This window comes from Mytilus galloprovincialis, chromosome 7 (genome assembly GCF_965363235.1).
Source record: "Mytilus galloprovincialis chromosome 7, xbMytGall1.hap1.1, whole genome shotgun sequence".
NCBI classification, from domain to species: domain Eukaryota; kingdom Metazoa; phylum Mollusca; class Bivalvia; order Mytilida; family Mytilidae; genus Mytilus; species Mytilus galloprovincialis.
Genome location: NC_134844.1, coordinates 11,392,440 through 11,616,714, shown reverse-complemented (window position 1 = coordinate 11,616,714; position 224,275 = coordinate 11,392,440). Strand labels below are relative to the sequence as shown.

At 33.2% G+C, this 224,275-nt stretch overlaps 4 protein-coding genes across 12 annotated transcripts; 2 read left to right on the top strand and 2 right to left on the bottom strand.

Moving 5' to 3' along the window:
* Positions 1-11,607: 11,607 nt before the first annotated feature.
* On the bottom strand, positions 11,608-71,022 carry LOC143082307 (low-density lipoprotein receptor-related protein 4-like). The gene is made up of 40 exons (XM_076257938.1): positions 70,805-71,022; positions 58,595-58,741; positions 48,407-48,520; positions 46,926-47,042; positions 46,164-46,280; positions 44,690-44,815; positions 43,998-44,123; positions 43,551-43,667; positions 42,884-43,012; positions 41,283-41,480; positions 40,102-40,294; positions 39,427-39,677; positions 38,513-38,665; positions 38,089-38,211; positions 37,445-37,696; positions 36,604-36,834; positions 36,011-36,167; positions 35,224-35,441; positions 33,478-33,654; positions 32,218-32,552; positions 31,752-31,939; positions 31,110-31,311; positions 30,499-30,688; positions 29,468-29,593; positions 28,734-28,871; positions 27,976-28,234; positions 27,079-27,464; positions 26,418-26,555; positions 24,783-24,960; positions 24,141-24,253; positions 23,693-23,798; positions 23,242-23,336; positions 22,699-22,847; positions 21,995-22,139; positions 21,703-21,816; positions 21,401-21,464; positions 20,310-20,371; positions 19,612-19,714; positions 12,727-12,883; positions 11,608-12,025 (listed from the first exon to the last, which is right to left on the bottom strand). Exons 1-40 carry the CDS (start codon positions 70,848-70,850, stop codon positions 11,822-11,824), a joined length of 6,444 nt encoding a protein of 2,147 aa, XP_076114053.1. The 5' UTR covers positions 70,851-71,022; the 3' UTR covers positions 11,608-11,821.
* Positions 71,023-71,354: 332 nt separating this feature from the next.
* Positions 71,355-78,998, top strand: LOC143082308 (soma ferritin-like). The gene is made up of 4 exons (XM_076257940.1): positions 71,355-71,515; positions 74,481-74,627; positions 75,643-75,768; positions 76,633-78,998. The coding sequence occupies exons 1-4, from the start codon at positions 71,411-71,413 to the stop codon at positions 76,768-76,770; spliced, it is 516 nt and encodes a 171-aa protein (XP_076114055.1). The 5' UTR covers positions 71,355-71,410; the 3' UTR covers positions 76,771-78,998.
* A 2,032-nt stretch (positions 78,999-81,030) lies between these two features.
* On the bottom strand, positions 81,031-166,449 carry LOC143082305 (uncharacterized). Of its 8 annotated transcripts, none has more exons than XM_076257932.1 (19): positions 166,363-166,449; positions 139,034-139,326; positions 138,481-138,595; positions 137,653-137,803; positions 134,927-135,141; positions 120,655-120,843; positions 119,670-119,788; positions 116,075-116,192; positions 106,355-106,366; positions 104,120-104,216; positions 102,223-102,343; positions 99,879-100,185; positions 99,302-99,432; positions 98,320-98,551; positions 97,695-97,827; positions 95,174-95,374; positions 91,352-92,584; positions 90,178-90,262; positions 81,031-84,682 (listed from the first exon to the last, which is right to left on the bottom strand). In XM_076257932.1, the coding sequence occupies exons 2-19, from the start codon at positions 139,266-139,268 to the stop codon at positions 84,420-84,422; spliced, it is 3,957 nt and encodes a 1,318-aa protein (XP_076114047.1). In that variant the 5' UTR covers positions 139,269-139,326; positions 166,363-166,449; the 3' UTR covers positions 81,031-84,419. The 8 variants fall into 8 exon arrangements, with proteins under 8 accessions (XP_076114047.1, XP_076114044.1, XP_076114042.1 ...); XM_076257929.1 differs by lacking the exon at positions 166,363-166,449 and adding an exon at positions 161,459-161,712; XM_076257927.1 differs by lacking the exon at positions 166,363-166,449 and adding an exon at positions 143,704-143,778.
* LOC143082306 (archaemetzincin-2-like) lies at positions 143,953-148,743 on the top strand. Of its 2 annotated transcripts, none has more exons than XM_076257936.1 (3): positions 143,953-144,012; positions 146,908-147,695; positions 148,435-148,743. In XM_076257936.1, the coding sequence occupies exons 2-3, from the start codon at positions 146,931-146,933 to the stop codon at positions 148,729-148,731; spliced, it is 1,062 nt and encodes a 353-aa protein (XP_076114051.1). In that variant the 5' UTR covers positions 143,953-144,012; positions 146,908-146,930; the 3' UTR covers positions 148,732-148,743. The 2 variants fall into 2 exon arrangements, with proteins under 2 accessions (XP_076114051.1, XP_076114052.1); XM_076257937.1 differs by having other exon boundaries at positions 143,970-144,071.
* Positions 166,450-224,275: the final 57,826 nt, after the last annotated feature.

Sequence of the window (224,275 nt, the reverse complement as noted above, 5' to 3'; positions counted from 1 at the left end):
ATTGTATCATACAGAGGTGACAATTGTTGGGCTGATATCAATGTTATCACATGCAATACCTACCTTTGATTGTATCATACAGAGGTGACAAGCGTTGGCCTGATATCAATGTTATCACATGCAATACCTACCTTTGATTGTATCATACAGAGGTGACACATGTTGGGCTCATAAGTAGTAAAGGATAGAGGGTCTGTCCAAGCTGCAGTATGAATTGAAATCCATATGACTCCTTAATCTTTAACAAAACTTCTGGTATTATTGAACAGGAAGGCTGCAGCATAAATTGAAATCCATATGACTCCTTAATCTTTAACAAGACTTCTGGTATTATTGAACAGGAAGGCTGCAGCATAAATTGAAATCCATATGACTCCTTAATCTTTAACAAAACTTCTGGTATTATTGAACAGGAAGGCTGCAGCATAAATTGAAATCCATATGACTCTTTAATCTTTAACAAGACTTCTGGTATTATTGAACAGGAAGGCTGCAGCATAAATTGAAATCCATATGACTCCTTAATCTTTAACAAGACTTCTGGTATTATTGAACAGGAAGGCTGCAGCATAAATTGAAATCCATATGACTCCTTAATCTTTAAAAAGACTTCTAGTATTATTGAACAGCAAGGCTGCAGTATGAATTGAAATCCATATGACTCCTTAATCTTTAACAAGATTTCTGGTATTATTGAACAGCAAGGCTGCAGCATAAATTGAAATCCATATGACTCCTTAATCTTTAACAAAACTTCTAGTATTATTGAACAGCAAGGCTGCAGCATAAATTGAAATCCATATGACTCCTTAATCTTTAACAAAACTTCTAGTATTATTGAACAGCAAGGCTGCAGCATAAATTGAAATCCATATGACTCCTTAATCTTTAACAAAACTTCTAGTATTATTGAACAGCAAGGCTGCAGCATAAATTGAAATCCATATGACTCCTTAATCTTTAACAAAACTTCTAGTATTATTGAACAGCAAGGCTGCAGCATAAATTGAAATCCATATGACTCCTTAATCTTTAACAAGACTTCTGGTATTATTGAACAGGAAGGCTGCAGCATAAATTGAAATCCATATGACTCCTTAATCTTTAACAAGACTTCTGGTATTATTGAACAGGAAGGCTGCAGCATAAATTGAAATCCATATGACTCCTTAATCTTTAACAAAACTTCTGGTATTATTGAACAGGAAGGCTGCAGCATAAATTGAAATCCATATGACTCTTTAATCTTTAACAAGACTTCTGGTATTATTGAACAGGAAGGCTGCAGCATAAATTGAAATCCATATGATTCCTTAATCTTTAACAAGACTTCTGGTATTATTGAACAGGAAGGCTGCAGCATAAATTGAAATCCATATGACTCCTTAATCTTTAAAAAGACTTCTAGTATTATTGAACAGCAAGGCTGCAGTATGAATTGAAATCCATATGACTCCTTAATCTTTAACAAGATTTCTGGTATTATTGAACAGCAAGGCTGCAGCATAAATTGAAATCCATATGACTCCTTAATCTTTAACAAAACTTCTGGTATTATTGAACAGGAAGGCTGCAGCATAAATTGAAATCCATATGACTCTTTAATCTTTAACAAGACTTCTGGTATTATTGAACAGGAAGGCTGCAGCATAAATTGAAATCCATATGACTCCTTAATCTTTAACAAGACTTCTGGTATTATTGAACAGGAAGGCTGCAGCATAAATTGAAATCCATATGACTCCTTAATCTTTAACAAAACTTCTGGTATTATTGAACAGGAAGGCTGCAGCATAAATTGAAATCCATATGACTCTTTAATCTTTAACAAGACTTCTGGTATTATTGAACAGGAAGGCTGCAGCATAAATTGAAATCCATATGACTCCTTAATCTTTAACAAGACTTCTGGTATTATTGAACAGGAAGGCTGCAGCATAAATTGAAATCCATATGACTCCTTAATCTTTAAAAAGACTTCTAGTATTATTGAACAGCAAGGCTGCAGCATAAATTGAAATCCATATGACTCCTTAATCTTTAACAAGACTTCTGGTATTATTGAACAGGAAGGCTGCAGCATAAATTGAAATCCATATGACTCCTTAATCTTTAAAAAGACTTCTAGTATTATTGAACAGCAAGGCTGCAGTATGAATTGAAATCCATATGACTCCTTAATCTTTAACAAAACTTCTAGTATTATTGAACAGGAAGGCTGCAGCATAAATTGAAATCCATATGACTCCTTAATCTTTAACAAAACTTCTAGTATTATTGAACAGCAAGGCTGCAGCATAAATTGAAATCCATATGACTCCTTAATCTTTAACAAAACTTCTAGTATTATTGAACAGCAAGGCTGCAGCATAAATTGAAATCCATATGACTCCTTAATCTTTAACAAAACTTCTAGTATTATTGAACAGCAAGGCTGCAGTATGAATTGAAATCCATATGACTCCTTAATCTTTAACAAAACTTCTAGTATTATTGAACAGCAAGGCTGCAGCATAAATTGAAATCCATATGACTCCTTAATCTTTAAAAAGACTTCTAGTATTATTGAACAGCAAGGCTGCAGCATAAATTGAAATCCATATGACTCCTTAATCTTTAACAAAACTTCTAGTATTATTGAACAGCAAGGCTGCAGCATAAATTGAAATCCATATGACTCCTTAATCTTTAACAAAACTTCTGGTATTATTGAACAGCAAGGCTGCAGCATAAATTGAAATCCATATGACTCCTTAATCTTTAACAAAACTTCTAGTATTATTGAACAGGAAGGCTGCAGCATAAATTGAAATCCATATGACTCCTTAATCTTTAACAAAACTTCTAGTATTATTGAACAGCAAGGCTGCAGCATAAATTGAAATCCATATGACTCCTTAATCTTTAACAAAACTTCTGGTATTATTGAACAGGAAGGCTGCAGCATAAATTGAAATCCATATGACTCCTTAATCTTTAACAAAACTTCTAGTATTATTGAACAGGAAGGCTGCAGCATAAATTGAAATCCATATGACTCCTTAATCTTTAACAGACTTCTGGTATTATAGGACAGCTAGTCAGATACAGTTCAGATCAGTATTTTATATAATCTTTCACAACAAATTTCATGGCATATTATGAGGGTTATAGAAATATATTTTAATTATACTTTATAGTTTTTATTTTTGTATTTAAATCAACAGTTCACTAGCATGCTACTTTATATAGATATCTGGTTATAAGAATCTCAGAGGCATTATTAAAACTGCTACAAACCATTAACAAATATTTGTTTGATATATTGTTCAGTAGCTTACTTGATTCTTAAGAGTATTAAACCTATCATAATATCAAAGGTACTATTAAACATTAGACATGGGAATGATATACATGTAAATGGTTTGCAGTATTTTTTTTCCATGCCTGTTGAACATTAGGGTAGCTTTTAATTGGTAGACATTTTTACCAAAAATAAGCAGGCCTTTTCCACTAGTCAATGTTTATAATTTTTTTTAGTCTATATCTGTCATAAAGTATTAATTATACATTGTTAACTTTTTTTATTTATCCAATACATTCCTCCGTCCTAATATTTATTTTATCCTTCCGTCCTTGGTATGGATATTGTTGATTTATGCCATATCACTTTGTTGTTAATTTGTATGTGTCCGTCCATGGATCTGTTTTTTTAATCATATATATATATATATATTTATTCTTGTTATAACTCTTGTTGAAGTGTGTGATATCTATACAATGAATGTTATTTAAAATATTTAATGACTGTTCCAGATTAGAATTGAATGGGGGTTGGAAGGCACATCCATGAAAAATTTGGTTATTTTTAGGAAGAAAGCCTGAACAATTGTAGGAAACAATCAATAAAATTTTATTCATGGCGGGTAAAATAATAAGGGTCTTTCAGCCCCCATTTATTTCTCAAACAGCCATAAAAATAAAACCAAATTGGTTAATATTTTTCATTGTCAAAGTTTTTTGTTAAAGCATAATTTAGATTATAAGCAAATGTATTGTGTGAATAATGTATTGTGTGAGGTTTTCTGTCAAAAATCATGAATTTCTATCATTAATAACAAATTTTGATCTGAGAAGAATCACACAAATTTGAAGGAAAAAACATTTGGTGATTTTATTATTTAAATTTTACCTAAAACTTAAAACTCTGATTTTGATCAGCAATTGAACCACAAAAACTAATTATATATCTGACTTGTGTCTCACAGACTTGATATGTAATGCTTACTTAAGATTTAAAGACAATTCTAAAACTATTGAAATATTGTTGACAAAATGCTATAAATTCTTTATATATGTGTGATATATTCTTGATAGTAATTGAAACGTTCATTATTTTTTTTTAACTTTGCTTCATTTCTAACAATCATTTCACTTTCCACGAACATTTGCCACTTTTGCCAATTAAGCATAATACATTTAAAGTTAAAAAATAAAACAAATGAACTTGCAATAATTGATCAGTTAAACCTTGTAGTACAGATAAAAAATGTGATAATTTTGGTCTTTAGATGTATTAGTTACTAAATATTATAAGGGACGACATCAAAAGATCGATGTAGGATAAAAAACTTAAATCAAATAGTTTGGGGGTGGTGGGGTCAACATTGCTGCACTTTTGTTAATACAAAATCGATTTTACATATATCCACATAGGTAAATCAATTTTTCCCAAATTAAGTGAAGAGGGTGCGGGGGGTGGAGGGGGGGGGGGGGTGGGGGGGTCAGTGAAAAAACTATGTGAATTAAGTTTTTTATCCTACATTGAACTTTTGATGTCGTCTCTAAATGTGATGGACAATAACTTGGTTAAACTGTAAATTTTTATGATATCATTAATAGGGAATATTTGAGACACTGTTTAACTTGATTTAACTGTAAGGTTTTACAACGTCAATAGTAGGGGATTATTGGGAGACACTGTTTTGTAAACAGGATGTATTTTTCTGTGATAGGATTGTCGGACAATCTACTGTAACTGTACTATTGTTGATCAATAAATCACAATTGTTGTTTTATACAAGTCTTTGTTTTATTTATTCCTGTGAATATAGTAACTGAATAAGATTAAGTCTAAGATTTAAAATTCTCTTAGTGGTGACATATGTCCATTGTTCTTGACCTCATTTTAAGGGTTCAGAGACTATTTTAAATAAAGTTAAGATTTTTAGTATTCTTGATGATTAATAGGATAACTATTTTGTATGTGCCTACCTTGCATTATCCTCATTCCTGTCAAACAGTTTTAACTTGACCTCATTTCATGGATCAGTGAATAAGAATAAGTTTTCGTAGTCAAGTCCATATCTCCGATACTATAAGCAATAGGTATACTATATTTGGTGTATGGAATGATTGTAAGGTGTACATGTACGACTGGCAAGTGTCATCTTACCTTGACCTCATTCTCATGGTACTGTGGTTAAAGTAAGTTTTTGTGTTTTGGTCTGTTTTTCTAATACATGTATAAGTAATAGTTCAACTATATTTGGTGTATGGAATGATTTTAAGGTGTATATGTCTGTCTGGAAATTATCATCTGTCCTCAATTTTATTTTCATGGTTCATATGTCAATCTTAAGTTTCCTTGGTTAAGTTTGTCTTAGATACAAGTGCAATTGGTCAACTATAATTTAAAGCATATTTGGGGTATGATATTACTGTATTTCCAGTTTGGTTTATCTGACCTTGACCTCATTCTCTTGGATCATGTTAAGTGAGACAGTTTAGCATGTCACGATGTGCACTCTTGTTTTAAATAACACACCACCAGTCATTTATGTCTATCATTGTTTTTCCTTATAAATGAAAAATTGCTGTTTCATCCACTTGTTAAAAATGGAAAATTGTGATGATGAAAGCAACTGGATGCAACTATTGTGAACACCAGTCCAACTAATTATCACTTTCTATGGTGGGCCAAAGCGATGTGACAAACTGCTGCCTTGAGCCATGGAGCCAAGGTTTGCTGAAAGTGATGTTAACACCAACAAATCTACAAATCTACAATTCATTAGGAAATCAACCAGTGTAAATAAATGTAACAAAAACAGTGTTAGAATATCGTTTTATTTTTCAATGACATAAGTCCATGCAATAAATGGAAAATGAGTCATATATCTATATTTAAATATTTATAATATCAATTTGGTGAAAATGATGATTTTATCATAATAAACAATGACAATGACCCCCTCTTATATCAAAATTATATTGAATTCATTGTTTTCCCCTATTTATATAAAATGCCATGATACAGATGAATAGTCTGTAATTTACAAAATTGATTTATGCAAGAAAATTTAATTATAAATTAAAAAAAAAATCAAAACGTTCTTAAATTTTCATTTACGGGAAAAGGTTTAATCATAGTTATTGTTCTTTTTACGCTGATTACAGAACAGGTTTAGTCATAGTCATTGTTTATACAGTCAGTATGATTCCACAACACATGAAGTTTACATATACATTTTACCCTGTGTATGGAACATTTATAAAAAAAAAAAACTCAATCATCACAGAAACCATTCACGTTAAACCAACTTTTTTCATGAAACCGGTCAATTCAATTTCTATTCTATAAAGAGCTAATTAAAAGTATTCTGCCTTAGTGATTTTGGTACATTTGTTATAAACACCTGCATATTTTTTTTGATAATTCTTGATAAAATTAAATAGAATTTCCAACTTGCTAATCGTGTACCAACATGAATGGTTTCTGGTGTAAAGTATAAAATCATTAAAGTAAAAATAATGGTAGGATGGTAACTTTATTAGTTCAGATTGAAAATAATACTTAAGTTGGACATGATTAGGTAGAATTAAGGTAAGTGATGAATATAAATCAAAAAGTAATTAATTACCCGTACAAATCAATGGCAGTGGTCTAAGAGTATATAACTAAATCATGTAAAGAAATGTAATGTAATGAAGTTTAGTAGAGGGGGAACAGTATGAGGAGACCAGTAAAGTACTCTGAATTAGACGGGGATACAGTTACAAATATATCCATAGAAAATCTTGAATAGAAAAATGATTTAGATTCAAAATAAAATACTGACAATCAAGCACAAAAGAAAATTGTGACTCAATCAATTCAAATGAATGTATACAAAATCATTAACTCTGGTGAAAAAATCCTTGACTAAAAAAAGCCATAAAAACTTATATTTTGCCAAATTAAATCCCTTGCGGTCAGTCATGTTGGTTGTCTACATTATCAATATTTGTTGTAATTTAGAACCTTCACATTCTAAAGAAAATTCTGTTGGTAATTTGGTATCAATAAGCTTAGTAGTTATAATGCAAACTTTGTGTGTGGGAAAACTTGCACACTGACAGGTGATGAATGACAAATGAAGCCTCTTCTGACAAGGTTAACATTAAAGATTTTGCTTTGTAGTTTATTGGCTAACTAACTGTGACACAAATGTAAGATAAAATCTAATGGAAAGTAAAAAGGAGGTTTCTATACAACTGTCATTTTTACTATAACTACATGGTGCTGAATTTTATGATAAATTAATAAAGGTCATTATTTGGGACTACAAGGTAAATTTAAATTAATAATTTCATATGATAATTATATGGTGAATACATTATTACTCAAACAGTTTCAAATGGCTCAAATAGAAGATACTAGCTTTTAATGTGCGCCTCTTCTAAAAATGTGTCTGTTAACAAAAATACTGTTCCACTTTTTAAAATCTCATTTCTAAATATAGAATTAAACTTAACAGTTACTAAGCTTTTGACTCTTCACAACACAAACCATATGTTGTACTGTTTAATCAGTTGAAAGTGTTTGAGTGATAAGTTTCTTAAAATTGAATGACATTTTTTCAATTCAAATTTTTGAGGTAGATATTATAAGTTACATTATGACTAAAACTGAAAAGCTGATTAATTGATGTGTATAATTTGTTGGCATTAACTCATACATTGTCTAAATTCTGAACTTACCATCAATGGCATATAAATATATTACAATTTGGAAATTTATCAAATAAAAAAAAACATGAAGTTATAGCTGATGATAAATATTACTAACTTTTACGAAAAGCAAGCTAAAAGTGTTAATTCTAAACAACAATGTAAAATAATTACCAATAACATCAGTTCTAAAAAAGTATGACATGTAAAACAAGTTTTGATTGGCTGACATCAATCATCAATTCCTTATTGTGGCAGTCGACACTATTTTTATAATAAAAATAAACAAACTGTCATGAACTCTTTTGTCAAGAAATTGCCTGCTTTATTAATTTTATTAAAATCTTGTGAATTTAGGGGACATGTTTCAATTCATATGATTATTGGTTAGCACTAAAACGACACATTTATTTAAATTGCATCATGACGTCCAGATAAAAAAGTAAGAAAATAACAATATCTATATACAAAACACAACCTGACTTCAATGTACTGAATCAACAATCATTTTGTGAAAAGCAAAAAATACAGGAGCACCATCTTGTTACACTATAAAGCAAAATAAAAAAAATGCATAAAATGTACAATGCATAAAAAATGTGCACCAAAAAAATATTTTCCAAAAATTTGAAAAAGGTTTAAAGAAAGCATCATTCATAACTTCCACATCTAAACAATAAAATGGTCACAAGAACAGTTCAGACTGTCATATAACAGTATAATAGTAGAATTACCAATATTGTGAAGATGATTTGAAAAAGGGGAACATATTCAAAATGTAGCTTTTCAACAAACAAACAAAAAAAATCTCTATTTTATACATTAATAATCTGAAGTCAAATATATTTTGAAGGAAATCTAGAAGAATATTATGTTTTAACAATCTTTTTAACTTAAACTGATACCCAAAGTTAAGATAATTTTGAATCCAATCATATAAATATTTCCTACTGACACACCCTTGTGTTACATGTATTTAGATACGGTTCACTTTCAAACTCATCTAACCCAACATCCATGTGACTACGTTTCTATATTACAAAGTGAGGTATCATATCGGAAACATTTCACATACAAAGATGGAAATTTCTCTTGTCTACACCAATATCTACATATATATATATATATATATATATACATGTACCTACAAAATTGTTTTAAAACTGATCATAAAATGTTAATCAATAATCTGCAGGAAATTTAAACACAAGAAAATGTTTCCTCACCCAAAAAGTTGAAAAAATAAAGTCAAGTTATGTTTAAACTAGGTCAATTATTATTTGCAAGTATCTTATTTCATTATTTAAAAATAAAAAATATAAATGAAGGATTCACATAAAAATCTTACTGGCATTTTAGTAGTTCATCTGAGAAGTTGACAAAAATATAAGCACCAAAATAATTATCACATGTAACGAAACCATGTAAAAATATAAATAATCATGACTTCTAAATGAAAAAACTGATTCTACCTACATCAGATCTATTAAGATTGGTACATAATATGTAACATAAAAGTATCAAATACATACACAACATAGGTCACTGTTTCATTATTACGGTACTTCCTTATCTATATAGCAGCTGAGGTATTTTTATAATAGTTTAACTCCAATAAGTCTATAACAACATTCATAAAAGTAGTATTCTTCTATTAAAAGCAATGCATCTCAAATATCTAAAGCTTGAAATCCATAACAAAAATCAATAGTGCTGAATGGGCTATTAAATGGTTGGCTAAACACATTCTGTTTAAAAAAAAATAGAATTCTACTCATTTCCAGACTATGCGAATGAATTTTATTTTTACAGGACATTCGGTCTGGTAAGCATCCTAGCTTTACCAGACCGAATGAAATTTTACCAGACCAATTTTTTTTTACATCTAATTGTATATTATCCGACAAAAAACAACAAACATATGTATGACTTTGTTGTGCCCTACTCCTCCCCGAAATGCAAAAATTAAAACAAAATGATGTAACAAGAGGGGATATTGTTATGAAAGTTGTGCACAATTGCTTGAATGCATTTCAGTGAAGAGTAATGTCCCATTTTATTGGATTTTGACAATGTTTGTGAACTAAACATAATTTAGAGTTTCTGTATAAAATATTATTTCCTGTTTCTTCTTTCTTTTTCATATATCTTTTGGTTTTCAATTCTTGTGGTTATATTTCATAGCTAAATTTTGTGATCTGCTTGGATTTTTATTCATTTATTGTATTTAAATCGGCAAACCCGGAATTATCCTTATCCGTTCCCAGAATCTGATCCGGTTTTATTTACATTTCCGGTTGTGCCAATGATGGCATCCATTGTTGTTTTTGACAGTCAGATATGTTTTTACCCGGATTTACACATTACTGGTTGTCGATGTTCGGCATAAAGCTAGCGGTTGAACAAAACAAACATCGCTGTGGTGAATAATAAAGATGAAAATGAATTTGAGATCGTTTGGCAATTTTGCTAGAATGTTCCATAAAAAAAAACACCGGACATTCGGACCGGAATTCAACAAAATTTTACCAGACCGATCCATTATTCACCGGATTTGTCCGACGGTCCGACGTATTTCGCATAGTCTGCATTTCTTAGTGATATTCATGTAAGTTTCATGTTTTATCAACAATTGGGACATATTTTTTTATAATAGTGTCATATTATAGGAAAGTTCAGAAATAGCTGTAGTTGAGAGGTTAGAAATGTGGTATTGGGTGACAATTGTTTATGAATCAAATTAAAATTCTACACAGGCAAATTCCACTTGAAAAATTTGACCACATTTTCACTATTTTGACACCCTCACCCACATCCTGATTGAAATCTACCGCAACAGCAACCATAAATTGACAATTTTATACTGATGATGTTGTATTGATTCCAACATTTACAAATATTTCTGACTTTATCACATGATTTATACGTGCAAAATGGGACACAGGATTAGGTATTTTCTCTTTCAGATACAGAAATATGGCTGCCTCAAGAATATGATAATATTTTTACAGTACATGTATTATAAATCATATTTACATTTAAAAAAATATTTGTGACCATAAAAAATGACATCAAAATATAACATTGTATAAATAAAATGACTTATGGATTATTACACTGAAATAATGCTGGCAAGTGAAGGCCTCAATATTTACATTAATGAAAATGTTTTTATTTACAATGATATTTTCTTGCTATTAAAACTGAAAGATATAGTTTGGTTCTGGAAAATGGCTTTTGAGCAAAGTTAAATATAATATCACTATTCAAATAACAGATTAAAAAAAAATCAAAGTGTGAATAAATCAAAGTAAAACTACAACTGTACCGGACAGGTAAAAAAATTAAGTAAGCATAATAAATATTTACAAGCTGTCTGATTTGATGTTTGCATATACTGATTCAACTTAAAAAAAATTAATTAATTCTGTTTAAAAAGTTACCAATTCATTGCATAAGTTAAATAAAAAACAAATTACAAAAAATTGTCACCTAGCAACAAAGAACATGAAAATCCTTTAAAAGGGACATAAAATACAACAAAGATTTCAATGAATACATAAATAAGATGAGATTGCCAACCAACATGATTTATAGTCAGTTACTACAAATAACCAAATTTACTACAAAAAACAGGAACAGATCAGATCTTATACAAGGGAGATAATTGGAAAAAAAATATGACTTAATAATATCAAATTTAATTTAAAAGTTTTCTATAATTGTTTACTTGTGAAATATTAACAAAATATTTTCACAAAATTTGTCTTTCAAATACTCTGCAAATCACAAATTGGCACATAACATCAAACTTTCATAAAAAATAGGTACAAAAATATTTATAATAATGTCATGTTTTAACAGGCTTGTAAGGAACTTTAGAGATAACATCTTTCTCCTTATTAGAAGTTCTGTCTTTAAATAATTTACTCTGTCTCTCTCGACTCGGCAGTGAAGGAGACACAGCACCAGAGTCCATTTGTTGTACTAAGGCAGCACGCTCAGAACCCCTCGTCTTTGCCTCTCTTGAAGGTTTTAAAATTGAAACTTGTTGCTGTAAAATAATAGGCATTATTTAAGAAGCTGAATAAAGACAAAATGGTACATCCTTTTCCCCCCACATTGAAATTGTTGTGAGCATAAACTGATATATTAAAAAGGCATCTAATTGAAAATTCATAAAAGGGCTTTGTAGAAAAACTTACATAACAATATACTTGGGCAAATAAATATTGATTAAAACGTGACTTTTAAAAGTCTAATAACTCTGGAAATACAAACCCTATAAAATTTTCAAATTGAAAAAACGAGTCTTCTATCACTAACCCAAGTCTCACTATCAAGTTTTATATGCTGTCCTTACATGGTTGTTGACTTATCAAATAATGAAATGTTTATATTTTTGTTAGTGTTGAATACAACATTATGTAATAAGCATGACTTCATGGCATTTAACTGTACTAATGGAAAGACAACTGTTTTTTAAAACTTATGTATTACAAAAGTTGTTCCTTTACCAAGTCAGGCTATCTTGACCATTTGTTGTTTTACACAGGTCTATTTTCTTTGAGGGAAGATAAGAGCGGTTTGTTGTACTGTCCAATAGTTATTGGTAAATCCTGATATCCTTTGTTTGTACTGTTCCAATCTTTTGTTTTATTATCACAAATCTTTTAAAACTTTTTTAAATGTTTGTTTTTAACTGCTGTTAATTGTTAGGTTGCTGACTTAATTCATAAGATCTGATATACTTACATCTTTTTTACTATATCTAAATATTTTCCATTCTTGAGAATCAGCAGATGAAGACCTATCTAGGTTAATGGTTTCTGTACTTGTTTTCTGGTAATTAGGATTGGAAAATGTCAGACGTACAAACTCATCTGATTCAGTTAGGAATGCTTGTCTTCTTCTACAACATATACATGTATCATAAACAAATGTGTTGTATGTGAATAATTAATGTGATTTCCATTCTCAATTTTAATAGTACAATTATGTCACAGAGTACATATTTTAAATATTTGTGGTTCACTGAATTCCCTAAATTTACTTAATGTGTTCTCACAATGTATCTTTAATTTGTTTTGTTAATCAATTTACTTTTAATGTTAATTGGTACACAGTGCACTTTCATACTGTGTACCTTTGCAAAATAGAAAAATACTATTATCTTACTACTATGGGGGAGATAAACAACCTTGACTACCCATGAGTGTCTCAAACGGTCAGTAACTATTATCCTGCTACTATGGGGGAGATAAACAACCTTGACTACCCATGAGTGTCTCAAACGGTCAGTAACTATTATCCTGCTACTATGGGGGAGATAAACAACCTTGACTACCCATGAGTGTCTCAAACGGTCAGTAACTATTATCCTGCTACTATGGGGGAGATAAACAACCTTGACTACCCATGAGTGTCTAAATCAGTCAGTAACTATTATCCTGCTACTATGGGGGGGAGATAAAAGACCTTGACTACCCATGAGTGTCTCAAACGGTCAGTAACTATTATCCTGCTACTATGGGGGAGATAAACAACCTTGACTACCCATGAGTGTCTCAAGCGGTCAGTAACTATTATCCTACTACTATCGGGGAGATAAACAACCTTGACTACCCATGAGTGTCTCAAACAGTCAGTAACTATTATCCTGCTACTATCGGGGAGATAAAAGACCTTGACTACCCATGAGTGTCTCAAACAATCAGTTACTATTATCCTGCTACTATGGGGGAGATAAACAACCTTGACTACCCATGAGTGTCTCAAACAGTCACTAACTATTATCCTGCTACTATCGGGGAGATAAACAACCTTGACTACCCATGAGTGTCTCAAACGGTCAGTAACTATTATCCTGCTACTATGGGGGAGATAAAATACCTTGACTACCCATGAGTGTCTCAAACAGTCAGTAACTATTATCCTGCTACTATCGGGGAGATAAAAGACCTTGACTACCCATGAGTGTCTCAAACAATCAGTTACTATTATCCTGCTACTATGGGGGAGATAAACAACCTTGACTACCCATGAGTGTCTCAAACAGTCACTAACTATTATCCTGCTACTATCGGGGAGATAAACAACCTTGACTACCCATGAGTGTCTCAAACGGTCAGTAACTATTATCCTGCTACTATGGGGGAGATAAAATACCTTGACTACCCATGAGTGTCTCAAACAGTCAGTAACTATTATCCTGCTACTATGGGGGAGATAAAAGACCTCGACTATCCATGAGTGTCTCAAACAGTCAGTAACTATTATCCTGCTACTATGGGAGAGATAAAAGACCTTGACTGACCATGAGTGTCTCAAACAATCAGTAACTATTATCCTACTACTATGGGGGAGATAAACAACCTTGACTACCCATGAGTGTCTCAAACGGTCAGTAACTATTATCCTGCTACTATGGGGGAGATAAACAACCTTGACTATCCATGAGTGTCTCAAACGGTCGGTAACTATTATCCTGCTACTATCGGGGAGATAAAAGACCTTGACTACCCATGAGTGTCTCAAACAATCAGTTACTATTATCCTGCTACTATGGGGGAGATAAACAACCTTGACTACCCATGAGTGTCTCAAACAGTCACTAACTATTATCCTGCTACTATCGGGGAGATAAACAACCTTGACTACCCATGAGTGTCTCAAACGGTCAGTAACTATTATCCTACTACTATCGGGGAGATAAACAACCTTGACTACCCATGAGTGTCTCAAACAGTCAGTAACTATTATCCTGCTACTATGGGGGAGATAAAAGACCTCGACTATCCATGAGTGTCTCAAACAGTCAGTAACTATTATCCTGCTACTATGGGAGAGATAAAAGACCTTGACTGACCATGAGTGTCTCAAACAATCAGTAACTATTATCCTACTACTATGGGGGAGATAAACAACCTTGACTACCCATGAGTGTCTCAAACGGTCAGTAACTATTATCCTGCTACTATGGGGGAGATAAACAACCTTGACTATCCATGAGTGTCTCAAACGGTCGGTAACTATTATCCTGCTACTATGGGGGAGATAAACAACCTTGACTATCCATGAGTGTCTCAAACGGTCAGTAACTATTATCCTACTACTATGGGGGAAATAAAAGACCTTGACTATCCATGAGTGTCTCAAACGGTCAGTAACTATTATCCTACTACTATAGGGGAGATAAACAACCTTGACTACCCATGAGTGTCTCAAACGGTCAGTAACTATTATCCTACTACTATGGGGGAGATAAACAACCTTGACTGACCATGAGTGTCTCAAACGGTCGGTAACTATTATCCTGCTACTATGGGGGAGATAAACAACCTTGACTATCCATGAGTGTCTCAAACAATCAGTAACTATTATCCTACTACTATGGGGGAGATAAAAGACCTTGACTATCCATGAGTGTCTCAAACGGTCAGTAACTATTATCCTACTACTATGGGGGAGATAAAAGACCTTGACTATCCATGAGTGTCTCAAACGGTCAGTAACTATTATCCTGCTACTATGGGGGAGATAAAAGACCTTGACTATCCATGAGTGTCTCAAACAATCAGTAACTGTTATCCTGCTACTATGGGGGAGATAAACAACCTTGACTACCCATGAGTGTCTCAAACGGTCAGTAACTATTATCCTACTACTATGGGGGAGATAAACAACCTTGACTGACCATGAGTGTCTCAAACGGTCGGTAACTATTATCCTGCTACTATGGGGGAGATAAACAACCTTGACTATCCATGAGTGTCTCAAACAATCAGTAATTATTATCCTGCTACTATGGGGAAGATAAAAGACCTTGACTATCCATGAGTGTCTCAAACGGTCAGTAACTATTATCCTGCTACTATGGGGAGATAAACAACCTTGACTATCCATGAGTGTCTCAAACAGTCAGTAACTATTATCCTACTACTATGGGGGAGATAAACAACCTTGACTATCCATGAGTGTCTCAAACAATCAGTAACTATTATCCTGCTACTATGGGGGAGATAAAAGACCTTGACTGACCATGAGTGTCTCAAACAATCAGTAACTATTATCCTGCTACTATGGGGAGATAAACAACCTTGACTACCCATGAGTGTCTCAAACGGTCAATAACTATTATCCTGCTACTATGGGGGAGATAAACAACCTTGACTACCCATGAGTGTCTCAAACAATCAGTAACTATTATCCTGCTACTATGGGGAGATAAACAACCTTGACAATCCATGAGTGTCTCAAACAATCAGTAACTATTATCCTGCTACTATGGGGGAGATAAAAGACCTTGACTACCCATGAGTGTCTCAAACAATCAGTAACTATTATCCTGCTACTATGGGGGAGATAAACAACCTTGACTATCCATGAGTGTCTCAAACAGTCAGTAACTATTATCCTACTACTATGGGGGAGATAAACAACCTTGACTATCCATGAGTGTCTCAAACGGTCAGTAACTATTATCCTGCTACTATGGGGGAGATAAACAACCTTGACTATCCATGAGTGTCTCAAACAATCAGTAACTATTATCCTGCTACTATGGGGGAGATAAACAACCTTGACTATCCATGAGTGTCTCAAACGGTCAGTAACTATTATCCTGCTACTATGGGGGAGATAAACAACCTTGACTATTCATGAGTGTCTCAAACAATCAGTAACTATTATCCTGCTACTATTGGGGAGATAAACAACCTTGACTATCCATGAGTGTCTCAAACAATCAGTAACTATTATCCTGCTACTATGGGGGAGATAAAAGACCTTGACTACCCATGAGTGTCTCAAACAATCAGTTACTATTATCCTACTACTATGGGGGAGATAAAAGACCTTGACTATCTATGAGTGTCTCAAACAATCAGTAACTATTATCCTACTACTATGGGGGAGATAAAAGACCTTGACTATCCATGAGTGTCTCAAACGGTCAGTAACTATTATCCTACTACTATGGGGGAGATGAAAGACCTTGACTATCCATGAGTGTCTCAAACAATCAGTAACTGTTATCCTGCTACTATGGGGGAGATAAACAACCTTGACTACCCATGAGTGTCTCAAACGGTCAGTAACTATTATTTTACTACTATGGGGGAGATAAAAGACCTTGACTATCCATGAGTGTCTCAAACAATCAGTAACTATTATCCTGCTACTATGGGGGAGATAAACAACCTTGACTATCCATGAGTGTCTCAAACAATCAGTAATTATTATCCTGCTACTATGGGGAAGATAAAAGACCTTGACTATCCATGAGTGTCTCAAACGGTCAGTAACTATTATCCTGCTACTATGGGGAGATAAACAACCTTGACTATCCATGAGTGTCTCAAACAGTCAGTAACTATTATCCTACTACTATGGGGGAGATAAACTACCTTGACTATCCATGAGTGTCTCAAACAATCAGTAACTATTATCCTGCTACTATGGGGGAGATAAAAGACCTTGACTGACCATGAGTGTCTCAAACAATCAGTAACTATTATCCTGCTACTATGGGGAGATAAACAACCTTGACTATCCATGAGTGTCTCAAACGGTCAGTAACTATTATCCTACTACTATGGGGGAGATAAAAGACCTTGACTATCCATGAGTGTCTCAAACGGTCAGTAACTATTATCCTACTACTATGGGGGAGATAAACAACCTTGACTATCCATGAGTGTCTCAAACGGTCAGTAACTATTATCCTATTACTATGGGGGAGATAAAAGACCTTGACTATCCATGAGTGTCTCAAACGGTCAGTAACTATTATCCTGCTACTATGGGGGAGATAAAAGACCTTGACTACCCATGAGTGTCTCAAACGGTCAGTAACTATTATCCTGCTACTATGGGGAGATAAACAACCTTGACTATCCATGAGTGTCTCAAACAATCAGTAACTATTATCCTGCTACTATGGGGGAGATAAAAGACCTTGACTGACCATGAGTGTCTCAAACAATCAGTAACTATTATCCTACTACTATGGGGGAGATAAAAGACCTTGACTATCCATGAGTGTCTCAAACGGTCAGTAACTATTATCCTACTACTATGGGGGAGATAAAAGACCTTGACTGACCATGAGTGTCTCAAACAGTCAGTAACTATTATCCTGCTACTATGGGGGAGATAAAAGACCTTGACTGACCATGAGTGTCTCAAACGGTCAGTAACTATTATCCTGCTACTATGGGGGAGATAAACAACCTTGACTATCCATGAGTGTCTCAAACGGTCAGTAACTATTATCTTACTACTATGGGGGAGATAAAAGACCTTGACTATCCATGAGTGTCTCAAACAATCAGTAACTATTATCCTGCTACTATGGGGGAGATAAAAGACCTTGATTACCCATGAGTGTCTCAAACGGTCAGTAACTATTATCCTACTACTATGGGGGAGATAAACAACCTTGACTATCCATGAGTGTCTCAAAGGGTCAGTAACTATTATCTTACTACTATGGGGGAGATAAAAGACCTTGATTACCCATGAGTGTCTCAAACAATCAGTAACTATTATCCTGCTACTATGGGAGAGATAAAAGACCTTGACTGACCATGAGTGTCTCAAACAGTCAGTAACTATTATCCTGCTACTATGGGGGAGATAAAAGACCTTGACTGACCATGAGTGTCTCAAACAATCAGTAACTATTATCCTGCTACTATGGGGGAGATAAACAACCTTGACTATCCATGAGTGTCTCAAACAATCAGTAACTATTATCCTGCTACTATGGGGGAGATAAAAGACCTTGACTACCCATGAGTGTCTCAAACAATCAGTAACTATTATCCTGCTACTATGGGGGGATAAAAGACCTTGACTATCCATGAGTGTCTCAAACAGTCAGTAACTATTATCCTGCTACTATGGGGGAGATAAAAGACCTCAACTACCCATGAGTGTCTCAAACAGTCGGTAACTATTATCCTGCTACTATGGGGGAGATAAAAGACCTTAACTACCCATGAGTGTCTCAAACTGTCAGTAACTATTATCTTACTACTATGGGGGAGATAAACAACCTTGACTACCCATGAGTGTCTCAAACAGTCAGTAACTATTATCCTGCTACTATGGGGGAGATAAAAGACCTTGACTACCCATGAGTGTCTCAAACAGTCAGTAACTATTATCCTGTATGACATCATATATCTTGTTCCAGCATCAAACTTTAACATCAAACACACTAAAACTTTTTGAACATTTCAGAAATCAGAATGTGATAAAATTTGAAGAAAATATTTTCAGGTGAAAAGTGTATATTTTAGAAGAAATTACAAATTGAGGAAATGTTCATGGTCTGAACCTTTAATGACCTTACAAATAGCGAATGAAACTGTCGCAATATCATTCATGATGCTGAATAAGCCTGTGTTTTTCCTGCATCTTAGAATCAAGATATGATATCATGAACAACTGATGGGGAAGACTAATTTGATGAAGTATTTCAACATAAAATAGAACTTCTAACCACAAAAACAGTAATGGCTGGCAGATCTGCATAACATAGTATGTGTGTTTTACAACATAACCACTTTTATTTGATTCTTATACTTTAACTTGTTTTTTTTTTAATCAAAGGCAAAAAGTTTTTGACCATACCTCTTTTTAACTCTCCAAACAACAAACACTAGTAAGGATACAATAACTACAATTCCAACAGACAAAGCTATCATGGCAGTTTCTTTTCCTCCTAAAGAAGTTGCTGTAAAAAATAAATATATATGTAGTTATTTTTATTGTCTGTTACTTGCTGAACATCCAGCGGTGAGTATTTCAAGACAAATTTATAAATAGATGTTTAAAAAGCATTATTCACTACATTTTATGTGATTTCATGGTCATTCAGCTTCTATAGTTTGCCACTGGTGACATCACTACTGGATCACACCAAGGTGTAATTAATTCCATTTGATGCCACTGCTGACATCACTACTGGATAACACCAAGGTGTAATTAATTCCATTTGATGCCACTGGTAACATCACTACTGGATCACACCAAGGTATAATTAATTCCATTTGATGCCACTAGTGACATCACTACTGGATCACACCAAGGTGTAATTAATTCCATTTGATGCCACTAGTGACATCACTACTGGATCACACCAAGGTGTAATTAATTCCATTTGATGCCATCTGTTTTTCCATCATTTATTCTTACCCAGAATAAATGTTATGCTTTCTATCAAATGTTAGTAAAATTTGTAGATTTCACTGTATCACTAAATCAAGTTAAAGACATTTAGATAAGAATTTTGAAAAAAATCTTCCTACCGACATAAAACTGATATTTACCTGCTTGTGGAACACTCTTCGGTTTCTCACAAATTCCATCTTTCTCGTCTTCATCTGTACACCTATAATAACCACATCATGTTTAATATCAAATATTCTTAATGCTTTTATTTTTAATATCCATAATTTGGAATTGATAACAATAATCATTTTTAATAGGTTTTATCAGTTGATGTTACATAAGGTTGTTAGTTTTCTCGTTTGAATTGTTTGCATTGTCATATCTGGGCCTTTTATAGCTGACTATGCAGTATGGGATTTGCTCATTGTTGAAGGCTGTACGGTGACCTATAGTTGTTAATGTCTGTGTCATTTTGGTCTCTTGTGGACATTTTTCTCATTGGCAATCATACCACATCTTCTTTGTTTATATTAGATACATGATTTTTCTATAAGATGTATTTTGCTTTGAACTAGAGTACTCTCAGCTCTGTATCAAGTTGTTTGTTTTCTCGTTTGAATTGTTTTACATTTGTTTATTGGGGCATTTTAAAGCTGACTATGCAGTATGAGTTTGTCATTGACTTCTATGTCATTTGGTCTCTGGTTGAGAGTTGTCTCATTGGCAGTCATACCTCATCCTATCAATCTCTTTATTTCCATAATTAAAACAGGAAGGATATATACAAACAATTTACAATTATGGTCCGTTGAAAAGGTGAATATTTAAAATTGTCAACACAAAGAAGTTATTTCAATGAGGGTGCAGCTTTTAACTTTTAAGAGTTGACAATTTTGGATATTCATTGATTCTAAGGGGCCACAATTGTTTTATTATACCGAACTAACAGTGGAAGGTCCTTTTGAACACTGACTATAATTTTTTTATGGCTGTCAGTGTAACGTAAACGCTGCCGTTTAGTTTATTTAATTTTCATGGGAGATAACTCAAGTGCAAATCTAGACACTCAAATGTTATTTGTTGGTGAATTATTATAATAGGGTTATTCACCCCTGGTGTAAATTTTAAGGGTTATTCGTCCTCCCTTGCAATTAAATGGAAAATTATCTGAATTATTCCATGTCACGTGATTAGGTGTAATCCAATAGAATTGTTTGTAATATATGTAAGGTATAATAAAATAACTTACTCATCAGCATCAGCAGCATTATATCCAGGAATTTGGTTCTCCATTCCTGAGTCTGTTACTGGATCTACAATATGAATATAAAGTCTAAGACATGTGGTAAATAACCATTACGGAATCAAACAAACAGGATAAAACACAATATATATTTATGAGCAGAAATTTGATTCTTCTTTTAATTTCAATTAATAAATCCTCATTGCACAATGAAATTGATCAAACTTCCTTTAAAACCAAAATAAATAAAACATTTTAAGTGAGACATGTATAATTAATTTCATAAGAGTTTCTATCCAAAAACTTACATGTATGACAAGGTTCTTGTGTAGTTTTATCAGGACAGGCACATGATCTTCCCCTGGGTCTAGCAAGACATAGATGACTACAACCACCATTTCCTATACTGCACCAGTTTGTTCCTGTCAAAATTGATCAAATAAATTGTTTCACAAATTCAAGAAATGGATGACACTTAAATACCAAAAATTAAGTTGATAGAGAAAAGATAACGTAGTATGAATAGATTATATGTACAATTAGATTTAAATATCATGCATATGCAATCTCCTTTAAATGTATGAAATAAATATCACTGACCACTCTGTCTATCTTTAGCCACCACTACGATGTCCATCAGTCCCTCTAAATGTCTCTGTATGACGGCACGATCTTTTCCTGTAGTTTTATCAGCTCTTTCTATTTTCTCTGACTGCCAATCAGTCCAGTAAATATGAGGTCCATACTGTAATATAGCAAATATTTATTTTCAAAATATATTGAAAGCAAAATCTTGGAACATAATATCAACATGTACAATGCAGCTAATATCTGAATATACAGTTTTACATACATGTGTTTAATTCAAGCTTTATTTTCCTTAATGAAAACATAAACTTGAGAAAACATTTTCAATTCCTTGCTCTTACTGTTAAACTACAAATCAAAATGTGCATCAGAAAAATGTGCATTGATATTTGTAATCAATATTGTCACAACCAAGGTATAATGTCGGAAATCACTGAAATATTTCTAACAGTAAGCAATAGACTATTGTGGGACATTACAGTACTTGGTACAACATACAACATTTCTGTCTAATCAGTCACGTACTTTGAAATAATGAGTTTCATAATTAATCAGTGTTTAATGAGATCAAATTGAGTTGGGACGTAATTTATCAACATGGCAGGATTTTGTGCAACTGAACTTGACTTTTAAGGGCCTTAAATGCCAATCGACATGAAGAGGATAGGTGAGGTGAGGTGTACTGGTTGTTTCTATCTTATCTAATATCTACTCACCACTGTCAGACCAAATGGATGAGGGACATGATTAATTAATGTAACACGATTCTGTCCCATCAGATCAGAAGTTTCTATCTTATCAAGTCTGGCATCAACCCAGTATAATCTTTTTGCCTTAAAATCTACTGATAATCCATTGGGAAAACCTGAAGGAAATAAATAGCAGTATTTTGAAAATATCTGCCTAAACTAAACTTGGTATATCAAATACATATCAAGTGTATTGTTTATCAATGAAATGTGAAAAAAAATTAATGAAGATTACATGACATTAACAAATATTCCAATTGTTTTGTTGAGCATCTCTTTATGAGTTGGTGTTTTAAACTATCCCTGAGCTCTTATTTTTACTTTTAGGAAGAACAAATAAGATTCGAAAATTCTACTAAATTATTTTTTTTCCAATTCAACCATCAGCATGGGATATCAAGACTAACACATTAAAATACAGCTATATTAGGCAAATTAAGTTTCTGGAAATTTTGAAGTGTTTTTTTTTTTTAATGACATTGCATGTTTTTGACAGTAGAGAAGACCTACCTAGATCTGTTTTGATAATAATTTTCCTGTTGCTACCATCCATATATGCTTTCTCTATTTTAGGTGGTGATCCCCAGTCTGTCCAGTAAAGCAATCTGAAATTCAATAGGACTGTTATCATAAAAAAAGAATGGATTCTGTGATAGAATGATAACAATCCATTTCATATTTCGTATATATTGTAAAAAGGTTGTTAAGGGTTACATGAAAAAATTAAAAAAAAACAGTTCTATATCAATAACACTAAAATTCCTTTTTGGCCTAGTTTTTGGAGCTGCTATTAACAATCCTATAATTTTTATTACTACATTCTCCATCTGGTAAAGTTTTTGTTAACTTTACTAAACTTTCAACACTAAACCCCTTTCTAACATATATCACAGTAAAGTCTATTGAAGATGTATCTCTTGATCCGTCCAATCAACTTTGTAATATTAATGATAGTACTAACCCTTTCTGAGGATACAAGGCTATAGCTCTTGGTTCATCTAAATCTTCTGTGATCAGAGATTTTCTGTTTGTTCCATCAGTGGATGATACTTCTATGACATCACGACCTGAAGATAACAAAAACATGTCCATAATACAACAATGGTAGTAATTACAACCTGCAAACTGTCAATCTCAAAGCCTGGGCAATGACCTACATGTTCCTGCGTCTTTTGGCCATCACTGAAGACCTCTCATAGCTCTTAGGTATCATTTTCATTTACCCTTTACATGTATCTTATTTCATTAAAGATATAGGAAGATGTGGCATAAGTGCCAATGAGATAAGTTTATTTGAGCAACATTTTTTAAAATGGTTAATAACTTTACTTACAATAAATTGACATAACACTATTTCATGTACAACACTAGTCTTATTGCAATAACTATTGTAATCATTTGGGATATACCTGTATCTGTCCAGAACAAATTATTAGCAATCCAGTCTACAGCCAGTCCATCGGTTGTCTCTAGATTCTCGGATACAACAGACTGTAAACCTGTACCATCTAAATTAGCTCTTCTGTAACAAAGAAACATTCAAATTAACCCCTATCCTTAACTTATCAATAATTTCTTTAAAAATCTCTTAAAGTACAGCTATCTAAATTAATATCTAAAATAAAATGTCAAAATAAAACAAAAATTTTCCGTTGATTTTTTGTGTGTTTTTTGCAGTGCATGCAATGATTTTGTGTCATGGAAGGATAACCCTGGTCCCCTTTCCTTTGTTTATTCTATTATAACCATATCCATTAGAATGTTAAAATCAACTTTTGTCATGTAATTTATTTTATCCTCAACACATGAAAATCAGACTAATGTAAAACTCTGAGAAAGGATACATAATTGTCAATTCTTTTAAACCAAATATAATTCAAACCATTATTTAGAAGACAAGACAATTCTGGAATAAAAAATCAAAAACATTTTTCACTTGATACAACTTTCCAAAATTTCTTAAAATATTTGTTATAATAACATTTCAATACCTTATTGCAGATTAAATATAACTAATGGAAAGAGTGTGGTAACAAAAGGGAGATAACTACCTGACAACATCCAGATGAACATCAGTAAAGTACATCTTCTGTTTCTGGTAGTCATAGTCTAGTGATATAACATTATGGAGATCAGACATAGGAAGAAATGTATCTGTAAAATCAGGAGTATCCAATGATATTCTCCGTAAACTCCCTCTACTGGCAAACAACAGGTACTTGCTGGGCACTGAAACAGATAAACAAGATATATCACAGGATTCAGGCAGGATCAAGTCATTTATCCTGATTTAGCATAAGTTCTCGTAATTTGATTGGCTGACTTTGTCCTAATAAATTTCAATACAATTTTTTATTATGTTCATTGGAATTATCTCCCTTATACCATTGACCTGATAACAAAAATTGAGTTGCTATATAGTCCAAATACTTTTCATATTTTAGTTTGAGATTAAATATCTAAATATAATTGGTTGATATTGTCCTAATAATTGAATTTGAATATAACAAGTTGTAATATAACATAAACTGTTATCACAGAGATATGTCTCGCCTTTTTGTAATTTTGATTATTCAAATGTTGAAATCAAAATAGCAATACTTTAACATCTTACACAAGTTATGTAAATATTCCAAGTCAATGAACCATGACTGAGTTACATGGCTAAACAATCTCCATGTAAATGAGATGTGCCAATGCTAATACAACTGCATACCAAATACCATTGACTTATTATAAGTTGTTCCCAAACCTAAATACAAACATTAACTTGAAAACTATGTAAAAGTTTCAAAGTCAATGAACCATGAAGAGAGGGTGGGGCTATATAATCTCCATGGAAGCAATACTTGCAAATGCCAATAAATTTGCATAACCAAAAAACATTGACTTAACATTAGCAGTTCATCTTAAACTGATATATTCACAAACTAATACATGTAAACTAAGATAAGTTTCAAAGTCATTAGACTGTGACTGAGAGGCGAGGGCAAATATTCTCCATGGAAATGAGATGTGCCAATACTTATACAACTGCATACCAAATATGATTGACCTACCACTAGTGGTTCACCTCAAACTAATCACATACTAATACATTGTTGACGCCGTCGCCACCGCCGGAAACAGCATACCTATGTCTCACTATTTGACTCCGTCAAGGCGAGACAAAAATCAGTATAAATTCTATACACAGTGTGCAATTGTACTAATACGGAACTTATAGGGTCAATAAAATTCATATCAGATTTGTCTTCGCCTCACCCTATTTGAATGTTATTGACCCAATCAATTCTCATTATAGGACAATACCACACTGTGTAACCAATAGACTGTGGTTATAAAAACATTGAAATTTCTTAAATTGCTTGGTATTCTTTTAGACTAACCTAGGCATAAATTAACAAAAGAAATTCTATTTGATAAAAAATAAATATTTAACAAGCTTATAAATGATCAGTGATTTGTCAATTTTAAGTCCAATTTTAAATATAAAGAAACAACTTTTATTGTCATTAAGTATAAAACAGTTATACAAGATATGTTCATTGTAGAATTAGGTTGTGCAAATAGAGGTTGCCAAAACAAAGTGAATGACTTAATAGAAAGAAAGTTTTGCCATCATCTATTAACATGTCAACCAGGAAGACAACTGGGGAACCATTCATGACTGGTACTCTACTTACATGTTAAGCAAGTTTTTCCATTGTGTTTGAGTTGTAACCCAGTTGGACAAGAACATGTGATTCCACTATGATTGGGTAAACAGAGATGACTACAGCCTCCATTATTCTTACATTTGTTCTCTAATTTGTGTAGGTCATCTGTATGAAATAAATAATTGTTAAGATTGATGCGACAAATTGGTTTTATGGATTTTAGTGATATTGAATATTTACCATTTTTTCTTATTTCATGATAATGGTGTATGAGAAAATAAAAACTTGTATAATTTTGCACTTAATCAAATATATTTCCAAGAGTCTTAAATATTCAGAATCAAACCATTAAGAACTGTATACTTTGATAATATATGACAGAATTTGTTTTAAATAATTCCTTTATATAGGCTTTATGGAAATATTAAACTATGCAAGAGCTAAATTGTGCCCTAAAATTTAGAGCATTGCATTAAAATGTTGTGCTTTAACTTATATCCTGAAAATCTAGCAAGAACTCAGTTAACATACAAAAAGTCCCATTTTATGTCTTAAATATGAAGTCAATAACTAAAAGCCACCATAACGAAGACAAAATGCCAGATATAAATGACTCTGACTCATGATTGTCTTTCTAGATCTGTCACATCTTTGCATGTCAATTGAATTGTAATAACAATTGACTTACCATCTGGTGACCTGATTACTGCTTGTAGATCCATCAGACCTGGTAATGTTCGTCTTATGACTAATAAATTACTTCCTGTATCCTTGTCGGCTTTAAATATGGCCATTTTCTGCCAGTCTGTCCAGTAGATATGTCTCTCAGTAATGGTCAGTCCATAGGGATGATTGACGTTAGAGATGATGACACGACGATTACCGCCATTTAAATCTGACGATTCTATCACTTCCATTTTAGCATCAGCCCATACAATTCTCTGTGATTGTTTGTCAATGACAATACCATTAGGCCAGCCTAGATTTTTATCTACTAATACTGTCCTATTACTACCATCCATATCAGCCCTCTGAATCTTAGGAAGTTTACCCCAGTCTGTCCAGTACATATACCTGTTAAAATAATTATAGAAGTTTTCAAACATTGATGTCATGACTTGAATCATCTTTAAAGTATAAATTATTATTTGTGTCCTAAACCTCATTAAATTTAATAAATCCAAAGTTTTAAAATATTCAACTTATATCTTATATGTCAATGTTTTACAAAGAAAAGTTTTATAATCTATCAAGAAACTTACTTGCAAAACATGGGATTAAAGATATCATTTAAATTTTACATCATTCTTTATTTTATATTTGGGTTCAGGTCAAATGTTGATGCTTCATGATCACTTGACATTTATTAAACTTAGCATAGTTTAATATAAAATAGTCTACTGTTTTGGAAATAATGAAAATCTAAAAGGATTAATAATAACACTTTATCTATATCTCCATATTCAGGGAAGAAAAGTAAAAAAATCATTCAAGCAATGGTAACACATATGTTTAAATTTCTTGTTTAAAGTGTCTTCCTTTTGAGCTACATATATCTTAATAAAAGTCAAAAAACTTTTCTTACCCCTTTTCGTAATACAAAGTCAAATCTCTAGGTTTATCTAAGTTATCCCATATCAACACTTTTCTCATCCCAGTAACCAAGTCGGCTACTTCAATCCGGTTTAATCCAGTATCTGTCCAGTAAATCTTTCGACCAATCTCATCTACAGCCAGTCCATCCGGTGTGTCAAGTCCATGTTTTATAAACTGCTCCACCTGAGATCCATCTAAATTAGCTTTCATTATCACATCTAGAATTGTATCTGTCCAATATAGCTTCCCTAAATCAAAAATAAATCATTAGCATGAAGTTTAATTAACTGAATTTGGTAACCAATATATTCAACTGACGCTTACTGTACAGGTTAACTTTTGTTCTTAGACCCGCTTGGAAAAAAATATAAACTGTCATGTCATAAGTTACCCATAACTAGCACAAAAAGATGTTTTTAAAATTTGTGAATCTTTAAAATAAACTGTTGACACAGAGATATATCTCACCTGTATGTAATTTTGATAGTACAGTATAATGCAAATGTTGAAATTACATGGCAACACTTTAACATTTGAATAATGCAGAACATCTGAAGTCTTTGGATTAGACTATGGATCATATTTAATGTTACCAAATCTATAATTGACATTTTATTATTCAATTTCAAGAAATGAGCACCAATTAAGCAGCCATTATTTTTTTAATTTTTGAAGGAAGATTGACTGATGTCAAATATTTACAACTAGGGCACAGATCCATCAGAAAGTAGAAAAGACAAGATTTACCTGCAACTCTATCTACACCTATAGCAATAGCATTTCTGATTTCACCAAGAGGTATCACTACATCAGCTACATAATTAACATCTAATGATATCTTTCTGATATCTGTTCTCCTGGCAAACACAATAAAATTACTCATATCTGTAAATAGAAATGTTGATTAACATCATTATCAATCTAGGTTTAACATGGAACTTCTTCAACAATAGAAACATGCAAATGCAGTATATTTTAAAACAAATGGAAGGATGACATGACTTTTTTTCTTATGTCTTTTTTCTCTTTTTTTAAATTTGAGTTTGATGTCAGATTTTTGTTGTCTATTTTGAATCATCCTAAGCTGTCTACACTGAAGGCCATTTGTAGCTGGACGATGTTGAATTTGTATGGACTTTTGAGTTTTTGCATTGTTGTCTCATTTTACCCTATATCTCATTTCTCTATGTTTTGAATAACTATTTCAACACCTGCTTATTACATTCTTTCTTTGTCAAACTGAATATTTAATATATTGAGTTGGCATCCAACAATTTTTGCCAATTTTACAATTTCAGCTTTTTTTCCTTAATGTTAACAGCACACATATTAATGATGAATGAGAGCATTCTACTTCTATATTACCTCCCCTTTTCCTACTACTGGTTATGTCTGCTTTTTCCTTAAAAAACAAAGCAAAATGCAGAATGACAGCTTTTGAACTCCCAAAAAACCATAAAGACAATAACACCCATACCTACCTTTATTACAAGACCTTCCATCTGGTGACATAAGTATCCCTGTAGGACAGACACATGTATACCCTGTTGTTGATATCAAACATAAATGACTGCATCCACCATTGTCATTAGCACATGGATTCTTTCCTGAAATAAGGATGTTAAAATTCCATTTCCAAATATAGTTTTATAACCTCATTTTTTTAATGTGTTTATTGATAAAGATAAATAATGTAAGACAAGTTGCTGAAGTAATTGACCTTTGATTACCCAGCATTCCCTGTGATGCCTGAAGTAATTGATCTTTGATTACCCAGCATTTCCTGTGATGCTCAAACATCTAAAAACAGTTCTTTAATTGAAGAGTAGCCGCAGTTAATTGGCGATTTGATAGTAACAAATACAGTAAAACGTTTATTTGCTACCATCAAATCTAAATCAATGCCAACAAATTTTCAACTACAGTACTGTTACCCAAATTCTAATGCATTACAAAAAGAAATAATGAGTAATTACATGAAAAATAAATTTTGAAATAAAATCAAATTCCGAAACTTCATGAACACAATTGGTGCATTACATCATGACCAAAGGTGATATGTATGAAAATTACCAAACTGAAGGTTAGGGCTGTTTCTTTGAATATACATGGTACCCAGGGAAGGCACTTTAAAAATGGGGTAACCTACTATTATAGAGGGGAAATAAAATTTCAAATACATGTCCACTATGTAAAAACATAGGAAGACACCCATCCCTAGTTGAGATTTGGAAGTGTCTTCCGTGGGTCCCATGTATGTGTTTATGGAACAGCCCTTATCACATTACTTTATATTTTGATTAAATCACATTGAATTATTTTGATTAACAAACATTTGATTGCTACAATATCATCAAAAATTAAAATCCACTTAAAAGATATATTTGATGATATTGTAGCAATCAAACGTTTGTTAATCAAAATAATTCAATATGTAGGCTCACTCATTAGGTTCAATATGTCAACTGCACATTTGAAAGTAAATTTTAATGAAAAATTTGATTATATTTACCTCTAGGCTGTGGTTTATAAAACATTTTGATGTCCATCACATTATCAAGCTGTGAGGCGATTACTTCACGTCCTGATCCATTATACTTGTTTGCAGAGTAAACTCCCTTGTTTAACTTGTCTGTCCAGTAGATGGTGTCTTCAAACAAAGCAATGCCAAATGGTCGTGGAACATTTACAGATATAATTATCTGAAAGAGATAGTATATATATTTGTAGTTTCAAGGACTTAAGCCACATAAATGTGGTAAAACTGTAGGCATCTTACTTAATTAAAAAACAGAATGTTAGGATATTTTCTAAATGTGTCATTGGTGTGTATAATAGGAACTTTTCTTAACTTCAATCTGTTCAACAGAAACAGATTTGTTCATGTGATTTTACTAAAAAATATGATTCTTACTAAACAGTTTGTAAGCATGACATGGTAAATTTGACAAATTCTATTACACAATCCCTCAATCTTTTTGACTTGATCAGTCTGCTGTGTTGCCAGCTTAGATGTCTTTCTGTATTGTACAACTTGATAAGTTCTAGCTCCTACATCTTTCCAATACAGATGCTGTTCAGCCTGTGAGCATATGATGTTACAATGAGATGTAACCTATTTACCTGTCTGTCTGTACCGTCTAACTTGACAGATTCTATTACACTCCTTCCTCCGTCTGTCCAATAAAGACGTTTAAGTTTCTTGTCCAGTGCTAGACCATTGGGCCATGTGATATTGTTACTGATCAGAACCTGTCTTCTATTCCCATCCATTCCTGCTCTCTCAATCTTAGGTCTACTTCCCCAATCACTCCAGTACATAAACCTACAGAAAAATAATACATTAATAAATGGAGAAAGTGTCAGATGATGCTTGTTTGCATATGTTATAAACGGACATAACTCAAAACTATAAAAGTGATGTCACCCAAATTTAATTTAATCAGTGTATTGCTGTAATAAGCATTGCATGTTAGAGAATGGAAACAAACTTCAGGACGTACGTAAAAATAGACAGAGGGATGAACATGGGGACAAGGATATCACTAAATGCCACCTCCTCTGTAGAGGGGGGGGGGGGGGGGGAATATGAAATTGTGAAATTAAAAACAAAAATCTCATAATTATCAAAATAAGCCTAAAAATACAACAGTGATGAACTTGTTAAAAACCTCAAAAGTCTATATATAATTTAGTAATAATAGGTAAATATAAATTATGTACAACCAAATGTGGGAATCAATTATCTTATAAAAGACTTATTACCCTTCCAAAGGATCTACAATGATGTCTCTAGGTTTATCCAGACTTGTAGAGATCAAAATACTCCTCATACTACCATTCAGGTTGGCTACTTCTATAAAGTCTGTATCCTGGTCTGTCCAGTAGATCTTACGACTAATCCAGTCTATAGCCACACCTACTGGAGACTCCACCTGGTTTCCAATGACAACCTGTCAAATATAATTACAATTAAATATAACAATGACCATAAAATATATGCATATGATAAATGATACTGTGAATTTAGAAGTTTTAGCGATGTTTAAAAACTTTTTATTATAGCAAAATTTGTGAGGCAAAATAAATTTTTTATTTTAGATTTTGATAGCATTATTTGAATGAAGAACTTCCTCTAGTCATAACCGTCAATCTCTTATTTTTCCTATTGTTAAAAAAGAGCAATAATAAATGTACTAAACAATTTATTAATTTACAGTAATGCTTTTACCTTCTCATGACTGCCATTCCAATGTGCTCTTTTGATGACATTGAGGTCTGTATCAGTCCAATATATCATGTCATTCTTAGCATCAAAATCAATCCCCACGGCACTCAGTACTTTATTGAGGGGGAGAACTACATCTGTTCTGTCAGGCGTGTCTACGCTGATACGTCTCAGGTCAGACATGGTGGAAAACACCACAAAACGATTCATACTCTCAACACATGTTCTGTTATCCTTCTTCAGATGTTGTCCTGTTAGACAAGCACAGCTGTAACCATGCCAATTTGGCAAACAAAAATGGCTGCATCCTCCATTGTTTTTACCGCAGACATTCTTCACTGAAATAGAATTATACTTTACTTATGTGTTCTATATCCATTTGCATTACAACATGACAGTCATATATCTAATACTTACATTTTCATCTTTTATGAAATCAAGAAATGTAAAAGTTCATGTTGAAACCACTGTCTTATATATATCACAATCTTGTCTAAAATCAATTTTCTAACATGACGTTCTTCAAACGCTTTCAAACTGTGGTAAAATATAAATAAAATGTTTGTGCTGTTCTGAAAACAACTCCCATGTTAAATGCATTTTTATGAATGAGCTATGATGTAAGAATATAAGCATTTTACAGGAAAGTACACGCTTGTGAAACCGAAAATCATCACAACAAGGAAACCCAAACAAACCATGCTAAAATCTGCTATAAGTCTTTTTTTTTTATATAAGTAAAATAATCATTTAAATTCATCCAAACCTATCTAAATATGTTATTGTAAATAGTTTATTTACTGTTTAAGCATGTCACTTATTCAGTTTGCTGCGTTGTTTTATGTCAATGTAATATATAGTGCGCTTATTTACTGGAATAGCAAATATCTGCCTTCACTTAGAGCACTTTGATTCAAAAGAATAGCCATACTTGTCCTATTAGAATTGAAATACTTCATGGGGGCTTGAATTTATGCTGATTTTACCACGAGTTTGCCCTTTAAGCTGACTTTACCCCTCGCTGTCACTTGTGGTATGATATTTAGCATAAAAGCCCAACCCGTGGTAAAATCAGTATAAATTCAAGCCCTCATGAATTATTTCTTTATCATTACTGAAGAATCATGAGTAGATTTATAACGCTACAACTTGTAAAACCTGAAACAATAATTAACTCTGTGACCATTAAATCCTAAGTATGACCTTAAGTATCCCTTCCCTTTCAGTTTATTAACTTTCCCCAGGCTACAATAGTGTACTTACTTGTTGGCTGCCTCTGAGGATGGAATGTATGTATATCCATGGGATAATGAAGTCTGTTATGTACAGTTTCTACATCGTTCCCAGTGAACTTGTTAGCTTTGTTTATACTTTTTGTATTCCAGTCCGTCCAATAAAGTTCATCTTCAAATAAGGTCAAGGCAAAAGGATGTGGCAATCCTGAAAATAAGATAATTAAAAAATAAATAACAAACAATACACCTTGAATTAATTGTTGTTGCTAGCAAATGTCTAGTTGCTATTATCAGAACAGGACACTTTTAAAAATTAACACAATAGCCTGGATTGGACAACATGGCAGAACAGTGCAAAATAGGATTGTTACAGGAAAACTGGTATGATGGAAAGGGACAAAAATTTTGCCTCATAACAGATTTTCCCAGACCTACAAAGAGTTGTTGCATCATGCAGAGAGTATGTTTTTCTCATATATAGCTTTTATATAGCGAGTCTTGTAGTTATCAGTGTATTCTTACTTCTATGATATCTTAAAATTGATAATGGAAATGGGAATTGTGTCAAAAAGACAGCAACATGAACAAAGATCTGAAACAGCTGAAAGGCCACCAATGGGTCTTCAACGCCTTACCTTTACCAAGTACAGTCCTCTTGTTCTCTATAAATTCTTACCTTTATAAAGTAGAGCCCCCTTGTTATCTATAAATTCTTACCTTTATAAAGTAGAGCCCCTTGGTATTTATAAATTCTAACCTTTATGAAGTAGAGCCCCCTTGGTATCTATAAATTCTAACCTTTATAAAGTAGAGTCCCCTTGGTATTTATAAATTCTAACCTTTATAAAGTAGAGCCCCTTTGATTTCTATAAATTCTTACCTTTATAAAGTAGAGCCCCCTTGGTATCTATAAATTCTAACCGTTATAAAGTAGAGCCCTCTTGGTATTTATAAACTCTTACCTTTATAAAGTAGAGCCCCCTTGGTATCTATAAACTCTAACCGTTATAAAGTAGAGCCCCTTGGTATCTATAAACTCTTACCTTTATAAAGTAGAGCCCCTTGGTATCTATAAACTCTTACCTTTATAAAGTAGAGCCCCTTGGTATCTATAAATTCTTACCTTTATAAAGTAGAGCCCCTTGGTATCTATAAACTCTTACCTTTATAAAGTAGAGCCCCTTGGTATCTATAAACTCGTACCTTTATAAAGTTGAGCCCCCTTGGTATCTATAAATTCTAACCGTTATAAAGTAGAGCCCCCTTGGTATCTATAAATTCTTACCTTTATAAACTAGAGCCCCCTTGGTATCTATAAACTCTTACCTTTATAAAGTAGAGCCCCCTTGGTATCTATAAATTCTAACCTTTATAAAGTAGAGCCCCCTTGGTATCTATAAATTCTAACCTTTATAAAGTAAAGCCTCCTTGGTATCTATAAATTCTAACCTTTATAAAGTAAAGCCCCCTTGGTATCTATAAACTCTTACCTTTATAAAGTAGAGCCCTCTTGGTATCTATAAATTCTTACCTTTATAAAGTAGAGCCCCTTGGTATCTATAAACTCTTACCTTTATAAAGTAGAGCCCCCTTGGTATCTATAAACTCTTACCTTTATAAAGTAGAGCCCTCTTGGTATCTATAAATTCTTACCTTTATAAAGTAGAGCCCCTTGGTATCTATAAACTCTTACCTTTATAAAGTAGAGCCTCCTTGGTATCTATAAATTCTTACCTTTATAAAGTAGAGCCCCTTGGTATCTATAAATTCTCACCTTTATTAAGCACAGTTCTCCTGTTAGAACCATCTAAATCAGCACATTCTATAACATGATGTTTAGCATCAGCCCAGTAAAGTTTGTCCGTGGTATAATCTATAGTTAGACCATTAGGCCAGAACAGTGATGTGTTAGCAATAACATTCCTATAACTACCATCCATACAGCTACTCTCTATCTTAGGTGTACCTCCCCAATCTGTCCAAAATATGGATCTGAAAATATAACAATAATTATTGATAATTTGATCAGTTTACTTAATGATTATGCAGTATAAAATGTATGTCCCGTATAGCATTGTGAGAGGTGCCATGACAGGTTCTCTCTTGTGCACAAGTAAAAGTATTACAACATGCGTGAGATGCTATTTTGTATGCCATTATATTGTAATATTAACAATTAGACAATACTACCAGTAGTCTAGTACTACTTATCTAACATTGTTTCATATCCTGTACAGGCTGCTTGTGAGGTCTTTCAATTTTTTTTTATTTGATATGTCAATATGTATGATATTAAGCAAGTAACACTCAATCAATCAAAAACTGTGGATTCATTTATTTTTGTGGGTATCAATTTACGTAGATTAAGGAAAATCAACTTGTTCAATGATATTTAATTCGTGGTTTTGACGAAGTTTGCATACAAGCCTATGGAAAATTTGTTATACATTGAACATTTAATTTTTTGGTTCAACTGCACCCACGAAATCCATGAAAATTGGTATCCAACGAATAATAATGAATCCACAGTATATCCTGTCAAATTTTATACATTTACTGACCTATTTCCAGGATGAGCTACAAGTGCCCTGGGTTTCTCTAAGTTCTCCCATATCAACACTTTACGATAGACTCCATCTAAATCTGTCACTTCTATTGTAGATGTTCCAGCATCAGTCCAAAACAACAGATCGTGGACCCAATCTACAGCTAGACCACCTAGAAATAAAAATAAATCATACAAGTTCCAGCATCAGTCCAAAACAACAGATTATGGACCCTATCTACAGCTAGGCCACCTAGAAATAAAAATAAATCATACAAGTTCCAACATCAGTCCAAAACAACAGATCATGGACCCAATCTACAGCTAGGCCTCCTATTAACAAAAGATTATATAAATTTTTAAACCCAATCACTTCCATTTTCTCTTAATTGTCTGTCTCAAGAAAGCATGCTTACATCCACTTCATTTGAACTTTGGTTGATCGTTGTCGCATTGGCAATCATTTCACATCCCCTTATTTTTATATGGGGTATCCTGTTCTATTACAAGCTGACTATGAGGTAAATGAACACTGTTTGGTTACACATTCTCAATCTTAAAATTTTTAAACAAATTAAATGCTTCCCCTTTTCTATGATTATAACTTACCAGGACTTTCTAAGCCATACTGTACAACTTCTTTAATCTCACTACCATTAATATAAGCTCTCTTAATCTTATCTAGAGCCACATCAGACCAGAACACATAGTTCTTATCTATATGAAAGTCTAAAGCAATGGCGTTCTGTAAACCTTGAAGTATAGAATCGTACTCTGACTTATCTGGTAGGACTCGTCTGATGTCAACACGGTTGGCAAAGATCAAATACGCTTTCCCACCTGAAATATACATTTTAAGTTTTTATTAATTCCAAAAAATAACATAAGCTGCAATTGAATTCATAAGTTTAACTTTCATAATGTTGCTATTCTTTGTTTTATTTAATACTGGCAATTCAAAGAGTTTCAGATAAGGAAACATTGCACCCATTTGTCCAAATGAAAGAAAGATAATTGCAGTTTGACTCATATTTAATTCTGGGATTTTTGACAGCAAAGATTCTGTAGTCTTCTCATATCAGAATACTTTTTTGAACAAGAAATGTTACCATTTTTTCTACTTTCTTAAGTTTTTTTCCAACCAAATAAAACCTGTACAGACAGGCTGTACTGGGCTTCAACAAACACATTATTTATTTTCTCACTGCATTGAAGACCCATTGGTGGCCTTCTATTGTTGTCTGCTCTTTGTACGGGTTGTCATCTTTTTGACAAATGTCCCATTTCCCCTCTCAATGTTACATTAGTTTACCTGACAGAAGCTTTACAATACATATTTAATTGTACCCTGATCTCACCAGATACAGCTGTTAGAAATTTGCACAAGATTTTAACTGGTATCCTGGTATACCTACATGTATCTAAAAAGTAACCACCCTAGTCTACCTACCATCAGCTTTACAGCCTCTGCCGTCTGGCTTTAATGTGTAACCGTCAACACAATAACATTTATATGTTCCCGGCACATTTGTACACTTTTGACTACATGTGCCTTCAAAGTTACATTCATTTATATCTTTACAGTTCCTCATGTCTGATTGTAGATAATAGCCCGGGAAACAGTCACATCTTGCCTGCTGGCCAAATATACGACACGTCTGCTGACAACCTCCATTATCTTTGTCACAAGTGGCTGGTAAATCTATTAATAGAAAAGACAGAATTTGTTGGTTTTGCTGAGTTCAATGTATTGTTTTTTCATCAATTATTATATATGAGGCTGAAAAGTTAATACTATATAAAGGGTACTATTGAACAATAATTTAGGTTGTTCAGCATTTGTACTTCTGTATTTAATTACAAAATCTGTTGATTCATTATCATTTGTAATATACTGGCTTTTCATGGATTTAGTGTGCATATATTCCTGTTTCATCCAACTTTTTTGGGTGGCATATATAATATAACTGCTTTTTCTTAATTTGTTTTAAAAAATAAATAATTTGAACATTACTGGTACAAGTTGTTTCCTTGATATATTTTTATTAGTCTAATACTTGTAAGAGACTAGATTTCCCTCTTTTATATTCTTACCACAGTCTTTCTCGTCAGAATTATCTCCACAATCATTCTTGCCATTACATCGTTTCTTGTTCCCAATACAAAGATCATTCTCACAATGGAACTCATCAAATCCACAGTATTTATTTCTGTCTCCTGGAATTCAAAGAAAAACAAAATACTCAAATATCTAAAGACAATACATTCCTGAACTATTAAGGAAATTTGACAGCTCCATTCTATGATATCTGTTTTATAATGGCAGTCTGATGCTGATAATTGACAACCCTGAATTTGTCACAATTATGGGAAATTTGACATGAATAATTCTATAAACCAATGAATATGCTCAGTTTCATGAAGTGACAGGTATTTAGGCAATTTGACATTAATTGTTTCCATTTATTTCCACAGCCAAACATTTCCCATGTCCAGATATGAATATGTTTGACCTTACCTTTTATAAGTTTGACCTTGATAGCTTTGACATCCATGAACATGCCTAGATTCCTGCTATGATGTTTCAGTATGGTGACTTTGTTCTTTCCCGTCCTTTTATCACATCTATTTAAAGATGTATCTTTCCAGTCTGACCAGTAAATATGGTTACCTAAATACACAAAAAAACAAGTATAAAGTGTGTGTATGGTTTGGTGTCATAAATTCAACTGTTAAAGTATTTTTATATCTGGATTTTATTTGATTCTTTCATTGAATCTGAATCTCTTTTTTTTTTCTCTAATTTTTGCGCTTTTTTTTTACATTTCTTGATTGGTGTGAGAAGAATATTTTTGTATACTAGGGGTAATGAAAAATCTGTTCTCAGCAACTGATTGATTGAAATTTAACTGTGACATTAAATTTTCTTGGCTTCTTCTGAATAAGCCTATTGTGACATCATAAAAACAGGTGACCATGCCTGATGACATCACATAAAAAGAACACAACTTTCTTCAAATCTTTGAAAAGGAAGGATAAAATTCATTAGAGAAACAGATTTCACCACTATAACTCGTGTATTATGATATTTCTCCTCTCTCGCCAGTTGAATTTTAATTATCTAAACAGCTCAGCAAGCCTTTAAATATTAAAATTAAACTGTCTCGAGTGGAGAAATATCGTAACACACACAGATGTGGAATCTATATTTATTTATTGGCCTTTGAATTTATGGATTCATTAATACCTGACAAATCAAAAATCAAAAGAAACTCCTCCCTTATCAGTAAGCTTATCTGAAAAATGTTGGGAATTTAAAAGGCTCGAGACTGTTCGCTCCAAGCCAACATTTGGCACAATTTTGTTTCTATTCTGTTTTGTTGTGATCGAGTTAACGAAGGTATGAAAAAAGGAATATACTACAGAACTTACCAAGCAAACTCAGCCCAAACAAATGAGGTATATCAGTTGATATTACAACCTCTCTGTTTGAACCATCCAAATTAGCTCTTTCTATTCTTTGTTTCTTAGCATCTCCCCAGTAAAGCTTCCTGTCTGCCAAGTCTAATGCTAGTCCATTAGGCCATTGAATCTCACTGTCAATAAGGATTTGTCTGTCTGTTCCATTATATCTTGACCTCTCTAGTTTAGGTTGTTGACCCCAGTCAGACCAATATACAAATCTGAAATTTAACACAATTCAATAGTCAGTCTTAAACTACAAGACAACAGGTTATATAAGCAAAAGTTTCTTCCTTCTAAAATTCGAAGATGCTACAAATCAGTTTCCCTTTTAAAATGCTTTGGGGTGAACATTCTACTTCTTAAACTTTTTAAATTCAAACATATCGTAGTTTCATAAAATTAACTTTTCCTTGTAGATTATAATAGTACAAGTACTTTTGGGTACTATCATATATAGATAACGCCTACATCAATGTGCTTGAACTTATTTTCTCTCTCGTTCTACTGTATTATTCCTTAAATATTTCAGTCATCTATACAGGAGAGTATTCTGCTATACTCACATTTCTAATCAGCCCAATGAAATATCCCTAAATAAGCACAGCTTAGAAATGTTATACATCAGTTCCATGTTAAACTCACTTTTCTACTGGGTCCACTGCAATATCCCTTGGTTCGTCAAGATCTTTAGACAGGATAGTAATCTGTTTGGTACCATCTAGATTTGCCTGTTCTATCTTATCAGAGCCTGTATCTGTCCAGAATAAAACTTGGTTGATCCAATCTACTGCTATACCATCAGATGACTTCACTTTGCTTGATATTATTTTCTGACCTTTGATAAGAAAAGATTTGTCCTAATATTATACAAATAGGTCCGAGACGACAATTGTCGTCCCTTGATTTTCGTTGTCCACAAATATAGTCACTAGTGTTGACAGTGGGTTACTTGCCAATATTGATATATCACCTGAGTTACATATACTTTTACTAAAAAAAACTTTTTTTTAAGTATGTGGGACATCTGTTATTTTCAAAAAACAAATGACCCTGGTTTTGATAACAATATAACTTCTTAAACTCGACTATAACTTACTCTTACATATATGGCTAAATAGTAGAAGAGATATTTGAAACCATAGAAATTCTATCATCTGACTTGATTTAAAATGTGGAAGAAGTCAAATGTTTTCATGGCCAGAAATACTGGCTACCATTTTTCAACAAAAAGTCATTAAATCATAATCTTTCAGTCAATTTAATTGAAGTCTGGAGCTGGCATGTCAGTTAACTGCTAGTAGTCTGTTGTTATTTATGTATTATTGTCATTTTGTTTATTTTCTTTGGTTACATCTTCTGACATCAGACTCGGACTTCTCTTGAACTGAATTTTAATGTGCGTATTGTTATGCGTTTACTTTTCTACATTGGTTAGAGGTATAGGGGGAGGGTTGAGATCTCACAAACATGTTTAACCACGCCGCATTTTTGCGCCTGTCCCAAGTCAGGAGCCTCTGGCCTTTGTTAGTCTTGTATTATTCTAATTTTAGTTTCTTGTGTACAATTTGGAAATTAGTATGGCGTTCATTATCACTGGACTAGTATATATTTGTTTAGGGGCCAGCTGAAGGACGCCTCCGGGTGCGGGAATTTCTCGCTACATTGAAGACCTGTTGGTGACCCTCTGCTGTTGTTTTTTATTTGGTCGGGTTGTTGTCTCTTTGACACATTCCCCATTTCCATTCTCAATTTTATTATTGTCATTTTTGTTCACAGTGTAAGAAAAGATGAGTATTAGCAAGAAGGGGAGTTAACTATTGTACCTGAACCATCCAGATAAGCTGCACTAATAGTGTTGAGATCCTGGTCACTCCAGTAAATCATGTTACTTATAGGGTTGTAATCAATGGCTATGATCTTCTTCACACCTTTCAGTGGTATCTTAACATCGGGATAGTTAGGCATGCTCAGTGCTATCTTCCTTAAGTATTGTCCCTGGGCATAAATCAGAACCTCCTCACCTGAAATAAGTTAAATATGTCAATCATTTGATTTGATATAAACACCAGTCTCATCTAAGACAAGCATATTGAATTGTTTTACATTTGACATTTCGGGGCCTTGCTGACTATGTAGTGTGGACTTTGCTCATGGTTGAAGGCCATATAATGACCTATGGTTGTTAATTTCTGTGTCATTTGGTCTCTTGTGGAGAGTTGTCTCATTGGCAAGCATCCCACATCATCTTTTTTTTATGATGAATGAAGGACCTGAATATATGTCTTTTAAAAATTTGTGCACTGTGGAATCATCATTTTTGCAGTATACAAATTTTTGTGGATTATGTGGTTTATTTTATATACTTATATATGTTAACTTGTCAATTTCCCAAAATCTAATATCCACAAAAAAAACACATTTTCTTCTTTAACCACAAAAATAAATTATTCCACAGTAAATGTATTGCTGTCTACTTGACATTTAACCTAACCTACTAGTTCCACAAATCACCATTTCTTCATATGAAAATGTATAAGATTCTGTTTCATTCAACAACTACTCAATTATTTCTTAATAACAGTGTTCAATCCATAAATTTCTCATAACATCCTGGCACAAAGGAACATTTTAAATAAGATCATGATGCTAAAAATGACACAACTATTTGTCTTTTTTGTTTGCTTTAAAGAACTAGAACATGAAAGAAGGTAAAATTTGTATTGAAATCAACACCTTTGATAAAAAAAAGAATTATTGTGTAATCTTTAAAAAAAACTATTCAACACATTTGACTGTAGCCTATTTTCTTTGATAAATAATTATGTAATAGTATGGTAATTCTATCATCAGTCTGTCATCTTGTGTTTCATGTTCTGTCATCAACATCACAAGTCTTCTCTCAACATACACAGATTAAACTGTCTGTATTGTATAATACTTAATCTTTATAAATCAGTACAGAAACAAAAATATCATCAACAAGACATCCTCAATGAAAGCTTATAACAGATGATTCATTATAATTTATAATTTACCATTTTTTTCTACTTCTTAAGTGTATTATAACTCGGGCAAAAGAAATATCTTATATCCTCAAAAGATTCAGTTTTTGGCAAATAAACCTTACAAAAATATGATTCAAATGAGGGATTCTACCATACTGTCAATACAGAAATGATATAGTTTTGTGTCATATACAGCTACTGTTTAAATCAAGAAAATAACCAAAAGGGACATGATGGAGGTAATAAATGCATTGCAAATCCCTTTGGATTAGTGAACCCAACCCATGCATTATGTCTTCATACAAGAATTTTATTTACCAAACATAAAATCCATAACTTGCACAATGTACGATACCATGAAATGTTACCCTCGATGTTACCATGACAAATTACTAAGTTCTTGTTACCATGACACTTACCACAGTTCAGTTCATCAGAAGAATCCCCGCAGTCATCAAATGTATTGCATTTCTTGTCCAAGGAAATACATTTCTCATTGCCACAACTAAACTGTCCTGGAATGCACTGTATCTCTCCATTTAGGGTTTCTAGGTAATGAAAAATATAGGAATATTACAAAAAATAGTTATAATAATAATAGTTGTCGTTTTTTTCAAAATAATATAAGTATAAATGGCTAGGTTCATTTTTTAGTATGAGAAACTTCATAAATATTTAAGATAAAAAATCAAATAGAATGTGCACACTTCATGTTCTATAATAACCAATGCAACTTCGGTTGAAGCTGTCTTACCATTTTTTTGCAGATTAACAAACTTTCATGAGCGTTATAGTTAGTACAAATATCATTCTGACATGACCCATTTGATTCAACAAAACTATTTATCATATAATAATAAAATTTATTATACAGTTGCCACATTAAACAGATCAGTGCATAGAGCACCAAACAATTACAATCAACCCATAAACCCACAAAGAAAATAAACTAAGATTTATTTTAGTTTGCTGTCCAAATATAACTTACAAACTTCCCTACCATCAATTGTTTACACATTCTTATTGAATAAATTCAGTAAGTGGGAGGGATAAAGTATTTATTAGTGGGATGTTCTATCAACTTACCACACCCCTTTTCATCACTGTCATCGGAACAGTCATCAACTCCATCACATCTTTTAGATCTACTGATACAATGACCATTGTCACATCTGAACTGGTTAGGATTACAAGACAAAAAAGCTAAAAGATAGGCAAACTATTAATTGTCTACATAAACAATGGCCACTATCTTCACACTAACTAGAAAAATCTTGGTCTTTCAATTTGGTTGGTTAACATGATTGTCTGGCAAAATCTGAATTTAAAATATACGAGGAATAATTTAATCGAAGTTTGGTTACAATTGCTTGTTTGATTTCAACAAACTGAGGTTCTGACTACACTTCAGTTAAACTATTTTATTGGCAAATTTAGGCCAAAAAGAATTGCACATGATTTTTTATCTAAAGTACAATCCTTATGAATATACAGAAAGTAGGCAACAGAGTGGAATTGGGTGGGGTAACTTACTACAATTCTGTTCATCCATTAGGTTGGCACAGTCAGTTACTCCATCACAGACCCAGTCCATAGCTATGCAGGATCCATCACCACATACATACTCATCTGATGAACAGTCAGATTTATCTGACACTTCTGTGAACAAAAGTGAAAAAGAATGATACACCAAGATAACTCTTCACCTAAAACTCCATTTTCAGTCCTGGATATTTTGTGTAACAGTTTTTCCCACATTTTTTTCTGTTGATATTACTTTAAAAAAAATCCATAACAATAACTCCTAACATCAACGACAATAACAGAATTAGAGAGCTATTTCAGGATTTTGTAGTATTGAATGTGACTGAAACAAATTATCTTCCCCAAACACTCATTTGTGTTCACTGTTGTAGACTATTTGAGTAGGGAATTTATTGCTATAGAGTAGTAAAAATATACCATGATTAGAACATATATCTTACTTCAATTCCTCCAAACAATGTTTAGGATGTGACCAGCCTCATAACTACCAATTGAATTCTACTGATGATAAGTATTGCATAAAGGATAGTAATTTTCTAGAAGACCTTATTTCTCTAAACAACAAAAAGCATTTTTAAGAGGGGTAGGTTGGAATTTTTCTATAGTTTTTGAATTGTTAAAGTTTCAAATGAGTATCTATTCCATGTTTTTATAACAGAGGAAACTAACAACAAACTTACCACAAAGTAATTCATCTTCCCCAGACTTACAATCATTTTTACCATCACATCTCATCTTTAATGGAACGCATGTAGAAGTTTGTAGACAGGTGAATTCATGTTTACTGCAGAAGGCTTGTTGCTCATCTACAATATCCATTTATAAGTGACAGTGATAATCTAAATCTGTACTAATTATGAGTTTAACTCAAAAGGAAATCTTTCTTTAAAACTAACAAGATAAATTCACTGCAGTAAAATTTTATGTGACTGTCATACAAGCATACAAGTTTACCTAGATATAAGACCAGGTTTAAACCACTATTTTCTACATAACGTAATGCCTGTGCCAAGTGAGGAATATGACAGTTGTTTCCCATTTGATTGATGTGTTTGAGCTTTAGATTTTGCCTTGTGATACGGAACTTTCCATTAGTTTGATGTGTTTGAGCTTTAGATTTTGCCATGTGATAAGGAACTTTCCATTTGTGTGATGTGTTTGAGCTTTAGATTTTGCCATGTGATAAGGAACTTTCCATTTGTGTGATGTGTTTGAGCTTTAGATTTTGCCATGTGATAAGGAACTTTCCATGTGTTTGATGTGTTTGAGCTTTAGATTTTGCCATGTGATAAGGAACTTTCCATTTGTGTGATGTATTTGAGCTTTAGATTTTGCCATGTGATAAGGAACTTTCCATTTGTTTGATGTGTTTGAGCTTTAGATTTTGCCATGTGATAAGGAACTTTCCATTTGTTTGATGTGTTTGAGCTTTAGATTTTGCCATGTGATAAGGAACTTTCCATGTGTTTGATGTGTTTGAGCTTTAGATTTTGCCATGTGATAAGGAACTTTCCATGTGTTTGATGTGTTTGAGCTTTAGATTTTGCCATGTGATAAGGAACTTTCCATGTGTTTGATGTGTTTGAGCTTTAGATTTTGCCATGTGATAAGGAACTTTCTGATTGGAATGTTTCTTGGAGTTGGGTATTTTTGTTACTGTAAATTCAGAAATTATTGCATGCATTTATTATGGCAATTTTTCACGAATGGACAACATTGAGAGTTTAGTTATTGCGTTTACAAAAAAATCTGCATAAAGATCTATGTTTCTGTTATCAAAATACAAGTTCTAATTATTGCGATACTCACTCAGTCGCATTTTTCGCATTAATAAAAACCTCACAAATATTTCCAAATTTACAATATTTTATTTTTTAGAAATACAAAACAAGGTCATTGTTTCCAGGTTTTCAGATGGAACAGTAATTAACTACCAAATATATAATATCATAGTTGTATTACACATGTACTATCTTCATTATCTGGAAAAGTAACTCATCATATTATTAATTGCTTTTACAACCAGCCAAGTAGGTTGGAAAAGCAACAATCTACAAGGGAAGAATAACATCTCTGTTTTTACCAGCTTTGCTAGCAGGAACATTGACCAACTACCAATAATTATCAGTTATGTTAGCTGGAACATTAACTTACTACAGTTATCTTCATCACTACCATCCGAGCAGTCCAGTATAGAGTTACACCTCCATTCTTTAGGTATACAGCTAGACTTGTCTTGACATTTAAACTGGTGTTCATTACATGTCACAGCTGAAATATTTAAATATAGGGTTATTTTTTTAACAGCTTTATTTTCTTTTCATTTTACTTTGGCCAGAACTATAGAGAACTGGAGAAAGATACTTTAATTACAATGATTACAGAATATGCTGTAAATCCACAAGAACTTCTCGTTACTTTGTCATTCACATTTCTCAAGAGATGTAGACCATACAAATTAACTAACTAATAAAAAGTCTATCCAAAAAACTATGTGTATTTAATGCTACCAAGGTATGTGTGATATCATAACAATAATTATTATGATAATATCAATGTAATTCATGTACACTAGAAATTAATTACAGTATGGCAGTTATTGATGAAAATCATCAAAAATTGACTGATATCCAAAATTCATTAAATCTCTTAACTGAACAATTCATGATCAAAATAAACATGTGAATTTTAATTATTTCACTCTGCACCAAGTTGCATTTTGTTTCCCAACTTATCAAAACATCATTGGTATCAATTACTGAATGAATTCTATAATATGAATTATGAGAGGTTATTGTCAAAATACATCATAAACAGAATGGATCTGAGTTGTCTATACATGCTACAACCTAAACATGACATGTAAGTAAATAACTATTATATATCAAAGGGATAATATATCTTATTGTTACCTACCACAGTTTCTTTCATCTTCTCTGTGAGTACAGTCAGGGTCATGGTCACATTTCCAATGTTTGGGTATACAACTTCCATCACTACAGGGGAACTGGTCAGTACTACAATTCTTTGAGGCTGAAATAAACACAAAATCTTTTCATAGTACAAAAAATGTACTTTAACTGATTAGAATTGATAATTAAAAGCTGAAATATGCATGAAGAATCTTCATAAGAAAGAAATGTGATTGTACTAGCAGTGCATGATATCAATATGGACACATATGCTTGCTAAGTCTTGATCTCAGTTTTGCTTAGTTACTGTTGATGTTTCTTCTGCATATACAAGATTCTTTTCAACAACTCTTTTTATTTTACAGCTTTTTATCATTTTGTTGTACAATCGAAAATAAAAGATTGAATAAAAAAAAGTGTACAAGTATTAAAACATGGTTAGCTGTCCGTATCAATGAGTGAGGCGCCACAGCACATTGAAGTTACTTCTGACAAATGAGAAGTAACTTTTGACATTCAGTTCATCACTATAGTAACAGTTACTTAAGACAACTGAGCAATTGCAACTGAGTTCATCACTATAGTAACAGTAACTTATATATAAGACAACTAAGTTCATCACCATAGTAACAGTAGCTTACGACAACTGAGTTCATCACTATAGTAACAGCAACTTACAACAACTGAGTTCATCACTATAGTAACAGTAACTTACAACAACTGAGTTCATCACTATAGTAATAGTAACTTACAACAACTGAGTTCATCACTATAGTAACAGTAACTTTCAACAACTGAGTTCATCACTATAGTAACAGTAACTTACAACAACTGAGTTCATCACTATAGTAACAGTAACTTACATCAACTGAGTAACTTACAACAACTGAGTTCATCACTTTAGAAACAGTAACTTACATCAACTGAGTAACTTACAACAACTAAGTGCATCACTATAGTAATAGTAACTTACAACAACGGAGTTTATCACTATAGTAACAGCAACTTACAACAACACAGTTCATCACTATAGTAACAGTAACTTACAACAACTGAGTTCATCACTATAGTAACAGTAACTTACAACAACTGAGTGCATCACTATAGTAACAGTAACTTACAACAACTGAGTTCATTACTATAGTAACAGTAACTTACAACAACTGAGTTCATCACTATAGTAACAGTAACTTACATCAACTGAGTTCATCACTATAGTAACAGTAACTTACAACAACTGAGTGCATCACTATAGTAACAGTAACTTACAACAACTGAGTTCATCACTATAGTAACAGTAACTTACAACAACTAACTTCATCCCTATAGTTATAGTAACTTAAGACAACTGAGTTCATCACTATAGTAACAGTAACTTACAACAACTGAGTTCATCACTATAGTAACAGTAACTTACAACAACTGAGTTCATCACTATAGTAACAGTAACTTACAACAGAGTTCACTATGGTAACAGTAACTTACGACAACTGAGTTCATCACTGTCATCCCCACAATCATTATCTCCATCACAAAGCCATTCTATTTTTACACATCGCTGGTTATTACATGTGAAGTGGTTTGGAAGGCATGTTTGATCTGGAAAAGATAACAAAAAATAGAGGTCATGGTGCTGTTAAAATAAAAACATAAGACAACAGGTTATAGTACTTAATTGGTCTCATTCATTTCACAAGAAAAGAATCTTACTTTAAGTTTTTGGCAAAAACCATCTGTAATATTAGGTTCTTATGATCAATGATCTTTAACTTTGTACTTTACATTTTTTACTTTTTGTGATTCCAGTGTCACTGATGGCAATGATGTGTCTTTTGAAGGTAAAATGCCTGTATAGAGTAGGGCATACAAAATTCCAAGCCTGGTATCTTCACATTGTATAAGCATTTGATCACATAAATAATTCAGACAAATGCAAGATAATCTGTATAATACAAATACTTTATGTCCATTCATACAGAAATTTTCAATTTAACCTTCAGCAGAGGTCATTATTTTATTGGCTGTATCAAATTTTGTTACTGAAAACTGGCAATGAAACAGAAGAACCTAAATGTTTAATGCAGACAAAAGTTTTGCACCTGAATTTAAAGTGCACAGCATGCATGTAAAGGTATAATCTATTATAAATACATGTGTTTGCAAATAAATTTAAATAGACACAAAATTTCATAGCATGCAATGCATATTTCTAATTCAAAGAAGACGTTATTTATTTACTAATTGTATATGTCAATATATTCTGATGATCTATAATCAGATGTATGAACATGTAGGTAACATGTAGGTATTATATAGGTAAGATGGTCAGACTACAGGTGATAACAGGTGTGTAATACATCAAAGTGAACACCTGTGTCAATTGAAAGGCTACCTGAAACCTAATAAAACATGGACACAAACCTAACCACCTGGGTGTGTTTGTCAATCATATCTTAGCTTTTAATTATGTAGAAATATTTAGAAACTCTGAAATTTAATAATCCAGAGTAGTTGAGTAGAAGAATGATTGAATTGTTGAGAAAAAAAGTAGTTTTACAGTATTTGTGAAATCAATAGGCTTTAACTGGTAGCAAGTCAAAAAGAGTTCACTCCGATAACGTATTCTCTTCTTTGGGAATTATTTCTCTACTTTAATTATTTAATTGGATTTGTAAAATTTTTATATTAGTAAAAATGAATTAAATTTTGTTGTGCATGTTATTATTTATATACAAAAAATAAATTGCCTGTAATTCCTATATGCATGCATATATTGGACGCCTTTAAACATAATTGTAACTTATTTGTATTTCTTGTATTATGTAGATGATGAGTGTTTTATCATATAAACTGTAATATCTCCATCGTCTTGAATAGCACAATATTATATGAAAAGTAAAACAAATGTTTCATCATACAATTTCCTATTATAAGTGTCATATGGTAGTATTTGTACAATGGTGTAAAAGATATTTTGTTCTTAAACTGTTTATTTTTATACAGAAGAATTTAATGCAAGCACAATCTGTAATACATGTAATAGAGGGATTATCATTAAATTTATTTACATGTGTAGTAAATTGCGAGAAACATTTGGAAGTCATTATTTTTCTTTGCTGCAAAAAAAAATTTGAGAATTCTGCAGTAATTTTAACAAGCTGGTTCAATGGGTAAATATTATGCAGTGAACAGTATCTGTCAAACCTGGTCATTAAAATTACTAAATAACACTTTTCAAATATCATTTTACTAGAAAAATAACATATCTATTACCTTTTTGTATCAGTATAAAAATAAGGAGCTTTTTGGTTAGTTTTAATTGCAATATAGGAGAATCATATGACTTAAAATATCAACTTGTACCGATATAGGCTGTAAAACAAAGGGAATTAAAGTAATGGTCAGCAGACTTGTTTGTTGGTCAACAGAAATATCAAAGATGTGACACTAAACACTCTATTTTTGTGATCCAAATTATGCCACTGGTTTAAGAAAGATTATTTTTATAATTGACTGAGGACATATGAGGACAAGGGTTGAAAGGAGCTTAGTCGCTTGAATTTTGGACACTGTCAAGATAATTGGTAATATGATTGACCCCAAACCTCTCGATTATAATATATGTATACTATTTTGGGCTGAACACAGACTGTCACAAGGTCTGGATCAAAGACCATTCAAACATAAACACTAGACCTGTAGACTAGTACTACTTAACTTAGCAGACATCATATTATGTCAGTTATGAAAAAACAATATGTCTTTTTTTATCTATATGATAAATATAAACATTTTCTTTGATACAAATTCCACTAATAGATGGCAAGCATCAATTTCCTGGCTTACACAGACACTTGTATCCACTTACATGAATTATAACAATGATCACCAGTACTTGTAATGTTAATGAGAGACAATGGATGCTAAGGAGGTAATGATTAAACTCAGATGTCTGCAGGTACTTGTCAAGAATAATTCACCCAGATTTTCCCATAATTTGGATAATCTTCATAGTAATTGCCATTTATGGCCAGTTAATAAATATTATTTTTCTACTTGATATTTACACCAAATAAGTTGTAGTTTCATTAAAGTTAACTTTCTGGATAATATTTAATTAAGTTTTGATATTCTTTTCTTAATATTCTGGTTAAATCATTGCTATTGATTTAACAATATATCTATTTCAGTTGATAAAACCACATTTGAATAATAAATTTTCATATATTTTTAAGGTGATGTGCAAATATTTCACAATCACAAAAATCTACAAAAGTTTACACAATTCCTGATACAAGTCAGATGGTAGTTTAAATGTTTATTTTAGATTTTAAAAAGATTATTTTAGCTATTTGATAAATATAAATTGGTTTTGCTTTAAGACTAGAATATGTGACCCTTGACCTTGTAATCTATCATTTGCACCCCTGCATTCATTCTTCAAAAGACTCAGGTGTCTTGGGTGATCTTTCAAAAACTCAACAGTGGTAACATGCTTAAATAGTCTCTTGTATCATTTTTTTTCCAATTTTATAAGCTCACGGTGGGGCTAGGGCCCTAGCCAATTTTTATAGATTTACTTCAGTTTAGTTATTTAAATGTGTGAAGTAATCAAGAAAGGGTAAAACACAAAATAAAGAATACATGCGAACAAAGTTTACAGTAGTCATAAGGATGGAACAGAAAGAAGACCTCAAAGTGGATAAGTCATAAGGATGGATCAGAAAGGAGACCTCAAAGTGGATAAGTTATAAGGAAGGAACAGAAAGGAGACCTCAAAGTGGATAAGTCATAAGGATGGATCAGAAAGGAAACCTCAAAGTGGATAAGTCATAAGGAAGGAACAGAAAGGAGACCTCAAAGTGGATAAGTTATAAGGAAGGAACAGAAAGGAGACCTCAAAGTGGATAAGTCATAAGGATGGATCAGAAAGGAGACCTCAAAGTGGATAAGTCATAAGAATGAATCAGAAAGGAGACATCAAAATAGATTAGTCATAAAGAAAGCAGAGAGAGGGGACCTCAAAGTGGAATAGTCATAAGAGGACCTCAAAGTGGAATAGTCATCAAGATAAAACAGAAAGTAGACCTCAAAGTGGATTAGTCACAATGATGGGGCACAGAAAGGGGACATCAAAATAAAATAGATAAGTCATAAGGATGAAACAGAAAGTCAGGACTTTAAACTGGATTAGTCATAAGAGATGAACAGAAAGGAGACATCAAAGTGGATCGGTCATAAGGATGGCACTGAAAGGGGACCTAAAATAAACAGATTACCAGTAGTCATGAGGAGGGAACAAGAAGGAGACCTCAAAATAGACTAGATATCATTGAGATGGGAGCCATCTCTGTGGGCCCCGCTGTGAATAATGTGCATTAAAAAATTGTATCTTTACCATAGGACATGGGTTTGTCAACTGAAATCAAAGTTTTTGACCTTGACCTTTGACCTAGGAAGTTGTAAATAAATTATGACACACCCTTTGGTGTTGGTTTATAAACATGTCAAGTATAAACTTTGAAATGATAACGGTTCTCAAGATATAGAGCGGACACGATCTTTACCATAGGACATGGGGTTGTCAACTGAAATCAAAGTTTTTGACCTTGACCTTTGACCTAGGAAGTTGCACATAAATTATGACACACCCTTTGGTGTTGGTTTATATACATGTCAAGTATAAACTTTGAAATGATAACGGTTCTCAAGATATAGAGCGGACACAATCTTTACCATAGGACATGGAGTTGTCAACTGAAACCAAAGTTTTTGACCTTGAACTTTGCCCTAGGCAGTCGTTCATAAATTATGACACACCCTCTGGTGTTGGTTCATATACATGTCAAGTATAAACTTTGAAATCATAACGGTTCTCAAGATATAGAGCGGACACGATCTTCACCACAGGACACAGGGTTGTCAACTGAAACCAAAGTTTTTTGACCTTGACCTTTGACCTAGGAAGTTGTACATACATCATGACACGCCCTCTGGTGGTGGTTAATAAACATGTACAGTATAAAGTATGAAATCAATGGTTCTCTAGATATGGAGCGGACACAAAGTGTTACGGACGGACGGACGGACAGACTGATCACTGTAGGGCGGGGCCCTAATTAGTCATATTAGGAGGGAACAACCAGGTGCTCCGCAGGGCGCAGCTTTATACGACCGCAGAGGTCAAACCCTGAACAGTTGGGGCAAGTATGGACAAAACATTCAAGCGTGATACAGCTCTGAATTTGGATTGTTATCAAATTTTTGACATTATATGGGTTTTTTACACAAAACAAATGTCAAGATTTTACAAATCAATTAAAGATTTCTTCTTCAAACTTATTTAAATCTAAAATTAAATAGTTGACACAGCATAGGTTTCTGACACAGAATGAATGTGGTCTAATGAACCTTGTGTTAAAATTTCATAGATTTCTATTTACTTAAACTAAAGTTATAGTGCGAAAACCAAGAAAATGCTTATTTGGGCCCTTTTTGGCCCCTAATTCCTAAAATATTGGGACCAAAACTCCCAAAATCAATCCCAACCTTCCTTTTGTGATCATAAACCTTGTGTTAAAATTTCATAGATTTCTATTCACTTTTACTAAAATTAGAGTGTGGAAACTAAAAGTATTCGGACGACGACGCAGACGACGACGCCAACATCATACCAATATACGACCAAAAAATTTTCAATTTTTGCGGTCTTATAAAAAGGGGACCTCAAAGTGGGCTAGTCATAAGGATCAAGATTTGTATTTACATTCTCCTGAAAGCAGACAGAGATTTTGCCAAAAGAATAATAGTTTTCGTTTGATTTACTAACTTTTTTCTTCATCCTGATACACATAAAGTAGATATTTTTTTTCTTGTATAATATGAATATGATTTGTAATAATTGGCAACATATGACCGTCTGTTAATTACACTTGGTTTTTATGTAAAAGATAGCAGTAATAATATTATAAATCATATGAACATGAATGTAGAAATGACTGTTTTAGTAGAACACTCTAAAAATGATTTACAAAGTCATTATTTTCTCCATATCAATATATAAATTCTAAGAAAACTTAATGAAACTTCAATCCATACACAGAAACAACCAAGCTAAAATGACCCAAAATACCGTAGCCACGATTTGTGACTTACAGTCTTACACAAGAAATGCAATACCCCTTGAAACTCAATATCTTGGTAAAATTTACATTTTGCAAACTATTTGACAAGTTGGTTATGAATTTTAATCTATGTGATAGACTTACCTAGAGACATGGGTAAGCAAAAAATGCATTACAACTTTCAACTCACCAATTCAGTTCTTAATACCTAACATTTCAAATTGTTCTAATGTACAGATACCTAGCATGCAAAAATCAAATGTAAAAGAAATAGGGAAAACAGAAAGGTAACCTCCTGAGTGTCTTCTCACTCCTTCAGTGGTAATTTAATCTGCTGGAATACAAGTCGAAGGATTATTAACTGAATGTATGTCTCTAAGTTGCATCTAACATGTGTAATGAATAAAAATATATATATTGTTTGCACCTAGCTGTCCTAAGTCAGGAATCTGATGTTCAAAAGTTGTTGTTTGTTGAAGTGGTTCATGAGTTATTCTCGTTTCTTGCTTTTTTAAAATAGATTAGACCAGACCATTGGTTTTCCAATTTGAATGGTTTTACACCAGTAATTATTTTGGGGCCCTTTATACTTGCTGTTCAGTGTGAGTCAAGGCTCTGTGTTGAAGACCATACCTTGACCTATAATGGTTTACGTTTATAAATTGTGACTTGGATTGAGAGTTGTCTCATTTGCACTCATATCACATCTTCCTATATCTACTTATGAATGAAAATTTATACAGAAACGGACATTGACCATTTAATATTAACCATCTTACTATTACAGTAGTTTTAATATCACAGACATTTGCAATACATTATTGTAATTTTCACTGACAATGAAAGATTAGATAGTTTTGTATATTTTGTTGATTTTAAGAGACCTAATACATTTGTATAGAAACTGAATATGTAACATACCATAATTCAATAAAATATAAAATAATTATAAAGTCAAATTTTCATAAAAGTATGGATATACATTTTAATGACAAGTTTTTATAAGTAAGATATCGACTATCGTTACCTAGTCTGTAATTTTGACAGTTTAAACAATATCTTATGAAATAAAACCTTTAGATAAAAGACTGAATAATGCAATGTAAACAAAATATTTAGTAATATTATCTAAAATATGCAGCAAAAAATGCACATGCTAATAATGTGATATCTGGATTGATATTGACTTGTATAATTTTTGTATTTTTTACACCTGATAACACCTGATTAATATGACATCAAAAGATCATGTCAACCTACAGGTGAAGTATATATTATCTCTGTGCCACTAAATATCACATTATTCAATGATAAGAAAAAGTATGAATGACAATTCTTTTGAATGATTGACACCTGACCGACTCTGTCGGAAGACTTTAAGTCTACCACTACCAATATTTGGCTTTCAGAAAGCCATGTGACTTTATTTACAACATGATTAAGCAATTCAGTCGATTTTTTCATAGTGTTCGTAATTATAAACAGATTATTTGTCAAACTATATGTTTTGAAATTTGTTTTGAGCTTGGTACAGTAGTCATACTGACTGAGAGTTAATCCCCCACAGAAAGCTCATCAAAAAGTTTTATATGATATAGTGTTAACCTAACTAATCTGATGTATCGAAGTTAAAGACAAGTCAATGCAATTAAACTCTCATGCAGAGTTAAGTTATGTACACTATAGTATTCTATAGCAGAATGTATGTAAATATATACAACATAAAACTAGTGGGGGTCCACAGACCAATGGTCCCTTGCCAATCTATGGGCTACTAAAAGATTTCCAAGGTTCACCTTGTTAAGTGGTATGAATTTGATGATGTTTAATTGAACTGTTTTCTCTTTTGTTATATAGTAAGTAAACATATAATAAAATCTGTAATAGAAAGTAGCAAGAATTGAATAAACTAAATTCATTTTTGAAACAAAGTATGGTTATTTCTAAATATTTCATCTTAGAACTTATCATACTTATTATAATGCCAGTATTACATCTGCAGGAAGTGTATACCTTGTTGTATGCAGTATCTGAATCAAAGAAAAGTTCTGACAAACACTCTTTTCTGCACTAACATTTTCCTTTCAACAGATATGTGTCTTTTATTGATGCTGATTAAGTGGTGGTATAATCAAGAATCTTTTAACAAGAAAACTTTACACAAAATTAATGAATAGCTACTTCATCTTGAAAGCAATAAATTTGTTGACAGTTTATTTACAGGACTGAGTGCTGATGTTTAGCAGACTATTATAACAGCAGACAAACTGATGCAAATATTTCCCAAGGAAAAGGGTAGATCAAAGATAGACACTTCAGTATTCTGTTAGATATTACTTTGACATAGGTCAATAGTAAGTCTGGGAAATTCTCCAAAGGATCTGCCTGAAAACCATGCCAAATTCTAAAAGGTATTTATAAAAGGAACTTAGTTCTAAAGTGTTTGACATCACAAAGGACCTTGATCCTGGTATCAAAAAAGTTGGAGCAGAAAAAGTCAAAAATGTTGATAAAGAACCTTCATTTTAACACAGATGTTTGATTGACAATGTAAAACTCTTTGACAGTACATGTAGATTTATATCCTTTAGCTCTGTCCAGAATATACATGATTTCTCAGGTTCCTAATCACAGTTCTCTTGTTGAGATTGATTGGTCCCTTGCCATGCATGATGGTGTAGAGCTTAACTTTTTACTAGGTGCCAGTTATATTTGATTAATGGGTTTGATAGATACAGCTATTCATTTTTTTTTATGAGACACCTAAATTATCCTACATTTATTGCATACAATTTTAATCTAAATTTGCTCAACATTTGATGTAAAATAACATTAATCATAACCAAAGATTTTAGCAGAAATTTTAATCTTTGAAAAAATTAAAAAGTTTTATAGTGTCTGGGTCTTCAGATCAGTAATTTTACATCTAAAATATCCTGTTTATCCCTTTTTTCTTGAAACTTTAATGTCAAATGGCAATAAATTATAATCCTTTTTTGCATGTATATTTAACCTGAATATTTACAGAATTTTATACAAATGTATCATGCTTACAAGGGGTACTTGCCAAAAATACTGATTGAAAGGTTAACAAATTTCCAAAGCCGTTAGTAAATTCCCTGGCACATAGAATTCCCTAATGACAATAACCATGAATACACTGCCAGAAAAATGAAAATCTCAATATGCAGAAAATTGGTGAAAATACCATTTCTCTCATCCAAACATTACAGCATTATATCATGTTATATGACATAAATATTCCGCCTAAATAGAAAAATATCAAGAAGCTAGGTCATTGTTTCTCCACCATAGTACCAAATTTCTTATAAAGGGTACATTCCCTTTTTGTTATCTAATGGCACATTGTTTAACAAGAATCCTCACTAAATTTTCTACTACTGTTACAGAGAAAAATATATTGGCAACCCTCATAGATCCTCAGAAAACTGACCCATTTTACAAATAGTTATTCTAAAATCATTTCTACACTGACAGAAAATATATGTTATCAATTATTATTTAATCATAATTTAAAATGTCACTATGCCATGGGAAGCTTTTCTTTCAGTTATAATAAATGTATTATGTACAATACCTATACACAGAAACTATTTTTGTTTAAGTCCCGAATATATACATGTATCATATATATGTCAATGTCCCCACACTACTACTTTTAATAAATATATTCCACTTTTTATTACTTTCAAAAAACATATTTCTGCCACTGTATTCTTTATTCCTGCAGCGCAATTTCTCAATGAAAAATACTGAAAAATTTCAGATATGTATTTATACAATTCAAGATATGAAAAGGCAGAATACTGCACATTAGTGTTGCATACAGCAATCTTCATTTTTGCACCTTTACGAAATTAATGTAGACTCAAAATTGGGAAGATAAAGTAGATTATCCTTGATCATTATAACGAGATTTTTAACACTTGAGCTGGTACAGCAATTGAGTCGAGATGACCTATGATAATCTGCTTATTGCTATTTTACCTATGACAATGTTATTTATTTCATTGACAACAGCATATGCACCCTTAGTTTCTAGCTATAATTTTTCATATCACTCTTGTTCAGCTGTGCTGAGAAATGAAATTATTCGTCAATGAATGGAAAATTTCTTAATATAGCAATAATAGCTCTGTCTTCTGTCAAAATGCAGACGACCGTTATGATGACACTATAAGACATTAAAACATTCAATAATTGATTTACCCGATTGTCAATCTTGAGTGTTTATATAAATATAATAATTATCTAATGCAACTTTTCTAAATAATATATAAAGAATTTAAAAGGAAAATGTTAATTTGTAATGCATTAGGAATTTAAACTTAATATTACCTGCAAAGATAAACTTTTATTTTCGGAATTTCTTTTTTGAGGAAAAGCAAAATTTTGTGGCTATATATTTTTCTTCCACCTTTTTACCATTTCCATCATGGTAGCTGGCAGACTAGCTATCATAAAAGCAACTGAAAAGATCACGGTCAACATCACCTTGACAGCTATTAAAGTAACCATGGAAACTTACCACAATGTTTTTCATCCTGATTATTGGAGCAATCATTGTCTCCGTCACAGACCCATTTCTTAGGAATACATATACAATTCCCACAGGAAAAGAAATGATCAGGACACGTACAGGAGCTTTTGGTTTCTGGTTCAGGAATCTTTAGTCCTGAAAACAAAAATTCAATGTCTATAGTTCATTTTTACACATCTGGTTTTAGTTACTACATTTGCCATAGATTGTTAAATTTCCGAAAAAGACAAGTGAAATCTCCTTGGATATGTGCTATGCGTAGAACAAACTCATTTTTTTTAAACCTATTTCAACATAACAAGCAGGCTTTGTAATATGATTATATGCAAGTCTCACAAAAGCAAAACAAAGAAATTATAATAACATGCTTTACCCACTTATGTCAAATCATTTGATAGTAACAATAATATGCATATACTATATTACTTTAAATCTTCAATATTTACAGATTTGATTGAGCACAAAATTTTTTTTTGGAAACAAGATAATTTGGCAGGATTCAAATCTCTAACAGTAAATTGTACTGAACTTAACAAGTTGTAACTTCATAAATTATTGCAATGCTTTTATTATTGAGAAAAATGTGACAGGCTAACATTTTTTGTAAATCGCAATAATTTAAACTTTCATTTTGATATTCTAATGTGAATTTAACAGGATTTTTTCTTAATACATGTATTGCAAAAATTAAATTCACAATAAAAAATGCACGCATTCATTTCTAAATTTACAGTAATAAAATATTGCTTTGTAATTTTTTCATGCAGTTTTACACAAAGATGCTGAAGTTAAATGGTTTAGCTGTAAAACAACTTGAACTACAATCATGTAAAATTGAAAAAAACTATCTAAGTGGAAAGTTTAATCAAAGTTTAATCAACAGAAGCTTTTCTTAGTTAACAGATTTTTTGACCCCATACATGTACTTCAATTCTAAAAGCTTAAGGGTAATCATACTAGTACAATTGTACTTTTAAACGCTATATTTTGAACAACACAGCATCTTTACTCTATATCAAATATTTTCTACGTAACTTAACTTGTCTGCTCAACGAATGCCACAATTCAGTGTCAAAGTTAGTAATAAGCATGACTTACAAGCTATATTGTGAAGCTTGTGATGAAGAATTGGTTGATTGATTAATTGATTGGTGTGTAACACCACTTTCAACACTATGGGCTAATTTGAGGTGGTCATTTTTTTTTTAGTGAAGGAAGCTTTAGTGCTCCAAGAAAATCACCAATCTTGGCAGGAAAGCTGACAATCCTTTGTCAATTCAATTTACCTTGGAGTCAAGTGCACCTAGTGCCACTAGACAGGTTCAAACACACAACATCAGAGTTGACAGACTTAATTTATGTGCCATTTTGGTCTTTTGTTGAGAGTTGTCTCATTGGCAATCATACCACATCTTCTTTTTTATAGTAATACAGTAGTGGAATACATAATTATAAGTTGCTGTTACACATTATTTTTGTGGAATATGGTCATTGTGTGTGCTCTCTCTCTCTTTTTTTTTTTAATCATTTAATGCATAAATCACCTTCTTGAAAAATTGTAGATCCTTTATTTGCCATTACAAGTCTTGGAGAAATTATCATAAACCAAATCCATATAGTATAGTAATTAAATGGACAAATTGTATGTACAGTGTCAGTAGCAGAGACAGGATAGGGCATACAAAAATATAGTAATTGTAAAGACTTTAATTTCCTTACATTTTTAACATCGGTAGGAACTCCTTACTTTTATATAGGTATTTACAACTACTACTGTACAACCTAATGGACCATTAATTCTGTTTACATAAGGGGGTAAACCTTTGACAAACATGACAACAAACTAAAAATCACATACATTCTAACGTAGATTACATTTGGCAGAAATATAATACTGATTGACCTTTAAGATCAACAAGGTCATCTCTGTCAATCTGGCGGTCAATCTGAGATTGATCCTTCTAGGATACAAAGGAATTATAAAACCAACGGGGTTAAAAGGGCTTAGTAAGAACATCTTACGATTGTTGGTTGCAGAACAACATGTCATTCAAATTATGTTTAATGGCTTGTGTCAATCCAGTGACATTTTCTACGTTTAAAATCCACCACAAAAGTTTGATTTAGACTTGATACCAGGTTACGATCACAGTGTTCAAGGATAAAATCACAAATCTGCATTTATCACACAAAAAAAAAAAAACATACATTGATTCTTACAACAAATTGAACTCAAATTGAAATTTAAATAAAATTTATGTCAGTGTAGCTTAATGAGTTTTTAAAGTCCAGCAAGGTTTGCATTTACAAGTATTAACCCTGATTTCACTTTCTACTAAGTACTGTGTTAGAGCAAACTACGTTTCTGTAATCTTAATGTTAATGGTTGTGTCACAAATACTTCAACGATAGCATTCACTTCACTGTCACCGCAAAATAAATATTTTTCTACTTAAAAAGCTTGTATAATGCCTTCTAAACTTTTAAGTCAATGACTTCAATTTACAAATGTAAACATTGAACTTCTAATTACATAACTTTTTACTTTGATGGTCGGCTTTAGCAACATCTTTTAAATTGCAGTCAACATAAGTCAAAAGCTAAATACAGAAATATGAAGAGAAAACTTAATTTGATTGATGTATACATTTTATCTATGAAATAATAAGTCTTAAGATCTTATTAAGAACAAGTCTGTGCTAAGTCTATGAACATGTAGTTATATTGTAATCATGTGCTGGTTGGCTTCAATCATACATGTAAACATTTTATTTGCATGAAGAGGTTAGCCCCATCTGGGACTATTATACTAGTCAATATATTATGTCCCAGGTCTAATTTACACCATATTGTTAATGCAAAGTGAGAGCATTTAATACTTTAAGAGGAGTTGTTGCATTAATTTAAGAGTAGTTGTTTCAATAATTTAGGAGAGATTCTTTCAGCAACCCAACCTAATCTTGTGATAAATCACAACAAATGCCGAAATCCAATTACATTTCATGGTGTAAGTTACATGGTTATATGTAGGTTTAACTTAATTTTGAATGGAAAAGGTCAGAATGAGAAATTCCTTGATTTCATTATTTGTTCCTGTGCTTAGAATTGCTACCCAACATGATGTAGTCACAATGCAAGCGTAACACAAATCTACCCAACATGATGTAGTCACAATGCAAGCGTAACACAAATCTACCCAACATGATGTAGTCACAATGCAAGCGTAACACAAATCTACCCAACATGATGTGGTCACAATGAAAGCGTAACAAATCTACCCAACATGATGTGGTCACAATGCAAGCGTAACACAAATCTACCCAACATGATGTGGTCACAATGCAAGGGTAACACAAATCAACCCACCATGATGTGGTCACAATGCAAGCGTTACACAAATCTACCCAACATGATGTGGTCACAATGCAAGGGTAACACAAATCAACCCACCATGATGTGGTCACAATGCAAGGGTAACACAAATCTACCCAACATGATGTGGTCACAATGCAAGCGTAACACAAATCTACCCAACATGATGTGGTCACAATGCAAGGGTAACACAAATCTACCCAACATGATGTGGTCACAATGCAAGCGTAACACAAATCTACCCACCATGATGTGGTCACAATGCAAGCATAACACAAATCTACCCACCATGATGTGGTCACAATGCAAGCGTAACACAAATCTACCCACCATGATGTGGTCACAATGCAAGCGTAACACAAATCTACCCAACATGATGTGGTCACAATGCAAGCGTAACACAAATCTACCCAACATGATGTGGTCACAATGCAAGGGTAACACAAATCTACCCAACATGATGTGGTCACAATGCAAGGGTAACACAAATCTACCCAACATGATGTGGTCACAATGCAAGCGTAACACAAATCTACCCAACATGATGTGGTCACAATGCAAGGGTAACACAAATCTATCCAACATGATGTGGTCACAATGCAAGGGTAACACAAATCTACCCAACATGATGTGGTCACAATGCAAGCGTAACACAAATCTACCCAACATGATGTGGTCACAATGCAAGGGTAACACAAATCTACCCAACATGATGTGGTCACAATGCAAGGGTAACACAAATCTACCCAACATGATGTGGTCACAATGCAAGGGTAACACAAATCAACCCACCATGATGTGGTCACAATGCAAGCGTTACACAAATCTACCCAACATGATGTGGTCACAATGCAAGGGTAACACAAATCAACCCACCATGATGTGGTCACAATGCAAGGGTAACACAAATCTACCAAACATGATGTGGTCACAATGCAAGGGTAACACAAATCAACCCACCATGATGTGGTCACAATGCAAGGGTAACACAAATCAACCCACCATGATGTGGTCACAATGCAAGCGTAACACAAATCTACCCACCATGATGTGGTCACAATGCAACACAAATCAACCCACCATGATGTGGTCACAATGCAACACAAATCAACCCACCATATTTTCTTATGTTTTTTTCTACTTAAAAAAAAAGTATTATCATACGGTCTAAAATATTTTTGACACAAGTTTATGGTACTATAAAATTTGTTAGGAATATATATACGAGGAAATTTGATACACTGTATATACATATATTTTAAAATTTTGCATGCATTTAATATTATTGTGATTGATGAAGAATGGACAAAATGAGAGAATAGCTAATGGTATTTCAGGAAATGCTACATAAAAATTTAAAGATGTGGTATTATTATCAATGAGATCCATCTACACAAGTGACCAAATGACACAGAAATTTACAACTAAAAATCACCTTCAACAATGAGTAAAACTGCATACAATCAAAATTATATGCATGTCCCTATATCCTGTTGCAATTTCCAATGATAAAACGTTGTTAAAATTTTGGATTTTCAGTATCGTATTTCAGATAATCATTTGAAGCCATTTTTATAATAAGGCATAGCAGTTAAAAAAGTACAGTATTTAAACAATTAAAAAAAACCATTCCAATACAAAAAAACAAACTACATGTAGAATACAATGGTACAACTGATGAAAACTCATAAAAAATGTCCTTTTAAAGTAACAATTCATGCAGATGAACAAGATCACATGAAAATTAATGAACCGTGGCTATTTAAAAGGTTCATACTCAACATCAGAGAAAAAAGTGGTCTTAATTAACCCCTAATAAAAGGGCTATGCTTCATAAAGTCCTTTCAAGTGGGTTATAATTATCATATGGACTGACAATAAACTTGTACTAACCCAGGTAACATTTGACAACCTGTTGTTAGAATCATATTGGTGAATGTGACTTGCAATTTCTAACTTTTGTTGACCATGAAATGTCATGAAAGAAGAACTCCTTTCACAAACCTGCAGTACTGTGACTTTGATGATTGCTTTTAATTATTAGGACTAACAATAAATGTCACATGTTCATTAGAATTAATTTATCAGTAATTTATTGAATATTCTAATATGACGTGCTTCTTTCGCTTTGTAAACAACACCGTGATAAAATTCTCGATATATCTATACTTAGCGCAGACTCCAAGATGTACACAAATGGCTGTTTAAATATGCCTCCCACGTAAATCCACATATGTATCGTAACCTATGTGTAAACGGTTGTGGATTTCGCTGTGTTAACAATTACAATTGAATAAAACCCTACAGAACATTTATTCTGATTCTGATGCATAACAAAAAGAATTTACACATTAGAGAACGGAAAAATGGACAAAAACAAAATAAATTAAAATTCCGCGAAATCCCATCAATGATTTTTGCGCATTAACGTCATTTCAAAACATGACGTCATACGAATGAAAACGTCAAAGCTGAAGGTTTTTCTATTGCTTTTACCTTCTAAACTCGGATACAATTGCATTAGAATAAAATATTGAGGTAGGTGTTGCTTGTTTTCTGTTCTATTGCATTATTCGCACATATACTGACTTCAGCAAGTCAACATGGCGGCTCCTTGGTTACAACATGTCAACAGTGAATTTGACGGTAGCTTACGATAAAAAATGTAAATTTAAAATTGCAAATGTTGGGTTTACTGAGAAGTAAAAAAAGTAATCACATTTTTTGTCTAGCGGTTAGTTAAGAAATCATTCATGCAGGTTTATTAGATTTGTTTTACATTTGTCGAACAGTGGGTAAAATAGAACAGCCACACACACGGTATACCCATCATCGCTTCAGTTTTTTAATGATCGTATTTGTCCTATTAGAATCGAAATAATTCATGGAAGCCATAGATTTGTTGGAAATTTACACTCAGGATAAAATTCGAATATCACGGCCCAGGCCATGTGTAAATTTCCAACAAATCTATGGCTTCCATGAATTATTTCTTAATTCTCCAATAAAAAAGTTAATGTGATAACATGTCAAAGGAAATGTTTTATTTCATTATTTATTTGAATGACAAAGATGGCAGGGACATAAAAACATGACCATGAGTAGTTGCAAAAATTCATTTTTAAGCTTTGAACTCTCAACCATATTAGCCTTATAACAAGAATGTGTCCATAATACACGGATGCCCCACTTGCACTATCATTTTACATGTTCAACTTCAGTGGACTGTGAAATTGGGGTCAATACTTTAATTTGGTATTAAAATTAGAAAGATCATATTATAGGGAACATGTGTACTAAGTTTCAAGTTGATTGTATTTCAACTTCATCAAAAACTACCTTGACCAAAAACTTTAACCTGAAGCGGGACGAATGAACGCATGGACGGACGAACAAACGGTACGACGAACGAATGGACAGCCGAAAGAACAGAGGAACAGACCAGAAAACATAATGCCCCTCTACTATCGTAGGTGGGGCATAAAAATTTGAAGAAATCTAAACTTGACCATAATAGTCTGTGACCTATTATCGATGCATGATCTGATAATAAGTCTTAAAAAAGATTTTTAAGGTTGATCTGTACACCAGTATAAATAGTTCATGTTATTACAGAAGATAGAATCTTTTTAGGTACAGGATCATTAATAATAATAATACAATCTTGGTTTTATCAGGTTCATAAGCCAGACCTACTGGTTTTCAATCTGTCTTTCAGTAAAGAGGCAAAATAAAAAACCTGTCAATCACATGTGGCAGGGTTATTGTAAAGGTAAAGGTTCCATTGCTATCTCTTTTCTACTAAAAAACTTTTAATTTTAAAATTAAATAGCATTAAGATGTGGGAATAGATTAAAATTGAATCACAAAGTTGTATGGTTAATGTAACTCTGGGTGTTTTTATAAGCTTCAATTTCTTCTAGAGATTTAAAGAGTTTAACCTTTGCTTTCTCCCTATATATATAACATATTAAGGAGATGTAATACATTCTGATTGTAAAACAACATCCCATTGATAACCGCATCACATTGAATTGAATAATGTTACTTTTCTAGATATTTTAATCTCAAGTACAGGAAAGTTATCGGGGACAGCAGTTCAAAAAGTTTGGTGATAAATTTGATAAAAATTGAAAATTTTATCATTGCCAGTTCACATTTAAAGATTGTCTAATTTAACTCATTTATATATGTATATAAACAGATTCATATTATACACTTACAAATTGAGTCAAACTTCGATTACTGATTCATAAAAACTTTTGACACATTTTTATAATGCAATAACCTTCTATCTTTTTTTCACAGAAATTTTTACACACATACACCAATACCAACCAAGAAGACATTTGAGAACACACATACATTTTGAAGGCTATTCCCTCTCAAATAACACTACTTAAATATGTCTTTCTTGTGCCAAACATGTCAATATCTTCCAGAATTTAATTAGTGTCAAATACACTTCATTTGTGTAGAATTTATCAAATAATATTACAAATATTCATTATCTGGATATGTCAAAATCTGGTTATGCTACAGGTGTTTAAGTTACCAGAAATAAAATTGTCTATTTAGTTTTTTGGCTAAAATGTATATTTGGGGAACAATGATACTGGAAAAACAATTAGATGTACTGTTGTAAGGGCAACGTTTCCTTTAACATGTCTGTACCAGTACTCCAGGTGTCATTGGTACTTGGCAGTTTGTTTATTTATTTCACACCTTCTTTTATTGATACAACATCTGTACAAATATATCTTCATGTCATGTTATCTTAAAGATTATAAAGGTCAAACTTGTTAGGCAGTGAATGACCCAGGCGGTATCCATTACAAATATATATATTCATGATATCAAATTTATTAAAAATGTTTGAATTCAGGTGAAACATGCCTACAAAATCTCTTCTGAAAGATTCTAGTGAAAAGAGGCAAGTAGGTATACACAGTGGAGGATCCAGGGGAGGGTTACAGTGGTTGAAACCTCCCTTTTTTGTTGACAATCAATGCATTTGAATGGGGACATATGGTTGGAAACCTACTTTATCCTGGGTTGGGAACCCCTTTTGAAAATGTCTGGATCCCCCTGTATACAACCCTGTACACAAAGCAGGTATTTCTTCTCACAAGTCCTAGCAATTTTTACTTGCAAGTTCTAATAGTTGAAAACCAAAAGGACCCTTATAAACATTATAAAGATGTTATTTCGTTCTCAATTTGCTATGCTATGCACCTAAGTACTTGTTTAGTTATATAACCTGCCATCTTTCAATTATACATAATTACATTTTGACCTAAAAAAAATCACTTGTTGTAGACAAGAAATATTTTGACATCAGAAACAAGTAGAATTGCACATGTTGTATATTGGACAAGATCCACAGAACACAATAAAGATATGTTTACAGAGAGTAAGATTGACAGGAGAGCAACAATGCAACAAACAGATATTTAAAGCATGTACGGCAGTTATCTTAATAATCATATTCCAGTCAACATATCATTCCTCAAGGAAATCAAGTATGTTTACAGATTACGGTACCAATACACAATAGACTAATATACAGATTTACATAGACATATTATCATTTATCAGGTAAAGATGCAGGACTTGGATCATTAATTACTCTGCAATAGTCATGATTTTATGAGCAGCAGTTCTTCCATACAGTTAACAATGATATCATATCAGTTCTGATGACAAAAATAACAGTGGAGATTTTCTCTTAATACTGTTCAAGGTCAAATATGTTTATGAGCCAACAAAGACTTAAAAGTAATAATGAAAGTGAAATTGTCTGATAATGTCAAAGAATAAGGTGTACAATAAACAAATCAGTAAATGTACAGCATCAACATCAAAAGAACATCAAAATAACTAGAAATGCAACTTAAAATTACATGTTATATTACCTCTACATGTATCACTATTATCAGGGGCTAATATAAAATTAACTTTGAAAGGGGACATAATTAAGTGAAAGTTAGGTAATATTTTTAGAAGATATTTTTGCTAAAGAAATACATATCTTCCAATCAAAGGGGGAGGGACATACACCCCCTAAATCCGCCACTGATTATACTTACATACACTGTATGTGATACATGTATCAAACAACATTCATTAAAACTCAGACAAGATAGAAAAGGGGGTCCTTCAAAGAAAGGGGAAAGAAACAAGTGAAAATGAAACCTTTTCTCAAAAATTAATATTGTAACTCCCTAAGAATACATGAATGCCATGAAATAACAGAACATGTTTAATTTGTCCAAACATCCTAATCTTTAAACTGCAACATTCTTTTTTGTACAGATTATTATATTACTGGTGTTTATTTTCAGTGACAGATGGAGAAAATGTTTCCCTTTTGATGTTGAAATTTGACATCTGCAGAAACACAAGAGGTGCATTTATTACATAACCACTGCAATCTGCCATCGATTGACAAAAAACACAACACTCTAATGTAAAAACTTACTGGCATATATCCCAAACAGTAGTTATTTAAATTATCATTATTGTTGAACTTATCTAAAAAAAGATAAAAACTTTTATTCAATTAAATTACATTAAATTTTATGATATTTATGAGCTTCAAGTGTTTTAAACTGTGTTTGTAAAAAGGTAGTTGAAGTTACAATATATATATATACAATGTATATGGTTTGAAACTACCACTTGAATTTTTTTAAGATTTCAAGGAAAAGTTTGTTGTTTTACAACATCATGAACAAGTACAAGTAAAAGTCAAGTAGATTTACTTATAAAAAAATTTAATGATATTATTATTACATGTAAGTATGGATTTTCCAAAAAAGTGATGCTCAATGTATACCAAACAAACCTTTTATGCTTAATAATGTAGTAAACATATTGCTTATACAAGTTATAGTACATGGAGTTAAAACAGACAAAATCACTGAACAATGAACCATGAAAATGAGGTCAATGTCAAATAAAACCTGTCTGACTGATATATGTCATTCCATGCACTAATACAGCTGTCTGCCAGGTTGCTTTAGTATTCGAGACAGACTTGACCACACTTTTAACCTTGATCACTGATCCATGAAATGGGGTCAATACTAGGTGAATCTTGGATCCCATTTTATTACACATTATAAGTTGGAAATTCATGCGACATAAAAACTAGTGTATATTTTTTAGGCACTCATGATCATTTAACAGTGTGATAATGAAGTCAAGAATAATGAACAATTTTTATGACAGATGGAAACTTCTACATAAGGCATCTGAATTGAAGGCAACGATTCCCTTTGCCCTTAGATGTTGAGACAGAGTCAATCAGTGTGGATATTCAACTTTCCACAACTTCTTTCTGAGAGCTCTACAGGTATGGTACTATACAATATATGACAAATGATTTTTCATGAACATACATGTAAGGTACCAGAAGAACCTGACATTAAAATAAAATTGTGTAAAACTCAAACATTTTACTTTCAAAAATCATTATATTATTTGGAATATACATTTTTTTTATCTAATCTGTAATGGAACTTAAAATTCACTGTTAACCTGAAAGTAATGTATGAAACGCATTACATGTTAGTAGACATACGAAAATAACTTGTAAAGTAAAAAGAGTTCTGAAAGAACCATTAATTTAAACAAGAAGTCCTTGACTCACATGAAATAAATGGTAATTGAACCTTTATTCTTTCACTTATTTAAAATTATTTTTGTATTTTTATTAAATTAAAATTTCTAAAATATTTCAAATTGTTTTTGGTTTATTTAATGAGTTCTTGCTCCTGTATTAATACCATCCTACGATAAAAAAAAAAAGTATGAATAAAAGAAGGAACACAATAATTAAATGAAAATAAGTAGAGATTAAAACAAATTTTGTTTCTAAAATAGTTATACTACTTTTTAAAATTAGGACCATGCATGTAACAATTCTGTACATGCTGTATTGATTTGTGTTTGAAGAAGAAGCTGTGTGTTCCTGCGAAGAAAGAACATTTTAAAAATACCTATAATACATGTATAATAATTTGGTCTAAATTTTCTTATTGCATGTCCAGCCAGTATTCAATTTACAAAAGAAAAAGCTTGCAAAGTTTTTTTAATTTCAATGCATTTCATATAAATTAATTCTGGACATTACACCATGTACTTTACTCAAATAAAATATCAATTTATATATGAAAAAAAACATAGACATTTTAAGGCAGTTGGGATATTGGACACTCGTTAATGGTAAAAGTTGTGTTAGTATGAGTTTGCATCAGTTTGACTTTACAAGGGTAGGGGTTGAAAATGGTAATAGCAAATTTTGGTATTAATTGACAGAAATTTAATATTTTCCACAATATATAATATATATCTGAATTTTTTCCCTGATTTGTTGACACAATATTGTTTCTACCCATCATCCTATTTTAAATTGTTTGGAGAAATCAATACCACAACTTCTTTAACAAGTTTCAGCCTCGTTTCACTACTGTACTGCAGTCTACAGTCTAAAGTTCTATAAATCTTACTAGATTTAGATATATATATCTGTATTCTACCAAGGATTTGTATAGTACTATACAAATCCTTGATTCTACTAAAACTAATTTGTAGACTAAAAATTTATATTAAATTTCATGTACTGTACATGTCCAATGTATAGGCATAATCTACATAACATGATAATTTACAATTTGAAACTTGACTATATTTTTTATCATTACAATCTACAAGCTCATGCATATGATTGTGAACTGTTCATATAACTTTGTTCGTAGAATAGGGTTTTGGGTTTACTTTTGTAACAACATGAACAACTTCGTATTAAAATGCATAACTTACCCAATATTAAAGTCCAAATCAATGGGAAAGCACTGAATGCCTTCATTTTTTAAAAACATAGACACGCATGTTTATGATATATCCATTTTTAATCCGTGTAAACAACAATATCTGAACTCTAAGATTGTTTACAACATCCCTGCAATCGGTTTACAATGTGTATTCACTCAACCATGAAACCTCAATAAACGAAATATACAAAATGCGGATTGACCTCAATTATAAGTAAACAAAACGAAAGTAACCACAATTAACCGCTGAACATCGGTTTTAACGGTAAAACACTGTCTTGATGTTTTAACGCAGAAAGACTTGAACGCAAACTAAATTTCCAATATTAATAAAACGGGAAAATTTACTATTACAAAAAATTTTCCACTTCACTCTTTGTTCTAACTTCTAGCTGTTGGTGTTAATCTGAGGTGCTCCAGAAAGGGGAGGAATTTCCTACAAGGACCGCAAAAAGAAACTTGGAGGTTGATTATTACTACTACTCCTTTGGAGGTTGTCCTGAAGGACGGAAGAAGATTCAGCGGTAAGGTAAGCTAATTTCCTTCCGGCCATTTGTCTTTCAGGGAAATCACGTAGCTGTAAACAGTCCCCAAAATGTCTCAGACACAACCTAGGCAAAACTTTCATGCTGAAACTGAGGCGGGAATTAACAAGCAGATAAATGTCGAACTGCATGCGTCCTATATTTATCAGTCAATGGTACAGTTTTTTTGTATTGACTATTGTTATAACTTATGAGGTTGGACTTGTGGACGAAAAAAGTGGATAAGTGAATTAATTAAAAAAGAGATATCATTTATAAACATTCTTAAAAAATGCAGAAAGTATATCAAAACTGGATCACGGAACGACCTTGTCCATGGCCACTAGAATTTTTTTTGCTGTTGCTAAATACTCCTTGACGTACAGAGTCATACTTATTTTATGTTATGAAGAATTGTTTGTCAGTTTACACTAGGTAAAGGGAAAACGGTACTATTTATTCTGCCATAGGCGACAATGTTAACATTTTCTAAATTTACCACTTTTTAAGATAAAAACCTGAATAAAACAGTTATATGTTGTGTTAGTACTTTATTATTGTGTTTTAAAAATTAAAGCCAAATAGTATCATGACCAACTTCCAACGGAGCTTGTTTATGTTATCCATGCCCACCGTCATTTTGCACCAAATTTATGAAATTTTGCAAGTCTTCGAATAATTCTCTAGAAAATATTTCAATAAGTTTCAAAATTTATATTGTAAATATACACACTGCAGTTATTCATAGATAAATAAAAAATATATTGTACCCTTACATCCAATCACAGCGCTCTTAAGTTGACTTCCTACGCCCTGTCTTGGGTACACAAAAGGCCAACCTAATGCTGGGAAAATTAAATACTACCGTTTTCCCTATACTGTGACATAAAGATATAAAGAATTTAGGACATTATTAATGCAATACTGGGCTATTGTGAAAACCTTGGCTATAATAAATACTTGTATGTCCCCAGTACTTAAAGAAACATACATCATTTTATGTCCCCACCCCTACATGCTGGTTTACCTCATTCTCTACTTCTTTCAGAAAAGCCTTAATAAACAACCTGTATCCAATCATATCTTATCTTATTTAAAAGGAATGATAAATAGTTTCATTTAAACAGATAAAATGGACAGTTCCATTCAATTTATCAAAGATTTAGAACAAATGCACAAATTCAAGATTTTTCATACTAATCTCCATTCCATGCTTTAGTATATGCCATATTGTGGTTAAAAATTTCAGAGCTTGTTATAAAATCTATTATTGTGTCTTGAGATGATGAAAACAAAGATATTAGACACTTTAAACATTAAATATGCAAAATACTCAGCTGTAAAGTTGCCTTTGTTGCCTGTATTAATCAATTAAAAAGCTGAATTATGTCCCTTGGGAGTATTAATTTCCAACAAAAGTCCTTTCAAACAGTAGGAAATGAAAAATTATTTATGTCTGATATAATAAAAGAAAGAAACTACAAAATGAAGCACTTTTGAAATATTTGCTGCTTGAATTATCAAGAATGTGAACAATTCTTTACATAGGAAAGTATAAATTCTATGTAAATTTAGCCTCAAGTGGGCCTCTTTTTTCTTAGATGAACAATTCTAACACTGAAAATGCTTCCAATGTGACCAAATATTGCCTAATTCTATAAACAGTACAAACTAAACCAGACAGTTTCCCATTTTAATAGATTATGTTTACAGAAATACCCAAATGATACAATTAGTGAATTACGCAGCAAAAAAGGCAAACATTTCAGTAAAAAATATTTGTTGCGACTTGAATTCTGATGTTTCCAATTGAAAAAATCATTGCGAAAGGTGAAATCAAATACAAAAGAACTACAATATGGTGCATTTTACACAATATAGTTAATATTGACATTCTAGAATAAAATTTTATATCATTACCAATCAATTTGACCTAATATGATGACTCAGCACTTTTCTCAACACAGTATTGTTCTCAGTGAAAAATTTCTATTCTTTGTGATAAAAATCAAATGTACTAATCAAAAGCTTCAAAATAGTATAACAGAATTCAAGTCTGAGTGACTTTGATTTCCCTTGCTATCTTCAGTATAGGGAAAACGGTACTATTTATTCTGCCATAGGCGACAATGTTAACATTTTCTAAATTTACCACTTTTTAAGATAAAAACCTGAATAAAACAGTTATATGTTGTGTTAGTACTTTATTATTGTGTTTTAAAAATTAAAGCCAAATAGTATCATGACCAACTTCCAACGGAGCTTGTTTATGTTATCCATGCCCACCGTCATTTTGCACCAAATTTATGAAATTTTGCAAGTCTTTTCGAATAATTCTCTAGAAAATATTTCAATAAGTTTCAAAATTTATATTGTAAATATACACACTGCAGTTATTCATAGATAAATAAAAAATATATTGTACCCTTACATCCAATCACAGCGCTCTTAAGTTGACTTCCTACGCCCTGTCTTGAGTACACAAAAGGCCAACCTAATGCTGGGAAAATTAAATACTACCGTTTTCCCTAAATTGTTAGTAATGATCATTGACTTTTACATTTAATAATATCAGCACTGACATTTGAAAATACATTAATTTACTGGGGAAATATATGAATTTGAACGTAGGACCAAATAAATGTGACTTCTTGGAATGCATTGATTAAATTTTGCTTTGGCATATTCCTGCATCCAGTTTTGAAAATTTCTAACATGATAATTCTATTTTACATAAAAAAAAATAATGAAAATCTATAATTCTGACTTTAAATGAGATTGCGAGTCAGATTCATTAGTGGCAAGGCTTCGATAGTATATATATATATATATAAGTTCCTGTGTAAACCAAAAGCAAGGACGTATAACTAACATAATATACGTCCTTGCCAAACGGAAAAAAATATTTCAAAATTCAGTTCTGTTTAAATTCTTGAGTTCCAAATATTAAAACACAAAACAAAAATCCAGTTTTCATTTTTATTAACAAACATAACCAAGGGATTAACAGACTAGACTGTATATTTTATGTCTGATTTTATTTGTCTATGATGATGTATACAGTTGACATTTTCAGAATTCTGTTTTTTCCAAAACATATTTCAATACATCATTTACATTAATGATTATGAGTATTTTCAGGCATATTACTTTGACAGAGATGATGTAGCACTTCCAGGTTTCCATGGTTTTTTTGCTAAACAGTCCAAACAGAAGAGATGTGAGGCAGAAAAGTTGATGGATTATCAAAATAAACGAGGAGGAAGAATTGTTCTGCAGGATGTTCAGGTATGACCAAAATTAAAGGGGAATTAGAATGTTAGTGCAGAATGGGGGGTAACACCATATCAATCAATGGGGTATTATTATTCTGCTGAATATGTAAGCCGTACCTAACGAAATGGGGAGGAATAATTGCTGTGTTAAGGTAGCACAAAATTAAAAGAGAAGTGAATAAAATAGGAAGTAAATGAAATGAGCGGCTTAGCCATACTCAAAACTTTCACTTTTACCTAGTTACATGCATAGGAAGGAAATATTGTATGACAGAATTGTCAGGTAACAAATGTACTAGCAAGAATGTGCCCCCTGTACACGGATGCCCCATCCGCACTATCATTTTCTATGTTCAGTGGACTGTGAAAATGGGGGAAAATCTCTTAATTTGGAATTAAAATTAGAAAGATCATATCATACATTTTTTTTTGTCATAGGGAACATGTGTACTAAGTTTCAAGTTGATTGGACTTGAACTTCATCAAAAAACTACCTCGACCACAAACTTTAAACTGAAGCGGGACAGACAGACGAACGAACGAACAGACAGAGCCACAGACCAGAAAACATAATGCCCATAAATGGGGCATAAAAATATATATCAACTTGTATATATTTAACGAAATTGGGAGACAATTTGTACAGCAAAATGTGTAGGTAATACAGAAAATGTTTGTATGGTTTGCGGTGGCTGAGTGGTTTAAGTAGTTACTACTGTAATCACTAGCCAGTCAACACTGAGGTTGTGAATTTGAACCTAGCTCATGTCAGTACTCTCAACACTAATCTTTATTGACTAGGATTGCCAGCTGTTTTCTCTGGGCTCTCTGGCTCCCTCCACCAAAAAAACTTGCCGCCACAAAATAGCCCAAAAAATAGGTGCTTAAAAGTGGCATTAAAACACCAAAAATCAAATCAAATCTATATGTTCTTGCCTATGAGAGAATGCATGATATTTATTGTTTATGAATGAGCAATTTTAACCCTGTAGCAATTAATATGATTAACTTTTTATTGTATTTTGTAGAAACCAGAGAAAGATGAATGGAAAACTGGTTTGGATGCAGTGCAGACATCGATAAGTCTGGAGAAAAAGGTCAATGAGGCCATTCTGGCTCTGCACAAGATTTCCTGTACACAGGGTGATGCACATGTATGTATGCTAAATTGCAAATGCTGTGGTTAATATATAGGTGTTACTGTTATTGATTTCTTTAGAGGTGCCAACATACATGTGTAATCAGAGAGCATTATTCTTCTTACAAATCGTCTTTGACTCCACCTTGACTTGAACCAGGGACCTCTGTGTTACAAAGCAGCCTGTATACTGACTGAGCTACAGAAGTACTTCTTAAGCCCAGCAGTTTATGGCTGTCTTAGTATCTACCACATTTACTAAGGGAAGCAATCCTCACACACATGTAAAACATGTTGAGCTTAAAACCAATAGTACCACAACAGCCTTAAATGGGCATTTATAGCTATGAGATTTAAAGAAAAAGAAAATAGTTTTTTTTTTGTTCAATAATGAATGAAAGTGAAAAAGTGAAGTAATAATTCATTTTTAACAGCATATTTGGTTCAATTTTGTCAAGAACCATCATCATCTCTCTGAGAGAAACTTTATATGTATTCTAACTCCACTTATCAATTTACAGTGGAAAGTGTTACTCTTTGAGCAAAATCCAAATACCTGATAAATACTGTAAAAGTGTAACTACTACAAAACATAGGAATATAATTCATTTGTATATCCTCTGAGCAACTAACATGGCTTTAGTTGTTCCTAAAAAAAATTGACAACAAAAGATTCATTTAAAATACTGTTGCCTTTTTAAAACTAAAAATGGAAATATTTACAAAAAATGGAAAGAAGATCTTGTGACACATGTAATACAAAAATTAAAATAGACTTAATAGGCTATATATTGAATTTTGTTGTCCATTCTGTTAAGTTGGAGAATTCTTTAAATGTGTTTTTGAGTTACTAATTATTTAGTTAAATTTTTATTTTTAGTTTGAAGATTTCCTTGAAGACCACTTCCTTAGTCAACAAGTGGAAATACTGAAGATATTGTCAGATTATGCGACCAGACTAAAGAATGTCGGCCCAGGACTGGGAGAGTACATGTTTGACAAAGATCTGTCCGACTAAATCATACAGGGAATAAAAAAATCCATTCCAGGAACAGCCAACAGAAAAGATGTTCTATATTCAGTGCAATCTATAACAATGTCGTGCTTTCAAATGTATTTGTAGTCTTTTATATTCCTTTGTATCTGTCAACTTTAATTGAAAGTCCATTGTTTCAAGACACAATAAGGCCACATCATTTTGAGAGTCTATTATTTCAGGATGTACAAATCAAAAGTTTATATTTTTAAGTTAGATTATCATTTTAGTTGATTCAAGTCACACCAAATTGTCTGTTTATCTCTTTACAAATAGCAGAACATTTGTGATATATTTAATTGGTAATTTCTTATCCTATGTATTCTTCTAGATGTAGGTAAAAATTAATGAATCATTAAAGGTTCATTATTCTTTACTTTACATGTAGAGGTATAACTTAAAACCTAAAGATTCTTAGCAATCAGAATTATTGAAGATTGGACTTGTCTATTTTATCACATGTTAGTCAAAAGAATATGTATCCCTTTTTTCTTAAAAGTTCAATAGATTTTAATAAAGCATTTAGAGTCTTTGGTGTTAATGTGAATATTTCACAATATTAAAGAAGAGATAAAGAATTAATGTATAGGTGTCTTGAATAATAGAAAATAAAATAACTAACAGGTTCTCGGGGAGATAGATATCCTTTGGAATTGCATTTCTGTATCTTGACAGAAGTTGAAAAGGATATAAATGAAACTGTTTTGAATCTCCCGGCAAAATTTATATGTCTTTCATTGTAATACTCAATTGTATTTTGATATATATTTCCATTTAAATATTTTACATCACTCAGTGAATGTGTATTTACATTTTTATCATATGATAAATATATTTCGGGTGCTAAACAATAGTCAATACATTAATTGTTTATGGGAAATTTTTTTGCCCAAACTTTATTTCTTTACATATTTAAAGAAAGTACTTTTAACAATACAATACAATATTTTTTTATTTTTCCAAATTAAAGGGCCCATAAAGAGCATAACATTTATAACAACATGACATTAACATTACAGAGTGATTAAAGAAACATAGAATAATAGTTCAAATGCATGAGGAAAGGGTCAGTAGTCAAGGGGAGATCATTTTGCTATCTATCAGGGTATATAATTAATTTTCTGATTTCTAAGTTGCAGGCCTTTATCAAGGTATGCACATCAAATTTTTGAAATGGCTAACAGAAAAATACTTCGATAAGAACATTTATATAAGATATTACGGGTAGCATTTTAAAAATTATTTTTTTTTTGAGATTTGAAAGCCTTGTCGAATTCCATAGTTGTATTTAAATAACTGTTTCATATAAAGATAGATAGTGTAAGATACATTTTTGTGCATTTTCCCAAACTTTTAAATCTACTGTATTATTTTCACTACACAGTAGCTGCAAGTATACACTTCGAGATTGTGTATCACTTTACCCAGCTATAACATGGAAAGTACTACAATCCAATACAATATGACTATCTTAAATAGCACCAACTGAAGGAAAAATAATATTTTTAAAATGACTACCAGAGGAGCTTATATTTTATTGTTTCCGCCTTAAAAACTACTTACATGTACCTCCTTTTGATATTGTATACAAATAGAGTCATTTACATTTTTATACACCTTAGGACACAAGTTATTATACCAATGTCTGTCCGTCCTCCTGCCAACACTTTGTACAATAACTCAAACCTCACTAATCTAACCTACTTCTTTGCTTTAAATAATTCTCACGAAAGATTAACAAAGCAAAGAAAGCCCCCTGACGATGTTGCTCTAAAATTAAAGGACATCAACTGTTTGAATTAAGTCAATTTTCATATATTTTGCAGTAATGCCAGTATGGTTGATGGATGTACTTGTTTGATTAACAAAATTTTCTGATTTGTCATACCAGTCTTACCAGAGATATGGGTCTTGTAATAGTCTTAATTGACACTAGACTTGTATGCCTAGGGTTTTCTCGTGCATGTTTTTCTATCGAGCTATTGTATTTGCTTCTGATAAAATTTTTCTATATATCCTATTTTCTTTTTGTAGCATTTCCAATATACACAATAAGGGGGTATCATGCACTCTCTGTGCAGCTGTTTATTGAGCACTATATGTCAAAACTGTGATAGAGATTGATCTCATACAATCATTAATCAGGAAATTATTGTTATGTCATACATGCTTGTTGTAATGTATTAATTAAAAAGTAAAGATAACTTTTCTATCTGTTTTTTTTTCTTTTTAACATGGAACACCTGAAGTCGGGGGAGTCAGACAAATCCCCCTCGAGAAGCAAAAAATTCAGATTGAATATAAACAAGGTGTGGTATGATTGCAAAAGAGACAACTCTCCACAAAAGACAAAATGACACAGAAATTAACAACAGGTTACCGTATGGCTTTCAACAATGAGCAAAGCCCAAATTGCGCTGTCAGTTTGTCTTAAAGTCACAGCATTGTGACCCCAAATAGCCGTTCTCATTGGTTTTCAGGCTAAGGGCAGAAATAGTGTTTATATATGCCTACCAAACATTAAACTGGTACTGAATTCTTTTCTTGTGATATTGAAATATAGGATGAATATATCAGCATTGTTGTCAACACATAAAGTAGAGGTTCTGGATTTTGGTTCATTTTATGGAACATGAGTGATATTTTGTGTAGAATTGCATAAGTATCCTGTGCTTCCTGCAGTCTCGGTCTAGTGATTCAAAATTCTGCTTTATTTATATCAATTGATATACTGTAGACCTTTGCATTACCACAGTAGAATCAACTTCAATAATTAAATTTGGGCCTTTTTGGGAGGAGAATGAACCATGCTTCAACGACTTTGTACATTGATAGAATTATTCAGCGTCATTGATTATATAAAGAAGTATTTGCAATATATGGTTGATGATATTGAATTAGTTTCTATGCACTTCATTTTTGGATTTTTTTACTGTTCAAATATTCATCAGAGTTTCGATGTTTTTATGTTTATATACGGTAGTATGTTTTCTGACGAAGCATTGGATTAAGCCAAAGTTAAGGCTCTTCCTCTTTTTTTCTCTTGGAAATTTTTAAGTTGACATGTTTTCATTAATAGTTATATTTGCAATTTTGCAAGGATAGTGTAACACCTATATATGTTCACATAGCCTAACAGACCACTAGAATATGGACTATGTCTTATTACAGTCTTTCTCGTTGGTCTTCTGTCAAACTAATTAGAAAATGCTGAACCAATATGGACCAAACTTTGCTCAAATTATAAATAAAATTGAGAATGGAAATGGGGAATGCGTCAAAGAGACAACAACCCGACCAAACAGTAGACAACAGCAGAGGGCCACCAATGGGTCTTCAATGCAGCAAGAAACTCCCACACCTGGAGGCGTTTTTCAGCTGGCCCCTAAACATAAATGTATACTAGTTCGGTGATAATGGACGTCATACTAAACTTTAATCATATTTAAAAGTATGATTGCTTCCACATATATTCCATTGAATCAGCAATCTGTTATTATTGATGGATGGCCTTTTAAGAATGCATTTCATTTTATTCTGATCTGGCTAAAAAGATAACGCTACCAGGGTTAGTTATCGATCCCAATTGGTTGAGTGACCTAGGAAGAATGCATATTTTGGATGACAACATTTTAATGTCATATAATTATAACACACTTTGTACTAGACCAACATATTGAAATGGATTTTAAGTGGGTGACCATTGTTTTTTATACATGTAATGATGTTCATATTCATGTAATTTCAATCAGCAGAGTATGTGCATATGTTTCTTTTTGTTTGTTTTTTTAAATGAAGTTTAGCTTTCAATATATTCTGTTAATTGTTTCAACACTTTTCTGTCTATTTCGATTTGAATGTTATTTTAAAATGCACGTCAAGTTTTGTTTGGTAATGAGTTCCAAATATAAATGGCCTCCAATGGTAAAAGGTTCATCTGCAGTGATTACTTATCATTACTAGCCTGATAATACTGAGGTCGCAAGTTTGAACCTAGATTGTGGCGAATTCTGTTTTACTCTGATCTTAATAAGAACCATTTTTCCTGCAGAAGGTTGGTGGTCTACTCCAAATTTCTCAATCTTTAAAAAATTGCTTTCATGAAAAAGCTGAAAGTTGCATTAAATACAAACAGTCTATCAATTACTCCGATTTATAAATATGACTGATTAATGTCTTTTATATCCTTAAATCTCCACATATTAGGTATATTAAGGCAACAACATGGAAAAAAATTTGAAATAAACAATGATATAAAATTTATTTAAGTACAAGACACTGAAGCACATTTGTGCTGCCATAAATAAATAAATTGTAATAACTAACAAACAGAGTCAACAAGTCTATAAACATCACAGAGATTTACATATAGTCATGGTCATAAGACACTATAATATCACTGATATAAATATTGTCAATTATCACAAAAACTGTGACATCATCAATATTAAAATTGTCACATGACTCTATAATATCACTGATATATATATATATATATGGTAGTCATTAGCACAAGAACCAGTGACATCATCGATATTAGAATTGTCATGGTTACAAGATGCACTAACACTGGTAATACTAACAAAGTCATTGTCAGTAATTTTCATACTGCTGCAAAGAAAATACAATTACAAGTCAAATATCATTCTGATGTTTTTTGTAGTAACAATAAAAACATTGGGAAATCATAAGGACAGTGCATGGTACTATCAAATCAAAATAAATACATTATTTAAATTGTTACATCTAAGAAATTGAACAAATGAACTTAAAGGACAAGGTTCACTTATGGCCCAAAATGGGCTTAAAAATTAACTACTGTCAAAGTACTTTTATTCGTGGGGAACCAATTTTCGTGGTTTTCGTGGACGACTTTATCCAGGAATTTAAATGTCCATCGAAGTATAACAATAGTGTTCCAAATCAAGACATGGGATCCCCATGTAGGTTTGACTACCAATATGATATATAATACATTGAATATCGGCAAATCTGAGATGACTATAATAGTAGTCTCAGGGCAAATGCTATATGAACTACAAACTGCAGGCAGTACTATACCCATTTAATCTTTCAACACCTAAAATGTACAACTTTTGATCTTTAAATTCTCATAAACAAGAATGTGTCCATAGTACACAGATGCCCTCACTCGCACTATCATTTTCTATGTTGAGTGGACCGTAAAATTGGGGTAATAACTCTAATTTGGCATTAAAATTAGAAAGATCATATCATAGGAAACATATATACTAAGTTTAAAGTTGATTGGACTTCAACTTCATCAAAAATACCTTGACCAAAAACTTTAACCAAAAACTTTAACCTGAAACTTGCACTATCATTTTCTGTGTTCGATTGACCATGAAATTGGGGTAAATACTCTAATTTGGCATTAAAATTAGAAAGATCATGTCATAGGGAACATGTGTACTAAGTTTCAAGTTGATTGCACTTCAACTTCATCAAAAACTTCCTCGACCAAAAACTTTAACCTGAAGCGGGACGAACGGACGGACGAATGAACGAACGAACAGACGTACAGACCAGAAAACATAATGCCCCTCTACTATCATAGGTGGGGCATAAAAATACCCCAATTAACCTAAAATACTAATAATGTACATTAATGGGGTCGTCATAGGTTCAAAAAATATATATGAAGGTTGCAAAAAAGTATTTTTAGTCTTACTAGTATTATCACAAGTATTTCTTTATGAAATTTGTAAATTTTTGGCCCGATTTAAAAAAAAACATTAAAAATTTAGGGCCAATCTTAACCCTTCGTGAACCTTCTCCTTTCCTTTGACAATGGTCAACATAAGAGTAGACACCAGTCTTCTTTTACATGTTTGACACAGGAAAATGCATTCTGGAGGTAATTGTATTACTAACACCTCAACACAAAATCAACATTAAATGTTATCCAAATCTTGATCTGTACATAAGATATGGCAAGGACAAAATTTTATATTTTGTTTTTACAATAAATATAAATGCAATAAATATAAATGTATCTCAAAATCAACTTCTAAAAAATTTAAATCTAAAAAATCTGTCATAAAAAAAAATGGAATGTTAAAAATCAATATCACAATAAAAAAATATTGGCGGTGAACTCATTTTGAACGGAAAATTATAAATAAAACTAACAAAAATAATTTGTATTTATTTTTTTCAAATTGTTGTTGTATTTTTTCTTCATGGTATTAAACAATGATATTCATTAACATTAGTAAACACTGGAAATTCTCTACTAAATAGGCTTGGTAAAAACTATTACAGTCTGTAAACTCATAAACCATACATTTACATTACTGAAATCTGATTGTGTTAAAGCCATTTATGATTCAATTGAATATTAGGCAAAATACATATATTCACAAAACTTGCATAACAAAGTCACAATTTGCAATACTGAGTTTCATTCCCTCAACATAGACAAATTAAGGTGTACATTCGTAAATTTTATGTTCCCTTCAATATCTAGCCTTACTAGAAATATGATATAAAATTACAAAAATCACAAGGAACAGAATATGACAGATGGCTAGTTTTCTAAATATCAGGACATAAATATGAAAGGCACAGAGAAAATCAATGGTCAATGATGATGTGCGTACATGTATGTGTTAAGATATTCAAATTTAGCACATTTTTGGTGGAATGAATAAACAAGTGATATCACAGAGACAATTAAACAACACACTCTGAAGATGTGTGTACATGTATGTAACATCAGGAAATTGGTGAAGGAGTAAAATAATTGCACTAAGTTTTACACAAATTCTGCCAAATGAGGGTATGGTATAGTTAATTGTATACAGAAACATCTTTTAACAACTGTGTAAAGAATTTTTTTTAAAGGAAATTCACCTAATCAGATCAGTTATTATTATTATGTTAAAAAGCAGTTTGGACACATCAAATATAACTAAAATTGGAAAATAAGTAATACACCTACAATGAGAATCAACATCATTTAAGTTCATGAGCAGTTTTCTTTTACAAAAACATGCTATGCATAAATCATCAAGTTTAAATGAATCTTAGTTGTTTACAAATGTTTTTTAGTTGATACATGTTCTGACTTGTATAATTTAATGAAATTATGGTGTAAAAACTGCCAGAGGTGAGCAGATGTTAGACATTAGAATTTTGTGAAAAATAAGAACAGAGGGAGCTAGACAATAGACATCATATATAAACTACTGTTATTGTAATATTGTATGGAATAGAACAAGAAAACATTAAATAAATTACAATATTCAAACATATTTACTTAAAAAAATTAAACACAATAAAATTATATTAGAAAAAAGGGCATCAAATCCCCAAGTGCCAGTGAATTTTCCCTGAAGTTAAAAAAAGTGTTAAGATATTCAAATTTAGCACATTTTTGGTGGAATGAATAAACAAGTGATATCACAGAGACTATTAAACAAAACATTCTGACTAGCATTCTATCAATATAGGAAATACTAAAAATATCAAATGCATAACTATTCACTATTCAGGATTTTCAACAATATGAATCCTTATAATGCTTAAATGCAAATTTTGCCATAAATTAAAAATAATATCACAAAATTATCTAAAATACCCTTATATTTAACAGTCTATTTTTGATTTTAATATCGTCTCTTTTTGTTTTTCTTTTTGATATAGTTTCTCCATGCTCGTTGTATTAGTTCTGCCGATCTCCTGGCTTTCCTGATTTTGGCGACCCGTTCTTTATGAGATTGTACTTTAGACTGGAAGGCATTCTCCACCTCGTTAGCAGGTTCTACTGGTGCAGACTGAGGTTTGCTGGACTGAGTATAGTGATTAGCTTTCTTAGGAACATACTCCATTTTCATGTTATGACCAACTACCATATCATCAAAACTTTTATCTAAAATGTGAGACATAAGCTATAAATTTTTCCTCAAAGGTGCAAAGATTTTTAAAAATGCAACCACAAAAACCAGATGCTCCGCAGGGTGCAGCTTTATACGACCGCAGAGGTTGAACCCTGAACGGTTGGGGCAAGTATGGACACAACATTCAAGCTGGATTCAGCTCTAAATTTGGATTGTGATTAAATAGTTGACACAGCATAGGTTTCTGACACAGAATGAATGTGGTCTAATGAACTCAATATATTTTTTTTTGCCTTTGAGCAATTCACTATGCTGTTGAATATTAATCCTCTCAAAAAAAATGTTTGAAGAAATTTTCTTTCTATTGATGAAATCTGATATGAGAAAAATTTACCCCCCCCCCCCCCCGCACCCCATTTTTTTTTACATCCCCCTTTACCTTTTTCCAAAACTGATCTCAATTCAAATTTCTAATTGGGTTTGCAACAATAACTACTCATTAAAATACATCATAAAATATTAAAATGTAAAATAAAGTGCTTGTTATCACTGAATGGTAAAGATTGTTTTAATTTATCAGTTGGTAGTAAAAGTGAATATACATTGTATATTGTATAAAACAATGATTTAAGTTGATTCAACTACTATTCTGGACAAAGAAAGATAACTCCAATTGAAAATTTCTTGCTATTGCACAATATTGTGCAATTAGTTATTTCTTGCTATTGCACAATACTGTGCAATTGAAAATATTTGCTATTGCACAATACTGTTCAATTGAAGATTTTCTGCTATTGCACAATACTGTGCAATTGAAGATTTTTTGCTATTGCGCAATACTGTGCAATTCAAAATTTCTTGCTATTGCACAATACTGTGCAATTGAAGATTTCTTGCTATTGCTGAATACTGTGCAATTGAAAATTTCTTGCTATTGCACAATACTTAATATAATAATTTTCGATCCTGATTTGAACCAACTGGAAAACTGGGAGCATAATCAAAAATCTAAGTACATGTTTAGATTCAGCATATCAAAAAAAAAATTCAAATTTTGTTAAAATCAAACTTAGTTTAATTTTGGACCCTTTGGACTTTAAAGTAGACCAATTTGAAAACGGGACCAAAAATTAAGAATCTACATACACAGTTAGATTTGGCATATCAAAGAACCCCAATTATTCAATTTTTGATGAAATCAAACAAAGTTTAATTTTGGACCCCGATTTGGACCAACTTGAAAACTGGGCCAATAATCAACAAGAGTGCACACGCTGAAATGTCTCGCCTTCTATACTAATCATTGATATTATGTTGATAGTCCTAAGTATAAAGCTTAGTTTTATTACAACTGTCTCATAAACTTAACATTAACCAAGATAACTAAACAAAGACCAATGAACCTTGAAAATGAGGTCAAGGTCAGATGAACCATGCCAGGCAGACATGTACAGCTAACAATGCTTCTATACAACATATATAGTTGACCCATTACTTACAGTTTAAGAAAAATAGACCAAAACACAAAAACTTAACACTGTGCAATGAACCCTGAAAATGAGGTCACCGTCAAATAAAACCTGTGCGACTGACATAAAGATCATAAAATATTTCCATACACCAAATATAGTTGACCTATGGCATACAGTATTAGATAAAAAGACCAAAACTCAAAAACTTAACTTTGACCACTGAACCATGAAAATGAGGTCAAGGTCAGATGACATCTGCCCGCTAGACATGAACACCTTACCATCATTCCATACAACAAATATAGTAGACCTATTGCATATAGTATGAGAAAAACAGACCAAAACACAAAAATTTAACTATAACCACTGAACCATGAAAATGAGGTCAAGGTCAGATGACACCTGCCAGTTGGACATGTACACCTTACAGTCCGTCCATACACCGAATATACTAGACCTATTGCTTATAGTATCTGAGATATGGACTTGACCACCAAAACTTAACCTTGATCACTGATCCATGAAATGAGGTCGAGGTCAAGTGAAAACTGTCTGACAGACATGAGGACCTTGCAAGGTACGCACATACCAAATATAGTTATCCTATTACTTATAATAAGAGAGAATTCAACATTACAAAAAATTTGAACTTTTTTTTCAAGTGGTCACTGAACCATGAAAATGAGGTCAAGGACATTGGACATGTGACTGACGGAAACTTCATAACATGAAGCATCTATATACAAAGTATGAAGCATCCAGGTCTTCCACCTTCTGAAATATAAAGCTTTTAAGAAGTGAGCTAACACCGCCGCCGGATCACTATCCCTATGTCGAGCTTTCTGCAACAAAAGTTGCAGGCTCGACAAAAATCTATGTACATTTTTAGATTCAGCATATCAAAGAACCCCAAGGATTCATTTTTTGTTAAAATTAAACTAAGTTTAATTTTGGACCCTTTGGACCTTAATGTAGACCAATTTGAAAACGGGACCAAAAATTCAGAATCTACTTACACAGTTAGATTCGGCATATCAAAGAACCCCAATTATTCAATTTTTGATGAAATTAAACAAAGTTCAATTTTGGACCCTTTTGGCCCCTTATTCCTAAACTGTTGGGACTTCAACTCCAAAAATCAATCCCAACCTTCCTTTTGTGGTCATAAACCTTGTGTTTAAATTTCATTGATTTCTATTTACTTATACTAAAGTTATTGTGCGAAAATCAAGAATAATGCTTATTTGGGCCCTTTTTTGGCCCCTAATTCCTAAATTGTTTGAACCAAACTCCCAAAATCAATCCCAACCTTCCTTTTGTGGTCATAAACCTTGAGTTAAAATTTCATAGATTTCTATTTACTTAAACGAAAGTTATAGTGCGAAAAACCAAGAAAATGCTTATTTGGGCCCTTTTTGGCCCCTAATTCAAAAAACGTTGGAACCAAAACTCCCAAAATCAATCCCAACCTGCCTTTTGTGGTCATAAACCTTGTGTTAAAATTTCATAGATTTCTATTCACATTTACTAAAGTTAGAGTGCGAAAACTAAAAGTATTCAGACGACGACGACGACGCCAACGTGATACCAATATACGACCAAAAAATTTTCAATTTTTGCGGTCGTATAATAACAAATATTATTCATAAGTCAAATATGAAGGGCTTGTAAACAACAGTGTGATCAATTTTGTTATATCTAAACTTAGTGAAAACTCAAGTCATGTACGTATAAATGACTGTTACAAATTATCTCCCTTGTATTGTAAATCCACATGTATTGTAAGTACAAACAGTATGAATATTTCGCTGTGTTTAAAAATTCAATAAGGTTATTTTATTGACCTTTATATTTCTGATAGTCTTCACATCCTATTCACATATTTTGAAGCTTGAAAAGGTGATCTATTTCAGAAGCATGTCCCATCACCTTGTATATAGGCTAGCACATTACCACAATGAAACCATTGGGACAGATCATGGTATTTAATAGATATATTTCTCCCTTACTGTTGGTCCAAGAAATTGCTTCTTATTGATTTTGAAATTATCATTAGAAATAAAAATAGAGAGGAATTGTGATTATAAATCACATCACATTCCCATATGGCAGTTCTTACAAGCAAAACAAAAATACAAGAACATGCATGTGTCCGAAGGACAGACACCATGTCCCCTCCCACTTTCACATTTCCATAAATAGTGAAGTACAAAAACTTTGTCAAAAAAATATTTTGGCATATAAATTAAACAGGTTCTTTCATAAAGAACATGTGGCTTAGTTTCAAGTTGGTGTGTATGCAAACTACCTTAAACCAAAACATTATCTGGATAAGAGACAGATGGACCTACAGATAGATGGACAATTAGAAAACATGATGCCATCTACTGTTGTAGGCAGGACATATAAAATAGGCCACTCAAAACTTCTATAAAAATAATAAATATTCTATTTTTAACTATGTGCTCATAACAAAGCTTGACAATCTATATTGTCTTAAATTACTGCAAAAAAAAAACCCAACTCAAACTGAAAATAAACAAATGAAACAAATTTTCACTCTAATTATTTGACACTACTTTGGGGCTACTACTGTGAATCATACGCACACATTACCTGATACTGATTTATTATTCTGACTTAGCAGCTGATAACAAAATATTGCAGTACAATTAAATAATCGACAGGCAAATTATACATTTTTCAGCATAATGAACTGTTTAAACAATAAAACATAAATCCAGGTATTACACAAAAAAGAATTTTGCATTTTGATAAGAAAGATAATTGCAATAATTTTATGTTGTTGTTATCACTTAACAGATTCATAAGAAATAAACAGCTGCGCCATGAGCGCATGATACGCCCGACATCTTATGTGGAAGTCTTATGCAATAATCATAAATAGTTTATGAGAAAGTTTTAAGCAATAACCATATATTGTTTTAGAGACACGGCGGGACATGTGAAACCCCCCACCCTGTTGTTTTTCACAAAAACTAAATATTACCAAAATAAAATTTTGAATCAAAACCTAAAAGTATACAGATCTTTAGATTAATATATTAAAGAAGTGTGTAAAGTTTTAAGCAATAATCATAACTTATTTTTGAGATACGGCGCGACATGTAAAAAACCCTCCCCTGTTTTACAAAATACTCAATAACTCAAAAATAAAATTTTGAATAATCACCTAAAAGTATACAGATTTTTAGATTTATAGAACAAAGAAGTGTGTAAAGTTTTAAGCAATAATCATAAATTGTTTTTGAGATACGGCACATGTAAAAAAAAAACTCCCCCTTTTTTTACAAAATACTAATAACTCAAAAATGAAATTTTGAATCATCACCAAAAAGTATTTAGATATTGAGATTAATATAACAAAGACATTTGTAAAGTTTTAAGCAATAATCATAAATAGTTTTTGAGATATGGAGCGACATGTAAAAAAACCCTCCCCCTTTTTTACAAAATACTCAATAACTCAAAAATGAAATTTTGAATCATCACCAAAAAGTATACAGATATTGAGATTAATATAACTAAGAAGTGTTTAAAGTTTTAAGTCATAATCAAGAATCGTTTTTGAGATACAGTGCGACATGTGAAAAAAACACACCCCTGTTTTAGTTATAAAGTGCCGTAACTCAAAAAGTTTAAATCTTATTTTCACCAAAAAGTATACAGATCATTTGACCATCATAAGAAACAACTATATTAAGTTTCATGAAATTTGGATAAGTCGTTCTCAAGTTACGGTGCGACATGTTTACGCCGGACAGACGGACAGACGGACAGACGGACGGACAGACAGACAGACAGACGGACGGACGGACACCGGACATTTGTATACCATAATATGTCCCGTCAAAATTTTGACGGGCGTATCAAAATTTGATGTCATAATCAAGCCTATGTATACCTAGTTAAGTATCGAGGAATTACTGCTGTGACAATCTTAAACTAAGTAACCAATTTTTCCTTTTAATATCTGGAAAAATTTAATAAATAAACCATGTAATAACATAATAACCCGATTTATTATCACTTACCTTCTTTAGATTTTGATGGTGTTCTTGTCTTCTTTTCTGGAGTTTTGATGGATGTAGAAGCCAATCTGTCTAAAATGGACGTCTCCTGTAAAAATATGTTATGTCAAAATAAGATTTACTATGGTGAAAATGTTAGTTACATTTTTAATGCTTTAGGGTGTGTTTAGAACAACAGAACTTTCATAATTTTTTAAAATAAAGTATTTAAATGTTATTTTCAAAATTCAAAATAAGAATTCACAGATCCAGAAATGACCAATCCCGATATCCCTAGCTTAAAAACACCCGATCCTGACATCCCGAAAAAGATCCTGCCCCCTGATATGTGTATTCAATAGAACTGATATGGGGACGAAGTCCCCAATTACGGTAGAAAAATCAATGAAAAAAAAAAAAAAAAAAAAAATCTGGGAAAATTTCCCGAATTTTTCATTGTACTAATGAACTCAAAATCGTTAACGTTTTTTTTCAGATCTAGTTCCTGTTCCGGTTTTCCCGCATTTGCGCAGAAATCTGTCTTGTTTGCATGAGACTTTGATTTTTTTTTTATATTTATCAGTCTAGTAAAACATAAGATTGGATCTCAATACAAATTCAATTTTAATAATTGTTTGATATGAAAAAAAACCGTTACGTTCCCTGATGAAAGCGTTTCTTTTGTTTACATCGAATATGACGTCATAACTTAAAGAACGTCACAGCTAATTCCCTAACAACAGAACCAAAATCGGGAACGTTACGTACGGTATTTCGGTTTCTTTTATCAACATGATTGAATTAAGAAAATAATACATACAGACTTCGTCCCCATTCACAGGTTATGCCTGCCTCATATTAAGTAATAAGTAATATATGCAAGAGGAAACAATATTTTGGGTATATCAATTTATGGATGTTGACTATTCAATAGAACTGATAAGTAATAAGTAATATATGCAAGAGGAAACAATATTTTGGGTATATCAATTTATGGATGTTGACTAAAAGTTGCAATCTTGTAATTGCTATAAGACATCTAAAAACTACTGAGAAAATGCCAACTGAGTCAGTTCTGTATTGTTTCTGTCTGTTTGTTATAAATGCCATTGGCATTTTGTTTTATCCCAACAATTAAAATAGCTTTCTTCTTTAACTTTGAACTTTCTTGTTTGTTTAAGAAATTCACTGTACTCACTCTAGCCATAGGTCCCCAGTTTCTGTACTTTATATTTGGAGTTTTAGGTTTTGGCTTTTTCTGTTCTGCATCACTATAATCACTATCCATTGACTTATCCCTCCATCTGTCTCGGCTCTTCGTCTTACGGTCACGACTGGTGCTCTTTCTCTCCCGACTATGACTACTCTGTCTTAACCAGGAATCTCTAGAACTCTGTCGGTCTCTACTCCTACCCTGTCTAACACCATAAGCTGCCTGTATCTGATCTGACCTCTGTCGTGATGTACCCCGACTTTTACGATTTGGCACTTCACCAAAAAAGCTAGGATTAGTATTCCTAGCATAATCATTATAATCCTCATGATCATAATAAACGTTCGATTCACTTTTGTCCAACATTGATGCTAAAGCAGAATCAAAGGTATTTGAGGCAAGACCCATTTTTCTTGCATCAAATTTATCTCCTCTGTTCATTCCATACACATAATTACTTGGCAACATTGTTTCTTCGGGTTCAGATTCAAAACCATTTTCCTGATCACTGCTAATTTCACGTCTTCGTTCAGATTTTCTAGAAGAAGACTTATAATCATCCGTCATATATTCTGGAGATAAAAACTGAACCTCTTTTTCAGCATTTCTCTTTAACTCGCTGTGAAAATCAGCCACAGAGGCCTGTCTGCTCGCTGCAGATGACGGAGGCCGTGAAAATGCTGATTCCCATCTTACAGTTGGATCCTTTTCTTGTTTTCTTTTGGCATAAAAATCTGAATCTGGAATGCTACTTTGAAATGATCTCAGACTAGCCCTTGAAGGAGGACGATCAAAATTTGATTTGGCTGTGAAAAATGTAGCACCAGAAACTCTAGTAACAGCAGATTTAGGATACTCTTCCTGATCATCTTCGTCCCTATCAAAGTCACTCTTGGCTGTTACAAAAGTGTCATCCGATGCCCTGGTCTGTGCAGACCTGGGATAATTCTCCTCCTTCTGTTCTACAATTTGAACAGGTTTTGATGCATGTCGCGATGCATGCCGAGACGGTTCACGATGCATAAACATGCCTTTGGCAGGAGCTGTATTCATGTTACGATCACCGTTATGTAATACAAGCCCATCAGGGTATCCTGCAGATTTAGACATGCGTAACATTTCTTTAAATTCTTGTAATTTTTGTCTTGTGGCTTCTTCTTTCATCTCTAACTGTCGACTTAGTACCATGTATTTTTCTCTATCTAGATCAGTCTGAGCCTGTAATTAGTAGGACATGTAAATTAGATTGTAAATTACTCTTCAGTTAGTCTAGGACTGTACAGTAAAAAATGATAGTCATGAAATTGTATTAATGTATGGGAACTGTAATGTATGATACATGAAAAAAATCTGAAAAATTAGATTTCAAATCTAGTACTTTTCAATATATAACTCATATGATAATAACTTTAAGATGATTTTGTTTAACTGAAACAAACTTTTACAAGTTATACTGTATATTTATATCAGTTCTAAGTAAAAGTGTGTTAATGAGACCGATAACCAACAACACAAGTCCATCTAAGACAGATAACCAACAACACAAGTCCATCCAAGACAGATAACCAACAACACAAGTCCATCCAAGACAGATAACCAACAACACAAGTCCATCCAAGACAGATAACCAACAACACAAATCCATCTAAGACAGATAACCAACAACACAAGTCCATCTAAGACAGATAACCAACAACACAAGTCCATCTAAGACAGATAACCAACAACACAAGTCCATCTAAGACAGATAACCAACAACACAAGTCCATCTAAGACAGATAACCAACAACACAAGTCCATCCAAGACAGATAACCAACAACACAAGTCCATCCAAGACAGATAACCAACAACACAAGTCCATCCAAGACAGATAACCAACAACACAAGTCCATCCAAGACAGATAACCAACAACACAAGTCCATCTAAGACAGATAACCAACAACACAAGTCCATCTAAGACAGATAACCAACAACACAAGTCCATCTAAGACAGATAACCAACAACACAAGTCCATCCAAGACAGATAACCAACAACACAAGTCCATCCAAGACAGATAACCAACAACACAAGTCCATCCAAGACAGATAACCAACAACACAAGTCCATCCAAGACAGATAACCAACAACACAAGTCCATCTAAGACAGATAACCGATAACCAACAACACAAGTCCATCTAAGACAGATAACCAACAACACAAGTCCATCTAAGACAGATAACCAACAATACAAGTCCATCTAAGACAGATAACCAACAACACAAATCCATCTAAGACAGATAACCAACAACACAAGTCCATCTAAGACAGATAACCAACAACACAAGTCCATCTAAGACAATTTACAGGTTACATACTGAAGATAAGCTTCAACTTTTAGGTATGTGATTTGTGCATATTAAAAAGATATTTTCTACAAACAAAAATTTCAATTCAGGAACTGTAGATGGTCTCATATGTATATTAAGGTTCCTCTAAACTTTTCTGTTTCTGCTGTTTAATGAATAAAATGTCACATTTCTGATAATATATTGTGAACCTTGATTACAGAAGAATCAGTAGAATTAATGAAAGAAGTTATAACAACATAACAGTGGTGTATAAATGTAATCAGGCAACCTCAAACATTGATGGAAAATTCTGGAAGAGACTTTTGGAATTCGTAATTTGTCTAAGTTGTATGTAAAAGTTAGTGTTGTCAACGGTTAACCGTTCGAACGACCGAATACCAAATACCAAAAACGCTAACCGGTTAACCGGACTTATTTTTCAGTTTTAATAGATTTGATCTAAATCTGTATTGAAAGTATTAAATAGTTGTGTTTTCTTTAAAAATTGTCGTCGTGTTAATTAATTTGACGGATCAATTGTTCAGTATATCGATTGGTATTGTTAATCCAAAAATATAAAATTAATTAGAACTTGTCTCTCAGCTTGGGGCAAGATCTTAAGGAAACATAATTAGTTTAATGTTTTTTTAACAGTAATTTTTAATCAGTAATACGATTTACGATTTACTTCACTATTTCATTTTTGATCTTATTTTGTTTTAGATCTACATCTGAATGTGCAATCTCCGTCTTACAATTAATACTTTAAACTAAAGGCTAACTCAAAAACTGTAAAAAGCAAACCAACGTGAATGAAATCAATGTATACTTGATGGTACGTATGTCAGGATTAATCAGTTTTATTTGAAACACCTCACATTATTTTCGGACACAACAAGACAAAATGGAAGAATCATCGGTTTCAGACATATTCAATTCATCGAGATCAAGACGTTTTTTTTAATTTTCAATTAAAGTTAGTACAAACGCCATATTTGATACCGTGTATTTGATTATTAAAAGTCAAACTTCGACAGGAATCTTAACAGACAAGCCTTATAAAACCAAAGGCCAAACTTCAATGCATCGTATTATAAAAACGTATATGTCTAACTTGGATGGAATGTAGTCAAATTGACACTCATACCACATCTTCTTATATCGATGTGTAGGGTACTATTGATAAGGCCTTCAAACATTAACTTAAACTACTGGTTAACCGGTTAATCGGTCGAACGATTATACGAGTAACCGGTTAGGCAAAAGTGTTCGATTTGACAACACTAGTAAAAGTACATATTGACTAGTCTTCTAGGCTTGATTTTTGAAACCTTTTTTTCTGTCAGAGTATATCTTTACAAACATTTTCAGGAATTTAAATATAAGGGAATTTTTTGTCTACATGTGTTAATGGCTAATAATGTTGAATAACATTTGGTAGAGTTATGTTTTGCTGATATGTGTTAATGGTTTACCCTTTCATGTTTCTTCTCCTCGTTCCTCAACAAATCATAGACCTGTCGTGTATTCAATGTTCCATCATGTTTCCTGAATTTTCCAAACTTATCCACGATAGTTGGTTTAGCACTACCAATCTCAGCCATAATATGTTCTGACTGTTCATTTAACTGTTGGCGTTTCTCATCTATAAATTCCAACTTTTTATCAAACTTTGCCTGTAATATAAAAAACAAGAATGTGTCCATAGTACACGGATGCCCCACTCGCATTATCATTTTCTATGTTCAGTAGACCGTGAAATTGGGGTCAAAACTCTAATTTGGCAATTAAATTAGAAAGATCATATCATAGGGAACATGTGTACTAAGTTTGAAGTTGATTGGACTACAACTTCATCAACAAGAGTGCACACACTGAAATGTCTCGCCTTCTTTACTAATCATTGATATTATGTTGATAGTCCTAAGTATAAAGCCTTATTACAACTGTCACATAAACTTAACATTAAACAAGATAGTTAAACAAAGACCAATGAACCATGAAAATGAGGTCAAGGTCAGATGAACCATGCCAGGCAGACATGTACAGCTAACAATGCTTCCATACAACAAATATAGTTGACCTATTACTTATAGTTTAAGAAAAATAGACCAAAACACAAAAACTTAACACTGTTCAATGAACCGTGCAATTGAGGTCATGGTCAAATAAAACCTGCGGGACTGACATATAGATCATAATATATATTTCCATACACCAAATATAGTTGACCTTTGGCATATAATATTAGATAAAAAGATCAAAACTTAAAAACTTAACTTTGACCACTGAACCATGAAAATGAGGTCAAGGTCAGATGACATCTGCCCGCTAGACATGTACACCTTACAATCATTCCATACAACAAATATAGTAGACCTATTGCATAAAGTATGAGAAAAACAGACCAAAACACAAAAACTTAACTATAACCACTGAACCATGAAAATGAGGTCAAGGTCAGATGACACCTGCCAGTTGGACATGTACACCTTCCAGTCCTTCCATACACCAAATATACTAGCCCTATTGCTTATAGTATCTGAGATATGGACTTGACCACCAAAACTTAACCTTGTTCACTGATCCATGAAATGAGGTCGAGGTCAAGTGAAAACTGTCTGACAGGCATGAGGACCTTGCAAGGTACGCACATACCAAATATAGTTATCCTATTACTTATAATAAGAGAGAATTCAACGTTACAAAAATTCTGAACTTTTTTTTCAAGTGGTCACTGAACCATGAAAATGAGGTCAAGGACATTGGACATGTGACTGACGGAAACTTCGTAACATGAGGCATCTATATACAAAATATGAAGCATCCAGGTCTTCCACCTTCTAAAATATATAGCTTTTAAGAAGTGAGCTAACACCGCCGCCGCCGGATCACTATCCCTATGTCAAGCTTTCTGCAACAAAAGTTGCAGGCTCGACACAAAACTACCTTGACCAAAAACTTTAACCTGAAACTTGCACTATTATTTTCTATGTTCAGTGGACCGTGAAATTGGGGTCAAAAGTCTAATTTGACAATTAAATTAGAAAGATCATATCATATGGAACATGTGTACTAAGTTTGAAGTTGATTGGACTTCAACTTCATCAAAAACTACCTTGACCAAAAACTTTAACCTGAACGAACGGACGGAAGGACGGACGGACGGACGCACAGACCAGAAAACATAATGCCCCTCTACTATCGTAGGTGGGGCATAAAAAGGTCTCTAAAGCTGCCTATGTAAGAAAATGTATCTTGTGACTAAAATCTATTGGTGCACTTCATTCTGTTTAAGTTTCCAGAACATGGCTGACAAATATTCACTTTAAAAAAAATAAAACCAAACCTTATATTATCCAACTCTATATTGGACAAATGAAATGTTCTCTAACTATATAAAAACTTGTTTAAATCCCCTTTTTCTAAATCAAATTCCAAAATGATTTTTCCAAAGTTTTGTGGTGTTAGTTGAAGTCAGGATGTGTCTGTTGCATACAATATCTGGGTCTTTATTGACTTGGGTCAGTTACGATATTGATACCTTAGTATGACATCTCTTGGTTATGGAAAGTAAAGCCCAAGGATTCTATCCAAGAAAAAAATATACATAACCTCGTAATGTTATTGATAGGGAAAAATATTCTTAAGTAAAAACCATATCTACAGACAATCCGTCTCTGATCTAATTTACAAGTTACACTGTTTCCCACATGCATAAAGAACCCCATTTATGAAGATTTACTAAATACTTCTTAAAAAGTAAAAACTTTTTTTCTCACTGGACCAAATATAATTTGTAAAGTTGTATCCTTGAGTCTGTTTCGCAAAAACAGTTATGACTAAGGTTGATTGTAAATATACTGAATTGTTCATGACTTAAGATCAATCTTAGTCATAATTACTTTTGAAGTTATTATATATAAGTGTTTCAGTCTAACACAGAATAATATAATTAAACATTTTTACATTTCTCTGTCCTTTGTATAAACACACCTGTCGTTTCCTGAGTTGTTTTTCCACCAGTTTTTCTTGTTCCACCAGATTTGGATCTGCCTCAGTGGATCTGAGTTGTTGTACATAGGCATGCTGATCTGTTACTTGGTCTTTTGTTACATCTAAATTTGTTCTGAAATAAACAAACAAAAATTATCTAATAGTTGGTGAGTTGCTTCCCTTAGACTGTAAAAAAAAAATGTACATTTTTAAAGTTCAATCTAACTTTGTTGTTTCACCCATCACATGTCCATATCAAATTCTAAAGTGAAAGCATAATCTTGTATACTGACTATAACATAAACAAGGCTACTTCTATGTCACATCTTGTTATTTTTAAAATTAAAGCTTAAGCTGGGTGATTGATGGAACAGCAAAACAAATGATTCGAAGGGTAAAACTTTAATGAAATGTTAATATTATTTAGAATGGAGCTTATCTAAGGATATAGAATGTTCTAGAAGTGACTGAACAGTACTAAATTTTTTAGGGTTTGTTTTTTGCATTTACATTCAGTATTTGCCCATGAATGCTTTCAGTGTTTCAAATATAAAAGTTCTTTTATGTACAATGATATAAATACAGAAAAAAATCATTTCTTAAATAAATATACAGATGAACCTACTTGATCTCCTGTTCCATCATATCTAATTCCTGAGTGGCCAGATTTAATTTCATTTCAATGATTTCTTCTTCTTTCTCTAATTTCTCCTGCTGCATCTGATGAACTTTAGAATTTAATGTTTTTATCTCCTTCACTCTTTTCTTTTCAAATGGTGTTTGGTATTTTCTGCTCCTCCTTTTGTGGGCCTCCAGTAGTGAAGTCAATCGACTGACTGGATCTTGTGGTTTGTTATCTGTTCACAAAAATACATGATGTACATTTTATTTATAATTTACAAAAGGCAATTGCTATAAGCCATCTGGAATAGTAACATTTATTCAGTAGGCTGTATTTGACTTCATAAGTTGAAAGAAAAGTACTTCACATTATAAATGGACTGAAACAATTTGTAGTTTATCTAATATCTGATTACCTCTCTTTCAATAACTGACAGAAGAACAAGGAATTACCCCAAAATCGATGTCCCACCAGTTTTTGGGGAAATTTTAACAAAAAATCCTCATAGGAACAATTGGGATGTATTGTCATTGTCTTGACTAAAGTACAGCCACATTGGAAGAAATGTTGAACCAGGTTTTATAGCCTAGAAAAAGTTCCCACTTGTATGACAATTAGTTCAGTGCAAAGTATGCTATATATGACTACATTTAGTACTTTAAAGAGAAAAGACTATGTATTATTATATCTTGTACACCTAAAAAAAATGTGACTGTATATTCATACATGCCACTCAGTCAACTGACACCCCTCAAAAAGAGTAAGCACAAAGGCTCTTGTTAATCAAGATAGCCTCTCAGACATGTATTTAATCAACATCCCCAAACAGCTCAAAAAAACATTTGTTCCACAAAACTGTACAGATGCTACCAATTCTTACAATTACAATTCACAGTTTAGAAGCACATGATATAAAGATCCCTTTTTTTAAAGATTGACAAATAATTCTTAAACATCACTGTCAATTTTTATACCCCATTTTTACCTTCTCTATTTTCCTCATCAGACAGTGTAGATTCTCTGACAGGTTGCCGTGGTTTCCTCCTGACAGGTTTTTGGGCTGCTTCCCTGGTGTCAGCAGTCCAAGCATTTGTTATAGGGATCTCTACTTCTTTTCTATAAAAAAGTTCAAAATAAAGTTAAAACTACTGTTAATTTTGAATCCGTTACCTGCGATCTTTATTACTGGATGTTATTTCATAGGTCAGTTGGAAAAATAATTCAATTGATATATTTTCATGATGTTTTATACTGTGGATTCATTTTTTTTTCGGTACCATTTTTTTATGATTTTAAGAAAGATTGTTATTTCATTGATACTGATTTTGTTGTTTTGCCAAAGTCTGCAAACAAGCTCAAGTAAAAAACCAAACATAATGAAAATGCTCATAGTACTATAAGCAGTCACTGAACCATTAGAGTTAGGGGAAAGACACCAAACATATGCAGTCTCTAAAAACACTGCAAAGGACTTATATAGTAAGTAGCAACATAATTATATCATAAACAAAACAAAAAAAGTTACCAATAAAACTATATTGTTTCTGAACTAAATATCTTACCTGGCTTGATTTTGCTGTATACGAGTATCAGGGTGGACTCTCAACACATCCACTTCTGGATCTTCATTTGATGTCAGAACTTTCTTCTCTTCAAAGGCTCTCCTCCTTGTCTGTGATTGGTTATGTGTAATGGAACGAATATTCTTCTTGTTTAAATGATTGTCAGTTGATCTCCAATTTTGATCATTTTTGTGATATTCGATACTTTTGTTATTGTTAGAAAATTCTAGATTTAAGTCTTGTCCTTCTCTTATCATACCTCTAAGTAACTTCATACATTCTCTGAACTTCTGGGGATTTGTTATTCCTGGAAATTTAAGAAATGGGTAAACTATTAGATAGTTATATTTTATTTTTTTCACCTATATTAGTTGTGTATTTTTATTCTTTCAAAAGTAATTTCAGATCAATTCTGTGCTTAATATAAATAGAATAAAAAAACAGAACTCTGTAATGTTACATCAAAAGAATTGAAACGCAGCTTGCTTTTATATGACTTAACATTGTGTACTAATATTATAAAGCTTCTCTTATTGAAGACATTCTTGAACAAATGGACAGGTTTTGGATATCAATTAAAAAATAAAATTTATGTAAGATATGCATAGGAAGAAGGCGAATGGACAAACATAGGTCTACAATTAGGAGATAACTGTATTGTATTTTAAGCTCCAACGGCATCTATTGGGGATTTGATGGTCGCAAATTAAGTTTACTGGCGACGCGTTAGAGGAGACAGTAAACGGGTATTTGCGACCATCAAATCCCCAATTGATGGTGTCTGAGCTTAAAATACAATATTGTTATCTTCATTCTAATGAAACTGACAAAAAACAACGTTAAAACATGTATTTAAAATCTATCATATGCCGTCTGCACTTGCGCGTACGTCCCATAGCACCAATTGTCAATTGATGTCATGTAAATAAGTGACGTTATCCAATCAAAATGAACGTTACAAACATTGTTGCATTAGAATACGACGTTCATCATTTATGGGGGTATAAAATTCATTGCAATGTTAGAATTATGGCTTAACACATGTTTACATATAAAAATGTTCTAAAATATTTCACCACTATATTTCTATTTCACCAACTGGAATAGGCTTAGGGATGATAAGGTACACACAAATATATTTAACCCTGCTTCATTCCATATGTGCCTGTCCCTAGCCCAAGCCTGTAATTAAGTATTTTTGTTTGTTGCTGTGTGTAATATCTATTTTTTGTTTATTGCTTTGTACATAAATTAAGCCAATTGGTTTTTTTTACATTTGACATGGCTGGCTCTGTTATACAGATTCTGTTCTATGCAGTATGGGATTTGCTACTTGTTTACTGGGGATGCAGTAGAATGTGTTCTCTTTCTTGTAGTGCATGCTCTTTCATCTTACAGCAATGGATTTTTTGCTTGTGAAACTTAGGCAATTAGTATTCTCATTTAATTGTTTCTCATTTTTCCAGTTTGGGTCTTTTTTTAACTGACTATACAGTATGTTTTTTTTTCTCTGACTACCGGTATACAGTATGTTTTTTTTCTCATTATTGAAGGTCATTCTGTGATCTATAATTAATTGTTATTAAAACTCTGGTGGACATTTGTCTTATTGGCATTTATACCACACCTTAACTTTATATTAACGTGAGGGAAGGGAGTATCATACCTGCAGTGATGGGGTCAGGTACTTTTGCTCCCAGATAACCTTGAATGATTTCAGCACACCTAACTTTATATAAACCTGAGGGTTGGGTGTAACATACCTGCAGTGATGGGGTCAGGTACTTTTGCTCCCAGATAACCTTGAATGATTTCAGCACACCTAACTTTATATAAACCTGAGGGTTGGGTGTAACATACCTGCTGTGATGGGGTCAGGTACTTTTGCTCCCAGATAAACTTGAATGATTTCAGCACACCTAACTTTATATAAACCTGAGGGTTGGGTGTAACATACCTGCTGTGATGGGGTCAGGTACTTTTCCTCCTAGATAACCTTGGATGATTTCAGCACACCTAACTTTATATAATCCTGAGGGCTGGGTGTAACATACCTGCTGTGATGGGGTCAGGTACTTTTCCTCCTAGATAACCTTGAATGATTTCAGCACACCTAACTTTATATAAACCTGAGGGTAGGGTGTAACATACCTGCTGTGATGGGGTCAGGTACTTTTCCTCCTAGATAACCTTGAATGATTTCAGCACACCTAACTTTATATAAACCTGAGGGTAGGGTGTATCATACCTGCTGTGATGGGGTCAGGTACTTTTCCTCCTAGATAACTTGGATGATTTCAGCACACCTAGCTGTATATAAACCTGAGGGTGGGGTATAACATACCTGCAGTGATGGGGTCAGGTACTTTTCCTCCTAGATAACCTTGGATGATTTCAGCACACATGATTTTATCCTCGTCTGTTAATTTTGTATTCATACCATCTAAAGCTGCATTACCAACCTCCTTAAATAACAAAGTAATTATTAACTTTATCTTACTGCAAATTAGGAAATAATTAAAACTATGCATTCACAATAATTCATAATGCATAATTTTTTATGTATTATGTGGATATTAGTAAACTATGAATTTCAAATGTTCAACACAGTATAAATTTTCTGTAAACGTGTATGCACTTTGGAATAACCACAAAATCAAATATCCATTATAAATAACATTCATTCCACAAAATTTAGTACCTATGAAAAATAAATGAATCCACAATAACCTAGGATGAAACACACTTGTAACCAGATGCTCTGCAGTTCGCAGCTTGATCCAACTGCAGAGGTCAAACCATGATTAGTTGGGTCAAGTATGGGCACAACATTCAAGCTTGATACAGCACTAAATTTGAATTGTGATTTTAAAAATAGTTGACACAGAATGAATGTGGTCTAAGAACTTAAAAAAATTAAATTGAACACTTACCTATTATGGTCCAATATCCAAAATCTAAATACATGGTTAGATTAAGCATATCAAAGAACCCCAAGAATTCAATTTTTTTATGAAATAAAAAAAAAATCAATTTTGGACCTTTAAGAACTCAATTTGGACCCATTGGATAAAGGTGCCCTAATATCAAAAATCTAAATACATGGTTAGATTCAGTATATCAAAGAACCCCATGTATTCAATTTTTGTTGTAATCAAACAAAGTTTAATTTTGGACGCAGATTTGGACTAACTTGAAAACTGGGCCAATAATCAAAAATCTAAGTTCAAAGAACCCCAAGAATTCAATTTTTGTTAAAAATCAAACTAAGTTTAATTTTGGACCCTTTGGACCTTGATGTAGACCAATTTGAAATCAGGACCAACGCAGACGACAACGTGATACCAATATATAAAAATATAAATAGTTTCAGTGAATAACATTACAAAGTAGTGTTCAAAACAATTATTTGGATACTGGAAAGTATATTGTATAAAAAAGTAAATAATAATAAAAAATAAAAAAATAAACGCGTTTTCTGAAAGTTTCAAACATAATTTAGAAAGTTTCTTTAAAAAAAGTTAACTTTTCCAAACAGTGTTCATTATGTATATTGTTGAATTATTTATTTTGTCGATTCGTCCATATTAAAATATTTTTCTTCTCTGTTGAAGCTTATGATAGAAAGATTTCATATCGAATGTGCTAAATCGGGGGTCCCATGTCAGTGAACTTTTCAATCTTTGAACTTCTATTTTGGAACCACTTAAAAGGATCATTTTAATGAATCTGTTATGTTTCTCCATTGTTGAAGCATATGATAAAAAGATCATAACATGTCAACTTTCATATCACATACATTATCAACCCTCGGTCAATATCAGCCCTCGAGCCATGCGGCTTTTGGGCTGGTATTGAACCTAGGGCTGATAATACATGCAATATGAAAAATGACATGTAATAATCTGACATTATCATATGGTAAAAATGTCTTTTGTTATACTATAACTTGAGATCAGTGCTGTATCATGAACACGTCATCAGCTGTATGTGAAAAACAGAATTAATTTAAACCTATCAGGTTTCTTCAGATGAACTTTGCATGAGTTATCTCCCATTATAGCAGGCATTTTCTTACATTGTTAGTATGGCAATTTTTATAATTTAAAAAAAAGTTCTTGATCTTTACCATTGAAAGAATATTTCTCTCAGAAGCAGTTGTCACAAGTTTTATTTTATAATGAGGTTGATTTAACTGTATATTACAAAGATAATGTCTGACAAAATTTCTCAGCGATTACCTTGGCAAGTCTGAGACAGGATAATTCTGTTTCTAATTCAGCTACTTTTTTCTTCAACTTCTTGATCAAAGATTTTTCATCTAACTGTTCATTTCTCCTGTAATAATAATAAAAAAAGAAATGTGTGAAAATTTAAAAGTATTTGTTTTATACAAGTAATAATATAACATATAGCACCATGAAAACAAAGAAGTGGCAAACATACCAAAAACACAAGAATTTGATGACTTGTTTAGTAGACAGAAAAAGTCACCTGATAAACTACTAAAACTAAAGTCAGATATCATTATCATTATAAAAAAATAAATAATATTCATTACAAATTTATATATATATATTTTTTAAAGTTCTAAATATTCTTATTATAATAATATTTAAGAAACAAATTTATTGTTATATTTTCATAAGAAAAGATATAAAAAAAAAAAAAAAAAGAAGCTTATAATACTACAAGCTTTTTCCAAACTTAAAAAAAATATATAAATTTTGAGAATAGTTAAGAAAAAATTAGATAGTTATATGAAATTAGATAAAGTTATATGAAGAATCAAGATATATAGTACAATATAAAACACCTTGTTTGGTTTATATTTTGATTATTATTACTTCCATATGAAAGAACACAAAAATATAAAGACTATTAGGTTAATAAAGTAAATATAAGTATGGAAAGACTACCATGAAAAAGTACAAATACATAATAAACCAACTTCCGAGTACTCTTAAACAGTATTTTTTTTCTTTTTTTTCCCAGTTTTGACAGCATCCTTGTTCATTTAATTGAAGAAAAAGAAATGAAATATAGTTCAAATAGTTTTTACTTTTAAATATCAAAAATATTTCTAATTGTTAAAAGAGCAGCAAATGTATTCTTTTAAAATTGAAGTTGTAATATATCTAATGTGAATTTTACATATGAAGGCTAAACTTATAAGCAAATAACAAAAATTAAAACAAACATTATTACCTCATTATCCAAGACCTATACTTTCAAAAATTTTTCTGGTACAGTTAAGATTTCCAAATGAGTAAATAGTTCTAAAAGATATAGTTTCAGAAAATTTTCTGTTACAGTTAAGATTTCCAAATGAGTAAATAGTTCTAAAAGATATAGTTTCAGAAAATTTTCTGTTACAGTTAAGATTTCCAAATGAGTAAATAGTTCTTAAAGATATAGTTTCAGAAAATTTTCTGTTACAGTTGAGATTTCGAAATGAGTTTAGATTTCGAAATGAGTAAATAGTTCTTAAAGATAAGTCACAACATCAACACAACAATGTTTATGAATTATGCAGAGAACATTATAGCTTTACTTAATATTATAAATAGAGGACAGGAAACAGTAGAATCTCATCTGCATATTTCATTGCCTCATCTCCATCCTTGTACTCATACCAATCTTCATAAATGATACTCATGTTGATTTTACTCATAGTTTCATTTTAAGTAAACCCATACTATATCTTAAAAAATCCAAATCACTTCAAGCCTTCACTAAAGTTTTGTGCCCCTAATAATATAACCTTTTTTTGTTAATTACCATACACATCTTCTTAAACAAACCATGCACAAATTATAAAACAAATGACAGTAAACAGTATTAATGCCGTCAAACCTCAGTAGATATATTGAAGCAGAATAAGTCAAAATACTTAGTTAAAACATATTGAAGTTTGACTGCACAATTTTTAAGAAGACCATACACCATAGAAAGATGTCAGAAAATAATACATGCATAGCAAATTATTTATGAAATGTAATTGTGTAGTTTGATGAAAGATATACTCTATGTCAATCTGAGATACATGTAAAACAGTTTGACCATTGAAAATTGTCACCAAGGTCACAGACATGACTACATAAATTTTGATAAGGTGAAGAATGAAAACATAAAAAGTAAATTGAAAACAAGATGCAAAAAACATAAGTTTGATAAGATTTAAAGGCACTTATAATGTTTTCAAAAATATAAACGTATTGCCTTCTCTACTGATCTTTAAAATAAAAAAATAAAGGTTTCCAAGTAATCAGAATGCTCAATAAAGACCTGCTCAAGACTATTAGCATAAAAACAGTCTAAGAAATTTCCTAATGTCCTATTTATTAATTAGGAATCAAAGTTTACACATAAATATTGTTCATCAAATCTACACAATATTTCTACTCCAGTAATTAAAGCAAGCTACATTCTTTACAAGCTACATGCTAATTAAGCTATAACATTGCGTGTCTTACCATATTCTGCCACTGTAAAGCCAATCATAGTAAAAGTTTAGTTATATACCTGATGTGTAACATGCTTTTATTGTGGACATTATCATTTATGACATGCTTATAATGTGGACACCACTCACTATATCATGCAGTGTTCTCCCCAGGATTTTTTGATAGCGCTGTGGTAAGCGCGCGATGATCGATTCATTCACCATTTTTACATAATGTTACATTTATATACAACTACCATGTTGTTTATATTATATTTAATATTCAAAAACCTGCATTTTGTATCTAGTCATATGCTTTCACTAAAATGGAAAAAAGTTACATTTTAAATACTATGTTTTAAAAATTAAAATGACTAGATAATTTATATGATTTGATTTCATTACCATCCTTCCAATTGTTTTATGTGAGAGTAAGTATGCACTTTTAGTTGTTTGACTTATAAACTAGTTATACATCCTTTACAACTTAATAAATTTACTGAAGTTTTCAATGACCATGATGACAAGACTAGTATTTTTTCATTAACTTTTATTAACATTTCTAGCAAATTACAACTTTTCAATAAAAATGAGTATAGTATTTAAAAGAAAGAAATGAAATTGCCCTTTCAATAATATTCAAATGTTATCAAATACTTGCTTAAAAAAGGCTAACATATTCCAAAATGAATATGAAAGAAATCCTATATAATATTTTTTTATTTTTATCTTATTTTAACATTGAATTACCAATCAAATAAATTATGTTTGCCAATTGAAACAACTACCACATTTAGAGGTTGTGTTTGAGATCATTTTATAAACATTTGAAGACTTGCCACCAGGTAAGTTTGTCAAGATTTGACAATACTTCTTTTAGGACTTTCCCTCCCAAATTATCTCCCTTACTGGCTAACATAACTTCCTGTTTACATTTGTGGCTTATTTAGCATGAAATGCCATTCCTTATCCAAGCCATCCTATGTTTATATTAAATTTAAAACATATAAATCTAAATGATATATATTGATGATTGGTTGACAAATATCGATATTTTCTATATATTTACACAAATTTTTCGTTTCGTTTTTTTAAAGCAATTGCTTTTATGCCGTCGGGTATGGCCATCTTTGTGACCCAGATCAGAGACTCCGCCCAGATCAAGCCATAGTATTTTGTTAAACAGGCTCCTGGTCAGTCATTCTTTAACACCTATGTATGTTTTCTAATGCAATACATAGCTTGAAACTTTAAAAAAAAGTTAGTGGATTTAAGAAGTTTCAGAATATGTTCTTGTAGATGTATTTTTGTATTTAAAGGGTCAACCGTTTAACTATCAAATAACATAGAAGTCCGAGTGAAAAAAAGTACATTTTTATAAATGCGATTCCGTTTTCCGCCGTTCGTACGATGTTTCAACAAAATATGGATTCATTTCAGTTGTTGATTTAGTATTGAAAATTTAACTGAATTATCTCCTAATAAATACGGTTTTTTATGTTTAATTTGTGTTTCTTTAAGAGGTCAGGTGCTCTTGTTCATTCATAAAATTATCGTTCATTCATACATTTATCGTAAAATCAAAATCACTACACAGGTTAATGCGTAGTGTCAAATTATTACCTGTAATCTAAAAATAGACAAACTTTATTTGCGCAAATAATTTAGCGGAACGAAACCCTTGTTGAACTTGCTAAAGTTATCTCGTACCCACATGCACTTGCTAAAGATATCCGCAATCTCGGTGTGTAAATTAAATTGCTCATCCGATAAGTGGAGTGCTCCGATTAAACGGAGGTGAATACCTGTACAGAACAGAAACACATAACAATAAGTTCGTTTTCCTTTTCTGTCAAAACTCCGTAATATTTATCGATCACCTTACTCATGAAATGGACCCGTCCAAACGTAGTAGATGCCAAGTTGGTCCAGATGAAGAGATATTTACAATTTGGAATTTTCTAGTTTATTAATACATAGATTGAAAAAAGTACGTCTTTTTAAATATCATGATCAAAACTGGGTTTGCATAACAAATGTCAGATGAAACCATTATCCTCGTCTTTTCAGTGAACAAGTCTACTACGTTTGTTGACACTCGACGGTCCACTGTGTTAGCAATTTTATTTCACATGTTTTCGAAATATTGAAGATCATTTTTCGCAATGTTTCCTGAAAATTGATAAATATCAAAGCAACGTAGAGCTGTTTGTTCTTGTTCGTATAATAAAATTGAGAATGGAAATGGGGAATTTGTCAAAGAGACAACAACCCGACCATAGAAAAACATACAACAGCAGAATTAAGGTCACCAACAGGTCTTCAATGCAGCGAAAAATTCCCGCACCCGGAGGCGTCCTTCAGCTGGCCCCTATACAATATATATACTAGTTCAGTGATAACGATTTAATGTCATGTTTGTCTGTGATGAATTATAGTTGTCCCGTACCATTGTAAACTCGTACCAACGTCAACTCATACCACTAAAAAAAAAACTCGTACCAATGCAAACTCGTACCACTGCTAACTCGAACCAACTTATTTAAATGCATTTAAATGGTGTTAAATAATGAATATATACTTTACTTTTACTCAATACCTCTTGAGTCTGTAAAATATATATAATTTGAAAGTACAATGACCAATTTGTAGCTAATGTTCCTTGTCTATTGGTCCTGGATAGAAAATACTTGGGACTGTTTTTTTAATTACTTATATTTGTAATATTATTAAAGTTTCACCCCAATAAAATATTTATTTTTCATGAATAAATCTTAGCAGTTAAAACGGTTTATCAAAATGATTTCCAAAATGAAATTCTTACTGTCTATAAATAACAATGAAATGTAACTGTTTCCTGTTAAGGGGTTTCCCGAATTTTCCCGCCAAAAAGCACATGGCTTCCAACAATTGTAAACATAGCATTCGATTTGTGATAATGGATTACAGCTTTAATTAATTTAATTGGATATAGATATTCAACTTAAGGTACAGTTAAAGCAATGATTTTTTTACTTTCTTCTGGATTAAAACTAGTTTGAAAGATCAGTTTAAAAAATAAAGCTTATAAAAACATTCGTATTTTTGTCTAAGCTTTCCTTAAAATCCAGTATAAAATTCAAGTAATTCAACTTTATTTTTATTAAGTTCACAAAAAAAAACAACATAAAACATTCATGTTTTTTAATATATTTTTAATGGTACGACTTCCCAGTGGTACGAGTTTACGTTGGTACGAGTTAACTTTTTTGGTACGAGTTAACGTGGTACGAGTTTTCCGTGGTACGAGTTAACTTGCTTCCGTCTGTGATGACCCCCCTTTTAGGGATTGCATGAGAATTGTAGTTATCTCGTACCCACATGCACTTGTTTCTATCCATAGGAAGGTCGACTATCCATATAAAACTATTTATATGGATAATCGACCTTCCTATGGATAGAAACAAGTGCCTGTGCTCGTACGGCATCAGAAGGACACATATCAACTGAGCAATAATGTTTGGAACTTAGTTTTAAAAATGATGACAAAGTAACATTATGAAAATATTTTTATTAAGCTGAAATATACATTTATTCTTTACATGTTTATGTCTTGTAAGATATTTTATTTCTTTCCCGTTTTTTAACATTTGCGTCTGGAAAGTTGAAATGTTTTAACTTAATCATTTGTGTTAATGGTTAAATATAAATTAATAATGAAAATTGTTAAAATTAAATCAATAAAGGAAATTATTGCCAAGGAAGTTACAAACACTACCAGGGGATAATCCATGATGATTTCTTTTTGAGTTATATGTTTCAGCACATGTATATTTGACCCCAACTTTAGCCTGGTAAACGTGCTGTCTCCTTGTGAAATATAAAACATATTAAAAATGACTTTCTGCTAAAGTCTTTTATTTATATAAAGTTAAAACCTTCTTACTTTTAACTAGACAACACTCATGTCAGGTTTAATTCTTGTATATATGTGGATGAAAAATAAAAGTCCCCAAACATTAACATGGCAGCAATTGCTTTTACAGCCTTTAAGGCTTTGATTCTCTAATCCATTTGGCAAAGAGTGATGGATGGACAACTTATCGTAAAATACGGGCTTGTAATGAATCCCTTGATAACATGAATGCTTCCTTGAAGCAATACAGGTACAACAGCGGTTGTAAACGTAAAAAATAATGAAATAATCGTAGATGGTTCACAAAAAATGGTCGAGACCACGTTTTACAGAAGGGGTAGGACTTCCCTCATTTAATTTAGAAATGAACTTTTCAGCACCAGGGACATGTTTTATATGTCTCTGTTAGCACTGTTCATTACTTTTATGAAGTTTCTGCATCTTTTTAAAGCGAAAACTCGAGGAAGGAAATGTTTATTTGGCAGTAAAAGTTTTGCAAATGGCGCCATTTTGTTCATTTATTGAACTGGCCCCTCCGATATTTGACTACGTTGGGTGAATTAACGATCTCTCGGTTATTTCAACCAGTCGATCACGTGATCATGTGTACAAAATAATACCGGAAGTTTGAAAATTCAAAAACAATAGCGCTGATTTTTGATTGGATAGCGCTGCAGTCTGCCCAAATACCACAGCGGTAAATTAGGATAGCGCTGAACATCGCGGTGCTAAAACGGCCTGGGGAGAACACTGTCATGGAAGTAATATTGGAAGGAATAACATCGTCGTCACTTCAAAGGTTTCATCTGCGTTACCGCCCATCTTTCAATAACTCGTTAATTGGTTCAATATCTGGCATGGAAGTTTATTCTCCGCATGTGATCGATCAAATCACTGACACTTATCGGTCATTTTCGTGTTCACGGAGAACTACGAACAGACAAGTTTTTGTCAAATATACTAACTCGAATAATTCAGCGCCCTCTATCCACTACTTTTCTCGTTAATGGAGTGATCGAAGTGATCGTAATATAACGACTGGATTATTCAGGTTACAAATATACATGCGAAGTAACCCGAATAGTCCATTCGTTACATTCCGTTGATGTACGCTGCCGAAAAGAGTCATTCGTTCAATTTTTATTTTAGTCCAATTTTTCCCTATTTTTGGTTAGTTTGAACTTAATAGTTAAAACCGACAGCTATCACATACGAAATTGGAGAACAAAGTTGTATCATTTCAATTTTAAAATTTACAGACAATTAAAAAACCATTTCCGTATAAAGTTAAGAAGATGACTGTACAAAAAATACGTTTGGACACCCTTTATTAAATACGAAAAATCTAAATCCCTCGTGTATTTATAGTCAATTAAATTATTAACAATTCTAAACGGTTCTATCCTTTAATTTAAGTTCTTGATACATAAACTAATTTGTGTAAAAATGAATTTACCGTAAGACAGATAGATGCAAGCCCATTTCGTCGGTTTGTTATATTTTTTGCTGTATAGCTTATTATATTAATACAAGCATTCCACAATAAACACTTTTTAAATATATATTTACGAAAATATTATCCCCGTTTTAGTTGTCCAGTTTCAATAATGCAATCAATGACATTTATGACATATACATAAATTTAGAATACTTGAAAGTAAATATTATTTCATTCAATCTCGATAAACTTTGCACATTTCAACAGTAAAAAAATCTATGCCTACATTTGCCTACATTATTTTGTTAAACATCATGTGAAACCTGATCGATTCATCGGTATTTAACTGTTTAACTCGGGATCCGCTTTTAACCGGAAAATACTTTTAGAACAGTTTAAAACAAACGGTAAAAAGCAAAAATATGCTAAATTAAATACAATTTTCCATGTTAAACTGCTGTAGTTTGAACAATTCTCGTCCGTTTTTCAAGTTTTTTTCACCATTCGATTTCTTTCTAAAGGTAGATATTCTATGTGATACATCGCTACCTTGTTATTAATAAACTAGGGATTTCCCACAGGTGCGCTATAATTACCGGACTCGATAAAACCACGTGACTGATAAGAAATTCCAGATGCCTTTTACAACCGCGGTAACGCAGATAGTAACCAAAGGCGTCTTACCGCTGAGACTATAATTGGATGAAATCGTATGACTTTAGTACAGAGCTCAGCATGCTATAAATACATGCTAATTAGTCGTTGTAATTCCTTCTAAATATTACTTCCATGACTATATTAAATCATACTGTACTGTAAGTTAATACACATACTAAGAAATATTAAACATGCTCATGATACTGTGAACACCAAGGTCTAGAAATAGTTATATAACAGAAATACGTTTTAATTCATTATTCAATTGCTTTTATTTAGTTTTTCATTGCATTTTAGATGGTTTAAATAGTTATTGACAATGGATAATGACTTGAAGATTTAAATATATATATTTCACATTTAGTTTGCTGGTTTTAAGAAGACAGTTGTTTCATACCACAAAGTATGCCTTGCAAGGTTGGCAAAAAAGCGGTCAATACTAGTATTGACCATGCCAGTGGTAAATACCGGTATTTACCGGGAAATACTGGCAAATACTGGGAAATACCGGCAAATACTGGTCGATTGAAATTTTTAGTGGTCATTACTATAAAAACCACTATCTACTTGGTCAATTATAATTGCAATTAATAATTAATTTATATAGAAAGTGTTCAAATCATTTTTAATGCTTTCATTTCTAATTCTATTGTAAATTCAAACAGGGATCTACATTGATTAATGTGTAAATAATATTATAGTTAAAGATAAAAACTTTTTGTCCCTGCTTCAAATTTTCATTTCCAGCATGAAGAAGGTTTTTTTTTATCTCACAGGTAAATAGCTATAGACAGGAAATAATTTATTGTTTAAGGGAGTCTTCATATATCAATTTTATTACTTTCAACCCATGTACTGTCAACTTTTATTGGAGGCTGTTGTTTTATTAATTAAATTTTCACACCTAGCAATGCCAGGTGATAGGTAAAAAGACCCATGTAACTTCATTTACCTGTAATTTTATTTACCTTTAATTTTAATTACCTGTAAAATCATACATTTTGAATAAAAATATATTGATTTAAACATGTTGAAATAAAATATAAATTTGTATATATATCAAATGTATATATATATCTTAAGTACCCCGGTATGCAATATCATAATTCATATTAAAAAACTAAATTTTAAATCAGTAAGAATAAGTGTTATAAATGAATAAAACATATCAAATTCATTAATTTTATAAGCTGACACATTATATTTGACTTTTTATCAAGATTTTACTTCAATTAATAGTAGAATCAACCATGAAAATTTCAATTGACCAGTATTTGCCAGTATTGACCACTTGGAGAGTATTGTCCGGGGCGGTAAATACCGGTAAATACCACTGGTAAATACCGGGGGTGGTATTTACCGCCCAACCTTGATGCCTTGAGGAAAAAACTTTTCTATATGCTTGCCTCAATGGTCAATATGATTGACAACCTATCACTGACAGAATTTAGAGCATTATTGTAAATTAATAAAGCAAAACAATATTGAAACATTATTTTTTATCAATAAAGATAGTGTGCATTGAAACATTATTTTTTATCAATAAAGATAGTGTGCATATGTAAATAATACATATTTTTTACTTTTGTTTTAAAACAATACTTGCTTGACAAACCAGTCATGAGGCTACTAGATATGTTAAAATAGCAAACAAAAAATCTAATATTGACACTACTTTTTGTCAAGAAAAAGTGCAAATTGTCTGAGCTACTTTAAACAAATTAATAAAATGTTGTGATATATACAAAAACCTAGTTGATAGTTTTACATTTATTGATAAAAGTGACTAGTTTTTCTACTTGTATAGCAAACAAGTTTAGAGTTATCTCTCCTTGACAGATCTCATCTTAAGGTGGAATTGGCATTGCTTAGCCACAAACTGCAACAAAAGGAATGTGATAAATTTTCTCTTTCAGTCATATATTAAAACTTGTTACTTTATCATATATCTCTGAATAATTCTTATATGATTTGCATATCTATAAATACTTGAATTGGATTGGTCAATTAGAATTTTTCTCTAAGTTTACACTTCGATAAACCATGATTCCGAAACTACTTTTGTAATCTATTCATGCGCGATACACAATCTTGCAGTGATCCCGGGATTTTCAGCAAATTGAGATTAAAAAACAATTGCATAACAGTTGTGACTATTCTAGTGCATATTATATATAACCAAAAAATAAATAAATTTATTGCACTAAAGCTTCGAAAGTGTACAAAAATTAAATTTAATAAAATTCCGCGAAATTTCATGTAGGATTTGGCGAATTTACGTCATGGCAAAACACGACGTCATACGAATGGAAATTTTTAAGGGAAAGATTATTTCGTTAGGTGCACGCTTCAAATTCGGATAAAATTTAATTAAAATGAAGTTTTTGAGGTAGGTGCTATTTCATTTAAGATTTCGTTGTATTTATCGGACATTTATGGTTTTTAGAAAGTCAAGATGGCGGCGTACTCCTTAGTTACGACTTGCCATTGTGCTTTTGATTGGTAAATATATATAGTAGCCATCAACAAAAAAAATGTTTGGCTGAAAAATTATAAGGATTAAACACATTTTTTCTAGAGGTTATTGATGTGTAAACCGGGGCGATTAACTCACAAACTGAATAAAAGTCCGAAGGAATTTTTATGTGCAATTTGGTCCATCAGCATTTTGAATGCCATAAATTTGAAATTAATATCAAACAAAGTATTAAGATAACTTTATTATCATATCATGTTCAATGGTCTTTTGGACAATGTTGTCAACATCAGTATGGCATAAAAAATTCCTACTGGCAATACATAGAACCAGTAAAATCATTTATTTATTAACAAATCTTAATCTTTGAAAGGTTTTGATGGCCTAAAGTGTAAATACTCAATGTTACAGGATTCTAGGTATTAATTGGGCTGTAGACTTGTGACATTGCCCTATTTTAATTTTTTATTGCTCAATTTTTTAAAACCAGGATAAAATTCTTCATCTTCAGTAAGAATAAATATAGATCCCATTTATCAACAAACTTTTAGATCTAAGTAAGGTATAAAACTGGAAGAAGGTATTTAAGGTATCTGCTTTTTTATATTTAAGTTTATAGTTAGAAAGTTTATGTCAATCAGACAGCAGTGTTTATTTTATTTATAAACAAGATGGCATCTTCCTATTTTCATCTTTTATTTTTGTTTTTACAAAATTATGCAACATGAAGTTGAACTTTCTTTACTGGAATTCCTACACACAAAATGAAACATTTATAAAATCCAACAGAGAAGTAATGAGTTTTTTTCTGTCAATATTTGAATGAATCTTTTAAAGCACTTGAGCCCTATTGAAATGTTTTTAAATTGGAGATAACTCTAAAATCATAAAAACAGATATAAAATTCTATATCCTACTATGTCCATACCTGTTTCCAAATTCATCGCTGCAGTCAGTTAAAAAACTGATGAAAATCATCATTTGTTATCATATGAATAACCAATACTTTTTTAAAGATTATAATGTACATGTATAGAATTTTGTGTACCCAAGTTAATGTTTTGAACTATAGTAAATGATTTTGTAGTTTATCTCTTACAGTGTTTCACAAGTTCTTCCTACAAATGTTCATATAGACAATACTAATCATTTCAATTCTTCTAGTAATTGATTTAATTATCTGTGAAAGTTTTAATCATGCATATACTGTGGGCATCACATTTTGTTAGTATTTCGACAAATGAATGACTATTTGTATTAACTGTATCTCTACAATTATACTTACGATACACTATTAGCTATACATGCAACACGGCCAGCAAATCGACAGGTAGAAATGGATTCACCAAGATTATTATATTCTAATGAAATGGTAGCTATCATAGATGTCATACAATTTCCACCTGAAATCATAGAATTCTGATTATAACAAAACTATTTTGTAAAAAATACTTCAATAGAATTCCTTACAACAAAATCACTTTATTCATAGTTGGCTGTAAAAATTATTCTATTAATAATGTTTCTGGTTTCTCATTTTTTATAGACTGTTAGTTTCCTGCTGGAATTGTTTTACACTTCTACAAACTGTGACTTGGCTAGAGTGTTGTCTCATACCACATCTTCTAACTTATCTATATAATTACTTGTAAACTAGATGTGTCAGAACGACACTTACAGCCCCACTCACAAAAAAAAACAAGAGTGCACACGCTGAAATGTCTCGCCTTCTATACTAATCATTGATATTATGTTAATAGTCCTAAGTATATAAAGCTAAGCTTTAATACAACTGTCACATAAACTTAACATTAACCAAGATAACTAAACAAAGACCAATGAACCTTGAAAATGAGGTCAAGGTCAGATGAACCATGCCAGGCAGACATGTACAGCTAACAAGGCTTCTATACAACATATATAGTTGACCTATTACTTATAGTTTAAGAAAAATAGACCAAAACACAAAAACTTAACACTGTGCAATGAACCGTGAAAATGAGGTCACGGTCAAATAAAACCTGCGCGACTGACATAAAGATCATAAAATATTTCCATACAACAAATATAGATGACCTATGGCATATAGTATTAGATAAAAAGACCAAAACTCAAAAACTTAACTTTGACCACTGAACCATGAAAATGAGGTCAAGGTCACATGACATCTGCCCGCTAGATAGGTACACCTTACAATCATTCCATACAACAAATATAGCAGACCTATTGCATATAGTATGAGAAAAACAGACCAAAACAAAAAAATTTAACTATAACCACTGAACCATGAAAATGAGGTCAAGGTCAGATGACACCTGCCAGTTGGACATGTACACCTTACAGTCCTTCCATACACCGAATATACTAGCCCTATTGCTTGTAGTATCTGAGATATGGACTTGACCACAAAAACTTAACCTTGTTCACTGATCCATGAAATGAGGTCGAGGTCAAGTGAAAACTGTCTGACAGACATGAGGACCTTTCAAGGTACGCACATATCAAATATAGTTATCCTATTACTTATAATAAGAGAGAATTCAACATTACAAAAAATCTGAACTTTTTTTTCAAGTGGTCACTGAACCATGAAAATGAGGTCAAGGACATTGGACATGTGACTGACGGAAACTTCGTAACATGAGGCATCTATATACAAAGAATGAAGCATCCAGGTCTTCCACCTTCTAAAATATAAAGCTTTTAAAAAGTTAGCTAACACCGCCGCCGCCCCCGCCATAGCCGCCGCCGCCGGATCACTATCCCTATGTCGAGCTTTCTGCAACAAAAGTTGCAGGCTCGACAAAAACCCCAAATAAGGCAATTTATAAGAAACCATGTTATTTCCGCAAAAATCAGCTGTCTGAGAGTGGAACCAAACATAAACTTGATCATAGTTAACTAACATACTAAAATTCATTATTTCATATCGGTTGAGAATAAGATTTTCTTATTGGATAAAAAGGGGTCACATGACATTCATTAATCTTCAGTAATAAATTCCATCGGTCATTAACAGAACAAAACGGACCAGAAAACCGGTCGTTAATGAACTTTTACATGATATGGACCGGTGGGGCGTGGTTTACGTCTGATAATGACCGTTGGGGCGTGGTTTCCGTTTGATATTGACTGTTGGGGCGTGGTTTCTCTGTTAATGACCGATGGGGCGTGGTTTCTCTGATTAGAAAGATGTACCTTTTATAAAACATGTTACTGTTTTTAATATAACATTTAAGTTGTTGAATTGTTAATTATATTTTTTCGTTAATTGTAAAATTAAAGAGAACTTAATTAAGAATTTATATACTGAAAAATCGCACTAAAATGAATGGCAGTATTACTACGACTGGTCTTCACTCTTTACTATAGAAATCGTACAACTACTCGAGTTCGCTTTAGGCGTTTTGAATTTATGAGAATTTTCCAAAACATGGTTTCTCAATGAAATAAACATAATAGTTCTTGAAAAACTGGTCATTATCGTGATACATGGACTGCCCGTAGGACAGTGGTATTGACTGCGACAGCAATAATGACCTCGCCTTCGGCTCAGTCATTATCACTATCTTAGTCAATACCACTGTCCTGTGGGCAGTCCATATATCACGATAATGACCAGTTTTTCAAGAACTATTATATAAGTTTAACATGCATAGGTGTGTAGAAAAAAGTCTGTATAACTGTTATTTTCAAAGTCAAAAGCCTGTTATTCAGCATAAGTCAGCAGAGCTGTACCAAACATGAACACGATCAGTAACTCATAATAGTAGACTCACATACTAAATTAAACTCAAAATGTGAAAAGGCATTTAAGTAAATGTCTATACTGTGGATTCATTTATTTTCGTGGGTACAAATTTTAGAAGTTTGATGATAGCTTGAATATTTGTGGATATTTAATTTCGTGGATTTACCATGCTGTATACATTCCTGAGTTAAATATGAAATACATTGAACATTGAATCCACAGTCACAGTTTGCTGCGGAGTGATGAATCCGACCTAAGTCAGCAGAGCCATAAAAATAATTATAAATTCAAAAATGAATGAAAAATTAAAAAAAAAACATGTTTAATAATTTCATGCGTCCCCAGCGCTTTTCTACATTTACCTTCATCAGGAACATGCTCAAAGACAAATATTTGAAAGCCAAGGATGTTAAAGTACCGAAACAGTGAAGAGCTTTTATGACAAAAAATACCTAAAAAAACCTAATCCATCTAAGGTCAACTCTGTCTGAAGAAGTTAAACCTTTATTATGTTTCTTTATAATTTCAAAATTTATCAACGGGCAATTAATCAGAAATGAATTAAGGGTGTCCTAGGGGTTCACCTGTCCCCTTATGGAGCTTCATGTACGGTTTATGTATAGACTTTGTACATGATAGGTAAAAATATTTTGGTAAACTCTTATTTCAAACATATTTATTTATCGCAATTTATATTAACCCCTTTCCACTTTGCAAGTGCCAGTAGGCTAATGCCTTGTAGCTGCATTACTCTACTCTTTTTCTACAAGGGTGTTTTTTTTAGAGCAAGATAAATGGCTCTCTCTTAACACGGGTCAGCCATTAATCGTCCCCTTTAGACAGACTATCATCGTTTCTTAACACCAAACTGGCAAATGGTGTCAAGGGAGAGCAGAAAATTCAGTCCCTGGAGCGGGGATTGAACCAGGAACCTTTGTGTTAGTAGTCTGATGCGCTAACCATTACACCACGGCTCTTAGCCTTGATAAAAAGCTGCGGTTCAATGTATAGTTAATACAACCCTCTCTTTTGTATGAATGATGGAAACCTACCCAGACTGTCCCTAATGACCATAGTAAGAAGAGAATTCCTGTATGGGTCATGTTTACTGATATTTCTAGATACCTACCCAAACTGTCCCTAAGGACCATAGTAAGAAGAGAATTCCTGTATGGGACATGTTTACTGATATTTCCAACTCTTGTTCCCTCTGCTGTTGCTGGTCGGTTCGGTAAATTGTATCTAGATCTGAAATAAAAAGAAAAATATGAATTGGCATAGGAATGTTTAGGGTTCTTGTCTTTAAGAGTGTTTAAAGAATGCCAACTGAGATTTCATACTATGTCAGTGTTTTCTCTAGTGATTTCATACTATGTCAGTGTTTTCTCTAGTGATTTCATACTATGTCAGTGTTTTCTCTAGTGATATCATACTATGTCATGTATGTCAGTGTTTTCTCTAGTGTTTTTCTTATTTACATTTTCCTTGGAATTCGTTTTTTTATTGATATTTCACTTTTCCAAATTCTGATTGTTTGACAATATAGTTGCAAGCGATTTCAAAAACAGTCACATTAAATCAACTGCAATTCAATTACATGTATGAATCGGTCACTAAAAAAACAATAAACTGGCTACTTCACTTTCTACATGTCCACCTATTGAACTTCATCTCTTATAAAACACTGATATTTTAAGTGTATTATGATAGAACATACAGATTATCATTTATGTGAGAATGTATAGTGTTAATTAGTGTACAGTGTATTTGTGTAATATTCTAACATCCTCATAGTGCTCTTTTTGATTAAATATTGATTGATTGATTTATTGATTGGTTTTAAAACACCACATTCAACACTATTGTGCAATTTCATGGCAGTCAGTCTTTATTGGTGGAGGGAGTGTCCTAAAAGAAAACAAGCAACTTTCGGTCAGAAAACTGACAGTCCTTATCAATTAAGATAAGAGTCAAGTGCACCCACACTAGCAGGGTTCAAACTCACAACCTCAGCAATGACCATTAAGTATTGAATTGCTACTTTCTTCTTCTTAACTCCTCCACTACCCGACCTTTTTCTACTAGGCAAGGCATCCCTATTCCCATAGACTTACTTTTTTACTCCTCCACTACCAGGCCTTTGTCTACTGGGCGGGGCACTTTCCCCCTGTAGTGCTATAATAACAGTCTCTAGGTAATGAAGAGAGAGGTTGATACATTTAGCTTCATTCAATTGATGACCTTGAACTCCAGTTTTAGAGACTCTCTCTGAACCAGCCAAATCTACCAGATGAAGTTTAGATCTGAAATGATAATGCACAAATTATTTACTACAAACTTTGAAAGAACAAAAGATTATATATCTAATGGCATTTGTCATCTTTTTGACAAAATTATATTGAAGTCAGTAAACCTGAGTCTTATAACACCAACTGATGGTTATATTGGCCATTTATGTTACTTAGCCCCTTTGCCTAAAACTCCTGTTAATACTACCAAAAAACCCCAGAAAACTTACAAAATGAGATCAGTGCAATCTTGAACTGACAAAAACGTGCCTATTAAAAAATACTAAAAAGCATACCTATTAAAAATAACAAAACTACCAAAATCCTATCCCATTCTAAAAAAATAATAATAACTTAATAGATATCAAACTTAACAATATTTTTCACTTACATTATACAATATACATCTTCTGTAACAACTTTAATAGAGAGTGAACCGGTGACATCAAAGAGTGATTTGTGTAACTTTATGTAAACAAAGATGTATGTTTTTCTGTCTAATGACTTTATAAATGACAGGTTAGTCAAATAATCCCTAGGTTTATTTAACTTTTGTTGTTTATCTTAGATGTTGGAGAATTTTAATGAACACTGTGTTTTCAAATTTTGTAATTTATTATTTTATCATAATATTAAATATTGATTTCGTTTGTCAGCTAGTTTGCACAAAAATGCATAGGCTATTAATGAAGATAAATTTGTCCTTATACAGTAGCAACAAAATAGAAATGCAGTCCTATGTTGCAATCTGTAATGGGTTTAAAGTGAATTATAATCCTACATGATAAATATTGACTAAAAAGTCAAGTATATTTATACAGAAAAAAGTTCAAGTAGTTTTTGCGTTAATAACTGGTACTTTGACAGAAGGTTTGTTTGAAGTCTGCAACACTAACTTGGCTTCCATGTATTGAAATGCCTTTATAAAAGACAATATTTCATTAAAGTAATAAAAAAATTGATTCTGGTCAAATCTTATAACAAGAGGCTGTCACAATGACAGCAAACCGGATTTATTAATAGTTATTTGTGTCCTGGCAATATCACAATAACCATTACTGATGAATGGTGAAAGTGAAAATTGTCAATATAAAATTTGACCACCATTCTGTCATCAGTATCAACATATTAAAATTTGAAAAGCTTAGATTGAATGGTTCATGAGAAAATTCACAGACACGACTGGAAACACCATTTTTCAATCTTTCAAGAACCATAACTCCTAAACGGTAAAAGTCAAAATCGTCATTATTGAACTTGACCTTCATTTAGTTGTCAGTAACAACATATTAAAATTTTAAAAGCTTTGGTTGAACGGTTCATGAGTTAATGCACGGACAACATTTGATTGCCGCCCGACCGACCGCCCGACGTACATCCCCAAATCAATAACCGACATTTTTGTCACAAAAATCCGGTTAAAAATAAGGTGACATTTTTTATGTGCAACCCAGGTGTTGGAACAAGATGAATCCCCTAGCCAGTAGTCATTATGCTAAAAAGTGAGTCAACCGAAACAATTCCTTAACTGGCTTTGTAAGTCATCATTTCATTTTAAGTATTATCTATAACTGAAACAATAGATTAGAAAATTCTCAAAAGTAGTAAAATCATAATAATGCTCTAAACAGCAGGCACTCTTCTCTAATATTGAACAGTATCAAATTTGGAACTTGTCCTAGACATTGTATGGCATGGGAGACAATAGGCATAGCACAGGCACTTGTCCTACACATTGCATAGCATGGGAGACAATAGGCATAGCACAGGCACTTGTCCTAGACATTGCATAGCATGGGTGACAATAGGCATAGCACAGGCACTATCAAAATATGTGATTAGTATGCCCCATAGTCAACCAACAGACATGGTCATGTATTTTTTGTTGTTGCAGAACTACACATATATTCTCGAGCACAAGTCATTGCCCATTGAGGATACTCTTATGGAAATAAATGATATTCTATTCTATTCTATGCGGATGAATAAGATCAGATAAATATTTTTCCAGAATATAGACTATAGAATTCAACCCCACTCTCTAAAAATATGAAAAAAATCATCCTAAAATGTGAAAAAGGATATTGCAATTAGACTAATCAGCTGAAAAATATGTAATAATAATAAGATATTAGACAACCTTTATAGGAACTATATCAGCATAAGAAAACTCACCTATATATATACATTTAGGACTGCAATACTTGATTTGAAAGGGAATAAGTTAAGACCTTTTATCTTGTACCAAGACAATAAACTGCACTGTTATTGTAAAAGATCTTATATTTTCAATTCATTTAGAAGATAAGGCACATATATGCTATTTCAATTTCAACATTTGATTTAAATATTTTATCACTATTTGTTTAAACTTGTGTTTAAAGTAATTCCCTGAGATAACCTGCAGAATATTTGTCAAAACTGTTATTTATTAAAGCCTTTACTTGGTTAATGATCCTATTCCCAGCGAGGACCGATATATTCTTAACTCCTTGCCCGAGAACTAAAATACAAAATGAAACTCAGTTTTTAGTCCTGACCCAAGAGTTGACGGACAAATTTTTGAATTCTGAAAAATCCAGTCAAAAAATGGAATAAGGTTTAATCATGGTCCTCGACGGGATATAAATTTGTATGTGTATCCTTGTTCCTTTATAGAGGTATGATTTAATCTGCCTCCCAAGAGTAATATACAACAAATGGAAGTTTGTAACGACCTTGCCTGGCTATACAGCCCTTGCACGGTCGGTAGAGTAATATATCAATTTGTATTGTGAATCAAATGGTCTTGTGGATTTATATCCAGGATTTTGATAGCATAGGCGGATCCTGGGGGCCCTGGCCCCCTCTTTCGTGGGAAAAATTTGGTTGATTATATAGGGAATCATTGAAGCATGACTGGAGCCCCCCCCCCCCCCCCCCCCTTAGGTCAGTCAGCGGGCCCCCCCTTAGGTCAGTCAGCGAGCCCCCCCTTAGGAAAAGTTCTGGATCCGCCACTGACTATCGTATGAAATACTTATTATTTTTAACCTTAGGAGGGGGGCACTTTTCTATTTCTCCTAGCGTAATCAGGAAGGAAAACAAACGGGTATCATTTGTTGAAGAAGAAAAAATAAAGTGAATTTTTTATTTTCTTTGATTTTTTTAAATAAAGTTATGCTGCACAGAATTTGTCAGTTATATTTATCACATTTTTGCAACATTCCCTTTAAACACCATTTTAAACAAGAAGTAATTGTAACAGGATGCTGTTACGAAGTCTCCCAAACAAAGCTCCGATAACTCCCCATTCATATGGTCCCATGTTCATTTGATTTGATTTTTTGTCCCATACAAGAATATATATGGCTTACGAGTAGGGATCTCAACCATTTACAAGTTTTCAAACAGAAGGGGGTGGTGGTGACCCCCAGGGACTTTACCTACATTTCATTTGATTTGTTTTATTGTCCCCTACAAAATAATATATGGTTTAGGGGTGGGGATCTGGACCGTATACAAGATAAAAGTACATTCTCAAATTGAACAGGGTGGGGGTGACCCCCAGGAACTTCCATCTAATTTCATGTGATTTGTTTTATTGTCCCATACAAGAATATATATGGTTTAGGGGTGGGGATCTGGACCGTTTTCAAGTTTTCAAACAAGAGGGGGTGGGGTGACCCCCTATGGACTTCCCTTTTATTTCATTTGATTTGTTTTATTGTCCCCTACAAGAATATATATGGTTTAGGGGTGGGGATCTGGACCGTTTACAAGTTTTCAACCTAGAGGGGGTGGGGTGACCCCCTATGGACTTCCCTTTTATTTCATTTGATTTGTTTTATTGTCCCCTACAAGAATATATATGGTTTAGGGGTGGGGATCTGGACCGTTTACAAGTTGTCAACCTAGAGGGGGTGGGGTGACCCCCTAGGGACTTCCCTTTTATTTCATTTGATTTGTTTTATTGTCCCCTGCAAGAATATATATGGTTTAGGGGTGGGGATCTGGACTGTTTACAAGATAATAGTACATTCTCAAATTGAACGGGGTAGGGGTGACCCCCAGGAACTTCCATCTAATTACATGTGATTTGTTTCATTGTCCCCTACAAGAATATATATGGTTTAGGGGTGGGGATCTGGACCGTTTACAAGTTTTCAAACAAGAAGGGGTGGGGTGACCCCCTAGGGACTTCCTTTTTATTTCATTTGATTTGTCTTATTGTCTCCTACAAGAATATATATGGTTTAGGGGTGGGGATCTGGACCGTTTAAAAGTTTTCCAACAAGAGGGGGTGGGGTGACCCCCCAGGGACTTCTTTTTTATTTCATTTGATTTGTTTTATTGTCCCCCACAAGAATATATATGGTTTAGGGGTGGGGATCTGGACTTTTTACAAGATAATAGCACATTCTCAAATTGAAGGGGGTGGGGATGACCCCCCAGGGCATCCCCCTATATTTCATGTGAATTATTTTATTGTCCTATTATCATTTCTGAAGACTGTATGTATCTATCACTTATAGTTTTCAAGTTATATTCATTTAAAAAATTTTGAAAATAAAATCCCATAGGGTTCTATAGTAAAACCCTCCCTGCTTTCTACTCCCCAAAATACCCCTTAATAGACCCCAATGCACAAACGAAAGATTGATGGCTCACCTAGACATATTAGTCTACCATTTTATGAAACCCTAAGTAAATCTGACAAGTGGTTTTGGAGAAACGCTGCGGACAAGTTGATTTTTTAAAGTGGCGGAAGAAAAAGAAAAAGAAGAAGAATAACTAGATTTGTAATTGCTAGCAATAACGGATGGCACCCTCATCCCCCCATTGCCAGGCGAGCGGCAGCCGTTTTGAAAATTTCAAAGTCAAAGAGTGCATCTACACATGCAAGTCATCATTTTTGTAAAATTTCATTAAGTTTGGAGCATTTTGAAATTTTGGACAATTTTGCTGTTTCCATGGTTACGGCAGCCATTTTGGAAATTCCAACTTCAAAATGCAACTCCGCACATGTCAGTCACTATTTCTGTAAAGTTTCATCTAGTTTGCAGCATTTTGATTTTTTGGGGAAATTTTGAACATTTGTCCTGCAACCATGGTTACAGTAGATAATTCCAAAATTCTAAAAGCAGACATCTTATTGCCACATGTCATGTTATATATCAATGGAGTTTCATTTACTTTGTTGCAATACTCTCTGAGAAAATGCAGATTTTATGCATTTTTCCATAGGGTCAATGCAAAACTTGGCCCCAGTTTCCATGACAACGGCGGCCATTTTGGATTATCAAAATATTGTTTTGACATCTTAGCGTACCGGGTAACATTTTTATAAAGTTTCATCCAGCTGAGTGTTATAACGAAAGAGTTACAATTTTTGATATTTTAGCTGTTTCCATGGTAACGACAGCCATTTTGAAAATTCCAAAGTCAAATTTGAAATCAGCATATGTCAGTTACCATTCCTGTGGAGTTTCTTCCAGTTTGGAACACTTTGATTTTTTTTGCATTTTTGCTGTTTCCATGGAAACGGCGGCCATCTTTTACCATTCCATACCAAGGTGCACAACTTTACATGGGGGTACTCATTATAGTGAAGTTCCATCAACATTGGTCCATAGGATTCCGAGAAACACGACGGACAAAATGTGTGGAAGAAGAATAAGAAAAATAAGAAAAAAAAGAAACGTAGAATAACAATATGTCACCCCAACTCCGTTGAGGGTGCCATAATAAAAATAATAAGAACTGAGCAAAAACAATAAGTCTCCAAACTTTGTTTGGGAGACTTAATTAAAACATGGTCATTTAATATAATGTCTTGTTGTACTGATCAAATCACTGACTATTACTATTTGAAACCTCCTGGTATTATTAAAATTACATGCAGCATTAGAACCCCAACTCAGGTTAGCTGTCCTTGATTATTAAAATTACTGATATCCAACATTTTTTTCACTGTGTTTGAAATTGTAGTAAGAATGTAATGAAAATGGCTTAAAGTACAATACTTTAATTGTTCTGAATGTTTAATAAACATTTGTAACAAATCACTGTTACACATGATAGAATAGTATTTGATTACTAGGATTTAACCATAATGTAATTAATATAAATACTTTCTCAAATAGACCAAATAAACCCTTTATTATTAGTTTAAAAAAAAATCCCTTTATTACAGTTTTAAAATTAAAATAAAATTTTATGAAAAAAAAAAAAATCTGTTTGGTTTTTATATACAACATTGGAAAAATATAAAAAAATACACACAAAAAGATTGAGCACTTATAGACACAATAAATGTTAAAAAAATATTTCAGACTTTCTTCAAGCTATAAATGAGCTACTGTCAGCAATTCACACATTTTGCATTAAAGATTTTCTTTGATGAACATGCTTTATAAAAGCATTATAGAATTGTACAAGTTCATGATGACCTCAACTGCAGACTGTATTGCATGTAAGTCTCTATATGTGTTCTCTTCTGGAACTAAACTGCAAGCTTTTACAACAAACATGACCTACCTTATTCTTGCATCGACCCCTACGTACCATACAGATATGTTGATATCAAGGTATACACTAAGACATGGTATTGTCTTTGTAAAACATTTAAATATGTAATCTAATCATAGTATTAGAGGGCTAACAGATTTAATGATATGCCACAGTGAGTACTAAAGGAAAGCTAATCAACTATTCACACTACATGTACTATAAACTTGTTTATAGCAGGAGGACAGATAGTGCTTCTTTTAAAATAGAAGGAGAACATGTCCAAGAACACAAATGCTCTCATTTCAGCTTTTCAATTTTAAAAAGGGGCATAAATCTACCAAAATTGACTCACTGCCCAAATTTGAAATGGTTCTTAGCATTGTGTATGAGTTTCCAAAAATTTGATGAGGAAAACTGAAGTATGAGTGTGGAAACGGAAAAAAGGATGGATGAATGGTCAAGGGTTTAAAACACTTAATGTCACCATTCCTACAGCAAGTATAACAAGATTAGTTAAAGAAATAAGGGATACCAACAATTATTCATAAGTTTATCAGAAAAGTCTTAAATCTGGTTTCAGTCCTCTATTTATTAAATTATTATCAACCTGAAAACAAAGGAACAGGGGAAAAAACTAAAGAACCAGGAGAGCATGCTTAAATGATATGGTAACAATAAGGATAGAGAGTCTTCATGGATCCCAGCCATGGGTGAATTGGTCATTTTAGTGAAATATTATTGTATTAAATGTGTAATCAAGTTTTAGAAACTAAAGGAACTGTAGACCAAATACACAAACTAATAAATGCTGTCAAATAGATGTACACACAATCTAGGAAATCCATCTCTTCTCAAATTTACCAATAAAATACACAATCTCCTTTTTTTGTGGTTAAAGTAAATAAAAGTTTTATTGTTTGTTTTCATTTCTCTTTTGGTAAAAAAGGATAAGATTCTATGAGGGCAAAACAATGTTTTAATTGTGAAGTTCTCATTTTGTTTGATTCCTCTTTATTTGCAAAACATTTGAACAAATTTTCAATATGATATTAATCAGCCTTCTGAAACTCCTTAGAGTTAGAGTTTCAGAATCTGCTGGACATTTGGATATAATAACTTAAGTCAAGACAAGCCTTCTCTAACTTTTCTAAAACAAGAATGTGTCCTAATTACACGGATAACCCATCCCCACTATCATTTTCTATGTTCAGTGGACTGTGAAAATGGGGTTGAATCTCTAATTTGGCATTAAAATCAGAAAGATTATATCATAAGGAACATGTGTCCTCTAAGTTTCAAGTTGATTGGACTTCAACTTCATCAAAAACTACCTTGTCCAAAAACTTTTACCTACCTCAAACCAAAAACTTTAACCTGAAGAGTGACGAACGGACAGACGAACAAACAAACAGATGGATGCACAGACCAGAAAACATTAATGCCCATAAATCAGGCATAAAAAATATCATAAGTCAACGAAGGTCCCATTGTCCACTTTACCCTTTCTGTGTAGCAACACTATAGCTTACTGAGAAAAGTGTGATGAAAATATTTGTTGGATGAAAAGACAGACGAATGAACAAGCTGATTGCAATAAATGCCCCACTTTAAGAGTGGGATGCCCCACTTTAAGAGTGGGCATAGAAAAATGTGATTAAGGAGAACTTTGGAAGAGTTTTTAGTTTATGGAACTGTTTTTAAAAAGATCTTTATAGAGTAGATACATACCAGTTTGCATTTAATTCTTAATCCATGTTGAACAATCATCTTAGTAGATGCTGTGAAGAATAGGGAATATTAAAAGCACACTAAAATTAAATTTCATTCTTGAAGAAATCAATGTTGATATACGGTTAGTTTTTGAATTTAAGTTAGACAAATTTGGAATAGTATCACCGTCATAGTCTTGTTTTAGTAACAGATCCTTAACAATCCAAACATTTTGTGAAAATATCTGAGTGTATCTGAGTATTTGAATATTTTCAAAATAAATCAAATTTCAGTATCTAGAAAAACACATGCATAGAAAATATATAAAATGTATAATTTTTGATGTAAAATTGTATAGTTTTTTGGACAGAAAAACATGTGCTTTTGAAATCTTTGAATACATTAGTACACATATCTATTAATCATAAGTAAAACTAAATACAAAAGTAATGCATACCACAGATTTGTAATAAAATACTCCAAATGATTAACTGAGTCTGAATTTTTAATATACCTTGTATAACATTGTAACAATGTTTCATTCTGTTCTTTTAAATCTTAAACATATCCATCACTAAATTTCTGAGGTACCAAAAAGGGGGAATGTTTGCATTTAATTTATAAATCATTAATTTAATTAAATTTTGCAGTAATAAAATAATTTTATGAATAATGTTAATGTTTTATTCAGCTGAATGTTTTATTTTAAGAAAAACTGAAGAAATTTATCAAAAAATATCTGAAAGATGTGCCTCTTTATCATATCAATACAAATATTTATCAATTACCTCTTATACAAAATCTAAGGACAAAAACTGTTGATTTAAAGTTGTACAATTGAACACATCTTGACAAAGGCTATTTAAAGTGCTAATTCGTTAACTGGTTAATGGGTTCTAATCCCTGTATTTTATTTAAACCAAACGACTGTTGACGGTAACACTTATATCTATCAAACCTATACAAATAAAGTATTGGTTTATTTAAAGGCTAATGGGTTAGAGATTATTTAAAGTCAATAGAAAGATAAAATACTTGCTGACTGGTTTTGAAAAGTCACAATTGATAAACAACAGATGTCTTCAAATGATAAATTATTTACCATCTTCAGGACATTGTTTGTCTTCATGTAAGCCAATACACAAGTGACTAATACAAACAGATTAACACACCCCAGAAAATAGTGCCCCCTGTACTATCATAGGCAGGGCATAAAAGTGGTCTAGTCAGAAACTTATAAAATACTCCCAAAAAAAACATACGAAATTTGAAAAAAATGAATAAGTTTGCATTGTACTTTAGTGAAAAAGTTTGAACTAGCAGGTATAAGCATTCATTTCAGCGTGTAAGTCTAGAACAAAGCAGGGTTAATTTTCATATTACATTGATGATATGCTTTTCAATAATAATATGCTCCTGAATATTAGACTACCAGTGTGATCTAAATACACAGGTTATAGTGTCAAGTTGACACTCACTAAAGACTATAAAGACTAAAGTATTTTTGTATGTGGAAAAAGAAAGGATCAACATTGATCTAGATTGTTAATACTGTTACATTACTGTAAATTCAGAAATTACCGTATTGCAATGTTTATATAAATGGAAAATGCGACAGGGTTGTAATCACAATAATTTAAACTCGTATTTTGAAATTTTTTATATGAATAAAACAGGATTTTTTCCAATATCGCAAAACTTAAAATCGCAGTCTAAAAGGACTAAATTGCAATAATAAATGCACGCAATAATTTCTGAATTTACAGTAATTGATCAAGTTATTTTCTTGCTCAATATCAATTTTATTTAATTTACTACATTTAGGTGGGTTGACAGATTTGTAAAATGTAAACATTTTATTTACATTATAATTGTTTAAATTTGTTCTTATTTTCTGACCACAGAGAAGATTTGCTAGATCGTAGCTAACTGTGAAAGCCTTTTCAAATACATTATTTACTTATTTTCTTATGTTTATAGTTTAGCATGCCAAATGTGTTTGTAATATTTGTTTTGACTTGTAAAAGAAAACATCATAAAAACCACAAACCAAAACATTTTAAATATCAAATCAAAGGAACGGAACATTTTTTTTTTATCAAATGATACCATATATTTAACTAAGGTCATAATAAATACTCTAGAACTGACTAGTTAATAAAAACTTTTCATATGTTCCTTATCTGGGCCTTTTATAGTGGAATATACGTTATGAATATTTCTCATTGCTGAAGGCTGTACAGTATCCCATTATTGTTATGCTGCGAGTGAGGCATTTAAAAGTACAAAATAGTGGCTGACAGTCTTATTTGCTTAATCTCCTCTTCCTATTGAGTAACAAACCATGATAATAAATTGATGATTAATGTCCAGTGACATGTATTACATGTAGGTCAGGATGAGAACATTTTAATGTGACATGTATATGAACCCTGCATTATACGAGACTGACAGAATGATGCCAAAGCTGACAATTCTGTCATAGGCAGATCCAAGGTTGGGGGGGAGGGGGGGGCCTGGGGGGCCCAGGCCCCCCCTTTCGTGGGAAAAATTAGGTTGATTATATAGGGAATCATTGAAGCATGACTGGAGTGGCCCATTTAGGTCAGTCAGCGGGCCCCCCCTTAGGAAAAGTTCTGGATCCGCCACTGTCTGTGTGCTACAGGGACAACCAGAAAATACCAATTTTAAGTTCTGTGTTGCCTCAACCTTGGATCGAACCAGCAACCTTCCATACTCTAAGTCTCTTGGTAAGCATGTTACAACTAGACTACTGTGGAAGAAGCAGCTATATAGGATTTCAGACTAGGTTGATAAGAAAAATGACAAAGCTTATAAACACTGCATAACTACTCATACCATTCATTGTAAAAAAATAATTTATAAATATTTTGTCATTCTCAAAAAGGAAGAAATGCCAATGCAATACTTACTTTCTTAAAAATCTAAATTTGTAATAGTCTATCTGACCAGTTGATGGAAAATCACATTACACCTGTACAACATTTGGTCTAATATATAGAATAAAATTCCAATAATATAATTTAATAATGGATTTTCTTGTAGTAGATTTTTCACTGTTGGTTACAGTATTGGTTGATAGTCAGATATAAAAAACTGGAAAATCAAATGTCAAACTAGATTTTGGCAAGGCTTTGTAGTTTACAATCTTCCAAGCTTAAGTATAATGTGTATCTATGCATAGTCCTATTGCATTCATTTCCTCTCTGTATTTCTTTTTCTTTTAGCCAGTTTAATAAATTACTAATTAGTTTTTGTGCATTGAATTTCTGATTGGTTTTAGTTAAATGTCCAGTAGCAAGTATTTCATGCATATTTAAGACAATCCACTTGTTCCTAAATCAAATAATAAAATACATATGCATGATATATTTCACCTCCCAGATTATAATATCATTCACAGAAATGGTAAAGTCCTTGTTTGTGTATAGGATATGATAGCCAATTATTGTTTGGATCATAAAATTAGAATAATAGGTGCACATCTTTATGTTTTGACAAAGATTGTGTTGAAGTACAATGCAAGTAGGTCAAGTCATTTTAATAGTTAGTTTAACAAAATGATGTAAGCAGAAATGTCTAAGTCCAACTTTTGATATATGGAACCCCCAAAATTGCTCAGATTAATATTTCTAATAGATAAGAGGTGCACAGCTGTTCTGAAGAAGAATTCGCACATTTTGTTAAACCCTGTCCAGTAAATATACAGGAGATATTGATGACCAAAAGTGTGACATGGATGAGGACAAAGACACAAGGAGAAAGAAGTGATTCTTATGTTTCACTACAGCTAAAGCTAAAGAACAAAAATACATCAATATAATTAAATTTTAACTTCTTCAGTTTGTTACATAAACTAAACTGCCCCTACCGTTAATGATCAGATTACACTAAAACTTCACCCTTACATAGAGGAAAAACCAAAACACAAAGTATAGATAACTTTAAAAAGCAATATATATAATAAACTTTAGAAGACTTGTTTTAATCCTTGAGAAATACCACATTCAATTTTTATCAGCTGAGAAATTTTGGTTTACTTCAAATTCTTTAAGTTGCATTTTTACCATTTCTATGTTTTTTATACAATAAAAGGATTTACATGGTATATATGTATAATTATGATCTCTTCTTAGATTCTTAAGTGTTAATAGTCAAGTAAATGGTTTTTATTTTTAAATGTATTCCATAACAGTGTACAAAAGTTATGTATTTTCTTTACAATTGCTTTGTAAAAATTTAACAGTTATCTCCCCCTTGACCATAACTTTTTTCTCTCTCTTAGTAAACTTGCAAAAATATGTTAAATCACAATAATTTCACTATTTAAAAAAATTTCAAAGTATATTTTTTAATGAACAATTCAATATTGATTAGGGAATTATCATGTCTTTGTATGCTTGCTATCTTATTATGATGTCATGTCCTACAATGATTTTCTAGGAAAAATTCAAATCATAATAACAACTTTTCCAAAAATGCTCAAGATTGCACTTTCTCATACAAGGATAGTACTCTTTTCTATCTCAAATATCAGTCTTTAAACTAAATACCATTACCAGTATTTTATAATGACTTTTCAGGAAACTTCTTTACATCAAAACTTCTTTAAAATATTATATTGAAACAGTTACCACTATTCATTTCTAGGAAAATATAACAAAATGATCTTGTAACAAACCTCATTTTCAAATAATTAGTTTATTTGAAGGAACTCTGTTTTGGAACCAATATTTCTTTTTGTTTTTCATATCAAAGACATAAGGCCATAAAAAAGAATAGGTTTATTTTCCCTAACCCTACCTACCAAGAAACATGAATGTGTCCATAGTACACGGATGCCCCACTCCCACTATCATTTTCTATGTTCAGTGGACCGTGAAATTGGGGTCAAAACTTTAATTTGGAATTAAAATTAGAAAGATCATATCATAGGGAAGATGTGTACTAAGTTTCAAGTTGATGTAACTTTAACTTCATCAAAAACTACCTTGACCAAAAACTTTAACCTGAACTTTGCACTATCATTTTCTATGTTCAGTGGACCATGAAATTGGGGTCAAAACTATAATTTAGCATTAAAATTAGAAAGATCATATCATGGGGAACATGTGTATTAAGTTTCAAGTTGATTGGACTTCAGCTTCATCAAAAACTACCTCGACCAAAAACTTTAACCGGACGGACGAACGGAGGCACAGACCAGAAAACATAATGCCCCTCTACTATCGTAGGTGGGGCATAAAAAAGCTGCCTACTCAAAATCTTTTATTGTCCTGATTTGAAGAAGTTTTTTTTTTATTCAGATAAGCATGTAGACTAATAAACATCTGATACTGAAATTTCTTTTTGTGAAAAAAAAAACAAAATGCCTACCTACCTACCCACTGTCTTAACCTTTGGGTAGGGTTTGGGCAAACCAAAATATTTTTAAGTGTGGCCTAATCTTAGCCAAATGACTTGTCCTTTTAGTGTGAGGCAGCAATTCTAAAGAACATTTTAATATCAGAATTGAGTACAGGAACTTGTGTATAATCTATAATCCTTATACAATCCTTATTTTAAATCAACCATCAACCTGAAGTATTGAGACCCAAGAGGACATGTTGGCAAATATTCTGCAAATACATTAACTGACCTTAGTAGAGTATCTGAGCCTGGTTTCTTTGATGCCATTTGTATAATAAACACAGCATGTGACTGTGACGATCTATCATGTACACTGGTAGCAGCTACTTTACGATGAAGCTGACCTTACCTTAGAAGAGTATCGGAGCCTGGTTTCTTTGATGTCATTTATATAGTAAACACAGCATGTGACCGTGATGATCTATCGTGTACACTGGTAGCAGCTACTTTATGATTAAGCTGACCTTACCTTAGTAGAGTATCGGAGCCTGGTTTCTTTGACGTCATTTGTATAGTAAACACAGCATGTGAACGTGATGATCTATCGTGTACACTGGTAGCAGCTACTTTACGATTAAGCTGACCTTGTTGTAATAGTTGTTGGGCTATCTCCTCAGTAGGAGCTTTATGAACTGACAGGTTTCTGACAACCCAGACTCCACCTGTGCCTTCTAACACATGGACCTAGCAAAACAAAAAAACACAGTAATAATATTTAAATTACTAAGCAAAATTTAAATATCTAGTCATTTAAACATTTATCAATATATTCTTTTTGCCAAATTGTTCAGTTTAAAATGAAAACTTCAAATCCCTTTCTGTTTTTTCATGGGCAAAACTAAAGCCATAAGCAATAATTTTCAAAATTCATAAGGTTTTTTACTTCAAATTACACTGTCAGTAAAGGTATGAATTTTGATATCTTCAGTTTGTTACATATTCAAACTAAACCGCCCCTACCTTCAATGATCAGATTAAACTAAAACTTCACCCCCACATAGAAGAAAAAAATATAAAGTAAAGATAGCTTTTAAAAGCAATTTATATCATAAATTATAGTACGTGGATCATTTCAATCCATGAGGAATATCACATTCACTTTCTGTCAACTGAGAAATTTTGTTTTACTTCAAATTGTATTTTTAACATTTCTCTATCTATACAATAATAATAATATTTACATGGTAAATGTGTATAACTATGATCTCTTCTTACATTCTCAAGTGTTATTTGCCAATTAAATATAATGGTTTGTATTTTTGAATGTATTCCTAATAGTGAACAAAAGTAATATATTTTTTCTTTCAATTGCTTCGTAAAAATTTAAGAGTTATCTCCCCCTTGACCATATTTTTTTTCTTTCAGTATTAAACTGGCAAAAATGTTAAATCACAACCAAAAAAACTAAAATTTCATATTCATTATTTAATAAATTTCAAGTATGTCAAATATAATAAAAATATTTGTTTTAAGATTGATTATGGAAATAACATGTCTTTAAATAGTTGCTGTTAAAATAGTTAAAAGATTGAGTCAAATTGTGAATAGTTTGATCCTTGAAAGAAGTGCTTCTTAGCTTTAATTCAGATTACCGGGTAGTTCATCAGACCAATGTGTGTATTTCAAAATTAGTTTGTCATATATCCAATACTAATAGCCTAATAATGACCAATCTTGAAGAACTTATTATGCAAATCATTTCTATTTTCATTTTATTAATCAATGTTTTGGGGTTAGCCCTGATGATATTTCCTCTGAGGTCTTTTTTCTGATATGAATGTTAGTTAATAAATACTTACAAAAGATATAGGTGTAAAAGAAAGAAACTATACTGATTTTTGTTATTCAAAAATAAACTTGGCCAATTATATGCTAATATGAAAATTACATTTGTCTTATTTTTTTCCAGGGGCTTTTGTCTACTCTTGTAATTTTGTAATGTTTTTTCATGCTGATTTGTTAGTTTGAATTATAAGAAATTGACACCTGACATATTTTCAAGTAATTCCAACATGATCAATACTTTTAAGCACTTTATAAATTTCACTTTGTTGAGATAGAAGAGAAGAAGAAAAACATACTGAACAACAACGGATAATAGGAAACAAGAAGTATACATCAATATGCAATTTAAGTTTATATGTCATTAGTCCGACTCATTACCCTAGGAAAGGGTGTGTTAGGATTGATGGATAATAGGAAACAAGAAGTATACATCAATATGCAATTTAAGTTTATATGTCATTAGTCCGACTCATTACCCTAGGAAATGGTGTGTTTGGATTGATGGATAATAGGAAACAAGAAGTATACATCAATATGTAATTTAAGTTTGCCTGTCATTACCCTAGGAAATGGTGTGTTTGGATTGATGGATAATAGGAAAATAGGAAACAAGAAGTATACATCAATATGTAATTTAAGTTTGCCTGTCATTACCCTAGGAAATGGTGTGTTTGGATTGATGGATAATAGGAAACAAGAAGTATACATCAATATGTAATTTAAGTTTGCCTGTCATTACCCTAGGAAATGGTGTGTTTGGATTGATGGATAATAGGAAACAAGAAGTATACATCAATATGTAATTTAAGTTTGCCTGTCATTACCCTAGGAAATGGTGTGTTTGGATTGATGGATAATAGGAAACAAGAAGTATACATCAATATGTAACCTAAGTTTGCCTGTCATTACCCTAGGAAATGGTGTGTTTGGATTGATGGATAATAGGAAACAAGAAGTATACATCAATATGTAATTTAAGTTTGCCTGTCATTACCCTAGGGAATGGTGTGTTTGGATTGATGGATAATAGGAAACAAGAAGTATACATCAATATGTAATTTAAGTTTGCCTGTCATTACCCTAGGGAATGGTGTGTTTGGATTGATGGATAATAGGAAACAAGAAGTATACATCAATATGTAATTTAAGTTTGCCTGTCATTACCCTAGGGAATGGTGTGTTTGGATTGATGGATAATAGGAAACAAGAAGTATACATCAATATGTAATTTAAGTTTGCCTGTCATTACCCTAGGGAATGGTGTGTTTGGATTGATGGATAATAGGAAACAAGAAGTATACATCAGTATGTAATTTAAGTTTGCCTGTCATTACCCTAGGGAATGGTGTGTTAGGATTCTGTTGTTTGTAGTTAGGGTTCAGTATGTAATTTAAGTTTGTATGTCATTACCCTAGGGAATGGTGTGTTAGGATTCTGTTGTTTGTAGTTAGGGTTCAGTAGATCATATCCAACTTCTTGATATATTTCCATATAAGATATGTGCACATCAATTTCTTCATCTGTACGTTTCTCCAAAGCTTTATATATCATGGATAGAGATCTAAAAACATACAATATTTATTCAATATAATTTTATAATTCAACCATAATTTACAAAAAATGTTGTGGTATACTCAGGGAGTCAAAAGTTTACACCATTAAGCCATTTACCTCTACTGAAATCACCTACGTTTTGGTCTTACAAGTTATTTCTTTCCAAAATGCAATGCTTGAAAGTTTATAAGGCATTTTTCATTTCAACACAAAATAAAATATAAGTTGTTTTCTCTGTGTGTGTGTGTGTGTGTATGTGTTAGTTAAAGAAGTTTCTCATTCATAGTTGGCTTTGAGTCAGTACAAAGGAGAATTACAACCAGTTTTGCAACAATATAAATTACAATAAATCAGTTCATTTTTCAATTAATCCAACCCTGCAAGGGCTGTAAAAACAGTTAAGGTTGTTAAAATCTCCGTCATCAAGTTCTTCCATTTTGCAAAATGAGCATGATAAATTCCTCAATGTCCTTTTATTCTTCCTGTTTGATTTACTATACATACGTATATGTAGATATAACAAGATATGGTATGAGTGCCAATGAAACAACTCTCCATTCAAGTACAAATAATAGGTTGTTCTATATATATATATTACGTGTGTGTGTCATCTTCTACTTTACCTAAATATATTTTAACTTAACAGACTGTTTCCTGTGTAAAATTCAACATGACATAGCTTACCTGGGTTCTAAACCCCTCATTTCATACTGTTTGCCGTAACCTTCAACAGTAAATGTTTTACCAGTACCAGTCTGACCATAAGCAAAGATTGTACCATTGAAACCATCCAAAAATCCTACAAATAATGGAATGAACAGATGTTTTCTATAAACAAATTGATATTGTACAATTTTTCATTTAAAAATGTTTAAGTTTGGCCATGGTAATTCCTAGGGCACCTGCAAAAGAAAATGTTGTCTGTATCTAATAAAAGGTGATAATTTGCAGTGTTGTTCCTCGAAGGCTGGCTTATTTGTTGTTGTTTTTTAAAGCTGTATATAGAATATGTCAAATATATTTTTTTCTTGGTTGGGGAAGAGGTGTTCATGAGTAGTTTGTACTCATCAGAAACTTTTAATAACATATATAAGTTCTACAGAACCCATTTTGAACTGTCAATGCAAGGATCCGAGTTACTGTGATTTTTTTTTTATAGTTTTCACTTTGTTCAGTTTATGTATTTTTCCCTGAAGTTATAAGTATATTTTTTTCTCGTGACTCTAAAAAACCATACCTGCTACAATATCTTTAGCAGCAACATCAAACACTTCTTCCTGAGTAGCCACATTCTTAAATATGTAGTTAAAGTGGAACTCATGGTGTACCGTAGTTCTATTGTTAGCCTTTGGATTGTTGTAGTCCCTCAACAGCTCTGGTACCCGTAAACTGAGGGTGTCATGTGACACTTCAAACTCTGGATAGTAATCCCCTGTTGGCTTGATACGACAGAAGGTCCGTATCTGAGGCATTTCTGCTATAATCTTAGTCTGTTTTTAACTATCCTGGTTTCATTTTTCCTTCATCTACCTAGAAATGTAAAAAAATATTAATGATAGAATGAAAATGTAACTAGATTTATTAATAAAACTAAAAGAAAGTACTAAGTTGATTATAACTATTATTCAGTATAGAACATCAAAGTTGAATTCTGACAATTCACTGCTTTATTTGGAGAGTACATCATGAGGAATCTTTCTGTTGACTTTAATCAAGCTGAACTAAGATTCAGAAATTTTCCCCATGTTTTTGTTCAATATCTTGTACATAAATTAGGCTGCAAGTTTTCTAGTTTGAATTATTTTACATTTGTCATTTCATAGATATAGGAAGATGTGGTGTGAGTGCCAACGAGACAACTCTCCATCCAAATAACAATGGCCTTTTATAGCTGACTACATGTATGAAGTATGGGCTTTGTTCATTGCTGAAGGTCATATATTATAGTAACCTATAGCTGTTAAATTCTGTGTTATTTTGTCTCTTCTAAAGAGTTGTCTCATTGTCAATCATTTTCATTAGCACATATTTAATCTTAGAAGTGCTAATCCTATTCTGTTGATCATTTTATCAATATTTGATTTGGTTACATGTTTCATAACCTTCTAGAACAAGAAATTTTAATGCTCTGAAGAAATAAACTAAAATGGAGACAAACAATTTAACACAAGACAGGAAAGAAAATGTTATTATGTTTTCCGACCTCTCAGGCCATGGATAGCACATTTAGTTTACTTGGTCAGTATATAGAAACCTTATCTTAAATAAACTTACCAAAATCAAACATTTGAAAGAATCCATGAAAAGCTATCAATATTTGTTATACAATGGTCACTTGTTAAAAGTGAAAAATTTATACAAAATATGAAAGGGTATAAAAGGTCTTTAAGCATGCGTGTAAAATATGACTGTTTGAAATGTGGTCAAATAATCAAAATGTCAAATAAACTTATTTTATCATAAGTCAAAATATCATCACATTTTTTCTCAAATTGACAAATATTTACTAAAACCAAATGAGACCTTAAGATACCTCATAAAAAAGAAAATGAAATAGAGAAACAGCAAACCTTTGTTAAAAATTCTTTCATACAAATTCACAGAGGGTGAGTGTTTAAATTCCCATCAGCCTCAACAAACAATTGTGTATGGAAATAATTCAAACTTTTCACTCCTAGTACAGTAACAATAAAGCCTTTCTATAACATGTATAAAGCATGTCAACAAACAATAAATTATTTAACATCAAATTAAATCAACAACAACGTCTTTGTTTTGGGATTTAAAATGTAATCATGAAATTTTAACACACAGAATTGTGACTTAAAATCCAACATGATTAAAAACTAATAAAATTTTCTATTTATTTTTATGCAATATACTGTTAAAAGAAATTCTCCATTAAAATACTGAATTTGTCTTGGTCTTTATTTTTTTATAATTTTCATATTATTGTTTACAGGTATACCATATAAATAAAAAATGTTCTCAAAGAAAATATCATCATCCCATTAATTCTAAAATTTCAGTAAAAATGACATACATACACACTTACATTATGGAGAAAGGGTCAAATTTCTTGTAGACAATTTAATTTAGCCCTATCATGACCATGATGACAGGTTGATAAGTGTACATTTTATCAAGCATTATTTTGTACAACTAACTATTTTCATTTAGTTTTAATCTTTTCTGTTTAAATTCTTTAGTGTTATAATCTTGACTAGTCAGATTAATCCTTTTATATGAATACTGTTACAGTAGTTTATAAAATGACAATCATGTCACGTCGTATAGAGAACTGATAATACACATGTACTGAAATTATTTGCTAAGAAACTTGTCCTCATTCTTTTTCTTTCATTATTTGCTATTTGATGAATCTCTGTCAAACCTTTATATAAAGAACTGGGAAATAAATGTTGGTAAAAGAAGCAGAGGTAGCACACAGTGTCATGATAGAGTGAGAAATACAATATTGGACTGGTGAAAGGAGGAGATAGAGAGGGTAGGAGACTGTCACAACACTCTTGCAAAGCTTACAAGCAGTAAATACAAAAATCGTTTTTCAATATTACTATTTATATACAGAGAATCACTAAGCATGCCTCAGCCAGGAGAGGGGCACCCTCTAATGTAGTCAGTGGGCCCCCACTTATGAAAATTTCAGGATCCTCCCCTGTCCAATACTGGTGAATACTCAACAGTGTGTGAAAAGCCGAAAAGGATGGACACTTCAGATAAAATTAATGATGAACTTTCTAAATATAATGAGATAACTCTGAAATAAAAGAACAGAATTTTTATGTTTCCATCTGATGCACATATTGAATCTATCCCAGGGAATCTCAAATAAATATTATGTGGTTCTTTGAAAAGACTTGGTCAGCACTGCTTTTCAAAATGGATCAATATATTACTTATATAAATTTCATAAAAAATCTGACAAGAAATGTTCATTCCTTCGTTCTAACAATGCAATTTTCAAATTACATTTAAACCATTATGTTCTGAATGCCTGATACTTCTTTCTATATTTCCTGCTCCAGGTTGAACAGGGCACAATAAAAAGATTGACATTATAAACATGTAATTTACAACTATAAAGAGGGAACAACACTGCTTCACATCCCCATATAACTGATTGTTCTAAGTTCTCCACAATCTATCATCAGGACATTATAATATGTATATAATATATGTACCTAACATGTGGAACTAAGTCTTGCAAGCATGTTTTTATATTTATTACATGCCTATAACTTATTATTGACAAAATATTTCATTGAGTGGTTCTTCCAACAAAAATTAGCTCACCAGTTTGTTGCTGAAGTTTATCACATATAGTGATATTGATATCCAATATCTATAAATACATGAACATGAAGATTTAGATAATTATAAAGGATTTTATTTAAAAAAAAAAGGCTCATGTTCACTTCTTTTAGAGTAAAACTTAGCTAATTTCAAGTATATAAAACATCTTATACTTTTTTTTTTATTTTGAAGTTTAACATACATGTATATAAGACTTTAAATAGAACAGGGGTCAAATACTAAAATTAAAGACTTTTATTCAATTAGGAAAAATGGTAAAACAGTTGATAATAGCCACCGGCTCCCTTACTTCCATGTGTTACAATTACCATGATTACCAATTCCTTTTATTTTTTACCTCTTTTTTAACTTTTTGTCAGTGACTCAATATGAATAGGTATCTGAGGTTCTGGTATACTTGTGCAGCTATAAATGGAGAGAATGATAATGAATATAGGCTCCCAAAGGGATCAGTAAAGTAGATGGTTGACTAGGGTACCGTTCCTATACATTGGCGATGAAACTTTCAGTCATATTGTTTGAAAACATATTGCTCTTAAATAAAACATGCTAAGCTATAATATCAAAATAATTTGTGAGACTGGTAAACTTGGGTTGAATTGAAAGTAAAGCACTTTCAAGGTGTCACATTAAATTTGGGACTGACAAGTTTAATCATAGATTTGGAAGAAAAATATATCTTTATAAGTTTATTTGAGAGCTTCTCATGTTATTTTTGTATCACACAATATCAACTCAAAATGAAGGTCTTGATCATAGATACAATGTACACAATGTTCTCTATTCAAGGCAGCTGTTGGACGTCAACAAATAGTCAAAAATATCATAAGGACATTAGAGCTACAGTTCCGCAGCTTAAGGTCCTTGTAATACATTTGTATTTTTTATTTGACAATTTGCAGTCTCTATGACACAAGTTCAATAATCTGAAATTCTAAAATAATACCTGTGGGCACATTTGAAATTACACATTCAGGTTCATTCTGTATTCTTTGATTTACAAAATTACAATACACATTATCGCTTTTTGTCCGCTATTACTGGACATCACACAGGTTTCCATAAATTTTTTATATCATAATACAAAATATCTGACGCCACAATGGAAAAGTTATTATTGCATGACCTATTAGTTCTAGTGGGTTAGATTCTCAGGTCAGCCGGGAACACATGTAGACGTATTTACACTTGTATGAAAATTTGTCCGCCATTACGTAAAATTACACAGGTTCCCGTAAACTTTGACATCATAATTTAAAATATTTGACGTCACAATTTTTACTGTCCACAACTGTACAAAAAATTACTGATTTTTTGTACGAGTGTGGATAGTTAACCCCACATTGACAGAAACAAGTAAGTCCTTTACAAGCTTTTTCAAAGACTTCCATAATTTGGTATAAATGTTTCAACACTGACTCAGTTAAACACAACAATTGAGAAAAATAACAATGTGCATTTTGATTAGAATAGATTACTTTGCTTCAAATAAGTAAATAGATTTGAAAAACAGTATGAATGAATTATTATGTATCAATTCAAAGTGTCAATTGAATTCTTCTAACTTACTGTTAATGTAAAATCATTTTTCTGCATGTGTGTTATTCCCATATAATAACAAATCCAATTTTCTTACAAAACGAAACGACTTATTATGTCTCATTGTTATGAAATTTACCATATTTTAGCTCCCCAAAACTAGTAAAATGATGTAGACATATTCTTATTGTCTTTATTAATTAACATGATAGCTCAAATATTTGATGAACTGGTATCAATATGAGTTTATCATACGTTTCGTTTTGCTCAAGAATTTGAATTTTATATTCACTATACGGAAGTTTACATGTTGCCAAGTGGCCTGTAAAGAAGATCTGGGTAAAATTTAAAGCTTCTAAATGATAATAATTGATTAAAATCGTCATTACACTAAGCAGGTGACTTGCCTAGCTTCATTTCTCACACATAATTTTGATTCAGCAGAAACATAGCTTTAATTCCTTGATGATTTGACCATACCGCAATCTAACTACAATCCCAACAAAAACGTCAACATTGTGTTCCATATAAATACTAAAAAATGTAAGGGTAGAGGAAGAGGCAGAGGGAGATCTGAAAGTTAGGAATCATGATCAAGTAGATATATGTCTGACCAGCCAATCCAGTCTCCCGACTAGGATCATGCTATGTTTAATATGGTACAGCAGCATTTGCGATCTTACCTCAACCTTACTGCGCTCTCACCATGCTTCTATAATACAACCTGATTGCGCCATGACAATATATTTTTTATATTCTAAAACCATCACCCTTTTTTCAGATCTTAGTGCGATCATGGCCAAGTGGGACTGAAGTATAACTGGACATGACAAAGGTTCCTGTAAAATTTTGATGTCAGAGCCTACTCATAATACACCTTATCACTATTTGTCCGACATTACTAGACATAAAATTTTGACATCATAATACAAATTTTTTGACACAACAAATTATGGGAAAGTGATTGTTGTAAAATGTGAACAGTTCAAGAGGCGTAGATAATCGAGTCAAGTGATGCAGAGTTCCAAAAAGTGATAAGGTCTATCATGTCTATTCTCATAAACTCACTTACAAATTACAGTCTAAATTTTATGCTAAAACAGGCTAACTACCTACACTTGCACCAGCAACAGTTTGCCCCAAAACATATTTGCTGACCCCCATTTGTGTTTTTAATACAAAGCTTTTTTCTATATATATTTTTATCATGAAAATATCACCAAAGCCAAATATTAAATATTTAGGAACTCACATTCTACATGAATGAAGTTACATGTATGTAAGGGTCTGGATAGGTGGTCTGTTATTCTGTAAAAATTTAATTTTCACCCTTTTTTTTCTCTAATCTTCAAAAAATTAGACCACACATTTCTCTAATCTTCATTATTTTTGCCTGTTATTCTCTAATCTTTATTTTTTTAAGGGCATTATTCTTTAATCATTTAACCCCATCCAAACCCTCATATGTAGAATAGCGAAAATGCTGTAAGGACAGTTGTCTCAGTGAGTTGCAACCTCATATAAATCACAATTACATTATTATTTTATTAGAAACTTACATACAAAATTTATCATCTAAGTAAAGCTAAAATTGGGGCAATTATTTATTAAATATAGAAAGACAGTAATCAAAGTGTTAAAGATTAACTGTGCATGCATTTCTAAATTACAATTGCATTCATTCTTTTCATACATACTAGAACACACCCGTGATATCGCGGGTCCGTGACTGAATTAAAGTATATAACTATGCGCAAGCCTTATCTTAGTATTAGTACTGTCATCTGATAAAGTCATGCCAATTATAAGATACACAATTTTCTCTGCTTTCAAATCTTTCTGTTTGAACCCGTCGAACTGCATGGAACTTATCAATTATTGGTAATATTAATTATTTGGAAAACAAAAGGTCCTGGAATGGAGTATTTTTTAATCAACAGCATTGTCCTATATTAGTTATAAATAAAGTTGAATTCTTTGATTCGCTGTTTTACGTCAAGCCCGCTAACAAATTGAAACTTATTTTTAGTCCAGATTTTTAGTATTCGTATTGTTATCTTAGAAAGTCTTACGGATTAAAATACTACAATAGGTAACAATTTGACAATTTAGTAGTGTCAACCCTGTGATTATGACCCGTGTATATAGCATATCAATCCTGAATACACCGTTTGGTGGTGCGCCTGTCAGATGCGGAACGTACAGATAAGGTAATAGGTAACAGGTGATTATACTATTGGTATCGGTATCGTACTCGACCCGGAACTTCCTAATTATTGGCAATATTAATTATGTGGAAAACAAAAGGGCCTGGAGTGGTGTAATTTTTAATCTACACCTTTGTACTATATTAGTTGTATATAAAGTTGAATTCTTTGATTCATCGTTTTTACGTGATGACGGCTGACAAATTGGACCTCGTAATTTTAGTATTATAGATATTCATCTGAATATCACAAACACTAGCCAAATTAAAAAACAATATAAATGTTTGTTTAGATACATTATCATAATTCAAATGTTCTGAGACTTTTCTTTTATCCTTGAGGCACCTTCCCCTGGTATCAACTGCATTCAAGTTAATACCTATGAAGCTTCCTTGTTTATTTTTTGGATACAGGTAGGAAGGAATAAGATATACATTTTACATGCCTATGGTCACAAGGTATCAAACCCAGGTGTAAGCTGCCTTGAGGAAACCATAATACTTTCCTATTTGCTGTTGACACAGGATGAGTCATAGACGTGCTTAACTTTTATTTACTTTTGACTAGTTAAATATGTGTTATTGATCCAACTTATTTGGTACTATGACTGTGTACTATACATACACTCATTGGACAACTAAAATCAAAAAATTATTACCAAGAAACTATGAGCGATTTTTATAAAAAAAAAAAAGATACCAAAAGATAAAGTAATGTCTGAAGTTTTGTTGTTCATTTGGCCATAATTTTCGTAAATTTCATTTTCATTATCTGATGGGTTGAACACAAATGCAAATTTTTATGATCTTAATCTGGTCAAGAATACATAGCAAACTTTTCAAGATTTTTTTTATCTCATTGTTTGTATTGTATTATGAAAATTATTGATGTTGTAATGTTAATGACCTTCAACGAAACGCTTTTTTTTGTCATCTAGGAATTTAATCAGGATATGTATGCACTTTGAATTAGTGAAATGTTACTAATATCTGAATTATCTTGAAATAATTTTAAAATTAAATTTCAGAAACGTCAGACAGATGAAATGCAATGGGTAGTTGGTTTTCCACACAGAGTTCAGAATCAATTTTCCTAATCGGCAAATTAAATGGGAAACCCGCTGATGAAAGGCATTTCTTTAACCTCAGTCAAATATACTTAGATCAAGCTGATGGAAGTGGAGATAACTCTAATATTGATACAGACAAGAACTGTAAAACAATAGACAGTGATTCACTAATATTCAAACCATTACCAAAGAAAAAGAAACTATTTTGCCATCAAACATATGTTCAGTGGAGATCCAGTTTGGATTTAGAATTTTTAAAACATTTATTTGTATCACCAAAAAGAGTTATATATTTAGTGCAGATAAACGACTTCCCAGATTTCGTCAAGAATTTCAGAATAAATTTGCAGTCAAGTTCATACACATTATTTCAATTCATTGAGGAATTTTTAAAGATTTATTACATGGGAATGGATGTGCAATGGTTGGATAAAATCAACTTAGAAAACACGGATTGGAATATTAAAGAAAGGTGCAATAAAGTAACAGAACAGCTTCAGTATTTAGTGACAGATTTCTTTGCTCCTCTACAAAATGTCAACCCCTCTGATGGCTATTGCATTATGGGTATGACATGGACCGATTTATATCCTGAAGAGAAGTATAACTTTGCTTTAGGAGAAGCTTCCTGTAAACATAAGTCAGGTGTATTTAGTTTTGGAAGGTGTCCACCATCAACATTTGACCCTAAAAATCCTAAAGATATAACTGATATCACCTCTGAAATATTGTGGAAATTATTGAAGGTAAGTTTTCATAATACATGTACATATTAATACAGTTTTTTACACAAAAATAGTGCATATATCGCAGGAGATTAAATGCATCCAGTGGAACCAAAAAAACTTTACATTAAAATAAAAAATAAAATATTCTGAAATTCTAAATCAACATAAAAAAGAAGATGTGTTATGATTACCAATGAGACAACTCTCCACAAGAACCCATTGAAATGACACAGAAATAAACAACTATAAGTCACTGTACGGCCTTCAACAAAAAGCAAAGCCCATACCGCATAGTCATCTATAAAGCCCAGAAATGACATATATTAAACAATTCAAATGAGAAAACTAAGGGCCTAATTTATGTACAAAAAATGATTAAAAAACAAAGCAACAAACCATAACCACTGAACTACAGGCTCCTGACTTGGGACAGGCACATACATACTGAATGCAAGTCTCATTGTTTTGTTAAAAAAAATAATTCGGACAAATTTTTGTGATAACAAAGGGAAATAAGGGTATAAGATCATTATACACATTACACATGTGTCTCTTGTTGAAGTCTGCATGCTTAACAATACTTAATTCCCAAGTTGTTGGAAAATTGATGAATTACATAGAAATCACACTTTCTGGAGAAAAAAAACACACAAGAAATGAATGCTTAGGTAAGACACTTTTGTTTGAAAGAAACTATTCTTTAAAATCGGAGTATTCTTAAAACTTTTCATGATGCTCTCATTTTGAAATTTTTCAGGTTTCTAGCCATGAAATAGGACATCTGTTTGGACTTGAACATTGTGAGTTCTTTCTGTGTCACATGAACGAAAGTTTGTCAATGGACGATGCAATGAACCAACCATTGTTTTACTGTCCAGTCTGTTTACACAAAATTCAACATGTATGTCAGTTCAGTGTAGCTGAGAGATACCAGAAGTTAGAAACATTTATATCAGATATACATCAACAATTTCCATCAGAGAAGTGGTCACAGAGTCTCAAATTTCTTAAGAAGTGTAGAGAATTTTTATCAAAAGAAGAAATTGTTCAATAAATGTAAATAAGAGATCCAACTTATTTTCAATTGTTTGTCAAAGGAGGGTTAACAATAATACAAAAATTGTTGACATCCTACAAAATTACTTACCGGTATATGAAGAAAGAAAAAAAGAGTTTAAGGTAGCACTACAGTCAAAATTTTCTGACTCCAACCAACAGTCTTTAGAGATGAATTTCTCCAAAACTGCTCAATGGATTTTTAAAATCTTTAAATCATTATAAAGCTGAAATATTAATTCTTCTTAATCTGTAGATAAATTTATTTTTGGTATGATTAATCTCAAATTATAGCTCCTTAATTGCCAAAAAAGTGGTCTTCCAACTTGGATGAAAATGGCAAATTCAGGTCAAATGGTAGTAAAAATTTGTTTTCATCACTTTAATCAACCATATCCTATTTACAAAACTGTGTCTCAGATTTTTTATATATGCCTCCAGTAAGAAGATATATTGATTTAACTGCTGGACGTGCCAAACCTCATTTTACCTTTCATATTTGGACACCTATAAATTCATTTAGAAACAAAATGTCCAAAAACTGGGACACGATATTGTAGAAAATACTCCCTTTAATCACATATATCAAAGTCAAACCAAAAGGGGTACCCATGAAGTTTCTATTTTCTTTTTTTGCCAACAATAATCATGAAAAATTGTTCTGAGAAATGACCTAAAAACTGATTTTCCCCCTTAGAACCCCTATAAATGCATCATTAATACAAAAGTTCTGACACCATTATTTTATCAATATAACCACACACTTTGTGTCTTTGATGCTCTAATACTGTAAATTTTGAATTATATGTGCACTGACCAACACTAACTTGGCATTTGGCGGGAGTTTGACGTCACAGATTTAACCAACACCTGTGATGTAGTAATTAAATATAGACAAAGTTCGCCTCTATCCAGACAGTCTAAGATAAGAGAATAACTGGAATGACCAGCTGCATACAATCAATATTTAACTTCACTATTATCACTATCAAGAATGATTTTCATTTTTATTTTAAAAACTAAAACAACAAGTCCAACAAGAACAGAGACGTGCCTATTGTACATACATAGAAAAAATGATCCTTGACCTTCCAATAAATGATCCGGACCTAAGTAACAGCAACCAATCAAAACCAAAGAAACTCTTTTCTTATATTAAATCAATCAGAACTGACAATAGTGGAGTTGCTACCCTAAAAAAAGAGGGCCAATTAACAACTGATACAAAACAAAAAGCCAACATTTTAAATGAGCAGTTTCAATCAGTCTTTACAACCGAAACAGCAAATAATATGCCTGATAAAGGGCCAAGTCCCTATCCAGTCATACCATCACTCACAATTACCACACCTGGCATAGAAAAAACTTATACGACCTTCAGCATGGCTTCAGACACTCTAGATCATGTGAAACTCAACTTCTATATTTCATACAAGAACTAGCTTCAAATTCAGACAATAACACCCAAACAGACCTTGTAATTATGGACTTTGCCAAAGCCTTTGACAAAGTCCCACATCAAAGACTCTTATATAAACTACATTTCTACGGTATTCAAAATGTAACACTTAATTGGATCTCTGCATTTTTATCAAACCACACACAAACAGTTGTCCTGGATGGAGAGTCATCAGACATTGCTCCAGTTACTTCTGGTGTCTCACAGGGAACAGTTCTGGGTCCAGTTCTATTCCTGGTATATATTAACGACCTACCAGAATATTTGAAATCCAGTAAACTCAGACTGTTCGCAGACAACAGCATCATATACAAAAGCATCAAATCTAAAGAAGATTGTGATAGCCTTCAGGAAGATCTTGATGCTGCTGCAAAGTGGGAAGAAGACTGGCTGATGGCTTTCCATCCAGACAAATGTACAGCTCTCACTGCCTCAAACAAGAAAAATACCATCACACACGACTACATCCTTCACGGCCACACTCTAGAATCTGTCTCCTCCGCAAAATATCTTGGAGTAACACTGCAATCAGACTTAAAATGGACACAGCATACAAACAACATCATTGGCAGTGCTAATAAAAGCCTAGGCTTTCTAAAAAGAAATCTGAAAACATCCATTACAGACATTAAGTTTCAGGCATATCTAGACCTTGTCCAACCTAAACTAGAATATGCTTGTTCAGTTTGGAATCCTCATACTGCTGAACAATGCAATAAACTTGAGATGGTTCAACGTTGGGCTGCTGGATATGCCTGTAATCGTTATCACAACACCAGTAGCGTTACAGACATGCTCAATACATTAAATTGGCCTACCTTACAACAACGCAGACTTAAAACTAGACTTATAATGTTTTATAAAATTGTTCACCATATTGTCGCTGTACCATCAACATTACTCATACCAACAGACAATAGAACCTGACAATTTCATCCACAAACTTACAGACACCTGGCCCGAGAACACAGTTATTTCGTAGTGCATTTCTTTTAGACAATAAATTCAAATTAAAAAAATCGCACCTGCTCTTTCTCAAAAAGATCTTTACAGTGTAGTGTAGTGTACTACCAGTGAGACAAATAATATCAAAATTATAGAAACTTCTACCAGCTCTAACTCAAAATATTGACAATTCTGTGTTAAGGGGGTGTAAAATTCAGTTAGACAGCTTCAGACGTGATAAAATTTGACCTTTTTGAACTGGACCAAATCACTACTTAACATTAAGATTCAGCACCCAATTTTTTTTAACATGTAATTACATTCCCCTATTATTTTTAATATTAATATTTCATGCATTTAATATCAAGAAATAAATTGTGAAAATGTATCAAATAAAACATGCAAGTTATACACTGTTTACACTAGGGACTATCAACGAAAACCAAAGTAAGATAACTGTGTCCTTGGACCACCTACTTACATTTGTTACAAATATACATTTTTTCCGTATACTTTTACACAATGGAATGTTCTACCTCCAAAGGTAGTACTTTCTCCCACTCTAAATATTTTTGAGAACAGTTGACACCCACTGTTCTCTACAATATAGAACAGTAAACCTAGAAGTTATGTAAATAGTTTTAACCACATATGTCATGTTAGTATTTGTTTATTTTTTGGCACTTTAATTTGTAAATATTTATTAATTATTATCCTACGCATGTGCAGCAGTTAGTTATAATCATCAAAATTCTGATGGATAACTGGATACCATAAGAAGAAGAAGAAAAAAAAGAAATATACTATGAAATTAGCTAGAACATTATAATTATGTAATAAAAGACACAGGGGCGGATGCAGGAATTTTCGAAAGGGGGGGTGCTAACCCAGGGCAAAGGGGGGTGCAGGGGGGGTGCAAAACATATGTCCCGATACAAATGCATTGATCGGCAAAAATAAAGGGGGGGTGCGCACCCCCGGAACCCCCCCCCCCCCTGGATCCGCCACTGAGACATGTTCCAAAAAAAATCAAAAAGACCATCTCTTCCTGAAAATAGACTGTCCCACATGTTTTTGAGTTTTATGAAATTGAAAAATTTCACATAAACTTAAAATTGGTAAAAGTGCCTAAAACTCCTAACAGTAGACAGATTCAGAGACATGTTCTTCTTGTTTGTAGTACCTTAAAAGTTTAAAGTTTGTCAGAGGCTTTCAAAGATACTTTCACTCTTTTATCCTTATACATGTATATATAGTTTAAAATTGAGAAAGGAAATGGGGAATGTGTCAAAGCGACAACAACCCGACCATAGAGCAGACAACAGTCGAAGGCCACCAATGGGTCTTCAATGTAGCGAGAAACTCCCACACCCGTAGGCGTCCTTTAGCTGGCCCCTTAAAAAATATGTATACTAGTACTGTGATAATGGACGTCATACTAAACTCCGAATTATACACAAGAAACTAAAATTAAAAATCATACAAGACTAACAAAGGCCAGAGGCTCCTGACTTGGGACAGGCGCAAAATTGTGGCGGGGTTAAACATGTTTATGAGATCTCAACCCTCCCCCTATACCTCTAGCCAAAGTAGAAAAGTAAACGCATAACAATACGCACATTAAAATTCAGTTCAAGAAGTCCGAGTCCGATGTCAGAAGATGTAACAAAAGAAAATAAATAAAATGACAATAATACAAAAATAACAACAGACTACTAGCAGTTAATTAACTTGTGTCTGATCCTTTTGTCATTTTGAACAATAAAATATGTTTAAACTAAACTAAACTAGTTAACTGACATGCCAGCTCCAGACCTCAATTAAAATGATTGAAAGATTATGTCTTCATCCTATGAATATCAGGCACAATCCCTCGGTTAGGGGTTTAGTATCATACTTTCATCAATATATGAGAAGAACATACAGCCCGTGTCATGCCAACAACTGTTTTTTAAATAAATGTGTTTAGTTCCGATGCAAAGACCCTATAAGTGAATCAATATTAAAACCAAAATATGCAATCTTTAATTACCTGACAACAGTATCGTAACTATATCCCTTCTTAATAAGTCTGTTTAAAGGTTTTGTAAGCTTTTGTTGTTCATTTTGGATAGATTTTTTCCCTTTTGATTTTCTCCTTTCTAATAACTCTCCCTTTTTCTCTTCAAAGTTATATAAATTACTTTTGTTGCAATACACATGATACAATGAGATAAGACCACACTATTTATCTTGTGGTCAGTGATTAACAGTTGGAAACTGGCATCAACAGATGATTGACATATTGGCCCCTCCTAAATGTCTATATATTTAGATGAATTACCATGTGCTTTTATTTATTAAAGTTCATTACCAATTTACTCCCTGTCAGGGGCGTAGCTAGAATGAAACGATGTGCAAGCATATACTGGCGAGCGAAGCGAGGCGAAAAATTTTGGGACCCTTTTATGCAGAAAATGTTTTTTTTTTTCGGGTTTGGGTCATAGGACGGTAAATTGAGAAGCTACATGTACATAGGACTTATACATAATTCATGAATGCAAAAGTATTCAAAAATCTTCTGAATAGAACATTTAAATAGAATAAATCATGGTTAATTGAATACATAAACAACACTTTTTTGTGTTATTGAATTTTCTACAAATTGTCAAAAATCTGCCCTTTGTGTCTTAGCAGAAACGAACTTCTTTATACTTTGTCAATATTCACACAAGAATCCCGATGAATATGCAGCAATGCTAGAGATGCTAAACCGTCGTTGTTCGTTGTTATTTAATCGTACATATGTTTTCAACAGACGTAGTACATTGAACGATCTCTCTGCGGTAGCACCCGCGAGATGTAATCCAGCGTGTTCGCCATCGAGCTACCTCCCGATTGAATCTGTCAAAATTACAAGACAAGTCAGTTTCGTATGTCTCAAACAATGCTGCGATTTGTTCGTTTGTTGTATTTCCTACAACACGAGATGTGCGCAAAGCAGTGATTTTTCTGACTGATATCAGACGCAACTCCAGGTCCTTAAATTATTATGTACCTATGTACATGCAGCTTCTCAATTAACCGTCCTATAGCCAAAACCCGAAAATTAACCATTTTCCGTTACCACGATTTCACGAGAAATACAAGAAAAAACATTATTTCCCTAAACCAAACTGATATATACCGAGAAAAAGACTTTTTATGGTGTTATGCTACGTTTTATACTGTTATACTACTTTTAACAATTATATTAAAGAATATTAATTAAAGATATTACTCGTAAATTATCATGTGGTCTATGGACGCAGAATACAATGAGATAATCCAAGACTGTTTTTGCGTGTTTGCAGGGTGATTGGCTTTGGTAGTCACTTCGCATCGGCATATTTAACGATATCGAAGGGTTCTGATAAATCTAATGGCCGATTAGTACATCTCATTTCAAACAGATAAACCGTACTCTGTAAAATGTTCTCCGAAACTACAAGAGTATAACAAATTACAATCTTGTAATAGATTCAAGTCCGTTTTTGTCATCTGCAATAAAACTGTAATTTTGAAACCAAATGCCGTTATTTAATGACATTACATCATTTGAATACTCGTATGTGTATCCTTAAATTTTTTAATTTATAAATTTTTATTTGCAATTTTTTTTTTTTGCATGCCGAATTGATGTGCACGCAACTGCGTGTTGGCGTATAGGCAGCTACGCGCCTGCCTGTTATGATATGATAATGGCTTTGGGATTTTTACAAACTGTGCAGAATAATATTTACTTCAAAATTATGTGATAAAAAAAATATCTTAAAAAAATCACTGTTAGACTACTAGTGCTACCTTAATATAGAAATATTGAGATGTTGTATCATTGCCAATAAAGACAATGACTATCTACCAAAGTTAAAAGGAAGTAGATGTTAGTAATTCTAATGCAACAACGTTTGTAACGTTCATTTTGATTGGATAACGTCACTTTCTTACATGGCATCAATTGACAATTGATGCTATGGGACGTACGCGCAAGCGCAGACGGCATATAACAGATTTTAAATACATGTTTTAACTTTGTTTTCTGTCAGTTTCATTAGAATGGAGATAACAATATTGTATTTTAAGCTCCGACGGCATCAATTTGGGATTTGATGGTCGCAAATACCCGTTTACTGTCTCCGCTAACGCGTCGCCAGTAAACTTAATTTGGGACCATCAAATCCCCAATTGATGCCGTCGGAGCTTAAAATACAATACAGTTATCTCCTAATTATATGCAACAATGAAAAACTGTGAAGGCAGCTATAAAAGGCCCTGCTGACATGAAGATATGAAACAATTCAAATGAGAAAACTAACAGCCTAATAACAAAAAAATCTTGGAAAAACAAATATGAAGGACATGTACCAACTACATGTTTATAGTATTCTTTTCAGTTTTTTGTTAGTACAATACAATACAATCATACTGTTGTCAATTAAAGATGCCCCAAAGGGAAGGATAATTCAGAACTAACAGCAGATAAAACTAGATGTGTCAAAGCGACACGAATGGCCCCGTCCCAAAAAGTTGAAAAATTTGCAATTTCAATATAAACACATGTGGACACAAACATGATGGTAGCCTCACATATCAAAAATCAGCTCAAAATCTGGAGGGGAATAGAGAAAAAATCCTTATAACTGTGATTTTCAATAATTTATCAAAAATCCAAAGCCCGTAATTTCGGCAAAATTTAGTGGAGCAGAACGAAACTTAAAGTTGATCTATAACACATCTTGGTTAACTCACATGCCAAAAATCATCACAATATCTGAAAGTGTTTAGAAATAAACTCTGTATAATGGTTTGTTGCAGAATGTAAAATTACAGAATTTCAGTATCACCGACAAGGGTAAAACTATATGGCACCAACAACTTCGTTGTGGGGCCATAAAAAGGATAAACAATTATACTAGGAGGGCATTTGCCCTGTTGTTCAGATCAGAGAAACCTGTTTTGTAGTATCTAACTTCTGGTAACCAGTAGGCTGTAATATGCAATTAAAGTATGTTCAATTTTTCAGCACAAGTCAGGATAATGTATAATTTTCGACACGAAATGACTGCCACTTTAATTAAACTTACAACAAAGAAGACAATAACACTTGAAATTGAAGAGTTTAATTAACATAGTAAGCAAAGGGGATATGAATTAATGGTTTTATTGTCGAGCCTGCAACTTTTGTTGCAGAAAGCTCGACATAGGGATAGTGATCCGGCAGCGGCGGCGGCGTTAGCTAACTTCTTAAAGGGTTTATATTTTACAAGGTGAAAGACCTGGATGCTTCATACTTTGTATATAGATGCCTCATGTTACGAAGTTTCCGTCAGTCACATGTCCAATGTCCTTGACCTCATTTTCATGGTTCAGTGACCACTTGAAAAAAAAGTTCAAAATTTTTGTAATGTTGAATTCTCTCTAATTATAAGTAATAGGATAACTTTATTTGGTATGTGCGTACCTTGCAAGGTCCTCATGCCCATCGGACAGTTTTCACTTGACCTCGACCTCATTTCATGGATCAGTGAACAAGGTTAAGTTTTGGTGGTCAAGTCCATATCTCAGATACTATAAGTAATAGGGCTAGTATATTTGGTGTATGGAAGGACTGGAAGGTGTACATGTCCAACTGGCAGGTGTCATCTGACCTTGACCTCATTTTCATGGTTCAGTGGTTAAAGTTAAGTTTTTGTGTTTTGGTCTGTTTTTCTCATACTTTATGCAATAGGTCTACAATATTTGTTGTATGGAAATATATTATGATATGTCAGTCCTGCAGGTTTTATTTGAACATGACCTCAATTGCACGGTTCATTTCACTGTGTTAAGTTTTTGTGTTTTGGTCTATTTATCTTAAACTATAAGTAATAGGTCAACTATATTTGTTGTATGGAAGCTTTGTTAGCAGTACATGTCTGCCTGGCATGGTTCATCTGACCTTACCTCATTTTCATGGTTCAGTGGTCATTGTTGAGCTATCTTGGTTAATGTTAAGTTTATGTGACAGTTGTAATAAAGCTTTATACTTACGACTATCAACATAATATCAACAAGAAGTAATTGTAACAGGATGCTGTTACGAAGTCTCCCAAACAAAGCTCCCATAACTCGCCATTCATATGGTCCCATGTTCATTTGATTTGATTTTTTGTCCCATACAAGAATATATATGGTTTAGGGGTGGGGACATTGATCGTTTACAAGTTTTCAAACAAGAGGGGGTGGGGTGACCCCCTTGGGACTTCCCTTCTATATCATTTCATTTGTTTTATTGTCCCTTACAAGAATATATATGGTTTAGGGGTGGGGATCTGGACTGTTTACAAGATAATAGCACATTCTCAAATTGAACAGGGTGGGGGCGACCCCCAGGAACTTCCCTTTAATTTCATTTGATTAGCCTTATTGTCCCATACAAGAATATATATGGTTTAGGGGTGGGGATGTTGACCCTTTACAAATTTTCAAACAAGAGGGGGTGGGGTAACCCCCTAGGGACTTCCCTTTTATTTCATTTTATTTGTTTTATTGTCCCTTACAAGAATATATATGGTTTAGTGGTGGGGATGTTGACCGTTTACAAGTTTACAAACAAGACGGGGTGGGGTGACCACCTCGGGACTTTTCTTTTATTTCATTTCATTTGTTTTATTGTCCCCTACAAGATTATATATGGTTTAGGGGTGGGGATGTTGACCGTTTACAAGTTTTCAAACAAGAGGGGGTGGGGTGACTCCCTTGGGACTTCCCTTTTATTTCATTTCATTTGTTTTATTGTCCCCTACAAGAATATATATGGTTTAGGGGTGGGGATCTGGACCGTTTACAAGATAATAGTACATTCTTAAATTGAACAGGGTGGGGGTGACCCCCAGGAACTTCCATTTAATTTCATTTGATTAGTTTTATTGTCCCATACAAGAATAGATATGGTTTAGGGGTGGGGATGTTGACCGTTTACAAGTTTTCAAACAAGAGGGGGTGGGGTGAGCCCCTAGGGACATCACTTTTATTTCATTTCATTTGTTTTATTGTCCCCTACAAGAATATATATGGTTTAGGGGTGGGGATCTGGACTGTTTACAAGATAATAGCACATTCTCAAATTGAACGGGTGGGGATGACCCCCGGGGACTTCCTTTTAATTTCATTTGATTTGTTTTATCGTCCCATTCAAGAATATATATGGTTTAGGGGTGGGAATCTGGACCGTTTACAAGATAAAAGCATATTCTCAAATTGAAGGGGGTGGGGATGACCCCCCAGGGACTCCTCCTATATTTCATGTGATTTGTTTTATTGTCCTATAATCATTTCTGAAGACTGCATGTATCTATCACTTACAGTTTTCAAGTTATATTCATTTGAAAATTTTAAAAAATAAAATCCCATAGGGTTCTATAGTAAACCCCTCCCTCCTTTCTACCCCCCAAAATACCCCTTAATAGACCCCAATGCACAAACGAAACATTGATGGCTCACCTAGACATGCTAGTCTAACATATTGTAAAATCCTAAGTAAATCTGACAAGCCGTTTAGGAGAACCGCTGCGGACAAGTTCATTTTTAAAGTGGCGGAAGAAGAGGAAGAAGCGGAAGAATAATAAAAATAACTAGATTTGCCATTGCAAGCAATAGCGGATGGCACCCTTCCCCTATTGCCAGGTGAGCGGAAGCCATGGTAACGGCGGCCATTTTAGAAATTCCAAACTCAAAAGTCAAGTCTACATTAGCTAAGCAACATTTGTTATAAGTTTCAATAAATTTGAAGCATTTTGAAGTTTTTCGTATTTTTGCTGTTTCCATGGTAATGGCGGCCATTTTGAACATTCCAAAGTCAAACCCCCGCTGCAATTTTTTCCCTCCATAATCATATACAATCATATGCCATTTAATGTCTCTAGAATAAATTAAACATTGATGTTCTAGAATGTTCTGTGAAAATTCAAAGTTTTGACCTTTTTGCATTGTTTCCATGGTAACAACAGCGATTTTGGAAATTCCAACGCCAAATTCCACATCTTTTAATGTTGCTCATCGTTACTGTGAAGTTTCATTAAGTTTGGAACATTTTGAGATTTTTGAATTTTTTAGAGTAGTTTCCATGGCAACATAGTAGTTCCAATGAGTGCCAAAATCATCCAAAACTAGTATTTGGCCGGCACCTACATTGTATCAAAATATAATGATTCTGAGTTAAATAGTATCCGAATAGTTTACCAAAACAAAAAACTGGATTTTTTCACATTTGTTCAGTTTCCATGGTAACGGCGGCCATTTTTTACCATTCCAATGTCTCTTGCACAACTTAACATGGCGGTTCATATTATGGTATAGTTCCATCAACATTGGTCTGACCAATTCTGAGAAATAGCATGGACAAAATGTGTGGAAGAATAAAAATAATAAAAACTAGATTTGTAATTGCTAGCAATAACGGATGGCACCCTTCCCCTCATTGCCAGGTGAGCGGCAGCCATTTTGAAAATTCCAAAGTCGAAGAATGCATTTACAGATGTCTAGTAACATTTTTGCAAAATTTCATTAAGTTTGAAGCATTTTGAAATTTTTGATATTTTTGATGTTTCCATGGTTACGGCGTTTATTTTGAAAATTCCAACTTCAAAATGCAACTCCGCACATGTCAGTCACTATTCCTGTTAAGTTTCATCCAGTTTGCAGCACTTTATTTTTTTTGGAAATTTTGAACATTTGTGCTGCAACCATGGTTACAGTAGATAATTCCAAAATTCTAAAAGCGAACATCTCATTGCCACATGTCATGTTATATATCAATACAGTTTCATTTACTTTGGTGCAATACTCTCTGAGAAAATGCTGATTTTATGCATTTTTCCATAGGGTCAATGCAAAACTTGGCCCCAGTTTCCATGACAACGGCGGCCATTTTGAACTATCCAAATATTGTCTTGACATCTTGGCATACTGGAGAACATTTTCATAAAGTTTCATCCAGTTGGATCTTATAACGAAAGAGTTAGAATTTTTGATATTTAAGCTGTTTCCATGGTAACGGCAGCCATTTTGAAAATTCCAAAGTCAAACTGGAAATCAGCACATGCCAGTCAACATTCCTGTGGAGTTTCTTCCAGTTTGGAACACTTTGATTTTTTTCGCATTTATGCTGTTTCCATGGAAACGGCGGCCATCTTTTACCATTCCATACCAAGGTGCACAACTTTACATGGGGGTCCTCCTTATAGTAAAGTTCCATCAACATTGGTCCATTGGATTCCGAGAAACACGACGGACAAAATGTGTGGAAGAAGAAAAAGAAAAATAAGACTAGATTTGCGATTGCAAGCAATAGCGGATGGCACCCTTCCCCTATTGCCAGGTGAGCGGCAGCCATTTTGAAAGTTCAAATGTCAAAGACCGCATTTACAGATGTCTATTCACATTGTCGTAAAGTTTCATCAATTTTGGAGCATTTTGAAATTTTTGAAATTTCCATGGTAACGGCGGCCATTTTGGAAATTCCAAACTCAAAAGTCAAGTCTACATTAGCTAAGCAACATTTGTTATAAGTTTCAATAAATTTGAAGCATTTTGAAGTTTTTCGTATTTTTGCTGTTTCCATGGTAACGGCGGCCATTTTAACAATTCCAAAGTCAACCTGCTGCTGCAATTTGTTCTCACCATAATTATATACCATAATTTAACATAAAATGTCTCTAGAATAAATTTAACATTGATGTTCTGGAATGTTCTATGTTAAACATTTCTCCTGTTTCCATGGCAATGACAGCCATTTCGGAATTTCTAAGTATTGTTGGTACCTTGGGGCCCCACCACCAACATTTTCACAAAGTTTCATTAGGTTGGCTATTATAACGAAAGAGTTAGAATTTTGATTTTCTTTTACATTTTTTTAGTTTCCATGGTAACCGCGGCCATCTTGCACATTCCAAAGTCAGGTGCACAACTTCACATGGTGGACAACATTATAGCATAGTTCCATCAAGATTGGTCCATCCAATTCCGAGAACTGTCTTGGACAAAAAGTGTGGAAGAATAAAAATAATAAAAATAATAAGAAAAAAAAGAAACGAACAATAACAATATGTCACCCCAACTCCGTTGAGGGTGCCATAAAAAAAAAGAAACGTAGAATAACAATATGTCACCCCAACTCCGTTGAGGGTGCCATAATAAGAACTGACCAAAAACAATAAGTCTCCAAACTTTGTTTGGGAGACTTAATGATTAGTAAAGAAGGCGAGACATTTCAGTGTGTGCACTCTTGTACCTAAAGAGATATTAATTCTCCATGAGTTTTTACCTCTGTTTTAATCGCTTCTTCATACAGTCTTAGCCTTGCTGTCTTTTATTGATGTTGTTCAGATTGCTGTTGTAGTTGTTGTGGTTCAAGACGCTGTTGTAGTTGTTGTGGTTCAAGACACTGCTGTAGTTGTTGTGCTTCAAGACATTCAAGACGCTGTTGTAGTTGTTGTGGTTCAAGACGCTGTTATAGTTGTTGTGGTTCAAGACGCTGTTATAGTTATTGTGGTTCAAGACACTGTTGTTGTTGTTCAAGACGCTGTTGTTTAGAATGCTGTTGGATTTCAGGCTTCTGTTGTGGATTTTCAAGCTGTTGTTGTTGTTGGGGTGGAATTCATGGTGGACTACTCTGGAAAAAATATAAATCCCATTCATGCCAATGATACAACAGACTGTCATTTGAACAATTAATACTGCAATGTATTTAACAGACTTAGTAAAAGAATTCAGTCTGGTGGAGTAAAATATATTTATAGATTATCTCATCACTTGGCATCTGGTCTTTCCTTCACTTGTACAAAAATCTTCTTCTCTGAAACAACTGGACCAAATAAATAGTTACTTTACCTGGTCACAAGAAAATAAAATAAATAGAAATGATATTTGTAAAGCAGACTTTGTTCTATTAAAGTGGACATTAGCTGTATGATTCTCTGGATGAAACTTACACATTGACATCTGGCAAATTGATATCCTACTGCCTTTTCTGCTGCTTCTGTCCTGCCGTTACCTACACCAAGACTAAAGTGGTCTTTTCCTGGTGTATGGAGCACTATAGCAGCATTCTTATTTTACTTGTATGAAGAAGCGATTAAAACAGGTAAAAACTCATGGAGAATTTAAAATATGTCTTTAGGTACAAGAGTGCACACACTGAAATGTCTCGCCTTCTTTACTAATCATTGATATTATGTTGATAGTCGTAAGTATAAAGTATGAAGGCATAAGTTAGGCAACTTCATGTGGTAATGGACTGAAAAATTAAGTTAGTGAGGAAAGAAAAATTAATTGTAGTTTTCAAAGTTATAAAGGGGAATAACTCTAGATTGGTCGTTTACTAGCTGGCCAAATTCAAACTCTCTGTGGGAGTTTTGGTTTTTATCAGTGTATGAGTTTCATATATTTTTTTAAAGAATAAACTGGAAATAGAGTGCAGAATGAAATAATAAGGACAGAAGGATGGTCAAGAGGCCATTAAATTAGCATACTCCTTGAAACCTTGTTGCCTTGGAAATTATAGCAACAGCATAAACAAGTACAATTGCAGGGGCAGATCCAGCCATTTTAAAAAAGGGAGTTCCAACTATATGTCCCCATTCAAATGCATTGATCGTCCAAAAAAAAGGGGGGTTCCAACCCCCTGAAACACTGCTGGATCTGCCACTGAAATGATATAGAATAATCATGCCAACATTATTTTCAGTCTTATTGTTTGTCAACAAATGTTTTATATGCTATCTATTTGAAATTATTTTTTCTTTCTTTTGATTATAGGCTTTACTGCAGAATTTTTGAAAGAATATATTATAAGAGTATACTGAGACTGGGCCTACTGTACATATAGAAGTAAATATGATATAATAAAAACTGGTTTAAAAGTTTTTTTCTTTGTTTTATATTGATTCATATTTAAGGTTGCTTTTATTAATGTCCATGCAGTTGCACATATTCCTGCATTATTAAGATGTGTTTAAAGTAGAACTGTTCAAATTAAACAGAAGTTGTAAGATATGTGTAGATGAATTTAACACTATAATCATGATAATTAAATGTTTGAAACATTTTCTTTATAATTTAAAAAGCAAGAGTTATTCCTCTTTAAACCATATTTTGTACTGAAATGAAATAATGGCCTTATTCTGCATCATCATAAGTTTATATTGGATTAAGGATCATGACAAAAAGTTTAAAAATTTATTTCATTTGCATTGTATATTGTTTGAAAATTTTTCCAATTTCTTTAAAACATTGAAAGAAGACTTTAGCAGCTAATGTACCCATAAAATTATAAAATAAACAGTTTTGATGATGTTTTTCCTTTTTCTGTTCTATGTCTTTGAAAAATCAGCCTATAGCCTTGAAATATTTTAGTTCATTAGTTTATCAAAATTATATATCACCTTTCATTTTTCACTATAATTAAGTATGTATCTTTATTGAATCAAAATATTAACCCCAGCCTTACTTCAATCGGAAAACAAAAGATAGTTCTGGGTTTCAAGATATGACCATGTTATTTTAATGCCATGATAAAAAAAAAGTTATCAAATTTAAAAAAAATAATATTTTGAATAATCAGTTTGACTGACAATAAATGATGATAAAGGGGTTTTAATCACCTTGCAAAAAATTATTAGGTTCTTGCACAGTCATGGGTAAAAAAAATACAAAAAGATTATCTACTTTTTACCTATATCTAAGGTGTCAAAATTACCTGGTGATATACTATACTGAGTGCCAATGAAAACGCAACACTTGGTTTTTCAAAAATAAAATTTATATTAGAAATGATAATCTTTCCAAATAAATTGTTCTTGAAAATTTACAATTTTAACAATAGATCGATATCAAACAAAAATGTTTCATTGTCATCTTTCGAGCGAAATAGATAAACGAAAAATCCAATGTCGAATCATCAACTCACAGTTCTAACAAAAAATGTAACAACTCCGTGGTGCAGCGCAATCTAGACAGCGCCGTGGAATTGATCATCCCGGACGTTTAATGTGATCCGGAGGAATGTTATTCCACTTGTCTCGCAAAGCAAACTCAAGCTGACTTTATGATAATGGTGGTTGTTTTCATCGTCTAAACCATGTCAAATCTGATGCAAAATTTGCTTGATCGGACCAAAATCTGGCGAAAAGCATGAATTTTTACTCAGCTGTTTATTGCAGTTTCTTAACAAAAAGGGCGGGAAAATTCATGACATTAGCCAAGCTTTAAATGACAAAATCGTGAAAATGGTGCGTATGTTGAAAAGCGGTGAACTCGGTTTATGTCCGTTCAAAATTACCCTTACTACGCATTTGTTCCAAAAATCACTCAACCGTAAAGTTGTCGACAATTGTCTTAAAAGTCATTTTCAACCAACTATACAAAGTTCTAATATAAATAAAATAAAAATTATAAGATTTTTTTGAAAAACAAAAGTGTTGCGTTTTCATTGGCACTCAGTATATTATATTTCCTGTTATAAAATGGAAAGTAGTGAACAGTTGTTAATTAAGTTCACCTGTAATTTTGACACCTGAACTAAGGACCTGACTTAGTCATTAGTATTTTGACAGAAGAAATGACCACATGTAATATCTGGTAAGTAGAATGCATTTTACAAATTGTTTAAATTATGATGAGACTAAGTTTTACCAGAGACATATATAATTGCATATTAACTTAAAAAAAGGGCTCATGTAATTTCAGTTTTAGGCATTTGACTTAGGTAAATGGATAGAAAGGCCCAGGCAAAAAAAAATTTGTATAACGCTTAATAGTTTACAAGGTAGAAGAACTGGAATCCTGGATGCTTCAAACCTTGAATCACAAAAAGGGGGGGGGGGGGTGTCTTTAGACTCATTTTCATGGGTCAGCTGCTGCTTTGGATGTGAATAACTAACTCATTATGAGTCAAAGGATAAATATATTTGGTCTATGGGTTCCTTGCAACGTCTACATGACAAGAAAGGGTTCACCTGACCTCCAGTTTATGTCATGGATCTGTGTCACTTCTGTCCATTTGTCAGATATTATAAGCAGGTCTGGTGCATGGGATAATTGTAAGTGGTACATGTCTGACTGACATTATTTATTTGATATTGTCATGGATCTTCAAATAAATGAACTTTCAAGACTTGATTGAAATTCAAGTGAATATAATACTTGTAGTTATGGAGACTCGAGGGTAAAAATTTCAGAAAAAAGAAAAAAAAATCATTACAAATTTCAATAATTAAACTATTGAAATTGTTAGTTTATGATATGGTACAGAATACAACCAAAAAAAAAATGATTCATTTAAGCCCCAGATGACTTCTGAAATGTTTATATCATTGAAAAAGCTCCAAATTCTGTCCATTTGTCAGATATTATAAGCAGGTCTGGTGCATGGGATAATTGTAAGTGGTACATGTCTGACTGACATTATTTATTATATATTATTAATATTAAGAATAACTTTCAAACTGGAATTTTTTTTTAAACATTGAAATAATAAAAGAACTTTCTGTTTATAATTTGTATAGGTCTGTTTAATTTCATGTCATATAGATTATGAAATGTATAAAACCATAGTTATATACCTGTATAAAAATAATGAGTGTGTCCAATAGGTCAACTAAGTGGTTCTTCCTTGATGCTCCCTTTTATCACTTCACACACATGTTTAAAATTCCTATCTTCACCTGTAGAGAGTCAGCCATTTTAAAAAGGGGGTTCCCAACCCAGGATAAAAGGGGGGGTCAACCATATGTTCACATTCAAATGCATTGTTCGTTCAAAAAAAGTGGGGGTGACCCTCTCACAACACTCCCCCTCCCTGCCACTGTTTTAACCCCTCTTTTTGGTTAGGTTTAAATTATTTTTAAGGTTGCATTAATATGAATTTTAATCAATTGAACTATTGATTTGCAAGCTAATAATACATCAAATTTTGTGCTACAGCTACATCATAAATTCATCTTTTAAAACAAATATGAGTTAGATGACACATAATTATCAAACTTTCCATCCTCATCAAATGGTAAAAACCTGCAGATATGACTTGTTTTTATTTTAATTTTTATCTTTAGACATTTTTCCTCTGACTTAGTACCAATATCTACATATATATATTTATTGATTTAAAGTTCCTGGGAAATCTGTAACATTGTGACAGAATATAAAAATGATATCAAAGTTTGTACTTACCTTCATGGGAATTGACTTCTTTTCTTTGAAGAATGTAAATCTAAAAGTTCCTGGAATCACCACTGTAATGGGAATCACTGTACTAACAACACTGTAATGGGAACCACTGTAATGGGAAACCACACTGTAATGGGAATCAACAATGTAATGGGATTCACTGCAATGGAATTAATCACTGTAATAGGAATCACCACTACAATGCAGTCAACACTGTAATGGGAACCACTGTAATGGGAAACAACACTGTAATGGGAATCACTGTGATGGGAATCACTGTGATGGGAATCAACACTGTAATGGGAATCATAGTAATGAAATTAATCACTGTAATATGATTCACCACTACAATGCAGTCATCACTGTAACGGGAATCACTGTCATAGGAATCACCACTGCAATGCAGTCAACACTGTAACGGGAATCACTGTAATCATTAATGGGAATCACTGTAATAGGAATCACCACTGCAATGCAGTCAACACTGTAATGGGAATCACTGTGATGGGAATCACTGTGATGGGAATCAACACTGTAATGGGAATCATAGTAATGAAATTAATCACTGTAATATGATTCACCACTACAATGCAGTCATCACTGTAACGGGAATCACTGTCATAGGAATCACCACTGCAATGCAGTCAACACTGTAACGGGAATCACTGTAATCATTAATGGGAATCACTGTAATAGGAATCACCACTGCAATGCAGTCAACACTGTAAAGGGAATCACTGTAATGGGAATCACTGTAATAGGAATCACCACTGTAATGGGTATCACCACCTGTAACGAGAATCCCTGTAATTGGAATCACTGTTATAGGAATAACCACTGCAAGCAATGCAGTCAACACTGTAATTGGAATCACCACCTGTAATGGGAACCACTGTAATGGGAATCACTGTAATGGAATCTCAACTGCATTGGTAATCACCTCTGAAATGTAAAAAGAAAAGATATATAAATAATTCATGAATAAATGCAACGTTAACAAACCAATAACAAAATATTGAATAATAACAGAAATCTTTAAATTGTTTTCTATTAGGATAAGTAAATTATAATACAAATAGCAATGGAAATTGCGACTACCCATAGACAGTTGCAGAAAAAATGTTCAATTGACAAATTTTAACCAAACAATTTCATCATGCATCTGTGCAATCGGTACTAATCGATATATAACACATTGATTGCATTTTGTTTTGAAAATAAGAAAAGGTCCTTCAGATCTTGGAATTTATATTCATTTCAACATGTTCAACAAAAAATGACATAATGTATAAATCTAATAAATCTAAAGGCATAATGCTACTATCAGGAGGATAAACATATAGACTTAGTTAACGCATGAAGTTCAGTGGCGGATCCAGAAATTTTCATAAGTGGGGGCCCACTGACTGACCTAAGAGGGGGCCCGCTCCAGTCACGCTTCAGTGATTCCCTATATAAGCAACCAAATTTTTTCCCAAAAAGGGGGGGCCCGGGCCCCCTGGGCCCCCCCTCTAAATCCGCCTCTGAAGTTTTACCTATATGATAATTGTGATATTTTGTTTTTCACCTGCTTAAATTATGAAAACATACATGTGGACATAAGGTTTACATTTTTATGCCCCACCTACGATAGTAGAGGGGCATTATGTTTTCTGGTCTGTGCCTCCGTTCGTCTGTCCGTCTGTGCGTCCGTTCGCTTCAGGTTAAAGTTTTTGGTCAAGGTAGTTTTTGAAGAAGTTGAAGTCCAATCAACTTGAAACACACGTTCCCCATGATACGATCTTTCTAATTTTAATGCCAAATTATAGTTTTGACCCCAATTTCATGGTCCACTGAACATAGAAAATAATAGTGTGAAGTTCAGGTTAAAGTTTTTGGTCAAGGTAGTTTTTGATGAAGTTAAAGTTACATCAACTTGAAACTTAGTACACATGTTCCCTATGATATGATCTTTCTAATTTTAATTCAAAATAAAAGTTTTGACCCCAATTTCAAGGTCCACTGAACATAGTAAATGATAGTGCGAGTGGGGCATTCGTGTACTATGGACACATTCTTGTTTCTGACTGAATCTGTAAAATTGATGCAGTTTAGAAGTAGCTTTTCTGTTGTTTTTAAATTGTTGATAGATTCAATTTTCTAATTAATGGTTTGCCAAAATGTGTATAATTGTTGGTGATAAAAAGTATATATATATAGAAACATATATCTGAATTCTAATATATTTGAAAATAGACCTAATACAACTAAATTAAGATTCAGAGATCATAATTTATTTATAGAAAAACGGAAACACCTAAAAATCCCTTGAGAAAACCGGTTGTGTCAGTCTTGCAATACAATTGAGGATGAAAATAATTTTCTTTTGTATTGCAGGAAAAACGCTTGTATTAGACCAGATTTTATTGAAAAATTAACAAAGATTTGCAGACAACTTTTATTACAAAGTTAATGGTTTCACTGTATAATTGTTGGACAATATAGCTCAAACATAATTAGCTATATGGCATCTTTTTAATTTATGGATTCATTAAATTTATTTAATCAATGAATTCACCAACCTTATTCAATTCATTGATTCACCCCACTTATTTATTTACATGACAATTCAACATCGAAACATCAATAATTAGTCTTATATGAATTTTATTAGATGTCAAACAAATACAAAAACATTTCTTATGAAATGGACAATTATAAAGCTCTTTTGTCAGTAATATATAGGAATACCTAATGGCTTCACCTTATTTAAGTTATGGCTTCACGTAATTAAAGTTATGGCTTCATCTTATTAAAGTTATGGCTTCAACTTATTAAGTTATGGCTTCAACTTATTTTAAAGTATATGGCTTCCTTCTATTATCCTATAAGTAATATTGTTTGTTTTATTATGTTATGTCACAGACAGGAGTGGTAAGTGAATAAAAATTTTTAATAGAAGCTGGTAAGGTTAGTAAGTTTACTTGGTATTTTAAGTTAACATTGTTTATTAAAAATACTGTTTAGTGAAGTGTTAAGTTAACATTGTTTGAATTCTTTTTTATGAAGTGTTTTTTTTTAAATTTTATTTTATTTACAAGAAAATATTTAGAAGTTAATAGTGCGTTTAGAATGTATTCACGATTTGTCAAATATGAAATCTTTATATCAGATTATACTTCCTGTAGAATATTACAAAAAATGTGAACCAAGACTAACACTTCACCTACTTCATAACATCCATTCTGAAACTTAGAACTTTTTAGTGACTATTTTAAGCAAATTGATGTCCTTGTATTCAAATGGTATTACCATTGTTAACGAATACTATCTTAGTTGAAATAGTTTATATGCAGATGAATAAGTATAAATTACATAAAAGTTAAGGACGACATCAAAAGTTCAATGTAGGATAAAAAACTAAGTTCATATGGTTTTTCACTGACACCCCCTCCCCCCCCCCCCTCCTACACCATTCTTAATTAATTTGGAAAAAATTGATTGACCAATAATATAAAATATTAAACAAAACTTGCAGCAATTTTGACCCCCCACCCCCAAACTATTTGAATTAAGTTTTTTTTTATCCTTCATTGATTTTTTGATGCCGTCCCTTAAGAAAAAATATAAAATCCGACAATCTACTAATAACAGGGATATTGCAAGTTGTGGAGTACCATTGGTCATTTATATTTTTGCATTTCTTCCAAATCTTGATCCCTCTTTTTAGTCCACCTTATTTGGCGGAACAACACAAAATGTTGCCTAGTTGCCCTTTTTAAAATCTGGATGTCCATGCATCTGAGTTAAGTGCCATCCCAAAATGTTTGACATCATTTTTTTTTTTCAAACAAACTATAAAAGTAATTTAATTTTAGGCTATGAAAATTGGGATGAACATTTTGGAATTTAACTAAATCTAATCATAACATGGAGATTTATCCTGGTCTTATCTTATATGATCTCTCTATATATATACATGTACATAGATTTGGAACAAGGAAAGCCTAATATCAAATTTCAAAATACATTCTAGGTGTTATTTTTTTTTTAATAAAATATTGGAAGATTTCCTCTTTATATTGAAATTGTAACCCAGATGTTGATGTATTGATTGCCACTATTTTGTACACTCACTTAAAAGCTATGGCATCAGCTTCCAATAAACACCCAACAGGAGAGAGATGTAGTTACTGCCAATTCCATGTATAATGCAATTTAAGACAAATGGACAAAAGAAATAGTGTTGTAAACACCTGCTTTTTCAAATTTAAGCTCCAAACATAAAAATTTAATTAGACTGTACCGAGAGTAGATTTTCAGGTGTAAATATTGCCACTTGTGTTCATTTCTTATGATGCGAACCTGAATTCATATTAGAGAGAAAATAAAATATGTAGGTCTACCGATGTTTGATCAACCAAATGGATTTGTTTTAAAATAAGGAACATGATCTCGTCGTACGTTCAATTCTTCAAACATCAATGTATAGTGATATTAGTGGCGAGTCTTGTCTTGAAAGGGTGTGTTTGACAAACTGTTTCAAGGTTATTGCGGCGAGTACTTCCAGTTCGGCATCCTGTCAAGTAGTTCTGAAAAAAAAGAAACCATTATGTTTTGAGTTTTTAATGGAAGGATTGAATATAATAATGTTGGAGTATATTCATGCAGGTTTGTTTTATGAATTAATCTTTTAAATAATGTATATATAAAATCTATATATGAATTTTTTTGGTGAGCCCTTTATTACACCCAATTCATCCGATAACAAATGGACTCGGATGCATAAAAGTGCAAAGTTCATATGAGTTACCATTCATTTCTGTGCATCTCTTACACTCAGAATTAAACACAGTAAGGCAAGACATCCATGTCTTAGCAGCTGAGGTTTTGGAGTTGGCAGGAAATGCTGCCCGTGACAACAAGAAGAGCAGAATCATCCCCCGTCATCTCCAGTTGGCCATCAGAAACGACGAAGAATTGAACAAACTTCTCTCTGGTGTAACCATTGCCCAAGGAGGTGTTTTACCAAACATCCAGGCTGTACTTCTGCCAAAGAAGACACAGAAAGCTGCCAAGTAAAGTCAACACAACAGAAACTTCACTTACAACGGCCCTTTTCAGGGCCACCAACATTTTTCAAAAAGAATCTGATTTTGTTGTACAATTTAGTTGAATGCAGAAAGCAATCTCAAACATAGCTCACTCCCTCCATTTCTCTGTCTTTTTATTTTTCTGTTTTCTTTTTTCTTTGCAAACAATATACAGATGTCTACTTTCTTATTATATATTACAATAGTTGGTGGGAAAAAAATGAAGAACATTACATGTTTCTTTTTTTTTTTTCTTTCTTTCTTTTCTTATACAAGTCCAAGAAAATATACAACCATATAACGTATATTCGACGGAAATGCGCAAGCACGAGAGGAAGAAAAACTCAGTTGTTAGTGGTCAATGTTGCATATTTGTATGGTTTGTTGTGTAAATTAGTTGCAGTCCTATATATTATATTATATAATTTACGCACACAAATTACAATGTTTGACCTTATTTTTATATAAATATATTCGTTCGTTCGTTCGTTCGTTCGTTCGTTCGTTCGTTGTGTGTGTGTCTGTCTGTCTTGTCTGTGATCTAGCTGGATTATTTTCTTCTTCTTCTGCTGTCACATTCTCTTAAATATAGTTTGTGTTCTAATACAAAGTACTTATGCGTATATTTATAGTTGTGTAGATTATTTTTTTTTTTAAGCTGAAATCAGTTGTATTCGGCAAAATCGTATATAAACAATAAATAATACTTTAACAATGAGCAAGTTTCCCAGTATGCGTGCAGTATACTAGAGAATACAGAGAATATAGCTAGAGAATACAAAGACTATAGATATTACAAAGTGTTCTCTCTGTCTTAAGAACCTTTTAAAGACACTGAGACGAGTGACAGTTGTGTACTGTTATAAGCATGTCTTTATACGAGAAACAGGCGACACGCTATAAGAAAACGGCTGCATGTCTATACCAATCGGATACTGATCAAAATGGATGGATGATGTTTTTTTCTTCTTTTTTTTTTCTATTTTGCTATTTAATTTACAGAGACTTATTTTCCTGTCAATTATTAATTTCGTGTCAGACTGTTGATTAACCAATTATTTATTATTTGAATAAAGAATAATTCAATTCTTCATTACTCTTGAGTACTTTTTTTCTGATTTAAATTTTCGTTGACACGATCACAACAAAACAGAATAGAAACAAATGTGTGCCAAATGTTAGCTTGGGGTGAACAATTGTTAGCTTCAGTCCAAAAAGGGATTGAAAGCTGTGAAAGTAACTTCCAGATCAGTCCAATCATAATACAGAGATTTCAACCAATCAACGTGAGTTTTATTACACCGAAAGGCCAATCAGTGTCGTGTTTGCAAACATTGCGGCTAGCACAAATACACTAACATTCGAAGTTTTAAAGTATTCTGTCGTGTAATCGTAGTAGATTTTCACAGAGAACATATCGCAATGGCTCGTACAAAGCAGACCGCCCGTAAATCCACTGGAGGAAAAGCTCCAAGAAAACAACTTGCCACCAAGGCCGCCCGTAAGAGCGCACCTGCCACAGGTGGAGTTAAGAAGCCACATAGATACAGGCCAGGAACAGTCGCTCTTCGTGAGATCAGAAGATACCAGAAAAGTACTGAACTCCTCATCAGGAAACTCCCCTTCCAGAGATTAGTTCGTGAAATTGCTCAAGACTTCAAGACTGATCTTCGTTTCCAGAGCTCTGCCGTTATGGCCCTCCAGGAAGCCAGTGAAGCTTACCTCGTTGGTCTTTTCGAGGACACCAACTTGTGTGCAATCCACGCCAAGAGAGTCACCATCATGCCCAAAGACATCCAGTTGGCTCGCAGAATCCGTGGAGAACGTGCTTAAACTGACCTTTACTCTATACAATAACGGCCCTTTTAAGGGCCACCAATATTTTTCAAAAAGAGTCTGATTATGTTGTACATCAAAATCAAATATAGCTGAAACCCCCTCTCCACCATCTTTCTTTATTATTGAAAGAAGAAGAAAAATAAAGAGAAACTTATTTCAAAACATGCAAAGGAAAGAAATAAAAGGATAAATATATATAGAGAGAGAGAGAGACAGACATACATATTTTCTTCCAAATCCTACAGAAAAAACAAGAATGTTATACCTTTTCTGGTATACCGCCCTGAAAAAAAATAATATACATGTATACATAAATAGAAAAAGGTAAGAAAAAACATACTCCAAGAACAACACAATCCATCTTCTAATTGCAGAATTATTAAAATGTATTTCTTTCTAATTTCTGTGTTTATATTTTTCTCTAAAATGCATTTTTCTCAGGTCTCATTTTCTCACTGTTTTTTTAGATGCTTTTTGTATGTAATTTTTACTTATATTGTGTATTATACTGTGACAACATGAGAAGATTCAATTATTTTATATTTCTGAAATATATTTTCGGTACGGGTCCAAGTAGTCCACCTTAAATTCTCATTGAAAACTTTGTCTTCATCAATTGTGTGGTACAGAAAGAACTTTTTTTTAATACCTTTATTTTGCGATTAAAATGCAGCTATTTTGGGTGCTCTATGTGCCTTATAAATGATGTGAACATGTGTGCGGATGAATCTTTTTTCCCAATTGGTGGAGAAAAATAGACAAGGCGCAATAATTTATTCATTCAGTGATGTACCAATTGTGGTATTTAAAAAGTGAGGCTGCACTGTGTACATTTCAAAAGCTTATGACTACATGTATAAAGTATTCATACATATGTAGCTGCTGAATTTAGAAAGATTCCTAATTAGTAGTTAAAAGATGAGCATTGATTGTATACATGTAATAATAACATGTTTGAAATGTCAATTTCCCGGGACATCTTTATTGAAACTGGTAAAGGTGATTTTTAGAAAAATTATTATGCACACCTGTTTTTATTTACAAATTTATCTGTCCATGCTTAAATATTAAAACTGGTATGCTGTAGTTTAGTTTTGCTTTTACTCTCTTAAGTCTGCAGAGTGGACTATCTCTGAAACTGTATCCTTAGAACAAGAAAAAAACTGTATAAAAAGATTTTTTTTTAAACTAATTGTTTTTAATTGCAATTGCACATTGTTAACTCCTGCTTATGTATGCAGTGTGATATGTTCTTGTATTTTAATTTAAGTAAAAGGAAATAAATCTCTTTCACATTGGAAAATATAAGAAGTATTAATTGATGATTAAGATCATTAGTTATTTGGTCCATCTTTTATAATCTTTGTATTTTTATTTGTATACAGTTTGAAATATTTTATTTTCATATATTTTCAGAGCTTCAATCAAAAAGTGGATTGAAAGTGTACAGAATTCCTACAGAGTTACCTCCCGGATTTAGACGAAAACAACCAATCAGGTCCAACCTATCAAAAATTCAGTGGTATTTCTTTTAGGGCCGCGTTCATGAGATATATAGCATAATTTGGATAGTGTTGTCATTCGTTTTATCGAACTTCACAAAGCAAGCAACATGTCAGGAAGAGGTAAAGGAGGAAAAGGTCTAGGTAAAGGAGGCGCCAAACGTCACAGGAAGGTGTTGCGTGATAATATCCAAGGTATCACCAAACCAGCAATCCGTCGTTTAGCAAGACGAGGTGGTGTCAAACGTATCTCTGGTCTGATCTACGAGGAAACACGTGGTGTCTTGAAAGTCTTTTTGGAAAATGTCATCCGTGATGCTGTCACATACACAGAGCACGCAAAGAGGAAGACTGTCACTGCCATGGATGTTGTCTACGCCCTGAAACGTCAAGGACGTACCCTTTACGGATTCGGAGGTTAAACAGCCAGCTGAAAAAATACAAATACAACGGCCCTTTTCAGGGCCACCAACATATTTCAAAAAGAATCTGCATTTGTTGTACTTAAAAATGAAAATCATAGCTTTCTCCTGTCCAACTTTCTTTTCTTTCCTTTTTACTTTTATTCGCTCATATTTTACTTTTTCATTTTTTTATTTTACCCCCATTAAAAAAAAAGGCAAGCAAGTCTGTGGATACAATATGAATCCCGATTTTTAATGTAAATTACAATTTTATTCTTTATTTCATATTCTTTTATGTCATAAATATATTGCTTAATTTTTCTCCATTGTCAAAAACATTCAATCTAGTTTATCCCCCCCCCCCCCCCATTTTTTCGACGTTGAATTTATCTGTTCGTGTTTATGTTTTATACAATGGTTCATCAATACATATTCAAGTATAATTTTATTCTAGACAAAAAAAAAAAAAAAAAAAGAGAGGAAGAAATGTATAACCCGTTAAATTTTGTGTATATATATATTTTTAATAACAAACTTTTTTGAAATCGGACTAATCAGATGAAGAATAAAGAAGAGAAAAATAAGAAAGAAAGACAAAAAGACAGAATCCAGATATAGATAAATTGGTCATTTTGGGGTGGGACACAGCTTGATTTAGAAGTTTGTTATGTACAACAATAATAAGACTCTTTTTGAAAAATGTTGGTGGCCCTGAAAAGGGCCGTTTGTGAAGTGAAACTTCTCGTTGTTTACTTGCTGCTGGTGTACTTTGTGACGGCTTTGGTACCTTCACTGACAGCGTGCTTGGCCAATTCACCGGGTAAGAGCAGACGAACTGCAGTCTGGATCTCCCGAGATGTGATGGTAGATCTCTTGTTGTAGTGAGCGAGACGGGAAGCTTCTGCAGCGATTCTCTCAAAGATATCGTTGACAAAACTGTTCATGATAGACATAGCCTTTGAGGATACTCCAGTGTCTGGGTGAACCTGTCTCAAGACTTTGTAGATGTAGATGGCATAGGATTCTCTCCTCTTCCTCCTCCTTTTCTTGTCACCGCCGGGTCGGGCAGTCTTTGCCTTTGTTACGGCCTTTTTGGCTCCTTTGGTTCCAACTTTTGGTGGCATTTTGATAGATGTATACTCTCTGAAATGTAATCAGTGAATGATGGCCGTTAATAAAAATTTCTATTTATACTCGGCAAAACGGATTGAAAGTTTTTACTTAACGCGAACTTCGGAGAGAGCACCTTCTAACATTCAACCTAACTACCTGGAAGAAGCGATGATTTGATTGGTTTAGAACTGAAACATCTTTCAATCCGTTTTGCGGGTATAAATAGTAAACTACCACCTCTTGGGATAATCATTGTTTATACTTGTTCAAGTCAAACAACGTATTAAATCAAAATGTCAGGACGAGGAAAAGGAGGAAAAGCAAAAGCAAAGGCAAAGTCTAGGTCATCCCGTGCCGGACTTCAGTTCCCAGTAGGTCGTATCCACAGACTTTTGAGGAAAGGAAACTACGCCGAGAGAGTTGGTGCCGGAGCACCAGTCTACCTTGCCGCTGTCTTGGAATACTTAGCAGCTGAGGTTTTGGAGTTGGCAGGAAATGCTGCCCGTGACAACAAGAAGAGCAGAATCATCCCCCGTCATCTCCAGTTGGCCATCAGAAACGACGAAGAATTGAACAAACTTCTCTCTGGTGTAACCATTGCCCAAGGAGGTGTTTTACCAAACATCCAGGCTGTACTTCTGCCAAAGAAGACACAGAAAGCTGCCAAGTAAAGTCAACACAACAGAAACTTCACTTACAACGGCCCTTTTCAGGGCCACCAACATTTTTCAAAAAGAATCTGATTTTGTTGTACAATTTAGTTGAATGCAGAAAGCAATCTCAAACATAGCTCACTCCCTCCATTTCTCTGTCTTTTTATTTTTCTGTTTTCTTTTTTCTTTGCAAACAATATACAGATGTCTACTTTCTTATTATATATTACAATAGTTGGTGGGAAAAAAATGAAGAACATTACATGTTTCTTTTTTTTTTTTCTTTCTTTCTTTTCTTATACAAGTCCAAGAAAATATACAACCATATAACGTATATTCGACGGAAATGCGCAAGCACGAGAGGAAGAAAAACTCAGTTGTTAGTGGTCAATGTTGCATATTTGTATGGTTTGTTGTGTAAATTAGTTGCAGTCCTATATATTATATTATATAATTTACGCACACAAATTACAATGTTTGACCTTATTTTTATATAAATATATTCGTTCGTTCGTTCGTTCGTTCGTTCGTTCGTTCGTTGTGTGTGTGTCTGTCTGTCTTGTCTGTGATCTAGCTGGATTATTTTCTTCTTCTTCTGCTGTCACATTCTCTTAAATATAGTTTGTGTTCTAATACAAAGTACTTATGCGTATATTTATAGTTGTGTAGATTATTTTTTTTTTTAAGCTGAAATCAGTTGTATTCGGCAAAATCGTATATAAACAATAAATAATACTTTAACAATGAGCAAGTTTCCCAGTATGCGTGCAGTATACTAGAGAATACAGAGAATATAGCTAGAGAATACAAAGACTATAGATATTACAAAGTGTTCTCTCTGTCTTAAGAACCTTTTAAAGACACTGAGACGAGTGACAGTTGTGTACTGTTATAAGCATGTCTTTATACGAGAAACAGGCGACACGCTATAAGAAAACGGCTGCATGTCTATACCAATCGGATACTGATCAAAATGGATGGATGATGTTTTTTTCTTCTTTTTTTTTTCTATTTTGCTATTTAATTTACAGAGACTTATTTTCCTGTCAATTATTAATTTCGTGTCAGACTGTTGATTAACCAATTATTTATTATTTGAATAAAGAATAATTCAATTCTTCATTACTCTTGAGTACTTTTTTTCTGATTTAAATTTTCGTTGACACGATCACAACAAAACAGAATAGAAACAAATGTGTGCCAAATGTTAGCTTGGGGTGAACAATTGTTAGCTTCAGTCCAAAAAGGGATTGAAAGCTGTGAAAGTAACTTCCAGATCAGTCCAATCATAATACAGAGATTTCAACCAATCAACGTGAGTTTTATTACACCGAAAGGCCAATCAGTGTCGTGTTTGCAAACATTGCGGCTAGCACAAATACACTAACATTCGAAGTTTTAAAGTATTCTGTCGTGTAATCGTAGTAGATTTTCACAGAGAACATATCGCAATGGCTCGTACAAAGCAGACCGCCCGTAAATCCACTGGAGGAAAAGCTCCAAGAAAACAACTTGCCACCAAGGCCGCCCGTAAGAGCGCACCTGCCACAGGTGGAGTTAAGAAGCCACATAGATACAGGCCAGGAACAGTCGCTCTTCGTGAGATCAGAAGATACCAGAAAAGTACTGAACTCCTCATCAGGAAACTCCCCTTCCAGAGATTAGTTCGTGAAATTGCTCAAGACTTCAAGACTGATCTTCGTTTCCAGAGCTCTGCCGTTATGGCCCTCCAGGAAGCCAGTGAAGCTTACCTCGTTGGTCTTTTCGAGGACACCAACTTGTGTGCAATCCACGCCAAGAGAGTCACCATCATGCCCAAAGACATCCAGTTGGCTCGCAGAATCCGTGGAGAACGTGCTTAAACTGACCTTTACTCTATACAATAACGGCCCTTTTAAGGGCCACCAATATTTTTCAAAAAGAGTCTGATTATGTTGTACATCAAAATCAAATATAGCTGAAACCCCCTCTCCACCATCTTTCTTTATTATTGAAAGAAGAAGAAAAATAAAGAGAAACTTATTTCAAAACATGCAAAGGAAAGAAATAAAAGGATAAATATATATAGAGAGAGAGAGAGACAGACATACATATTTTCTTCCAAATCCTACAGAAAAAACAAGAATGTTATACCTTTTCTGGTATACCGCCCTGAAAAAAAATAATATACATGTATACATAAATAGAAAAAGGTAAGAAAAAACATACTCCAAGAACAACACAATCCATCTTCTAATTGCAGAATTATTAAAATGTATTTCTTTCTAATTTCTGTGTTTATATTTTTCTCTAAAATGCATTTTTCTCAGGTCTCATTTTCTCACTGTTTTTTTAGATGCTTTTTGTATGTAATTTTTACTTATATTGTGTATTATACTGTGACAACATGAGAAGATTCAATTATTTTATATTTCTGAAATATATTTTCGGTACGGGTCCAAGTAGTCCACCTTAAATTCTCATTGAAAACTTTGTCTTCATCAATTGTGTGGTACAGAAAGAACTTTTTTTTAATACCTTTATTTTGCGATTAAAATGCAGCTATTTTGGGTGCTCTATGTGCCTTATAAATGATGTGAACATGTGTGCGGATGAATCTTTTTTCCCAATTGGTGGAGAAAAATAGACAAGGCGCAATAATTTATTCATTCAGTGATGTACCAATTGTGGTATTTAAAAAGTGAGGCTGCACTGTGTACATTTCAAAAGCTTATGACTACATGTATAAAGTATTCATACATATGTAGCTGCTGAATTTAGAAAGATTCCTAATTAGTAGTTAAAAGATGAGCATTGATTGTATACATGTAATAATAACATGTTTGAAATGTCAATTTCCCGGGACATCTTTATTGAAACTGGTAAAGGTGATTTTTAGAAAAATTATTATGCACACCTGTTTTTATTTACAAATTTATCTGTCCATGCTTAAATATTAAAACTGGTATGCTGTAGTTTAGTTTTGCTTTTACTCTCTTAAGTCTGCAGAGTGGACTATCTCTGAAACTGTATCCTTAGAACAAGAAAAAAACTGTATAAAAAGATTTTTTTTTAAACTAATTGTTTTTAATTGCAATTGCACATTGTTAACTCCTGCTTATGTATGCAGTGTGATATGTTCTTGTATTTTAATTTAAGTAAAAGGAAATAAATCTCTTTCACATTGGAAAATATAAGAAGTATTAATTGATGATTAAGATCATTAGTTATTTGGTCCATCTTTTATAATCTTTGTATTTTTATTTGTATACAGTTTGAAATATTTTATTTTCATATATTTTCAGAGCTTCAATCAAAAAGTGGATTGAAAGTGTACAGAATTCCTACAGAGTTACCTCCCGGATTTAGACGAAAACAACCAATCAGGTCCAACCTATCAAAAATTCAGTGGTATTTCTTTTAGGGCCGCGTTCATGAGATATATAGCATAATTTGGATAGTGTTGTCATTCGTTTTATCGAACTTCACAAAGCAAGCAACATGTCAGGAAGAGGTAAAGGAGGAAAAGGTCTAGGTAAAGGAGGCGCCAAACGTCACAGGAAGGTGTTGCGTGATAATATCCAAGGTATCACCAAACCAGCAATCCGTCGTTTAGCAAGACGAGGTGGTGTCAAACGTATCTCTGGTCTGATCTACGAGGAAACACGTGGTGTCTTGAAAGTCTTTTTGGAAAATGTCATCCGTGATGCTGTCACATACACAGAGCACGCAAAGAGGAAGACTGTCACTGCCATGGATGTTGTCTACGCCCTGAAACGTCAAGGACGTACCCTTTACGGATTCGGAGGTTAAACAGCCAGCTGAAAAAATACAAATACAACGGCCCTTTTCAGGGCCACCAACATATTTCAAAAAGAATCTGCATTTGTTGTACTTAAAAATGAAAATCATAGCTTTCTCCTGTCCAACTTTCTTTTCTTTCCTTTTTACTTTTATTCGCTCATATTTTACTTTTTCATTTTTTTATTTTACCCCCATTAAAAAAAAAGGCAAGCAAGTCTGTGGATACAATATGAATCCCGATTTTTAATGTAAATTACAATTTTATTCTTTATTTCATATTCTTTTATGTCATAAATATATTGCTTAATTTTTCTCCATTGTCAAAAACATTCAATCTAGTTTATCCCCCCCCCCCCCCATTTTTTCGACGTTGAATTTATCTGTTCGTGTTTATGTTTTATACAATGGTTCATCAATACATATTCAAGTATAATTTTATTCTAGACAAAAAAAAAAAAAAAAAAAGAGGAAGAAATGTATAACCCGTTAAATTTTGTGTATATATATATTTTTAATAACAAACTTTTTTGAAATCGGACTAATCAGATGAAGAATAAAGAAGAGAAAAATAAGAAAGAAAGACAAAAAGACAGAATCCAGATATAGATAAATTGGTCATTTTGGGGTGGGACACAGCTTGATTTAGAAGTTTGTTATGTACAACAATAATAAGACTCTTTTTGAAAAATGTTGGTGGCCCTGAAAAGGGCCGTTTGTGAAGTGAAACTTCTCGTTGTTTACTTGCTGCTGGTGTACTTTGTGACGGCTTTGGTACCTTCACTGACAGCGTGCTTGGCCAATTCACCGGGTAAGAGCAGACGAACTGCAGTCTGGATCTCCCGAGATGTGATGGTAGATCTCTTGTTGTAGTGAGCGAGACGGGAAGCTTCTGCAGCGATTCTCTCAAAGATATCGTTGACAAAACTGTTCATGATAGACATAGCCTTTGAGGATACTCCAGTGTCTGGGTGAACCTGTCTCAAGACTTTGTAGATGTAGATGGCATAGGATTCTCTCCTCTTCCTCCTCCTTTTCTTGTCACCGCCGGGTCGGGCAGTCTTTGCCTTTGTTACGGCCTTTTTGGCTCCTTTGGTTCCAACTTTTGGTGGCATTTTGATAGATGTATACTCTCTGAAATGTAATCAGTGAATGATGGCCGTTAATAAAAATTTCTATTTATACTCGGCAAAACGGATTGAAAGTTTTTACTTAACGCGAACTTCGGAGAGAGCACCTTCTAACATTCAACCTAACTACCTGGAAGAAGCGATGATTTGATTGGTTTAGAACTGAAACATCTTTCAATCCGTTTTGCGGGTATAAATAGTAAACTACCACCTCTTGGGATAATCATTGTTTATACTTGTTCAAGTCAAACAACGTATTAAATCAAAATGTCAGGACGAGGAAAAGGAGGAAAAGCAAAAGCAAAGGCAAAGTCTAGGTCATCCCGTGCCGGACTTCAGTTCCCAGTAGGTCGTATCCACAGACTTTTGAGGAAAGGAAACTACGCCGAGAGAGTTGGTGCCGGAGCACCAGTCTACCTTGCCGCTGTCTTGGAATACTTAGCAGCTGAGGTTTTGGAGTTGGCAGGAAATGCTGCCCGTGACAACAAGAAGAGCAGAATCATCCCCCGTCATCTCCAGTTGGCCATCAGAAACGACGAAGAATTGAACAAACTTCTCTCTGGTGTAACCATTGCCCAAGGAGGTGTTTTACCAAACATCCAGGCTGTACTTCTGCCAAAGAAGACACAGAAAGCTGCCAAGTAAAGTCAACACAACAGAAACTTCACTTACAACGGCCCTTTTCAGGGCCACCAACATTTTTCAAAAAGAATCTGATTTTGTTGTACAATTTAGTTGAATGCAGAAAGCAATCTCAAACATAGCTCACTCCCTCCATTTCTCTGTCTTTTTATTTTTCTGTTTTCTTTTTTCTTTGCAAACAATATACAGATGTCTACTTTCTTATTATATATTACAATAGTTGGTGGGAAAAAAATGAAGAACATTACATGTTTCTTTTTTTTTTTTCTTTCTTTCTTTTCTTATACAAGTCCAAGAAAATATACAACCATATAACGTATATTCGACGGAAATGCGCAAGCACGAGAGGAAGAAAAACTCAGTTGTTAGTGGTCAATGTTGCATATTTGTATGGTTTGTTGTGTAAATTAGTTGCAGTCCTATATATTATATTATATAATTTACGCACACAAATTACAATGTTTGACCTTATTTTTATATAAATATATTCGTTCGTTCGTTCGTTCGTTCGTTCGTTCGTTCGTTGTGTGTGTGTCTGTCTGTCTTGTCTGTGATCTAGCTGGATTATTTTCTTCTTCTTCTGCTGTCACATTCTCTTAAATATAGTTTGTGTTCTAATACAAAGTACTTATGCGTATATTTATAGTTGTGTAGATTATTTTTTTTTTTAAGCTGAAATCAGTTGTATTCGGCAAAATCGTATATAAACAATAAATAATACTTTAACAATGAGCAAGTTTCCCAGTATGCGTGCAGTATACTAGAGAATACAGAGAATATAGCTAGAGAATACAAAGACTATAGATATTACAAAGTGTTCTCTCTGTCTTAAGAACCTTTTAAAGACACTGAGACGAGTGACAGTTGTGTACTGTTATAAGCATGTCTTTATACGAGAAACAGGCGACACGCTATAAGAAAACGGCTGCATGTCTATACCAATCGGATACTGATCAAAATGGATGGATGATGTTTTTTTCTTCTTTTTTTTTTCTATTTTGCTATTTAATTTACAGAGACTTATTTTCCTGTCAATTATTAATTTCGTGTCAGACTGTTGATTAACCAATTATTTATTATTTGAATAAAGAATAATTCAATTCTTCATTACTCTTGAGTACTTTTTTTCTGATTTAAATTTTCGTTGACACGATCACAACAAAACAGAATAGAAACAAATGTGTGCCAAATGTTAGCTTGGGGTGAACAATTGTTAGCTTCAGTCCAAAAAGGGATTGAAAGCTGTGAAAGTAACTTCCAGATCAGTCCAATCATAATACAGAGATTTCAACCAATCAACGTGAGTTTTATTACACCGAAAGGCCAATCAGTGTCGTGTTTGCAAACATTGCGGCTAGCACAAATACACTAACATTCGAAGTTTTAAAGTATTCTGTCGTGTAATCGTAGTAGATTTTCACAGAGAACATATCGCAATGGCTCGTACAAAGCAGACCGCCCGTAAATCCACTGGAGGAAAAGCTCCAAGAAAACAACTTGCCACCAAGGCCGCCCGTAAGAGCGCACCTGCCACAGGTGGAGTTAAGAAGCCACATAGATACAGGCCAGGAACAGTCGCTCTTCGTGAGATCAGAAGATACCAGAAAAGTACTGAACTCCTCATCAGGAAACTCCCCTTCCAGAGATTAGTTCGTGAAATTGCTCAAGACTTCAAGACTGATCTTCGTTTCCAGAGCTCTGCCGTTATGGCCCTCCAGGAAGCCAGTGAAGCTTACCTCGTTGGTCTTTTCGAGGACACCAACTTGTGTGCAATCCACGCCAAGAGAGTCACCATCATGCCCAAAGACATCCAGTTGGCTCGCAGAATCCGTGGAGAACGTGCTTAAACTGACCTTTACTCTATACAATAACGGCCCTTTTAAGGGCCACCAATATTTTTCAAAAAGAGTCTGATTATGTTGTACATCAAAATCAAATATAGCTGAAACCCCCTCTCCACCATCTTTCTTTATTATTGAAAGAAGAAGAAAAATAAAGAGAAACTTATTTCAAAACATGCAAAGGAAAGAAATAAAAGGATAAATATATATAGAGAGAGAGAGAGACAGACATACATATTTTCTTCCAAATCCTACAGAAAAAACAAGAATGTTATACCTTTTCTGGTATACCGCCCTGAAAAAAAATAATATACATGTATACATAAATAGAAAAAGGTAAGAAAAAACATACTCCAAGAACAACACAATCCATCTTCTAATTGCAGAATTATTAAAATGTATTTCTTTCTAATTTCTGTGTTTATATTTTTCTCTAAAATGCATTTTTCTCAGGTCTCATTTTCTCACTGTTTTTTTAGATGCTTTTTGTATGTAATTTTTACTTATATTGTGTATTATACTGTGACAACATGAGAAGATTCAATTATTTTATATTTCTGAAATATATTTTCGGTACGGGTCCAAGTAGTCCACCTTAAATTCTCATTGAAAACTTTGTCTTCATCAATTGTGTGGTACAGAAAGAACTTTTTTTTAATACCTTTATTTTGCGATTAAAATGCAGCTATTTTGGGTGCTCTATGTGCCTTATAAATGATGTGAACATGTGTGCGGATGAATCTTTTTTCCCAATTGGTGGAGAAAAATAGACAAGGCGCAATAATTTATTCATTCAGTGATGTACCAATTGTGGTATTTAAAAAGTGAGGCTGCACTGTGTACATTTCAAAAGCTTATGACTACATGTATAAAGTATTCATACATATGTAGCTGCTGAATTTAGAAAGATTCCTAATTAGTAGTTAAAAGATGAGCATTGATTGTATACATGTAATAATAACATGTTTGAAATGTCAATTTCCCGGGACATCTTTATTGAAACTGGTAAAGGTGATTTTTAGAAAAATTATTATGCACACCTGTTTTTATTTACAAATTTATCTGTCCATGCTTAAATATTAAAACTGGTATGCTGTAGTTTAGTTTTGCTTTTACTCTCTTAAGTCTGCAGAGTGGACTATCTCTGAAACTGTATCCTTAGAACAAGAAAAAAACTGTATAAAAAGATTTTTTTTTAAACTAATTGTTTTTAATTGCAATTGCACATTGTTAACTCCTGCTTATGTATGCAGTGTGATATGTTCTTGTATTTTAATTTAAGTAAAAGGAAATAAATCTCTTTCACATTGGAAAATATAAGAAGTATTAATTGATGATTAAGATCATTAGTTATTTGGTCCATCTTTTATAATCTTTGTATTTTTATTTGTATACAGTTTGAAATATTTTATTTTCATATATTTTCAGAGCTTCAATCAAAAAGTGGATTGAAAGTGTACAGAATTCCTACAGAGTTACCTCCCGGATTTAGACGAAAACAACCAATCAGGTCCAACCTATCAAAAATTCAGTGGTATTTCTTTTAGGGCCGCGTTCATGAGATATATAGCATAATTTGGATAGTGTTGTCATTCGTTTTATCGAACTTCACAAAGCAAGCAACATGTCAGGAAGAGGTAAAGGAGGAAAAGGTCTAGGTAAAGGAGGCGCCAAACGTCACAGGAAGGTGTTGCGTGATAATATCCAAGGTATCACCAAACCAGCAATCCGTCGTTTAGCAAGACGAGGTGGTGTCAAACGTATCTCTGGTCTGATCTACGAGGAAACACGTGGTGTCTTGAAAGTCTTTTTGGAAAATGTCATCCGTGATGCTGTCACATACACAGAGCACGCAAAGAGGAAGACTGTCACTGCCATGGATGTTGTCTACGCCCTGAAACGTCAAGGACGTACCCTTTACGGATTCGGAGGTTAAACAGCCAGCTGAAAAAATACAAATACAACGGCCCTTTTCAGGGCCACCAACATATTTCAAAAAGAATCTGCATTTGTTGTACTTAAAAATGAAAATCATAGCTTTCTCCTGTCCAACTTTCTTTTCTTTCCTTTTTACTTTTATTCGCTCATATTTTACTTTTTCATTTTTTTATTTTACCCCCATTAAAAAAAAAGGCAAGCAAGTCTGTGGATACAATATGAATCCCGATTTTTAATGTAAATTACAATTTTATTCTTTATTTCATATTCTTTTATGTCATAAATATATTGCTTAATTTTTCTCCATTGTCAAAAACATTCAATCTAGTTTATCCCCCCCCCCCCCCATTTTTTCGACGTTGAATTTATCTGTTCGTGTTTATGTTTTATACAATGGTTCATCAATACATATTCAAGTATAATTTTATTCTAGACAAAAAAAAAAAAAAAAAAAGAGAGGAAGAAATGTATAACCCGTTAAATTTTGTGTATATATATATTTTTAATAACAAACTTTTTTGAAATCGGACTAATCAGATGAAGAATAAAGAAGAGAAAAATAAGAAAGAAAGACAAAAAGACAGAATCCAGATATAGATAAATTGGTCATTTTGGGGTGGGACACAGCTTGATTTAGAAGTTTGTTATGTACAACAATAATAAGACTCTTTTTGAAAAATGTTGGTGGCCCTGAAAAGGGCCGTTTGTGAAGTGAAACTTCTCGTTGTTTACTTGCTGCTGGTGTACTTTGTGACGGCTTTGGTACCTTCACTGACAGCGTGCTTGGCCAATTCACCGGGTAAGAGCAGACGAACTGCAGTCTGGATCTCCCGAGATGTGATGGTAGATCTCTTGTTGTAGTGAGCGAGACGGGAAGCTTCTGCAGCGATTCTCTCAAAGATATCGTTGACAAAACTGTTCATGATAGACATAGCCTTTGAGGATACTCCAGTGTCTGGGTGAACCTGTCTCAAGACTTTGTAGATGTAGATGGCATAGGATTCTCTCCTCTTCCTCCTCCTTTTCTTGTCACCGCCGGGTCGGGCAGTCTTTGCCTTTGTTACGGCCTTTTTGGCTCCTTTGGTTCCAACTTTTGGTGGCATTTTGATAGATGTATACTCTCTGAAATGTAATCAGTGAATGATGGCCGTTAATAAAAATTTCTATTTATACTCGGCAAAACGGATTGAAAGTTTTTACTTAACGCGAACTTCGGAGAGAGCACCTTCTAACATTCAACCTAACTACCTGGAAGAAGCGATGATTTGATTGGTTTAGAACTGAAACATCTTTCAATCCGTTTTGCGGGTATAAATAGTAAACTACCACCTCTTGGGATAATCATTGTTTATACTTGTTCAAGTCAAACAACGTATTAAATCAAAATGTCAGGACGAGGAAAAGGAGGAAAAGCAAAAGCAAAGGCAAAGTCTAGGTCATCCCGTGCCGGACTTCAGTTCCCAGTAGGTCGTATCCACAGACTTTTGAGGAAAGGAAACTACGCCGAGAGAGTTGGTGCCGGAGCACCAGTCTACCTTGCCGCTGTCTTGGAATACTTAGCAGCTGAGGTTTTGGAGTTGGCAGGAAATGCTGCCCGTGACAACAAGAAGAGCAGAATCATCCCCCGTCATCTCCAGTTGGCCATCAGAAACGACGAAGAATTGAACAAACTTCTCTCTGGTGTAACCATTGCCCAAGGAGGTGTTTTACCAAACATCCAGGCTGTACTTCTGCCAAAGAAGACACAGAAAGCTGCCAAGTAAAGTCAACACAACAGAAACTTCACTTACAACGGCCCTTTTCAGGGCCACCAACATTTTTCAAAAAGAATCTGATTTTGTTGTACAATTTAGTTGAATGCAGAAAGCAATCTCAAACATAGCTCACTCCCTCCATTTCTCTGTCTTTTTATTTTTCTGTTTTCTTTTTTCTTTGCAAACAATATACAGATGTCTACTTTCTTATTATATATTACAATAGTTGGTGGGAAAAAAATGAAGAACATTACATGTTTCTTTTTTTTTTTTCTTTCTTTCTTTTCTTATACAAGTCCAAGAAAATATACAACCATATAACGTATATTCGACGGAAATGCGCAAGCACGAGAGGAAGAAAAACTCAGTTGTTAGTGGTCAATGTTGCATATTTGTATGGTTTGTTGTGTAAATTAGTTGCAGTCCTATATATTATATTATATAATTTACGCACACAAATTACAATGTTTGACCTTATTTTTATATAAATATATTCGTTCGTTCGTTCGTTCGTTCGTTCGTTCGTTCGTTGTGTGTGTGTCTGTCTGTCTTGTCTGTGATCTAGCTGGATTATTTTCTTCTTCTTCTGCTGTCACATTCTCTTAAATATAGTTTGTGTTCTAATACAAAGTACTTATGCGTATATTTATAGTTGTGTAGATTATTTTTTTTTTTAAGCTGAAATCAGTTGTATTCGGCAAAATCGTATATAAACAATAAATAATACTTTAACAATGAGCAAGTTTCCCAGTATGCGTGCAGTATACTAGAGAATACAGAGAATATAGCTAGAGAATACAAAGACTATAGATATTACAAAGTGTTCTCTCTGTCTTAAGAACCTTTTAAAGACACTGAGACGAGTGACAGTTGTGTACTGTTATAAGCATGTCTTTATACGAGAAACAGGCGACACGCTATAAGAAAACGGCTGCATGTCTATACCAATCGGATACTGATCAAAATGGATGGATGATGTTTTTTTCTTCTTTTTTTTTTCTATTTTGCTATTTAATTTACAGAGACTTATTTTCCTGTCAATTATTAATTTCGTGTCAGACTGTTGATTAACCAATTATTTATTATTTGAATAAAGAATAATTCAATTCTTCATTACTCTTGAGTACTTTTTTTCTGATTTAAATTTTCGTTGACACGATCACAACAAAACAGAATAGAAACAAATGTGTGCCAAATGTTAGCTTGGGGTGAACAATTGTTAGCTTCAGTCCAAAAAGGGATTGAAAGCTGTGAAAGTAACTTCCAGATCAGTCCAATCATAATACAGAGATTTCAACCAATCAACGTGAGTTTTATTACACCGAAAGGCCAATCAGTGTCGTGTTTGCAAACATTGCGGCTAGCACAAATACACTAACATTCGAAGTTTTAAAGTATTCTGTCGTGTAATCGTAGTAGATTTTCACAGAGAACATATCGCAATGGCTCGTACAAAGCAGACCGCCCGTAAATCCACTGGAGGAAAAGCTCCAAGAAAACAACTTGCCACCAAGGCCGCCCGTAAGAGCGCACCTGCCACAGGTGGAGTTAAGAAGCCACATAGATACAGGCCAGGAACAGTCGCTCTTCGTGAGATCAGAAGATACCAGAAAAGTACTGAACTCCTCATCAGGAAACTCCCCTTCCAGAGATTAGTTCGTGAAATTGCTCAAGACTTCAAGACTGATCTTCGTTTCCAGAGCTCTGCCGTTATGGCCCTCCAGGAAGCCAGTGAAGCTTACCTCGTTGGTCTTTTCGAGGACACCAACTTGTGTGCAATCCACGCCAAGAGAGTCACCATCATGCCCAAAGACATCCAGTTGGCTCGCAGAATCCGTGGAGAACGTGCTTAAACTGACCTTTACTCTATACAATAACGGCCCTTTTAAGGGCCACCAATATTTTTCAAAAAGAGTCTGATTATGTTGTACATCAAAATCAAATATAGCTGAAACCCCCTCTCCACCATCTTTCTTTATTATTGAAAGAAGAAGAAAAATAAAGAGAAACTTATTTCAAAACATGCAAAGGAAAGAAATAAAAGGATAAATATATATAGAGAGAGAGAGAGACAGACATACATATTTTCTTCCAAATCCTACAGAAAAAACAAGAATGTTATACCTTTTCTGGTATACCGCCCTGAAAAAAAATAATATACATGTATACATAAATAGAAAAAGGTAAGAAAAAACATACTCCAAGAACAACACAATCCATCTTCTAATTGCAGAATTATTAAAATGTATTTCTTTCTAATTTCTGTGTTTATATTTTTCTCTAAAATGCATTTTTCTCAGGTCTCATTTTCTCACTGTTTTTTTAGATGCTTTTTGTATGTAATTTTTACTTATATTGTGTATTATACTGTGACAACATGAGAAGATTCAATTATTTTATATTTCTGAAATATATTTTCGGTACGGGTCCAAGTAGTCCACCTTAAATTCTCATTGAAAACTTTGTCTTCATCAATTGTGTGGTACAGAAAGAACTTTTTTTTAATACCTTTATTTTGCGATTAAAATGCAGCTATTTTGGGTGCTCTATGTGCCTTATAAATGATGTGAACATGTGTGCGGATGAATCTTTTTTCCCAATTGGTGGAGAAAAATAGACAAGGCGCAATAATTTATTCATTCAGTGATGTACCAATTGTGGTATTTAAAAAGTGAGGCTGCACTGTGTACATTTCAAAAGCTTATGACTACATGTATAAAGTATTCATACATATGTAGCTGCTGAATTTAGAAAGATTCCTAATTAGTAGTTAAAAGATGAGCATTGATTGTATACATGTAATAATAACATGTTTGAAATGTCAATTTCCCGGGACATCTTTATTGAAACTGGTAAAGGTGATTTTTAGAAAAATTATTATGCACACCTGTTTTTATTTACAAATTTATCTGTCCATGCTTAAATATTAAAACTGGTATGCTGTAGTTTAGTTTTGCTTTTACTCTCTTAAGTCTGCAGAGTGGACTATCTCTGAAACTGTATCCTTAGAACAAGAAAAAAACTGTATAAAAAGATTTTTTTTTAAACTAATTGTTTTTAATTGCAATTGCACATTGTTAACTCCTGCTTATGTATGCAGTGTGATATGTTCTTGTATTTTAATTTAAGTAAAAGGAAATAAATCTCTTTCACATTGGAAAATATAAGAAGTATTAATTGATGATTAAGATCATTAGTTATTTGGTCCATCTTTTATAATCTTTGTATTTTTATTTGTATACAGTTTGAAATATTTTATTTTCATATATTTTCAGAGCTTCAATCAAAAAGTGGATTGAAAGTGTACAGAATTCCTACAGAGTTACCTCCCGGATTTAGACGAAAACAACCAATCAGGTCCAACCTATCAAAAATTCAGTGGTATTTCTTTTAGGGCCGCGTTCATGAGATATATAGCATAATTTGGATAGTGTTGTCATTCGTTTTATCGAACTTCACAAAGCAAGCAACATGTCAGGAAGAGGTAAAGGAGGAAAAGGTCTAGGTAAAGGAGGCGCCAAACGTCACAGGAAGGTGTTGCGTGATAATATCCAAGGTATCACCAAACCAGCAATCCGTCGTTTAGCAAGACGAGGTGGTGTCAAACGTATCTCTGGTCTGATCTACGAGGAAACACGTGGTGTCTTGAAAGTCTTTTTGGAAAATGTCATCCGTGATGCTGTCACATACACAGAGCACGCAAAGAGGAAGACTGTCACTGCCATGGATGTTGTCTACGCCCTGAAACGTCAAGGACGTACCCTTTACGGATTCGGAGGTTAAACAGCCAGCTGAAAAAATACAAATACAACGGCCCTTTTCAGGGCCACCAACATATTTCAAAAAGAATCTGCATTTGTTGTACTTAAAAATGAAAATCATAGCTTTCTCCTGTCCAACTTTCTTTTCTTTCCTTTTTACTTTTATTCGCTCATATTTTACTTTTTCATTTTTTTATTTTACCCCCATTAAAAAAAAAGGCAAGCAAGTCTGTGGATACAATATGAATCCCGATTTTTAATGTAAATTACAATTTTATTCTTTATTTCATATTCTTTTATGTCATAAATATATTGCTTAATTTTTCTCCATTGTCAAAAACATTCAATCTAGTTTATCCCCCCCCCCCCCCATTTTTTCGACGTTGAATTTATCTGTTCGTGTTTATGTTTTATACAATGGTTCATCAATACATATTCAAGTATAATTTTATTCTAGACAAAAAAAAAAAAAAAAAAAGAGAGGAAGAAATGTATAACCCGTTAAATTTTGTGTATATATATATTTTTAATAACAAACTTTTTTGAAATCGGACTAATCAGATGAAGAATAAAGAAGAGAAAAATAAGAAAGAAAGACAAAAAGACAGAATCCAGATATAGATAAATTGGTCATTTTGGGGTGGGACACAGCTTGATTTAGAAGTTTGTTATGTACAACAATAATAAGACTCTTTTTGAAAAATGTTGGTGGCCCTGAAAAGGGCCGTTTGTGAAGTGAAACTTCTCGTTGTTTACTTGCTGCTGGTGTACTTTGTGACGGCTTTGGTACCTTCACTGACAGCGTGCTTGGCCAATTCACCGGGTAAGAGCAGACGAACTGCAGTCTGGATCTCCCGAGATGTGATGGTAGATCTCTTGTTGTAGTGAGCGAGACGGGAAGCTTCTGCAGCGATTCTCTCAAAGATATCGTTGACAAAACTGTTCATGATAGACATAGCCTTTGAGGATACTCCAGTGTCTGGGTGAACCTGTCTCAAGACTTTGTAGATGTAGATGGCATAGGATTCTCTCCTCTTCCTCCTCCTTTTCTTGTCACCGCCGGGTCGGGCAGTCTTTGCCTTTGTTACGGCCTTTTTGGCTCCTTTGGTTCCAACTTTTGGTGGCATTTTGATAGATGTATACTCTCTGAAATGTAATCAGTGAATGATGGCCGTTAATAAAAATTTCTATTTATACTCGGCAAAACGGATTGAAAGTTTTTACTTAACGCGAACTTCGGAGAGAGCACCTTCTAACATTCAACCTAACTACCTGGAAGAAGCGATGATTTGATTGGTTTAGAACTGAAACATCTTTCAATCCGTTTTGCGGGTATAAATAGTAAACTACCACCTCTTGGGATAATCATTGTTTATACTTGTTCAAGTCAAACAACGTATTAAATCAAAATGTCAGGACGAGGAAAAGGAGGAAAAGCAAAAGCAAAGGCAAAGTCTAGGTCATCCCGTGCCGAACTTCAGTTCCCAGTAGGTCGTATCCACAGACTTTTGAGGAAAGGAAACTACGCCGAGAGAGTTGGTGCCGGAGCACCAGTCTACCTTGCCGCTGTCTTGGAATACTTAGCAGCTGAGGTTTTGGAGTTGGCAGGAAATGCTGCCCGTGACAACAAGAAGAGCAGAATCATCCCCCGTCATCTCCAGTTGGCCATCAGAAACGACGAAGAATTGAACAAACTTCTCTCTGGTGTAACCATTGCCCAAGGAGGTGTTTTACCAAACATCCAGGCTGTACTTCTGCCAAAGAAGACACAGAAAGCTGCCAAGTAAAGTCAACACAACAGAAACTTCACTTACAACGGCCCTTTTCAGGGCCACCAACATTTTTCAAAAAGAATCTGATTTTGTTGTACAATTTAGTTGAATGCAGAAAGCAATCTCAAACATAGCTCACTCCCTCCATTTCTCTGTCTTTTTATTTTTCTGTTTTCTTTTTTCTTTGCAAACAATATACAGATGTCTACTTTCTTATTATATATTACAATAGTTGGTGGGAAAAAAATGAAGAACATTACATGTTTCTTTTTTTTTTTTCTTTCTTTCTTTTCTTATACAAGTCCAAGAAAATATACAACCATATAACGTATATTCGACGGAAATGCGCAAGCACGAGAGGAAGAAAAACTCAGTTGTTAGTGGTCAATGTTGCATATTTGTATGGTTTGTTGTGTAAATTAGTTGCAGTCCTATATATTATATTATATAATTTACGCACACAAATTACAATGTTTGACCTTATTTTTATATAAATATATTCGTTCGTTCGTTCGTTCGTTCGTTCGTTCGTTCGTTGTGTGTGTGTCTGTCTGTCTTGTCTGTGATCTAGCTGGATTATTTTCTTCTTCTTCTGCTGTCACATTCTCTTAAATATAGTTTGTGTTCTAATACAAAGTACTTATGCGTATATTTATAGTTGTGTAGATTATTTTTTTTTTTAAGCTGAAATCAGTTGTATTCGGCAAAATCGTATATAAACAATAAATAATACTTTAACAATGAGCAAGTTTCCCAGTATGCGTGCAGTATACTAGAGAATACAGAGAATATAGCTAGAGAATACAAAGACTATAGATATTACAAAGTGTTCTCTCTGTCTTAAGAACCTTTTAAAGACACTGAGACGAGTGACAGTTGTGTACTGTTATAAGCATGTCTTTATACGAGAAACAGGCGACACGCTATAAGAAAACGGCTGCATGTCTATACCAATCGGATACTGATCAAAATGGATGGATGATGTTTTTTTCTTCTTTTTTTTTTCTATTTTGCTATTTAATTTACAGAGACTTATTTTCCTGTCAATTATTAATTTCGTGTCAGACTGTTGATTAACCAATTATTTATTATTTGAATAAAGAATAATTCAATTCTTCATTACTCTTGAGTACTTTTTTTCTGATTTAAATTTTCGTTGACACGATCACAACAAAACAGAATAGAAACAAATGTGTGCCAAATGTTAGCTTGGGGTGAACAATTGTTAGCTTCAGTCCAAAAAGGGATTGAAAGCTGTGAAAGTAACTTCCAGATCAGTCCAATCATAATACAGAGATTTCAACCAATCAACGTGAGTTTTATTACACCGAAAGGCCAATCAGTGTCGTGTTTGCAAACATTGCGGCTAGCACAAATACACTAACATTCGAAGTTTTAAAGTATTCTGTCGTGTAATCGTAGTAGATTTTCACAGAGAACATATCGCAATGGCTCGTACAAAGCAGACCGCCCGTAAATCCACTGGAGGAAAAGCTCCAAGAAAACAACTTGCCACCAAGGCCGCCCGTAAGAGCGCACCTGCCACAGGTGGAGTTAAGAAGCCACATAGATACAGGCCAGGAACAGTCGCTCTTCGTGAGATCAGAAGATACCAGAAAAGTACTGAACTCCTCATCAGGAAACTCCCCTTCCAGAGATTAGTTCGTGAAATTGCTCAAGACTTCAAGACTGATCTTCGTTTCCAGAGCTCTGCCGTTATGGCCCTCCAGGAAGCCAGTGAAGCTTACCTCGTTGGTCTTTTCGAGGACACCAACTTGTGTGCAATCCACGCCAAGAGAGTCACCATCATGCCCAAAGACATCCAGTTGGCTCGCAGAATCCGTGGAGAACGTGCTTAAACTGACCTTTACTCTATACAATAACGGCCCTTTTAAGGGCCACCAATATTTTTCAAAAAGAGTCTGATTATGTTGTACATCAAAATCAAATATAGCTGAAACCCCCTCTCCACCATCTTTCTTTATTATTGAAAGAAGAAGAAAAATAAAGAGAAACTTATTTCAAAACATGAAAAGGAAAGAAATAAAAGGATAAATATATATAGAGAGAGAGAGAGACAGACATACATATTTTCTTCCAAATCCTACAGAAAAAACAAGAATGTTATACCTTTTCTGGTATACCGCCCTGAAAAAAAATAATATACATGTATACATAAATAGAAAAAGGTAAGAAAAAACATACTCCAAGAACAACACAATCCATCTTCTAATTGCAGAATTATTAAAATGTATTTCTTTCTAATTTCTGTGTTTATATTTTTCTCTAAAATGCATTTTTCTCAGGTCTCATTTTCTCACTGTTTTTTTAGATGCTTTTTGTATGTAATTTTTACTTATATTGTGTATTATACTGTGACAACATGAGAAGATTCAATTATTTTATATTTCTGAAATATATTTTCGGTACGGGTCCAAGTAGTCCACCTTAAATTCTCATTGAAAACTTTGTCTTCATCAATTGTGTGGTACAGAAAGAACTTTTTTTTAATACCTTTATTTTGCGATTAAAATGCAGCTATTTTGGGTGCTCTATGTGCCTTATAAATGATGTGAACATGTGTGCGGATGAATCTTTTTTCCCAATTGGTGGAGAAAAATAGACAAGGCGCAATAATTTATTCATTCAGTGATGTACCAATTGTGGTATTTAAAAAGTGAGGCTGCACTGTGTACATTTCAAAAGCTTATGACTACATGTATAAAGTATTCATACATATGTAGCTGCTGAATTTAGAAAGATTCCTAATTAGTAGTTAAAAGATGAGCATTGATTGTATACATGTAATAATAACATGTTTGAAATGTCAATTTCCCGGGACATCTTTATTGAAACTGGTAAAGGTGATTTTTAGAAAAATTATTATGCACACCTGTTTTTATTTACAAATTTATCTGTCCATGCTTAAATATTAAAACTGGTATGCTGTAGTTTAGTTTTGCTTTTACTCTCTTAAGTCTGCAGAGTGGACTATCTCTGAAACTGTATCCTTAGAACAAGAAAAAAACTGTATAAAAAGATTTTTTTTTAAACTAATTGTTTTTAATTGCAATTGCACATTGTTAACTCCTGCTTATGTATGCAGTGTGATATGTTCTTGTATTTTAATTTAAGTAAAAGGAAATAAATCTCTTTCACATTGGAAAATATAAGAAGTATTAATTGATGATTAAGATCATTAGTTATTTGGTCCATCTTTTATAATCTTTGTATTTTTATTTGTATACAGTTTGAAATATTTTATTTTCATATATTTTCAGAGCTTCAATCAAAAAGTGGATTGAAAGTGTACAGAATTCCTACAGAGTTACCTCCCGGATTTAGACGAAAACAACCAATCAGGTCCAACCTATCAAAAATTCAGTGGTATTTCTTTTAGGGCCGCGTTCATGAGATATATAGCATAATTTGGATAGTGTTGTCATTCGTTTTATTGAACTTCACAAAGCAAGCAACATGTCAGGAAGAGGTAAAGGAGGAAAAGGTCTAGGTAAAGGAGGCGCCAAACGTCACAGGAAGGTGTTGCGTGATAATATCCAAGGTATCACCAAACCAGCAATCCGTCGTTTAGCAAGACGAGGTGGTGTCAAACGTATCTCTGGTCTGATCTACGAGGAAACACGTGGTGTCTTGAAAGTCTTTTTGGAAAATGTCATCCGTGATGCTGTCACATACACAGAGCACGCAAAGAGGAAGACTGTCACTGCCATGGATGTTGTCTACGCCCTGAAACGTCAAGGACGTACCCTTTACGGATTCGGAGGTTAAACAGCCAGCTGAAAAAATACAAATACAACGGCCCTTTTCAGGGCCACCAACATATTTCAAAAAGAATCTGCATTTGTTGTACTTAAAAATGAAAATCATAGCTTTCTCCTGTCCAACTTTCTTTTCTTTCCTTTTTACTTTTATTCGCTCATATTTTACTTTTTCATTTTTTTATTTTACCCCCATTAAAAAAAAAGGCAAGCAAGTCTGTGGATACAATATGAATCCCGATTTTTAATGTAAATTACAATTTTATTCTTTATTTCATATTCTTTTATGTCATAAATATATTGCTTAATTTTTCTCCATTGTCAAAAACATTCAATCTAGTTTATCCCCCCCCCCCCCCATTTTTTCGACGTTGAATTTATCTGTTCGTGTTTATGTTTTATACAATGGTTCATCAATACATATTCAAGTATAATTTTATTCTAGACAAAAAAAAAAAAAAAAAAAGAGAGGAAGAAATGTATAACCCGTTAAATTTTGTGTATATATATATTTTTAATAACAAACTTTTTTGAAATCGGACTAATCAGATGAAGAATAAAGAAGAGAAAAATAAGAAAGAAAGACAAAAAGACAGAATCCAGATATAGATAAATTGGTCATTTTGGGGTGGGACACAGCTTGATTTAGAAGTTTGTTATGTACAACAATAATAAGACTCTTTTTGAAAAATGTTGGTGGCCCTGAAAAGGGCCGTTTGTGAAGTGAAACTTCTCGTTGTTTACTTGCTGCTGGTGTACTTTGTGACGGCTTTGGTACCTTCACTGACAGCGTGCTTGGCCAATTCACCGGGTAAGAGCAGACGAACTGCAGTCTGGATCTCCCGAGATGTGATGGTAGATCTCTTGTTGTAGTGAGCGAGACGGGAAGCTTCTGCAGCGATTCTCTCAAAGATATCGTTGACAAAACTGTTCATGATAGACATAGCCTTTGAGGATACTCCAGTGTCTGGGTGAACCTGTCTCAAGACTTTGTAGATGTAGATGGCATAGGATTCTCTCCTCTTCCTCCTCCTTTTCTTGTCACCGCCGGGTCGGGCAGTCTTTGCCTTTGTTACGGCCTTTTTGGCTCCTTTGGTTCCAACTTTTGGTGGCATTTTGATAGATGTATACTCTCTGAAATGTAATCAGTGAATGATGGCCGTTAATAAAAATTTCTATTTATACTCGGCAAAACGGATTGAAAGTTTTTACTTAACGCGAACTTCGGAGAGAGCACCTTCTAACATTCAACCTAACTACCTGGAAGAAGCGATGATTTGATTGGTTTAGAACTGAAACATCTTTCAATCCGTTTTGCGGGTATAAATAGTAAACTACCACCTCTTGGGATAATCATTGTTTATACTTGTTCAAGTCAAACAACGTATTAAATCAAAATGTCAGGACGAGGAAAAGGAGGAAAAGCAAAAGCAAAGGCAAAGTCTAGGTCATCCCGTGCCGGACTTCAGTTCCCAGTAGGTCGTATCCACAGACTTTTGAGGAAAGGAAACTACGCCGAGAGAGTTGGTGCCGGAGCACCAGTCTACCTTGCCGCTGTCTTGGAATACTTAGCAGCTGAGGTTTTGGAGTTGGCAGGAAATGCTGCCCGTGACAACAAGAAGAGCAGAATCATCCCCCGTCATCTCCAGTTGGCCATCAGAAACGACGAAGAATTGAACAAACTTCTCTCTGGTGTAACCATTGCCCAAGGAGGTGTTTTACCAAACATCCAGGCTGTACTTCTGCCAAAGAAGACACAGAAAGCTGCCAAGTAAAGTCAACACAACAGAAACTTCACTTACAACGGCCCTTTTCAGGGCCACCAACATTTTTCAAAAAGAATCTGATTTTGTTGTACAATTTAGTTGAATGCAGAAAGCAATCTCAAACATAGCTCACTCCCTCCATTTCTCTGTCTTTTTATTTTTCTGTTTTCTTTTTTCTTTGCAAACAATATACAGATGTCTACTTTCTTATTATATATTACAATAGTTGGTGGGAAAAAAATGAAGAACATTACATGTTTCTTTTTTTTTTTTCTTTCTTTCTTTTCTTATACAAGTCCAAGAAAATATACAACCATATAACGTATATTCGACGGAAATGCGCAAGCACGAGAGGAAGAAAAACTCAGTTGTTAGTGGTCAATGTTGCATATTTGTATGGTTTGTTGTGTAAATTAGTTGCAGTCCTATATATTATATTATATAATTTACGCACACAAATTACAATGTTTGACCTTATTTTTATATAAATATATTCGTTCGTTCGTTCGTTCGTTCGTTCGTTCGTTCGTTGTGTGTGTGTCTGTCTGTCTTGTCTGTGATCTAGCTGGATTATTTTCTTCTTCTTCTGCTGTCACATTCTCTTAAATATAGTTTGTGTTCTAATACAAAGTACTTATGCGTATATTTATAGTTGTGTAGATTATTTTTTTTTTTAAGCTGAAATCAGTTGTATTCGGCAAAATCGTATATAAACAATAAATAATACTTTAACAATGAGCAAGTTTCCCAGTATGCGTGCAGTATACTAGAGAATACAGAGAATATAGCTAGAGAATACAAAGACTATAGATATTACAAAGTGTTCTCTCTGTCTTAAGAACCTTTTAAAGACACTGAGACGAGTGACAGTTGTGTACTGTTATAAGCATGTCTTTATACGAGAAACAGGCGACACGCTATAAGAAAACGGCTGCATGTCTATACCAATCGGATACTGATCAAAATGGATGGATGATGTTTTTTTCTTCTTTTTTTTTTCTATTTTGCTATTTAATTTACAGAGACTTATTTTCCTGTCAATTATTAATTTCGTGTCAGACTGTTGATTAACCAATTATTTATTATTTGAATAAAGAATAATTCAATTCTTCATTACTCTTGAGTACTTTTTTTCTGATTTAAATTTTCGTTGACACGATCACAACAAAACAGAATAGAAACAAATGTGTGCCAAATGTTAGCTTGGGGTGAACAATTGTTAGCTTCAGTCCAAAAAGGGATTGAAAGCTGTGAAAGTAACTTCCAGATCAGTCCAATCATAATACAGAGATTTCAACCAATCAACGTGAGTTTTATTACACCGAAAGGCCAATCAGTGTCGTGTTTGCAAACATTGCGGCTAGCACAAATACACTAACATTCGAAGTTTTAAAGTATTCTGTCGTGTAATCGTAGTAGATTTTCACAGAGAACATATCGCAATGGCTCGTACAAAGCAGACCGCCCGTAAATCCACTGGAGGAAAAGCTCCAAGAAAACAACTTGCCACCAAGGCCGCCCGTAAGAGCGCACCTGCCACAGGTGGAGTTAAGAAGCCACATAGATACAGGCCAGGAACAGTCGCTCTTCGTGAGATCAGAAGATACCAGAAAAGTACTGAACTCCTCATCAGGAAACTCCCCTTCCAGAGATTAGTTCGTGAAATTGCTCAAGACTTCAAGACTGATCTTCGTTTCCAGAGCTCTGCCGTTATGGCCCTCCAGGAAGCCAGTGAAGCTTACCTCGTTGGTCTTTTCGAGGACACCAACTTGTGTGCAATCCACGCCAAGAGAGTCACCATCATGCCCAAAGACATCCAGTTGGCTCGCAGAATCCGTGGAGAACGTGCTTAAACTGACCTTTACTCTATACAATAACGGCCCTTTTAAGGGCCACCAATATTTTTCAAAAAGAGTCTGATTATGTTGTACATCAAAATCAAATATAGCTGAAACCCCCTCTCCACCATCTTTCTTTATTATTGAAAGAAGAAGAAAAATAAAGAGAAACTTATTTCAAAACATGCAAAGGAAAGAAATAAAAGGATAAATATATATAGAGAGAGAGAGAGACAGACATACATATTTTCTTCCAAATCCTACAGAAAAAACAAGAATGTTATACCTTTTCTGGTATACCGCCCTGAAAAAAAATAATATACATGTATACATAAATAGAAAAAGGTAAGAAAAAACATACTCCAAGAACAACACAATCCATCTTCTAATTGCAGAATTATTAAAATGTATTTCTTTCTAATTTCTGTGTTTATATTTTTCTCTAAAATGCATTTTTCTCAGGTCTCATTTTCTCACTGTTTTTTTAGATGCTTTTTGTATGTAATTTTTACTTATATTGTGTATTATACTGTGACAACATGAGAAGATTCAATTATTTTATATTTCTGAAATATATTTTCGGTACGGGTCCAAGTAGTCCACCTTAAATTCTCATTGAAAACTTTGTCTTCATCAATTGTGTGGTACAGAAAGAACTTTTTTTTAATACCTTTATTTTGCGATTAAAATGCAGCTATTTTGGGTGCTCTATGTGCCTTATAAATGATGTGAACATGTGTGCGGATGAATCTTTTTTCCCAATTGGTGGAGAAAAATAGACAAGGCGCAATAATTTATTCATTCAGTGATGTACCAATTGTGGTATTTAAAAAGTGAGGCTGCACTGTGTACATTTCAAAAGCTTATGACTACATGTATAAAGTATTCATACATATGTAGCTGCTGAATTTAGAAAGATTCCTAATTAGTAGTTAAAAGATGAGCATTGATTGTATACATGTAATAATAACATGTTTGAAATGTCAATTTCCCGGGACATCTTTATTGAAACTGGTAAAGGTGATTTTTAGAAAAATTATTATGCACACCTGTTTTTATTTACAAATTTATCTGTCCATGCTTAAATATTAAAACTGGTATGCTGTAGTTTAGTTTTGCTTTTACTCTCTTAAGTCTGCAGAGTGGACTATCTCTGAAACTGTATCCTTAGAACAAGAAAAAAACTGTATAAAAAGATTTTTTTTTAAACTAATTGTTTTTAATTGCAATTGCACATTGTTAACTCCTGCTTATGTATGCAGTGTGATATGTTCTTGTATTTTAATTTAAGTAAAAGGAAATAAATCTCTTTCACATTGGAAAATATAAGAAGTATTAATTGATGATTAAGATCATTAGTTATTTGGTCCATCTTTTATAATCTTTGTATTTTTATTTGTATACAGTTTGAAATATTTTATTTTCATATATTTTCAGAGCTTCAATCAAAAAGTGGATTGAAAGTGTACAGAATTCCTACAGAGTTACCTCCCGGATTTAGACGAAAACAACCAATCAGGTCCAACCTATCAAAAATTCAGTGGTATTTCTTTTAGGGCCGCGTTCATGAGATATATAGCATAATTTGGATAGTGTTGTCATTCGTTTTATCGAACTTCACAAAGCAAGCAACATGTCAGGAAGAGGTAAAGGAGGAAAAGGTCTAGGTAAAGGAGGCGCCAAACGTCACAGGAAGGTGTTGCGTGATAATATCCAAGGTATCACCAAACCAGCAATCCGTCGTTTAGCAAGACGAGGTGGTGTCAAACGTATCTCTGGTCTGATCTACGAGGAAACACGTGGTGTCTTGAAAGTCTTTTTGGAAAATGTCATCCGTGATGCTGTCACATACACAGAGCACGCAAAGAGGAAGACTGTCACTGCCATGGATGTTGTCTACGCCCTGAAACGTCAAGGACGTACCCTTTACGGATTCGGAGGTTAAACAGCCAGCTGAAAAAATACAAATACAACGGCCCTTTTCAGGGCCACCAACATATTTCAAAAAGAATCTGCATTTGTTGTACTTAAAAATGAAAATCATAGCTTTCTCCTGTCCAACTTTCTTTTCTTTCCTTTTTACTTTTATTCGCTCATATTTTACTTTTTCATTTTTTTATTTTACCCCCATTAAAAAAAAAGGCAAGCAAGTCTGTGGATACAATATGAATCCCGATTTTTAATGTAAATTACAATTTTATTCTTTATTTCATATTCTTTTATGTCATAAATATATTGCTTAATTTTTCTCCATTGTCAAAAACATTCAATCTAGTTTATCCCCCCCCCCCCCCCCATTTTTTCGACGTTGAATTTATCTGTTCGTGTTTATGTTTTATACAATGGTTCATCAATACATATTCAAGTATAATTTTATTCTAGACAAAAAAAAAAAAAAAAAAAGAGAGGAAGAAATGTATAACCCGTTAAATTTTGTGTATATATATATTTTTAATAACAAACTTTTTTGAAATCGGACTAATCAGATGAAGAATAAAGAAGAGAAAAATAAGAAAGAAAGACAAAAAGACAGAATCCAGATATAGATAAATTGGTCATTTTGGGGTGGGACACAGCTTGATTTAGAAGTTTGTTATGTACAACAATAATAAGACTCTTTTTGAAAAATGTTGGTGGCCCTGAAAAGGGCCGTTTGTGAAGTGAAACTTCTCGTTGTTTACTTGCTGCTGGTGTACTTTGTGACGGCTTTGGTACCTTCACTGACAGCGTGCTTGGCCAATTCACCGGGTAAGAGCAGACGAACTGCAGTCTGGATCTCCCGAGATGTGATGGTAGATCTCTTGTTGTAGTGAGCGAGACGGGAAGCTTCTGCAGCGATTCTCTCAAAGATATCGTTGACAAAACTGTTCATGATAGACATAGCCTTTGAGGATACTCCAGTGTCTGGGTGAACCTGTCTCAAGACTTTGTAGATGTAGATGGCATAGGATTCTCTCCTCTTCCTCCTCCTTTTCTTGTCACCGCCGGGTCGGGCAGTCTTTGCCTTTGTTACGGCCTTTTTGGCTCCTTTGGTTCCAACTTTTGGTGGCATTTTGATAGATGTATACTCTCTGAAATGTAATCAGTGAATGATGGCCGTTAATAAAAATTTCTATTTATACTCGGCAAAACGGATTGAAAGTTTTTACTTAACGCGAACTTCGGAGAGAGCACCTTCTAACATTCAACCTAACTACCTGGAAGAAGCGATGATTTGATTGGTTTAGAACTGAAACATCTTTCAATCCGTTTTGCGGGTATAAATAGTAAACTACCACCTCTTGGGATAATCATTGTTTATACTTGTTCAAGTCAAACAACGTATTAAATCAAAATGTCAGGACGAGGAAAAGGAGGAAAAGCAAAAGCAAAGGCAAAGTCTAGGTCATCCCGTGCCGGACTTCAGTTCCCAGTAGGTCGTATCCACAGACTTTTGAGGAAAGGAAACTACGCCGAGAGAGTTGGTGCCGGAGCACCAGTCTACCTTGCCGCTGTCTTGGAATACTTAGCAGCTGAGGTTTTGGAGTTGGCAGGAAATGCTGCCCGTGACAACAAGAAGAGCAGAATCATCCCCCGTCATCTCCAGTTGGCCATCAGAAACGACGAAGAATTGAACAAACTTCTCTCTGGTGTAACCATTGCCCAAGGAGGTGTTTTACCAAACATCCAGGCTGTACTTCTGCCAAAGAAGACACAGAAAGCTGCCAAGTAAAGTCAACACAACAGAAACTTCACTTACAACGGCCCTTTTCAGGGCCACCAACATTTTTCAAAAAGAATCTGATTTTGTTGTACAATTTAGTTGAATGCAGAAAGCAATCTCAAACATAGCTCACTCCCTCCATTTCTCTGTCTTTTTATTTTTCTGTTTTCTTTTTTCTTTGCAAACAATATACAGATGTCTACTTTCTTATTATATATTACAATAGTTGGTGGGAAAAAAATGAAGAACATTACATGTTTCTTTTTTTTTTTTCTTTCTTTCTTTTCTTATACAAGTCCAAGAAAATATACAACCATATAACGTATATTCGACGGAAATGCGCAAGCACGAGAGGAAGAAAAACTCAGTTGTTAGTGGTCAATGTTGCATATTTGTATGGTTTGTTGTGTAAATTAGTTGCAGTCCTATATATTATATTATATAATTTACGCACACAAATTACAATGTTTGACCTTATTTTTATATAAATATATTCGTTCGTTCGTTCGTTCGTTCGTTCGTTCGTTCGTTGTGTGTGTGTCTGTCTGTCTTGTCTGTGATCTAGCTGGATTATTTTCTTCTTCTTCTGCTGTCACATTCTCTTAAATATAGTTTGTGTTCTAATACAAAGTACTTATGCGTATATTTATAGTTGTGTAGATTATTTTTTTTTTTAAGCTGAAATCAGTTGTATTCGGCAAAATCGTATATAAACAATAAATAATACTTTAACAATGAGCAAGTTTCCCAGTATGCGTGCAGTATACTAGAGAATACAGAGAATATAGCTAGAGAATACAAAGACTATAGATATTACAAAGTGTTCTCTCTGTCTTAAGAACCTTTTAAAGACACTGAGACGAGTGACAGTTGTGTACTGTTATAAGCATGTCTTTATACGAGAAACAGGCGACACGCTATAAGAAAACGGCTGCATGTCTATACCAATCGGATACTGATCAAAATGGATGGATGATGTTTTTTTCTTCTTTTTTTTTTCTATTTTGCTATTTAATTTACAGAGACTTATTTTCCTGTCAATTATTAATTTCGTGTCAGACTGTTGATTAACCAATTATTTATTATTTGAATAAAGAATAATTCAATTCTTCATTACTCTTGAGTACTTTTTTTCTGATTTAAATTTTCGTTGACACGATCACAACAAAACAGAATAGAAACAAATGTGTGCCAAATGTTAGCTTGGGGTGAACAATTGTTAGCTTCAGTCCAAAAAGGGATTGAAAGCTGTGAAAGTAACTTCCAGATCAGTCCAATCATAATACAGAGATTTCAACCAATCAACGTGAGTTTTATTACACCGAAAGGCCAATCAGTGTCGTGTTTGCAAACATTGCGGCTAGCACAAATACACTAACATTCGAAGTTTTAAAGTATTCTGTCGTGTAATCGTAGTAGATTTTCACAGAGAACATATCGCAATGGCTCGTACAAAGCAGACCGCCCGTAAATCCACTGGAGGAAAAGCTCCAAGAAAACAACTTGCCACCAAGGCCGCCCGTAAGAGCGCACCTGCCACAGGTGGAGTTAAGAAGCCACATAGATACAGGCCAGGAACAGTCGCTCTTCGTGAGATCAGAAGATACCAGAAAAGTACTGAACTCCTCATCAGGAAACTCCCCTTCCAGAGATTAGTTCGTGAAATTGCTCAAGACTTCAAGACTAATCTTCGTTTCCAGAGCTCTGCCGTTATGGCCCTCCAGGAAGCCAGTGAAGCTTACCTCGTTGGTCTTTTCGAGGACACCAACTTGTGTGCAATCCACGCCAAGAGAGTCACCATCATGCCCAAAGACATCCAGTTGGCTCGCAGAATCCGTGGAGAACGTGCTTAAACTGACCTTTACTCTATACAATAACGGCCCTTTTAAGGGCCACCAATATTTTTCAAAAAGAGTCTGATTATGTTGTACATCAAAATCAAATATAGCTGAAACCCCCTCTCCACCATCTTTCTTTATTATTGAAAGAAGAAGAAAAATAAAGAGAAACTTATTTCAAAACATGCAAAGGAAAGAAATAAAAGGATAAATATATATAGAGAGAGAGAGAGACAGACATACATATTTTCTTCCAAATCCTACAGAAAAAACAAGAATGTTATACCTTTTCTGGTATACCGCCCTGAAAAAAAATAATATACATGTATACATAAATAGAAAAAGGTAAGAAAAAACATACTCCAAGAACAACACAATCCATCTTCTAATTGCAGAATTATTAAAATGTATTTCTTTCTAATTTCTGTGTTTATATTTTTCTCTAAAATGCATTTTTCTCAGGTCTCATTTTCTCACTGTTTTTTTAGATGCTTTTTGTATGTAATTTTTACTTATATTGTGTATTATACTGTGACAACATGAGAAGATTCAATTATTTTATATTTCTGAAATATATTTTCGGTACGGGTCCAAGTAGTCCACCTTAAATTCTCATTGAAAACTTTGTCTTCATCAATTGTGTGGTACAGAAAGAACTTTTTTTTAATACCTTTATTTTGCGATTAAAATGCAGCTATTTTGGGTGCTCTATGTGCCTTATAAATGATGTGAACATGTGTGCGGATGAATCTTTTTTCCCAATTGGTGGAGAAAAATAGACAAGGCGCAATAATTTATTCATTCAGTGATGTACCAATTGTGGTATTTAAAAAGTGAGGCTGCACTGTGTACATTTCAAAAGCTTATGACTACATGTATAAAGTATTCATACATATGTAGCTGCTGAATTTAGAAAGATTCCTAATTAGTAGTTAAAAGATGAGCATTGATTGTATACATGTAATAATAACATGTTTGAAATGTCAATTTCCCGGGACATCTTTATTGAAACTGGTAAAGGTGATTTTTAGAAAAATTATTATGCACACCTGTTTTTATTTACAAATTTATCTGTCCATGCTTAAATATTAAAACTGGTATGCTGTAGTTTAGTTTTGCTTTTACTCTCTTAAGTCTGCAGAGTGGACTATCTCTGAAACTGTATCCTTAGAACAAGAAAAAAACTGTATAAAAAGATTTTTTTTTAAACTAATTGTTTTTAATTGCAATTGCACATTGTTAACTCCTGCTTATGTATGCAGTGTGATATGTTCTTGTATTTTAATTTAAGTAAAAGGAAATAAATCTCTTTCACATTGGAAAATATAAGAAGTATTAATTGATGATTAAGATCATTAGTTATTTGGTCCATCTTTTATAATCTTTGTATTTTTATTTGTATACAGTTTGAAATATTTTATTTTCATATATTTTCAGAGCTTCAATCAAAAAGTGGATTGAAAGTGTACAGAATTCCTACAGAGTTACCTCCCGGATTTAGACGAAAACAACCAATCAGGTCCAACCTATCAAAAATTCAGTGGTATTTCTTTTAGGGCCGCGTTCATGAGATATATAGCATAATTTGGATAGTGTTGTCATTCGTTTTATCGAACTTCACAAAGCAAGCAACATGTCAGGAAGAGGTAAAGGAGGAAAAGGTCTAGGTAAAGGAGGCGCCAAACGTCACAGGAAGGTGTTGCGTGATAATATCCAAGGTATCACCAAACCAGCAATCCGTCGTTTAGCAAGACGAGGTGGTGTCAAACGTATCTCTGGTCTGATCTACGAGGAAACACGTGGTGTCTTGAAAGTCTTTTTGGAAAATGTCATCCGTGATGCTGTCACATACACAGAGCACGCAAAGAGGAAGACTGTCACTGCCATGGATGTTGTCTACGCCCTGAAACGTCAAGGACGTACCCTTTACGGATTCGGAGGTTAAACAGCCAGCTGAAAAAATACAAATACAACGGCCCTTTTCAGGGCCACCAACATATTTCAAAAAGAATCTGCATTTGTTGTACTTAAAAATGAAAATCATAGCTTTCTCCTGTCCAACTTTCTTTTCTTTCCTTTTTACTTTTATTCGCTCATATTTTACTTTTTCATTTTTTTATTTTACCCCCATTAAAAAAAAAGGCAAGCAAGTCTGTGGATACAATATGAATCCCGATTTTTAATGTAAATTACAATTTTATTCTTTATTTCATATTCTTTTATGTCATAAATATATTGCTTAATTTTTCTCCATTGTCAAAAACATTCAATCTAGTTTATCCCCCCCCCCCCCCCATTTTTTCGACGTTGAATTTATCTGTTCGTGTTTATGTTTTATACAATGGTTCATCAATACATATTCAAGTATAATTTTATTCTAGACAAAAAAAAAAAAAAAAAAAGAGAGGAAGAAATGTATAACCCGTTAAATTTTGTGTATATATATATTTTTAATAACAAACTTTTTTGAAATCGGACTAATCAGATGAAGAATAAAGAAGAGAAAAATAAGAAAGAAAGACAAAAAGACAGAATCCAGATATAGATAAATTGGTCATTTTGGGGTGGGACACAGCTTGATTTAGAAGTTTGTTATGTACAACAATAATAAGACTCTTTTTGAAAAATGTTGGTGGCCCTGAAAAGGGCCGTTTGTGAAGTGAAACTTCTCGTTGTTTACTTGCTGCTGGTGTACTTTGTGACGGCTTTGGTACCTTCACTGACAGCGTGCTTGGCCAATTCACCGGGTAAGAGCAGACGAACTGCAGTCTGGATCTCCCGAGATGTGATGGTAGATCTCTTGTTGTAGTGAGCGAGACGGGAAGCTTCTGCAGCGATTCTCTCAAAGATATCGTTGACAAAACTGTTCATGATAGACATAGCCTTTGAGGATACTCCAGTGTCTGGGTGAACCTGTCTCAAGACTTTGTAGATGTAGATGGCATAGGATTCTCTCCTCTTCCTCCTCCTTTTCTTGTCACCGCCGGGTCGGGCAGTCTTTGCCTTTGTTACGGCCTTTTTGGCTCCTTTGGTTCCAACTTTTGGTGGCATTTTGATAGATGTATACTCTCTGAAATGTAATCAGTGAATGATGGCCGTTAATAAAAATTTCTATTTATACTCGGCAAAACGGATTGAAAGTTTTTACTTAACGCGAACTTCGGAGAGAGCACCTTCTAACATTCAACCTAACTACCTGGAAGAAGCGATGATTTGATTGGTTTAGAACTGAAACATCTTTCAATCCGTTTTGCGGGTATAAATAGTAAACTACCACCTCTTGGGATAATCATTGTTTATACTTGTTCAAGTCAAACAACGTATTAAATCAAAATGTCAGGACGAGGAAAAGGAGGAAAAGCAAAAGCAAAGGCAAAGTCTAGGTCATCCCGTGCCGGACTTCAGTTCCCAGTAGGTCGTATCCACAGACTTTTGAGGAAAGGAAACTACGCCGAGAGAGTTGGTGCCGGAGCACCAGTCTACCTTGCCGCTGTCTTGGAATACTTAGCAGCTGAGGTTTTGGAGTTGGCAGGAAATGCTGCCCGTGACAACAAGAAGAGCAGAATCATCCCCCGTCATCTCCAGTTGGCCATCAGAAACGACGAAGAATTGAACAAACTTCTCTCTGGTGTAACCATTGCCCAAGGAGGTGTTTTACCAAACATCCAGGCTGTACTTCTGCCAAAGAAGACACAGAAAGCTGCCAAGTAAAGTCAACACAACAGAAACTTCACTTACAACGGCCCTTTTCAGGGCCACCAACATTTTTCAAAAAGAATCTGATTTTGTTGTACAATTTAGTTGAATGCAGAAAGCAATCTCAAACATAGCTCACTCCCTCCATTTCTCTGTCTTTTTATTTTTCTGTTTTCTTTTTTCTTTGCAAACAATATACAGATGTCTACTTTCTTATTATATATTACAATAGTTGGTGGGAAAAAAATGAAGAACATTACATGTTTCTTTTTTTTTTTTCTTTCTTTCTTTTCTTATACAAGTCCAAGAAAATATACAACCATATAACGTATATTCGACGGAAATGCGCAAGCACGAGAGGAAGAAAAACTCAGTTGTTAGTGGTCAATGTTGCATATTTGTATGGTTTGTTGTGTAAATTAGTTGCAGTCCTATATATTATATTATATAATTTACGCACACAAATTACAATGTTTGACCTTATTTTTATATAAATATATTCGTTCGTTCGTTCGTTCGTTCGTTCGTTCGTTCGTTGTGTGTGTGTCTGTCTGTCTTGTCTGTGATCTAGCTGGATTATTTTCTTCTTCTTCTGCTGTCACATTCTCTTAAATATAGTTTGTGTTCTAATACAAAGTACTTATGCGTATATTTATAGTTGTGTAGATTATTTTTTTTTTTAAGCTGAAATCAGTTGTATTCGGCAAAATCGTATATAAACAATAAATAATACTTTAACAATGAGCAAGTTTCCCAGTATGCGTGCAGTATACTAGAGAATACAGAGAATATAGCTAGAGAATACAAAGACTATAGATATTACAAAGTGTTCTCTCTGTCTTAAGAACCTTTTAAAGACACTGAGACGAGTGACAGTTGTGTACTGTTATAAGCATGTCTTTATACGAGAAACAGGCGACACGCTATAAGAAAACGGCTGCATGTCTATACCAATCGGATACTGATCAAAATGGATGGATGATGTTTTTTTCTTCTTTTTTTTTTCTATTTTGCTATTTAATTTACAGAGACTTATTTTCCTGTCAATTATTAATTTCGTGTCAGACTGTTGATTAACCAATTATTTATTATTTGAATAAAGAATAATTCAATTCTTCATTACTCTTGAGTACTTTTTTTCTGATTTAAATTTTCGTTGACACGATCACAACAAAACAGAATAGAAACAAATGTGTGCCAAATGTTAGCTTGGGGTGAACAATTGTTAGCTTCAGTCCAAAAAGGGATTGAAAGCTGTGAAAGTAACTTCCAGATCAGTCCAATCATAATACAGAGATTTCAACCAATCAACGTGAGTTTTATTACACCGAAAGGCCAATCAGTGTCGTGTTTGCAAACATTGCGGCTAGCACAAATACACTAACATTCGAAGTTTTAAAGTATTCTGTCGTGTAATCGTAGTAGATTTTCACAGAGAACATATCGCAATGGCTCGTACAAAGCAGACCGCCCGTAAATCCACTGGAGGAAAAGCTCCAAGAAAACAACTTGCCACCAAGGCCGCCCGTAAGAGCGCACCTGCCACAGGTGGAGTTAAGAAGCCACATAGATACAGGCCAGGAACAGTCGCTCTTCGTGAGATCAGAAGATACCAGAAAAGTACTGAACTCCTCATCAGGAAACTCCCCTTCCAGAGATTAGTTCGTGAAATTGCTCAAGACTTCAAGACTGATCTTCGTTTCCAGAGCTCTGCCGTTATGGCCCTCCAGGAAGCCAGTGAAGCTTACCTCGTTGGTCTTTTCGAGGACACCAACTTGTGTGCAATCCACGCCAAGAGAGTCACCATCATGCCCAAAGACATCCAGTTGGCTCGCAGAATCCGTGGAGAACGTGCTTAAACTGACCTTTACTCTATACAATAACGGCCCTTTTAAGGGCCACCAATATTTTTCAAAAAGAGTCTGATTATGTTGTACATCAAAATCAAATATAGCTGAAACCCCCTCTCCACCATCTTTCTTTATTATTGAAAGAAGAAGAAAAATAAAGAGAAACTTATTTCAAAACATGCAAAGGAAAGAAATAAAAGGATAAATATATATAGAGAGAGAGAGAGACAGACATACATATTTTCTTCCAAATCCTACAGAAAAAACAAGAATGTTATACCTTTTCTGGTATACCGCCCTGAAAAAAAATAATATACATGTATACATAAATAGAAAAAGGTAAGAAAAAACATACTCCAAGAACAACACAATCCATCTTCTAATTGCAGAATTATTAAAATGTATTTCTTTCTAATTTCTGTGTTTATATTTTTCTCTAAAATGCATTTTTCTCAGGTCTCATTTTCTCACTGTTTTTTTAGATGCTTTTTGTATGTAATTTTTACTTATATTGTGTATTATACTGTGACAACATGAGAAGATTCAATTATTTTATATTTCTGAAATATATTTTCGGTACGGGTCCAAGTAGTCCACCTTAAATTCTCATTGAAAACTTTGTCTTCATCAATTGTGTGGTACAGAAAGAACTTTTTTTTAATACCTTTATTTTGCGATTAAAATGCAGCTATTTTGGGTGCTCTATGTGCCTTATAAATGATGTGAACATGTGTGCGGATGAATCTTTTTTCCCAATTGGTGGAGAAAAATAGACAAGGCGCAATAATTTATTCATTCAGTGATGTACCAATTGTGGTATTTAAAAAGTGAGGCTGCACTGTGTACATTTCAAAAGCTTATGACTACATGTATAAAGTATTCATACATATGTAGCTGCTGAATTTAGAAAGATTCCTAATTAGTAGTTAAAAGATGAGCATTGATTGTATACATGTAATAATAACATGTTTGAAATGTCAATTTCCCGGGACATCTTTATTGAAACTGGTAAAGGTGATTTTTAGAAAAATTATTATGCACACCTGTTTTTATTTACAAATTTATCTGTCCATGCTTAAATATTAAAACTGGTATGCTGTAGTTTAGTTTTGCTTTTACTCTCTTAAGTCTGCAGAGTGGACTATCTCTGAAACTGTATCCTTAGAACAAGAAAAAAACTGTATAAAAAGATTTTTTTTTAAACTAATTGTTTTTAATTGCAATTGCACATTGTTAACTCCTGCTTATGTATGCAGTGTGATATGTTCTTGTATTTTAATTTAAGTAAAAGGAAATAAATCTCTTTCACATTGGAAAATATAAGAAGTATTAATTGATGATTAAGATCATTAGTTATTTGGTCCATCTTTTATAATCTTTGTATTTTTATTTGTATACAGTTTGAAATATTTTATTTTCATATATTTTCAGAGCTTCAATCAAAAAGTGGATTGAAAGTGTACAGAATTCCTACAGAGTTACCTCCCGGATTTAGACGAAAACAACCAATCAGGTCCAACCTATCAAAAATTCAGTGGTATTTCTTTTAGGGCCGCGTTCATGAGATATATAGCATAATTTGGATAGTGTTGTCATTCGTTTTATCGAACTTCACAAAGCAAGCAACATGTCAGGAAGAGGTAAAGGAGGAAAAGGTCTAGGTAAAGGAGGCGCCAAACGTCACAGGAAGGTGTTGCGTGATAATATCCAAGGTATCACCAAACCAGCAATCCGTCGTTTAGCAAGACGAGGTGGTGTCAAACGTATCTCTGGTCTGATCTACGAGGAAACACGTGGTGTCTTGAAAGTCTTTTTGGAAAATGTCATCCGTGATGCTGTCACATACACAGAGCACGCAAAGAGGAAGACTGTCACTGCCATGGATGTTGTCTACGCCCTGAAACGTCAAGGACGTACCCTTTACGGATTCGGAGGTTAAACAGCCAGCTGAAAAAATACAAATACAACGGCCCTTTTCAGGGCCACCAACATATTTCAAAAAGAATCTGCATTTGTTGTACTTAAAAATGAAAATCATAGCTTTCTCCTGTCCAACTTTCTTTTCTTTCCTTTTTACTTTTATTCGCTCATATTTTACTTTTTCATTTTTTTATTTTACCCCCATTAAAAAAAAAGGCAAGCAAGTCTGTGGATACAATATGAATCCCGATTTTTAATGTAAATTACAATTTTATTCTTTATTTCATATTCTTTTATGTCATAAATATATTGCTTAATTTTTCTCCATTGTCAAAAACATTCAATCTAGTTTATCCCCCCCCCCCCCCCATTTTTTCGACGTTGAATTTATCTGTTCGTGTTTATGTTTTATACAATGGTTCATCAATACATATTCAAGTATAATTTTATTCTAGACAAAAAAAAAAAAAAAAAAAGAGAGGAAGAAATGTATAACCCGTTAAATTTTGTGTATATATATATTTTTAATAACAAACTTTTTTGAAATCGGACTAATCAGATGAAGAATAAAGAAGAGAAAAATAAGAAAGAAAGACAAAAAGACAGAATCCAGATATAGATAAATTGGTCATTTTGGGGTGGGACACAGCTTGATTTAGAAGTTTGTTATGTACAACAATAATAAGACTCTTTTTGAAAAATGTTGGTGGCCCTGAAAAGGGCCGTTTGTGAAGTGAAACTTCTCGTTGTTTACTTGCTGCTGGTGTACTTTGTGACGGCTTTGGTACCTTCACTGACAGCGTGCTTGGCCAATTCACCGGGTAAGAGCAGACGAACTGCAGTCTGGATCTCCCGAGATGTGATGGTAGATCTCTTGTTGTAGTGAGCGAGACGGGAAGCTTCTGCAGCGATTCTCTCAAAGATATCGTTGACAAAACTGTTCATGATAGACATAGCCTTTGAGGATACTCCAGTGTCTGGGTGAACCTGTCTCAAGACTTTGTAGATGTAGATGGCATAGGATTCTCTCCTCTTCCTCCTCCTTTTCTTGTCACCGCCGGGTCGGGCAGTCTTTGCCTTTGTTACGGCCTTTTTGGCTCCTTTGGTTCCAACTTTTGGTGGCATTTTGATAGATGTATACTCTCTGAAATGTAATCAGTGAATGATGGCCGTTAATAAAAATTTCTATTTATACTCGGCAAAACGGATTGAAAGTTTTTACTTAACGCGAACTTCGGAGAGAGCACCTTCTAACATTCAACCTAACTACCTGGAAGAAGCGATGATTTGATTGGTTTAGAACTGAAACATCTTTCAATCCGTTTTGCGGGTATAAATAGTAAACTACCACCTCTTGGGATAATCATTGTTTATACTTGTTCAAGTCAAACAACGTATTAAATCAAAATGTCAGGACGAGGAAAAGGAGGAAAAGCAAAAGCAAAGGCAAAGTCTAGGTCATCCCGTGCCGGACTTCAGTTCCCAGTAGGTCGTATCCACAGACTTTTGAGGAAAGGAAACTACGCCGAGAGAGTTGGTGCCGGAGCACCAGTCTACCTTGCCGCTGTCTTGGAATACTTAGCAGCTGAGGTTTTGGAGTTGGCAGGAAATGCTGCCCGTGACAACAAGAAGAGCAGAATCATCCCCCGTCATCTCCAGTTGGCCATCAGAAACGACGAAGAATTGAACAAACTTCTCTCTGGTGTAACCATTGCCCAAGGAGGTGTTTTACCAAACATCCAGGCTGTACTTCTGCCAAAGAAGACACAGAAAGCTGCCAAGTAAAGTCAACACAACAGAAACTTCACTTACAACGGCCCTTTTCAGGGCCACCAACATTTTTCAAAAAGAATCTGATTTTGTTGTACAATTTAGTTGAATGCAGAAAGCAATCTCAAACATAGCTCACTCCCTCCATTTCTCTGTCTTTTTATTTTTCTGTTTTCTTTTTTCTTTGCAAACAATATACAGATGTCTACTTTCTTATTATATATTACAATAGTTGGTGGGAAAAAAATGAAGAACATTACATGTTTCTTTTTTTTTTTTCTTTCTTTCTTTTCTTATACAAGTCCAAGAAAATATACAACCATATAACGTATATTCGACGGAAATGCGCAAGCACGAGAGGAAGAAAAACTCAGTTGTTAGTGGTCAATGTTGCATATTTGTATGGTTTGTTGTGTAAATTAGTTGCAGTCCTATATATTATATTATATAATTTACGCACACAAATTACAATGTTTGACCTTATTTTTATATAAATATATTCGTTCGTTCGTTCGTTCGTTCGTTCGTTCGTTCGTTGTGTGTGTGTCTGTCTGTCTTGTCTGTGATCTAGCTGGATTATTTTCTTCTTCTTCTGCTGTCACATTCTCTTAAATATAGTTTGTGTTCTAATACAAAGTACTTATGCGTATATTTATAGTTGTGTAGATTATTTTTTTTTTTAAGCTGAAATCAGTTGTATTCGGCAAAATCGTATATAAACAATAAATAATACTTTAACAATGAGCAAGTTTCCCAGTATGCGTGCAGTATACTAGAGAATACAGAGAATATAGCTAGAGAATACAAAGACTATAGATATTACAAAGTGTTCTCTCTGTCTTAAGAACCTTTTAAAGACACTGAGACGAGTGACAGTTGTGTACTGTTATAAGCATGTCTTTATACGAGAAACAGGCGACACGCTATAAGAAAACGGCTGCATGTCTATACCAATCGGATACTGATCAAAATGGATGGATGATGTTTTTTTCTTCTTTTTTTTTTCTATTTTGCTATTTAATTTACAGAGACTTATTTTCCTGTCAATTATTAATTTCGTGTCAGACTGTTGATTAACCAATTATTTATTATTTGAATAAAGAATAATTCAATTCTTCATTACTCTTGAGTACTTTTTTTCTGATTTAAATTTTCGTTGACACGATCACAACAAAACAGAATAGAAACAAATGTGTGCCAAATGTTAGCTTGGGGTGAACAATTGTTAGCTTCAGTCCAAAAAGGGATTGAAAGCTGTGAAAGTAACTTCCAGATCAGTCCAATCATAATACAGAGATTTCAACCAATCAACGTGAGTTTTATTACACCGAAAGGCCAATCAGTGTCGTGTTTGCAAACATTGCGGCTAGCACAAATACACTAACATTCGAAGTTTTAAAGTATTCTGTCGTGTAATCGTAGTAGATTTTCACAGAGAACATATCGCAATGGCTCGTACAAAGCAGACCGCCCGTAAATCCACTGGAGGAAAAGCTCCAAGAAAACAACTTGCCACCAAGGCCGCCCGTAAGAGCGCACCTGCCACAGGTGGAGTTAAGAAGCCACATAGATACAGGCCAGGAACAGTCGCTCTTCGTGAGATCAGAAGATACCAGAAAAGTACTGAACTCCTCATCAGGAAACTCCCCTTCCAGAGATTAGTTCGTGAAATTGCTCAAGACTTCAAGACTGATCTTCGTTTCCAGAGCTCTGCCGTTATGGCCCTCCAGGAAGCCAGTGAAGCTTACCTCGTTGGTCTTTTCGAGGACACCAACTTGTGTGCAATCCACGCCAAGAGAGTCACCATCATGCCCAAAGACATCCAGTTGGCTCGCAGAATCCGTGGAGAACGTGCTTAAACTGACCTTTACTCTATACAATAACGGCCCTTTTAAGGGCCACCAATATTTTTCAAAAAGAGTCTGATTATGTTGTACATCAAAATCAAATATAGCTGAAACCCCCTCTCCACCATCTTTCTTTATTATTGAAAGAAGAAGAAAAATAAAGAGAAACTTATTTCAAAACATGCAAAGGAAAGAAATAAAAGGATAAATATATATAGAGAGAGAGAGAGACAGACATACATATTTTCTTCCAAATCCTACAGAAAAAACAAGAATGTTATACCTTTTCTGGTATACCGCCCTGAAAAAAAATAATATACATGTATACATAAATAGAAAAAGGTAAGAAAAAACATACTCCAAGAACAACACAATCCATCTTCTAATTGCAGAATTATTAAAATGTATTTCTTTCTAATTTCTGTGTTTATATTTTTCTCTAAAATGCATTTTTCTCAGGTCTCATTTTCTCACTGTTTTTTTAGATGCTTTTTGTATGTAATTTTTACTTATATTGTGTATTATACTGTGACAACATGAGAAGATTCAATTATTTTATATTTCTGAAATATATTTTCGGTACGGGTCCAAGTAGTCCACCTTAAATTCTCATTGAAAACTTTGTCTTCATCAATTGTGTGGTACAGAAAGAACTTTTTTTTAATACCTTTATTTTGCGATTAAAATGCAGCTATTTTGGGTGCTCTATGTGCCTTATAAATGATGTGAACATGTGTGCGGATGAATCTTTTTTCCCAATTGGTGGAGAAAAATAGACAAGGCGCAATAATTTATTCATTCAGTGATGTACCAATTGTGGTATTTAAAAAGTGAGGCTGCACTGTGTACATTTCAAAAGCTTATGACTACATGTATAAAGTATTCATACATATGTAGCTGCTGAATTTAGAAAGATTCCTAATTAGTAGTTAAAAGATGAGCATTGATTGTATACATGTAATAATAACATGTTTGAAATGTCAATTTCCCGGGACATCTTTATTGAAACTGGTAAAGGTGATTTTTAGAAAAATTATTATGCACACCTGTTTTTATTTACAAATTTATCTGTCCATGCTTAAATATTAAAACTGGTATGCTGTAGTTTAGTTTTGCTTTTACTCTCTTAAGTCTGCAGAGTGGACTATCTCTGAAACTGTATCCTTAGAACAAGAAAAAAACTGTATAAAAAGATTTTTTTTTAAACTAATTGTTTTTAATTGCAATTGCACATTGTTAACTCCTGCTTATGTATGCAGTGTGATATGTTCTTGTATTTTAATTTAAGTAAAAGGAAATAAATCTCTTTCACATTGGAAAATATAAGAAGTATTAATTGATGATTAAGATCATTAGTTATTTGGTCCATCTTTTATAATCTTTGTATTTTTATTTGTATACAGTTTGAAATATTTTATTTTCATATATTTTCAGAGCTTCAATCAAAAAGTGGATTGAAAGTGTACAGAATTCCTACAGAGTTACCTCCCGGATTTAGACGAAAACAACCAATCAGGTCCAACCTATCAAAAATTCAGTGGTATTTCTTTTAGGGCCGCGTTCATGAGATATATAGCATAATTTGGATAGTGTTGTCATTCGTTTTATCGAACTTCACAAAGCAAGCAACATGTCAGGAAGAGGTAAAGGAGGAAAAGGTCTAGGTAAAGGAGGCGCCAAACGTCACAGGAAGGTGTTGCGTGATAATATCCAAGGTATCACCAAACCAGCAATCCGTCGTTTAGCAAGACGAGGTGGTGTCAAACGTATCTCTGGTCTGATCTACGAGGAAACACGTGGTGTCTTGAAAGTCTTTTTGGAAAATGTCATCCGTGATGCTGTCACATACACAGAGCACGCAAAGAGGAAGACTGTCACTGCCATGGATGTTGTCTACGCCCTGAAACGTCAAGGACGTACCCTTTACGGATTCGGAGGTTAAACAGCCAGCTGAAAAAATACAAATACAACGGCCCTTTTCAGGGCCACCAACATATTTCAAAAAGAATCTGCATTTGTTGTACTTAAAAATGAAAATCATAGCTTTCTCCTGTCCAACTTTCTTTTCTTTCCTTTTTACTTTTATTCGCTCATATTTTACTTTTTCATTTTTTTATTTTACCCCCATTAAAAAAAAAGGCAAGCAAGTCTGTGGATACAATATGAATCCCGATTTTTAATGTAAATTACAATTTTATTCTTTATTTCATATTCTTTTATGTCATAAATATATTGCTTAATTTTTCTCCATTGTCAAAAACATTCAATCTAGTTTATCCCCCCCCCCCCCCCATTTTTTCGACGTTGAATTTATCTGTTCGTGTTTATGTTTTATACAATGGTTCATCAATACATATTCAAGTATAATTTTATTCTAGACAAAAAAAAAAAAAAAAAAAGAGAGGAAGAAATGTATAACCCGTTAAATTTTGTGTATATATATATTTTTAATAACAAACTTTTTTGAAATCGGACTAATCAGATGAAGAATAAAGAAGAGAAAAATAAGAAAGAAAGACAAAAAGACAGAATCCAGATATAGATAAATTGGTCATTTTGGGGTGGGACACAGCTTGATTTAGAAGTTTGTTATGTACAACAATAATAAGACTCTTTTTGAAAAATGTTGGTGGCCCTGAAAAGGGCCGTTTGTGAAGTGAAACTTCTCGTTGTTTACTTGCTGCTGGTGTACTTTGTGACGGCTTTGGTACCTTCACTGACAGCGTGCTTGGCCAATTCACCGGGTAAGAGCAGACGAACTGCAGTCTGGATCTCCCGAGATGTGATGGTAGATCTCTTGTTGTAGTGAGCGAGACGGGAAGCTTCTGCAGCGATTCTCTCAAAGATATCGTTGACAAAACTGTTCATGATAGACATAGCCTTTGAGGATACTCCAGTGTCTGGGTGAACCTGTCTCAAGACTTTGTAGATGTAGATGGCATAGGATTCTCTCCTCTTCCTCCTCCTTTTCTTGTCACCGCCGGGTCGGGCAGTCTTTGCCTTTGTTACGGCCTTTTTGGCTCCTTTGGTTCCAACTTTTGGTGGCATTTTGATAGATGTATACTCTCTGAAATGTAATCAGTGAATGATGGCCGTTAATAAAAATTTCTATTTATACTCGGCAAAACGGATTGAAAGTTTTTACTTAACGCGAACTTCGGAGAGAGCACCTTCTAACATTCAACCTAACTACCTGGAAGAAGCGATGATTTGATTGGTTTAGAACTGAAACATCTTTCAATCCGTTTTGCGGGTATAAATAGTAAACTACCACCTCTTGGGATAATCATTGTTTATACTTGTTCAAGTCAAACAACGTATTAAATCAAAATGTCAGGACGAGGAAAAGGAGGAAAAGCAAAAGCAAAGGCAAAGTCTAGGTCATCCCGTGCCGGACTTCAGTTCCCAGTAGGTCGTATCCACAGACTTTTGAGGAAAGGAAACTACGCCGAGAGAGTTGGTGCCGGAGCACCAGTCTACCTTGCCGCTGTCTTGGAATACTTAGCAGCTGAGGTTTTGGAGTTGGCAGGAAATGCTGCCCGTGACAACAAGAAGAGCAGAATCATCCCCCGTCATCTCCAGTTGGCCATCAGAAACGACGAAGAATTGAACAAACTTCTCTCTGGTGTAACCATTGCCCAAGGAGGTGTTTTACCAAACATCCAGGCTGTACTTCTGCCAAAGAAGACACAGAAAGCTGCCAAGTAAAGTCAACACAACAGAAACTTCACTTACAACGGCCCTTTTCAGGGCCACCAACATTTTTCAAAAAGAATCTGATTTTGTTGTACAATTTAGTTGAATGCAGAAAGCAATCTCAAACATAGCTCACTCCCTCCATTTCTCTGTCTTTTTATTTTTCTGTTTTCTTTTTTCTTTGCAAACAATATACAGATGTCTACTTTCTTATTATATATTACAATAGTTGGTGGGAAAAAAATGAAGAACATTACATGTTTCTTTTTTTTTTTTCTTTCTTTCTTTTCTTATACAAGTCCAAGAAAATATACAACCATATAACGTATATTCGACGGAAATGCGCAAGCACGAGAGGAAGAAAAACTCAGTTGTTAGTGGTCAATGTTGCATATTTGTATGGTTTGTTGTGTAAATTAGTTGCAGTCCTATATATTATATTATATAATTTACGCACACAAATTACAATGTTTGACCTTATTTTTATATAAATATATTCGTTCGTTCGTTCGTTCGTTCGTTCGTTCGTTCGTTGTGTGTGTGTCTGTCTGTCTTGTCTGTGATCTAGCTGGATTATTTTCTTCTTCTTCTGCTGTCACATTCTCTTAAATATAGTTTGTGTTCTAATACAAAGTACTTATGCGTATATTTATAGTTGTGTAGATTATTTTTTTTTTTAAGCTGAAATCAGTTGTATTCGGCAAAATCGTATATAAACAATAAATAATACTTTAACAATGAGCAAGTTTCCCAGTATGCGTGCAGTATACTAGAGAATACAGAGAATATAGCTAGAGAATACAAAGACTATAGATATTACAAAGTGTTCTCTCTGTCTTAAGAACCTTTTAAAGACACTGAGACGAGTGACAGTTGTGTACTGTTATAAGCATGTCTTTATACGAGAAACAGGCGACACGCTATAAGAAAACGGCTGCATGTCTATACCAATCGGATACTGATCAAAATGGATGGATGATGTTTTTTTCTTCTTTTTTTTTTCTATTTTGCTATTTAATTTACAGAGACTTATTTTCCTGTCAATTATTAATTTCGTGTCAGACTGTTGATTAACCAATTATTTATTATTTGAATAAAGAATAATTCAATTCTTCATTACTCTTGAGTACTTTTTTTCTGATTTAAATTTTCGTTGACACGATCACAACAAAACAGAATAGAAACAAATGTGTGCCAAATGTTAGCTTGGGGTGAACAATTGTTAGCTTCAGTCCAAAAAGGGATTGAAAGCTGTGAAAGTAACTTCCAGATCAGTCCAATCATAATACAGAGATTTCAACCAATCAACGTGAGTTTTATTACACCGAAAGGCCAATCAGTGTCGTGTTTGCAAACATTGCGGCTAGCACAAATACACTAACATTCGAAGTTTTAAAGTATTCTGTCGTGTAATCGTAGTAGATTTTCACAGAGAACATATCGCAATGGCTCGTACAAAGCAGACCGCCCGTAAATCCACTGGAGGAAAAGCTCCAAGAAAACAACTTGCCACCAAGGCCGCCCGTAAGAGCGCACCTGCCACAGGTGGAGTTAAGAAGCCACATAGATACAGGCCAGGAACAGTCGCTCTTCGTGAGATCAGAAGATACCAGAAAAGTACTGAACTCCTCATCAGGAAACTCCCCTTCCAGAGATTAGTTCGTGAAATTGCTCAAGACTTCAAGACTGATCTTCGTTTCCAGAGCTCTGCCGTTATGGCCCTCCAGGAAGCCAGTGAAGCTTACCTCGTTGGTCTTTTCGAGGACACCAACTTGTGTGCAATCCACGCCAAGAGAGTCACCATCATGCCCAAAGACATCCAGTTGGCTCGCAGAATCCGTGGAGAACGTGCTTAAACTGACCTTTACTCTATACAATAACGGCCCTTTTAAGGGCCACCAATATTTTTCAAAAAGAGTCTGATTATGTTGTACATCAAAATCAAATATAGCTGAAACCCCCTCTCCACCATCTTTCTTTATTATTGAAAGAAGAAGAAAAATAAAGAGAAACTTATTTCAAAACATGCAAAGGAAAGAAATAAAAGGATAAATATATATAGAGAGAGAGAGAGACAGACATACATATTTTCTTCCAAATCCTACAGAAAAAACAAGAATGTTATACCTTTTCTGGTATACCGCCCTGAAAAAAAATAATATACATGTATACATAAATAGAAAAAGGTAAGAAAAAACATACTCCAAGAACAACACAATCCATCTTCTAATTGCAGAATTATTAAAATGTATTTCTTTCTAATTTCTGTGTTTATATTTTTCTCTAAAATGCATTTTTCTCAGGTCTCATTTTCTCACTGTTTTTTTAGATGCTTTTTGTATGTAATTTTTACTTATATTGTGTATTATACTGTGACAACATGAGAAGATTCAATTATTTTATATTTCTGAAATATATTTTCGGTACGGGTCCAAGTAGTCCACCTTAAATTCTCATTGAAAACTTTGTCTTCATCAATTGTGTGGTACAGAAAGAACTTTTTTTTAATACCTTTATTTTGCGATTAAAATGCAGCTATTTTGGGTGCTCTATGTGCCTTATAAATGATGTGAACATGTGTGCGGATGAATCTTTTTTCCCAATTGGTGGAGAAAAATAGACAAGGCGCAATAATTTATTCATTCAGTGATGTACCAATTGTGGTATTTAAAAAGTGAGGCTGCACTGTGTACATTTCAAAAGCTTATGACTACATGTATAAAGTATTCATACATATGTAGCTGCTGAATTTAGAAAGATTCCTAATTAGTAGTTAAAAGATGAGCATTGATTGTATACATGTAATAATAACATGTTTGAAATGTCAATTTCCCGGGACATCTTTATTGAAACTGGTAAAGGTGATTTTTAGAAAAATTATTATGCACACCTGTTTTTATTTACAAATTTATCTGTCCATGCTTAAATATTAAAACTGGTATGCTGTAGTTTAGTTTTGCTTTTACTCTCTTAAGTCTGCAGAGTGGACTATCTCTGAAACTGTATCCTTAG

Excerpts from the sequence above, each read along its gene's own strand:
- LOC143082308 (XM_076257940.1), top strand. The coding sequence starts at position 71,411 with ATGTCTCAGACACAACCTAGGCAAAACTTTCATGCTGAAACTGAGGCG. Across the intron at positions 71,516-74,480 it reads CCTATATTTATCAGTCAATG|GCATATTACTTTGACAGAGA; the intron begins GTACAGTTTTTT and ends GAGTATTTTCAG. Across the intron at positions 74,628-75,642 it reads TTGTTCTGCAGGATGTTCAG|AAACCAGAGAAAGATGAATG; the intron begins GTATGACCAAAA and ends TGTATTTTGTAG.
- LOC143082307 (XM_076257938.1), bottom strand. The coding sequence starts at position 70,850 with ATGAAGGCATTCAGTGCTTTCCCATTGATTTGGACTTTAATATTGG. Across the intron at positions 36,168-36,603 it reads GTATGGCTTAGAAAGTCCTG|GTGGTCTAGCTGTAGATTGG; the intron begins GTAAGTTATAAT and ends TTTTATTTCTAG. Across the intron at positions 12,884-19,611 it reads GTTTGGAGAGTTAAAAAGAG|AAGAAGACAAGCATTCCTAA; the intron begins GTATGGTCAAAA and ends TATATGTTGTAG.
- LOC143082306 (XM_076257936.1), top strand. The coding sequence starts at position 146,931 with ATGGGTAGTTGGTTTTCCACACAGAGTTCAGAATCAATTTTCCTAATC. Across the intron at positions 147,696-148,434 it reads TATTGTGGAAATTATTGAAG|GTTTCTAGCCATGAAATAGG; the intron begins GTAAGTTTTCAT and ends GAAATTTTTCAG.
- LOC143082305 (XM_076257932.1), bottom strand. The coding sequence starts at position 139,268 with ATGCCTCAGATACGGACCTTCTGTCGTATCAAGCCAACAGGGGATTAC. Across the intron at positions 137,804-138,480 it reads ATGAGGGGTTTAGAACCCAG|ATCTCTATCCATGATATATA; the intron begins GTAAGCTATGTC and ends GTATGTTTTTAG. Across the intron at positions 98,552-99,301 it reads TGATGAGGAAAATAGAGAAG|ATAACAAACCACAAGATCCA; the intron begins GTAAAAATGGGG and ends TTTTGTGAACAG.